At 42.7% G+C, this 226,863-nt stretch overlaps 5 protein-coding genes and 2 long non-coding RNA genes across 16 annotated transcripts; 4 read left to right on the top strand and 3 right to left on the bottom strand.

Moving 5' to 3' along the window:
* The first annotated feature begins 5,507 nt into the window (after positions 1 to 5,507).
* On the top strand, positions 5,508 to 40,863 carry CFLAR (CASP8 and FADD like apoptosis regulator). Of its 5 annotated transcripts, none has more exons than XM_069983326.1 (10): positions 5,508 to 5,577; positions 15,971 to 16,326; positions 21,185 to 21,290; positions 21,424 to 21,559; positions 23,349 to 23,434; positions 24,982 to 25,012; positions 25,617 to 25,648; positions 32,115 to 32,199; positions 33,145 to 33,661; positions 35,125 to 40,863. In XM_069983326.1, the coding sequence occupies exons 1-10, from the start codon at positions 5,551 to 5,553 to the stop codon at positions 35,246 to 35,248; spliced, it is 1,500 nt and encodes a 499-aa protein (XP_069839427.1). In that variant the 5' UTR covers positions 5,508 to 5,550; the 3' UTR covers positions 35,249 to 40,863. The 5 variants fall into 5 exon arrangements, with proteins under 5 accessions (XP_069839427.1, XP_069839426.1, XP_069839428.1 ...); XM_069983325.1 differs by lacking the exon at positions 5,508 to 5,577 and adding an exon at positions 8,061 to 8,201; XM_069983327.1 differs by lacking the exon at positions 5,508 to 5,577 and adding an exon at positions 8,472 to 8,525.
* LOC138800994 (uncharacterized) lies at positions 11,534 to 18,813 on the bottom strand. Of its 2 annotated transcripts, none has more exons than XR_011364548.1 (3): positions 18,618 to 18,813; positions 16,273 to 16,391; positions 11,534 to 11,820 (listed from the first exon to the last, which is right to left on the bottom strand). It is a non-coding gene; the product is annotated as an uncharacterized lncRNA (long non-coding RNA). The 2 variants fall into 2 exon arrangements; XR_011364547.1 differs by lacking the exon at positions 18,618 to 18,813 and adding an exon at positions 18,391 to 18,608.
* On the bottom strand, positions 32,082 to 121,458 carry LOC138800995 (uncharacterized). Its single transcript, XR_011364549.1, has 4 exons — positions 121,377 to 121,458; positions 118,163 to 118,290; positions 100,894 to 100,943; positions 32,082 to 33,700 (listed from the first exon to the last, which is right to left on the bottom strand). It is a non-coding gene; the product is annotated as an uncharacterized lncRNA (long non-coding RNA).
* LOC138800991 (caspase-8-like) lies at positions 69,486 to 103,339 on the top strand. Of its 3 annotated transcripts, none has more exons than XM_069983330.1 (11): positions 69,486 to 69,655; positions 72,754 to 73,088; positions 75,972 to 76,068; positions 85,157 to 85,292; positions 86,408 to 86,481; positions 89,718 to 89,739; positions 92,025 to 92,084; positions 94,506 to 94,567; positions 97,239 to 97,338; positions 98,821 to 99,301; positions 100,530 to 103,339. In XM_069983330.1, the coding sequence occupies exons 2-11, from the start codon at positions 72,793 to 72,795 to the stop codon at positions 100,708 to 100,710; spliced, it is 1,509 nt and encodes a 502-aa protein (XP_069839431.1). In that variant the 5' UTR covers positions 69,486 to 69,655; positions 72,754 to 72,792; the 3' UTR covers positions 100,711 to 103,339. The 3 variants fall into 3 exon arrangements, with proteins under 3 accessions (XP_069839431.1, XP_069839432.1, XP_069839433.1); XM_069983331.1 differs by having other exon boundaries at positions 69,486 to 69,659; XM_069983332.1 differs by lacking the exon at positions 69,486 to 69,655 and adding an exon at positions 69,723 to 69,772.
* On the top strand, positions 121,005 to 149,524 carry LOC138800992 (caspase-8-like). 2 transcript variants are annotated; one of them, XM_069983334.1, is made up of 10 exons: positions 121,005 to 121,093; positions 128,642 to 128,965; positions 132,745 to 132,850; positions 134,224 to 134,365; positions 135,128 to 135,178; positions 136,833 to 136,909; positions 141,860 to 141,968; positions 146,585 to 147,068; positions 148,526 to 148,602; positions 148,691 to 148,800. In XM_069983334.1, the coding sequence occupies exons 2-10, from the start codon at positions 128,661 to 128,663 to the stop codon at positions 148,702 to 148,704; spliced, it is 1,365 nt and encodes a 454-aa protein (XP_069839435.1). In that variant the 5' UTR covers positions 121,005 to 121,093; positions 128,642 to 128,660; the 3' UTR covers positions 148,705 to 148,800. The 2 variants fall into 2 exon arrangements, with proteins under 2 accessions (XP_069839435.1, XP_069839434.1); XM_069983333.1 differs by lacking the exon at positions 148,526 to 148,602 and having other exon boundaries at positions 148,691 to 149,524.
* A 20,340-nt stretch (positions 149,525 to 169,864) lies between these two features.
* LOC138800988 (caspase-8-like) lies at positions 169,865 to 199,770 on the top strand. 2 transcript variants are annotated; one of them, XM_069983322.1, is made up of 9 exons: positions 169,865 to 169,939; positions 180,898 to 180,994; positions 184,537 to 184,863; positions 186,721 to 186,826; positions 188,844 to 188,985; positions 191,737 to 191,849; positions 193,926 to 194,061; positions 195,592 to 195,763; positions 198,036 to 199,770. In XM_069983322.1, exons 3-9 carry the CDS (start codon positions 184,559 to 184,561, stop codon positions 198,166 to 198,168), a joined length of 1,107 nt encoding a protein of 368 aa, XP_069839423.1. In that variant the 5' UTR covers positions 169,865 to 169,939; positions 180,898 to 180,994; positions 184,537 to 184,558; the 3' UTR covers positions 198,169 to 199,770. The 2 variants fall into 2 exon arrangements, with proteins under 2 accessions (XP_069839423.1, XP_069839422.1); XM_069983321.1 differs by having other exon boundaries at positions 195,274 to 195,763.
* Positions 198,926 to 224,640, bottom strand: FLACC1 (flagellum associated containing coiled-coil domains 1). Its single transcript, XM_069983323.1, has 16 exons — positions 224,566 to 224,640; positions 222,691 to 222,813; positions 220,333 to 220,410; positions 219,887 to 219,944; positions 218,191 to 218,315; positions 216,628 to 216,687; positions 215,796 to 215,889; positions 213,095 to 213,156; positions 212,886 to 212,983; positions 211,206 to 211,258; positions 210,176 to 210,275; positions 208,850 to 208,953; positions 206,754 to 206,816; positions 206,334 to 206,423; positions 204,428 to 204,537; positions 198,926 to 199,469 (listed from the first exon to the last, which is right to left on the bottom strand). The coding sequence occupies exons 2-16, from the start codon at positions 222,789 to 222,791 to the stop codon at positions 199,403 to 199,405; spliced, it is 1,263 nt and encodes a 420-aa protein (XP_069839424.1). The 5' UTR covers positions 222,792 to 222,813; positions 224,566 to 224,640; the 3' UTR covers positions 198,926 to 199,402.
* Between the last annotated feature and the right edge of the window lie 2,223 nt (positions 224,641 to 226,863).

Below are 226,863 nucleotides of genomic sequence, written 5' to 3'. Positions count from 1 at the left end.
GTCGCTATAACCACCTTCTGCCCTGCAGTGTCGGGTTACCCGTCCTACGAGGGTGACACAAGCCCCAGTCTTGGTTACCTGAGTGTAGCTAAGTGTCTGAGCGTGTCCTGGTTTCACCTGGGCTGCGAGATAGAGTACGTAGGCCTTGTATACGGCTGCTTTGCTCTATCTGGGTCAATTCCTTTGTCTAGGATACCGCCCAGATCTTTTAAAGGGGTACTCCGGGCAAAATGTATTTTTAAATATGTTATTACATAAAGAAAGTTATACAAATCTCTAATATACACTAATTATGGGAAATGCACATATAGTGCTATTTCCCTCAATTCAGTAGTTTAGGCAGGCTGTACTATCTAATAAAAAATGTGACGTCACGTCTGAAGTGTAGCCTCCGAAAGGGGACGCATATAGATGTATAGAAAGGGAATAGACGTCTATCCTCCCTCCCTGTGCTGGTCCCCCCTTCCTCTGTCCCACCCTCCGCCCAGTCCCGGCAGGGTGAGTGTTCCTGCACTGCCCCTGATGTAAGCCTGCGGCCCGGTCTTGTGCACGAGCGCTCACCCCCCGCCCCGGCAGAGTGAGCGCTCATGCACCTGCTCCAAAGCTGCCCCCTTCATCAGAGCCCGGCCCCATGCAGAGCACTCACGTGAGCGCTCATGAATCTTCTTTACATACCGCTCTTGAAGTAAGCCGGCTGCTCCATCCTATGCACGAGCGCTCACCCGCCGCCTGGTCCCGGCGGGGTGAGTGCTCGTGCATCTTCTCCTAAGCAGCTGCACCTTCTGTGAAGCAGCTTGCTTCATCGTGCACGGGACCGGGCAGCGGTGGTTCAGATGAAGCAAGCTGATTAGCAGAAGGTTTTAGAAGGGGATAGATGGACGTGAGCGTCAGATAAGGAGCGCTCACCCCACTTTAGGAAGTGTAATAGGACCGGGCAGGGGGGTGGGACAGAGGGAGGGGAACGTCTATTCCCTTTCTATACTTCTACATGCGCTCCCTTCCGGAAGCTACACTTGAGACGTGACGTCACTTTTTTTTTTGAGGAAGTAAAGCCTGCCTTATCTGCTGAATTGAGGGAAATAGCTCTATATGTGCATTCCCCATAATTAGTGTATATTAGAGATTTGTATAACTTTCTTTATGTAATAACATATTTAAAAATACATTTTGCCCGGAGTACCCCTTTAAGAGAGTTTCTCGGCATGGGCTAGGGTGTTTTCTGACTTGTTCTCTTTAGCTGTTTAGCACTGCATCTTGTCTATAGTGATTGAAGCTTGGAAGTGAAAAGACTCTTTATTCTCCATACGTGTGTCCACTACCACAGCTGGTCTGTCCTGGGCAGGGAACCTGGCAGAGCCAGGCCCTGGCTATGTTCAGCAGGGATGCCTGGTCTGTGTGTGTCCTACTTCTCAGAGAATCAGAGGGAAACTAACTAAAATGGCGCTACACTTCCTCTCCCCATGTGACGACTTCCTACAGGGTGTGTGTAAAAGTCCCTGTGATTGGTGGATAAGAAAGTGGGTGAAGAGTAGAGGATAGAGATAGGTAGAAGAAAAAAGCATCTCTCATTGTTGCACAGAATCGCATAATAAGACAGTAACCCTATAGTGACTACAGCTGTGCAACATATACAAGACTTAACATAGTGACATCTAGTGGCAAAACTCATACATAACTTCATTACCACTTTGCTCTAGAATACAAGGCTTTTGCGACAGGTGTTCAGACTAGAAATGCCCGTGGTGGGACACCACATATCCATATATTCTGAGACTCCCTAGGGCTGCATCTAACTCATCCACCAGTATTCAAATGCCAAGTGATTGCATTCGCACATTTTCCAGTCATACTCATCTCTAGTCGCTGCCTCTAAACAGGGAGAAACTGCTTCCAGCAGCATATTTGATAGAAAAATTAAGTCTGTATTTGCAAAGTATAATTGGTTTTGCAAAAACTAAGGGCTATTTTTGCAAATGCTATATATATATATTTTTTTTTTTTTTCAAAATAAATGAAGTCATGTTGTACTAAGGATAAAAGCCCAGACTCAAAGGGAACATTATAGAGTCTACATCTGGGAAACTCTCAAGTTACGGAATGTACAAGACCAATGTGTCCTCTGCATCATATGATTTTTCCCACGCACTTTCACTTCTCATTAATAGAAACGTAGTTTTCTTTCTTGTAATTAGAAATCATGTGAACTTGTAATGAGCTCATGATTCTCTGGGGTGTCTAGGAAATAACATCTCCAAAATACCGAGTAAAATCAGTAGTCGGTTACCATAAAAGTTGGATAAGCTATTACCAGCTAAGCCATTGTGTAAAAACATCATATTTGTCACAGATGTTGCAGCTTATATAGTTCAGTGTGGCTGTGAATCTGAGGGCAACAATGATAATACAGGTTGTAGCGTATGTGCATTAATTATTCTTGTAAATTGTCAATATATATAAACTGTATTTTTTTTTTCTAATCTTTCTGTTTGGTTTTACATTTTTTTATATTGAAAGTGAAATAAGTGTAAACATGCAAAAAATACAGGTGATGCTGCTCAGAAATATACAAATATTACATTATTACCTCAGTAACCACTGCCACAGGGGTACTGGGAAGAGCCGGGTACCATCATACTCAGCAGGGGCAGACCTAGACTGCAGAGGGCCCCTGTGCAAAAAATGTGCTTGGGCCCCCAATAACCTAATTGTACTGCTACTATCTGCTTTAAAGGCGCATACACACAGATGAATGATATGTTCACCCGGGTATCTGGGACTGTGGGCAGGGAGCAGGTATATAGGTAAGGGAGATGTATTTATTGGGCAGGCAGGGAGCAGGTATATAGGTGAGGGGGAGGTATATGGCAGGGAACAGGTATATAAGTTAGGGGGAGGTATATGGCAGGCAGGGAGCAGGTATATAGGTTAGGGGGAGGTATATGGCAGGCAGGGAGCACTTATATAGGTAAGGGGGAGGTATATAGGTGAGGGGGATGTATTTGGCAGGCAGGGAGCAGAAATATAGGTGAGGGGGATGTATTGGGCAGGCAGGGAGCAGGTATATAGGTGAGGAGATGTATTGGGCAGGCAGGGAGCAGGTATATAGGTTAGGGGGAGGTATATGGCAGACAGGGAGAGCAGGTATATAGGTAAGGGGGAGGTATATGGCAGGCAGGGAGCAGGTATATAGGTGAGGGGGAGGTATATGGCAGGCAGGGAGCAGGTATATAGGTAAGGGGGATGTATTGGGCAGGCAGGGAGCAGGTATATAGGTGAGGGGAAGGTATATGGCAGGCAGGGAGCAGGTATGTAGGTTGGGGGAAGTTTATGGCAGGTAGGGAGCAGGTATATAGGTTAGGGAGAGGTATATGACAGGGAGCAAGTACATAGGTAGGGGGAGGTATATGGAAGGCAGGGAGCAGGTATACAGGTTAGGGGGAGGTATATGGCAGGCAGGGAGCTGCACTGTATCTGCAGACATCCCCGTCCTCCCTTACCCTCCTGTCCCGACATCTGCTTAAAAACCCAGGAAGCAGGAGGTCTGTCAGAGCGGAGGGGAGAGAACAGAGGGAGGAGGGGGGATTTCTTAAGGAGGAACATCATTTAAAGGGGTTATCCAGTGCTCCAAAAACATGGCCACTTTCTTTCAGTGTGGCAACACCACTCTTGTCTCCAGTTCAGGTGCAGTTTGCAATTAAGCTCTATTCACTTCAATAGAACTGAGCAGCAAAACCCCACCCAAGCTGGAGACAAGAGTGGGGCTGTCTCTGGAGGAAAGTGGCCATATTTTGTAGCACTGGATAACTCCTTTAAGGTGGATGAGGCACTGGGAATTATCAGGCCTGGTTCCATGGTGAGCCCCCCTCCTCTCCCCTTCAGCTCAGCCATAGGAGCCTGAGGGGCCCCCAGCTGCCCAGGGCCCCTGTGCAGTGTAACCGGCTGCACAAGCGATAGGTCCGCCACTGATACTCAGAGCATCCCAAAATAGCGCTCCTGGTCTGGAGTCATAGCAGGCTACAAATATTAGTTTAGGAAGGGCACAACATTGCCCTTGCCACCTAGTTGTTACTTGGCTGATACATTTTTGTTTTTTTACCTGTCTGGTTATGGGAAAAAAGGGGCGAGGGAAAGCTCATGTGTTTTTATTAACACAGTCTAACACTGACCCCTCCTCACTTTTGCTTCTATGGCCTGGCATCTTCCTCTGCACTGCAGCCTCTCCTGATTGCTAGATGTAATAATCACTAGTGGCTGCAGTGGAGTCTTTTCTTTATGCCCCTGTTCTCTGTTTATAGTCTGTTCCGTCAGATAAATTTCTCCATGTAAATGCAAATATGCAAAAAAAGAGTCCGTGGAGTCTCGGTTGCGAGTCTCAAAACACGGGATAGAAAGATATCTCTAGCCTGTTGCCACGGGGTGCCTCCATGATGGGGTGAGCACCACACCACCCTGATAGATAGCCCCTTAAGTCCCACTCGGTTGCGAGTATTGGAACATAAATATGGAAACAACAGGGTGGCCCCTTTTTGTCAACGTCTAACTCAAGGTGCGAGTATTGCGATCATGACAAGGGCTTGCCAAGGCAGGCCTCCATCCACAGACAGCCGTTTTAGGGTATTTGCCCCTCGTCAGTGTGGAGCAGGATTCTGGCTGGTTGGGGCAATGACAAATCAACCAACAAAATACAGTAATCACTGAACTCAAGGAGATCAGTGAAAAAATTCCAATTAAGTACTCAATCAAGAGTCTCCACTGATGCCCCCAAAAATTTAAATATGCAAAAAAAGAGTCTGTGGAGCCTTGGTTGCGAGTCTCAAAACACGGGATAGCCAGATATCCCTAGCCTGTTGCCAGGGGGTGCCTCCATGATGGGGAGAGCACCACACCACCCTGATAGATAGCCCCTTAAGTCCCACTCGGTTGGGAGACTTTTTTTTTGCATATTTAAATTTTTGGGGGCATCAGTGGAGACTCTTGATTGAGTACTTTATTGGATTTTTTTCACTGATATCCTTGAGTTCATTGATTACTGTATTTTGTTGGTCCATGTAAATGCACCCTTAGGACCAGCCAGGAGAGGGGACAGGTAAGTGCTAAGTCCCGGCTGAGGAGCAGAACACCAATTTTTTGACCCCTCTACAGTGATCTCTATAGATGTGTCCTTTATATAGGCACCCCTCTTTAGGCAGTTCCCCTGGTAGTTAGGGGGAGAATGTCCTGGAAACATAAAGTAGACAGTCTATAAATGTGCCAGATTTATAAAAGTGACTCAGGATGTTCCCGGGTGCTGGGAAAAGCTGGATCCAGTAATGGGGAACTTACACCACTTCACTTTGTAACTACTTGCTCATCCCTAGCCAGGGACACTTTTGGAATGTCCTATATACTTGTCTAGTAACACCCTATGGACTGTTGTTGATGAGGCAGGTTAATCCTGTTTATACAAGCTAAAATATGTTGTCACATGAGCAGAGGCATTTCCTCATGTGAGAAGGAAGCTATTTATCTAGAACTCCTACAGTATCACTTACTCTTAAGAAATCCAGCAGCATGACTTCCCTTGTGTGCTCGGCAGTGGTATGTACTCAGCATTGGCCAGAAATTGTGTCCTGTAACCTTGTATCCGTGTGACAATGACTGTCAGTGTAACCTCACAGTACAGGTACAGCCCCTGCTACTGGATGACCTCTTCATTACCAGGGTGGTAGTAGTGGACCCTGCTTACTGACTTCTGCTATCAACTGACTCAATGGCTTCTGTCATTTGTTTTTGGATCTTTTTTACATGGTTGCTTCTCTCATGTTATTGATATAAGGTTTTATTCCGCTCAAAAATGAAGGTGAAATTAATGTATCCTATTGATTTTGGGGCAGATTTTTTTTTTTTATGGCGGAAACCCCCCCCATGGCTTGCACTTTTTTTCCGGCTCACAAAAATGGAAGTCGAATATCCATTAAGTTCTGTAAGTCTATGGTGGCTGACGGAAAGGGAAGGGTCTCCATTTGCATCTATTCAGGATTTTTGTCATTTGTCGTTTTTTAAAGATCCAGTCATTTGCCTGAATGGATCAATTCAAAATGGGTCACAATCCTCTAGGTTCACACTTCCTCTTCAAGTCCATCCAAGAACGCAGACTGGATGCCCAATTGACTTCAATGATGTTGGGTTTCCTTCAACTCAACTGCAAAATAAACGGGGAGCATCAGATTGGGCTGATTGGTTCCCTTTAAATAGGTAGAATGGAAAGATCTGGCTGTCATCCAGTGACTGTAGCTGCACTATGACAGAGGAAATTCCAGCGAGATATTGTATGTAGAATGTATTACTCATTCCTGTTACACAGCTGACTAACCTAGAAGAAATGATCCAGGAGTAGAAAAACATGGCCGCTTGCTTCCAAAAACAGCGCCACTCTTGTCCTTAGAACGTGTGGGGTATTACACCTCAGCTCCATTTTCTTTAGACGCAATACAGAATAAGAGTGGCGCTGTTTCTGATAGAAAACAGATATCTCTGCATAATAAATAATAAAGGTGGGTTCACATGTACCGTATGGCAGCGGCTTTGACGCTTTGAGTTCCACAGCTGAATCCGCTGACTCCCGGTACTGTCAGTTTCTATGGGTTTACACACTCGCAGTGGATTTTTCATTTCGCTGCAAGTATGTAAAGTCCCGCCCCCTTAACCCAACAGTGCCTGTTTTATACTTTACCTGTCCGCACTCTGGCCAGCTTCTCCAGCTTCCCGACGACCCGCTCAGCCAATCAGTACGCTGTCCCGCCGTAGCCACTGATTGACTGGGCAAGACGTCAGGGACAGGGACGTGAGCGCAGATGAGTAAAGTATTAAACAGGCCGCAGTAGGTTAAGGGGGCGGGACTTTACATAATCGTAGCGGAATGAAAATGCACTGCAACTATGTATACCCATAGAAAATTACACTACAGAGCCCCGGTGCTTCAAAGAAATTCCCTGCTGCCAGCATGATATTGAGACATCATGCCAGGTGGGGAATGAATTCATTATGTTCTTTCCCCGTCCGTAAGGTCCGCAAATTTGTGGACGTCTGAAGTAGCCACTAGACAAAGATGGGAGAAGAGCTGGGTTGAGCGCTTCACTCTCCAGATCTCTAATCTACCCCTTGCTGCAGCAGACAGTCTCCATTGACTTATAAAGGAGCTTGTTACCAGTAGCCTGCTAGTTAGGGAGTGAAGCACTTACTGCTGCACTTCTCCTAGCTCTATCCAGTCATCAGTGAGGGTTTAAAGGGGTAGTGCACCAAAAATGTTTTTCTTTCAAATCAACTGCTGCCATGAAGTGCCAGAGATTTGTAATTTACTTCTATTAAAAAATCTTAAACCTTCCAGTACTTATCAGCTGCTGTGTGTCCAGCAGGAAGTGGTATTTTCTTTCCTATCTGACACAGTGCTCTCTGTTGCCTCCTCTGTCCATGTCAGGAACTGTCCAGAAAAGGAGCAAATCCCCATAGAAAACCTCTCCTGCTCTCCAGACTGGAAATAATACCACTTCCTGCTGCAGCAGCTGATAAGTACTGGAAGGCTTGAGATTTTTTAATAGAAGTAAATTACAAATCTCTGGCACTTCATGGCAGCAGTTGATTTGAAAGAAATTTTTTTTGGGTGCACTACCCCTTTAAGCACTTGGCCCCCTGATCAAAACTTTTCACATGCCTCTTAGCAAAAGGTCCAGCACTCCGTCATTCTCTATGGGTGTTGGACTCATCTCTCAGCGCGCGCGCCGGGCTGCAGCGGCTGAGATCTCCGTGACCCGACCGGATCCAGAAGCGGGACCCGGCGGGATTAGGTGAGTATAGGGGGCTGTAACGGGGTCGGGAGCCTGTCACCTCGGCACGGGGGTGACAGATTCCCTTTTAGTGACAGTGCCATTTTGAGCTCCATGTCATCCAGTACTATGGAGGGGCTGTCAGCCTGGTGGGTGAGATCTGTGTGGGCCCTGTGCTCTTTCATCCACTCTGAGAACATGACACAGCACTAGACAACAGCTCACACTACTCACTATATCAGCGGCCAGACAGATAGGGCCTGCGCTGCGCCTTATTGTCCCTAGATGTCGCTGCGCTACTATCGGGAGGAGGTCCTCCGGTCACCGCTCCCTCTGCTACAGGAAGAGACGGCGGCTGGAGAGCTGGAGAGAACGGATGACGGTACCCGCAGTACTATGGTGAGCCCCGACCCCTGCGCCGCTAGTCTGACACCTGTGTGTAGGGGGAGCGCCCGGGAGGGGTGGGCGTCCGAGACTGCACGGCCCGTCCTGTATTGTGCCGCTTATTTGTAGTCATTACTGAGGTAAAATATAGTCGCACATGGAAATAATAAAATATAGTCCACGCGGAAAGTCTGCTGTCGCCCGCGAGTGTTTACAGACAGGAAACGTCTTCCTTGCGTGTCCCCCGCCTGCAGGAGCGCCATTTCTTCGCGGCTTATACTTTGTCGCACTGGGGGAAGTTCGAGTAACTGCGCGGCCAGTAATACAAAGCGGATGCAAGTAATTACAGAAAAGAAACTAAAGTACAAGTCTGTGTGTGGGAGGGAAAGGGTTACATACAGAACAGGATATGTCTGAGAACTGCCTGTCCTGCCCTCCCCTGCATTTAAAGGGACAGGAAGTGATGACTTCTTTTATTGTGAGGGTAAGGGGATTTTTTTTAATTAGATTTTTCACGGTAAAAAAAAAAAACAGAAAGTACTGTGACACATTGGCAGATCCCTGAGGGCCACATAGACTGCAGGACAGCCTGCATGATACAAGCTCCTTACTGGTATACTGCAGCTGTATGTTGTTCCACATTAAGGGTATATTCACACGGGCCTGTCCTTGCTGCACGGGTCCGGCATCCTGCTCTCCCGTCCGGCCAATCAGTGGCTGCGGCTGGGCAACACACTAATTGGCCGGACGGGAGAGCAGGACGCCGGACCCGTGCAGCAAGGACAGGTAATGTATGCTGCTTACAGCGGGGGAGCCGGGCGGGAGCAGAAGGGGTTAAGGGCGGCAGAATTACATACTCGCTGCGGTCGTTTAGACCGCAGCAAGTATGTAGTGTATGGGAACTGATAGGACCTTCCGGGCTCGCAGCGAGAATCTCGCTGCGAGCCTGCCCGTGTGAATATACCCTAGTACTTAGTTCTGGATGACAGCTATCCTGTTCTTAAAGGGGTAGTTCACCAATTTATTTTTCCCTTTCAAATCAACTTATAGCATCTTGTTTAAAAACCCATAGCGCTTTCATTTTTTCAAGTCAGTACAATTACAACAATACCTAATTTTTTTTATTCTACTATAAAAAAAGGCAACATTTAAAAAAAAAAAAGTGTTTTAAATTCTCTTCTGACTTTGATTCTGCTGTGAGAACATAGCCCCTGGTCACTTAACCCATCGATATCCCGCCACAGCCACTGACCTGTCTAAGCGGGACGTCAGGGAGCCGGAGAAGAAGGCAGGAGCGCAGACAGGTTATGGATTAGCCCGGCAGTGGTTAACATAAGAATGGATTGCAGCAGAGTGTAATGCGGAACTCGCAGCATGAAATTCGTTGCGATACTGTACTTGTGAAGGCTTCCTTATAATGCCTTTATTTTTGGTCTATGGGGCTATTTGAGGGCTCATCTTTTGCACCATGATTCCTAGTTTTTGTTGGTATTATATTTCCATGTATACGACTTTTTGATCACTTTTTATAATTTTTTTCTTGGATTTGATGTGACCAAAAAGCAGCAATTTTGCAGTTTGGAGGGTTTTACCACTTACTGTGTCACATCAGGAATGCGATAATTTAATAGTTGGAGCGATTCTGCATGAGGCGATACCAAAATATGTTTATTTTTTGTTTCCATTTTTATATTTGAAGATCAGGAAAGGGGATGGTTTAAACTTTTATTATGGGATAAATTTATTTATATTTTAACCTCTTAAGAACCGCTGATACTTCTTTTGGCGGCAGCCAATCAGTCGTTCCCTGTGCTATATCCAGTGGGTGTCGGCAGTATGTGACAGATGACACCTGTCTGCAATTACCGTGAGCGAACTTCAGTCTGATCCCTGGAATTTAACCCTATGATCAGTATTGACTGCAGCATGCACAATGTAACCTGACAGTTGCTGGACCTGTCAGGGGACCAATTGTCACCCCTGCGGCAAAGAATGAGGGTTCTGATCGGTTGGGATCGAGCAACTGCGGGGGATCAGGACAGGGAAGTATATATCACTGACATGTCCCCGGCAGGATAGCAAAATATCATCTATTTATATCAGAGTAACTAAAAATTCAAATTATTCAAATAAAAAAGTAAAAAAATAAATCAGTTTTATCTGTTTTTAGTAGTAGTAAAATAAAACAAAACCAATATAAATTTAGTATCACAGTAATCATACTGACCCGCAGAATAAAGTAAACAAAATAAAATAAAGGAAAAAATAAATCCCCAGAAATCCTCCAAAAATGGCAGAATAATTTTTTTCTATTTTAACCAGTATTTTTTTTTTTTACAATACATTATATGATAAAATTAAAGGTTATTATATAATTAAACTGCCCCCCCCACACAAAACCATATATCCAAAAACTCATAACTCTGTTGATAAGTAAATAAAAAGTTATTGCGAGAAGGAAAGGACAATAATAATGGAAAAGAAAATGGTCCAGACTGGACGGGTACTCCGGGGGCTGACCAAAAACATACATTGCTTCACGATTCACTGTGTATAGCCAATCGGGCACAGTGATTGTGTCGGGCAGCCTTCCCCCCCATACTGCGTATACAGTACATGGGGGTAACAGGACCCTGCTCTGTATAGTGCTGCTGCAGTGCTAGAACAGAGAAGGATGCAGTTCCTGACACAGACATTGGTGACAGCGCTTAGCTGAGGACTTCTCCCCAATTGCTTTACCAATCACCCATCTGTTGTTTGAAGGCCCCCAAATGATAAACCAGGGACTGCAGTGTCCTACAAGCTCCAGGTGTGATGCATCACATGATGATCTGTGAGGCTCATTCTCGGTCCCCATACGTTTTATACTGATGTCGGCCATCAGTATAAAATGTATGGGAGTCTTCTTATTCTCCACGGGTGGTGATGACTTCCATTTGTAAAGCAACCAATGCAACCTATTAGGTACTAAATGGGGCTAGTTATGCACATATGGGGTTGTCTTCTGCAGTACCTCCAGGGCCTGGTATAAGAGACCCATTTATTGTCTCAAAGCATGGGCCTGTTTCGAGTCTTTTGGGCCAGTCCAGTCCTAAAGAAGGGCTGCAGGCCATGTTGTATTACCGTACAAACGTTTATCATTGGTTTTATAATGCAGGTTGGATTGGTGGTCATAGTTTGTCATGTCCCATTTTTTCTACCCATTATTATTATTATCTTCATCATCATCATCATCGATTTTATATATTTTGTACATACTTGTTCCTACAAAAAGTGAGAACAGGAAAGGAGGACATTCCATTTTTATGTTTTCTTTTCAATAAAGTTTTATTTTGTAACAGGGACAGTCAAAGGATCCGTAGTTACAGAGGAGAGTATCTTGTTGTGGTTGCAGTAGTCACAGCCCTAGCTGCTCCTAGTCTGCTGTATCAGGTCTAGTTGTGGCAAAATCAGTGTTGCAGCTCGCTTACTATACACATTGCTCAATGAGGGTGCGTTCAAATTGAGGAATCCTTACAGAGAAGTTCCCGCAGAGGTCCCCGAGCGCATCTCAGCCCGTGCCATAGACTGGCGGATTCCGCCGTCAGCCCGAAGAATTGACTTCTCGGTTATTTCATACTCCTGATATATTCCTCTGGCACAAATAAAAAAAGAACAGAGCCTTATAACAGGGGAAATAAAAGTGGTAAAAATACACATAAGTTATTATCACTTACATTCTGAAGCAACTTTCCGAGCTCTCCTTTACTAAGCTAACCCAGAGAGGCAGAGCTGTCAGGAATAGGGAGAGAGCAGAAGCTTGAACCAGTGGTAGGAGGTGAGTCTCCCCTATAAATTCTGCCATATGGTTTGGCGGTCACCAATGTACGTTCATATTAAAAGCAATCGCTGTAACTGATACTATCGCCTACGATGGCACATTTCTCTCTGCGCGCTGCAGGAAAATCCCCTAAAAATCCAAAATAAGAAGTACCGTAGTTTCTATTGACCATCATACTTATTACTACCTGTTTTGCGTGCTATATAACCTTCACTCTTATTCACATATTTCATTTTAAATCCGGGCTTTCCAAATACCGATAACGGGATTAATGATATTCTATCTATAATCCTTTCCACTTTTCTTGCGGAGGTAGAAGAGAAGCCTTCTACAGCTATTCACCAATCTGGATTTAAACAAAGCTTTTCCTATTGGACTTACTGCTAGCATATCTTCTGTAAAGCATTGTGCATGACACTCTGGGACACGGATACATCTTTCCCATTTGTGGCGGTTTTAGAGCTTTGAAGAAATGTCTTCTTGATTTACTCCCCCTGACGGTTTTGGTCTGTGGTGGGTAAGTAATATAACAAGTGTTTTATATATCCAAATGAATCAGAAGTTGCTGCTGATAATGGCTACTGTACTGTCAGAATTATTCAACCCCTTAATGACAATAGTATTTAGTTTTTAGTCAAGCCCCTATTTCTGATATGACGTGATGCCTTGCCAGACACCAACTTCTTAGCCCATTCCTCATGGACAATGGCTAATATTCTAGGGTTTGTATCCTACAAATCCCTTCTGCATATTACACTGAAGATAATTATTGTATTGCCCCCTAAAAGGTATACAAATCACCAATATACACTTATTACAGGAAATGCACATAAAGTGTTTTTTTCCCGTGCACTTACTACTGCATCACGGCTTACATTCCTGGATAAAATGGTGATGTCACAACCCGACTCCCAGAGCTGTGCGGGCTGTGGCTGCTGGAGAGGAAGATGGCAGGGGGACACTGAAGGACACAGGGCACTGGAGGGACACTGAGCTTCCCTCTGCTATCATGCTCTCCAGCAGCCACAGTCCGCACAGCTCTGGGAGTCGGGTCGTGACATCACCATTTTATCCAGATAGTGAAGCCTTGATGCAGTAGTAAGTGCAGGGAAAAAAGCACTTAATGTGCATTGCCCATAATAAGTGAATATTGGTGATTTGTATAACTTTTGGGGGGAAATACAATACTTTAATAAAGATTTTCGCCGGACTTCTCCTTTAAGTCAGTCGACTGCGAAGGCCACTCAAAAAACTTCCAGGTCTTCTTCTCAAACTAACTCTTACCCTGTTGGAGGGTCCATTCATGCCTGAGTTTCAGTCTCTCCAAGGAAGGCAAGAATTTTTTTCTGAGGATTTCCCAATACTTAAATGAATCCATCTTTCCCTCCACATGCTGAAGGTTTCCAGTGCTAGAGGAAGCACAGCAGCCCCAGAGTATCACTGAGCTACCTCCATGCTTTACTATAGGCATGGTGTTCCTCAAGGGGAAACTTATCCCCTTTGGTGCCATAACAACAGATAAAAAGATATAGCTGTAAGAAGAAGCAGCAGCCTGATCCACTCTCTGGCTGCCTGCTCTGTCTGTCTAGGTAGTTTCATAGACTTCCATTGATGGACTCAATGGTAATGGAGAGTGACTGGCACAGTTGCTGTTTCCCCCCAGCTATATCTATTAATCACAGCAGGTTTTAGCAGTGAGACCCACTGTGATCAATAATGTTTGACATGTCTGATGACACCTGAAAGGTTATTCTTCTTGACAGATACTCTAAGGGAAAGCTAACGTAAAATGTAAGAGCTGCTTTGCATTTCAGTGTATGCTTCAAGAATATTAAAACTCCTGTGGCTTTTTGATATGGTTTTGATAATATTGGAGCCAAATTTTATTGTGCCTTTTGGGCAGTATTGGTGTTTGTCTCAGAGTATGAAGACCCCCAGCATTTGGTTTGTACATTACTGTGCAAGTAGAAACCTCAGTGCTTGCTGCCATGAGATCTTGCTGCAGGTTTTCTTGCAGTGACTTGAAGATTCCAGACGAAACATAGTGACCAGCTATCAACGAGATATTCTTAAGTGGTTGGGTGAAGATTTTCTATTAGGCCTGACGCCTATCTCCACCAACAGCATCTTTCAGTGGTCAGGCAGGGGAGCCCCATACAGTCCCATGGATTGTTACAATGATTCAACCGTGTTATTTCTCCCCCCCCCCCCCCCCCCAACTCTGTCCTAGCTCACGCTCTCCCCCCCCCCCCCCTCGGTCAGCCCCCAGCTCAGGCTCTCCTCCTTAGCTTTCTTCCCAGCTCTGCCCTTGGCTCCCCATCCCCCCACCGGCTCACTTACCAACCGGGGAGAGAACCCGGAGTGGGCATCGGGGACATACCGCAGAGCGTGCAGCAGGGACGTACGGCGGATTCTGCGAATAAGGCATGCGGCAGGGGCATATGATGGAGTGTGCAGTGGGTGCGTGCCTTACTATGGGGGGGGTGCCTTATTTTGGGTGGGGGGCAGTTTTTTTTCCGGGGGGGCGTCTTACTTTAGCCTAGCTGGTAGCTGGGGGGGGGGGGGTCATATTTTTGGAGTGTGTCCTATTTTCTGGGAAAACACAGTATATTTGTACTATATAAGCTTAAAGTGTCACTGTTGTTTAAATTTGTTTTGCAGAAATCAATAGTCCAGACGATTTTAAGAAACTTTGCATTTTTATCACAGAAAAGCAGTTTGAAGCTCTCCCCCCTGTCTTCATGGTTCTCTTATGGAGAGGGGAGGAGTGGAGGGAGATGAGGCACCAAGACAGGACAACAAAGAGTTAATTTACAGCTACATCACCGGGCTATATCCTCTGAACTCAGCACTGACCACTCTGACCTCTGAATACCACTTTCACTCAGGTCCCGCTGTGTAACCCCCTCCCCTCTCCATAGAACAGACAGGGCCTGACTGATGTAAAAGAGTCGAGATTTCCAGGTAATGAGCAGTGAATGAGGGAGAGAAGGGAGGGGGGACCTGGGGAAAAGCTTTTTGAATGTAGGTAATGCCATATTTGCCTAATAAACCCAAATACAAAGTTTCTTAAAATCGCCTGGACTATTGATATGTGCAAAAAATAAAAAAAAACGACAGTGACACTTGATGCAGCAAGGTTTTTATGAGGGGCTTTTCCTGCACGTGTTATATATCACTGGTGAATTGTTCTTATTAGTGACGTGAGGTATACATGAGTGGAAATTTTTGGAGTTTCATTTTCACTCCTCATGACACCCTTTACTGCTACATTAGTCTAACAGCTAGAGTCATGAACAATTTATTTATCACATTTAGTAGCCCTTTAAGGAAATAGTACGGGACAAAGTTACGTTTGTTGTTGAGATTTTATACTAAAACGAAGAGATGTGTTACACATGCAGACCCTGAGGTAAGTAGGAGACTACTGCTGCGAGTGTAAATGCTGTGCAGGAGAATGCAGTACAGGATATGGCTGATGGCAGATTGTATTACACGTCTCACTGGTATTACTGATTCTGCTTAGTGACTAGATGGTTATATCTTATATACTGCCTTTTTGTATAAGCATAAAAATACTATATTACTATCTTAAACTACAGCTATAGAAGACATTTAAAGGGTATTTTCATCAGACATAATAGTAAGGTGTCCCCTGCTTGGGAAACCCATTGTTAGTCACAAAGATTCACTAAAACAATGATGTTTACTGAAGTGAACCAGTGACCTTAGTGGGTGCTGTGTACTTTCCCAATGCATCTGTGCCCACTGCTTCCTCCAGTGAAAACTGATTGCAGGGGGCACTAGCAGCCAGACCCATGGCAATCAGCACATGATCAAGGGTGTTACCTACAAGAAGGGGGGGGGGGGGTTATCCTAGGTAACATATGTAATCAATATAGGATGTATATAGTATTCTCATATATTCTTTAGTTGTGTTAATTTTCTTTGTCTTTAATCGTAGGTGACCAGAGATGACGTCTTTCATAATCAGAAAAAATATCTACTGATCTGTGCCCCAAAGGCAGAAGGGAATATTGTAATGAGTATTCAGTGTCTACCTAATAGGAATCTTTTACGGATTATAGAAGAACTAGAATGTGAAGAGGAAGCGGTGATAAAGTTTGCTTGTCTGGATATCTCAACTAAAAGCAATGTGCGGGAACTGTTATGTGAATTGAATGAAGGAAATTTACATTCAGTAATATTGGAGTTGTTATTCTTGCTGCAAAGGTTTGACCTTATAAAAGAACATTATAAGATTACCAAAGCAGAAGTGGAAAGGCTGTTGAAACCATCCAGGATCATTTCAGATTACAGGTAAATCATTGCATCAAATGTTTCTTGACTTTTAAGTCTCTTTATGTTACTGTTTATTTTCACTCCTGCAACAAAATGAACCAAAAATATACAATATGACCCATATACACTTGAAAAGTACAATTTATTTTTTATTAGCAGTGTCCCCTCTCAACATTATCTTAACAGAAGGGGAACCTGTGGCCCTCCAGCTGTTTTAAAACTGCAATTCCCATTGTTTGGATCTCCAAGCATGCTGGGAATTGTAGTAGCTGGAGGACCTTAGGTTCCCCTTCCTTTGTATAAATGCTAGAATGAAACTTTGCTTTTGTTGGAGTTTGTTATCCATTTACAATAGTTATTACAATAGTTGTACATAGCTTATCAAATAAGTATTCTGCTAAAAGATAGCTTTTTCATATGTTGCTGCCCAGGGTCAGACTAACAATTCATTCCATGCTTGTTACTATCAATTCAGTCTCCTTCCCCTAGTTTTGATCCTGCTTCTTTTTGCTAAAGACACAAAAAAACGGAGGATTTATCACAATGAGTTCATTTACAACTTGACCTTCGGTTAACCCTCTCAGCATTACAAAGAAGCTACAATATTGCAGATAAAGCCTGATGGGGACTTGTTTACATCAGCTGTCTCAGAAGGGAGGAGGGGGAGACATGGTGTAGCTCTCACACAGGTTTTTTGTGTCTTCAGCAGAAAGCAACAGCTCAGAACTGGGGGAAGGAGACTGAATTATAATGCTTATTATAATGCAGGACATGTTGTGCTTTTTACTGGCACTTTCATTCTACTATACAGTGTATTATAGTTATGCCACTTTTACCACTTTTTGTTGCTTTGCATCAGCATACTTTTATGGTCCTAGGTATTTTTCATCTATGGAGCTGTGTGAGGGCTCATTTTTTGCATGTGGAGTTGCAGTTTTTATTAACCCCTTAACCCATTTTGAAGTCCAAGAACATATAGATCATTGTGCAAAAAATGACACCTCAATAGCCCTATAAAAGTGTTATAAGCATCAGAATGGAGCAATTTTAAACACATTTAATTTTTTTAAAAGCCGTCAAATAAAAAAAAAGTTATATAAGTTGCATGTGGTTGTATTCGTGATGACTTGAAGAACATAGAAAACATGCCAGTTTCACCACAAAGTGAACAGCATAAACACCACTCAAATTTCACCACGCAAATATTTTTGTTCCCGTTTTTGCAACATATTTTTTTTTTAGAAAACTTAAGTCCGCCTTTGCAAAGTACAGTTGGTGTTGCAAAAAATAAGGACTATCAAAGGAAGGAGTGAATACCATTTTGGGGGTTTTATTTTATGTTCTTAGGCACTGGGTAATTTTTCCCTGCCAATAAACATGTATATATTCTTGCAGAGAGGCAATAAAAAAGCAGTTTTTCTATTAACCCCCCCCCCCCACTCCGTTAGGTGCTGGCGTGTATACTCATCAAAAGTGATCAGTGTCCGGTGCCACGGCTACGTTCCGGTCCTGCGTCACCGTTAAAATGCCACGCTCACGTCATTCGCTGCTGTGACCCTCATCTGTCTCCTGTGATTGAACGCCGGAAGTTGCGCTTTTCAATGCATTCTCTATTGGAGAGCGTGACTTCCGACGTTCAATCACAGGAGACACCGATCACCTGTGTTGAGTATACGCGGGAGGGGGCCAATAAAACATTTTTGTGAACTGCTTCTTTAATACTGATGGTCTGAAGAACAGATGATAAAATAAATGAATATACTCATGAAATATGGATGCAATATGAGTCAAATTTGGATGCATCTGTACGTAAGTTAGTACTTGTAATCAATTTCCCCCATGCCGGCTGCCCAGTTTTAGAATTCGCCGGACTTCTCCTTTTATAAGCCCCAGCAAATTATGGGCTGTACTTCATCCAACCACCTCTATGCTCTAACATTTCCAGGATGTCTAAACATAAATACATGTTAAAAACTTATAAAGGAAGATATATATTTGTATGGGCAAGATGGTGAGAAATCGCTCAGCTGGGTTGTGTGATCTTTCTCAGTTACACACAGATCATATGTAAAAAGATAATACCGTATAGCAGGTCAGGCGTCCACCTTCTTGCTTGGACTGCTGAAGTGCTGGGCTTATATTATCTTTCTACTTACACTATTAACCGATGGAATAGTTCTAGTGATATCCAGGTACCATGTATCTACATAAATTTGAAAAAAGACAGAATTTGTCTGTTATGTTGCTGCTATGCTGATTATTATGTTGTTATTTTAACTAAAAGAAGTGCATTAAAAGTTGAAGTGTACCTGTCATTAGAAAAAACTTTTGATGTGTCATGCGTTTTGATCAGTCGGGATCTGAGTGTTCAGACTGTGACTGATCAGGAGAGTGAGTCGGAAGAAGTCTGGCAGACAGATGGCAGACAGAATTCTCCTGGTTCGTGCTTCTGATCGGTTGCAATAAAACCAGTGAAAACTTTTGCCAGGTCTCTGAAGCATGTCAAAAGTTTTTTCTAAAAATGGGTACTCTTTTCAAGTTTTATACCAATCCATTGCCTTGGGTCTTTGTCCTGTTTAGACTGGCAATGCTCCAGGGAGCACAGGAATAGTCGTTCAGAGGATGCTTTGATCTTTTAGATAAGTGAACTAACAGCCATGTTTATAAAGTAATCTATATCCTCATACCAATGACCTATTACTTTAACTGCTAATTGTTATGTTATCTGGAACTCCTTACATACTTACAGCAATATTGAGCCGTGCCCTGTAAAGGCGAACCACAAAAACCAACAATAAAAAAACAGTCAACAGAAAAATATGCTATAAGACTAATTAGAGGGGAAATATCAGCAGGTTCGACTATTATAACCTGCTGGTATCTTCCTATTGTGCATGGGGCATCCTCAATGCCGTTCCCATGCAGTTTGTAGTATAATCCTGTGTCTGGTAAGACCATTTGGAGCACTTGGGAGCAAGGCTATCACCCCTGGAGCACTGGTCCACCCCTGCTAGTCTGCCCCTTTTAATGATTATCAGTGGAGCAGGTGGGCCATTGGCGGACCAGAACAGTGCTCCAAAGGGACGTACAGGATATAGGATTATGATACAAACTGCCCCGGAGCGGCACTGAGGATGAAGGTGCCTTCATCCTCAGCTCCCGGGGCACTATAGGGAGATATCAGCAGGTTAGATTTATCTAACCTGCTGATAGTTCCCCTTTAAAGGAAACAATAATAAATGCCTAGGGCACATTTCTACCTCTAAGATGGTGGAATAGCCCAAACGGTAGCAGTACACAAAGTTTAGTCCATAATTGTGTGGACGTGCCGAGCCTTGGTGTTTCTAAGAAACCATAGTTTTAACACCAGACAGGAAATGGTTAATTAGTCAGCTTCTCCCTCATTGCTCAGTTTGTTTGATAGATTTCTGCCCATATCTAGATAGGAAAAGACCTGTGAGTCAAGCTGAAAACCCTGGACCTGGTAATTCTTGCATGGAGGATTAAGAATCCTTTTAGACAGCCCAATATTCAACCATCTATGCCTTCAAACAAGTGGTGCTCACTTACAGTACCTATATTGTGTGGCGGGCCACACAATCGATCACTGCATTTCTTTGTGTTGCCATTAACATGCATTGTTAACATGCAATGATTTTTACAGCCTCACAAAATATCACATCAGCCGAAGTGTGGGCTTTTGCTCAGGTTGATTATCAGCTAAAGAATGAGCTGATCGTCCCATGTAAAAGTGCCAGAGATCAGCAGACAAGCGAGCAAACATCTGCTCACTGACTGATTTAATCTTTTGCGCGGATGTAAAAATCATTGTTATCAGCCGCAGGAGATGTGCAGCATCAGAGCAATGTAGGTTAATGGCTGTGTAATATATCATACATTGTAAAGGCACTGTAAACAAGCTCTGATCTTGCTGGTCGGCACCTATGTTATCCTAACATTTCCCCATATTAGGCCATATTGGAGATTAATAAATCACCAGTGACTTTATTCACTGGCATTGCAACATCTGAATGCTGTCATATGGCCACCTATAACCTTCGGAAACCCTTCTGACATAGTCTATAGATGGTAGAGAATGATAGTTAACAGAGACAGAAAAGAGCAAATAATAAAGCATTGGCCACAGTTTTAGTTTATTATGTACACTGACTGCAGCCTCGGCCAGAGATTGGCCATGTTGTATTTCCATCCATTACTAGTGGATGGGACCAGGAAGTGGTGAGCTTCAGAATGGCAGAAGTGGGGACTGGGCACAGCCTGACCCCTTTATAAAGCATGCTGTTCTGCAAAGAATTAGTGCACCACATAAAAGCACACAAACATTAGAAAAAAATACAAACTAAGCACAAAACATGAAAAAAATTGTAATCGCTTGGCTCAGAAAAACTAGAAAAAATGTAAGTTGCAAAACTTGCAAAAACCAAATTAGCTTCAATGCGCTTGATTTAAAAGTTCCATTATTTTTTCATGTTAATGTTTTTGTGGCACACCTTTGTTTTCTAAGTACTGAATGTGCCATAGGCTAAGCATTGTTATTAACACAGTGTACTCTCTAATAGCTACTCCAGCGTAGTAATAATAATAATAATAAGCTAACATGACAGAATGCAGGAAAGACTGGCTCTACAGACATCACCGTGAGGTCATTGTACTCCACCTGTCTGATTGTGTCAGAATTCCGGATTACATTATTTAGCAAAATCAATATAAAAGAACCCTTGACAGTATGACTAACAGAGGATTATCTGTATAGCTTGTCTAGCATCTGTATGAGGTGCCTCAGGTTATATGTACATATATAAAACAGAGCTGCAATTTAATGTATATAATATAATATAGTGCCTGTTTTTTTCAGGTATTTTATAATAGAACTCAGTGAGCAGATTGAAGAACATGAGTTGGAATCCCTTATCTTCTTGTTAAAAAAAGACCTAAGAAACGGAGGAAAACTAAAAATCAAGGTATGTATTTTCACTTCTTTTGTAAAGAGCATATACAGAAGAGCCTATGGATTTATAGCTGAATCCATTGGGTTTGCTCTGTAGGTATTTCAAGTCACCATGTAAGTAATGTATACCCCCTTTATACCCACAGACATTCTTGTCACTCATCATAGAGCTTGAGAGGAACCAATTAATAACACCAAGTAACCTTAAGGTATTAGAAAATCTCTTCCAAACTATTCACAGAGTCGACTTGAAAAATAAAGTTCTTAAATTCCAACAAAAGGGTAAGAGACAGCTGTATTCCCCTGACTGTATAATCACCCTTATTACCCACTTGGTATTCACTCTCATTATTAAAATTTAAGAAGTAATCCCCTCAGGTAAAATACACACTGATTAATCCCCCTTCCTGGAGACTAACAATTTGTTCCATACTTGTTATTTCCTATTCAGTCTCCATCCCCCAGTTCTGAGTTGCTGCTTTCTCTTGAAGACACAGAAAACTGTGTTTGAGCTGTTCTCTCTGTCTCCCCCTTCTCCCCTCTATGTTCCGAGAAAGCTCATGTAAACAGTGTCCCTGGCTGTTTTGCACTCTGTAATGCTGGGAGGGTTAATTTGAGGTCAAGTTTCTGATGAGGTCACTGTGATTAACCCTCCCTGAGTGCAGAAACAGCCGGCCAGGGAGGCTCAGAACTGAGACTGAAAAGGTAATAACAAGTATAGAACAAATAGGGTGAGCCTCGAAAGGACTGAGACTTGCCGAGCACCGGAGCGTGGTGCGAAGATCATCTGGCGTCCGTCCTATACACTGTGGTGACTTTTTTGTATTCTATTTATGTGAAAGACTTTATTTGTATCATTTCAAGTACAAGATAAATCATTATTTTTGCAACTTCAAGTTGAGTTAAAGTCCCATTGCTTTATTTTTTATAAGTATAGAACAAATAGTCTGCAGGCAGTGGGGAAGATTCAGCATGTATTTTACTTAAGGGGAATACCCCTTTAAGTTTGAATCTTAAAGGGAACCTGTCACCCGACCCCCGCTACAACCCCCTATACTCACCTGATCCGCCGGGTCCCGCTTCTGGATCCGGTCGGGTCACGGAGATCTCAGCCGCTGTAGCCCGGCGCGCGCGCGCTGAGAGATGAGTCCAACGCTCATACAGAATGACAGGAGAGTCCAGCGCTCCGTCATTCTCTATGAGCGTTGGTCTCATCTCTCAGCGCGCGCCGGGCTGCAGCGGCTGAGATCAACGTGACCCGACCGGATCCAGAAGCGGGATCAGGTGAGTATAGAAGGCTGTAGCGGGGGTCGGGAGCCTGTCACCCCGGCACGGGGGGTGACAGGTTCCCTTTAACTGTATTGTCCGACTTTCTATATACCTACATATATCAGGAACTGGAGGGCATATCAAGGAACTGTAAAAGTTGTGTAATCAGGGTACTTGTTTGTGCGGAGAGCGGCGGCAGTGGAGGAGCACGCGCTCTCCCATAGACGGGCTATGACACACTGAGGCAGGCGGAACTCTGCCTATTTTACTCAGTGTGAACATACCCTAAGTGGCTATAGATCCTCTTTAAAGGGGAACTATTAGCAGGTTAGACAAATCTAACCTGCTGGTAACCCCCTATAGCGCTGAGGAGGAAGGGATGTGTCTTACCTTCCTCCTCGGTGCCAGTATTGAGCTGTTAGTTGGAGTAATTTTTGCTCTGGTGCACTGCTAAGAGCACTACCGCAACATCTGGCCTGTCCCTTCTAATAATAGTCAATGAAGGTGGTGGGTCATTGCTCCTAACAGTGCACTGGAGAGAAGATTACTCTCACTAACATTGCGGGACCTGTGCCGAGGAAGAGGGTAACGCACATACCTTCCTTCTCAGATTTGTCTAACCAGCTGATGGTTTCCCTTTAAGGTATATTACAGTTTTTGGATGTAGCCATTAGGAGAAGGAAATGCTTGTAGTCATTCTAAACTATATTCTCTACCCTTGAATTGCTTATGTGATGAACTATATTTTAAGCCTTTATTCTGCCCTGTTAGATTTATTTATGAGCTCAATGCTATCTTATAGATAATGCAACTTATGGTGGTTCTTACATCAATGTCCTTCCGGCACCAGCCTGCATTTATAGAAGTAGTTCTGCATCTTCCTCCGTGGTAAGTCATTCAAGAAAATCCAAACAAGACTGCCCAGTTGGGAAAAGCCACAATATTCTATGATTTTTTTTAAACTTCGGTTTCCACTTTATATACTTCAGTGTTTTTTTTTTCTTAACTCTTTTTTGTTTGTGAATGTTCCTTTTTTCTGTCAGTCAATGTTGTTGCCAAAAGCAAAATAGTTTTTCATTCTGATCTTGGTGTCTTTCCACCTGTATTTTTTTTTTATGAAGATCTAACATCTCAATCACTATTTACATGTCAAAAGAATGATGATGTTAATGGAAAGGGCAAAAAAAAAAGTTATAAAGGAGAGCGGAAAAAATGTTTTTTTTTTCCATAAATGCAGTTAAAGGGGTTGTCCGGCGATAAAAAATTATTCACAGAATAACACACATTACAAAGTTATACAACTTTGTAATGTATGTTATGTCTGTGAATGGCCCCCTTCCCCGTGTTTCCCCCCACCCACGCTAGACCCGGAAGTGTGGTGCATTATACTCACCACATCTCGTGTCGTCCACGGTCTCCGATCCTCAGCAGTGACGTCTTCTTCGGGAGGCCGGCGGATCTTCCCGAGTGCCGGCCACCCTCTGCAGCGTCATCCGAAGCATAACTGTGCTCAGCCAATCGCGGCTGAGCAGCTGATGACGTGGACGCGTCATCAGCCCCGATTGGCTGAGCACAGTTATGCTCAGCCAATCGCGGCTGAGCTTCGGATGACGCTGCAGAGGGCGGCTGGCACTCGGGAAGATCCGCCGGCCTCCCGAAGAAGACGTCACTGCTGAGGATCGGAGACCGTGGTCGGCACGTGACAGGTAATGTATAGCGCACCACACTTCCGGATACACGGGTGGGGGTGGTGGGACACGGGGAAGGGGGCCATTCACAGACATAACATACATTACAAAGTTGTATAACTTTGTAATGTGTGTTATTCTGTGAATAATTTTTTATCGCTGGACAACCCCTTTAACAGTAAAATGCAACCAGTGATTAAAATGATTGTCTATAATTGAATACAATTTTTTAACCCATATAAAACCTTGCACCAGGTATTTAAAACAATATTCTGGCACTGGAGGGTGATCATCATTGGAACATGTTTTTCCCCTCCATGTTTCTGTGAAATCCCCCTATATCTGTTAAGTAGTCAGAGTTTGTTTTCTGGTACAGAGCTTTAAATCCTCTGCCTAGACTTAGAGTGCAGTTATAAAAATATTATGCAGGTTGCATGCAGGAAACACTAGAGGGAGCACAAAAGATTATTGCAGACTGTTATTTAATGAAGCTCCCCCTAGTGGCAGCTGTAGGAAACCAGAATGTTATGTTTTCATTCTAAGTTTATGCAGGGAATTTGAACTGGTTAGAAGATATATTATAAAATACATCAGCAGAGAATCGACCTAGAAGGAAATGAAGATAAAATAGGGACTGACCTTAAAGTCCTGTTCTTAGAGGCAGCAGATGCTCTCAATGTTCTCTTTCATTTGCCAACAAAGTCTTATACATGTTTTATTGTATCATTCTTTTTACCTTTACATTAGATTCCACAGTCACCAGTCAGCAGTAAGAAAGGTAAGATTCTTCTGTGTATTTATGTTCCCTCATACATTATCAATAATTAATCAGACTTCTTGGATACTGACCAACAGAGATCTTAAAGTAGAAAAAGATATCAGATCTCATTACCATAATAAAACCAAAAACTATTGACCCTCTTTGTGTCAGTATATAGCATTTGGGCAGTGACTGCGTTATACTGGTATAAAAACTAAACATTTTCACTTAAAAACAACAAAAGACACATTAAATGCAATAAAAACGTGAAGTTATCATGAATGTTTAACATTTGTATATTATCTCTCAGTAAGTGGTTCACCATTAACGCAAATGTATCAGCAGATATGTTGGTAGAAGTTTTTTATACTCGCTGATCAATGCTACTGCTTTCAGAACAGGGCAGTAGATCTTTGTATGGACGGCACTGCTGGAATCGGTGAAACTTTTCCTGTGTTTTTAGCAAAATTTTAAAGCATTGGCTGCATTCAGAGAACTTAAAAAATAGAATATCTCCCACAATAAATGTTACTACCTGTATGGAGGCCCTAGATAAAACACAGAAAGCAACTCCAGTATTAAGATTGCTCATTGTCTTTCCTATTGTCTATACCTAATTTAGATCCACTGCCTGTTCAAGAAAGCCTATTACAGGTGAGTGTTTGTTCAAAATTTCCTCCTTCCGATTTTGATACCACATAGACATTGGCTATGAATTGTTGTGTAATAAGAATAGGGGAACTCTTTTCCTGCAGCTCCTTCAGCAGTGTCTTGTAAAGAGGAGTATGGTGACAGGTTGTCAGAAATGTTCTTTGCTCTTTTGCAAAGAGCAATGGTCTCAAATATGTGGCTCTCCTGATGTTTACAAACTACAGCTACCAGCATACCCCAAAAGCCAACATTTGTCTAGGCATGCTTAGAGTTGTAGTTCTGTAACAAGTGGTGAGCCACTGGTTTAAAACCAAGAGATCAGAGCCAGCCGTTTACTCAAAGGTTACATAAAGTAAGAGATGTTAATAAACAGTTTGGGGGGCATACATGCCCTGTGTTCATCCTGAAATTTTATTTATAGAAACTTGTGTGTCTAGGACTCTGCCTGGGTCGGATTATTAGCTACAAATCTGAATTTATATAAAATTGTTACATAACATTATGCTGTGTAAAGTGCATTTTCACAATGTGCCAGATATCTGTTTTAGAAAATATTAGTGGGGGTATTATTTCATCATTTGCTTTTCCAATTTGAAGAATTTTTTAACATTACTTTTAAAGAGGATTTCGAATCTTATAAAATGAGGGCATCATTTTAGGATATGCCAGTACTTTATGAACAGTGGTTGTCTGATCTCTAGGATTCTTCCAATCCTAAGAACTAAGGAGCTGCGACACTGGTTTAGAACTGCATCTCCTCCTAAATTTCCTATGCCTGAGATGTTCTCAACCATTTGGCAAGGCAGGGAACTATGGCAGGCCCTATCTGAATGATTCTAATTTACGGTTCACTGGACATCCAGTGGCCAAGATACTACTATGCGGGGTAAGAGGCAGTGCTGCACCATATGAGGCAAGCAAAATATTCTTTAGCAAAGTGGAGTACATATGTAGGAGTACTAAGAGTTTTTATTATCCTTTTAAAGTTGTTGGTAACAAAACTTGTAGACACATGATATTGAAAATCAGGAGGATCAACTTCTGCAAATATTTATTGTAAAATGTAGTTTTTACTGACATTGGCAAGCTATATGGATTGTGTGTGTGTGTGTGCGCAATGTATAATTATAGGAAATGTCTGTGGCTGTTATCTTGATTTGTAAAATTGGGACCGTGCCATTTCCTTTATGCTGCCTGAAGGATGAATCATATCACAGTCCTCCCTGGCTTCTGCCCACTCCACCAGCCTTGAATCATTGATTTCTCCCTATACCCACACTAAGAGAGGTCAGTGACACTCAAGCTTTCCTTTAAATTTATTAAAAACAGCTATTATGAAGCAGAGCCTGTAATAATCTAAAGTGTCACCCTTAGGTAGTCACTGTGTTGTTCCATGCTGTATACTTTGTATTGTACCTTGATTATTGTGTGCAGGGTGCAGAGGCTTCAAGGTCAAATGGAAAACAAAATGTGCTGTGTGGGTGGATGTTAAGATAATAATTGCAAAACTGTGCCGTGTGCAAAAAGGGGAATTCCAAGTCCAAGTTTCATTTCTCTGACTGAGGAGTATGAGCAATGTGAATAGAGAATCATGAGTTGTGTCTGCTTATTGTATTAGACATTCCTCTGCTGGGGATTTTGGCCGCCGTGTGTGGCTGGTTCGGTTTCTGTGATATACATATGTAATGTATTTTAATTCTTTCATTAGACAGTGATGTCATAGGTTATGACTGATCTAACAGGAACTTCCTGCCTTTATGTTCTTACTTGTTAAAATGGAATATTTAGTGTATTTTACTGTAGTTTCCTAGTAGATGAAGAATGACCAGCCCTTGTGAAATAATGACAAATTGTAACTATACACTTAAAGGGAACCAATCACTTAAAAAACGCATGTAAAGCTATGGGAATGTGCTGTAGCAGCACCCAGTAGACTTTCCAAACATGCTTTTATACCCCCCGTCCCTGCAATGTACAAGCCAAAAACGTACTTTATAAACTCGTACTTTATAAATTGCTGGAGATCCGGCAATGAGTTCGAGGCTATTTTGCACCTGCGCAGTACGGCGCAGACCGGACCCGCTGTACTGCGCATGAGCGGCACAGCAAGAACGTAGGCGTGCTGACGTTAGAGACAGCGCGCCTCCGATGACGCCGCCACAATTATGCAGGCTAATCACGCCCAGAGGGGCGTGATTAGCACTGCAGAACGCCCAGGGACCGTGACTACTTGCCCGCAGCTCCCCGCCCAGAGGACTACTTGGGGGTAATTTACATACAGGGCGCCGAGTTTATAAAGTACGTTTTTGGCTTGTACATTGCAGGGACGGGGGGTATAAAAGCATGTTTGGGAAGTGTGCTGGGTGCTGCTACAGCACATTCCCATAGCTTTACATGCGTTTTTTAAGTGATTGGTTCCCTTTAACAATAGCAAAAGTGTGCAAATCTATTACTGCACATAGCCAGTGTAAAAGAGGAACTCTCATAGACAATTCTATATGCATCCTCTTAAAATGTCACCATTGCCATATACTGTAATGGGTTTATAACACATCCTTATCTATGTTCTTTGATGCTGCAATATCTAATAAAAGAAGTTATAAAAAGTCACAGGGAGTGGTGCATTCTTCTAAAGAGTCACCTTGGCTGTTGCCTAAACATGGACTTTTATTGCAAGCCAAGTCCAGTGCCATCTGGCTTAGTTGCAGTGAAGTGTATTGGTCTCAGCTTTATCTGTTCATCTTGTGTGTGCCAGACTTGTAATAATATATCCCAGACTGTGGAACATAAATCAAGCTGAATGGACGGTTTTCCAGCCCGGCCAGTGTTACTCTTCAGGAATAACTGGCATGCGTTGTGCTCTAGTTTATAACTTAAAGGGGTATTCCCCCCCAAGAGCTAAAAAATAAAATGCTCCCAAACCTAGCTGGTCTTACTCACCAAGTCCCCCTGGGAATTTTGAGCCATCTCCTGTCTTTCTAGCTGCTTCCATGAGTTTTTCTTAAAAAGCCGAACTATATCCAACATGGCGCCAGCCATGAAACTACATCTCCCATCATGCAATGCTTATGCCTGATTGGTACATGATGTAGCAGAGCTGATATCCACAAGATATAGCAGAGTTGAGGTAGTAACATAGCAGAGTAGTATAGCAGAGTTGAATGAGTTGCATAGCAGAGTTGAATGAGTTGCATAGCAGAGTTGAATGAGTTGCATAGCAGAGTTGAATGAGTTGCAAAGCAAGTTGAATGAATGACCTAGAGTTGAGTGATGTGAGTGAGCATGAGAGCCGCGGGGGGTCTTGCCGCTTGTCAGTCATGGGGGGGGTTGGCTAGATGCGAGGGGGGGGGGGGCAATGTCCAGGCGAGATGCGGGGCACAGGGGGCTGCCGGACAAGAAGCGTGGTGGTGGTGGGGATTTATGCCGGCCAAGATGCGGGGGCCGGGGGGTATGCTGGCCAAGCTTGGGGGGGGGGGTGTTTGCGGATCGCCCACCGGGTGAGCTGAGGGGGTGGGATACAGGGTGCGGGGCGGGGGGAGCACATAGTGGCAGTGGGGGGAATTGGGTTACACAGTGCGGGGGGGGGGGGGGGGGGGGGCTGCTGTCAGAGAGGGAGACAGTGAACAGCAGCAGCTGTCACTGTGTCAGTGTCCTCCCTCACTTCAGTGGACTGGGTTAGAAGCAGTAACACAGCCTATTAAAGAGAGGGAGGACATGTGATCCCAACTCCGAGGGTGGGGGCCAGGAGCAGGGAGCGTGTCGGGTTGGACTGAGAGTTGATGATTCTATGCATGTGGTGGGGGTGAGTGCGCCTAGATAACACCAGAACTGTGCTGAATCCATAATAACTTTATATTGGAAAGATGGAAATCTACGGGTGGGCAATGTATTAATGCAAAAATAATCTTTGGGGGGAATACCCCTTTAATTTTACAGTGCAGTGGACAGTTTATAAAGCAGTTGTGGTGGCATTAGTGTACAGACCTAGAAATGTAGGCCAGTATGCTTGTCCTTAACCTCGTAGGGACACATGCCGTACCCGTACGTCATTTGTCCCCAAGAGGTGTTCAGAGGGGGGCCGCGACCCCGCTCTGAACTGCCGCGATCCCGACTGCTATCTGCAGCACGGGACCGCGGCTATTAGCGGGAGGGGTCCGATCGCCGCTCCCACTAATTAAAACCGTTGGATGCAGCTGTCAAACATGACAGCTGCATCTAACAGAGTTAAATGCAGCCCATCCCTGGTGTCTAGTGGCGGATCCCCCCCCCCACGCGATGTGATTCCTTCATCTTACTGGGCCGGGCCTCAGCAACGTAATGACGCTGATTGTGGCTCAGTATTCTATTGTATTGGCCTGCAGCAGGCCAAAGCAATAGAGCACCGATCTCATGGATCGGTGCTGTGTTATACAGCTACACTGATGAGAGATCAGTGTAGCTGTATTAGAAGTTCCCCAGGGGGACTTCAAATTAAAGTGAAAGTGAAAGAAAAAAAAGAGTTACCATTAATAAAAAGCCCCCCCCCCCAATAAAAGTTTGACTCACCCACCTTTTCCCATTATATTAATATACATAAATAAACAAACATGTTTGGTATCGTCGCGTGCGTAATCGCGCAAACTATTACTACTAGTAATCGCAAAGACCCGCCAAAGTGCAAAAATTGTGCATTTTTGGTCACATCAAATCGAGAAACATTGTAATGAAAAGCGATCAAAAAGTTGCCTATACGCAATCAGGGTACCGATAGAAAAAACACATCATGGAGCAAAAAATGACACCTCAATCAGCCCCATAGACCAAAGGATAAAAGCGTTATAAGCCTGGGAATAGAGCGATTTTAGGGAACGTTTTTTTTGCTGTACATGAGGAACATGTATAACATGTCAGTTTTTCCATAGGACAAACAGCGTAAAAACGAAAAAACCTCAAACAAAAAGAATTGCGTTTATTTTTCAATTTCACTGCGCACATAATTTTTTTCTGGTTTTGCAGCATATTTTATGCAAAAATTAAGTCTGCCATTGCAAAGTACAATAAGTGACGCAAAAAATAAGGGCTCATGTGGGTTTCTAGGTAAAAAAAAAATGCAACTGCTATGGCCTTTTAAACACAAGGAGGAAAAAGCGAAAACGCAAAAACGAAAATTGGCTCCGTCCTTAAGAGGTTAAAGAGTTACTGTCGTTTAATTTTTTTTTGCAGAAATCAATAGTACAGGCGATTTTAAGAAACTTTGTAATTGGGTTTATTAGCCGAAAAATGCATTTTTATCATAAAAAAGTAGTTTGAAGCTCTCCCCCCTGTCTTCATGGTTCTCTATCAAGAGGGGAGGGGTGGAGAGAGATGAGGCACCAAAACAGGACAACAAAGAGTTAATTTACAGCTACATCACCGGGCTATCTCCTCTAAAGTCAGCACTGACCTCTCTAACCTCTGAATACCAGCTTTCACACAGCTCCTACTGTGTAATCCTTTGTTCTCTGCCCTCTGCTGGTGACTAATCTCCCTCCTCCCCCCTCTCCTCTCTATAGATTAGACAGGGCTCAACTGATGTAAACTAGTCGAGATTTCCTGATAATGAGCAGTGGATGAGAGAAAGGAGGGAGGGGGGGACCTGGGGAAAGGCTTTTGAATGTAGATAATGGCATATTTGCCTAATAAACCCAAATTACAAAGTTTCTTAAAACCACCTGTACTATTGACTTCTGCAAAAAAATAATATATATATTTATTAAACGACAGTGATACTTTAGGTTAAAATTTACTAAAACTGTAACCTGCATCTTATTCAAGCCTAGATAGTTATACCTAAAGGGTCTAGCAAAAGGAAGATCAATTTCATGGCTGATGTTATGGCTAAGCAGTTATATTTAGTTATATATTGGTATTTAGTTTCAGTATACAAAAAATAATACGTTGCTGGTAAAATAAAAAAAGTCATACTCACCTACCTGGGTTCCAACGACTCTCATTTTAATGCCGTCCGGTCTGCTGTTCATTACTGCTTGTTGCTACTTTTAAGAATCTTCTCATAAGGACCTAGACTTTCAGCCAGTCAGTGACTGAGATGTAACACCCCTGCAGCCTGTAATTCACTGCAGGTCCTGCTAAGAAAACTCATCTCTGAAGTAGCAAAATGTGGTAATGGGCGGTGGGGCCAGAAGGTTTAGGAACAGGACTTGTCTGGGACCCCACAGGTGAGTTTAACGTTTTAATTTTTTTTCCTATTCACCAGAGAACTTATAAAGATTGTAAATACTAAAATACCCCTTTACATTACGGCAACCATCTATGCAAAAGTGACTAAGGGAGTGCAGTCACATTGTCTCTTCTGAATTGTTTTTTTATCGATGGTATCAGCTGGAGACAGAGACTATGTTGATGTCCATATAATGAAATAAAGGTAAATAATACTCTTCTATGCAGAACACTGTAGCTTTAATAATAACATGGACACTTTTTCTTACAGTTTAGAGTTGACGATGAAAGATATCTAGTAAGAAGGGAGACCATGGGCTTCTGTGTTATCATTGACTGTGTTGGGAATGATGCTGGTAAGTTTCTCTTTTATTGTCTCATGTGTGTTCAGTTGTTAGGGAATTTTCTGGAAAATCTGCAGAATACCCCAAAATATATGTGAATACTATTCTGTGAATTGCCACTTACATGTATTGTCCTGTACTTTCCTTGATATTTTCAGTGTGAATTCAGAAAAACTTGCTGTGTATCTATCTATATGACACTTGGAAAAATGACTAGTCAGAGGGGTTTTAAATGTGAACATATTTCAAATGTACAAGCATTTCTAAAAATGTACTGTTTTGAGTAAGATATATACATACAAATCCCATATGTGCTTGTGGTGTTTTGCCTTGTTACCCTTGATTACAGCCATATTTAGACATCCACTGAGATGGTCGAGCATGCTCTGTTCAGATGTATGTTGCTTGTTAGTCCCTACTGTGTATGCAAAAGCAATGGGAAGTGGGGTCACAGTTCAGAGAGAAATCTAGGAAGTGGCCACACAGACTTCAGTGGTGACAGGCAATGATTGGCTGAATGGGCATTTTTTTGTGTGTCATAATATAATATTATATGTATTTTATATATCTATATCGTTTTGGGTGCACTGATTCCAACAGTGTTTTTTCTGTTTGTGTATGTCTTTAATATATATATATTTTTTTTTTACTGTATAGCAGAATGGGGTGTCCAAAGGAATTGTAGCACAGAAGTACACTGTTGGAATCAGTATATCCAAGAATATAAAGTGATTTAAAAATAAACTACAATTTTTTGGACTGACCACAGATCTACTTTAAGCTAGCCCGACCACTTAAATTTTTTTTTGTAGTACACATCAAGCTCTTAACCTAGGTTGGCACAAGTAAGCGGCAGATTCCCTTTAAGGCAAGAGTCGCAGATGTCTTTAAATGGATTTTGTTTTATATACCCTGTCAATTACTATACTGATCTCTTTGGTTTCTCTACTTTTACAGAGATGCTTCAGACCCTTTTTAGATCTCTACATTTTGTCGTTCATTGTCATTGGTATAAAAATGTTGACCAAGTAGAAGACATTCTGCAGGATGTAGCAAATATGGAACAGCATAGAAACCATGACATTTTTGCCTGCGTTATTATCAGCCGGGGGAACTCGGACTCTCTTTTCTGCTTAGATGGAAACGTTCCTGCTCTCTCTTTAGACAGAATTAAGAATTTTTTTACTGGGCAGAGATGTCCAAGCCTCAGAGGAAAACCCAAACTTTTCTTTATTCAAAATTATTTTGTCTCTGATATTGAGGAAGCACAAGAAGAAGGTGGTGTAGAAGTGGATGGTCCCAGTGAAGATGCCGCTAGTTGCCAGCGGATTCAAAACCATTCCAGAATACCCAATGAAGCCGACATCTTCTGGAGTCATTGTAGAGTGAATGAGTTGGAACTACAGAAGTCTTCAGGCTCAACTTCTTTATACCTGAGGTCACTTAGAGATTTATTGAATAAAAAAGAAACCAGGTAATGCCTAAAGCACAACAAATGCGCTACATGTTTTATCTGCAACAAAGAAAATGAAAGCAAACATTAAGCTTTTTTTTCGTATGCTTCTATATATGAGTTTATGGATTCTTATTCTGTAATGCAGCTAAAGTAGTTACAGTACTATTTGTCTTTAGTGTGTACTCCATACTGCAAATCAGGCAAAGAAAATATAAGCTATATTTGTAGAAAGGTGTGTGCTGCTTAGAAATCTGGTTAAGTGTCCAGATGTCCCAAGACAAGACTGTACGGTCTTTTTCCTACTTTTTTAGCATGCTGATTTTCTTCCTAGTATCAAGTTGACTAAAATGAGGCAACTTGTTGTTTGTAAAGACCAAAGGAAGTGTCTAGCAGAATGTTGTAGTCATTACATTATTAGCAATATACTATTCATGTATGTATACAGAGCACCCCAAAATCATACATCTAGTTAGTGGGTAGGGCTGCAATGAACTCTCTTATTTAGACAATGAAGTGAAGTGAAAAAACTCGGATTGTAGATATGTGAAGGTGAATGGACATTTATTTGGCACAGAAACAACATGTTTTTGACTTTGTCTCCATTGTGTTCTTGTACCTGGGGAAGGACTCCAAATGGCATGTATCGTGGGCAGCAGTAACCAGTTGACCTCTTAGCAACATTACGGGTCTCCTTATATCTACTCTGTTAGGTGTTGTGCTCTGTGTACATCTTAGGATTCCCTAGGTCCTCATTCTCACCTCCATCTGCCAGTTTCCTTCCATTTTTTTGAATAATTACATAGACAATAGTGGACAATACAGTACAATATGGGCACAAAAATTGTCATTTTCTGCATGGCCTGATTATAGATGAATGCACTGAACCTGAACGCTCTGCTGACATAGGTGGATGCAGGTGGATGCAGCCGTAAGACTGCATAGAAAACATTAATACAGCTATAGATTGTATTTATGTTTTCCAGCACTGCCTAGGGCTGCATCCAACTTCTTCAACCACCGGTAATCAAATGCAGAGTGTTCGGGTTCATGCGAACTTGATCGTTCACTTCTACTCAGACTCAGCAGTGTGGAGAGAGACTTCTGCTGCATGCACTTACCCTACAGCTGGGGGAGGCTCTGTAAAGAGGAGGTGGGGTCTATTAGTGATCTCTTGGGACTAGAATAGTGCTTTACATAAAAAATTATACAGAATAGAAGGAAAGAATTAAGTGTTTTTTTCCCTTCACATAACATAAACTGGAATTTGTGATGCATAAATGATTTTTTTTGCATTATTTTTCATAGTTTCATATCCCTTTATTTGAAGGAGGTTTGTTCATAGGAAACATGACTGGAGATTCTTTTCATGAAACAAGCTATATTTAATACAAAAACATTACCATTTGGCATATAGTGATACCTATTGTGGTTGTTTCCTGGCCACCGATACTAACTCAAAACCTTGTTGTGTTTTCTTCCAGGGAGCGTCGAGATTTACTAGACATTCACACAGAGCTCAACCGTATCATCTATGCAAAGAAAGCCGGATACTCTTTGCAGCTGAGGCATACACTCACAAAAAAACTCTTTCTCTATCCAGCCTAAAAAAGCACATATTTACTTATTATGTTAACAAAAGCTATGAAAGTTGTACTCCTACTTTATTTATGTATTTATTTATTTATAAATAAAATCCCAAGAAACTAGCTATAAAATAATATGGAAATACATCTTTTACCAGTTTAGTATCATGATGGAATACAATATAAGTAAAAAATTGTCACATACTGCAGATTCCCATAGTTCACTGTGCATCAGATTAATAATACTAGCTGCACAGTGACATAGTGGTACTTTGGGGGAATTGTAAACCATTACCATGCAAGATCTTAGAGGGGGTCATGTAAGATCTGAAACCTGTTTTAACAAGGATCTACATGTTCTATCACCTATTAATCTGTCACACTCTTTACAGCACGTCATGTACTTCTTGACTGACTCTAAAGACTTCTTGGATGCCACCCTTTGACCCAAGTTGAGAGGAAATCACATGAGCATCTCAGAGTTGGGAGGTATTCTTTCCAGAAACCATGATAAAATTCTAAGGGTACATAGTCATATTATAGAGTATAAATGTTTGGTACCGTGTCCCAGACCACATTATACTGGATATTGCACAGTTGCTTTGTATTCCTGCGGTAGGGTGCGTTCACACTGCGGAATCCGGGTGGATCACCAGTCGTGAATTCTGCCGTTTGCCCGTGCGCATCTTTGCCTGTCCCATAGGCTCCAATTGTGTCAATTCTTTGTTCAGATGGCGGAATCAGTCTGAGCCTAGAATGAAGTCTATGGAACGGCCAGATGTTTAAGTGGGAGCACGCACAGAATCCGCGGCGAGTTATCCGCATGATATCCGTAGTGTGCAAGGATCCATATGATGAATAGAGAAACAAAATAAGTCTACACAAAATGCACTTACTTTATTTAAGGCTAGATTCCAACAGCGTATGTAGGAGCAGGTATTAACTAAAATACATTTGTAAATACCTACAAACCACATTTCATTCATCCCGGGGGAAATGTGCACCATTAGTAACTTGGTGCATTTATTTAGTGAGTTTTCAGTGCATAAAAAAGTCCATTATTCTCCACTGAAACTTTCCTTGAATTTAATGGGATTATTAAAATATACACCTGAAATACTGACAGCTGTCAGTTTGGTCATCAGACTCCCAGCTGAGACTTGTGTAAGGCTAGGTTGGCATTTGTGTTGAAGCTTCAGAGCAGCTTGCAGTATTTTTGTCCTCAGATCCTGCTAAATAAACAGAATCTGTGATATAGGCCCCCAAATGGTGTTCCAATACAAATGCGAACCAGGCCTAATAGAGAAGAAAAATGTGTAGGGACCCAAAAGGTAGAAGAGTGATAGCGGGAGGGACGGAGCCGACTGACAGAACTCTTATCACTATGCTCGCTTCTCATTTGTATGTAGACAGAATATTTGGCTTCCTAGGATGGCAGTGACACTTTGTTTTCATGCAGAATTTTTTAAAATGTTTTTCATGTACTACATTTATATGTTCATTGTACTTGCAATTTATAGGAGGTTTATAGAAGCTAACACAAATACTACAGTCGAGGCAGCTCTGATATTTATTTTGCATGAATTCACATGATTTTTTTGTACTTTATATATCTTTATATAAGTTTTTATATTTATATTATGTGTAATTGTATTACTTAATAAGTGTAAATTACTTATAAATTGTAATCACATTGAGGATAGGCTGTGTTCACACATGGTGTCTATTTTGCATTAATGATGTGTTTTTGCCGCAGTTGTGATGCTATTTTGCAGTGAATTGCGCAATCGCAATTTTTGTAGCAATTTTGATAGAATCATGGAAAAATTATTGTTATTTTACCACAATTGCGCAGTTTGCAGCAAAATAGTTACAAAATTGCTACAAAAACACATCATTAACTTAAAATAAACGTTACGTGTGAATACAGCCTAAGAATATGTTGTATGCTTAAGTCCACTCAGCTAAATAGGTGCACATTTACATAGCCTTGTCAGTAGCAGAGAGCTTTAGCTGTTTCGGTGCTCACTGCATCGTAATGAATAAGTGTCTTCATCATTTTGAAATACTGTGTAACTATAGGAGTATGTTTATGGTCAGTTCACTCAACAGAATATTATCCAAATTGCACGCAGAGTCCACGACTCCGCTTGAAGTTCCGCCTGTCCTATTGAATCAATAGGATGTCTCACTACAAAACTCCACAATCTGCCCGAAGAATTGACATGTCAGTTCCATTCAAATTCCGTAGTGTAGATTGACCCTCAAATGGACAAAAACCATGCCAAAAGATATGCAGTTTTTATCTACTATTGATTTCAGTGGGAAATGTTCAAAATGGCACGAAAACAAATGTCACTTTTTATAGCAGTTTCATTTGGAAACTCACATTGGAATCAATCAAAAGCTTGAAAAAGCAACTAAAAGGCAACTAGAGAGCAGATCAAAATTACCTGAAAAAAAATTGCAGTGGTTGTTGTCCATGTGAACATACCCTAGAGACCAGCTTTGCAGAATGGAAACACTTGGGGGATTTTACTATTCCTCAATTGTCACATTTTCGTCTTCTCGAGCACCAATGTTTTGTGCATGTCAGGTACACCACAATAATAACGTCTGCAATGGTCACTTTTGACACAGAAGAAGCATTTAACATAAGATAAGATTGTATATTAAGGCTAATGCAGGTGAATAGGGCAAAGAGTGCTGTACTATCATCAGAAGGACCATAAAGGGTAAATGGAATGTGAAAAGGTGATCTGTTTAACTCTACTAGCAATATTATTAATATTTTCAGGGGTTATAGGTCCATTAATAATTGTATGTGTTATGGATATATCTGAAGAGGGTGAAGAGGGTTATAACTAGAGATGAGCGAACCAGCCGAGGTTCGGGTTCGTATGAACCTGAACTCTCGGCTTCTGATTCCAGCTGTCTGCTCGCTCTGTGGAGAGGGTGGATACAGCCTGAGGACTGCCTGGAAAACTGGGATACAGCCTATGGCAAACCTCGGCCGGTTTGCTCATCTCTAGTTATAACATCCCATAGGTAAAGGGTTAATATGTCATAATAAGTATTTGCATGTAAGAGAAGTGCATAGTAATTATGCTGGCTGGTTAATACCTAAACATGAACATGAAGGTTTATTTTAATTTCAAACAGATTTGGTAATGATTGCAAGAAATGTTGTTTAGGGAAGAACGAAACCTGTAAGTTAAAGCGTAACTGTCATTTCAGGGTCATTTTTCTGAAAACAATAAATATCAACAGTACAAGCGATTTTAAGAAACTCTGTAATAGGTTTTATTTAGCAAAAGAGTTTCCTTCTGTACAGAAAAAGTTGTTTTCCTAGCTCACCCCTCACTTCAGAAGAAGCAGGATTTCTGTGTCCATTATGCTCTATGCAGAGGGGAGGGGAGTGAGCATGGAGGAGAGAGATATCAGTCCTGCACAGCACAACACCCTGCAATCTTCTCTTACCAAGATCCCAGATAAGCACTGACCTTTCTGACCTCAGATTCCGCCGGCGCTGTGACTCCTCTTCTCGGCCTTGTAATTTGAACGCCGGAAGTCACGCTCTTCCATAACGAATGCATGGAAGCGAGTGACTTCCGGCGTATAATCACTGGTCAGAGAAGAGGACTCGCAGCAGCCGGTGGAAGTGAGCGCGCCCGATTTGAATGGCACCGCGGGACGGGAACTGACAGACAATCTACAAACAGCTGACCTTCTCGTCTCTTCTTCCTGTTCACTCATCTCCCTCGGCCCTCCCCTCCATAGGATATAATGGACACAGCAGAACCCGTCATCACTTTGCTTCTCTGTAATGAAGACGGATTTGCCTGATAATGCACAGATAAGAAGTGAGGGGGAGGCTCAGAGATTGCTTTTTGAGTACAGAAAGAGGCTTTTTTTTCTAATAAAACCTATTATAGGGTTTCTTAAAATCGCTTATACTACTGATTTCTGCAAAAAAAAAAAATTTGTTACACTTTAAGAAGACGGAGAAGGCATTGGAAGGAAATAATATTAGCTAAACAAAGTTGTAATACAAATATCTAAATAAAGTAGGTTGTCCAATTTTTATCATAAGCTACTCCTTATATATGGATATAGATGTGCAGTTAGGAAGGAAAATAACTTTGATGTAATGACTAACATGGGTTATAATGATGGGCAGTGGGAAACAGTAATATGATAGAGTAGAAATAATTGATGATTTGTGGTTGCAAAAATTAAATGTGCAAGGCGTCAGTGATACTTATATAATGTGAGAGATTCTAAGGCTGTATTTACACACCATTAAAATGACGTCCAATTTTTGGATGCCTATCAATTAACGCCAAAAGATGGCCTTCTTTTGATAATTATGGCCGCAAATAATGAACGCCCGTCATTTCAACATTGTGCAAACATAGTCTAATTAGGGCCATTTTTTAAATTATATGTACTAATGCACAATCTGCTAGTGCTATACAAATAAATAAATAAATATTAATATTATCATGTATCCATAGACTTCAATTTACTTCACAGTTAGAGATAAATATTGGTCACTTTTGGGCAATGTTTACACATCGGAAAAATGACGTTTGATTTTTTTTGAACGGCTGTCAATTTCATGGCAAATAATGTCCATTGTTTTATAAAAATTATTTTGAAAATAATGTTCCTTATTTGCCATTAAAATGACAGTCCTCCAAAAAAAAGTCCACCAAGCGGGCGGAAAAAGACATAGTGGGAACATAGCCTTGATCTGTAAAATGGTTGATTTTACTGCTGTTTTAGGCTTTAAACACAGTAAAGAAAAGCTAAATATGACCATATTTTTATGAAAATAAAGAGATGAAAAAAACTACCATATTTTGCAAAAGAAGGTGGTAAATAATGAGCATGTTCATTATTTAGATGGATATAATCAATTACGACTATTATACTGTACTGCATGGGCACTGTAGACCAATTTGCAATAGACTTTAATGGAGCACTTTATTATGTTGACAATACAGACGTATTTTGACCTAAAAAATTGTTACCATGTTTTATTTTATTTTACTGTGTGTGAACATAGCCTTACAGTCTAATACATTTTATTATGTGAACTTGGCCTTAATCAGATAATAATGACCTGCAGAGCCCCCTAAATGTAATAGGGCATGTCAGGGTTTTACATTTTTGATAGGTGGACAGCACAGCTTAGGCTTGGTTCACAATGTGCTTTGTGTTTCCAATACATCACATTTCATTTTACAGTGTAAAAAAGTATAGTCGAATGTGCAATTGTATACAGCAAAAAAATGCATTTATTTTTATAATGCAAGTCGATGTTAAAGGACATTACAGCAGAAGCTGTTCATAACATATACATTTTTTTTATCCCTTTCAAGAGCATAAAACTTATGCCTATATGTTAAACATAAAATAAAATGCTGTGTGAACCCAGCCTAATATTCCAACCTATCTGATTTAGGCAAGTATGCATATTTGCTAGCTCCCCCCCCCCCCCAATAAATCAATAATAGCTTTCACGCTTACTTGTAATAAATGTATCAAAATTTCTATTAATATTATGTATCTTGGAATATTAATAATAATGTACTATTTTTTAAATAAATTTTGGTATTGTTTAGTGTTTTACTTCTTTCACTTTTTTTTTGCATTTCTACCACTGCCTTTTTAATACCATGTTATCAGGTTTTCACTTTATTCTCCATTCATTTCCATTGTTTAGGCCATGTTCACACAATGTTTCTTCATGCAAAATAACAGCTGTTATTTTTAAGCTGCTGTTATTTTACAATGATGATCATTATTTAAGGTCATCATTATCAAACAACGTCTGTTATCTTGCCTAAAACGGGCGTTATGTGAACATAGCCTTATGGTGTGTACTTTATGCGTTTTCAGACATATAGCTGAAGTGTAGTTTTAGGAATATGCAGTCCTTAAAGCGAATGTACTACTTTGCCAACTGAAATGTTTTTTGTTTTTTTTTAAATATAACCTGGTCAGGGCCCACACATACATCCTGCTGTCCAACGTTTTTTAAAAGCCAGCAGCCTACAGGAGGGAAATTGATTTCAAGTAACAACCTACTTGTCGCTGTGCTCGCAGTGAGCGGCAGGAGCGACCGTGGGACCCCCGCCCAGCCTCCGGGATCTCTGGGTTGTCCACAACAGGACCCAGCTGATAGACTGGTTTGAGAAATGGATGGCACCACCAGGATCTTTGTGCTGGCGAGAACCAGGTTATATAAGGCGAAGTGTTATAATCACTTTAAGAGCTAGTAGAGCATTAATTTTAGCATATGGCTTACTAAAGGTGACAATCACTGAAACATTCATGTCTGATAGGCCCCCAATATGTGACCAGTGGGGTTAGGAATAGCAGAAACTAATGCAGCGCCCTTCTTAATTATGCAGCTGTGTTTGGTATTGCCACTTAGTCACAGTGTGACAACAAATACTTCACTGGGGCTCAGCTGTGGTACCAGGCATTGACAGTGCAATGTTGGGTACTGCAGTGCACTGTATAGCACACTGTATAAAAAAAACACTTAAAACATCTCAATCTATTTAGTATTCAAGCACCACGTGCAGAAATACATACCTTACATGCCTTTACATGTTATCAGTAAGGTTATTAATGGTTGTCTGAGGAAAGCTCTGCCACACGAAATGCACTTGGCCACACAAATCAGTGACAACCCAAATGTTCTCTATGGCAACACGTCCAGAGATGCTGCAGGCCATGGTCGCACATTAAGGCTACACAGGCTGCTCAAAGTAGGATGAGCAACATGCAGCCTGCTATTGTCCTTTTCAAAACCAAATCACTGTAATATGAAGCTATTGATGTACCTGGAATGAAGATTAGAGGGTTTCAGCTACTCTACATTATGCCACCCTACACAAGAATCATGGAAGTAGGACCAAGGTGATGTCCCCTTGTGAAGGTCTCTTCATGGTGTTGCGGCATGGTCTCTGGCTATCATTGCGTCTGAAACATAAGTGGGATTCATCTATAAGGAGAATAGACATCCGTTCCAGCGTCCATTGCTGTCTTGCACTGCACTATGATAAACTTTAAGAGTAGAGATGAGCGAACTGGGTTCGGGTTCGAGTCCATCCGAACCCGAACGATCGGCATTTGATTAGCGGGGGCTGCTGAACTTGGATAAAGCTCTAAGTTTGTCTGGAAAACATGGATACAGCCAATGACGATATCCATGTTTTCCACATATCCTTTTGGCTTTATCCAACTTCAGCAGCCACTGCTAATCAAATGCCGAAAGTTTGGGTTCAAATGGACTCGAGCATGCTACAGGTTCGCTCATCTCTATTTAAGAGTGGTGGCTTGAGGTCAATGAAACACCTGTAGCTGGATGTTTGGCTTGTAGCCCAATGTTGTCCATGCCCTTTCAGATGGTTTGTGTAGACACATAGCTTGGTATGTAGTGTCCAATTTTGCTTGCAGTATAGCATAGATTACCATGCCACATTTTTCTAATCTGACGATCTGCGCAGAGATTTGTCTTGCTGTCATTGGTCTTCCAACCACTGGGGCATGCAACATTTAACTTTGCTGACACCTTGGCCTAGGCACATGTATCGGAGTAATAAACCAAGGGGGACATTTACCATTAGCCCAATAATTTGTGCGCTTCTGCATTTTTCACGTGCTGGGCAAAAATCTTTGATCCATGTCCAAAATTTATCATTAGGCACATGGGCCATGATAAATCTTTTCTTAGGCCTACCAACTTGGCCAAAAAAGTACGCCAGGGTCTGAATGGAGTACTGCTGCACAATTTTTTGCAAAAAGCAAAAAAAAAAATTGCACATGATAAATCTGGCAAAAAAACTTAAACCACACCCCCACCACTCCCCTCCAAGAGAAAAAATGGCGCAGCCAGCATAAACTGCTGAAAAAAAGCACAAACGCCTCAATAATTGTTGCTTAAAATTTTAAACAAACACAATGATAAATGTGCCCCAAGTGTCTCAGTTTAAGGATTCTAGTTGTGGTAAGTGCCGTGTCAACCAAGAGGAGCCGTTGCACAATCGTACTGTGATGACTTGATCCGATTTTCAAAGTTTTACATAGCTGGATAATTTTACCATTGAATTCCCTCTTGCATGCCATAAATTGGAACTATGGGGGAGATTTATCAAACTGGTGTAAAATAGAATTGTCTTAGTTGCCCCTAGCAACCAATCAGATTCCACCTTTTATTCCTCACAGATTCTTTAAAAAATGAAAGGTGGAATCTGATTGGTTGCTAGGGGCAACTAAGACAATTCAACTTTACACCAGTTTGATAAATCTCCCCCTATCTGTTTAAAAATTTGATAATTTGCAGACCTTAGGGACACCTACTACTTTTTGTTGCAATTTCAGTGTTAAAGGGGTATTCCAGCGAAAAATGTTTTCTTTAAAATCATCTGGTGCCAGAAAGGGCAGGAGAGCAGAAGATGTTTTCTATGGGGATTTGCTGCTGCTTTGGACAGTTCCTGTCATGGACAGAGGTGGCAGCAGAAAGACCTGTGTCAGAATGGAAAGAATGCACCACTCCCTGCCTACAGAACATCCAGCAGCTCATAAGTACTGGAAGACTGGAGATTTTTAAACAGAAGTAAATTACAGATCTCTGGCACTTTCTACCACCAGTTGATTTGATGTATATCCTTCCTCTTGTTGACAACATGTCTAGGCTACTGACCACCTCTCTAAAATCAGTGGTCTGGCTGGTGTGTATATATATATATACTAGAGATGAGCGAACCTCGAGCATGCTCGAGTCCATCCGAACCCGATTGTTCGTGATTTGATTAGCGGGGGCTGCTGAAGTTGGATAAAGCTCTAAGGTTCTCTGGAAAACATGGATACAGCCAATGAGTATATCCATGTTTTCCACATAGCCTTAGGGCTTTATCCAACTTCAGCAGCCACCGCTAATCAAATGCCGAAAGTTCGGGTTCGGATGGACTCGAGGTTCGCTCATCTCTAATATATACCTATAGTATACATATTAAACACGATATATACCATGTCACTATACATCTACTCTATACCTGCATATACATCAGCCAGACCTCTCCTTTTAGAGCAGAGTGGTGGTTGGCTAGACAACGAGTTGTCAGCAATGGGAAGATTAAGCAGCCATAGCAGAGAATTAGGCAGGTTTGCTAAATGAATGTATTTGCAAAAATGTTTAACTTGACGAGTCCTACAAGTATGCATATATTAGTGTAATCGGTTACTTTTGATAATAGTTGCAGAAAGCTATAACCACACAGAATTATAGAAAAATAAGGGATTTATTACACAGAATTATACTTAGCTTCAGTTACAGATGGTATAAAAGCATAGCTGTTCCATCCACAATGAAATGGGCAGCCCCATTGTATATTATACACTAATATACCCCATCTACCTCGATGACCACCAGGGTTCTGGGCACCTTCCTTCCATGGTCCCAGCTGAGGCTGACTAGAAGCTACATACCCCAGACCTTTATAGTAAGTTTGGGTGGGGGGGTGATGTGCTTCTACATATGTCCATGTAGACCACTGATGACCATGAAAGGAAGTTTCCCAGACCTTGTGCATATTTGTAAGCACAATGGGTACACGGTTTCACAATTACAGCTACAAGGTCTGACAACAACATTATCAAACAACTGTATCCTCCAATGTTTACACTAATGGGGAGGTATATGGCTGGACAGTTGACATAGGTGTGACAGTTACAGTATACATACACACAACGACAATGACTTTTACACACATAGCCATACAATGACAGTTATATATATATATATATATATATATATATATATATATATATAATAAAGCGATAAGGCGGGACTCCAGGAATAGTGAGTAATAAAGTGAATTTATTCACCCATAATGTGCGGTACAGCGTTTCAGTTTCTCGATGAAACCTTTTTCAAGCAACACATACGTATGTGTTGCTTGAATAAGGTTTCATCGAGAAACTGAAACGTTGTACCGCACATTATGGGTGAAAAAATTCACTTTATTATTCACTATTCCTGGAGTGCCGCCTTATCGCTTTATTTTGGATCTTTGTGGAGCCTGGGTCTGACTCCGGAAGGCTGTGCACCCACTAGAGCTTATTGCCGCACGGTGCCGTCTACACATACCTTATTTTTATATATATATATATATATATATATATATATATATATATATATATATATATTATATACAGAAACACACACAAACACAAGACATTAAAATAATACATTCCTTCTCATTACATCAATAAGACACTTTAATTTTCTGAAATAAACCCATCCGGTTACAATTAGTAAAGCTATTTCGCCTGGGACAGAGGCCTTCTTTTTTTCATCCTCTGACAGTCTATAGATCCAGGTGAAACTGTAACTGCACTATGCCTCCTATGGTGGAATTCCATGGCAGAACCCTCCACCACAAATTCCCGCCTGCCTCAGTGTCAGGTGGCATCTCTATGTAAATTCTTTGAGCGGAGGCGCTTCAGCCCTCCCATAGAGATGACGTCTGATACTGAGGCAGGCGGGATTCCGCAGCAGAGAGTTTTCCCAGCGGAATTCTGCCTTATTTACTCAGTGTGAACATAACCTAAGGAGGATTATGGTCGACTGCTATTTTCCCATTCTTGCTCTTCGAAGCCTAATGTCAAGCATTGCCAGTTCAGGCCAATAGGCATTACACAATAGGGGGATTTACCATTTCCTGCACCAGCATATAGTGGCATAAGGGCCAGTTCACAATTCCGTCTCGGAATCCCGCCGCGCTCAGTGTCCTGCTTTGAGTAATCGTTCGCTTCCTCTCCTCTCCGCTCAAAGAATGAACATGTTCATTCTTTGAGTGGAGAGGAAGTGGACAAGCGCGCGCTCTCCCATTCGCTCAAAGCAGGGCACTGAGCATGGCGGGATTCCACGGCGGAGGAATTGCGTCGTGTTTCCACAGTGTGAACTGGCCCTAATAGTGTAATATTTCTGTACAAAAAATGTTGTGCAAACTCCCATTATGCTCAAAAATATTTGCACTGGCACTGAGAATGATAAATCCCCAAACAGTATCATTTTTCATAGTTCGTCCTTGAATGGGAATTCCCATCTTAGTGTGTAAAACAGAAACTGAAAAGGTGGTGTAAACTTCAAACAGCAACCAATCACAGCTCAGATTTTATTTTACCAGAGCAGAAAATGAGCTGTAATTGGTTGCTGTAGAAAGTTTTACACACTTTGGTAATCTAGGCCATTGAATTTCTTGAGGACTGTCTGATCTAACAATCTAATGGGTTCACACTACGTATATTTCAGTCAGTATTGTGGTCCGCATATTGCAACCAAAACCAGGAGTGGATTAAAAACACAGAAAGGATCTGTTCACACAATGTTGAAATTGAGTGGATGGCCGCCATATAACAGTAAATAACTGCCATTATTTCAATATAACAGCCGTTGTTCTAAAATAACAGCAAATATTTGCCATTATATGGCGGCCATCCACTCAATTTCAACATTGTGTGAACAGAGCCTTTCTGTGTTTTTAATCCACTCCTGGTTTTGGTTGCAATACTGACTGAAATATACATATACTGACTGAAATACACGTAGTGTGAACGCAGCCTAAGGCTTGCTATTGCTCTGATGTTTTCTTGTATCTATATACATTCTTGTTATGTTATTTTTGAAACACCAATAAATAAACAATTGATTAAAAAAAAGCCGCAATTTCCCGTGACCCCACTCTGAACCGCTGAGATCCCCCAAGGGACTTCTAATCAATGTGTATGTTAAAAAAAAGTGTTTTTGTTAATAAAAAATTTCCTTCCTTAATAAAAGTTTGAATCATCACCCTTTTCCCATTTAATAAATAAAAACATATTTTTCTGCGTGCTTAATCGCCCGAACTATTAAATCATCACATTGCTGATCTCACTTATTAGTGATAAATGATCAAAAAGTCGCATCAACGCAAACATGGTCATAGAGCAATTTTAAGGAACATTTCGTTTTTTAAAAAGATTTACATTATATAAAAACTGTCAAATAAAATGAAAGTTATGCAAGTTTCATATTATTGTAATCGTACAGACTTAAAGAACATATATAAAACACAAAAACCCCCTAAATAAAAACAAAAAATTGCGTTTTATTTCCAATTTCCCCACACATATAATTTTTTTCTGGTTTTGCAGCATATTTTATGCAAAAACTAAGTCACTGCAAAGTACAATTAGTGGTGCAAGAAATAAGGGCTCATGTGGGTCTGTAGGTGAAAAAATACAAGTGCTATGGCCTTTTAAACCACGAGGAGGAAAAAACGAAAGTGCAAAAATGAAAATTGACTCAGACCTTAAGGGGTTAATATACCTGGTTCACAGAGTAATCATAAATATTCCATTGAAATTTTATTTTTTGGGTTTCTATGATATACTCCTCCAACTTTTCCATTCTCTCATTCTTTTTTGTTTTGTTGTGCATACACTCTAGGCTAACCTTAATTTTGTACAATTATATATTTTAGAGAATGAGGTCTATGTATCTTTGTTGGACGCATTTATTGGGCCTTTTTTTCTACTGTTATATAACCTTGTCTTTATGTTGAAAAAAATGTAATAAACAATAAAAAAAATTATAAAAAAAAGAAAGTATTTTAGTTCGGTAATATTGTTATTTGTTTATAAGTTATATGTTTGCACCTTACTGCCAAAAGCACTATTTTGTGTATTGCACTAAAGATTTGTTCAGTAAACTGTTTAACCTGTTTAAGAATTTGGACTGTGATTACTCTGCACCTACGCGTGTTCTACCTTTACAAAGCCTAAAAACAACAAAAGAGATTGCACAAATCGAATAGAGAAATATAACAAAAATCTTTATTAGAAATTATAAATTGATAAAATTACACAGAGTATAGTATGGGATAAAACACAGAGGTCAAAACCAGGCGGGGAGGAAGATATCAGCGTGGTACGTGTCCGTGAAAACCCAATTGGATTTAGTGGGTGAGGTAATTATTGTTACAACAGCACCATCTAGTGGTACCTAATGGTATGGAAGCTCTAAGCCGAATACACAAACCCAGGGAGGTGACTGGAAAAATCATTGGCTACAAAAATCACATTAAAGAAGAGGGGGGCTGTATGCAACCCCTCCACAGGCTAATCCCAATGAAAATATTGGTAAAAAACCAAGCAGTAAAATCAATACATTACATCCATAATACAAGTAACTCAGTGAACACAGAAAAATACCATACTGAGATCCTACCACCCGCCTGGCACAAAAGCCCGACGTACGTTTTGCTCACTTCGTCAGGAGCTAATGGACTTAATTCATTTACCACAGATATATATACACACACACATAAGGAACACAGATGCATTGTTGGTATACACCCAAAATTAGTTCAGAGTAACTTGAATTACTTACACTGGCTGTGCTTAGGCTTGTGAATCTGGCGTGCCAAGATGGCGACTGTTCCCAGCAGGGAGGAGATTATTCTCCCAATTGCTGATGGGATTAAAAGAGGAGGAGAGGGGGATATGACGTATCTAGGGGCTGTCTCCGCTATATTATCGCATTGTTACATACGTAGGAGCGTCGCGACGTCACAGCATCGTGACGCAACCACCATGTGCGGCCTGTAATGGCGTATCTAAGATGGCCTTCTGTGCGTCTCAACTGCGCGCCGACATCACACGTACTGACGTATGGTGAGAGCCGCCTACATGCACGTCACTCAAGACACGCCTGGTTAGTCACAGCCCTATCACATACTATCATTCCAATGCCCCTACGGTCTAGCTTAAAGATGCAATTCATCAATATTCATGCATAATACCCAGAGATTCAATGTCTAGTATAATCAGTGTCTATGATTCCACATAATAATCGGTGAAGTAAATTATTCCCTAATGACATTAATACCATACAATAATAAAGTGCAGACGTGCAATTTTGATTACATGATTCCAAAGTTATAAATACATAAATAACCCTAATAATAATATACACTAAACCATAGTGATAATAAGAAGAACATTTATACAAAACAAATAATATATATAATCAATGAGCGGTGAAAAAATACATTGCTGCATAATCAGCAGTTTATATAAATATAAGTGACATACTAGATAAATCAATAAAGCTTGCAGTGTAAAAAAAAGTGAGTGAGTGAGTAGTGCGCACGTGTGTGAGGTGAACGAGGGTAAAAAAAACTAAAAAGTGCAAAGAAAACTGTGAAGTGTAATTCATATAAATTGCATAATATCAATATACATATTAAATCACTGTCATGTTAAAAATAGTGGCCATATCATTATAGTTATTCATAGTGGAAATCGATCATCAGCCCTCAAAGGGTCCACATCATAGGGAATATACAATGGCATCCCAGAAATTTGGGTAAAGTCCATAGCCATTTGGTGAATAAATCTCATATACTTCATCCCCGTCTACTCCAAAGAACCTAAAGGTACAGGTTACAATAACAATCATACATTTAAATTATACCGATAATAGTATTATTAATGATACACTCATGTAAGAAAGATTTTTGTTATATTTTTCTATTCGATTTGTGCAATCTCTTTTGTTGTTTCTTGATTTATATGTTGCACTGTAAGACGTATGTGGCAGGACTTTTTTGGAGTTGTCTTTACAAAGCCTAGTGTCAGTGTCCCCGGGGGTGGGCATACCACTTTTGGCCACCGTGACTAACAGGTATCCTCCCACACCTAGAAACCCCCAGGGTCACAACGATACCATTATTGTTGCAGAATTTGCACAGAAAGGCTAGACCAGGGCCGGCTCCAGGTTTTGGAGGGCCCTTGGGCGACAGAGCCTCAGCGGGCCCCTTTGTATAGTAAATCATGTGGCATCACTGTTAGAGGGTCTCTATCTCTGCATTCTGTGTAGGTATACAACTGTGTATTATATACTTATTATCCTCCTGTATGTGTGTGTGTGTATATATCTCTCCATTCTGTGTAGGTATACAGCTGTGTATTATATACTTATTATCCCCCTGTATGAGTGTGTATATATATCTCCATTCTGTGTAGGTATACAGCCGTGTATTATATACAGACTCATACAGGAGGAGGATAATAAGTATATAATACACTGCTGTATACCTACACAGAATGGAGAGATACACACACACACACACACACACACACACACACATACATACAGGAGGATAATAAGTATATAATACACTGCTGTATACCTACACAGAATTGAGAGATATATACACACTTATACAGGAGGAGGATAATATGTATATAATACACTGCTGTATACAAGGGCGGATTAACTTTACCATAGGCCCCGGGCTGTTCACCAAGCCTGGGCCCCCCCACCCCACTGTAACTATGGAAGCACTAGCCTGGCGTTCATAGTACAGGACAGATAATGTCATTATGTCCTGATTTGTGCAAAATTGCCATAAAAAAAACAGTGATTTTTTGCAAATCATGGCAGAAGTGTAGCCAGGAGACAGTACACCATTGAAAGTATAAGTCTTTTTGGGTGGTCATGGGCCCCCCAGGAGCTCAGGGCCCCGGCTGCCGCCCAAAACGCCCCTATTATAATCCACTACTGGCTGTATACCTACACAGAATTGAGAGATATATACACTCATACAGGAGGATAATAAGTATATAATACACTGCTGTATACCTACACAGAATGGAGATATATATACACACACACACACACACACTCATACAGGAGGGGGATAATAAGTATATAATACACTGCTGTATACCTACACAGAATGGAGAGATATATACACTCATACAGGAGGATAATAAGTATATAATACACTGCTGTATACCTACACAGAATGGAGATATATATATATATATATATATATATACACACACACACACTCATACAGGAGGGGGATAATAAGTATATAATACACTGCTGTATACCTACACAGAATGGAGATATATACACACACACACACACACACACACACACACGCACTCATACAGGAGGAGGATAATAAGTATATAATACACTGCTGTATACCTACACAGAATGGAGAGATATATACACACTCATACAGGAGGGGGATAATAAGTATATGTCTCTCCATTCTGTGTAGGTATACAGCAGTGTATTATATACTTATTATCCCCCCCCCCCTGTATGAGTGTGTATATATATATATATATATATATATATATATATATATATATATATATATATCTCCATTCTGTGTAGGTGATCAGCAGTGTATTATATACTTATTATAATACACTGCTGATTACCTACACTAAATGGAGAGGTAGATATGTGGGTACAGAAGTTGGATGCTGCCCTACGGAGTCCCGGAAAACATTTTAACAGAAAAAAATAGCAATACAACAGTGGATTTATTGCCTATTGTGACTCCCACATGGAAAGTAAAGGGGAAAATCTGCAATAAATCCACTGCAGCAGATATGTCACAGGTGACCCTACCTTCCTACTCCCAGCACACATAGACAGATACTCATACACAACACCTGCATAGACTTACACACACAACACTAGCATACAGACTTACACACACACACAACACCTGCATACAGACTTGCACACATATGCATGCATACTCAGTCACACATACACTCACCTCTGTATCTGTCAGTCCTGTTGCGATGCCCTGGCCCCTGGGGGCCACTTCCGCAGTGCTGTTGTTATGAGCGGGCAATAACCGGGGCAGCTGCAGGGTGTATACTTGTCACGGTATAGGCCTGAGGGCGGCACAGCTGTAGGGCTGGTCTGTGGAATCTGCGGGTGATGATGGGCATGCGATTCCTCGCTGCACCTAGTCAGGGCACCAGTTAGTGGACACCAATGCCAGGGTTCAGTAACAGCGGTTTTATTATAGATGAGGTAACTAGTAGCAACAGTTCTGTCCGGTTGCAACCGGGTATATAGCAGGCTTTGACAAATAAAGCAGGAGTGGTGCTGCATAGGCTGTGAGAATACGTGCCGGATGATGGGAGTAGGAGTATGAGAGAAAGTAGCATTGCTGGGTGGATTAGCTTGAGAATAATACTTGCTGTGAATATTTGAAACGAGGATGAGAAACAATGGAATGACACCCAGATGAGAGAAGGAACTCCGGACACTTGAGCAGGCAGATACAGCCGAAGACTTGAATACAGCAGAGCACCTGATCCACACTTCTAGTGGTGAAGTGGGACCTGCGATATGTCCAACTCCTGTGAGGTAGGAGAGAGACGACACACACCCTCCTTGCTTGGAAGCAGGGGGAAAAACTCACTTGTTAGGAGGAAGTGGGAGGTCACATGGTTGCCCCTGGCCAGAGCTAGTCGGCCATTGGAGGAACCATGGTTACAGGGCACTGGCACAGTCACGTGATCAGCAGCCTTGCATACCACTGTACAATGTAATAATACACAGGAATATATGAGAATACACATGAGAATACACATAACCAGAGAATACCAGGGGAATACTAGCAGCAGTTGCAGTGCAAACAATTACCAGAACAGGCATTGACATAGCAATAGAAATGAGCATAATAGGAGTAGTAGTCTGCATGTTCTGGGACACTGCACTGTTACATCTTCTCCCTCTGCCTGGGCCGCTGTGGAGGGGTCAGGAGACCCAGGAATACAGGAGGGGGCAGGGAAGCACAGCACAGGCAGCACTGTGGGGAGGCTTCTGGGCCCTGACCTGCTGTTTGGCCTCTACAGGCTGCCGTGCAGTGAGCCCCGCCCCCCTCTCCTCTGGTCCGACGCTGAGAGACTGAGGCCTGGAGGAGCCACAAAATGACTTAAGTGGCTCACCAGCGCCCCCCTCATCCCTGCGCCCGGCTCATCCCCCCTCCCCCCACAGCCTCAGGTAATGATGTGTGTCAGTGTGTGAGCGCATTGAGAGGGGAGGGAGAGGGGAAGAAATGCCTGAGTATGCCTGGTGCTGACGCCGGCCCTGGGCTAGACTCACAAAAAAAAAAGACAAATGACAAAAAAAGCACCCTGCACTGTTTTTATATACATTGTTTACCGATCACCATAAATTACATTCTCGATATATTGTTATGACAACAGGAATACCAAATATGTGTGTTATTAACTGTATTCTGATTTTTAATAAAATGTATTAAAAAATGTGTCATTGTTTTTACACTTTTAGGCCACGGTCATTTTACAGAACAGCCGTTGTCTGTGAAAATCACCCCAGCCGATATTGCAGTACTGGCCGGATGAACATCACTTCTTCCTAATTGGAATATGTTCCAATTAACCATAGGAGACAATGTAAAGTATGGCCACAGCTGTACTTGTCTGCATTGTCTGCACAGTCAATTTCATATGGCCCCAGTTTCTGTGTTATGAATAGAGCTGTGTGTATGGCGCATGACCCGCAGCTCTATTCATTCCTATGGAGCCAACAGAAAGAGCCGAGCCGAGTATGCTGGAAGAGAGCTGTACTCGGCTCTTTCTATCGCTCCATAGGAATGAATAGAGAAGGCGGGTCACGTGTCGCATCCATGGCTCTATTCATAATACAGAAGCCAGGGGCGATACGGAGATTGGCAAGGGGTTCAGAGGTTAACACACACACCCCTTGACCTCCTATATTTTCCCTATTCTGTGGATAGGGGAAAGGTTTATTTTCTTGGAATACCCCTTTAATATTTAATCCTCGACTACAGTTTTCTAGTAAGGGTAGGTTCTCACTGCGTTTTTGCTGTTCGTTTAACGTATTCATTTTTAAATGGTTACTTTTAACATATAAACATTGTCAAACGCGTTTTTATGTACGCTAAAATAAAGGAAAAAAAGGCTTTTTTTTTCTTTTTTTTAAATAGAAGTCAATGAAAAAATGGATCCAAACACATTGCACACAATTGCATTTGTTTTTGCATCCAATTTTTCCCCCCATAAAACATATATGTTAAAGGGGTTATCTAGCGAAAATCTTTTTCTTTCAAATCAACCTGGTGTCAAAAATGTATATAGATTTGTAATTTACTTCTATTAAAAAATCTGAAGTCTTCCCATATTTATTAGCTACTATATGTCTTGCAGGAAACGTTTTGTTTTCAGTCTGACACAGTGCTCTCTTCTGACATCTCTGGCCAAGACAGGAACTGTCCAGAGTAGGAGAGGTTTTCTATGGGAAATTTTTTTTTTAACTTATCATGCTGTAAAACGAAGCTATACTTACCAGAAATTAAGGTCCAGTCTCCTGAAGGCAGTTTTTGGTCTTGTGCTGGTTGAAAAAAAGAGACCAAACGCAGAAAGTCTAGGTCATCTGCACGCTCACAGAAAAGGCAGTCATGTAATTGATGGACACATTCTGCCTTTAGGAGACTGGACTTGGATTTCAAGTAAGTATAGCTTTGTTTTACAGCATGATTATGAAAATAATACATGTATATTACAAACCTAAGTTATTTCATGTCACCTGTTCATTTACATTATGAAAGCTATAAATACAGTGACACTTAAAATACGTTGGGTCAGAACCAGGAGGTAGCATACAGACAAAAGCACAATCAAATAAGCAGGTACAGGAACAAAATCAGTTCACATACAGTAAAATGGAAGAGCAGCAGAAAAGCTAGAGAAGACAATAAGGGGTGCCAGCTAACAGGAGACCCTGGTTTAAATCTCTATTAGAAACAGTGAGTGCCAGAGCTTCATGTTATTGTCTCTTATGTTGATAGGCTGCTTGGTCAAAATGTCACAGGGATTAGTCAAGGAAATGGGCCTCCATTTTGTGGTTGGCTGGCAGAGTCTGGTGTCAGTAGGACAGAAAATACGCCTCCATCTTAGGGTTGGCTGCCAGGGTCCGGTGTCACCAGAACAGGTAACCTATTGCCGCAGCTGAAGAAAAACCAATGCATGTCATATATTGACCTTTCTTTTCCACTGCTAAAACACAACAGTTTAGTTTGGTTGTGAAAAGTGCAATCACAGCAATGCTACTGGCACTATCCTTACTCTTTAACTAATGATACAGTCCTCTAGAGTCTGAGGAAGCGCGTGTGTGCGAAACAGCTGCTACCTGTGTCCTTGCCTATGCTCCTTCCTGATGGATTGCATTTCACACGTTTCTTAGTAAATCGTCACTTCAAGGTATTTGGTGAGTGCCCTCTATTTTCTGTTTCACATATAATGCTATTTCATTGTCAAGCTTTCTGTGCCTTGATGATTGCATGTACAGTAGTCTACTATCAAAGCTGTATGAAATTTGACCATGACCACCTTCGTCAGTGAGTCCACTCATCCTTTTCCTGGGGTCACCTTTTACTTATTTTTCCATGGAGTCGATACTTATAACGAATCTTTATGAAAAAAAACTAAATAACGTGAAAAATTTAGAAAAAATGCATTTTTCCAACTTTGAAACTTTTCTGCTTATACAGAAAATGGTTATGCCACATAGATTATATATAATTAATAGCATTAGCAACATGTCTACTTTATGTTGGTAGCTTTTATTAAACTATATTTCATTTTTTTAGACAATAGAAAGCTTAAAACATTAGCAGCAATTTTCCAAATTTTCCGTAAAATTTCAAAATCAGTTATTTTTAGGGACCTGTTCAGGTTTAAAAGTGTATTTGAGGGGACTGCATGTTAGAAAGCCCCACAAAGCACCCCATTTCAGAAACTGCACCCCCCAAACTCTGTAAAAGCACATCCAAAAAGTTTTTTAACCCTTTAGGAGAGTCACAGAAATAAAAGTTAAGTGTGCAAGAAATTTGAAAATTTAAATTTTCTGTGCAGAGATTTTATTGTAATCCAATATTTTTCATAATTATAAACCTACTACCAGAGAAATGCACCCCAATATTGATTGCCCTGTTTCTGCAGTTTATAGAAATACCCCATATGTGGCCCTATTGCATTGTTTGATGCAACAACAAGCCTCAGATATAAAGGAGCGCCTAGTGAATTTCAACACCTCCGTTATACAGTATTTGGTCATTTTTGACTGGACCACTTCAGGTTGGCAGAGGCTTTGGGGTTCCAAAACATAAAAAACACCCCTAAAGGGACACAATTTAGAAAACTACACCCCTCAAGCAATGTAACAAGGGGTGCGGTGAGCATCTGGACCCCACAGGTGCTTCACAGATTTTCAGAACAATGTGGCGTGAAAAAAGAAAAATTTATTTTTTACACTAAAACGTTCTAGCCTTCAATTTTTCATTTCATAAAAGGAAAAAAACCACAAAGTGTGTAGCGCAGTTTCTCCCGAGTACAGAAATACCCCACATGTGGACATAAAGTGCCAAGCGGGCACAGGACGAGCCTCCAAAGGGAAGGAGCGCCATTTGGATTTTGGAAGCTGGATTTCACTGGAATGGATTTCAAGGGCCATGTCGCATTTACAGAGCCCTCGTGCTGCCAAGACACTTGAAACCCCCCACAAGTGACCCCATTCTGGAAACTACACCCCTCAAGGAATCTAACAAGGGGTGCAGTGAGCATATGGACCCCATTGGTGAGAGGCACAAATGTGGAACAATGTTACGTGAAAGGGAAATTTTTCATTTTTTCACTTTCACGGCACAAATGTGCCCGTCATCAAGGGGTCCATATCCTCACTGCACCCCTTGTTAGATTCCTTGAGGGGTGTAGTTTCCAAAATGGGGTCACTTGTGGGGGGTTTCCATTGTTTTGGCAGCACGAGGGCTCTGTAAATGCGACATGGCGTTCATCATCCTTTCTGGCCGAATCCAGTCTCCAAAATCCAAATGGCGCTCCTTCCCTTTGGAGGCTTGCCCTGCGCCCACATGGCGCTTTATGTCCACATGTGGGGTATTTACGGACTCGGGGGAAATTGCTCTACACATTTTGTGTGTTTTTTTTCTCTTTTAACCCCTTGTGAAAATGAAAAATTTAAGGCTAAACCAACATTATAGTGTAAAAAATGTAATATTTCATTTTCACGCCACATTGTTCCACATTTGTGCCCGTCACCGGTGGGGTCCATATGCTCACTACACCCCTTGTTACATTCCTTGAGGGGTGTAGTTTCCATAATGGGGTCACTTGTGGGGGGTTTCAACTGTCTTGGCAACACAGGGGCCTTTTAAATGCAACATGGCCCTCGAAATCCATTCCATTCCAAATCCAGCCTCCAAAACCCAAATGGTGCTCCTTCCCTTTGGAGGCTTACCCTGCACCCGCATGGCGCTTTATGTCCACATGTGGGGTATTTTTGTACTCAGGGGAAATTGCTCTACACATTTTGTGTTTTTTTTTTTATCTTTTAACCCCTTGTGAAAATGAAAAAATGAAGACAAGATCAATGATTTAGTGTAAAAATTAAGCATTTTTTACTCTAAATGTTGGTCTAGCCTTGATTTTTCCCCATTTCCACAAGAGGGTAAAAAAGAAAATGAACACAAAACATGTAGAGTAATTTCCCCTGAGTACGAAAATACCCCACATGTGGACATTATGTGCCAGGCATCCCTTCCTTCATACACTCTAACTTAGGCTATGTTCACACTACGTATATTTGAGGCTGTATAGCAACCAAAACAAGGAGTGGATTGAAAACACAGAAAGGCTCTGTTCACATAATGTTGTAATTGAGTGGATGGCCGCCATTTAATGGCAAATATTTGCTGTTATTTTAAAACAATGGCTGTTGTATTGAAATAATGGAAGTTATTTACCGTTATATAGCGGCCATCCACTCAATTTCAACATTGTGTGGACAGAGCCTTTCTGTGTTTTCAATCCACTCCTGGTTTTTGGTTGCTATGAGGACCTGACATGAGGACCAAATACAGCCTCAAATATACATAGTGTGAACCCAGCCTTAGGGTACGTGCACACTGCGGAATCGCGACAGATAACCCTTCACGCATTCCGCAGCTGGCACACACCGGCGGACTGATGCGGGCGCCCGTCTCCGTCCGTGTCACACTCCATTCTATGCACGGGCGGATTCCGCTCTCCGTCCAATGTGTTCATTCTTTGGACGGACGATGGAATCCGCCCATGCATAGGATAGAGTCTATGACACGGGCGGAGACGCACGCCTACATCAGTCCGCTGGCAGGTGCCAGCTGCGGAATGCACAAAGGGTTATCCTTCGCCATTCCGCAGTGTGCACCTACCCTAAATCTGTAAGTGTACCCTGAGGTACACTTACAGAGTTTGGAGAATTTCACGCCATACCGTCATCTCTTATTGGGGCGGTACTGGCGGAAAAGACGTGTCTGGGGGGCAGCGTACGCTACGCTACCCCCAGACACGTCACTGGATGATGAGGAGGATGAGGATGAATGGAGGAAAGAAGGATCCCCCATTCATCCTCACTGGCTGTTTCAGTGTCGGAGGCAATAATATCGTATGCGTCCGACGCCGAAAACACCCTGGGGGCCATCTTTATACGGGGATTGGTATATGGGGTATGTAAATGTGTAGTGGTGTAGTGTAAAACTTTATTTCGTGTAGTGTGGTGTAATGTAGTGTTTTTTTACAGTTTTTTTGACAGTGCGGCACTTATCAGCAGACAGTGGCGGTGGGATATAGGGGGGAAAAAACGCCAAACAGGAGGAGTTGCTGATCAGCGGCGCACTTACGTGCGATGCTGATCAGCACTCAGCGACGTTAGGGCGAATAAAAAGAAAAAAAAAAAATTGGAAAAAAAAATAAAATCTTTTTACCCCAAAGCAAATGATCAGTGTATAATATACACTGATCAGCCGCTAGGGGGCAGTAGAATGGAGCTGGCGGAGATGGCCGAAGATGGGGGCGACGGAAAAGCACGAAGAGCCGAAGATTCCTGACGAAGACCGAACGAACCCGGAAGTGACGGCGACGAGGAGAAGAGGACGCGCGGGACCGCGAATCTTCGTTCCGGAGGCCAGGATCAGGTGAGTATGGTACACCTGCACCACACACACCTGTTCTGCACCCCTCAGCTACCTAGCTGAGGGGTGCAGAACCCGCCCGGACACTTTTTAACCGTTAGATCACCGTGATGGGCCGGCCGGTACTGGCCGGCCTATCACGGTGATCGTGGGGGTGGCACCGGCGCCATCTTTGTTGGGGACATTAATGGCGATTGGTGCTGTCCCGGACAGCACCAATCGCCATTGCTTTCCGGGTCACCGATGACCGATGATTCTCTTACCGGCCAGAAGCAAGGGCAGGAAGGACTGTGGACTGTGATGAACAGCTGAAGGAAAGCATTTCATTCTGGAACCAGTACTACATTCTGGGAACTGCTCAACTAGGAAGTACAGAAACACAATACAGAACAAAACCCCCCAAAGCAAATTGATTTGGGTAGTTTCAAAACTGGGATAAATATGTAAGTAATGCGTTATGCTTCTACAGATTTTCATTTTTTTAAAACTCTACCTGGAGTACCCCTTTAACCCCTTAACGACATAGGGTGTATATTTACGCCCTATTGCCGGTAAGGGTGTTCAGAGCCGGGCCGCGCGGCGACCCCGCCCTGAACCGTGGTGGTCCTGGGTGCCGCTTGTAGCCCGGGACCGCAGGTATTACAGTAATCAGACATGACAGCTGCATCCGATTACCGGATGCAGCACTTCCCTGGTGTCTAATGGCGGAGATCGCTCCCCCGGGACGTTGTCCCAGAGGAGCGATCTCCGTGACTGATGCCGGCCGGGGACTGCTCCAAGATGGTGCCGCCCCCGGCTCGGCACTCGTTTGTTATCGGCTGCAGCAGCCGAAAGCAAACGAGTGCCGATTTCATTGATCTTTGCTGTATATCTATACAGCAAAGATCTCAATGAGAGATCAAAGTGTATATACTAGAAGTCCCCCAGGGGGGCTTCTAGTATATGTGTAAAAAAAATAAAAAAAGTGTTGTTGTCAATATAAAGCCCCCTCCCCTAATAAAAGTCTGAATCACTCCCCTTTTCCCAGGTTATAAATAAAAGTAAACAAATAAATAAATAAACATGTTTGCTATCGCCGCGTGCGTAATCGCCAGAACTATTAATTAATCACATTCCTGATCTTGCACGGTAAACGGCGTCAGCGCCAAAAAATCCCAAAGTGCAAAATTGCGCATTTTTGGTCGCATCAAATCCAGAAAAATTGTAATAAAAAGCGATCAAAAAGTCGTATATGCGCAATCAAGGTACCGATAGAAAGAACACATCATGGCGCAAAAAATGACACCTCACTCAGCCCCATAGACCAAAGGATAAAAGTGCTATAAGCCTGGGAATGCAGCGGTTTTAAGTGACATATATTTGTTGACAATGGTTTGAATTTTTTACAGGCCATCAGATACAATAAAAGTTATACATGTTACATATCGTTGTAATCGTAACGGCTTGAGGAACATGGATAACAAGTCAGTTTTACCCCAGGGCGAATGGCGTAAAAACACATATCCCCCAAATAAACAAAATGCGTTTTTTTTTTTCAATTTCACCACACATTTATTTTTTTTCTGGTTTTGCTGTGTACTTTATGCAAAAATTCAGCCTGTCATTGCAAAGTACAATTAGTGGCGCAAAAAATAAGGGCTCATGTGGGTTTCTAGGTGGAAAAATGTGAAATCGAAATTGGCTCTGTCTTTAAGGGGTTAAGGGTTCTTGGGTCGGCTTACCTTAGACTGGCCTTGCCTATTCTGGTGGTTGTGACTAAAGCATTAAGTCACACAGTTCCTCTTTTCCCAACTTATAAACCCCATTGCATTCACGTATCTCCATCAACATCAGGAACTGGCCATAAGCATGATCACTCATCTTCCATGTGAATGAACTAAGACAGAGCTGATTTTTTTTATTGGACTCTTTTGAGTTAAAATCTTTGGCTTAAAAGGGGCCACCTGGTATTTCTCTGTTTATGTCCCAATACTCGCAACAGAGTGGGGCTTAAGGGGCTATGTATTAGGGTGGTTTGGTGTTCTCCCCACTGGGAGGCAGCCCTTGGCAGCAGGCTTCCTTCTCTTGAGGGATATCTTGCTATTCCCTTGTTTTGAGACTCGTAACCGAGGCTCCACAGACGCTTTCTCTGCATATTGAAATTTTATAGGGTGCAATCAGTAGAGACTCCATGAGTACTCCATTGAATTTTTTTTTACTGATCTCCCTGAGCTCAGTGATTATTGTTTTGTTGGTCTTTCTTCTGGGACCTCAGATATTTGGATCAGTGATGTCTTAGAGAAACCATCAGTGATGCGTCAGTTTAGCATCTGATTTTGTGGATCCACAAAAAATACATAGGTGGGTAAACAAAGTGCCACAGGGTTAAGCTTGCCTAGGGCTTGCTATGAAATGCTTCAGTTAAAAAAAAGACTGCACACACATGGTGCATCCCCATGACACCATTAAAAAATGGACCCATTGACTTCTATAGTAGTTTCAGTTCCAAAAAAAAAGGATTGTATAATTGCAGGTTCTACTTTTTTTGTGGAACAGATAGTTAAAAACTACAGTTGAGCGAATAGTGAAATATTTGAAAATTTGGAATTCGATTCGAATAGCCCCTAATATTCAATTGAATATCGAATCCCATTATAGTCTATGGGAGAAAAATACTCAGGACTTTGAAATCAATATTCGACCACTAGGAGGTCACCAAGTCCACAATGACACCTCAGGAAATGATGCCAACACCTCTGGAATGCATATGGGACACCAGCGGAAGCATGCCTGGGTGCATCTAACTTTTGGGGGTCCCTTCCTACCCAAGGGCTCTATTAGACTAGACGATTATCGTTTGCTAACTATTGTTCGCAAATCGTTCGCTGTAATTTCACATTCGTTGGCTCATGTTCCACATTTGTTCACTACTCATTCAGTGTAATTGCACATTGTTCATTGTTTTGCTGGGATCAGATGGAGTAAACGATCATAGTAACATTCGCAATAACGATCGGAACTAATGACTATAGTTCTGTGTAATATGGTGAACGATAACCAATCTTGTTTGCAATAGTTTATCGGTAAACGTTAAAAATCGCTTTGTCTAATAGGTACCTGAACACACTGGAGCTTTATCAAAGGGTGTAAAATTTAGACTGGTGCAAACTGTCCCCAGCAACCAATCACAGCTCCTCTTTTAGCTTTGGTAACATGATAGAGGAGCTGTGATTAGTTGCTGGGCCCAGTTTGCACCAGTCTAAATTGTACACCCTTTGATGAATCTCTCCCTACTTTTAGCCCTAAGAAGGGGTTTTAAGGGTCCCTTCTTACCTAACTTCACCTAAAAGCAAATTTTCCCTGGTATACAGCCTGCCCCTCTCTAGCTCCAACCAGCAAGTGACACGAATCTGAAATCACCTATTTCGAATACTCAGGAGGTGACATGGTTTAGCCAGCCAATCACAGTTAGAGTTTTTTTTTTAAAGTCCTGCCTATTCCTAGTGCCTGTCCTTCCTTCCTGCATGTTTATTGTCTGGAATCAAATTTTTACAGTGTTTTTGTTCAAATATTCGAGCGAAAACAAATAGCTTGAGTAGTGTAGTATTCAATCGAATAGCTATTCAATTGAATACTATTCGGTCATCACTATTAAAAACAGATGTGTGGATGACCACACTGAAATCAATGGGTTCTTTTTCTGTCCATAAATCAGGATCCTTGAGAAAGCAACCTAACGCGAAACGTGCGTCAGGGTTATAGATGCCAGATACCACTATGGGTAAGCGCTTTTCTCATGATTTTGGTAGACAGTGTTCAGGTCATGCAAATTTGTGCGTAGTAACCTGGGAGGCCATGTGGATACACTGCATGCAGTAGCGGATTATAACAGGTCCGTTTCAGGCGGTAGCTCGGGGCCCTGAGCTCCTGGGGGGCCCATGGCCACCCAAAAAGACTTATACTTTCAGTGGAGTGTTGTTTCCTGGCTACACTTCTGCCATGGCTTACAAGAAAAAATTGCTGCTTTTTTTACCGCAGTTTTGCACAAATCAGGACATCATGACATTATCTATCCTGTACTCCTATCACCACGCTAGTGTTACCATAGTTACAGTGGAGTGGGGGGCCCAGGCTTGGTGAACAGCCCGGGGCCTATGGTAAAGTTAATCCGCCCCTGACTGCATGTGCATATGTATATGATTTAGATGCTTACAAATACCTGTCTATGTGATTATGTGACTTTAACACTGTGGATTCTGGCTGCCATTAACCCCTTAATGACCGCGGGCAGAGTTGACAGCTGCATCCGATTACCGTTTGCAGCGTCATCCCTATTGTCTAGTGGGGAGATCACTCCTCCGGGACGTTGTCCCGGAGGAGCGATCTCCGTTACTGAAGACGGCCGGGGACCGCTCCAAGATGGCGCCGTCCCCGGCAGCAGCCGGAAGTAAACGAGTGCCTATCTCATGGATCTCTGCAGCATATCTATGCTGCAGAGATCTCTATGAGAGATCAAAGCACTTATACTAGAAGTCCCCTAGGGGGGCTTCTAGTATAAGTGTAAAGTAAAAAAAAAAAGTGTTGTTAATAATAAAAAGCCCCCTCCCCTAATAAAAGTCTGAATCACCCCCCTTTTCTCAGGTTATTAATAAAAGTAAATAAATAAACAAACATGTTTGGTATGGCCGCGTGCGTAATCGCCCGAACTATTAAAAGCGTTATAAGCCTGGGAATGGAGCGATTTTAAGGAACGTATATTTGTAAACAATGGTTTTAATTTTTTACAGGCCATCAGATAAAAGAAAAGTTATACATGTTATATATCGTTTTAATCATAATGACTTGTGGAACATATATAACAAGTCAGTTTTACCCCAGGGCAAACAGCGTAAAAACACATATCCATTAAAAACACAAAATGTTTTTTTTTTTTTTCAATTTCACCACACATTGAATTTTTTCCTGCTTTTGCAGTGTACTTTATGCAAAAATTCAGCCTGTCATTGCAAAGTACAATTAGTGGCGCAAAAAATAAGGGCTCATGTGGGTTTCTAGGTGAAAAAATGCAACTGCTATGGCCTTTTATGCACAAGGAGGAAAAAACTAAAAAGCAAAAATCTAAATTGCCCCGGTCCTTAAGGGGTTAATTACTGAATCCTTTCTGCACTATAATTTTGACTATGATTTTTTTAATCATGTCATTAAAAACTTTAATTTTAAGAGTATAGCTTTGTGTTGTGTAATTGTTCTATAGAAAGGCTATGTGATATTTTGGACTAAGTTATGTTATGTTTAATCAACTCTGCCAGGCAGAGACCAAGATAAAGATTTTTTGTGTCCTTTGGAACTATTGTGAATAAATCCTGATTTAGGGTGCCTTCACACGTACCGAATCGCTGCGTTCTTAACGCTGCGTTTTTTACATGCGCGTTTTGATTTTCACATGAAAATCATGTGAAAATCAAAACGCGCATGTAAAAAACGCAGCAAAAACGCAGCAATACGGTACGTGTGAAGCTACCCTTAGACAGAAAAATGTTTATGTTTGGATGAGGCCTTACCCCGCACTTTCATATCTTTCTATTACTCATGTGTTTCTCATTCATCCAATTTTTTTAAAAAATGATGCAGAAGAGCAAGCAGCTGATTTTTATTTTTGACAATTTTTGCACAAAGCACAGGCAAATAAGGAATTGATAAATTCACATTTATGAACATTAGGTGACCCTTTTCTACAAAGCCTGTGAGATAGTTCTTTGTTGAATATTTTTTCTCCTTTATATTTTTATATATGTATATATATATGCTTTATAGGAAGAAACAGTATAGGGTGTAATAGTGACAGCAGTTGAATCAGTTCATTGTTTATGGGCCCCAATCTTGGTTCTAACACTGATCAAATTATGGGGACTATATTCTATAAAGTTTAGCATTTGAAAAATTTATAAAATGTCTATGTATTATATTAAAATGTTGTCTTGTTCCTTCATATGATGAAATATACAGGTGGTAATAGCAATGATAGCTGCTAATATGAGGCTATCCCTGCTAAGTGTGACATCATTAGAGATGAGCGAACTGGGTTCGGGGTTCGAGTCGGGCTGCTGAACTTGGATAAAGCTCTAAGGTTGTCTGGAAAACATGGATACAGCCAATGACTATATCTATGATTTCCACATAGCCTTAGGGCTTTCCCCCCACCCCCCCTCCCCTCCAGGAAGTTAAATAAAGTATACATACCAAAACACTGTCGACCAGTCCTCTTCTCCCGAGTGCCATCTTGGGTCAATGTCCTTACAGCAGGGGGTGGTCCTGGTCTCCTTCCTTTTCGCTGTCTTCTACAGCAGTGAATGGGAGATGAAACGGCTGCTGGTGCACATGCGCACCAGCAGCCTTTTCATTGGCTGGAGCGCATCACATGGCTTCCAGCTTGCTCAGCCCTGATTGGCTGAGCTTGGGGTGTCAAACTCAAATACATAGTGGGACAAAATTAAAAAAATTAAACAAAGTCGCGGGCCAACCTTGAGTGCATGCGGCGATCCTGACACTGTCATTGGTGTGTATCTCCCAGCACTGTGCCCTATGATTAAAGATATGATAAATTGCTATGACATGGTTAAACCCCAACCTCAATGGTAGTTACCCATTATTTCCCTGAAGCAGTAGCTAATCCCATAACTGTGCCCTATGCAGTAGCCAATCCCTCTAATAGTGTTCCACATACTAACCATCCCTCCCAATATTGCCCCACATAGTAGCTAGCCCTACCATTGGTGCCCCACATAGTAACCATATAGTAGCCAGCCCTCCCAGTAGTGCCCCATATAGTAGCCAGCCCTCCCCAATAGTCTCTTATAAAGAGGCCAGCTCTCCCTAATAGTCTTATATAGTAGCCAGCCCTCCCCCATAGTCTCTTATATAAAGGCCAGCTCTCCCTAATAGTTTTACATAGTAGCCAGCCCTCCCCCATAGTCTCTTATGTAGTAGCCAGCCCTCCCCGAGACAGGAATTGTCCAGAGCAGGAGAGGTTTTCTGTGGGGATTCATAGAAGACTGACACAGTTCCTGCCTCGGCCAGAGATGTCAGCAGAGAGCACTGTGTCAGACTGATAATAAAACAACATTTTCTGCAGGACATTTATTAGCTAATAAGTATGGGAAGACGAGATTTTTTAATAGAAATAAATTACAAATCTATATAACTTTATGATATCAGTTGATTTGAAAGAAAAAGATTTTCGCTGGACAACCCCTTTAACCCCATGATATCCTCAGTATTGTAGTTAACCCCCTGATGTTACTGCTCCAATATGGTAGTGGTAGTCAACACACAGATACTTGGCCATATGCAGACAACATGAAATTTATTGCAGCAACACATTACGGCTTATACAACCAAAAAAGGCTATCACTATGTCAAGCACTGTGCTTGATAAAGGCTTGTTTGGATGTTGTCTGCATATGGCCGAGTATGTGCATGTTGGCTATTGCTACCATAAAATATTCCACAGGAGAAAATGTATGCTGCCCTGCTGTACAGGACCAGGGAGTCTGTGCTTCTGTATTTACATTACATAGTACGGCACAAAATGTACGTACAGGAGGAGGGATTTACCTGTGGACTCACTGCTCCTGTACAGTAGTAAGTGGTAATGTGTACATTGTACGCATCACAACTAACTTTACTTTCTTAGGTACTGCGGGCCGCATCAGAATATTACAGGGGCCGTATGCTATAAATAATGTCGCCCCATAAGAACACAATATTAAAAAAAATTATGCATGCAAAAAATAATAATATACACACATTTACACTCTGCTCCTGTAGTGATATGTCCGTTGGACCCCCCTCCTCTCTATAGTGATAAGCCTGGTGCCCGGTGGACCCTCTTCTCACAACCTGTAGTCATATGACCTGTGAACTCCCCTCCTCTCTGTAGTGATGTGACCTGTGAACTCCCCTCCTCTCTGTAGTGATGTGACCTGTGAACTCCCCTCCTCTCTGTAGTGATGTCACCTGTGAACTCCCCCCTCTCTGTAGTGATGTGACCTGTGAACTCCCCCCTCTGTAGTGATATGCCTGGTGGATCCCCCTCCTCTCTGTAGTGATATGCCTGGTGGATCCCCCTCCTCTCTGTAGTGATATGCCTGGTGGATCCCCCTCCTCTCTGTAGTGATATGCCTGGTGGATCCCCCTCCTCTCTGTAGTGATATGCCTGGTGGCAGGCCCGTATCTGCCATGAGGCGAGGTGAAGTGTTCGCCTCAGGCGGCAGATAACACAGCCCTTGAGGGGGGCGGCATCAGCGTCCTGTGTCCTTATCATTACAACTAGTTACGGCTCAGTGCCCGGCCGTGTTTCCTGTCAGTTGCCTCATGAGAAGCGCTGCAGAGACACTGGAAGCCTCGTATTCACAGGTATTCACATCACATAAGACATAGATATAGTGTCTCCTGCTGTTAACCCTTTCAATAATGCAGAGTTATTATACTCTGCATCACTTACACACTGTAGAAAAAAAAAAGTTAACAGCAGCGGGGACGCTAAATTATGTCTTCTCTGCAGCTGACCTCCGAGCTGACCTCAGCATAGTGCAAGAGCAGGAGAAGAGGCATAAAAGTAATGTTCTGCTCTGCTGTTAACTCTTTCTGTATTGCAGAATGTAAGTGATGCACAGTAATACTCTACATTCTGCAGTACTGAAAGAGTTAACAGGGCAGCCCGTTTTATGGCTCTTCTCCGGCTCCTGAGGTCAGAGGTTATCTATAGTGCTGTCCCATACACACTGCGATGCTGCACTGTGCCTGTCCTGGATCTTCTCTCCCTGACTATTGCTCTGAGGTCCCTGCAGTTTAGACTGCTGTCAGGTCACAGGATAGGATACTCAGCTGAGGCATTAATCATGTTGAATGGGGGGACTGGGAGTGCTGGAGTTCTTGTATGGGGAATGTGAGGGGCACTATGGGCATGGTGATATTACAGGGAATGTGAGGGGCACTATGGGCATGGTGATATTACAGGGAATGTGAGGGGCACTATGGGCATGGTAATATTACAGGGAATGTGAGGGGCACTATGGGCATGGTGATATTACAGGGAATGTGAGGGGCACTATGGGCATGGTAATATTACAGGGAATGTGAGGGGCACTATGGGCATGGTAATATTACAGGGAATGTGAGGGGCACTATGCACAGGGAATGTGAGGAGGGCAGGGGGCATGATAATCTTGTAGGGGGAATGTGGGGGAACAGGGATATAATGCTAAAATGCAATTTTTCAGCTCATTCAAGTACAGCTGCTAGTTCTGCTTCATCTGTGTCTTGGTGTATTTTTTCTGCTTATTTAACATAAAAATAGAAAATCGAGATTTAAATCGAGAATTGCCTCAAAATAATAAAAAAAAAAATTGAGATTTGTCAGTTCAAAAAAGCTAGAATCGGCCCTGCCTGGTGGATCCCTCTCCTCTCTGTAGTGATATGCCTGGTGGATCCCCCTCCTCTCTGTAGTGATATGCCTGGTGGATCCCCCTCCTCTCTGTAGTGATATGCCTGGTGGATCCCCCTCCTCTCTGTAGTGATATGCCTGGTGGATCCCCCTCCTCTCTGTAGTGATATGCCTGGTGGATCCCCCTCCTCTCTGTAGTGATATGCCTGGTGGATCCCCCTCCTCTCTGTAGTGATATGCCTGGTGGATCCCTCTCCTCTCTGTAGTGATATGCCTGGTGGATCCCCCTCCTCTCTGTAGTGATATGCCTGGTGGATCCCCCTCCTCTCTGTAGTGATATGCCTGGTGGATCCCCCTCCTCTCTGTAGTGATATGCCTGGTGGACCCCCTCCTCTCTGTAGTGATATGCCTGGTGGATCCCCCTCCTCTCTGTAGTGATATGCCTGGTGGATCCCTCTCCTCTCTGTAGTGATATGCCTGGTGGATCCCCCTCCTCTCTGTAGTGATATGCCTGGTGGATCCCTCTCCTCTCTGTAGTGATATGCCTGGTGGATCCCCCTCCTCTCTGTAGTGATATGCCTGGTGGATCCCCCTCCTCTCTGTAGTGATATGCCTGGTGGATCCCTCTCCTCTCTGTAGTGATATGCCTGGTGGATCCCCCTCCTCTCTGTAGTGATATGCCTGGTGGATCCCTCTCCTCTCTGTAGTGATATGCCTGGTGGATCCCTCTCCTCTCTGTAGTGATATGCCTGGTGGATCCCCCTCCTCTCTGTAGTGATATGCCTGGTGGATCCCCCTCCTCTCTGTAGTGATATGCCTGGTGCCCGGTGCCCCCGTCCTGTAGTGACATGAGGAGACCCTCCTCTCGGCCGCCCTCAGCTGCAGCTCCTTCTGGTTTCGGTTTGGTTGTAGGAAGTGACAGAGGAGGCCAGCGCACACGCCACAGCGCACACGGGACAGCGCACACGGGACGGCTCCGCCTCTCACTCCGCGGACTTTCCACACTTTACCGTGAAGCCGGAATAGCTTAATGGGCGGCGGAGAGGAGTAGGGTTCCTGGCTGCGCTGGACCGGGACTTTCTGAGCAGTTTTATTCACTTTGGTAGGTAAGTGAGTGAGCGGCCGCCGCGTGCCCGCCAACACGGAAGAGCCTGAGTGTATAGTGACAGCCAGTGCTCCCGGTGACAGCCACTGCTCCCGGTGACAGCCACTGCTCCCGGTGACTTTCTATAACCGGCGGTTATCAATATACCGACCCAAACAAGAGTGACACCCCAACAGTGACTATACCAGTGCCCTTATGTCAGGGACACCTGCTGTGACCCAGTGCCCCAATAAATAGTGCCAGTGCCCCATCAGTAGTGGCAGCCATTGTCCTCAGAGTTAGTGTCAGCCAGTGTCCCAAAATATAGTGGTAACCTTAGTGTACCAATAAATAGTGCCATGTATTGGCCTCCAGGCATAATACCAGCTAAAGTGCCCCCATTATAGTGCCAACCAGTGTCCCCATCAGTAGTGGCAGCCATTGTCCTCAGAATTAGTGTCAGCCAGTGTACCATTATATAGTGGCAGCCATTGTCCTCCAGAAATAGTGCCAGCTGGAGTGTCCATCAATAGTGCCATTTGTAGTGTCCCCAAGAATAGTGCCAACCAGAATATACCAATAAGTAGTGAAATCCACTGTGTCCCTATAAATAGTGCCAGACAATGTCTGGGGTTGTTCTACCACTAAAGACTCTTTCACACGAAGCTAACGATTATTGCTAACAAACGTTCCTAGGAGCACTCATTTACCCGATAATCACCCCGTGTGAAAGGACCAGTGATTATCCATTGGCTGATTTAAAGTGTAACTACTATTTTTAAAAACTTCTGACATGTCATAGTGACATCGGTCAGGGACCGGCTGCTGAGAACCCTGCTGATCGCTAACATGATGGGGCTAATAGCAGTCTTTGGAATTCCACTCCCTGTAGCAGAGATGAAGGGGCAGAGCACGCACCTGCCCCTTTATTTTAGCGATCGGCAGGGTTCTCAGCAGCTGGACCCCGACTGATACGCTCTTCTGACATGTCGCTATGACATGTCAGAAGTTTTTAAAAAATGGTAGTTACACTTTAATCTTTTGTGTGGCTGGTAAGATCCTCTGCATTGGCCGCACATCTCAATCTCACAGGACGTGTGGCTAATAAGAAAACATTTAAATGGCTGTATGAACGACACAGTGATGGTTCATGTGGGCCAAGTGCACATAGATGGCCTAATATCAGGTCATGTAAAAGAACCTTTATACTTATTCCCTATCCATAGGTAGGAGATGAGTGTACGTCTGGGGGTGGGGGTCAGACCACCGTCCAAATTATTTGAAGAGTGGGGGGTCCTGAATCTACTGAAGGAATAGAGTCATGGATGTGCAGTGCCGCTCCTTTCACTGTCTATGGGAAGGCCTAAATGTACAGTGCTTGACAATGTAGTATTGCATAATATTGCAAAGCAAATGTGTCAGAATTCTGTTGTAATTTGCATTAGAAAGCTACCTTCACTTTACTCATGCTACATTGTTTATGTCTGCGTATCGCAGCAGTAAATACGCGGCGTATATGCCGTGTGTGTTTGTACCCTTAGGGTACAAACACACACACTGGATCCGCACTGGATTTTACAGTGAAATCCACTGCGGATCCCTTGCTGGTCATTTTCAATGAGAATACATACTCGCACACAAAAACATATCCTATATCCCTATAATACACCATCTGAAAACCGAGGTGCATAACACATAATCGGGAATATATAGATCTCACATGATCAGAAGAATATGCGGACCATCATGCGTTCCAATGGTCACATTCACATGGTCATGTGATCGAAAGTACATACACATCTCCACATCTTACGCCTGCGTAATGGGCTTGTTTGTGAGTATATATTTACAAGACGCATACAATAGTCAATTTATGTTCTACCGATATTAGATAGTTATCAGAGATAAATACGTAGCATATTCATAAGTGCAGGTAATATTTAGCCATATGCGCATGCGCAATAATGTTGTATATGCCAGTATAAAAGCCTGATACATATATAGAGATCTTAATATTTATACAGTATTATAATCTACCTCTGCACCATAAATATTATACAATCACCTGTAAATAAATGCATAATGTGTTTTCAGCACAAGTAATACATAAGGCACTTTGTTGCATGCGCCATAGTATTAGCACTACTAGCACTTTATATGTAAAAGTGTTTGCTCACTGACCATGACTATTTGTTTTAACTAGGGTGTATGTAATTGTCTGCTGTATTATTGTACTTATTGTTTTGAGGTAGATTGTTATTACATCTAGCGCTAACCTTTTTGTGTTTGCATAATGTAATCAGGTATACTTTTATATTGGATCATGTGGAGTAAAACAATTGTTTAATATCCTGGTGAAGTGGAGGATTACCATATCCTTTCACTTAGGTTACCATACACCTATGTGGTGTTTGTTCTGGTGTTTTTTGTTATTAAAATAAAAATAGATCTTTTACATTTCATTGAGTGGTGTGCGCTTTAAAAAGTATGTACCATCAGGTAGATCCTCTTTAATATGACCCACGGATAGAATGGCGCCGTCACGGGGAAGCCGGTGCCGCGGTTCGTTTTTTGAGCCGCGGCTCGGTTTCTGTGTACGGCACAGTTCTATCCACGGGTACCGGGCCAGGGCTGAAGCACTGGAGGCGGGCCGGCCAGTGGGGGGAACCTTGCACCTCTATGACGCAGCTCCATCAGTCTTTTTTCAACCAAAAACAGGAGTGGAACCGACAGAGAAAATTACAATGGAAAGATTTGCACAGCTTCTGTGTTTTCAACCCACTCCTGGTTTTGGTTGAATAAACACTGACCAAAAGACTGATGGAAATACTATGTGTGAACTCACCCACATGTTTACATCAGTTTGGTTCTAATCATTAATCTATATTATAAAATAAAGGCTGGTAAGCATAATGTCTGTATACAGCCTTAGTGTCCTGTTAGACCTAGAAATAAATGCTGATTTTGCAAATTGCACTCCTTTACAAAGCCTCTTATATGTACGTATACATGATGATGGATGGGTAATGAGAGACTCCATAACATAACCAATCAAAGCAGAGTATAAAATAAAATGTCTTTGGTTTATATATATGTTTTTTTTTATTCGGTTTTAGGACGGGTAGGCACATTAAGTGCCCTCTACATTTGGGCCAATGGATTTTACCAGAACACTGTTTGAGATTGATTCTCAACTTACCCAAGAGGATTTGGATTCTTTGAAATTCCTTTGCACAGATTTGATTACAAACAAGAAATTGATGATGGTCAAATCAAGTCTGGATCTTTTTAAAGAGCTCCAGAAGCAGAGTCTACTCGAAGAAAACAAGTATGACCTTCTTGCTGAACTGCTTTATATCATAGGCCAGCACAGTTTGCTAAAAAGCCTGGGTACCAACAAATGGAATGTGCAAGAGGCCTTAAAAAGGAAGAGGACTGTGTCTTTATATAGGTAATGTACTCTTATTTTGAATATATTGTCTAGAGGGATACATAGTATTTCATGATGGTAAGAGTTTTATGAGTATGGTCATGCTCACGCATACAGATAGATACACGCATCTTGATGGATGCAGTCAATGTGCTCTTTATGAAGTGATGTCACAATACCAGAATTTTGAGTTCGATACCAATACCAACTTTTTTTTTCAATGCTCGATACCAATTCGATACTTAATAAATTATATTGAAAAAAAAAAAACACAATAGAGATCCCCCCCGACTGTCAGGTCTGTATGAACCATATTACTTTATAAATAAAGTTTCCATTATTTAAAATAAATGTTCTTAAAAAAATAGCCCTATTCTGATTCTTAACATGGCTATGGGGCAATCTGTAGTTTTATTTAGTACCACGTTTTTATGTGTTACTGAATTTGGTGGTTTCTCCGCTTGCACTATTTACCGTGCATCATCAGAAAGGTGTGAATCTTATAATATGCACAATAACATTTCAGCTATCAGGGGGATGATGGGAGCTGTAGTCATGTAATACACTTCGGCTATCAGGGGGGGTGATGGGAACTGTAGTCATGTAATACACTTCAGCTATCAGGGGGGATGATGGGAACTATAGTCATGTAATACACTTCAGCTATCAGGGGGATGATGGGAACTGTAGTCATGTAATGCACTTCAGCTATCAGGGGGGATGATGGGGGTTGTAGTTGCACTATTCCAGCTGGATTCGGGCGGCAGAGTAATGTGCAGGCTACCGCCCCCCTTCCCTTCTCAGTCGCAGCCAGGCCGACCTTTTGTTCACCCCCCACATTGCTGATGCAGGCCCCGGGAGTGTCCTGACGATCCTGACGGTCCTGCCTGCCGCCCTGCCCTCACAGCCACTCACCTCCTGTCAGATCTCCTCCTCGCCTCCCCCACCTCCAGTCTTCTCCTGCGTTCTCCTCTCCCGGACCGTGCAGCTCTTAGCCGCTCTCCTCCCTCTCCTGCCGCCGACCCTGTGCTGCCCCTCTGCCCTTGTCAGACACTCACCGGCCCAGCTGTGTCTCATGCTCGGTGCCTGTGGAGTGGGGGAAGGTCCTCATCTTAGCCCATAGGACCCGCAGCTGCCAACCCCGCAGTGACACACACGTGTCCTGGGGCTGGCGATGTCAGAGGCAGGAGGGGCGACGTAAAATTTGCCGGCGGCAGCTGCATGGTAGGTGGAAGATCTTTGCCCGAGTGAGCGCACACGGTCCCGGGTCTGTGTCCGCAGGCGTGGCACAGAGAGAACATGACAGGCTCTCAGGTAGCCGCCTGTCATGTTCTCGGCACTATATGTTAAACTACGCTATTTTGTAGTTTAACATAAAGTATCGATACCAGGAAATCCTGGTATTGAAGGTTTTTTTTGCCCCGAAAATCGATAGTAGTATCGATTTTTAGGTACATCGTGCATCCCTAATAGAGACTAACATTTTTTGTACAGAATTTATTTCAGGGCTAGTTTTAGGGCTAGTTCACACGGAGTAAAGTGGTTGGAATCCCACCAGCCTCCGTGTCATAGAGGCTGTCTATAGGAGGGCTTGCGCGCCTCTTCTCTCTGCGCCTCTCCACTCTGAAGAATTGACATTTCAATTCTTCTGAGCGGAGAGAGGAGGCGCATGAGCCCTCCCATAGATAGCCTGTATGACACGGAGGCTGGTGGAATTCTCGCTGTGGAATTCCACCGATTATACTCCATGTGAACTGGCCCATAGTCACCATTTGCAAGTGCATTTATTTCCTAGGTACTAGGACTGAGCCATCTTTAATTGATGTCTAATGTGCACTGAAGCTGCCCTGCAGTCCAGTGCTGAAGGCTTTTACATACAAGTATGTAATGTGAATTTGGTGGGCTTCTGTGTCCATACCCTCTTTTACTCTTTCCAAAGGGGTGGGTGCAGCTTAAATTAGCCAAAAAGTCACATATTTTTTACGTCTGCAACTTTTTATGCAAGAAAGTAGATGCCATAAATAGATGATAGAATCCCCCCCTATATTAACAGCTTATTTTATTTTAAAGGGTTATCCAAGATTAGAATAACATAGCTGCTTTTTTCTGGAAAAGCGCCACTCTTGTCCTCAGTTAGTATGTGATATTGTAGCTCTGTTTTATTGAATTGAATGGTGCCCACCACAGAGCCTAAGGACAGACATGTTTTTCTAATTCTGGATAATCCTTTTAAAGGTGATATTCGGAGAGGAGGAAAGGATCTACTTTTTCTGCTTTCCGGAGCTCTACTTCTTCCCTCTGCCCGTCTGTGCAAGTTAATTCTGCAAATGAGAGGGGGGCGGGAGCATGTTGCGGGCACTGTGGGAACTGCATGCGGACAAAAGAACCTGCACGCAATGTTCAATAGCTGCCAGATGTGGCCACAACATCTGTAATATTGAGCAGCTATTGGTCACTGCCCAATAGCTGTCAATCACCACACACATGACTACTCCAGTTCAGTTTGATGAACTCCTCCTGATCTATAACATAATGGGGGAGATTTATCAAAGGGTGTAAAATTTAGACTGGTGCAAACTGGCCACAGCAACCAATCACAGCTGCTCTTTCCTTTCACCAGAGCTGGAAGCTGAGCTGATTGGTTGCTGTGGGCAGTTTGCGCCAGTCTACATTTTACACCCTTTGATAAATCTCCCCCAATGACTTCAGATAGGACATTTCCAATATAACAGGATCCCTTCTGCTTAACATTACACATATCATTCAAATTTGGACAGGCCTTGAATAAATCTTAATTATTCCATTTAATTCCCATGGCAGTGATCCTGTCATATCATTATCTTGCTATTTATTTACTGTATAGTAAATTTGGTTAACAATGTGTCCTTGGTTTTACCAATACAGGCAAATGCTTTTTCAGCTTTATGAAGACATTACATCTGATGACCTAAGGAGTATAATATTCCTTCTAGAAATTCCAAAGAAGCATGAAGAAAACAAGGTGGGGTGGTGATCTTATAAGAGCTTATTTAGCCCTGTGTTATAGAGCATTCTGCTGTGTCCTTTCATTTAATCTAAACAGTTAAATTCTTGACCCAATCTTGTCTGCCAATTTGTTAAAGGAGAAGTCCGGCAAATTTTTTTATTAAAGTATTGTATTGTCCCCCAAAAGTTATACAAATCACCAATATACACTTATTACAGAAAATGCTTATAAAGTGCTTTTTCTCTGCACTTACTACTGCATCAAGGCTTCACTTCCTGGATAAAATGGTGATGTCACGACCCAACTTCCAGAGCTGTGTGGGCTGTGGCTGCTAGAGAGGATGATGGCAGAGGAATGCCCAGTGTCTCTCCAGTGCCCTGTGTCCCTCAGTATCCCCCTGCCATCATCCTCTCCAGCAGCCACAGCCCGCACATCTCTGGGAGTAAGGTCGTGACATCACCATTTTATCCTGGAAGTAAAGCCTTGATGCAGTAGTAAGTGCAGTGAAAAAAGCACTTTATGTGTATTTCCCGTAATAAGTGTATAATGGTAATTTGTATAACTTTTGGGGGGAAATACAATACTTTAATAAATATTTTCGCCGGACTTCTCTTTTAAATTATATTCTTTTTTTAGTCATATTTATAGTCATATCTAGTTCTTAGGGTAACAGTTTAAGCCCTGGGGCGACTGTGAGGAGCAAACGAGCTCCTCGTTCCCCACTCACTGCCGCCACTATTACACGCGCCAGCAGCAAGCAGGTAAGTGCAGGAGGGGCCGCGGGGGGCTGCCTAGGTGGTCGCTAGATTTCCTGGGCAGCCCATAGAGGATAGCGGCGGTCTGTTGCCGACGATCAGCCGACATTGTTTATGCCTTCTATTAAACGGGGCGATTATCGTCCGATATTGGCCTAATACGGCCGATAATCGTTTCGTGTAGTAGGGCCTTTAGGCTATCACAGACTACAAAAGTGTCATAAATAGCAAATCTGCTTACATAAGTTTCATTCTGAGAGTGGAAAATGAAACAATGGATGTCTATTTTGTAAAAAAAAAAAATCCAATGAAATGCTCAAATGATGCGTTTCAGGAGTCTAGCTCCCTTCCTCAGTTAAAGTTGCACTGTATCTGAGGAAAGGAGCCTGACTTCCAAAACGCGTCATTTGTGCATTTTATTGATTTTTACAAAATAAACACCCATTGTTTCATCTTTCATGTGGATTGTCTGAAAATTTGTCCAATTGGAGTATTAATTTTTCTCTCTTGACCATGCTACTCAGTGATTGACAGATCTCTCTGCTTATACTTAGACACAGATAACTGTCAGTAATTATTAAGACCACCCACTTAACTACTTAAGCCCCTATTACACAGGGCAATTCAGAGAAGCAAACGAGCGCAGACCTGTCAGGTCAGCGATCACTTGCTCCTCGTTCTCCGCTCGCTACCTGTGCTATTACACGCGCCTGCAGCAATTGGGTAAGAGCAGAGAAGGGGGGGGGGGGGGCGCAGGGAGCTGCAGAGGGCTGCCAGGTGATTGTAGATTGTCTGGGCAGCCCATAGAAGATAGTGGTGGTCTGCTGCCGCTGCTCCTATTGCATGGAGCGACTGCAGCATATTGCTGCTATCCTGATCGTTGACGTTTCAACATGTTGAAAGACAACGATCAGCCGACATTGTGCATGTCGGTTGATTGTTGTCTCCTATAATTCTGGAGCTTCTATACACCTGTATATAAATTTGCTCAGCTCAACAGTAGATGTGAATGCTCATCAACAGTAGGTGTGAAATAAAGCAAGTTAGCAATATACATCCATTATTTTGTTTTGGTTATCATGCTGTAAAACAAAGCTGAACTTACCAGAAATCCTGGTCCAGTCTCCTGAAGGCAGATTTTCTGTGAGTGCTTAGATGGCCTGGGATACACAGGACTTCCTGTTTTCTGATTCTTTGAGAAAAAAAAGAGTCAGAAAACAGGAAGTGCCGTGTTCTTCATGATAATTAATAAAAAAAAATGAATGTAAATTGCAAACTTGCTTTATATCACATCTACTGTTGTTTTAAATTTTGAAAGTTATAACAACATGTACACTTTAAGCTACTTACAGCCAGCATTTGAAATTGTTGTCCAAAAATAGGTAACATGGATAAATGACTGTATAAATCTGTCCGGTCCTGCAGGGGTCCCGATCAGTTTACTTGACGGACAGTGGTAGACTGTTCCACAAATTCACTGTTCTCATGGTAAAGAAGGCTTGTCGCCTCCAAAGACTAATCTTTTTTCTCCAGGCAAGGCAGTGTCTTCTTGTCTTTTGAGGGGGTTTTACTTGCAACATCTTTTCCCCATATTTCCTGTAGGGGCCATTTATATAGTTAAAGAAGATTAATCATATCTCCCCTTAAACATCTCTTGTGAAGACTGAACAAATGTAATTCTTTTAATTTCTCCTCATAACTAAGATGCTCCATTCCCCTTATTAGTTTAGTTGTCCGTCTTTGTACCCTCTCCAGCTCTAGAACGTCCTTTTTATGAATCGGGCTTCAAAACTAGACAGCATACTCCAGATGAGGCTGCACCAAAGCTTTATAAAGCGGTAATATTATATCCCTGTCCCGAGAGTCCATGCCTGTTATAATGCATGACAATATCCTGCTGGCCTTAGAAGCAGCTGACTGACATTTTGTGCTGTTCTGTAGTCTATTATCTACAAGTACACCCAGATTAGGGCTGGGCGGTATACCGTGAAAATACCGATACCGTCTCTGGCGTCGGTTAACCGACCTCAACTTTGCCGGGACGGTATCTGCGGTATTTCACTGATTTTGTATGTGTAGGGACAGCGTGTAAGAGCCAGACAGGACGTGCAGCAGATCGGATGAGGGGAGTCTTATCTCAGGCCCAAGACAGGAGGGGATCACTAAGCTCCGAGACTACAGTCCGGGTTTTCGGATTATCTCCCTTCCGCCCCAAAATGCAGACAATGAGCCTGTTGAGCCTCGCAGGCGAGTGCAGCCTCGGAGTGTCCTGCAGTCCCTGCCTGGATTTCTCTGCCCGGGAAGCACAGGGCAGACGTCTGCAGGCTGAGGACCGGACTGCTGCTGCTGCTGCACCGTGACTTTTCTACCCCCTCCCCCTCCTGTCTCTGCTGGGACCCATCCTGTCAAAGGGCAATTGCCGCGCAGAGCAGTGACCTGGAGCCAGAGCAGTTCCGAGGCTCCAGTCACTGTGCACTGCCACAACTATCCCCCCCCCCCCCCGCATGTAACAGCCAGCAGCCTTAAGGAGGTAACCTACTACTGTCCTGCCGTCCACACAGCCCTCCCCTCCCTTGTAACTCACAGCCGGCACCAGTCTCCAAGAGGTCCCCAGCCAGATAACGATCACGATGTGAAAGTGTCTGTGTAGCGGCAGATTACTGCACGAGGAGCCGCTTTCTTGTTTAGCTTCACTGCAGTGCTCTGCATCTTATCACTGACACCTGAGGCTAAAGGATAAAGCGCAAAGCAAGAGTCCGTGGAGTCTCGGTTGCGAGTCTCAAAACACGGGATAGCCAGATATCTCTAGCCTGTTCCACGGGGTGCCTCCATGATGGGGAGAGCACCACACCACCCTGATAAATAGCCCCTTAAGTCCCACTCGGTTGCGAGTATTGGAACACAAACAGGGAAATACCAGGGTGGCCCATTTTTGTCAATGTCTAACTCAAGGTACGAGTATTGCAATCATGACAAGGGCTTGTCAAGGCAGGCCTCCATCCACAGACAGCCGTTTCGGGGTATTTGCCCCTCGTCAGTGTGGAGTAGGATTCTGGCTAGCTGGGGCAATAACAAATCAACCAACAAAACACAGTAATCACTGAACTCAAGGGGCTATCAGGGTGGTGTGGTGCTCTCTCATGATCGCAATACTTGTACCTTGAGTTAGACATTGACAAAAAGGGGCCACCCTGGTATTTCCCTGTTTGTGTTCCAATACTCGCAACCGAGTGGGACTTAAGGGGCTATTTATCAGAGTGGTGTGGTGCTCTCCCCATCATGGAGGCACCCCGTGGCAACAGGCTAGAGATATCTGGCTATCCCGTGTTTTGAGACTCGCAACCGAGACTTCACGGACTCTTGCTTTGCATTTTTAAATTTTTGGGGGCATCAGTGGAGACTCTTGATTTGATGACTACTTCATTGGAGTTTTTTTCACTGTTCTCCTTGAGTTCAGTGATTACTGTGTTTTGTTGGTCGATTTGTTATTGCTCCAACTAGCCACAATCCTACTCCACACTGACGAGGGGCAAATACCCCGAAACGGCTGTCTGTGGATGGAGGCCTGACTTGACAAGCCCTTGTCATGATCGCAATACTTGTACCTTGAGTTAGACATTGACAAAAAGGGGCCACCCTGGTATTTCCCTGTTTGTGTTCCAATACTCGCAACCGAGTGGGACTTAAGGGGCTATTTATCAGAGTGGTGTGGTGCTCTCCCCATCATGGAGGCACCCCGTGGCAACAGGCTACAGATATCTGGCTATCCCGTGTTTTGAGACTTGCAACCGAGACTCCACGGACTCTTGCTTTGCATATTTAAATTTTTGGGGGTATCAGTGGAGACTCTTGATTGAGTACTTTATTGGAGTTTTTTTCACTGTTCTCCTTGAGTTCAGTGATTACTGTGTTTTGTTGGTCGTAAAGGAGAAAGCGGCTTCCTGGCATAGCAGAGCTGTCTCAGTTCCTGCACACCACATGTAGCTCTGGCTGTGCCTGGCATAGCAGAGCTGTCACACAGGAGGGGACAGGTCTCTATTTATACGCTATATGCACACACTCCTGTGTGTACATAGTGTATATATAGGGACCCGTCCCCCTTCCTCCTGTGTGTACATAGTGTATATACAGGGACCCGTCCCCCTTCCTCCTGTGTGTACATAGTGTATATATAGGGACCCGTCCCCCTTCCTCCTGTGTGTACATAGTGTATATAAAGGGACCCGTCCCCCTTCCTCCTGTGTGTACATAGTGTATATATAGGGACCCGTCCCCCTTCCTCCTGTGTGTACATAGTGTATATATAGGGACCCGTCCCTCTTCCTCCTGTCTTTACATAGTGTATATATAGGGACCCGTCCCCCTTCCTCCTGTCTGTACATAGTGTATATATAGGGACATGTCCCCCTTCCTCCTGTCTGTACATAGTGTATATATAGGGACCCGTCCACCTTCCTCCTGTCTGTACATAGTGTATATATAGGGACCCGTCCCCCTTCCTCCTGTCTGTACATAGTGTATATATAGGGACATGTCCCCCTTTCTCCTGTCTGTAAATAGTGTATATATAGGGACCCGTCCCCCTTCCTCCTGTGTGTACATAGTGTGTGTGTATATATATATATATATATATATATATGTATAGGGACCCGTCCCCCTTCCTCCTGTCTGTACATAGTGTATATATATATAGGGACCCGTCCCCCTTCCTCCTGTCTGTACACAGTGTGTGTGTGTATATATATATATATATATATATATATATATATAGGGACCCGTCCCCCTTCCTCCTGTCTGTCCATAGTGTATATATAGAGACCTATCCCCTCCTGTGTGTACGTAGCTGTATAACTCTACTTTTTTGAAACAAGATATCCCCAGTTTGGCACGGGCAAGTGGGTGTGGCTTGCAAAAAGGGGGGGGGTGCTTACAAAGGGGTGTATCATATTTTTTGTTCAATTATCGTTACCGCAGCTACATGTGCGATAAACCGCGATATTGATTTTGGCCAATATCGCCCAGCCCTAACCCAGATCCTTCTCCATCAGCGACTCTCCCAGAGTAACTCCCCCTAGGACATAAGATGCATGTGGGTTATTAGTACCCAGGTGCATAACTTAACATTTATCCGCATTGAACCTCATTTGCCAAGTGGACGCCCAAAGTGTGTCTAAGTCATCCTGTAACATCTGCACATCCTCCATAGACTGTACTGTACTACAAAGCTTGGTGTCATCTGCAAATATAGAAACATTGCTGTTAATTCCATCCTCGATATCATTAAAGGGGCACTCCAGCGGGGGGGCACTTTTTTGCTGGGACCGGGGAGGAGGTGGCCGAGGGAAAAGACGTCCACTCACCTCCCCGCATCGCGGCGCTCTGGTGCCCGGATCCCGGCCGCTTCCGAGTGTCTGACCCGGGCCCAAGACGTGACGTCTCAGGTCCGCTCAGCAACTCAGTGAAGGAGGCGGGATATCGTCTCGGGCCCGCGCCAGACACCCGGAAGCGGCCGGGAACCGGGCACCGGAGCGCCGCAATGTGGGACCCGCCGCTGGAATCGGGGAGGTGAGTGGAAGTCTTTTCCCTCGGCCACCTCCTCCCTGGTCCCAGCAAAAAAGTGCCCCCCCCCCCTGCTTGAGTACCCCTTTAACCCCTAGACGACCCAGGACGTACTGTTACGTCATGGAAGTCTGTCACCAGACGACCATGGACGTAACTGTACGTCCTGGGTGTTTCTCCCGGTATGAAGCACGCTCCGGAGCGCGCTTCATAGCAGGTGGGGGCCGGCTGCAATCAGCAGCCGGCACCTCACCGTTCATGACACGCTGCAGCGATCGCGCTGCAGCGTGTCATTAACTCCTTAAACGCCGCGATCGCGTTTAAAGGACAACTCCAGCAAAAAATTTTATTAAAGTATTGTATTGCCCCCCAAAAGTTATACAAATCTCCAATATACACTTATTACGGGAAATGCTTCTAAAGTCCTTTTTTTACTTGCACTTACTACTGCATCAAGGCTTCACTTCCTGGATAAAATGGTGATGTCACGACCCGACTCACAGAGCTGTGCGGGCTGTTGCTGCTGGAGAGGATGATGGCAGAGGGACACTAAGGGACACAGGACACTGGAGGGACACTGTGCATCCCTCTGCCATCATCCTCTCCAGCAGCAACAGCCCACACAGCTCTGTGAGTCGGGTCGTGACATCACCATTTTATCCAGGAAGTGAAGCCTTGATGCAGTAGTAAGTGCAGGGAAAAAAGCACTTTAGAAGCATTTCCTGTAACAAGTGTATATTGGTGATTTGTATAACTTTTGGGGGGCAGTACAATACTTTAATAAAAATTTGGGGCGGACTTCTCCTTTAAGTGTAAGTGACAGGGGGAGTCCCCTGTCACTTATCGATCGGGACCCCCGCAGTCTCTCACCTGCCTCTGTGCGGTCCGATTGGCGATCTGCTTCACTGAGCCTGCACAGGCAGGCTCAATGAGCAGATCGCTGATAACACTTATTAATGCTATGCCTATGGCATAGCAATGTTCAGTGTAGAAATCACACTAGTGTATGTAAAAATCCCCCAAAGGGACTTCAAATGTGTAAAAAAAAAAAAAAAAGTTAAAAACACTATTACACTACCCCAAAGCCCCTCCCCCAATAAAAGCTTAAATCACCCCCCCCATCCCATTATATAAATAAAACATATAAAAATAAAAAAATAAATAAACATATAATATACCCTAGCGTGCGTAATTGTCCAATCTATTAAAATATAACAAGCGTCATTGCGAATGGTGAACGGCGTACACGAAAAGAGGGAAAACAATTGCGCGGATTATCGATTTAATGTTACATTATATATATAAAAAAAAAAATAATAAAAAGTGATCAAAAAGTCCGATCTTCACAAATATGGTATTAATAAAAACCAGAGATCATGGCGGAAAAAATTACACCACATACAGCCCCATAGGTGAAAAAATAAAACAGTTATAGGCGTCACAATAGGCCCATTTTATTAATAATTAATTGCCAAAAAAAAGGATTTTATTAAAAAAAAATATATATAACATTAGAGAATCTGTGTAACCTGCATATGGTTGTGTTCAGACTGACCTATAGAATAATGGTATCATGCCGCTTTTACCATATAGTGCATTCCGTAGACACAGGAACCCCCCAAACGTTACCATATTGCATTCTTTTTTACGATTTCACCTATTTATATCTTCATAAATAATATATTTAGGATTCCATCATACATGTTATGGTAAAATGAATGACACCATTACAAAGTATAACTATTCCTGTAAAAAACAAGCACTTACACAGCCTGTAGATAGAAAACTGAAAGTGCTAGAGCTCTTAGAAGGGGGGGAGGGAAAAACGAAAACACTAAGATCAAAATTTGCGCGGTCCACTGGGTCATTTTGGTCCTGGTCCTCAAAGGGTTAATAAACAAGTTAAACAGAAGAGGGCCCAGTACTGACCCTTGGGGTACACCACTTATTACCGGGGACCATTCAGAGTAGGAATCATTGACCACCACTCTCTGGGTACGTGTATTAAGCCAGTTTTCAATCTAGTTACAGACTAAACTTTCAAAACCCATAGACCTTAATTTACCCATCAGACGCCCATGAAGAACTGTGTCAATCGCTTTTGCAAAATCCAGATACACTATATCCGCAGCTGCCCCCCCCCCCCCCCATCCAGGCTTCCACTCTCCTCTTCATAGAAACATATTAGGTTGGTTTGACAGCTTCTGTCCTTAGTAAAACCATTCTGGTTATCACTTATAATACTATTACCCACTACATATTCCTGGATGTAGTCCCTTATAAGCCCCTCAAATACTTCCCCCACAATGGACATTAAGCTTACAGGTCTGTAGTTACCTGGGGAAATCCTAGAGCCCTTTTTGAATATTGGCACTACATTGGCCTTACGTCAGTCCTTCGGCACAATACCAGTCACCAAAGAATTACTGAACATTTTCTACAAGGGTAAAGAAATTTCAGAACTGAGATTCCAAAGAACTGGGGTATAATCCATAAGGTCCTGGAGCTTTGCTTACATTTAGTTTATTTAATTTATTTTGGACCATTTCTACAGTAAGCCAGTTCAGTACATTACATGTGTTATCAGCACTAGCACCACCTACCTCAGCACTGGCCCTGCCTACCACAGTACCGACCACACCCACCTCCCTCCATCCTCTTCTTTTGTATATACAGAGCTAAAGAACCCATTCAGTATCTCAGCTTTCTCTATATTCTCTATGTATTCTAATATTGGGTAATTTTTTCTTTGCTTTTTATTCCATAATTTTTTCTTTATCTCTTTGCAGAAATTCCTTGATATTTTGTGTTATCTAGAAAAAAATGACCAATTGTCTGAGGATAAATTGGATGTGCTGGAGAAAGTAGTAAGCCTTGTTTCACAGGATCTTCGGAAGATTATAGATGACTACAAGAAGAAAAAAGGTGGGCACAAGTATCCCCTTGAATTCTATTTAAAGGGACCATATAACCTAGATTTTCACTGATTAAATCAGATGCTAAAATGTTCTTTTTTTCTAATCTGTTTTTCCTTTCTGATTTTGTATTATTTATTAAAAATACAATTTTTTTACATGAAGTACATAAACTACATAAATCAGTGGGGGTTGTATAATTTATTAAAAATACTATTCTTTAAATGAACTACATAAACTACAAAAATCAGCTGGGGCTGAGGGGAACAAAGTGTATATTTACCTGTCCCGCTATGCCGCTGGTTTCCAGGTTGCTAGGTGTCTGCTGACATCCTGTTTTTTAGTGACTTAGGGGCATATGTATCGTTCTTTTTGTGCTATTATTTTGGCAAAAAAAGGTGTTTTTCCACACTACATTTTTACAGTTTACGCCAACTGCGCCTTTTTTCAAAGTTTTTACTCGGAGGGGTCGTGTTTGTGCATTTTTTTTTTATTTTGTGTAAAAAATATTGTGCAGCAGTACTCTAATTAGACCTTGGCTTAGTTTGTTAGCCATTTTTAACCAAAAAAAAAGTGCAAAAATTGTGCAATATACATTTTTTTCCATGGACTGGAGTGCTTTGCGCAGAATGTGAAAAGTGCACTAGCAGGAAAAACATTGCGCTAATGATACATACCCCCCTTATATTTATTTTTGGAAACCTTTTATTAAAGGACAGCTTATTTAACACACATTACAAAGTTATATAACTTTGTAATGTGTTTAAATAACCGGTCTGGCCCCCTTCCCCCACGCAAGCGCACTGGCAGCCTTTTCTCTCCCATGGACCCGGAAGTGATGGAGATCGCAGGACGGCGGGCGATTCAAGTGGCGATCGCCATCGGAGGGATGGTGAGTATGGTGTGTGTGTCTGTGGGTTTTTTTTTTTCAGGTCCCCTGGGAGTTGTCCTTTAATACCCTACCTTTTGTATAGTGCTGTATAAGCGCTGCGGAATCTGTTGGCGCTATACAAATAAATATTATTATTATTATTATTATTATTATTATTATTAGTGCCAGTCCAGCTATGAACAGAAATGTAAGTTTATTAAAATTCATATGTATAATATTTTTTTTTGTCAAAGAAATTCAAGATGCAGTAGTCCGTTTCTCGTCCCAGGAAGATAAGTTTATTGATGAGACACAGCTTTCCATAGAGGTACATTATATTTGTTTTCTCTGTATTATATTAGATTGTTAGAGGTTTGGTTCTATGTACTGTACTATAATTATTGATATTATTATTGGAATCCATTTCAGGCAGCATTTCAGTGATGAGGACAGCAGCTTTGCTTAACCATGATTCACCCAAGCACAGGCAGAAAAAAGAGGCCATTACAGTTTTGCCCAAGGACAGCACAGGCAACTGTGTGAACGCAGGTGTAGCTGCTTATTAATAGCGCTTTTCTCTGCAACTTACAACTTCTGCAGTGGCCAGAATTAGAAATAACTCTGATCCTGGCTATTTAATCATAGATGTAGCAGTCAGTGCTGATTTTGGTTGTTTATGTACTCCCTCTCTAAACCCATTGGCACCCCTGTGGGCCAGTCACAGATGCCTTTGTGGAATCCATCAAAAAAAAAGACTCCTATGTTAAAACAATTTATATGACGTAGTACGCGTTCACAGAATCTCTCTCTATGGAATAGTGCAGAGGTCTAACAATTTCACGTCAGCCTTACTGCTATCTATGTTCCAGCTGCCGATGTCCTCTGCATTTTTAACCCCCCAGTGCATGCACCTTTACACATATCCCCAAGTGCATGTGCACAGATCACTATTCATCTATAAATAGGTTCATGGATAACTACAGATGTGCATCTGTAGTGCTGTCTGTAGCTGCAGGGCCAGAATTGCAGACTGCACTTTGGACGTGTAAATGATACCTTAGGCTGCCGCCACAAACAGCAGTTGTTTGGAAAACTGCCACTGCAGTTTTTGAGTCAAGTCAGAAGCTTAGAAGAAGAGCTCTGCTTACAGTGAAGCAACAATGTACTTCTCTGTGCCTCTGCTCCCTCCTCCATGTTCCTGTACCTCTTCCCTCCTTCTCCCTCCGTCTGGCTTCTGTTCACTGTTAGGGAAGCAATCATCTATGTTATTAGGACTGTTAGGGCTTAGAGGTACAGCACTGCACACACTGATGTGGAAGCTGTACTTTGTTGTTCCCCAGCTCTTTTCCCCTCTACTGTAAATAAAAGTAAAAAATAAATGAAAATACACATCCAATCTCTCCCATTATAAATTTATGTATTTAGAAAAGAAAATCATACTGTACATATTTGGTACTGATGTATCCATAACAGGCTGGGCTATATGACATAATTTATCCTGCAAATAAAAATTTACTACAGCCTCCGTAATAACAAAATAAAGTGAAATAATGTGACAGGTAGTACATTGTAAAATTGTCAACTCATCCCGCAAAAATCAAGCCCTAACACCCTTTTGGTAAAAATTACAGCTCTCAGAAATTACTTCTCCTTCATGTCCGAGAGCTGTGTAAAATAATGCTCTTCTAGGACCATGAGTGAACTTGCCGGACAAGAGTGTTTAACAAATTATTCCAACATATTGTAAATTTGAATTACAACTAGTTTATTCGACATAAATATTCTTCTCACAAGCAGAACATTTCTAATTTTGGAGTTTAGTTAAAAATAAACTGTTAATGTATCGACTAATATTTTAAAACTAACATAAAGTACAATCTGCCATGAAAAAACGATCTCAGAATCATTTGGATGATTATCCGAAAATTATACCCACATGTGTCAGATTTCTTACAATCAGCCTGGTCATGAAAGGGTTAAGGAGACTGTCAGTAGGTTTATGCAGCCCTATCTAAGGGTAACTAGTGACAGAGAAGCTGAACAGAATGATGTATTATTTACATTGTTTTGTGCAACTGATTCAGAGATATCCTCCTGAATACTGGGGATATTGAATACTGAAATTACTGAGGACACCACACACTGCTAACCATTATGTGTGTGCTCAGTAGTCCTTTTTATTCCTGAGCACCAGCAAACTCCACCCACCAGCTGCTGATTGTCAGTTGTGTATTTATACTGTATATATATATATATATATATATATATATATATATATATTGTGTATAGGCAGACAACTGTCAAACAGCAGCTGGAGGGTGGAGGGATTGGCGCAGCATGAAGCACATTCTCCTGCATATAAGGAGAACGGCTGAACAGAATAATATAAATGATACACCGATCTGTTCAACATTACTGTCACTAGTTTATGCTGCCCTCATGTAAGGCACCATAAATCTAGTGACAGATTTCTTTTAGGCAAAACCTTGACAGAAACCATCCAAACGGAAGCCAAAATGGCTTTTTGCTAATATGTTTTTTGTACAATCCAAACAGCAAATGGACACCAACACATGTGGTATGAAAGTTGCCTTTAGGTGCTTAAAAGTGCTGTTGTTTTTTTCATTGTCATTTGTGTTTTATTTTAGTATTTTATTACAGTATTTGAATTATTGACCTACCATGCAGGTAGCAAAATCTTTATGGCAGTGGTCAGATTTTGTGTTAGTAAGCAAGGTTTTTAATAAACCTCTCTACTCAGTTCAGCCTGGAGCTGGGGGTATTGCCATCTCATGAAGTGATGTAATATCCCTAAGATATGTGAGGGAAGTGATAGAGAGGTTAGGAGACTCCCTGTTTTATAACCTCCATTGGCAGTAAGACACATTTTTTATTCTGTCTACTTCTGTGTGATCTCTTTCAGCTAATATTCTAGATGCTTTGAGGGTACAAACCCACTTGACGTATTTGCTGCGTGAATCAGTCTTAAAAATAAGCAGGCAAAACGCAGGTTGGCTTTATACAATTGTTCTGCGTTAAAATACGCAATTGCGTATTTTTGAAGCGTGAAGCTACATGCGGTTTTCGCACAGGTTGTTAACAACTGATGCTTTGCTAACAAAAAGCTTCACGCTTCAAAAATACGCAATTGCGTATTTTGACGCAGAACAATTGTATAAAGCCAACCTGCGTTTCGCCTGCTTATTTTTAAGACTGATTCACGCAGCAAATACGTCAAGTGGGTTTGTACCCTGAGGCTATGTTCACACTACGTATATTTGAGGCTGTATGTTAAAATGTGCTGTTATTTTAAAACAACGGCTGTTATATTGAAATAATGATAGTTATTTACCGTTATATGGCAGCCATCCACTCAATTACAACAATATGTGAACAGATCCTTTCTGTGTTTTTAATCCACTCCTGGTTTTGGTTGCTATGAGGACCTGACATGAGGACCAAATACAGCCTCAAATATACATAGTGTGAACCCAGCCTGAAGCTGTAAATCAGGCAATTTATGTACTTTGCCTAAACAACTGCTATGTTTTTCTTTTGTCACAGGTAAAAGAAGTTTCTGCGGAAGGTGAGTCATGCTAACGTTTTTTCTTAAAAGGAATGTGTCAGCTCTGTATCATGCCCAGAACTGCAGACATATTGTCCGACAGGAATATTGTTAATATTGTGCGTCTATTCGTGTCAGGAACTGAAGGGCTGTCTAATTCTCATCAACTAATATATTTAAAGGGGTTATCCAGCATTAGAAAAACATAGCCACTTTGTTCCAAAGACAACACAAATCTTATCTCCAGTACAGGTGTGAATTGCAATTAAGCTCCATTCACTTCAATGGAACTAAATTGCAAAAACCCCATCCAAACTGGAGACAAGAGTGGTGCTGCCTCTGGAAGAAAGAGGCCATGTTTTTCTAACGCTGGAAAACTCCTTTAAAGCGACTCTGTACCCACAATCTGACCCCCCCAAACCGCTTGTACCTTCAGATAGCTGCTTTTAATCCAAGATCTGTCCTGGGGTCCGTTCGGCAGGGGATGCAGTTATTGTCATAAAACCAACTTTTAATCCGTCAGCGCTTTGTCTAACGGTTGGGGCTTACATTTGTATATGCATTAGGCTGGCACCACCTCTATGTCCTTCCTCCCACCCTCCTCATTATTAGGAATGATCCAGGAACATTTACTGCTGTTTGAGCGTTGCACAGGTGTAGTAACGATCCAGCCCATGTGCCAGGCTGCCACAGGTGGGGAATAGGAAGCAATCTGCCTGGAGTATTCCTAATTATGAGGAGGGTGGGGAGGAAGGACAGAGAGGTTGTGCCAGCCTAATGCATATACAAATGTAAGCCCCGGCCGTTAGACACAGCGCTGCCGGATTAAAAGTTGTTTTTATCACTATAACTGCATCCCCTGCCGAACGGACCCCAGGACAGATCTTGGATTAAAAGCAGCTATCTGAAGGTACAAGTGGTTTGGGGGGGTCAGATTGTGGGTATGGAGTCGCTTTAACCTTTTAGGGCTCGTCAAGCTAAATATTTTTGCAGATACATTTATTTAGCTAACTTGCCTTCTTCTCCTGATATGCCGCTCTTTTACTCCTGTTGTTGATAGCACATTGTCTAGATTACCAACCACTGCGCAGTTCTAAAAACACTGGTCTGGCTGGTGTATATATAGCTATAATATACACCTATAGAGATTTATATACACTGCATAACAGTGCTTCTCAAACAGTGCGGCAGGCCTCACCAGTGAGGCACCCCCTAGTTGCTGGTGAGGCACAGGTAGGCAGTGTTCACAAAAGTAACTATAAGCTGCACAGTCCTTTTCCTGGCTGCAAAAATTTCTGGTTTAGTAACATTATTGACTCATTTTGTTCCTATTTTGATGTTATACAGAGTTTAAAGGGGAACTATCTGCAGGTTAGACTAATCTAATCTGGTGATAGCTCCCTAGTGGGCAAAAGGTGCTGAGGATGAAGGTGTGTTTCATCCAGCCCACCACGGGCTGACCCCCTCCATTGATAATCATTAGATTGGTGGGTGGATCGCTGTGAAGAGGGTGGGACGTTTGCCACGCCCCCAGTGCTCCTAACGGCATACCAGGCAGAACTAACGGCCTGGGAACAGTGCTGAGTTTAAGGGCAGCTTCACACACAATGGATTGCAGCGGAAATCTCACTACGATCCAAGGTCCTGTCAGTTCCTAAGTGAATATATACCTGCAGCTGATCTTTCAGACTGCTGTGAGCATGTAAATCACCCCCACTCACACGCTACCTGCACTTACAGTACCCGTCCTTGCTCTTGCTTACTGCACGGGCCTCAGGCTTCCGGCCCTCCCGCGCAGCTAATCAGTGACTGTGGCGGGGCCGTGCACTGATTGGCTGAGTGAGACGTACGGGAGCCAGGGGCTCAGATGCAGCCGAAGTGCGGACCAGGTAAAGTATGCTCCGGATGGCAGCTTGTTAACGAAGCCGGATATTACATAGTGGCCACGGAACAAAATGCAAGTATCGCAGCAGATTTTGCAGTAGAACTCGCAGCATGAAATCTGCTGCGATTTGCTACGTGTGAAGCTACCCTAAAGGGTATTTTTGCCACACAGATCCAAATGGACACCAGCTAATAGCAAGCATACCCATTCGTTCCTGATATATTATTTTGATATTGATAAATTTAACTTGCATATGTTTGCTTTTTACAAGTCTGTGGGTATTGTGTATTGTTGATCTGGGTCAGTTTCTTTATACAGATGATTACATCTGATACAGTTTACAACAGTTGTGTGAACTGAATGTAAATTAAGTTGGTTACATTTGTATAATGTTTATGTACTTTTTTTTTTTTTTTTATAGACAGAGAAGACAGTATAGGAGAACTTGTTCAACATGTATCAGAGACAGTCCAAGAAAAAGGTAATTACTCACTACACATTTCCTCAGAAAATTCTGCACTTAGCTGTATCTTTATCATATTAGACTATATAGCTAATTCACATTACCTCAATTCACATTATCACTGCGTGGATTTTTCTGGACATGCTGTTTTTTTGCTGTGTATGACTTTCAAATAACAATAAATGTACAATAAATGAAAGCAGTAAGAAAGCTTACAAATATTTAGGACCCAAGTTACACCATGTTTACCATGTATATGTCAGGTTACTGGCAAAAAAGGTGTAGCATTTTTGCTGCAGGCTCACTGACTCTAGAGGGACAACCAAAAGTATTCTCACAGTGACTATGTACAGTCCACTTACTAAGTGGTTACATTTATTCTGTGGACGAGTGAGGTTGACTCCTGCAGAATAAAGTAAATGTTCGGGAAATAGAATATGGGGGGGGGGGGGGGATGTTACTAATTGCCCCTTTTGTGATGAGGCTTCTATGGCATTGCAGAGCACCGTAAACAGTATTCACATAACATCAAATAGTCGTATGTGGGTTCGTAAAAGGTCACATATGTGTAAATGTGTGCTCTGAGTTATACATTTGTGACAGGTTACGTAGCACTTAAAATCTCTTTAAGAGCAGTAGAAAACCATGTCAGGCAAGCGTGAGGAATGTAGCAAGCTTATTGGTGCAGATCGTACACATACTTTAGTACTTTACTTTTGTAAAAGGTCCTCTAGTGTGCTGATGGGCTCCTGCTCTTTATTCGGTGACTGTCAAGTGCTGTAAACAAGGGGAATCAAAAGTCATTAAGAACTTAAAGTGTCGCTGTCGTTATAACTTTCAAAATATAAATCAACAGTAGTGAAATAAAGCAAGTTTACAATATACATTCATTATTTTTTTGCTGTTATCATGCTATAAAACAAAGCTGAACTTACCAGAAATCCAGGTCCAATCTCCTGAAGGCAGATTTTCTGACTTGTGTTGGTTGAAAAAAAGAGACTAAACCCATGAATTCCGGCCAGTACAGAGAGTCACAGCTTAATGTGTCAGACAATCACATGACTGCCTTCTCTCTGTGAGCGCTCAGATGGCCTGGAAAACATACGATTTCCTCTTTTCTGCCGTGTTTTCCATGATAACTAAAAAAAATGAATGTAAATTGCAAACTTGCCTTATATCACATCTACTGTTGATTTAGATTTTGAAAGTTATAATGACAGGTACACTTTAACTAAATATGTTTGTTTTTGCAAAATAGTAAAAGAGGGATTTTTTTTTTTTTTGGGGGGGGGGGTTAGTTCTTCTGGGGAACTACTATAAGGAATCATTCGATTGCCTATATAGATTAGTGTAATGTAACAGTAAATGACTGCTGGCATCAGGGTTACCTTTAATGTTGGTCAGTAGCTACAGGTCTCGGCACCAGCAGCCGGCATTAGCAGGGTATGGCTCAGACTTAACCCTCACCCATGCCATTATTGAATTAATGGTCAGACAGAAGACAAGGCTATGAAAGATTCAAAAATGAATTTGTTCTATTGTATGGAGAAATCCTTATTAGAGATGAGCGAACCTCGAGCATGCTCGAGTCCATCCGAACCCGAACTTTCGGCATTTGATAAGCGGTGGCTGCTGAAGTTGGATAAAGCCCTAAGGCTATGTGGAAAACATGGATATAGTCATTGGTTGTATCCATGTTTTCCAGACAGCCTTAGAGCTTTATCCAAGTTCATCAGCCCCCGCTAATCAAATACCGAACGTTCGAGTTGCCATAACCCGAACCCGGTTCGCTCATCTCTAATCCTTATCTCACAAAAGATTTCTATTTAGTTTTGGTATAACATATACATAACACGTAGGTGAGAAATATATAATCAATAAAATGATGACCTTCCAGAGTATTAAAGTGTTAAATCAATGGTGAAATGGAGTGTATTATATGAAATTAAAACTTCACAAATGTACATAAGACGTCCCACATGGCTATGAATAAAAACACTTTAAAGGGTTTCCTAAAACCTGGGAAAAAACAGTACTATAAGATAATAACTAGAGATGAGCGAACCTGGAGCATGCTCGAATCCATCCGAACCCGAACTTTCGGCATTTGATTAGCGGTGGCTGCTGAAGTTGGATAAAGCCCTAAGGCTATGTGGAAATCATGGATATAGTCATTGGCTGTATCCATGTTTTCCAGACAACCTTAGAGCTTTATCCAAGTTCAGCAGCCCCAGCTAATCAAATACCGAACGGGTTCGGATGGACTTAAACCCGAACCCGCTTCGCTCATCTCTAATAATAACCAGAATAAACAGAGTAAAATTACATATCATTGTATGTAATAGTGAAATGATAGAAAATCTGTTTTTTCATTTACTGACATCTGACTGTGTTTCCAGAATTCTGTTTGGTTTTAGCTTTACTATGTATATTTTGCAGATCTGATGACTGAAAACCCTGAAAGACGCCTGTCTGATCTCAGTCTCAATGAAAAGTCAGAGGTTAGTTTCAGACACAATATTCTGGAGCTAATAATAGTAATGCAAGTTATGAAGAAAACTAGATGCAGACAACCTCCTAAAAATAAAATGTTAAACATACAGTATAACTTATAACCATGTCCACATACACATATGTTTATTCCCCTTCTTTGTGTCCAAGCGGACAGCTAATCTGACCATAGATGGGCTTCTATAGAGGAACATGTGACGTACATCACTCTACTCCATAAAATTACACTGCACTCAAATAAGGAGGGGAGGCACTGTGGAGGACACAAAGTAATGTGTATTCTTACACGCTCTCCCACAAAAAGCCATGTATGCATGTATGGACAGAGTGTACTTCTGTGACACCGGAATGGGGGGATCAGCAGGTAACAAAGAGCAGACCTGCAGTGAAGCCACTCTCTGTAAGTGCCTTAGCATAAACATTACGGAAGTTTTACAAAATGTGTGTTAAGCTGGCAAACCCCTTAATATTACTATTTCCAGCTCATATGGTATAAGTCATTCTATTCCCAGGCACTGGCCGGGGGTGAAGCACTAGAGGCGGGCCGGCTGGCCCCCAGTGGGAGAATACCTCCGCCCCTCTATGATGCAGCACCATCGATTCTAATGCAGTCATTTTCTATGGATGTCGGACTCATCTCTAATGATCTGCATAATGCACTCAGCTTAGGGCCGCCCCTGGAGCAGGACTTGCAGGGAGGGTTAAGTATGCCGGGCTCCACGGGGGGTCAGCGGGGCGCCGCCACCTTAGCTGGGCTGACAGGTCCTCTTAAAAGTGAATGTACTGATGATACGTTCGCTTTAAAAACAGCTTGACATTAGTGAGACAAAAGGAGCAGCATGCTATGAGTAAGATTGCTTAACCAAAACGTGTTAGATGCCTGCTACTACATGATGTAAAGCTGTTTTTACGGTCTGGACCAATATAGAATTTTTGGGATTTGGAGATATTTCTTGTGCTTGACCTTCTTCTATATGTATGGTCATTTTTACCTCCATGCACTTGTTTTATTTTGCAATTAGCTGGTTGGGGCTCTGTGTGCAGAGCCTACACCTGTATGATAGAGTATACCAAGGTTTTTTTTCCAGTTTTTTTTTGGCATTTTTATGGCATTTTCTCATTTAAATGTGTAGATTATAGCGACTTTTATTTCCGGTGTTTAATCCTGTGTTTTTTCTCCTCATTACAATTTATGGTACTCTTTCATTATGTAAATCCAGAATTTCTATTGAAGAACGCCAAAGTAAACAAATGTACATATAGTCTAGCTCCCCCCCCCCCTTCTTATAGAAGTCCATGGGCAAAAAACTTTACTATTTAATAAAAAAATGCAAAAAGCATGCTGCTATTTTGCAAAATTGCCAAGGAGTAAAAAATGTCAACGTGCCCTGCCAAGCACAAAAACACCATGTGGGTATGGCTATCTGGCTGCAGACCGCCTCTGGTAGCCACAACCAAACCAGGGGAGCTAGGGGGTCCTTGATCTCGAGATCTCGAGTGCTGGTTCCAAAATTTGAGTCCTCATCGATTCCATATGCCTTGAATGTCCGTTTTGAATTTAACCTTTAATGTTCCCAAAGAAGTTTGGGTCTATAGATATTTCTGCAAAAATCCTGGGCAGGTACCCAGAAAGGTGAGATATAGTTATCATTCTGTGTGAGACAAAATGTTTCTGATAGAAACCAATCACAGCTGATTTTGAGAAACCAAACATTGAGCTGGGCCATAACGTCTGTGAAATAATTTTTCACATTTCAAAGAAAATCATGCCTGAATTTCTTTGACCACGGCCAAAGAAGAGTAAATCATTAGGTATTTTATGTTTGTAAAGTTGAGATACATATTATAACCAGAACAAGTCACTTAGGGAAGGCTGGACAAACTGGATTTACACATTGTGGACCTATTGCAACCTTAAAGGGGTACTCCAGCAAAATCAACTGGTGCCAAAAGTGCCAGAGATTTGTAATTTACTTATATTAAAAAAATCTCAAGTATTTCAGTACTGCTGCTTTATGTCCTACAGGAAGTGGTGTATTATTCCAATTTGGAGAGCAGGAGACGTTTTCTATGGGGATCTCGACAGTTCCTGTCACAGACCGAGGTGGCAGCAGAGAGCACTGTGTCAGACTGGAAAGAATACACCACTTCCTGTGGGACATACAGCAGCTGATAAGTACTGGAAGACTGGAAATTTTTTAATAGAAGTACAATTACAAATCTCTGGCACTTTCTGACACCAGTTGATTTGAAAGAAAAAAAAATCACTGGAGTACCCCTTAAAGGTTAAAGAGTATTTAATTAAAAATACCTTTTCACATATCAGGTATGTTAAAAGTTATTGATTGCAGCAGGTCTGACTGCTGAGACCCAATGATCCACTCCCTGTCCACTCGTTAATTATGAAACACTTTAGTCCCACTATAGTCTATGAGGCAAAACTGTCAGAATTAGTGAGGGAGTGGATTGCACCTCCGCCACACTCTCTCTCTGGCTGTATCTTTGCATTGTTGCGGCTCTCAGCAGTGAAACTTGCTGCGATCAAAACCATTTGAACATGACTGATGACGTGAAAACACAAGTATCTCTTTCAGTATATTGTGATCTTTATCTTGCTGCGAGCCCAAAATTAAGGAATCTTTTATGCTTGCTATCCTTTAGATATATCCAATGACTCGGAAACACAGGGGCCACTGCTTGGTTATTAATAATTCTCAGTTTATGAGGCAAGACCCTAGACGAGGGTCTGAAAAAGATACTGGTAAGGGGATGTTTTTTTAAATTGATTTAGTGTATACAAAATACAGACATAAGCATATTTACAAGCAGCTTTGCACAGGTAGCAGTTGTCATTCATTCTTAAATTTTCCCTAGGCTGGGTTAACATTACTACATTTAAGTTTATTATGTGACACCTTTTATTAAAGTTATACTTTATAAAAAATATGTATCATAATGTATTTATTAAGCTAAAGGCTGTACTTTCATACACCAGAAGGTAAGAAAAATATTTTGATGATTAAATTTTAAGATTAAAACTTTTCTATGGTCTAAGGTAGAGGGTTGATCCCAGGGTAGTGGGATAATTCCTGTTGGTCCAGGGCAGGGGTGTCAAACTCAAATACACGGTGGGCCAAATGAAAATATTGGACAATGATGCGGGCCAACCTTGATGTCTATTGAAGCGTGCGTGCAGCATTCCTGGAACTGTCAATGCGGTGTGCTTCTCATGTGGCTGTTCACTATGATAAATTATATCATAAATTGCTATGACATGACAAGTATAGGATTGGATGGTACAGGACAAGTATAGCATAGGAAAGTTTACGGAGAGAAGGATCCATGTCACTGCTGCACGTACCATCCATGACACACATACTGCCATGTGGATGGCTGGGTTGCGACCTAGCATGCAGGCTCATCCAGCATTGTGGGCGGTACCTACGCCAGGGACATAGACACCAGTGGTGGAACAACTGTACCATGGGCCCTGGGTTATTCACATGTTCCAACCCCCCTTGGCACAATACAAAGCTGACAGAGTCCCTCTAAGTCATTTTCCTAGATCACCCAAAAGATATCAGTAAATGTTACTGTTACACACTACCCCCCCTTCCCCCTTGATTTCTTTCTCAGAATGTTCACCCAATGCATTCTATTTAATGGAATTGTTGGTAGAGTAATGGTGCGTTTACACAGACAGATTTATCTGACAGATCTTTGAAGCCCAAACCCGGAACAGACTATAAACAGGGAACGGGTCATAAAGGAAAGACTGGGATCTATCCTCTTTTCAAATCCATTCCTGGCTTTGGCTTCCATAATCTGTCAGATAAATCTGTCTGTGTAAACGCACCCGTATGGTGCGTTTACACAGGCAGATTTATCTGGCAGATTTTGGAAGCCAAACCCCGGAATGGATTTGAAAAAGGGAGAAATCCCAGTCTTTCCTTTATGACCCGTTCCCTGTTTATAGCCTGTTCCTGGTTTTGGCTTCAAAGATCTGTCAGATAAATCTGTCTGTGTAAACGCACCATAACTCCACCACTAATGTACAGGATCTGGGTGGAAGGACTGATCATGAAAGGATCATACGCGACAACCAGCACTGTAAAAATTAGCTGAAAGTTCTGAGAAGGACACCATCAACAGAAAAATCTCATTAGTATGGTTGATTTTTTTTTAATGCGCTTTAGATATTTTGTAATAATTATTTACCTTGTAAACTTTTGCAATCTCATAGAGTTTCTCGATAGTGTGTTTACATGGCTGGGCCTGGATGTAGAGATTCGCAGTGATATGTCAGCACAAGAAATTCGAGACTGCGTGAAAGAGTTCCAGAACAGGGATCATACAGAGAGAGACTGCTTTGTTTGCTGTATTTTGACTCATGGAAAATCAGGAGCAGTCTATGGGACTGACAATGAAGTTATAGATTTAAATGAAGTAGTATCATACTTCTCTCCAAAACATTGCCTAACTTTGATTGGAAAGCCCAAGCTGTTCTTTATACAAGCATGTCAAGGAAGAGGTTATCAATCTGCACATGAAATTGAACCAGACGCAGTTTCTCCTGTGGAAGAGAAGAGACCTACAATCCCTAATGCTGCAGATACCTTGATTGGAATGTCAACAGTAGATGGCTACTATTCTTTTCGTGATACACGGAAAGGGTCATGGTATATTCAAGCTCTATGCGACAATTTAACAAAGATGGTCCCAAGGTAAGCAAATTCTTGAAAACAAGTGTTTGTGTAATATTACTGTGCATACCTTATTTTTCATATGGTAGTACCATGAGTAGAGTCTGGGGGGACATTTATTATAAGGCTAAAATGCCTTTTTATGGTGCAGATGGGGCCAATGCGTGTAAATACAGTATATATGCAAACACTGGTTTTGCAAATATTTAATTCACATAGGTTCCCTTTACGCCGCTTGCGCCAGAGGGGTAGGGTGGGGGCAGATTGGGTGGTGCTGCTGCACGCAGTGGGGTCCCTGTCTCTGTTTGCGCCACATAAAAAATTTTTCTGCTGAAAAAATGTAATTGAAACCTACGCCAGCTTTTGGAGGTTTCACCTTGTGTGCACAGAGGGGCTCTTGTGCGCACAGGATTTATGTAGAGGCATTGTGGCTTTACATAAATCCTCAGAGCCTCTGCGCTACAGGGACATTTTTAAGCCCGACACAAAAAAATGCCGGATTTATAAATGTCCCCCTGGGTGTTCAAACCACCACCAATTGCTAGAACCAGTGGGGAGAAGGGTTCAATAAGGGCATTCTCTCCCTGCTTTATCCTTGTAGAAGAAGGATTTCTTTAGACTTCTCTTGTAGGGAGACAAGGAGAGAAGCACTCAACCAAGTACTTCTCCCCAATAGTACTGTTATTTAGTGGAGTTCTGAACACCCCGACCACAATTTTTTTGTCATGTCTCTTGGACATGTCATTAGTTTTTTAAATGACTGTGCCTGAAACGTAGTTATTAGAGTTTGCATCTCTTTTTCATGTAAATGTGACGTGCACATCCTTTACCCCCCAAAATGCATTAGTACATTACGTGTCCATTAAGTTCTATAGCACAATGTATGCACAAAGTGTGTCCATTGTGTGTGTTATGCTTATAATGCTGCATTATCTTTTTTTTTTTTTTTTTCTCTCTTTTTTACAAAGTATGTCAAAATGTCCCCCACTCTTCTGAATACTTTGTAAAAACGAATGCAAAATGTATACAGTATGTTTCTTTTAACATTGCTGTCTATGGGCGACTATTAATGCAATGGATATGTAAAAAACAAGTAGATGTATGGTAAAAAAGTACATACACTTCCAATTTTCTTTTACTGGATACTTTAAACTATAGTGCAAAAGTAAGATGTGAACATGGTCTCAAAGAGATTCTATTGGCATTGTTTTTGTGACTAGTGAATAATGTGTGATATTTTTCTTTACAGAGGAGAGGATATTTTGTCCATTCTTACCAAAGTCAACAAAGATGTCAGTGAGATGGAGTACTCGAAAATTGGCCAGATGACTTTAAAACAAATGCCGCAGCCAATGTATACTTTACGAAGAAAGGTTGTGTTTCCTCAACCTCTTGCTCCATTTAAGCAAACCTTTAAGGAAGCAAACTGACTTTTCAGCCATAATACTCTGGAGGTTTTCGAGGGGAACAATACCAGGTGTCCTATGCAGAAAGAACTCTTTTTTTAATACATACTCTGGGATTGATGTGGCAAAAGTAGTCCTGCGCTGGGTTACCAAGGATATATTACCTTGGCATTTGGCCTAAACATAATAGTGAACTTTGTGACTTACCCTCCATGTTGTTGTGGTATGTGCCAGGGATTTAACCATGATCTTCAGGGCTGCCAAGACACAAATAGCACAGTTAAATGTGTATATAAAGGCATCTGATTGTTTGAAATTGCCCAAAACCCCAATATAGTTTATTTATAAACTACTGAAAACAAGTGAAAAGACAATGAACTTTAACTATACCTTCATCAGAGGTCTATACTATGAGTATTTTGAGCAGTTTATTTTTCCTTTTCCTGTTTATATGATCTTGAATGATTACCCTATTCAGCTATAAACCTCCTTCTATTAATTTTAGTATTCAAAGGAAGTAATGCACTGCAGGGGGAATTTAATAAAGTGGCACATCTTCACTTTTGTGCCATTTTAACGCATAAATTGCACCTATTGTAAATGTGGTTCAGGCTGGAGTGGATTTGTGCAGTTTTTTTTACCAATTTGCGCCATTTTTTTAAAAAAGTTGCATTTCCTTAATCAGATGTAGCATTGAACGTATATATGTACTAATAGGACTATTCTGAGAACAGATGTGGGGGTGTAAACGTCAGAAAAGTCACAAATATTTGCACAATGAAGCAATTGCACAAAAATTTGCCACTTTTCTACATCAAAGCCATAGGTAGCACAATGATAAATTCCCTCCAGTATTCATAAATTTAAGTTTGTAAAAAGTTATTCTGTATCTGTGTTTCATCCCTTTTTGTTAGAGGGGTCTTTTGCTAATTAACAAATAATAGAAACCCATATTTATAAAGGCACAGAGCTATTGGCGACAATTTGGCAGGTGGACATGTCACACAGAAGACGTGGTCTGCCCTCTTGCTGCATTTACTACAATTTATACCCGGAAGCAAGAGCAGCCTCAGATTTGCCAAGTCTATAAAAAATGTGTGCCTATTAATAAATCTGGTGAGAGGGGTGGCACTACTTAAGACTGGTGTATGGATACACTAATTATGGTAAATTTTCCCTAGAGTGTGTTTGACCCTCCCAGCATTTAGCTGTTATCTATGGGGAACCTGCAGTAAATGTTCCTTTTCCTAGCATTGGCTCCACTCGAGAAATTAAGTATTGCACATTACACTTTTAAATCATTGGGTATCTGTGTATTGCAGGGCAAATCCTCCAGAGCAAGATGTCATCTTTTGTTTTTTGTTTTTTTTAGTAGCCCCTGTAAGGGACTCTTTCCTTGTAAAAAGCTTCTATAGAGCCTGCAGTGCAGTTGTGGGCAGAGGCAAATCTTGGCTCCACTATTCATAAAGCATGCTCTTTTAGGAGAAAACAAAATGAGGGTTAGAAATGTAACGTCAGAAAAACTCTCAAATATTTGACACTTTTTTAAAATTATTTATATTTTATGAATTTTTCAAAGAGGAAAAAAAAAACCAGGTATAAACATAGAAAATTGGCTTGGGTGTAAGGGGTGACTCATAGAAACAACTCACAGGCATACGTATGTAGGCTTATATAATAATGAAACAAATCAAATAGAGCAACAAGAATTGAGGTTTCAAATAGACAGGCACCCAGCCAGAGGAGTGTAGTGTAGAGAAGGGCCTGTGCAGCCAGAGTCCCGAGGGAACATAGTTTAGTTACAAGGGCCATAGGGCCTAAACATTATGAAAGCAACCAAACAGCAAAACTTGCTGTGAGTTAACCATGTATGAAAATGTATAGACCAGATCCAAAGTTAAAGATCATAACAAAACGGGGAGCACAGGGCAGAACACAAAAAGGGAGAGAGGGAGCTTAACCAGTATATTCTATTGTAGGGGTTCAGTAATATTCACCACATCTAAACAGCCAAATCTGACTTAGTCATTTCCAAAAACAAATAGTTTAAACCTGTTTGTTAGATTAACCCTTTAGAATGATGCCACAGTGATTGACACAATGATTTACATGGTACACTACTACAGATAGCATGTGGGGGAGAAGGGGTTACTAATGCACAGGCTTTACAGGCTATGTGAGCAGATATGAGAGATAAGAGGGAAGCCTTAATTTATATTTTAGGCACTATGTGGCTCATCTTTAGCAGGCAAACTGGCTCAACCTGCACAAGTACACAGCCCAGACATACTCTCTCTCTCTCTCTGGTTCCCTGCATCATATAGCACATGCTAAGACCCACCCTCATTTTATTTGTTTTGTCCAGATCTAGCTGTTACTAAACAACAGGCAGTGAACAGCAGGTTGCAGGGAAGTTAGTGGCCAACATGTTTTGAGGGGCAGGAAATAATTTTTGATAAAGGAAGTGATTTACAAATATTTCAGGAATAGGCTATTACATTTATTTTATGTCTCTGCAGTTTTTTTGATGCAGCTTTTTGGCAAAATCCGAAAGATTGGCAAAAGATTGATGAGGATCCTTCCTTTAGTTAAAGGGGTACTCCGGCCCGGGGGTATTTTTCAGCTATGGCTGGGGATGTGGTGGTTATGGACGGTGGAGGTCACTTACCGACCTCATTCCAGCTCCAGGTCCCGGATCGCGCCGCCCGGTACACCCATCCCGCGGCCACTTCCCGGTGTGAGCTGCCGCATGAGACGTGACGTCTCAAGGCAGCTCAGCCATTCAGGGGCCGAGGCGGAAATTTGCTAGGGCCGCTGAATGGCTGAGCTGCACATCAGGAAGTGGCCGCGGGACAGGTGTACCGAGCGGCGCGATCCGGGACCTGGCGCTGGAACAGGGTAGGTAAGTGACCTCCGCCGTCCCACCCCCTCACCGGCCATAGCTGAAAGAATACCCCCGGGCCGGAGTACCCCTTTATCTTAACTTTAGTATCTACTCCTTTGTTTTCTCACAAAACACTTTAAGAGATCAACCTTTTGATTTCTATATGTATACTGCCTGTAATTTCGGACAGAATAGAATTTATTGACTATGGGGCAGAAAGTCCTGTTTGCATTAAAATATAGACCCTTAAAACAGTCCAGTCTTCTACATAGAAAGTAATTCACATCTTCTTTCTGACTGTTGTATGTAAGAACTTGCTTTATCCATATTAGTTATCTTTTCATTCTTTCTTTAAGTCTTTTTTTTTTATCTTAATTTTTCTCATTTTTCAGATATTTTGGGGGCTTCAGAACCAATTACGTGTTTTCCATAGAGTTTTGGTCTCAACATACAATATTCTTAACAGACAGTGGTTGTCCTGGAACCAATTAATATCGTATGTTGAGGGACCACTGTAATACTGTGTCTAGATGTTAACTTAAAGGAGAAGTCCGGCGAAAAATTATTTTTTTGTATGTTATTACTGATGGAAAGTTATACAATTTTCTAATGTACATTAATTATGGGAAATGCTCCTATACTGCTATTTCCCTTAATTTAGTGTACCACGAAGTGTTAGAATTCTCTCAGAAGCAGTGACGTCACGACGAAAGGTGTAATTCCTATGGAGTGTCCAGCAGCGGGCGCACTATATATAGAAGTCAATGAGTACCATTGACTTCTATATATAGTGCGCCCCTGCTGGACACTCCATTGGAATTACAATGGATGTGTATGTAATGTAATATACAGTGTTTTTGATTGAATACATTTATGAAATACTTTGGGGAGCAAGTGTCCTTGCTCCCCAAAAGTATTCCATAAATGTAAGCAATCAGTACATCACAGTAAGCCCGCCGCTGCCGCCACTGCCGCCGCTGTAGACTACTCTCAACTACTACTCTCCCCACCTGCTCATAGCATGTGCAGGTAATGGGAGAGTAGTAGCCGGGTTATATGGCTGAGATCGCCGCCGCGATGCCGCGCAGGGGGAGCCGCTCATCACTGCAGCTATCATCCCCCTCCGCTCCCCCCTCCTGCCGCTTCCTTACTCTATGTGATAGCTGACTTCCTGCCGGGCCGCCGCTCTCCGTTCACACGTGCCGGCGGCCGGGCAGGAAGTCAGCTATCACATAGAGTAAGGAAGCAGCAGGAGGGGGGAGCAGAGGGGCATGATAGCTGCAGTGATGAGCGGCTCCCCCTGCGCGGCATCGCGGTGGCGATCTCAGTCATATAACCCGGCTACTACTCTCCCATCACCTGCACATGCTATGAGCAGGTGGGGAGAGTAGTAGTTGAGAGTAGTCTACAGCGGCGGCAGCGGCGGGCGTTCGGTAGCGGCGGGCGGTGGGCTTACTGTGATGTACTGATTGCTTACATTTATGGAATACTTTGGGGAGCAAGGACACTCGCTCCCCAAAGTATTTCATAAATGTATTCAATCAAAAACACTGTATATTACATTACATACACATCCATTGTAATTCCAATGGAGTGTCCAGCAGGGGCGCACTATATATAGAAGCAGTATATGAGCATTTCCCATAATTAATGTACATTAGAAAATTGTATAACTTTCCATCAGTAATAACATATAAAAAAATAATTTTCGCCGGACTTCTCCTTTAAAGGCTACAGTGAAATATTTAGGAGTCTACATACAAAAGCGTTTTGCTTTATGGCATTTTTGGGGGCATGGTTTGGGTACAATGTCCTCCATAGAACAGAAAATAATAAATGTTTAACAAAGTGCCACCACCTAAAAAATGACTCTTTACCACTACTAAGGATCACGTTTACTTGCATTGTTGTAACTATTTAATCCAGCTCATTGCTTTAAGCCATACTTTTAGCTGTACGTAACGTATTTTAAACTATTGGAAAGAACCAAACTTTTTTTTTTTTTTTTTATTTGAGCATGAGCAGGAGGGTAGCCAAGAATACAGTATACTTAAAACTCTTTTATGATGTCTATAAAATATGTGATTATATTTAGTGGGAAGTGACATCTTTTAAAATGTTTTCCTGTAAGGACAGATGCAACCAGACAGTCAGCTGTTCATCCCCGGTACAGTAGCTGAAGTCCTAGGTTTGGGAGGTGATGCTGCAAGCTGCAATTCCCAGTGCTCAGGCCCAAAAACTAATGCTTGTATGTGGGTTTTTTGTAACTTACAAGACAGGCCTAGGAGGAAATTATACATTTATTTACATCTGTTTTTTGGCATCGAACTATGCCAGAATTGTTGAAAATCATTGCATGTCCCAAAATTGCTCAAAAATGTTTGCACCATGCTCACTAAGGCCTCATTCACACGTTCAGTAATTTTTCTGGACCGCAAAATCTTCTGCTATTTTTACTCCATGATCCGTATAAATTCATCTGTATTTGCATCAGTAATTGCATCAGTTTCCGTATCCGAATCCGTATCCATTTTCGTAAAATGTGAATAGTACAAGTTTGCAAAGATTTGTTCCATGTTTCTTGCGGACATCACAGATGGGACATCCGTGATGCCCATAAAAAACATGGATCCCATAGACTTCTATTGGTAATTTGTACCACAAGCCCAATCCGCACTAGGACATGGATTTGTTTTTTTTACGGAATGGATTACAGATCGGAATTAAAACTGACTGTGTGAATAGCCCAATATACATCAATGTTCTCTAAGTTGAACCGTGATTACGGATCAGCTAGTATGGAATACATACTGGGCTGATGTGATGCAAAATCAGTGTTTTCTGTGCAATAGTAATGACAGCAGTAGATAGGAAAGAAACCTAAGGCGGCGAGTACACAAACGGACCAATCAGGGAGATGCATGATGGGAAATGTAGTTTTTTGGCCAGTGCCATCTTGGATATAGATCGTCCTTTAGAAAAATGTGTAACTCAGGAATGGCCGCAGCTAGAAAGACAGGAGACTGCTCAAAATACTCTGGGGGGCTTGGTGAGTAAGACCAGCCAGCAATTAATTTTTTTTAGCTCTTAGGCCTAATTCACACGTCAGTATTTTTCTGTTTTCCCGGACCAGGAAAAAGGGAATCCATTACAACCCATTATTTTCAATGGTGCTATTTATACATCCGTTTCTTTTGCGGATCCGCAATCCGTGACAAAAAAAAACGGACGTGTAATACGGTGCGTAACTACGGAACGGACACCCCAATAGAAGTCTATGGAGAGCACAAAATCTGCGGAGAGTACATTGCAATTCGCAAAACCATCCGTATCACAGATTCGTTTTTTTTGTGACATCACCAAGCTCCTCCTGCCAGAAATAGCCTGCCTGATAGAAATGACTGTAGAATCATTTTTGCCATCCCCTCTTTTTTCTTCACTACACCTTTTTTTGCGGATAAAAAACGGATAAAAATACGAAACACAATACGGATGCAAAACGGATGATTTTTTGCGGATTGCGGATGAGAAATAGAGGATCCAGATTCTCATCCAGGAAAACATACTGACGTGTCAATAAGGCCTTAGGTGGATAACTTATTTATGTATTATCCTCGATTTTTCTTGCGGGGATCCCGCAAGACTGTTTGTGTGTCTCTCTCTCGCTTTTTTTTTACGTTGTTTGAAATCATGGCACATGGCTTGAATATTATGTTTGTAATCTTTGTATACTTTAAATTCTTAAATAAAGTATATTTAAACTGATATGGTGCTCTCAAAAATCAATACATTTGAAGACTACACGCTTGAGTGTCACATGTATAAAAGATCTAACTGCTTACCACGGGTACATACTAATACTTTCTTTCTCCCTAACTAGTCATTTATGTCTATTGACCCTATATAGAAACTTACACAATTCATAGATTCCTAAAGGTCCTTTGATACCAACAGATTTGTCATCTGTGAGCACCAATCAGCCCTTGTTTGCACTGCCTACACAGTTTCCAGATCACACAGCAGTACATACTCACCTAATGTGCTGCTCCTTTCATCCGGCATCCTGTTTTCCAGCACTGTGTCTTCAGGCCCCTCCTCCTGCAGCTGTCAATCATTCTGGAGGAGGCGGTGGTAAGAAAGTACAGCAACGGGAGAGCCAGAGAACGAGATGCCGGATAACAGCAGCAATGCAATAGGTAAGTATGTACTGATTTGTGGTCTGAAAACCATTTCTTGCAAGCATTTCTTGCAACCTCAAAGCACAAGTATGTCGCTAAGCGAAATCCTCCAGTTATAGTACTTTTATACACAACGATTTCTAAAAGATTTTTAAAGCCAAAGCCAGGAACAGACTTTAAACAGAGAACAGATCATTAAATAAAGACTGATATTTCTCTCTTTTTTTCAAATCCATTCCTGGCTTTGGCTTCAAAAATCTGTCAGATATATGTGTGTGTAAAGGACCTCGGTGACCTGACACCCATGAGGAGTGTGTGTGTGTGTGTGTGTGTGTGGTGGGAGGGGGGAGTGCATGTTTTCTAGGGATAAGATAGTTTGACCACTATGGTGTCAGTTTGGCTGTTCTATCTTTGCCGCTGCTTCTGCTGTATTGTTCTTATTTGCCATTCAGCCTTAAGAATGGTATCCTTAGCTGCTCACATCAGACCTACAAATTTGAGAAAGTTAAGTGGATGGTTAGGTGTATGACATAATAGTTCAACTGCATACTATTATTCTTAGGACCCAAAAGAAGTGGATATGAGTTGGCCACTGATTAAAGTGAACAAACGTAGTTGAAAGCCTTTAAAGGAAATATGTCATTTAAATATTTTTTTTTTTTACTAATTCACGACTGATGCTAAAACATTCATTTATTTCTCATCTGTTTTTATTTTATGTAAATGTTATTATTTTTGTACATTAATGTGAAGGCCACCTTATTGCCTGAGCTTTTGCTCCGTTCTGTTAATAGTGTTTGGAGATATACCTCACAGTAGCGACAAGGCCATAGGAAACAATAGTCTGGAGCTGACCTATTAAATTATATGGGATAGCTTTCAAAGGCCGGGTTCACTCATTGTAAGACACCGGCCGTTCTGTGACTCGGCCATGCCACAGAATAGCCAGGGTCAGTGAAGTTTATCCTGGCCGGTACTGCAGTGCCCGCATCCCAATTGACCAGAACGGCACTCTCCATTAAGTGCACTGTCACTGTCAATGAATAGTGGCCACACAAAACTGACCGTTAGTGTATACTATGTTTATACACTCCGGACGGGATCCCATTCATTTTCAACTGAATTGCAAATTGCAACGACGGCCGTGATTAATTAAAAAAATACCTTGTTTGAACATAGCCTAACTATGCAGTTTGATCTAAGCAGTGCTCATTGTGCAGGGAAGGGGGCGCTGTGACAATTCTCTATTGTGGATGGTGTAATTGTAATTTGCAAAAAACACACCTTCTGGCGCCAAAATGACAGCCGTCCAAAAAAGGCAGCGAAACTGCCACTAAAAAGACATTGTGTCAACATAGCCATACTCTGTTATATATATACCAGTGTGGTTCTTGTAATCCTGCCTGTGATCATAACGATCAGAGAAAACAGGAAGACTATTAATAGGTTTTCTGGGCTGAATGAAAAGGCTCATGTGTCTAGAGTGTCTGTGCCCTAGCAAACATATGTTTAACATAACAGGGGTATTCCCATCAGATCGAATGACGAGGATAGAAAAAACATCCTGTGAGCCTCAAGGATTTAACTACACATGTGATTGCCCTGGCAGTTTTTTCTTGTTTTCCATCACTCATGTTGGCATTTAAGGGTAAAGCCAAAAGAGTTGTCATCCACATGCATACGAAATCCGGCAGCCAATGGCCGTGTAAGAAAATTCACACAGCCACTGGCTGCCACATTTGCCACACAGTCACTGGCTGCTAGATTTAGACCATAGAAAAGGCTTTTAGACCATTAGTAAACATAATTTCAGTTAAGGTGTCTAGAGTGTCTGTGCCCTAGGCCTGCGACGCCTCATTGTTCTTCCTCACTGCCCTCCTCATCATTAGGAATGCCCCTGAGTAGAATCTCTTTTAATTATTACTTGTCTGAACACTGCACACGTGTCTTAATGATGACAAGTGATGATTAGGAGAAATCCTGCCCAGGGGCATTCCTAATTATGAGGAGGGCAAGGGAGGAAGAAAGGAGAGGCGTCGCAGGCCTAGGGCACAGACACTCTAGGCCACGCCAGTATGAAACAGGACTGCAAGTTTAAAAGGTTTTTTTAGAACAATATCTGCATCACCTGCCGAACGGACCCCAGGACAGATCTTGGATTAAAGCAGCCATCCGACTGTACAAGCGGTTGGGGGGGGGGGGGCAGATTGTAGGTACAGACCTCTTCAGCCAATCAGTGCTGAAGAGGAGCACTGATTGGCTGAAGAGGAGCCGTTTGAAATTCCCGGCTCCCCTCTTCAGCCAATCAGTGCACTGAAGAGCGGAGCCGGGGATGGCTGAAGACCTGCTGCGCGGAGCAGGTAACGTATGACCGTGGGCCGGCGGGGGCGATCGGGGTGGCGACGGAGGGCGGGTGGCGATCAGAGCGGCGGGGGTAGAGATCGGAGTGACCTGGGTCGCTTTAAGAGCAACGTGGGTCCCTTCGCTCTTAAAGGGACCCAGGTCACTCTTAACGGAACCCAGGTCACTCTTAAAGGGACCCAGGTCGCTCTTAAAGGTACCCAGGTCGCTCTTAAAGGGACCCAGGTCGCTCTTAAAGGGACCCAGGTCGCTCTTAAAGGGACCCAGGTCGCTCTTAAAGGGACCCAGGTCGCTCTTAAAGGGACCCAGGTCGCTCTTAAAGGGACCCAGGTCGCTTTTAAAGGGACCCAGGTCGCTCTTAAAAGGTACCCAGGTCGCCCTTAAAGGGACCCAGGTCGCTCTTAATGAGACCCATTTCACTCTTAATGAGACCCATTTCACTCTTAAAGGGCCCCCGTTGCACTTAAAGGGACCCAAGTGGCTCTTAAAGGGAACCAGGTGGCTCTTAAAGGGACCCATTTTGCTCTTAAAGGTACATATTTCGCTCTTAAAGGTACATATTTCGCTCTTAAAGGGCCCAAGGTCGCTCTTAGAGGGACCCAGGTCACTCTTAAAGGGACATATTTCACTCTTAAAGGGCCCAAGGTCGCTCTTAGAGGGACCCAGGTCACTCTTAAAGGGCCCCAGGTCGCTCTTAAAGGGACTTATTTCGCTCTTAAAGGGACTTATTTCCCTCTTAAAGGGACTTATTTTGCTCTTAAAAGGACCCTGGACGCTCTTAAAGGGGCCCATTTCGCTCTTAAAGGGACCCATTTTGCTCTTAAAGGGACATATTTCGATCTTAAAGGGACATAGGTCGCTCTTACAGGGACCAATTTCACTCTTAAAAGGACCAATTTCACGCTTAAAGGGACCCATTTCGCTCTTAAAGGGACCCATTTCGCTCTTAAAGGGACCCAGGTCGCTCTTAAAGGGACCAATTTCACTCTTGAAAGGACCAATTTCACGTTTAAAGGGACCCATTTCACTCTTAAAGGGACCCAGGTCGCTCTTAAAAGGACCCATTTTGCTCTTAAAGGGACATATTTCGCTCTTAAAGGGACATATTTTACTCTTAAAGGGACCCAGGTCGCTCTTAAAGGGACCAATTTCGGTCTTAAAAGGGACCCAAGTCGCTCTTAAAGGGACCCAGGTCGCTCTTAAAGGGATATATTTCGCTCTTGAAGGGACATATTTCGTTCTTAAAGGGACCCAGGCCGCTCTTAAAGGGACCCAGGTCGCTCATAAAGGGACCCATTTTGCTCTTAAAGGGACATATTTTGCTCTTAAAGGGACATATTTCGCTCTTAAAAGGGACCCAGGTCACTCTTGAAGGGACATATTTCACTCTTAAAGGGACCCAGGTCGCTCTTAAATGGACCAATTTCACTCTTAAAGGGACCAATTTCGCTCTTAAAGGGACATATTTCGCTCTTAAAGGGACCCAGGTCGCTCTTAAAGGGACCCAGGTCGCTCTTAAAAGGGACTAATTTCACTCTTAAAGGGACCAATTTCACGCTTAAAGGGACCCATTTTGCTCTTAAAGGGACCCAGGTCACTCTTAAAGGGACGCATTTTGCTCTTAAAGGGATATATTTCGCTCTTAAAGGGACATATTTTGCTCTTAAAGGGACCCAGGTCGCTCTAAAAGGGACCCATTTCGCTCTAAAAGGGACCCATTTCGCTCTTAAAGGGACCCATTTCGCTCTTAAAGGGACCCAGGTTGCTCTTAAAGGGACCCATTTTGCTCTTAAAGGGACATATTTCGCTCTTAAAGGGACCAAGGTCGCTCTTAAAGGGACATATTTCGCTCTAAGGGACATATTTCGCTCTTAAAGGGACCCAGGTCACTCTTAACCCTTTAAGGACAGAGCCAATTTCGATTTTTGCGGTTTAGTTTTTTCCTCCTTGTGCTTAAAAGGCCATAGCACTTGCATTTTTTCACCTAGAGACCCACATGAGCCCTTATTTTTTGCGTCACTAATTGTACTTTGCAATGACAGGCTGAATTTTTGCATAAAGTACACTGCGAAACCAGAAAAAAATTCAAAGTGTGGTGAAATTGAAAAAAAAAAAGCATTTTGTTTATTTGGGGGAAATGTGTTTTTACGCCATTCGCCCTGGGGTAAAACTGACTTGTTATATATGTTCCTCAAGTCGTTACGATTAAAACGATATGTAACATGTATAATTTATATTGTATCTGATGGCCTGTAAAAAAATTTAAACCATTGTCAACAAATATACGTCACTTAAAATCGCTCCATTCCCAGGGTTATAGCGCTTTTATCCTTTGGTCTATGGGGCTGTGTGAGGTGTCATTTTTTGCGCCATGATGTGATCTTTCTATCGGTACCTTGATTGCGCATATACGACTTTTTGATCGCTTTTTATTACAAATTTTCTGGATTTGATGAGAAAATGCGCAATTTTGCACTTTGGGATTTTTTTGCGCTGACGCCGTTTACCGTGCGAGATCAGGAATGTGATTAATTAATAGTTTACGCACGCGGCGATAGCAAACATGTTTGTTTGTTTATTTATTTATTTACTTTTATTTATAACCTGGGAAAAGGGGGGTGATTCAGACTTTTATTAGGGGAGGGGGCTTTTTACTATTAACAACACTTTTTTTTTTACTTTAACACTTATACTAGAAGCCCCCCTGGGGGACTTCTAGTATAAGTGCTTTGATCTCTCATAGAGATCTCTGCAGCATAGATATGCTGCAGAGATCCATGAGATAGGCACTCGTTTACTTCCGGCTGCTGCAGCCGGAAGTAAACGAGTAAACGAGTGCCGAGCCGGGGACGGCGCCATCTTGGAGCGGTCCCCGGCCGGCTTCAGAAACGGAGATCGCTCCTCCGGGATAACATCCCGGAGGAGCGATCTCCTCCACTAGACACCAGGGAACGGCTGAATCCGGTAATCGGATGCAGCTGTCATGTTTGACAGCTGCATCTGATAACTGTATTAGCGGGCACGGCGATCGGACCGTGCCCGCTAATATCTACGTTCCCGGGCTACACGCGGCACCCGGGACCGCCGCGGTTCAGAGCGGGGTCGCCGCTCGGCCCCGCTCTGAACTCCCTTACCGGCATCAGGGCGTAAATTTACGCCCGATGTCGTTAAGGGGTTAAAGGGACCAATTTCACTCTTAAAGGGACCAATTTTGCTCTTAAAGGGACCAATTTTGCTCTTAAAGGGACATATTTCGCTCTTAAAGGGACCCAGGTCGCTCTTAAAGGGACATATTTTGCTCCTGAAGGGACTTATTTTGCTCTTAAAAGGACCCAGGTCGCTCTTAAAAGGGACCCAGGTCGCTCTTAAAGGGACCCGGGCCGCTCTTAAAGGGACCCAGATCGCCCTAGCAACAAAGGGACCAATTTCACTCTTAAAGGGACCCAGGTCGCTCTTAAAGGGACCCATTTTGCTCTTAAAGGGACATATTTTGCTCTTAAAGAGACATATTTTGCTCTTAAAGGGACATATTTCGCTCTTGAAGGGACATATTTCACTCTTAAAGGGACCCAGGTCGCTCTTAAATGGACCAATTTCACTCTTAAGGGACCAATTTCGCTCTTAAAGGGACATATTTCGCTCTTAAAGGGACATATTTCGCTCTTAAAGGGACCCAGGTCGCTCTTAAAAGGGACTAATTTCACTCTTAAAGGGACCAATTTCACGCTTAAAGGGACCCATTTTGCTCTTAAAGGGACCCAGGTCGCTCTTAAATGGACCAATTTCACTCTTAAGGGACCAATTTCGCTCTTAAAGGGATATATTTCGCTCTTAAAGGGACATATTTTGCTCTTAAAGGGACCCAGGTCGCTCTAAAAGGGACCCATTTCGCTCTAAAAGGGACCCATTTCGCTCTTAAAGGGACCCAGGTCACTCTTAAAGGGACCCATTTCGCTCTTAAAGGGACCCAGGTTGCTCTTAAAGGGACCCAGGTTGCTCTTAAAAGGACCCATTTTGCTCTTAAAGGGACATATTTCGCTCTTAAAGGGACCAAGGTCGCTCTTAAAGGGACATATTTCGCTCTAAGGGACATATTTCGCTCTTAAAGGGACCCAGGTCGCTCTTAAAGGGACCAATTTCACTCTTAAAGGGACCAATTTCACTCTTAAAGGGACCAATTTTGCTCTTAAAGGGACCAATTTTGCTCTTAAAGGGACCCAGGTCGCTCTTAAAGGGACATATTTTGCTCCTGAAGGGACTTATTTTGCTCTTAAAAGGACCCAGGTCGCTCTTAAAGGGACCCGGGCCGCTCTTAAAGGGACCCAGATCGCCCTAGCAACATGGGTCCCTTTTAAGAGCAACATGCGTCCCGTCCGTTTAGGAGCAACTTTGGTCCCGTTTCTTTAAGAGCGACTTGGATCCCTTTAAGAGCTACATAGGACTTTTTAAGAGCGACTTGGGTCCCGTCCCTTTAAGAGCGACTTGGGTCCCGCCACTTTAAGAGCGACTTGGGTACCTTTAAGAATGACTTGGGTCCCTTTAAGAGCGACATGGCTCCCGTCCCTTTAAGAGAGACTTGGGTTCCTTTTAAGACCAACTTGCGTTCCTTTAAGGGCGACCTGGGTCCCTTTAAGAGCGATCTGAGTACTTATAATGGTAAAGATCATTGCTCGGTTACCTTGACAATCTTACTCATGTCAGTGAGACAAAATCGTTAAGGACCTTCCATATATTACATCTTCTATTGGCCAATAGTGGACATGTGACTGTGGATGGTGTGATACATTGCATGACGAGACCTTAGAGTTCCTATTGGCTGCTATATTTCAGCTATTTGCATATGTGCTGTGATTGGCTGTCAGCAGTTAGAGTGTGGCCATTATTTGCAATGGGCCATTATTTTCTATGGGAAATTCGGGGTCTTTAAACATAAATTTCTTAAAAACGACAAATCCGATCGAAACGAAAAATAGATAGCACACCACACACCGCCGAGGGCTTCGAAACGCAGTTTGAATGGAGTGTGTGCACAAAGCGGTTCGGGCTGTATTACGCGCAGAAAAATGGCTGGAAGAAGAAGAAGAAGAAACGGAAGAAGAATACGGATTACAATATAGTGCTTTTCAAGCACTATAAATATCCATGCCAAGCATGATGGACAATTGTCATGGATACAAAGTGGGTGGGAACTTGTGACCCTCATATAAATTCTTGTAAGTCTGTCTTGTCTGTGTCTTGTGTTCCACATATCGCAAGGAATGTTGACCAGTTGCCCACAGTCACCTACGGCTGTCCAAGGCAAGTAGGCAGGGACAGTGTCCCGGGACTACTCCATGGTTTACTGTCCGTGTCCAACTCATCTTTTCCCTGAGCAATTGGCACTTGTAGTGTTGTGTCTCGTTTAAAGGACAACTCCTGTAAAAAAACTTTTTTTCCATTTATTGAAACGCATTACAAAGTTATATAACTTTGTAATGTGCTTCAATCACCTATCTGCCCCCCCCCCCCCCCTTCCCTATTTCCCCCCTCCCGGAAGTGAAGGAAACTCACACATACCTAATTACTGTCGACACCAGGCTGCTCTCTCAGCTCCTTCTTGCGACGATGCCTCATCAGGAGGAGGGCTGGTCTAGGTCCTGTTACACCAGCCTCCCTCCTCCTGCCTTGTCAGGTGACTCTGCTTGCTCAGCTCCGATTGGTTGAGCAACTGCAAGCCATCTGACCTTGTGCAGCACTAGAGAAGGCTGCTTGCTGTAAGTGAATGATTTCTTCTGCTTCTCTTCACTGACTTCTTCCAGCACATAAGCTACACAGACCCCCCTCCCCTCTCCTCTCTTTTTCAGCCATAAAGTCAGTCAGGGAGTCACTTTAACTGTTTAATCTTTGTCCTCCGTTTTCCAGCAAGCTGTCAGCTACACGGCACCCCCAGCCCCCTCTAAAACCCAGCGACGGAGTCTGTGAGTGAAGGAGCCTTATCTGCTTCTCTTTCCTCCATGACTCTCTCCCTGCATCTTATCAGCTGCAGGAGACCCCCCCACACACACCCCGCCCCGCCCCCCCTCACACACACACTTTTTAATACAGGATTCCATAATAGTATATAATATGAAATGACGCCTCCTGCCACCCCAGCTGTTTCCCAAATGGACCACAGACTTGTAATATGTGACCTTTTGACCTAAATGATTTAATAGCTGGACAAAACCATAAGGGTGTGTTAAGTTAGTTTTTTTATTGCCATTATTGAAGCCAAAGGTAGGAGCAGATTATGACTATGCTCACATTGTCAAATTAAAGGAAAAAAAACAGATGTAATTTTGAGGTCAAAATATGGCTATATGAAAATAAGCTGGCATTGCACACACCATAAAGAATACCACCCATAATTGATTAGAACCTTCCAAATAATGATCATGCTTAGTACTTACAATCTGCAAAATATGGCTTTTTTATTTAATCTGTTTAAACATTGTTTTATTTTCACTCAAAGTTATAATCGTATTTAGCTTTTTTTTGTGTGAACCTAGTGTTAGGAATGTGACTTTGTGCTCCTCAGTCCGTGCTGAGTTTCTGTCTGTGTTTTTTCTCTGTCTCATTTGTGTCTGAAATTTCCAGCCACACCCGCCTTGCCTGTCAGACTTCTGGCAGTGCAGGGGTTACTGCACTGCTAGATTTGCTCAGCTGAGCTTGGTGCTTGGATCAGGGCTGGTCCAATAATGCTAAGTTTACACGGAGCGATAATTGGCCAGATCGTACGATTAACGATTTTGAAGTAACGATTATTTTTTTATAACGATCAGCGTTTGGACCGCAGCCCGGCCCGCCCGCAGCCCGCCCGCCCACTCGCAGCCTGGCCCCCTGCTCATCCGTAGCCCGGCCCCACGGTCAACCGCAGCCCCCTGCACCGCTCCGATCGCCACCCCCGCCGCTCCGATTGCCACCCCCGCGCACGGCCGGACTATCAAGCGACAACTGTTTACACGGAACGATCAGTGAATTTTTTGCGATCAACGAACGACGATTTATGAACATGTTAAAAGATCAAAATGAACGATTTATCGATCGTTCGCCGCGTTTACACGTACGATTATCGTTCTAATTCGATCGTTATCGCGAAAATTCATTAATCGCGTAAACGTAGCATAGGCTGCTGGACCAAGTCTCTGATTCTGGATAAATAGCATCAGACTCCTCATTTCCCTGCTGACTATTAGAGTTTACTCGCCTGCACAGCTCCCTATCTCTTCTCTCTGCTCTCTGTGTTTCTGACCTCTATATCGCCTACCTCAACTTTGCTTATTGCCGCCAGCCCTGACCTTTTGCATCGTACCTCGACTATCCACCTGCCTATTGTTTTTGTACTTGGCCGTCCGACTGTTGTTGACCTGGTTTGTCTGACTTCTCTTATTGTGTTTGTTTGTCTGTCAGTGTTTTATGTTCCACATTCTACAATAACAGAATTTAAACACGCCTGGGATAGACATATATCTATCCTAAGATAATAAGGAAGAAAATACTAAAAGGGCGGACTAGATGGACCCAGTGGTCTTTTTCTGCCGACAATCTTCTATGTTTCTATGTTTCTATGTTTCTATATCAAGAGTAGGGAACTCCTTTGTGGTTGTCCGTGGCCGTTTAGGGCCGTTCAGGCCCGCTTAACCTTCTTAATGGCTGCGTAGGAGATGGAGGAACGGCCCGAGGAATTATCCAAGGACGCATCCAATGTTAAATTAAAATCCCCACATAAGACTACAGTCCCCTTGACCAAGGGAAGGGATAGGTCAATCAGATCAGTCAGAAAAGAAACTTGATCCTGATTAGGGGCATACACATTTAGGATGGTGAAAACATGTCCACTAATGGAAATTGAGAGGAGGAGGTAGCGGCCATTGGGGTCAACCGTACAATCCAGAACCTGACGGGAGGTTTTTATGTATGGCAATGGCTACTACTTTAGTCCTAGTGGCAGGGTTATTGGCAAAGTGCCACTGGGTAAAATGCCTGGGGCATGACCCACTTTAAAATGTGTTTCCTGCAAACAAAGAATCTGTACCTTCTGGCGGTGGAAATGGTGGAGTACCCTTGAGCGCTTCCTGGGAGTGTTCAACCCCTTCGCATTAAAGGAGGCTATGCGAAGGTCTGCCATGTTACGTAGAGGGTGAGTACGAGCAGGAGAAACCACTTAGACAAAAGACAAAAGGAAAAACAACAGTTAGCAAAGAACAAACAAAACTCTAGAACAAGACAAAGACAGATAGAGGAACAAGCAGTAAGGGGAAAAAAAACTGCAGCGTATACCAACAAATACAAGTACAGAGTGAAACCCGCCCGGGGTAAACCTACCTATTGGGGGGAAGAGACAGACAAGTATGTGAGAGCTGTCAGCTCCTCACAGACCATAACAAATAAAAAGAGGCATAAACATGACTAGGCATAACAATGGTAACTAATGGAAAATGGCAATTCCAGACCTTAGTGGTCAAACATAAGCAAAAGCAATAATCTCACAAAGTGCACAAAACCTAAGAAAGAGCATCAAATTGTGGGGTATCGCAGCTCCTCAGGGACTTTTGACAAGGCAAAGAAAAATGTAAGGTCCCAAAACAAATAAGAGGAGAGGAGGGGACACAATCATGGGGCCAGGGTCCAGATGGCAGGGAGAGGTGCCTGCGAGGGCTCCCACGTCGGAGTGTTCTCGGGGGGAGACTCTGGGAAGTCGAAACAGACGACCTCGGTGACAGGGGCCTCTTAGCATTTCTGGCATAAGAAAGAAGGGTAGGCCACTTTGGGAGAGATACGTCAGGGAGATGCAGTTCTTTCAAGAAATTTGGGACGTCTTCAGGGGCTCGCAGAGTGAGAGTGCGTCCATTGTGATGAACAATCGGGGCAAAAAGAAACCCCCAATGGAAAGGTATATTACGGTCCTTTAGAACGTCCAGGATATGGCGAAGAGCTGCTCGCTGGGCCAGAGTGTGCCGAGACAGATCCGGTAAAATGAGCGAACGAGACCCTCTGTAGATGACATTCTGGCGCTGACAGGCCCGCATTAGAATCTCCTCTTGAGTGGAATAAAAATTAATCAGAATCAGATGACACCTCTGGGCCTCTGATCATCACAGCTTAGTGGGCGTAACGCCCTATGTGCTCTATCAATCTCAATGTGGGTATTAGGAGGTTGCTCAAGGAGGTCATTGAAGAGGTTAGACAAGATGGCAAACAAATCAGAGGAGGCCACTGTTTCCGGGAGGCCCCGGATCCGAAGACTGTTATGGCGGTTGCGGTTTTCAATGTCATCCATGTGCTGTTGTAGGATGAACAGAAGGTCAGAATGAGACTGCACCGTAGATTGTAAGGTACAGTAGATAGGGATAAAGAGGTGGTTTCCTGGGCAGTTTCCAAGTTATGAACTTTAGTAGAAACAATGGCAAGGTCTGTACGAAATTGTGCAAATTCTTGCTTACATTCGTCCACCAGTTGTTTAGCTAAGGTGGAGATGTCACTTCGGGTAGGCAGAGATTGAGTAAGAAGCCCTAGGTCAGCGAGAGAGACAGGCCTGTTCTCGTCTAGCACATTGGTATAGCTGGAGGATAGAGGCAATGTGAGTCCCTGAGCAGATACAATGGTTGGTGTGGGTTGTTGCCTAAGGATTGGAGGGGTACGATCCAGGGAGGATGGAATGTCAGACCTACCCCCATGTGTCAGCAAGCGTTCCTGAGGTGGTCGGGTACAGGCAGGTGCATGGACCAAGGCTTCTGTGTGGCCCATTGTGGCTTGTGCATGTGGGGGGAACAATCCCATGAGGAGCCAGAGGACCAAGCAGGGGATGAGGCCCCAGGTACGCCAGCCTGGGCTTGGGGCATGAGAGAGGGACAAGTCTCTTCCAGAGGTGGGGGTAAGAACCAGGCAGGGTCCAGGGGGTCCTGAGTCCACACCGCTGCTCGGGGGTTCAACTAGTGTGCGATTGCCTGGTGGTCTGTGGTATACCGCGGGCATGGGTGGCTTATGGCCTGGGAGAGGGCCCGTTGTGGTTGGGGCGAGTACTGGGGAGGGATGGAAGGCAGGGTGCAGATGGAAGTTGCAGGGGATCGGCAGTGGCTTGATCCTACCTCATCCAAGTCCTGCTGCAGCGCTGGAAACTCCTGAGTAGCTGCAGCCTCTCCATCTGCTAGGGCAAGATGGCCGCCGGAACACCTAACAGGGCGAGGCGCAGGCAGCTGGAGCCAGGTCCCCGATCTGTTGGCGAGGAGGGGTGAGTGGGGCGCGCCCTCGCACACCGGGAGGGGTGTCTAGCACCACAGTAGGTGTATCTTCGGTGTGGATCACTCCTGAGACAAGTGCTTCATGGCGGCGGCCATCTTGGGCCTCCCCCTGTGCTGCTGGTAACTGAGTCGCAGGAGCCTCTGGGCGTACAAAATACTGATCAATATCGCCCCTGAGGCAATTCAAAGCGGGTGGAGGATCGCCCCCTGAGCTTTTTCCCCATGGCTAGGAAATCAGATGCCTATAGATTCGCTGCTGGGTCTGAAGGAGCTCAGCACAGTGCATCCTCACACGTTCATGGCTAGACACGCCCCCCTTCAATGCAACTTTTAGTAGAACTCCCATTGATTTTAATAGGAGTTTCAAAGAGTAACCACATTTTTGTGTATAAAAACCATGATGAGGTCATTTTAAACCAATGTGCTTTTCATTATCAAAACCCATACATTTTTTTTTCTTGCTAGCAATATTCCATTACTGTATCTGATAGAAAAACCTATTTAATAAAACATTTGCTGAATTATCACCACTTTGATCATCAAGGGGCATACACTGCAAAGTTCCTATCAAAATATTATATAGGCGACAACAAGGAAGAGGGAGAAGGGAAGTCATGTGACGTTTATGTGGGTGGAGGTTCGTCTTAGTACAGCTGAAACACTTTCACACTTGCACTACAGAGAGCAGCGAGTGAAGAAAAGATCATTAAACTTCCAGGTCAAAAGTAAGTAAAAGTTATAAAACTAAGTAAAGTCTGAATACATTTGTCTGTAAAGCTGTATCTAGTACATTGAGATTATATGAGGAATGTGTTTAACTGTAAAGTGATTTATTTTGAATATAGAAAGTGAAACTTCCGTCTGACAGTACATAGTACCAGGAAGAACGTGAGCTACACCTACATACTACTGATTAATAAGGAATTATTATTAAAGGGGTTATCCTGTGTTAAAATACTTTTTATATACCTACAGTTTTATAGAAAATAATAAAGAGCCTATACTTACCTCTCAGCGCTCTCCCCTGGTGTCCTTCTGTATTGTCTCCTGGATCCACCTGCTGAACGATTGGGCAGTCACCTCTTGTCTCGGCAATGAGAGCCTGCTCAGCCAATTAGGGCTGTGGCACTGTCCCATCAGTGGTTGGCTGAGTGGGCGGTCACTCCCAAGATGAGTGTGTTTCAGAAATGACTGCAGGATCGTTCAACAGGTGGGACCCGGAGTCACTGCAGGAGGATAACAGAGAAGTGCGGACAGGTAAACATAGGCTCTTCATTATTTTCTATATAGCTGCAGGTATATAACAAATGTTTTCTAATTCTGGACAACCCCTTTAAAGCTAATACATGCATATAAAGTGTCTTGGAGTTAGGCTGAGCATCAAACTAAACAAAATGAGGCACAATTGTCAAAACGCACCAATAGCATATGCCATGGAGTATGCAAAAATCTGCAGCTTTTCCATAGCTTAAGGGCTAATTCACACGTCCGTTGTTCTGTCCGCAATTGCGGACAGAACATGAAACCAATGTTATCCTATGGCCCCGTTCACACGTCCGTATGTGTATACGGGGCCGCGATCCGTGCCGCAAAAAAAAGGACATGTAATGCGGACCGGTTTTTTGTGGCACGGATCTCTGGGGTAATGATGTGTGAATGTAGTGCTCCGTGAAGCACGAAGCACTACGGATACACATATGGTAGTGTGGTCCGCAGCCACGGACTGCACTACGGGTGTGTGAATGTGGCTTTAGCCTTGCTTATCTGATGGGGGGGCACAGCAAGGCAGGGTGGAATCGTGGCCTCCTTCTGCACCTGGTTTATCATGGTATCATGGTTTTACACGTAGAGCAAGTCCCCTTGGATTTACTAAGAAGCGTGAACCTCTTAGTAAATCCGGCAGACTGCATGAGGCGGGGCTTTATTTAAGACTAGCCTATGAGTACACTGGTCTTGATAAATTTTCCCAAGTAGATATAGGTAGGCTTATCTGGATTATACAAATTGGTGGTAGTCTTGTGTAAATAAGGTGTCAGGAACAGGGCGGCAGAGACAAGACAGTGAGCCCTGACGCTGAACCCACCAACTGTCCCTACCTACTTGCCTTAAATGGCCCTAGGCACTAGTATAGGTGCACACAGAACAAGACAGACAAACAAACACAATAAAGAATAGTAAACAGTCCAGGTCACAACAATCGGGCAGCAAAAGTACAAAATCAGAATCCAATAGGCGTAGTCAAAGTCCAGGCAATATGGTCAGGGGCAGGCGGCAAGCAAGGGAGGTCAAAGACACAAAGCAAATATCAGGTGAAGCGAAGAACAGAAGACACAAGCAGACAGAGACAAAGTCAATAACCAGCAATGAGTGCACAGGATGACCTGTCAGTCACAGCAGAACCCAAAACACAGATTAACCATGACATGGCCAGACAGAACTCAGCAGGTGAAGTCGGGTGTGTCCACCAAACAAAGTGAGCAGATAAATCAGTGTTCAGACACTGCAAAACAAAACACAGAAACAGAATACAAAAAAATCAGCGCCTTCTCGGCCGCAGAGCACGGGCCGAGGGGCACATCACGCTCCGCAGAGATACAGTCCTGACAGTACCCCCCTTTTATGAGAGGCCTCAGAACCCTCACAGGACTCAACTTCACTTAGAAATTTCTATCTGACTCCCATTCTTCAGAAGAAGAGTCCATGGCATGGAGAACAGGCTGACTGACAGGACGAGCAGAAGAACATACATTTATTTCAGATACAGGAAAATCAGGTACAGCAGAACTAGAAATATCGATTTCGCCGGAGGGTATTGATTTCGCCTGTGCGCCCAAGTGACTTTCTTTGGAGTCACCTGAACGTTGATGATCCGGGAGCTGTTTTTTTTGCCGCTTGGGGCGCTTGTGGCAGAAACTGATGAAATGGCCACTGTTACCACAGTAATAGCATGGACCGTTGTGTCTCCGGTGTTCTTGCCTGGTCCTGGCGTCCAATTGTCCCAGCTGCATGGGTCCATCTTCAGAAACATCAGGGGTAACAAGAGGGTTTTTGACAGAGCAGGGGACAGAGGTTTTAGAAGGGTCACGGTCTACTTTCTCCCTATGTCTGTCACGAAGTCTACGGTCGAAGCGAATGGCCAAATTCATGGCCTGCTCAAGGATAGGAGGATCTGGATGCCCTTCCCCTGTTTCAAAGTAGTCAACTGTCTCTCAGCTGCTGCTGCCCTGTCAGGGTCATAAAGTAATTCCAATGCTGAAAAAAACAGATCCACAGAAGATAATTCAGTGGCATCAGGAGGTAAAGAAAAGGCCCACTCCTGCGAAGGTCCTTATAAGAGTGACATACTAATGCCAACTCTCTGGCTCTAATTCCCAGAGGACCGGGGACGAAGTCTAAAAAACAACTTGCATCCCTCTCTGAAAATTCGAAAGGCCCTTCTATTGCCTTTGAATCTTTCAGGAAGCTGCACTGGAGGTTCTTGGGGAACAGCAGCAGATAGCATAGCATTCTGGCCCAGGAAAAACTTTACCTACTGCACACGTTGCGCAAGGTCCAGAACAAGCTGGTTGAGACATTGCATTTGCTCAACCAGAGCTATCATAGGGCCCATAGCCAGGTGGGGAGAGAAAAAAAAAAGTAAGGCTGGTTATTCTGTCAGGAACCGGGAGGCAGAGACAAGACAAGACAGTGAGCCCTGATGCTGAACCCACCAACTGTCCCTACCTACTTGCCTCAAACAGCCCTAGGCAGCCACAAAGGCGGTTCCTTCACTAGTATAGGTGCACAAAAAAAGGACAAACAAACACAATAAAGAATAGTAAACAGTCCGGGTCACAACAATCGGGCAGCAAAAGTACAAAATCAGAATCCAATAGGCGTAGTCATAGTACAGGCAATAGGGTCAGGGACAGGCAGCAAGCAAGGAAGGTCAAAGATACAAAGCAAAGAACAGAAGACACAAGCAGGCAGAGACAAAGTCAATAACCAGCAATGAGTGCACAGACTTGGGTTAATTATATAGGAGGCCAGGGTTCTAGTCCAGAACATAAAATTGGACTGTCCCCCTGATCTCCAAGCACAGACACCTGAGAACAAACCCATCCACTGGCAGGATGACCTGTCAGTCACAGCAGAACTAAAACACAGATTAAACATTACATGGCCAGACAGAAATCAGCAGGTGAAGTCGGGTGTGTCCACCAAACATAGTGAGCAGATAAACTAGTGTTCAGACACTGCAAAACAAAACACAGAAACAGAATACAAGAAAATCAGCGCCTTCTCGGCCGCAGAGCACGAGCCGACGGGCGCATCACCCTTTGCAAAGATACAGTCCTGACATAAGGCTTACTTATTTCAGGTTTTTTCTTTTCTGTTTCCTAAAGCGACTCTACCCACTGTGCTTCCCCCCCCCCCCAACTACTTATACCTTTTTGTAGCTTATGTGAAGTCCTTTCAACAGATATGTTTGCCCACGCTGGTTGCGCTTTCATGATGCAGAAAAACAAACTTTAGTTGAGGAGATGCGGTGTCTTAGAGGCGGGGCCACAAGCCTTCGTGCCCTAGGGAAGTGACGCCTGTGTGGTGTTTTGCGCCTCTCCCCCTGCCTCCCGTTCCGCCCTCTGTCCGCCCTCACAGGAATCATTGGCATTGCGCTTGCGCCATAATTTTGACCCCCAGCGCTGCTTCAGTGACGTTGGCAGATCAGCGCCTCCTCTGTGGTGTGTCTTCTGGGCGTCATCCACGCCCTGTAGTAGTGACGCGCTTGTCCCTGCACCGCCTCTCATGTCTGTCAGCGCCCGCCCCCTGCATACTATGTTTCCGCCCGCTCGTCCCTGCACCGCCTCCCTCTCATGTCTGTCAGCACCCGCCCAACGCCCCCCGCATACGATGTTACTAAGAGTCCTCTTCTTGGCTTCTGTGCCGTTGCGATCATATCCCGCCCAGGCTCAGTGACGTGACCAGCCTTCTCCGTCACTGTGCCTGCGCGGGATACGATCGCTAAAGGCACAGAGGCCGAGAAGAGGACTCATAGTAACATCGTATGCGGGGGGCGGGGGCTGACAGACATGAGAGGGAGGCTGTGCAATGACGAGCGGGCGGAAACATAGTATGCGGGGGGCGGGCGCTGACAGACATGAGAGGGAGGCGGTGCAAGGAGGAGCGGGCGGAAACATAGTATGCGGGGGAGGGCGCTGACAGACATGAGAGGCGGTGCAGGGACAAGCGCGTCACTACTACAGGGCGTGGATGATGCGCAGAAGACACACCCCAGAGGCGGCGCTGATCTGCCAACGTCACTGCAGCAGCTCTGGGGGGCAAAATTACGGCGCAAGCTCAATGCCATTGATTCCTGTGGGGGCGGACAGAGGGCGGAACGGGAGGCAGGTGAGAGGCGCACAACACCACACAGTCGGCGCTTCCCTAGGGCACGAAGGCTCGTGGCCCCGCCTCTAAGACACCGCATCTCCTCAACTAAAGTTTGTTTTTCTGCATTATGAAAGCAACCAGCGTGGCCAAACATATTTGCTTAAAGGACTTCATATAAGCAACAAAAAGGTATAAGTAGTTGGGGGGGGGGGCGGTAGCACAGTGGGTACAGAGTCGCTTTAAAGGAGTATCTATTAATAGTTAATCTTGTATGGCTCATCAGGGTAAATATTTTGCAAATATATTCACTCAAACTTGCTTCCTCCTCCTATAATGGCTGCTCTTTTATTCCTTTCATTGTTTACAGCTCATTGTCTAGATTACTGATCTGCTCTAAAAGCAGTGGTATACTAGTTACCGTATACTACACTAACATGTATACTATATATATATATATATATATATATATATATATATATATATACACACACACACACACACACACACACACACTATAGGGGGGGTTATTGTCTCAGCATCTGGCGTACTTCGGTAAAAAAGTCACATTTTTGCCTATGTACACCCTGTTCATCTAAGCCAGAAATCTGTGCCAGCTCTGAGACGATTTACATTTATGAGTCTGCCACACAGTGTTGGACTTTAGTTGGTTGGGAATTAGTTAAGACCAGCGTACAGATATGCCAGTTTTGATAAATCCTCCCCTCCTTATCTCTATACAACTACACTATATCTACAGTGGTTTGCAATAAATTAGAATATCAACAAAAAAAAATTTTTCAGTAATTTAATTCAAAAAGTGACCTCATATATTCTATAGAGTCCTTACATACAGAGTGAACTGTTTCAAGCGTTTATTTCTGTTAAAATTAATGATTATGGATTACAGCCAAGAAAAACCCAAAAGTCAATATTTCAGAAAAGTAGAATATTATATAAAACCTACTGAAAAAAAAATGTTTTTAGCACAGAAATGTCGGCCAAATGAAAAGTCTGTACAGTAAATGCCCTCAATACTTGGTCGGGGCACCTTTTGCATGAATGACGGCATCAATGCGGCAATGTGGCATGGAGGCGATCAGCTGATGGCACTGCAGAGGTGTTATTGAAGCCCAGGTTACTTGATAGCGGCCTTCAGCCCATCTGCATTGTTGGCTCTGGTGTCTTTCATCTTCCTCTTGACAATACCCCATAAATTCTCTATAGGGTTAAGGTCTGGCGAGTTTGCTGTCCAATCAAGCACAGTGATGCTATGGTTAGTAAACCTGGTCTTGGTACTTCTGGCAGTGTGGACTGGTGCCAAATCCTGCTGGAAGATGAAAATTCCATCTCCAAAAATCTTTTCAGCACAGGGAAGCATGAAGTGCTCTAAAATTTCCTGGTAGACGGCAGCGTTGACTTTGGTGTTGATGAAACCCAGTGAACCTACACCAGAAGATGACATGGCTCCCCAAACCATCACTGATTGAGGAAACTTCACACTAGACTTCAAGCAGCTTGGATTGTGTGCCTCTCCACTCTGGGACCTTGATTTCCTAATGAAATGCAAAATTTACTTTCATCTGAAATCAGTACCTTGGGCCACTGATCAACAGTCCGATTCTTCTTTTTCTTGGCCCAGATAAAGCCCGTATTCCACGGGTCGTTGGAGGAGCAAACGAGCGCTGTCAGCGCTCGTTTGCTCCTCGTTCGCCGCTCGCTGCCGCCGCTATTCAACGCGGCTGCAGCGAGCGGGTGAGTGCGGGAGGGGGCGGCGGGGAGCTGCGGGGGGGCTGCCCGGGGGATCGCTAGATCGTCCGGGCAGCCCATAGGATATAGCAGCATCTGCTGGCGATGCTCCTATTCAACGGAGCGACGGCAGCAGATCGCTGCTATATCAGTCGCTTGTTTTTCAACATGTTGAAAAACAAGCGACTGCAACGATCAGCCGACATGAACGATGTCGGCTGATCGTTGCACTCTATTCCACGGAACGATTATCGTCCGTAGCGGTCGATATTGTCCGAAAACGAACGATAATCGTTCCGTGGAATAGGGCCATTAGACGCTTCTGGCGTTGTTTATTGGTCAGGAGTGGCTAGACACATGGAATGCAGACGTCTGTATGTGGTGGCTTTTGAAGCACTGACTCCAGCAGCAGTCCACTCTTTGTGAATCTCTCCCAAATTTTTTAATGACATTTTAGTTACAATCCTGTTAAGACTGCGATTCTCCCGGTTGCTTGTGCACCTTTTTCTACCACACTTTTTCCTTCCACTCAACTTTCCATTAAAATGCTTTTATACAGCATTCTGAGAACAGCCAGCTTCTTTAGCAATGAACTTTTGTGGCGTACCCTCCTTGTGGAGTGTGTGAATGACTGCCTTCTGGACATCTGTCAAGTCAGCAGTCTTCCCCATGATTGTGCTGCATACTGAACCAGACTAAGGGACCTTTTATAACACTTAGGAAGCCTTTGCAGGTGTTTTGGGTTAATTATTCTAATATTCTGAAATACTGACCTGTATGTAATCCATAATCATCAACTTTAACAGAAATAAACGCTTGAAAAAGTTCACTCTGTATATAATGACTCTATAGAATATATGAGGTCACTTTTTGAATTGAAATACTGAAAAAAAAAAAAAAAATTTGTTGATATTTTAATTTATTGCAAACCGACAACTGTATTTAGAGCAGAATTGGATTACTGCAGTACTGGCCTGGATGATCTTCACTGACACTGGCCGTTCTGTGACATATTCGGGTCACAGAATGGCCGATGTCTTACAGCGTGTGAACCTGGCCTTAAACATGATGTTTTGCTGTCAGGTAACCATTTAAGCAAACATGCATTTTAGTCTATGTGAAATATTTGCTTTTGTGTATGATTTTCTTTTTTATAGTATTACATAAACACCTGAAATGGATAAAGACACACAGAGCCTTCTGCTGAAAGTCAGTGAAGAGCTCACTGAAAGAGATGCATCGGGCATGATCTTTTTATGTGGAAAGTATTTAAAAGAAGGAGAAAAAGAAAACATGAAGGATGGGATGGCGCTGTTTTCAAGTTTGAAAAAGAAGAGTTATATTTCAAAAGACAATTTGCTTTTTGTTAAAGAACTTCTGAGTAGAATTGGCAGAAGAGATATCTTAAAAAATGTTCTGAACATCACAGACACTGAAATAAAAGAGCTTGAACGATCCTTCCAGAAGATCTCAAAATACAGGTAAGACAAAGTTCTTATTGGAGAAATCTCAGATTACTTCCTAAAATATATGAACCAGCAAAATCTTAAGCAGTTATAATTAAGGAAACATTTTACTACGCATGATAAGAAAATTTTTAAATGAAAGTAATTAAAGATGAGCTATGACTGTATCAATGTTTTCCAGGTAGTCCTCTGGCTATAACCACCCTCTTCACTGAGCCACCAGCCCACAGGATTCTAATGGCGATCAGTTTTGCTTTGTACAAAGCAAAATTAATCTGTTTCGCTTATTGCCTAGTGGTTTACATCATACTATTAGTAGCAATGGTGCAAGGTACTGAAGCAATGTTTTATTCAAGTGAACATCAAAACCCTTGCTAGTAATAGTACAAGCAATTGTAAACATTGAAGCTGCTTTAACGCTCAGACAAGCTCTCTTGCCCCTTTGAATCGGAGGCCTGAGCGCCCAAACCTCAATTAATACTTTTAATACTTTTGACATGTCTCTAGGAAAGAGTTCCTCAACCAGTAGCTCAGAAAAGACATGTCTTTCAAAACCCGAATGCATCGAATAACGGACGTTTTTACAGCGGATGGCAAAATAATGAACATAATTATTATTTTCGGACGTCTTTTGCAAACACGTCGTGTTGTTCACATGCAGTTTTTCTTTTTCCACTGTTCTTTCTCCGAAAAAACGTTGCGTGAACATAGCCATACTGTGTTAGAGCTTGAGCAACTCGCACAGCTCCAGGCTCTGCCAGGGCATGCAGCTGGGCATGTGGAGACAATTGTGAGGGCGTGCCGACAGCGTCTCTTCATGTATCCGTGGCTGGGGTTTCACCGCCCCCGGCCGATCAGTGTTTGCAATGTGTTTTGATTGAATGACAGCTGACACAACAGTCACCTGTCAGCACCTGGGCCGGACCTGGAGCCTCAGCCCCAATCGCTTCTAGAGCTAGTACTCCAGATTCTATAAGTATCTTCCCCTCTGCCTCAGTCCTTGCCTGCGATAGCGCCTAGGTGACTAGTGTAACTTGACCTAGCATTATTTCCTGCATTGATTTTCTGGTTATCTGACTTCTGGCTCTTGACTATTTGACTACCCTCTTGGATTCTGTATTGTACTGCGCTGCTCATGTTATTGAACAGGACCTCTGACATTGCCTTATTGTGTGTGTTTGTCTTGTTTTGTTCTGTGATGCACCTAGTTGAGTACAGGGTTTTGCTGTTCAGTTGTCCGTTGCCGTTTAGGGCTTCTGCGGCAAGTAGACAGGGACAGCGGGGCGGGTGCCAGCTTCAGAGCTCACCTGTCCCTATCCTAACACACTGATAATTGGCAGCATTGCAGACATCACTAGCCTAATCCATTAATGATGTAACTACTTCTGTTTCTCTGAAAATAAGACATACCCCCAAAATAAGACCCAGCTTCATTTTGCAGGCTTTTTGTAGTAGGATTAAAATATAAGCCCTACTCCAAAAATAAGCCCTAGCTAAAGGCTGAGGATCAGCCAGTCACGGCCAGACTTGTTCTGCTCCGCCCCACCTGATCAACACAAGCTGTATGGAAGGCAGGAATGGTAAGAAGATGCACAGTATGAATATGGGGGAGATAGAGGGTACGTGGGCCAGCTACAGAGGGGGAGGGGAGGTGCAAAATATGGGGACTGTTTGAAGAGGGGGATGTAGACAGTAAGGGGTAACAGCTACAGAGGGAAAGGAAGGTATACAGTGTGGGGTGCCTTACTGCAGAGGGGGGTGTGTACAGTAAGGGGTAACAGCTACAGAGGGAAAGGAAGGTATACAGTGTGGGGTGCCTTACTGCAGGGGGGGGGTGTATACAGTATGAGGGAGCAACTACAGAGGGGGAGGGAGGTATAGAGTATGGGGGCCTTACTGCAGAAAGAGAATGTATACAGTATACTGGAAGAACAACAGATAAAGGAGGGAGATATACAGTATGGAAGTCTAACTAAAGGGGAATGTATAGTATAGGAGCTTAACAACAGTAGGACATACAGTATGGCAGCTAACTATCATATAAAGTGGGGATACAATGTAGGGGCTAGGTTTCTCCAAAAATAAGACACTCTACATTCTAGAGATCGGGTAAAGTCTGAACACAAACATAACTGAACAAAAAACACAACAAGTCTCTATGGCATAGAAAAAGAAAAAAATGTCCAGCACAACCCATACCACTATTCACACTATGCAGGTGCATGCTGCCATGGCTCAGATACAGACAAAAACAGTAGAGTGCAACAGTACTCTGCAATTGCTAAGAAATATTGTATACATAATATAGATATTTAGGAAAAAAAAAAGGCTAAGTGCTGTTGCACCCACATAGTGTGAATAGGGGTATTGGTGTGGTGGCCAATTTTATTTTTGTTATTCTGTGCTACATGTGCGGGGAGGGGCTACCTTCATTTGGCTGTGCACTTTACCCATCTGCTGGGGGTGTTTGAAGCAGAGACTAGAGGGATCCTTCATGTCCAGAGTGTAGGCTTAGTATTAGGTCAAGAGAGGCCAGTGTCAGTGTAGGACTAACTCTTTGAGGTTACCTTAAGGGTATGTGTACACTGAGGAATTTGGGTAGATCACGTGCAGCAGGTTCCACAGCTGGCCCCCGCTCACAGCTGTGTGCATCTCCGCTGGTCCCATAGACTTCACTCTAGGGCCAGGCAGATTCCGCCTTCAGCCCAAAGAATGAACCTGTTTATTCTTCAGACGGATGGCACGGGCAGAGATGCACGCCGCCGCCAGCGGGGGCAAGCTGTGGAATCTGCAGCAGGTGATCTACCCAAATTCCTCAGTGTACAACTACCCTTAAGGTAACCTCAAAGAGTTAGTCCTACACTGACACTGGCCTCTCTTGACCTAATACTAAGCCTACACTCTGTACACATACCCTTAGGCCCCTTCACATGTCTGAAAAAAACGGACTGGACCCATAGACTTTAATTAGTCACGGACACCCTTCCAGAAGGGTGTCCGTTCCAGAAAATAGATGTCCTATTTTTGTCCGGAATTCCGGGCCGGACGCCCCCATAGAAGTCTATAGGAGCACCGGAATCACGGGCAATTTCCTGATGTACATCAGGAAAGTGCCCGTGATTCCGGAGTGTCAGAGAGGCCGCCGATACCCCCGCAACCACTTGCACCCTCCTCAGCACACCTCTCCGCCCTGCACCCGGCTAGCCGCCCAATCACCCCGCCATATACCCCCCCCCCCCGACACCAGTTCCCCCGGGCCCTTCAGCGCCGCCACCTCCCATTATGTAATGTCAGCCGGGCATGATGGGAGTTGTAGTTCTGCAGGCCGTGACCATCCAGTTTGCAGAACTACATCTCCCATTTGTTTCTTCTGATCAGGAAATCCTGAAGGTTTTTCCTGATGGTAAAAACGGATTACTGTCAGGATGTGTGAAGGGGGCCTAACGTCGTGACATTGTACATACTATTTGAGAAAATGGTTTACTAAGAATCTAATTTTTTTTCTAAAATTTCTATAGCAGTTTTGCCATTCTAAATATCTATATTATGTATATGGTATGTGTTAGCAATTGCAGAGTGCTGTTACACCACAATCAGTACTGATCACTCTGTTCCCTTCATTATTTCCTAGGCCCTGGCTTTTCCCTGCATGTTCTGATTCTTGTGCAATGTACATACAGATGCAATACCAATATGAAGGTGTAACGTCTAGCTGTATGTTCACACATTTTTGCTTATGCTCTAATGTTAGGAACTTTATTGCTAAGTGGTTATTTTTTCCTTATCACTCTCAGGTCTGTGCTTTATGATATTGCTGTAAATCTATGCTCTGAAGAGACTGAGAAGTTTATATTTTTGTTGGATGGTGACATTAGGCACACTGAAAAATTAAACAAAGCGGTAAGATGACTTTGGATTCTAAAAGCTTTCTTACAGTACAATATACAGTAGTCCTGCCTTCAGTGTGCTTTTCCGTGCTTCAGCACTGACAGGAAATGAAAAATAGAAGGACTGCAAAATTTGTATTGTCCCCTGTTCTTCCCTCTCTCCTGTGACAACACATCATGCTCTGATGTCACAGGAGGTGGGGCTGGATCTTGTCTCCTCCCCCTCTGAGTGATTCACCATCTCTGACCAGCCCCCCCAGCCTGCACCTGAGCAAACAAAGAGTAAAAGAAACAGGTGTTGCATCCTCACTGATTGTTTAACAGCCTGCAGTGAAATGAGATGTTCTGCAACAGCTTTGGGAGGGGAACTGGAGCAGGAGTGCTGGGGGAGGGGAGTAGGCAGGGTTGGGAGGGCTGTGATGAAGAGCTGAGGGAAAGCAATGCATTCTGGGACATGTAACACCGATCAACTGCTCAGTAGAGATGAGCGAACCTGAACTCTCGGCTTCTGACTGCCGCTGCCTGCCCGCTCCATGGAGAGGGTGGATACAGCCGGAAGACCGCCTGGAAAACTGGGATACAGCCATAGCCAAAGGCTGTATCCCAGTTTTCCAGGTGGTCCTCAGGCTGTATCCATCCGCTCTACGGAGCGGGCAGACAGCGGGAATCAAAAGCCGAGAGTTCAGGTTCATACAAACCCGAACCTCGGCAGGTTCGCTCATCTCTACTGCTCAGCCAGGATGTACAAACAGAAAATACAGAACTATGATTCCCAAGACAAATGGACTTTAGTGGTTTCATAACTGGGAGAGACGGGTAAGCAATACTATACTTTTGCAGTATGCTTTTTTTTTTTTTTTTTTTAACCTGGTGTCAGAGTAGCTGTTTAACAGGTTAGGGCTCTACCTAATGAACAGTTGGGGTCTCACCATTCAGATACCAACAAATCTAAAATTTTTAGAGGTCTCTGTGACATGTTAAATTTTTTTTCAAGTGACAGGAATAATCTTTATGTGCGTGTCCAGGCTTAAAACTTTAAAACTTTAAACTTGCAGCCCTGTGTCAAATTGGCATGGCCTAGAGTGTGTATGCCCTAGGCCTGTGGCGCCTCTCTGCCCATCCTCCCCACCCTCCTCATCATTAGCAATGTCCCTCCCCACTTATCATCACTTGTCTGAACACTGCACAGGTGCCTTAACCCTTCCATTAAAAAAATTAAACGGGCTACTGCCCAGTTTCCTTAAAAAAAAAAAAATGAAACTAATTCTAGAAAATACATTTTTGTAACTGTTGCAAAGGGGCATACTAAATACATGTTGGAAGAACCTATTGACAAAAATTTGCATACTTACACATTTTTGTTCTTTCATTTCTCTTGTCATAAAGAAATGCATGATGTTGGTTCTTTGTGAAATGGAGAAACAAATGAAAATAAGTGAAGGTGATCTGCACATACTGAATTCTTATTTGGTGGACATCGGACGATCAGATCTTTCTGATAAAATAAAGTATTTTGAAAATGAACAAAGTATGTATAATGTATGTACATAAATGTAATGATGCATAACTGTAATGTATGTCACTGAAACTATAATTAAAGTGACTCTGTACCCACAATCTGCTCTCCCCAAATCGTTTGTACCTTCGGATAGCTGCTTTTAACCCAAGATCTGTCCTGGGGTCCATTCTACAGGTGATGCAGTTATTCACCTAAAAAAACAACTTTTAAACTTGCAGCCCTGTGTCAAATTGGTGTGGCCTAGAGTGTCTGTGCCCCAACCTTGCTCCGCCTCACTGTCCCTCCTCCCTGCCTTCTTCATCATTAGTAATGCCCCAGGCAGGGTTTTTCCTATTTATCACCTGCCTGAACACAGCACAGGTGCCTTAACGATCCAGCACATGTGCCGTGTTCTCACAGGTGATGAATAGGAAAAATCCTGCCAGGGTCATTCCTAATGATGAAGAGGGCAGGGAGGAGGGACAGTGAGGCGGAGCAAGGTTAGGGCTTAGACACTCTAGGCCATGCCAAGTTGACACAGGGCTGCAAGTTTAAAAGATGTTTTTTAGGACAATAACGAAGCTCAGGACAGATCTTGGATTAAAAGAAGCTTTCTAAAGGTACAAACGGTTTGGGAAGGGGGGTGGGGCAGATTGTGGGTACAGAGTCGCTTTAAAGCTAAACATATTGGTTGCTGTTATTACTTATGTCATTCTTATTAGCATGATATTATAAAAACCTCTGCAAATGACAATGTTACATAAGTGTTTTCTACTTTTTTCTATACTATAGATAATCAAAGGCAAGGTGCTGATGCTAGATTTGAGAAAATGTCTATTCAAGGTATGTATAATGTATATATAAATGATCCTAAACTGGTTGGGCCAACTCAAGCCATCTTGGCAATTTGTCAATTAAGCCAGTGTCAGTAAATTTCCCAATTTCTAGCAATCAGTTACGGAATAAGATATTACATGATGCCTTCTCAAATGCATTGTGGACTACATACCACCTAGTTTCAGTAATAATAAGGAGCGTTAAGGAAAGCTGTAAGGGAGTCATATTTAAGGAGGTTGCCCATGCAGGACTCTTTAAAGCTACGGTCACACAATGTTTTTTTTTTTTAAATCATGGCCGTTGTTGCAATTGCAACAATGTCCGTCATTAATTCAAAAGATACTTTGCATTGAAAATAAACACATAGTATACACTCCGGCCAGGATTGCAAGCGGCCTCACGCAAAACTGACATGTGCAGCCGCTATTCATTGAACAGAACTGTCAGTTCACACAATGAAAGTGCTGCACTTTCCATTGTGTGCTATGGGGAATTGGGATGCGGGTGCACATGGATGTGCCCGCATCCCAAATTAACATAATAGAGTTGATCTTCACTGGCACTGGCCGTTCTGTGATCCAGCTGGGTCACAGAATGGCCGTTGTCATACAGCATGTGAACCAGGCCTTCAGCTGTTTGCTCAGAAATAAAAAATATAACATGATTGGCTGAGCAGGCCTTCTACATGACATCCTCAAGCACGGAAGCCGCTGATGTGCTATTTGTGCTATTTTTTTCATTCCCCCCTCCCTGGGCATGCAGCCTAAGGCTATGTTCACACAATGTAAAAAAAAAAAAGGCATCTGCCTTTTCTATTTAAAAATTGCTATTATTGCGGCGATTTAACTGACTTCAATGCAATGCATTGAAGTCAATAGGAAGATGAACGTCCAATGCACACAATAGACATTGTTTGCGCAGATAGCAAAATAATGATCATGTCAATTATTTTCAGACATCTTTTGCAAACAGTGGTAGTTATTTTTTAGTTGTTCACACACTTTTTATTTTTCACCGTTATTTCACTGTTTTTACTATTAAATTCAATAGACTTTTCAATTAAAGACAACCCCAAAGGGCAATTAGTCCACCTAAACTAGAATAATGTACCAACAGCCATTATTGCACTGACGGGGAGCCAGACAGCTAAATGACGGCCGTCATTTTAGACTCAAAATGACAAACATAATTTTAAACGGAGCTGGAAAAAAATTGTGTGAATATAGCCTAAAAGTCCTGCATGGACAACCCCTTTAATTTGTCTTTGAAAAGCTAGTTAACAAAATTTTGTGTGCTCTTTCTAGCAGCTAATTGTCCTTCCTCATAGTGGGCAATATATCCCCCTTATAACTAGAGATGAGCGAACCCACCAGATTTCTGGTTCGTATGAACCAGAACTCTCGGGGTCTGATTCCCGCTGTCTGCAGGCCCCGTGCAGCGGGTGGATACAGCCGGAGGACCACCTGGAAAACTGGGATACAGCCTATGGGCTGTATCCCAGTTTTCCAGGCGGTCCTTAGGCTGAGAGTTCAGGTTCATACGAACCAGAAATCCGGCGGGTTCGCTCATCTCTACTTATAACGTCTATATTCACTAAAAGGGCATGCAGAATATATTTTATCACTTTTTAAGTTATCTAATGATTTTTTTTTTCATGTAGAGGAGCCTCCCAGTGATGTAAATGTAAGCAGCATCCAACCTGACGATATTCGAAATGATCTTTCATCTGAAAATATTGTAAGAACACTTTTTTTTTGTAAAGAAATATCTCCACCTGATCATTCCTGGGTATTATAGTTTCAGCAATAAAGGGTAATCTGTAATTTAAAAAAATTATATGATTTTCATATATATTTGCTACATTAATTCCTCATTTTTAAATCTCTTCTTGTTATTTAATGCACATTTACATCAAAATGTTAAAGGGAATCTGTCAGCACCCGGGCCCTACCTAAGGTGCTGACAAAGTGCTGTAGCTGGCAGTCCCCTAATGAGCATAGTACCTTTTGGTAATTTGTCCTTGCAGTGGATTATGGAAAATCCCAGGTCTCCTGCTGTAATGAAGAGTCAAAGAGGAGTTGTGGTTCAGTGTTTTTGCCGCACTCTGGCACACCTCACCACTTCTTTCTCCTCCCTCTCCTTCATGAATAGTCTCTGCTGCCCGGCCTCCTGATCCCTCATTCCGTCAGCCAGTGTCTTTATTTATTTCAGATAGAAACTGCCTACAAAGGACTGATTTGCAATCAGATATAGTTGTGTTGGAGCTGTGGTCTAGGGATAAATAATCTGTCTTGAGGCCATTGACCCTTTTTTGTGGGTTTGATTCCCTGATGGAAATGAAATTTAGTAAAAAAAATTTGTTTCCTTATCATTGTTTAAAAAAATCTGGAATTTAAAACTAATCTGGACCTGATTGGGAATTCTTTGCACATTTAAAAATGATACATGATGAGAAATAAATAAATCACTACACTTAATTTCCATCAGGGGAGTCTTACCCTGGGGGATAAAACCAAATGTTGGTCTCTATACAAGTGATTTACCCATAGACCACAGCTCCAACACAACTATAACTGATTGAAGATCAGTCCTCTGTAGGCAGTTTATGTCTGACATAAACAGAGACTGGCTCACAGCTGAGTGAGCAGGAGGTAGACAGCAGTTTAGAGGGAAGTAAGACATCTAGTGGTCAAGGCTTTAGGGCTTCTCTGGGATAAGGAATCATTTTTTGTGAATGAGGTGATTTACAAATAAGATTGTCTTTGGTGTAAGTGAAAGGAAGACAGTAGTAACTAGGGTTTCTTGTATTGTTATACAATATTATTATATTTTCTATAAATTCTAATGAATGAATTAAGAAAATTTTACAAGAGAGAATATACACTCACCGGCCACTTTATTAGGTACACCTGTCCAACTGCACGTTACCACTTAATTTCTAATCAGCCAATCACATGGCGGCAACTCAGTGCATTTAGGCATGTAGACATGGTCAAGACAATGTCCTGCAGTTCAAACCGAGCATCAGTATGGGGAAGAAAGGTGATTTGAGTGCCTCAGAACGTGGCATGGTTGTTGGTGCCAGAAGGGCTGGTCTGAGTATTTCAGAAACTGCTGATCTACTGGGATTTTCACGCACAACCATCTCTAGGGTTTACAGAGAATGGTCCGAAAAAGAAAAAACATCCAGTGAGCGGCAGTTCTGTGGGCGGAAATGCCTTGTTGATGCCAGAGGTCAGAGGAGAATGGGCAGACTGGTTCGAGCTGATAGAAAGGCAACAGTGACTCAAATAGCCAACCGTTACAACCAAGGTAGGCAGAAGAGCATCTCGGAACGCACAGTACCTCCAACTTTGAGGCAAATGGGCTACAGCAGCAGAAGACCACACCGGGTGCCACCTCTTTCAGCTAAGAACAGGAAACTGAGGCTACAATTTGCACAAGCTCATCGAAATTGGACAGTAGAAGATTGGAAAAACGTTGCCTGGTCTGATGAGTCTCGATTTCTGCTGCGACATTCGGATGGTAGGGTCAGAATTTGGCGTCAACAACATGAAAGCATGGATCCATCCTGCCTTGTATCAACCGTTCAGGCTGGTGGTGGCGGTGTCATGGTGTGGGGAATATTTTCTTGGCACTCTTGGTACCAATTGAGCATCGTTGCAACGCCACAGCCTACCTGAGTATTGTTGCTGACCATGTCCATCCCTTTATGACCACAATGTACCCAACATCTGATGGCTACTTTCAGCAGGATAATGCGCCATGTCATAAAGCTAGAATCATCTCAGACTGGTTTCTTGAACATGACAATGAGTTCACTGTACTCAAATGGCCTCCACAGTCACCAGATCTCAATCCAATAGTGCATCTTTGGGATGTGGTGGAACGGGAGATTGGCATCATGGATGTGCAGCCGACAAATCTGCGGCAACTGTGTGATGCCATCATGTCAATATGGACCAAAATCTCTGAGGAATGCTTCCAGCACCTTGTTGTATCTATGCCACGAAGAATTGAGGCAGTTCTGAAGGCAAAAGGGGGTCCAACCCGTTACTAGCATGGTGTACCTAATAAAGTGGCCGGTGAGTGTATATACAGTGGTACCTTGGTTTAAGAGTAACTTTTGGTTTAAAGGGAATATGTCACTTTTTCAAATTTTTACTATAATTTCTGTTCAATCACAGCAATGCTTCAAAAAATAGTTAAACTTGTATCTGTGTTTTGGTTGCTTTATATTTAATCATCAATGTGCTGCACTGGGGGCTGCCATTTGTAATAGCATCTGTGTAATGGTGCCTGCACAACACTTACACTCGTGCTTTATGGCAGCTCCCTGTGCATAGACCTCAGTAGACGGCTCCCGTCTGGTTCACTTTGCTGTGAGGTGAAGATGCCATGCGCACCTCACAGCAAAGTGGGAGGGAAACCAGGAGCCATAACTGTGAAGCCCCTCCAGAAGACCCCCTGCAGGAGTGCTCACCATGGGATAGCAACCTCCTATCTTCTCCAGACAGCAGAAGTCATTTCCCCCTCCCTTCAGCCTTCAGCCTGTGAGTGCGGTATGTAGCAGAGTGTAACATGAGCTCTGCAGGGAGTCCGGCCCTGTGGGGGAGGGGGGGCCTGGAGGAGAACCACTGAGGAGCAGCTCACACTGTTAACCCCATCCTTCCCAATTGTCACTGTAGCTAGCTATTACACTGCATCTGTTGTAACTTTTACCTCCTACTCTATGAGCGCCCTCCCCTCCTGACATCCTCTGTGCTGCTGTGTCCTCTCCTATAAGATCAGCACCCTCCTCTCCTGACATCCTCTGTGCTGCTGTGACCTCTCCTATAAGATCAGCACCCTCCTCTCCTGACATCCTCTGTGCTGCTGTGACCTCTCCTATAAGATCAGCACCCTCCTCTCCTGACATCCTCTGTACTGCTGTGACCTCTCCTATAAGATCAGCCCCTCCTCTCCTGACATCCTCTGTGCTACTGGGACCTTCCCTATAAGATCACCACCCTCCTCTCCTGACATCCTCTGTGCTGCTGGGACCTCCCCTATAAGATCACCACCCTCCTCTCCTGACATCCTCTGTGCTGCTGGGACCTCCCCTATAAGATCAGCATCCTCCTCTCCCTCTGTGCTGCTGGGATCCTGCTCCTTTTTCTATTCAACTCCCCCCCCCCAAAAAAAAACGAAAACAAAAAATACTGGAAGAGCTAGTTCACAAAATAGCAATGACAGGGTGGACACATGTTTTGGATGATTTGTCCAGCAGGTCATTGCTATTTTGGCTTTGAGTTTTATGAATCATTTGTATGGACGTATGTATATATGTATATGTATATAGGGGCCATTGTTGATTAGGTATAGTATACAAATAAACTTTGTTTTTGTGTATGTTAAAAGTGACCATTTAAAAACTGCTCTGTTAGACGGCCTGCAGAAATGCAGTGTGACCCCGGCCTAATCCACAGTAGCTCTAGTTTACTACTATGCAGACACTAAAGCGCCAATCACGCGGGGCGACAAGAGGGAGCGAGCAAGCGCCAACCTGTCAGGTCAGCGCTCACTTGCTCTTCGTTCCCCACTCTCTGCCACTATTACACACACCAGCAGCGAGCGGTTAAATCCACTCCTGGCTTTGGTGGCAAAAATCTGTCAGTTAATCTATTGGTGTAATAAGGCCCTAACAAAATAGCACCGCACAGTGGTAAAGAAAAAGCCTACTCCCCCTCTTTTTACTCACAAGAGGAAGGGAGGTGTGAGGTCACCAGCAGGAAGGGCGAGGCCAGATTTGCAGCAGTCAAATTACATGTTGCTTGCCTTCACCAGTTTACCATGTTAGCGCCCTCTGTTGGTCAAGGGTGAGAAATATGAAAAGTTTGTATTTAATTTTTTATATTTCCTGACAAGGCAATAAACAAAAAATATTTTACAAAAATACATAAAAAATATGAAGAATACATTTCACCTCTAGATAAAAAAAAAATAAAAATTAGGTGACACATTCCCTTTAAGAGCTCACAGTTTTTCAAAATTGTGACTTGGTTTAAGAGCATTGCTCTGGTTTAAGAGCTCCCTGTACTGGGTGGGAGCGCGAGTGGGGTAGGGGCATGGTCTGCACAGTGTGGTCTACAGCACTGTACTCTGACCCAGGAAGTCTCCCTCACCTTCCAAATCATAGCAGATCCACTTCAGGCTGGGGCTTGCATCAGGGGACAGGACTGTGGAGGTAATCTCTCTATAGCTGTAACCCCTCTCTCCCTGGACAGAGAGTGCTGCATGCATGTGCCTACATCTGTCCTGCTCATTCCTTCATGCCCTCTGCAGTCTCTGTCAGCCCTTGTGTTTCCCATCCTCTCCATTACTGTACAGTAACTTATAATATCACATATTCTGCTGTTTCTGAATGTTTGTTTCATCTCTTTTACATGTTATTCAGAATAATAAATCAGTATTTTTGGGGTGTGGAACCAATTGTCTGCATTTCTATGATTTCTTATGGGAAAATTTGCTTTGGTTTAAGAGTGGATTTGGATTACAAGCATGGTCCCGGAACGAATTATGCTCGTAATCCAAGGCACCACTGTATATATATATATATATATATATATATATATATATATATATATACACATATACATATATATATATATATATATATATTTTATTTTATTTTTCTCCATGTTGCAGGAAGTGGAAGAATACAAGCTGGACAAAATTCCTCATGGTCTGTGTATTATTGTGGATAATCACAATTTCAAGAATCACGAGCAGAGGAAAGGAACAGAGAAGGATGCTGGTAAAATATTTCTTTATATAATATGTATACAGGAAGAACATAAACACAAAAAGAGATGAGCGAATCTACAGTAGAGAACGAAATGAAGTCTCCCAGGACCGGATCCATCTTTTTCCAGTACGCGGGAAGGAGCGGCACAGAGTGGAGAAAAGCCTTGCAGCCTAAGCAGAATCCCAATAGGAATGAAGCGCTTTGCTTTTTTTCTACTGTAGATTCGCACATCTCTACACACAGTATATAAACAAAAGCTTTTGGTATACACCAAAATAGTATATTCATTCCTGCCTTTACAAGCATTTGTGAAAGAATTAATCCTTCAAAAAGTTCAAGATTTTAAATGATGTTTCTTGAGCTTTATTGGCTATAAAAGCTTTGTGTGCATAAAGGAAACATATAGGCCATTTGGCTTCTTCAAAGGATTTACCTTGTTTCTTTTCATATTCAGAACAATAGGATAGAGGAGTTTCCATTGTTTATTAATGATCACTTGGTCCAAAAATTATGTGGAAAGGTGGGGAAGATTGAAGAGACATTCTGTGACATCGCAATGCCTCTTTATCATATACATTGTAAACCCTGTGTAGACTGTTTCTGTAGTCATTGTTGGCTCTAGGCAGTATGTGCAAGAATAAAGGCCCTTTTATAAATGCCTAGGCGAAATGAAGCCACTGGAAAAGGTCATACTTATTGATAAATGGGCGATACCCAGCAGATAAAGGCAGGGTAAACAGGCACTTAAAATCCAACTATTCCTGAGTGGGGCAGCTGTATTCTACATGCACAAAGATAGGGATGGACAAAGACTGCAGAACATTACATGGCCTCTTGCTTTGGCCTACTAGGTATGCTCTTTATATCTATTGAACAGTTCAATAATTGATTTACGGTTTACGAGCAGTCCAAAAATTTAAGCTATGAAATTAATTAGCTTTACCAAGTAGTTCTGCCCCCTAAATGGTTCTATCACATCTGGGAACCATGGTTGTCAAGCAAAACGGCTCTGGCTAGATTGAGAGAAGAGTCACAGCTCCTGTGCAATGTGCAAATGCACATGTGTTATATCGTTGTAATGTTTTCTATGCACCACTGAATAGCCCTGTGCTGGTCACACCAGAGACTTTTTACAATACTGGACTTTGTGGTACCATAACGAAATTGATTGGAACTCACTATTTAGATATATTGTTACATTTTGCTCGGACTGATATACTATTACAGAAATGTTATTGCTTGGGGAGAGAATGATGGTTCAATGTTTTCTCCATAAATAAACACTTAAAAAAAATAACAAAAAATCTTCAACTTCAGCGCCCTGTGCGCTAGCGGGAGATAGCAGCGGGTTAGATACCTGTAACCTGCAGTTAGTTTCCCTTTAAGTTTTATGCAACTTTGTTAAGTGCCGCTGTTACTCCTTAGTTTGCTTTATAGCGCTACAAAACGGCTCAGTGTTGCCCTGACCTAAGGGTTTTGGGATTAATTAATGTTTCAATACTTTTTATTAGCATGTTTTCAGAAATTTTTTCGTATACAACAGACAAGTAGTAAGGATTTTAACAGGATACAATACTAGGACATAGGTTGTTATTTGTAATAGCTGTTACATGCTCAATATCAAATAATTATACAAAATAACATATGCTGGTAGATATATAAGAAAACATGCTGGTAAGAGTACAAGGTAAAGCAAAAACTCGAACTGAGATTCATAAAGCTGGTATGTAGTTCAGAGCTCAACAAACAAACAAACATACAAATGCACAAACAAACAGGCAACTGCTTTTATAGGGTTTAAGGTGGATCTGGCAGCTGTAAAAATAGAGAAGTAGCTGGTGGAGGCCATATCACTTAGCGCCTTAATCTTTTAGAAGCTGGTGACAGGAGCAGGTAAGAAGCTCATGCTATGTAGGCAAGCGAAGACTGGGATATTAGTCCACTGGTACATAAATTGTGATACTGCAAGTGGTGCCGCTGGGTGTACTGGTAATTGAGAAAGGAGACTGTAAATCTAACCATTAGCACCAACTTAAAATGTGTAGTAATAATGCAGTTGACAAGACACACAGAACATATATACACACGTACATGAGTTATGTACAACATAAGACATAGCTCCTCAATTATAAAGATACTAAACGTTGCTCTAGAACAGTGCTTCTCAAACTATTTCTACTGGAGCCTCACCCAACAGACCAAGGTAATGCCTGGTCCTCACCAGACTGACCAAGAGGGAGCTGGGCCTCACCATCTGTGGTGCAAGTCCATTTAAAAGCTGAAAATAATGCTAGGGCTACCTTTCACCCATCTCCCAAGCTCTATATACTAATAAAGCAAGTAAAAAGTAAATTATTAATGTTGCTAAAATGGAGATTTTTGGAGGACTGTGCAGATCATAGTTATTTTCGTGAAAACTGACTCCCCATCTGGGCCTCACCAACAACTAGGGGGCGCCTCACTGGTGAGGCCCGCCTCACAGTTTGAGAAGCACTGCTCTAGAACCATGCGGCGTATAAGCATATAACTAGCCGCTATGGAGGTGAGGGTAAAAAGTCCAACCCATGTAGGAGGGAGAATAAAATAGTATGCTGGAAAAACTTGAGGCCGCGCTGCGCTAGTCCTGCTCAGGGTTAATTATGGCTAACAAGCCCGGGATACCAGGATTGCAGGAGAGTGAGTCCTTCGTCAGCATTAGTAGCTGCAAATGTTAAGTTATCCTTGAAAATAAGCAGACAAGAAGGGTGTATCCAATTATATACAAGTTTTTTCTCGCAAATTACCAGGGTTACTGGCGCAAAGGATCGGCGCCACTGCATCGTAGCAGGTGAAAAGTCAGAGTACACGGAGACCATCCTGTATTGGGCTGGTGTGCCATTCGGCTTTCTAGTAGTGGCAAGAAGGGCAGTTTTAATATGCAGGAAGTGAATCGTCCCTGGGTGTATGAGACGGCTGGTTCTTAGACTTAGGAATTCTCCGGACCCAGCCCAGTACTAGTTCTCTATGTGTACAATCCACAAGGGTAGCTTTAAGGAAGCATTGAGTATAGTGGTACAGATCGGATTCAGCAACAGTTTTGGGTATACCCCTTAGCTTCACATTTTTGCGTCTCATGTGATCCCCCAATACAGAAATTCTGTGCCGTAGGCGCTGAGAATCCTCCTCTATTTCTTTGCAAGATGTTGTGAGTTGTAAGACACTGCTAGCCCTTCCACAATGCTGGTAATCTGTGAGACTTTGTCCTCCACTCCTCGCACTGAGGAGAGGGCTGATTGTATGATGCAGTTCAAATCATTGAGTAGAGAATCTCTAAACATGGCTAGCATCCTCACAAGGGAGGAGGTTGTGAGCGGCATGTCCTCTGTCCCCAATGAGTCAAGCAGTTTGTCTGTCCTCCCAAGTGTGCAATCTGGCAGTGCATAGCCCCGTGTTTAGTGTAGAGCAGGAGGAGGAGAAACAGAAGGTGCATATGATGGGAGCTTGCTAGGAAAAACAGGGGCAGTTGGAGAGAGGGTGGTACGAAGATCACTGGTTTCAGCCAGCAAAGTCACAGGTTGTATATTAGGTTGCTCGGTCACAACTGGTGGTGCTCCGGTTGCTGGGGCAGTGGATCGGCTATGCAAATAGGGTGGTTGTGCTCTTTGTGGAACGCTCTGCAATGGTTTATAAGAGGCATCAGCAGTGTGTGAAGAAGCAGGCAATAAAACATCACACATAGCTGATGAAGAGGCTGCGCTCGAACTCCTCCTCCCAGTGGCAGCCCCTCCGCACAGTCGCTTTCGCCCGGCTTTGTCACTGTACAACGAATCTGAGGCATAGTCCTGTTCACTCCGGTGGTCAGGAGAAGCAAGGTGTGGGGAGATTTTATAGTAGATTTTTTGTAGTAGGCTGCTCACCCCGTTGTGTCCCCTGCCGTGCTGTTCGAGAGTCGACGCCATCTTGGATACGGGGGAGCTGGGCAGAATCTGTAGATCCCGCATGGTGAGGCAGTCCCAGGGTAGTTTGGCAATGTTCTGAAAGAGTAGCAGCACTGAATGAGGTGTATTCCTGGTGTAAATCGCTGATTGTCGCTGGGTTGAACAGGAACGCCGCGGGCAGACGTACTCTCCCTCCGGCAGCAGGCCACACCCCCCCTTTGGGATTTATTAAGATGGCCGAGCAGATGATTGACTGCCTCAAAATCCTCCTCACCGAGAATCCTGTTCTAATGCTATGTAAGGGTCCCAATGGTGGGGCCTAAATTGACAACACATTTATCACCTATTAAGTGGGAACCTATTTAAAATAGTTGTGAAGTGTATCAGAACCATTTAGAATCAGAAGGCCATAATTTTGTTTGAGAAACCACTGGTTAATTTTCTTTTCATTATACTGCTGTTGACATCAATGTGAGTCTGTATCATTTTTCTTTAGTAGTCTTCCAAAGTAAAGAACATACTACTGAATATAACTATTAAAAGTGGGTTCTTACTGAACTCTCTCCATCTGCTCAGTTCACCCCTATGGGGTAACATACACAGGGGTTAGTTAAGAAGACATAATATGAGAATAAGCAAGTATACTGTACAACATTGAAAACAGTTTTTTCACTTTTTTTTGCCTTTTGTTTCCATCTTTCCTTACAGATGCGATAGAGAAAGTTTTTAAATCACGAAATTATGGAGTAATACGCCACAAAGATCTTACTGGAGAAGGAATTCTAAAGATTATGAAGTATTATGCAGATAAGTGTCACAATGACTATGACAGCTTTATATGTTTTGTCCTCAGTCATGGGGAGAAAGGGATTGTGTTTGGTACAGATTGGGAAGAAGTGCCAGTAAAGGACATAACTAACTGCTTTAATGGTCTGAAGTGCCCATCACTAGTCGGAAAACCCAAAGTGTTCTTCATTCAAGCATGCCAAGGAGATAAATTCGATCCAGGTGTCACTTATGCCAGTGACAACAACACAGCCATGTATGTAGGGGATGCCAAAACTCTTCCAGTCACTGCAGATTTCTTAACAGCTTTTGCCTGTGTTGAAGATTATGTATCTTTAAGGAGTACTGTAACTGGCTCTGTGTATATTCAGACTCTATGCACAGTCCTACAGAATCATCAATTTTTGTAAGTATAAATCTTGTCCTATATTGTTTCAACATTTTCAACAGAAACTAGGAACAAAAAGAAATCATTTTGATTAATTCGTATTCATTGCTCTAAATCATTGAGATGAAAAAGCAGATCCCTGGTTACATTGGTCTTGCAGTCACACTCACTTCCATCTGCCCCCTACTTTTTGTTACGCTGTATTTGGATTGGTAAGCTATGCCTTACTTGGGCCCATCCCTTATGCCACTGGGTGGTGACAAACTGTGCAGAACAGACAAGGGGTAACAAAACCCTGTCACCACAATGTGGAGCCCATTTTAATCTTTGCCATAGGGACCTCTCTTTTCTGCATATGCCACTGAGTGTGACTGCAGGATGAGACTACATAGGGATTGCTGCCTTTTTCTATGATAAATAGAATAATACTGGCTTCTTCTGCACCGCCTACTTATTCTTCCTGGGTGCTTGAGCAGTAACAGGGCCCGGAAGACTTATGCCACTGCTAGCTAGTAACATAGCAGGGCTTGTCAGCACAAGGCAAGGCAAAGTATTGCAACCTCAATCCCCCCCTTCCAGGATGACCCTAGTATTGCAGTTAACCCCCCACCACCAGGATGCTCGCCCCTAGTGTTACAATTAGACTCCCCTGTAAGCCTCCTTTCCTTCACTCCAGTGCTGTCTAGGCCCTCTTCTCATGCAGTCTGTGTCGGAGCAGTGGAGGTTTTCTCTTTAGGCGTTCGATGAATAGATTGCCTCATATATTGGGCCTATGAAAGCTCTAAAGCTTACCCATTGGTTTTAGCCATATACATTCATCAGCATGTGGGCTGGATATTAAATTAAATAAATTGAATATTTTGTGCATATTTTCCCACTTGTGCAAAATTCTGCCACAGGAATTAGATCAACAGGTATCCAGCACACACATCTCCAGCAGTCTTTTGTTAACGGGACATGAGCTACATACTCCATGCTTCGGCTTTTCTGGCTAGGCATTTGTAAAAGAAGATTATGCAAATAAGCTAGCCCATAAGGAAAAAAATTGGTGCATCGCCTAGAGAGCGCGGATACTTCCTGCAGAGCTTTCAGTTGCTTGGCTGCATTGCATCAGCAGTAGGTTAACTAACTTGCCATGGAGGAAGCCTCAGACGTCACTGTAATCCCATGACTAGACAGTGTGCACCCCATAACTAGGAAAGCCAGTCACAGGCACAGCATATGGCTATTGATATCCATCTCAGAAACTGAAGGGTAAGTGTACACTTGTATACAGAGTCTATCCACCATCAAGAGATCGGAGGGACAGGGTCAAGTGTATACAGAACTCCCAAACAAAATGATTACATGTCTCATGCAGAAAGCAGAAGAAATGAAAGCATCTTTTTTTTCTCCCTAGTATCTTTACATGTGGATTGCTAAACATATAATAAGTTACTTGTCTATTGCTAGTACTAACATGTCTTCTACCATAGAGAGGATTTCCCCATTTGGTGCTGCCGCAGGATGTCCGGGAAAATTCGTTTTTCCTATGTAAATGCAGGACATCAATGTTAGTTATTTTATAATAACTATAGATTTATTAATTAATTTGTAATATTTCTGTAAATTAATCTGTAAATGTTTTCTTTACTTTTAAGCCAAACAAATTTGACAGACATTCTTACAAAGGTGCAAGACAAGGTAGCAGAAGAAGATTTACCAATGAAGCAAAATGGTAAAGCGGTAACTGTGAAGCAGATGCCAAAACATGAATCTACATTACGTAAAAAACTGATTTTACCACTCCCATCCAATGGACAACAAGCAAGCTGAGGATCTCATGTAAAACATTCCTTAAAGGGATTGGTCACTTTATAATAAAATTATTCTGTGTACAGTATTAGAAACTGTATGCACTGTATATACTGACAGTAGTTCCCTGCATACATCACAGAGTTAAAACCAGACTCTCCTTTTCCAGGCTGTGCTGTCTTGCTCGGTGGTGAGTCTGTCCATCAGATGGCTGACTGGATGAGCATGTGACCATGTCCCGCCTTCCCAGTGTCCACCACTGAGCCTGTATATTCCTATGGAGGACACAGGGGGCGGGGCATGGTCACATGCTCTTCCATGTCAGCCATCTTATGGAAAGACTTACCACAGAATACGACAGCACAACTTGGAAGAGGAGAGTCTGGTGTAAGCTCTATGAGGTACACAGGGAGCTGCTGTCAGTAAGTGCAGTGAGTACACTTACTAATACTGTACAATAAACTATTTTAATATAAAGTGGTCAACCCCTTTAATAAATAGGGTAACAGTTCTTTAATCTGGCATCTGACAATATGAATATGGAATCATGGAAAACCAAAAGTGCAAACCCCATTTCAAGAGAAAGTCTTTATTAAGATGGTTGGCTGGGACCCTTGGGAATAATAAGTTTGTTTTCACTCAACTTTCATGATCTAAATTAACAGGGGATGTGAAATAAAGTTTGCAATTCACAAATAATTGTTTATTTTTTTATTTATCATGCTTTAACTCTGAAATATACGTCCTGGCGTCTCTAGGGGAGTTCATAGCGGGGCCGCGCGGTGACCCCGCTCTGAACCGCCATGATCCTGGGTGCTGAGTTCGGTCTGATCGCCGTGCCCGCTAATTAGGTATTTAGATGCAGCTGTCAAAGTTGAAGAGACATTCCGTGACATTGCAATGCCTCTTTATCATATGAATTGTTAAGTCTGTGTAGACTGTTGTCTGTAGTCATTGTTGGTTCTAGGCAGTGTGTGCAAGAATAAAGGCTAAGGCTGGGTTCACACTATGTATATTTAAGGGCTGTATTTTTGAGGCTGTATAGCAACCAAAACCAGGAGTGGATTGAAAACACAGAAAGGCTATGTTCACATAATGTTGTAATTGAGTGGATGGCCGTCATTTAATGGCAAATATTTGCTGTTATTTTAAAACAACGGCTGTTATATTGAAATAATGGCAGTTATTTACCGTTATATGGCGGCCATCCACTCAATTTCACCATTGTGTGAACATAACCTTTCTGTGTTTTCAATCCACTCCTGGTTTTGGTTGCTATGAGGACCTGACTTGAGGACCAAATACTGCCTGAAATGTACGTAGTGTGAACATAGCCTTATGGTGCGTTTACACTGAACGATTATCAATCGAATTTTCACAATAACGATCGTATTGTGTAAACACAGCAAACGATCAAGCAATGAGCGAAAAACCCTTCATTTTGATCTATCAACAGGTTCTCAAATCGTCGTGGTCGTTCGCTAAAAATTCCCAGATCGCTTAGTGTAAACAGTCCTTCAAAGATTCAGCCTATGTGTGAGTTGGGCTTAAGTGATCTTAAAAACAATTGCAATAACGATTTTCCTAACAAATTTTCTAATGATTTTTCTAACGATTTATTCGTCTTATGGTGCATTTACACAGGCAGATTTATCTGACAGATTTTGGAAGCCAAAACCAGGAATGGTTTAAAATCGTTAAACGATCGATTGGGCGAATTATCGCTTTGTGTAAACTGACCATTATGCAGGGGCGAAACTACTGCCATAGGAACCATAGCGCCAGCTATGAATTACTTGGATTCAAATGAGTTTGAAATATTTGGAAAATTTGAAGCAAATTCACTTTTATATGAAATTATTAACTTTTGTCTCATGCTACAGTAGCTTCTGAGAAATTAGTTCAGTTAAGTTACTCCTGATATGACTGCACTTCCTGTTGCTTCATGTACATAAATAAGCACCAGTTAGTTTTACTGAATACTAAACAAACTTATTAAACAAATTTAAAGGGAATCAGACATAAAAGTTATACTATCAGGACTGCTGACAACCCTAAGGGTCCTATTCCACGGGCCAATGGGGGCCCAATCATTAATGTAAACGAGCAGCGATCTGCTAGAACGGTGCTCGTTTACAGGGCCTATTCCACAACCAGATGATCGTTTAGCGAGGGCTGCAGGGACATCGTTACCAATGTCCTTGCAGCCCTTGTTTAAACAGCATACTTTACCTAACCATGCTGCAGGGCTTCTCCTGCGCTCCTTTTTCCTCCCGGTCCCGCACGCAGCAGCAGCTTGGGAGCGGCCTGTCTAAACTGACAGCCAATAAATGGCTGCAGCGATCCTGGGCAGTGATTTGCTGAGCAGTCTGTCAGCTCAGACAGGCCGCTCCGCAGCTGCTGCTGCTCGCGGGACCGGGAGAAGGAGCGCAGGAGAAGCCCTGCAGCATGGTTGGGTAAAGTATGCTGTTTTTGGAATCGTCCGTCGCCGGCCGCGCACTGCTATTCCACATAGCGATGCACGGTGGGTGCCCGATGGTTTTAGGTTTACGCCTAAATAAATAATCAGCTGATGACACGATCATTGGCTGATCATTGTCTCTATTCCACGGAGCGATAATCGGCCGAATCAGGCCGATTCGGCCGATTATCGCTCCGTGGAATAGGCCCCTAAAAGGGGAGGGAGTACAGGCTTTCATTACTGGGATCTTGGTGCATGAAAGGAGAAGATCCAGTCTCTTTAGGATCAGAACTGTCTATGGCTATTTGGGTAGTCACACAATATTAAAGGGGTTATCTAGCGCTACAAAAACATGGCCACTTTTCCCCCTCTCTTGTCTCCAGTTCAGGTGTGGTTTGCAATTAAAGTGACTCTGTACCCACAATCTGACCCCCCCAAACTACTTCTACCTTCAGATAGCTGCTTTTAATCCAAGATCTTTCCTGCGGTCCTTTCGGCAGGTAATGCAGTTATTGTCCTAAAAACAATTTTAAACTTGCAGCCCGTGCCAAACGGGAGTATCTGTGCCCTAACTTTGCACCACCCCTCCCATCCTCTTCATCATTAGGAATGCTCCAGGCAGATTGCCTCCTATTCCCCACATGTGTCAGCCTGGCACATGGGCTGGATAGTTAAGCACCTGTGCAATGTTCAGCATGTTGAAAATGTTCCAGTGGCATTCCTAATGATGAAGAGGGATGGAGGGGTGGTGCAAAGTTAGGGCACAGATACTCCCGTTTGGCACAGGCTTCAAGTTTAAAAGTAGTTTTTTAGGACAATTACTGCATCACCTGCTGAACGGACCACAGGACAGATCTTGGAAGGTACAAGTGGTTTAGTGTGTGTGGGGGGGGTCAGATTGTGGGTACAGTGTCGCTTTAAGCTCCATTTACTTCAATGGAACTGAGTTTGAAACTCCACCCAATCTGGAGACAGAGAGGGGGAAAGTGGCTATGTTTTTGTAGCGCTGGATAACCCCTTTAACCTCTTAAGGACCCATGACGTACCGGCACGTCATGGATCACTGTCACTTAAGGACCCATGACGTGCCGGTACGTCATCCCTTTAAACGGGCGCCGCGGCCAGCCGGGTCCCGATCGGGGGAGATAGCCTGCTATAATACATAGCAGGCCATCTCTCCCTGTCGGCATGGAGGGTTGTTAACCCCCCCCATGCCGACGATCGCCGCTATTGGCTGATAAGCCCATAGCGGCGATCGGAACCTTTCCGGGCCATCGGTGGCCCGATGACCCGGAAAAAAATGGCGGTCGGTGCTGTCCGAGGACGGCACCGACCGCCATTACTGTAAAAAGTAATGGTGGTCACGGTACCACCGTCCCGATCGCCGTGAACGGCCGGCCAGCCGGCCGGCCGTTCACGGCGATCAAAGTCCCCACAAGTAATAAATACCTGCTCCGGACCCCTCAGCTAGGTAGCTGAGGGGTCCGGAGCAGGTATTTGTACATTACTCACCTGTCCCGGGGTCCTGATCGGCGTCTTCCGGGTTCCCGGCGTCCACTTCCTCTTGTCGGGACTTCGGCTTCTTCCGTGAGTCCCGATCGTCTCTTTCCGGCTCCAGCGTCGTCTATTTTCGTATTTTTCCGGCTCCAGCGTCGTCTATTTTCGGATCTTGCGCTCTGCTGCCCCCTAGCGGCTGATAAGTGTAATACACGTATCAGCCACTACAGGGATGTTCAGAATGTAGTAAAAAAAAAATTTTTTTTCCCAATTTTTTTTTTTTCTATTTTCCGCACCCTATCGCCGCTGAGTGTTGTTTAGCATCGCACGAAAGTGCGCTGCTAATCAGCAACTCCTCCTTTTTGGCGTAGGGTGTTTTTTTTTTATATCCTACTGCCACGGTCTGCTGATAAGTGCCGAACATAAGTGCGGCATTCATCAGCAACACCATTTTTGGCGTAGGTTTTTTTTGTATACTTACTGTAAAAAACACGTAAAAAAACACTACATTACACCACACTACATTGAATAAAGTTTTACACTACACCACTACATACCCCATATACCAATCCCCATATAAAGATGGCCCCCAGGGTGTTTTCGGTGTCGGACGCATACATTATTATTGCCTCCGACACCGAAACAGCCAGTGAGGATGAATTGGGGGGATCCTTCTTTCCTCCATTTATCCTCATCCTCCTCATCATCCAGTGACGTGTCTGGGAGTAGCGTAGCGTACGCTGCCCCCCAGACACGTCTTTTCCGCCAGTACCGTCCCAATAAGAGATGACGGTATGGCGTGAAATTCTACAAACTCTGTGAGAGTACCTCAGGGTACACTTACAGATTTAGGGTACGTGCACACTGCGGAATGGCGAAGGATAACCCTTTGTGCATTCCGCAGCTGGCACCCGCCGGCGGACTGATGCAGGGGCGCGTCTCCGCCTGTGTCATAGACTCTATCCTATGCACAGGCGGATTCCATTATCCGTCATTCCATCAACACGTTGGACGCAGAGCGGAATCCGCCCGTGCATAGAATGGAGTCTACGACACGGACGGAGACGTGCGCCTGCATCAGTCCGCCGGCGGGTGCCAACTGCGGAATGCACAAAGGGTTATCCTTCGCGATTCCGCAGTGTGCACGTACCCTTAGAGTGTATGAAGGAAGGGACACTCGAATCCAGCCCCAGATGCCCCCCCCCCCATCCTCGGAACAAGTGGGAAGATCGTCCGGGAACTGATCATCCCACTGCTGGATAAAGGTCACCACCTGTACGGGGATAACCTTTATACCAGCACCCCCTCTTCCGGTCCCTCGCTGCCCGAGCTACTGTAGCTTGCGGCACGATCCGAACATATCAGAAGTAGTAATAGAGCCCTAATATTTAGCAGCCATGGAGCGGACCCAGCGCTTCTGGATATGAAGGACCCCGTATCGCACCAGGACAACATTTTCCAGGTGACGTCCCCCACACTGGAGAACAGGAGACCCCAGAAGAAGTGCAGAGTGTGGAGTAACAGGGGGATCAGGAAGGACACCATTTACCAGTGTGACACCTGTCCTGATCACCCCGGCCTCTGCATACTGGATCGCTCCAAGGCGCACCACACGTCATTGGGGTTCTACATTATCTAAATTCTGTCCCTTATTCCTATTTCAGGGGTCACGTTGGTCCAGGGATTGTTCTGATCGCCATTATGGAGTCGGGAAGGAATTTTTCCCCTGTGATGAGGCTACTGTCGTCTGCCTCACGAGGGGTTTTTTGCCTTCCTCTGGATCAACACAGGTTGAATTTGATGGACACCTGTCATTTCCAACCTTATAAAGTAATAATTGGCCTAATACCCCCAAATTAATTAGAATTGTCCCTTTTCCCCAGCTAAATAGGTATGGCTGCCATTCCCATTAGAGGATACCATGATGCAATTACAAAGCCTCTGTGCGGCCAGGACAGTAGAAACCCCCCACAAGTGACCCCATTCTGGAAACTACACCCCATAAGGAATCTAACAAGTGGGGCAGCGGGTATATGGCCCCCTGGTGACGGCCACATTTGGGACGTGAAAATGAAAAAAATGGTATTTTTTATTTTCACGGCACATGTCCTACACATGTGCCCATCACTAGTGGGGTCCATATGCTCACTGCACCCCTTGTTAGATTCCTTATGGGGTGTAGTTTCCAGAATTGGGTCACTTGTCGGGGGTTTCTACTGTTCTGGCAGCACAGGAGCTTTGTAATTGCGACATGGCCTCCATCCCCCATTCCAGCCTCTAAATGGCGCTCTGTCCCTTTGGTGGCTTGCCCTGTGCCCATATGGCAAATTATGTCCACATGTGGGGTATTTTCGTACTCAGGGGAAACTACCCTACACGTTTTGTGTTCATTTTCTTTTTTAACCCCTTGTGGAAATGGAAAAAAATCAAGGCTAGACCAACATTTAGTGTAATTTTTTAAAATTTTTACTCTAAATCATTGATCTTGTCTTGATTTTTTCATTTTCACAAGGGGTTAAAAGATTAAAAAAAACACAATGTGTAGAGCAATTTCCCCTGAGTACGGAAATACCCCACATGTGGACATAAAGCGCCATGCGGGTGCAGGGTAAGCCTCCAAAGGGAAGGTGCGCCATTTGGTTTTTGAAGGCTGGATTTGGATGGAATGGATTTCGAGGGGCCATGTTGCATTCAAAAGGCCCCTGTGTTGCCAAGACAGTTAAACCCCCCACAAGTGACCCTATTATGGAAACTACACCCCTCAAGGAATGTAACAAGGGGTGTAGTGAGCATATGGACCCCACTGGTGACGGGCACAAATGTGGAACAATGTGGCGTGAAAATGAAATATTAAATTTTTTACACTATAATGTTGGTCTAGCCTTGAATTTATCATTTTCACAAGGGGTTAAAAGAGAAAAAAACACACAAAATGTGTAGAGCAATTTCCCCCGAGTCCGTAAATACCCCACATGTGGACATAAAGCGCCATGTGGGTGCAGGGCAAGCCTCCGAAGGGAAGGAGCGCCATTTGGATTTTAGAGGTTGGATTTGGCTAGAATGGATGATGAACGCCATGTCGCATTTACAGAGCCCTTGTGCTGCCAAAACACTGTAAACCCCCCACAAGTGACCCCATTCTGGAAACTACACCCCTCAAGGAATCTAACAAGGGGTGCAGTGAGGATATGGACCCCTGGATGACGGGCACATTTGTGCCATGAAAGTGAAAAAATGAAAATTTTCACTTTCACGTCACATTTTTCCACATTTGTGCCCGTCACCAGTGGGGTCCATATGCTCACTGCACCCCTTGTTAGATTCCTTGAGGGGTGTAGTTTCCAGAATGGGGTCACTTGTGGGGGGTTTCCAGTGTCTTGGCAGCACGAGGGCTCTGTAAATGCGACATGGCCCTTGAAATCCATTCCAGTGAAATCCAGCTTCCAAAAGCCAATTGGCGCTCCTTCCCTTTGGAGGCTCGTCCTGCGCCCGCTTGGCACTTTATGTCCACATGTGGGGTATTTCCGTACTCGGGAGAAACTGCGCTACATGTTTTGTGTTTTTTTTTTCCTTTTATCCCTTTGTGAAAATGAAAAATTGAAGGCTAGAACAACATTTTAGTGTAAAAAATACTTTAGTCTTTTTTCAAGCCATATTGTTTGGAAAATCTGTGAAGCACCTGTGGGGTCCAGATGCTCACCGCACCCCTTGTTACATTCCTTGAGGGGTGTAGTTTTCTAAATGGTGTCCCTTTAGGGGTGTTTTTTAGGTTTTGGCACCCCAGAGCCTCTGCCAACCTGAAGTGGTACAGTCAAAAATGACCAAAAATAACGGAGCCATTGAAATTCACTAGGCGCTCCCTTATATCTGAGGCTTGTGGTTGCGTCAAATAGCGCAATAGGGCCACATATGGGGTATTTCTATAAACTGCAGAAATGGGGCAATAATTATTGGGGTGCATTTCTCTGGTAATAGGTTTATAATTATGAAAAATATTGGATTACAATAAAATCTCTGCACAGAAAATTAAAATTTTCAAATTTCTTACACACTTAGCTTTTATTTCTGTGACTCCCCTAAAGGGTTAAAAAACTTTCTGGATGTGCTTTTGCAGAGTTTAGGGGGTGCAGTTTCTGAAATGGGGTGCTTCGTGAGGCTTTCTAACACACAGTCCCCTCAAATACACTTTAAACCTGAACAGTTCCCTAAAAATATCTGATTTTGAAATTTTACTGAAAATTTGGAAATTTGCTGCTAATGTTTTAAGCTTCCTATTGTCTAAAAAAAATGAAATATAGTTTAATAAATGCCGCCAACATAAAGTAGACATGTTGCTAATGCTATTTAATATATAATTTATGTGGTATAACCATTTTCTGTATAAGCAGAAAAGTTTTAAAGTTGGAAAAATGCATTTTTTCACAATTTTTCACGCTATTTTGGGTTTTTTCATAAAGATTCGTTATAAGTATCGACTCCAATTTACAAGAAATGTGAAGTACAATATGTCACGAGAAAACAATCTCAGAATCAGCCGGATAGGTAAAAGCATCCCGAAGTTATTAATGAATAAAGTGACACTGGTCAAATTCATAAAATTTGCTCCGGTCCTTAAGGCCATTTCAGGCTCTGTCCTTAAGGGGTTAAAGGGAATCTGTCAGCAGTCTTGATGTAAACTGTTGACAGATTACCTTTAATATTATTATGTGATATCACCTATCAGCAATACTTCATACCGCTGCATTATGGTGTGGCTGGTAAAAAGTAAAGATGTTTCTGGAAACTAAAAGCCAACATTTGCTAAGGCTTATATTTACAGATTTATACAAAATCTATTTGGTTATGTGGCTCACTCAGGGTTTATATTTAAAAAGCAGTATTGGTTGCTGAGTGTCCTGGGATGGGCACCAATAGTATAGCTATTTATATTTTGCATATGTAAATACAATTATTCTATGTGCATAGATGTCATATTTGTCATAGTATGTGGTTTATATATAGGCCCAGATATGTTAGTCTGTGTGAAACAAAAACTGGTTTACCCATATGTGGGGAATAGCTCTGGTCGATCCTAGGTAGCAGTGCAGTAAGCAGGGACACAGACAGGGTAACGTCCAATTTAAGTGTTTTTATTTCACACTTAGCGTTAAAACACAAAGCAAACCTTAACAAAGGCTTAAACACAAATAAACCCTGCTCGGCTGAGCACTTACTAGTACATAACCGATCCCTGACTATATGTGGGACCAGCTATCCAGCCCACGGGTACAAATAACAAAGACTGGTGTGGCCCATGCAATACCTTCAGTATTCCAGCAGACAGTTCTCCAGGTATGGCCACACTCAGCACTGCAGTGAGCTTCTTTTTAAGGTCCTGATGACCCCCAGCTGTGGGCTATGGAAGCCCAGGACCGAAGCCCGGGTGGAGTGAGCGTCCCACTGCCAACCTCACTCACTCCAGAAAAAGCAGGTCCCAGTACGTATTTTTACAATCTGTCTATGTTAGCTATGGCCAACACAGACAACCAGGCTATCAATCCTGCTTTACCTGTGTCTGGGTTAACCCCTTGGTTACCAGAGACACACCCAGGGCTTACCAGACACAGTTTAACCTCTTCAGTGGCAGATATCTGTGCTCCCAAACCATGCCTCTCTTACACCATAGTAACCAATTCCACCTCAGCTTTCGTATCTTAACAAGCTCGGGTAAAATGAAACCTGAGCTGTGATTGGTTACTATGCAAATTACACCACTTTTTTTTTTATCAACTTTCTTTTTATTTAGTTTTAATACAAACATATAACTGGGACTTGCATAATAACAGTACATGCATAACAGGTAGTAGTCACTAGCACATAGAAGAGTATTGGTGCGTTTACACAGAAAGATTTATCTGACAGATTTTGGAAGCCAAAGCCATGGATGGATTTGAAAAGAGGATAGATCCCAGTCTTTCCTTTATGACCTGTTCTTTGTTTATAGTCTGTTCCTGGTTTTGGCTTCAAAGATCTGTCAGATAAATCTGTCTGTGTAAACGCACCATAAGACATAGGTCTTCCAGCATATCTCGCATTTAACATAGAGTGGCATAACATGACTACACAAAACAGAACATAACTTTTTATGGTCCATGTGGTGTCGGGTGAAACATAGGGGGGGGACGGGGCAGGCAGGGCAGGCAGCACTGTTTTCTTCACAGATGCCGCCCACAATAGCGGATAGGACCTTCAGAGAGATTGTTCTCTAAATGAAAAATTTACCCTAATAATTTAACTGAGAAAGGAGCTTACACACCACTTTTTTTTTTTTTTTTTTTTTAACATAGATTGATTCATCTGGGCCAAATGAGGTGAAGGGGTACTCCAGGAAAAAAAATTTTTAATCAACTGGTATCAGAACATTATACTGATTTGTATATGATTCTAGTTAAAAAAAAACCAAAACAACAACTTCAAGTGCAGTACTTATCAGCTGCTGTATGTCTTGCAAGAAGTGATGTATTCTTTCCAGTCCTTTCCAGTGCTCTTTGCTGCCACCTCTATGTCAGGAACTGTCTAGAGCAGTAGCCCTGTAGGAGAGAGCACTGTGTCAGACTGTCAGTGTTCACTGGAGTACTCTTAAAAGTATATAACTGTTATGTTAAATCTGCCTTTAATGGCTTTCTGCTTTCCTCCCTTCTTTTTTGTTCTGTCAGTGTCACTGAGAATAAATATTCATTGAAATACCTAAATTATTTTTTTAAAATAATATTAAATAAGTTTTCATTCTATTTCCATGTATTATATTTTTTTTTTAAATCAATGAATTTGTAGTCATATGTATTACCATATCCAGTTTTTCTAGATTGCTGAAATTTGGTCTTTTTGGAAAAAAGAACATATGTTGGGCAACATGTTTAAAACATAGTGTTTGAGTCATTGTATTGTATTCCTCATATAAACCAGTCTCACCAGTTTAATATAAACCATCTTTTATGACTGGTATTGACAACATGCAATACTAGATGTATACGTTAGGTCATTACGGGTTTCTTATTATTATAGTGCTTTAAAAAGCACTATATTGTAATCCCTTTTCTTTCTTCCAATTTCTCCTGATTTTCTGCAATTAATACAGCCTGAACCTAACAGGTCAGCGCTTGCTTGCTACTTAATATTGGGCTGTGCAATAGTCAATTACTGCAAGTTGGCAATGATAACAAAACCATCCAGTGAACCATATGTAGCTCCATAATGAATCTAGAATCCTTGCTACAATTCCTTCATATTGTGCTAGAAATGAAGCCAACAGAAAATTAGCTCATTCTGGTATACCAGATTGCAGGGGTAGAAATTATTGTATTCCATTCCAAGTGTGCAAATAAATTAATAGCTAAAACACATTTATAACAATGTGTTTTATAGCAGTCGACTCTCACTAGTTTTTATTGGTGGGCCCGTGGGAACAGTTTCACAAGGTGGTCCTAGGTAATCGGAAACTCAATGCCCTTAACATTTACATTAACCTCTTAAGGATATATGACGTACCGGTACGTCATATGTCCCCAGGAGGTGTTCAGAGCGGGGCCACGCGCTAGTGCACTGTATTACAGCCACTTTTGAGCCACGTGTCAGCAATGTGCTGTCACGCAATGTACCTGTCCATGCATCAGACCAAAAACCTTGTCATCCAGAAGCCAATGGTAAGTATACTACATTGTATACTCTTTACAGGTCAAGGTCATGATTTGACCATAGCTTGATAAGAGTTAATCCATCAGGAACAAAGGTTTCTCCATTGTTGATAGATAAAGCAAGGACCCAGCTGTCAGTCTGGCTCCCACAATCCCTTATTCTAGGCGAACCTCAATAAGGACTATTAATCACCGCCATAAAAAGGGTGTAAATCGGTGGTCATTAAGAGGTTAAATTACTTCAATATTACTTTAATTTTAATTTTCCATAACACACCCACCCTCCATGCATACCCTAAGTCTTGTTACCGTGTGTAAGGCTGGACTGTCTCTGCCAGCATGTCTGTTCTGCAGTAAATTAGGCCCTGCCAGTGAAATCCAACTCATTGTGCAACCCTAGTGAGCTTGGGTTGTTCACGGTGAATCTCACAGCATTGTGTAAAACATATATACAAGATGCTATTGCTCTATACATATACATATTCTGCCTCTGTTTAAATTCAGAAGAAAAAAGAAAGGACTCTTAGTGGTCCTCCGGATGCTGCACAACATCCATGCCACAAACCTTACCCCCATTTGCCCTGCTATAGGAAATCATAGCTATAGGTCATATATGGATTGTTTTAGTCTCTGCATGTACTGTATAGCTTTAGTGCAGGGGTGGGGAACCTTTTCCATGTCGAGGGCCGGTCGGGCATTAATAAAATCATTCGAGGGCCGCATACCGTGCGCGGCAGTTAGTAGCGGGGGTTTGCAGCACCCAGGACAAGGCAAAGTATTGTTCCCCTAGTCCCCCTGCTATTGTAGTTAACCCCCAGTGATGCCCCTTGTAGTCTAGTTAACCCCCAAGTCATGTCCCTGGTAGCCTAGTTAACCCCCATCAGGCATGTCCCTGGTAGCCTAGTTATTCCCCCCCCATCAGTCATGTCTCTGGTAGCCTAGTTGTCCCCCCCATCAGTCATGTCCCTGGTAGCCTAGTTGTCCCCCCCCCATCAGTCATGTCCCTGGTAGCCTAGTTATTCCCCCCCCATCAGTCATGTCCCTGGTAGCCTAGTTATCCCCCCCCCCATCAGTCATGTCTCTGGTAGCCTAGTTGTCTCCCCCATCAGTCATGTCCCTGGTGGCCTAGTTATCCCCCCATCAGTCATGTCCCTTGGTAGCCTAGTTGTCCCCCCCATCAGTCATGTCCCTGGTAGCCTAGTTGCCCCCCCCCCATCAGTCATGTCTCTGGTAGCCTAGTTGTCCCCCCCATCAGTCATGTCCCTGGTAGCCTAGTTGTCCCCCCCATCAGTCATGTCCCTGGTGGCCTAGTTGTCCCCCCCCCCCATCAGGCATGTCCCTGGTAGCCTAGTTATTCCCCCCCCCCCATCAGGCATGTCCCTGGTAGCCTAGTTAACCCCCATCAGGCATGTCCCTGGTAGCCTAGTTGTCCCCCCCCCCCATCAGTTATGTCCCTGGTAGCCTAGTTATTCCCCCCCCCCCCCATCAGTCATGTCTCTGGTAGCCTAGTTATTCCCCCCCCCCCCATCAGTCATGTCTCTGGTAGCCTAGTTATTCCCCCCCCCATCAGGCATGTCCCTGGTAGCCTAGTTTTCCCCCCCATCAGTCATGTCCCTGGTAGCCTAGTTGTCCCCCCCCCATCAGTCATGTCCCTGGTAGCCTAGTTGTCCCCCCCATCAGTCATGTCCCTGGTAGCCTAGTTGTCCCCCCCCATCAGTCATGTCCCTGGTAGCCTAGTTGCCCCCCCCCATCAGTCATGTCCCTAGTAGCCTAGTTGTCCCCCCATCAGTCATGTCCCTGGTAGCCTAGTTGTCCCCCCATCAGTCATGTCCCTGGTAGCCTAGTTGTCCCCCCATCAGTCATGTCCCTGGTAGCCTAGTTGTCCCCCCCCATCAGTCATGTCCCTGGGATCCTAGTTAACCCCCAAATAAAAAAATAAACATCCCACTCACCTTACCTCCGCTCCCACGCAGTCCAGGTCCTCTTCTCTCCCAGGTCCTCTGTGCCGGTCTTCTCCTGCAGGCGGCGCGCGATGAAATGACGTCATCGCGCGCGGCCCGCAGGAGACTAAAGACACGCGCCGCTCTGCTGGGGAAGGAGCCGGCACAGACAGCATCCTCCGGTGTCCGCCAGCTGTCACAGACACCGGAGGATGCGGTGTATGCCGGCTTCTTCCCCAGCAGAGCGGCGAGCATCACAGGGGAGCTGCGGGCCGCGGGCCGCATCGGGAGGTCTCAGGGGCCGGATGCGGGCCGGAGGTTCCCCACCCCTGCTTTAGTGCAACCCCTACCCACCTTCATGTGGATGTAGCCATTATCTTGTACATAATTTTTGTATTTCAGGTGTTATTGATAAGGCTATGTTCACAAAACATCAAAAAAAGAGAAAAGGCGTCCGCTTTTTCTCTTTAAAAAGACGTCCGTTATTGCCGCGATTTAACTGACTGCAATACAATGCATTAAAGTCAATGGAATGACGGACATCCAATGCACACAGTGTATAAAATTACAGACGTTATCTGCGTGGATGTCAAAATAATGATCATGACAATTATTTTCGGACATCTTTTGCAAACAGCAGACGTTATTTTTTAGTTGTTCACACAGTTTTTCTTTTTTCAATGTCCTTTCTCCGTTTTTCTATTAAATTTAATGGACTTTTCAATTAAAGACACACCCAAAGGCCAAATAGTAACCCCAAACTAGAATAATGTACCAGCAGCTGTTACTGCACTGACGGACAGCCAATCTTCAAAATAACAGACGTCATTTTGGACTCATTTTGGACATCACTTAAAAAATTATAAACGGACAAGAAAAAACGTTGCGGGAACATAGCCTAAGGGTGGCTTAGAAGAAAAACACTTCCTTCATACCAGAGAGCAGCTTTTTAAACATTCAATGTTTGAGTATTTTTCTTTGACATTTCCATGAATAGGTGACGTGTATACAGTAAGTACATGTCAGGTCTTGTTTCTCATTAGGCTATCTCGGAAACAGTCCCTAGGTAGCTTACGGGAAATGGATTTTATGATGGTATTTGTCACAGCTATAAAACATTGTTTCTCTCCCACGTAAAACAATAGATTTATACAGATAGGGCTCGTTCATGTTGAAGCTGTAAATTGGTTTCAAATGGGAATAAAAAATACCACTATACTGTTACTGGATAAATTCTGCTACACACAGACCAATATTCCCCCCCCATAGTGGAGGATACCAGCTCTACACATGCACTTTGCAGACTATAGTGCAGTTATAACCAGAGATTGCAGAGGGCATCTTCTCTGATTAGAGTACCTTTTTTTTATATCTGTTCCAGAGAGCCATGACTCATCTCTGCAAATTTGCCAAACACTTTAAGGCTGGGTTCACACTATGTATATTTCAGTCAGTATTGTGGTCCTCATATTGCAACCAAAACCAGGAGTGGATTAAAAACACAGAAAGGATCTGTTCACACAATGTTGAAATTGAGTGGATGGCCGCCATATAACAGTAAATAACTGCCATTATTTCAATACAACCGCCGTTGTTTTAAAACAACAGCAAATATTTGCCATTAAATGTCGGCCATCTACTCAATTTCAACATTTTGTGAACAGATCCTTTCTGTGTTTTCAATCCACTCCAGGTTTTGGTTGCAATATGAGGACCACAATACTGACTGAAATATACGTAGTGTGAACCCAGCCTAAAGGGCATTTATCACTTAGATTTATTCCTTATTAGAGACATTGTTATGGGGGCTGCAATTTTGCCTAACCTGTTTTTAACAGCATTTAGTGACATGCTTTACAGTAAATGCCATTAGTATAAATGACAATAGACAGGACCTGTCCCCTTGAGATGAATGTGAAACGTTACTGACCATACTTATGGTCATTCTACATGGAGCTGCTATCGTCTTATACGGATGCTATTTACTGGTGTCCTTTTGCATGGCTCGATATGGGGCTGTGTACGAACGAGAGAGATGTGCAGCTGATAATAATAAATTTCACCACTGCACAAAAGATCAAATCAGCCAATGGCCTGGGGTTTATTCGCTTATTGGCTAATATCTGGCACTTTTACACGGGCCAATTATCGGCTGAAATAGCAATTATCGCCCCCTATAAAATGGCCTTAAAGGAGAAGTCCGGCAATTTTTTTTATTAAAGTATCGTATTGCCCCCCAAAGTTATAAAAATCACCAATATACACTTATTACGGGAAATGCTTATAAGTTGCTTTTTTTCCCCTGCACTTACTACTGCATCAAGGCTTCACTTCCTGGATAAAATGGTGATGTCACGACCCGATTCCCAGAGCTGTGCGGGGTGTGGCTGCTGGAGAGGATGATGGCAGGGGGACACTGAGGGACACAGGGCACTGGAGGGACACTGAGCATCCCCCTGCCATCATCCTCTCCAGCAGCCACAGCCCGCACAGCTCTGGGAGTCAGGGCGTGACATCACCATTTTATCCAGGAAGTGAAGCCTTGATGCAGTAGTAAGTGCAGGGAAAAAAGCACTTTATGTGCATTTTCCGTGATAAGTGTATATTGGTGATTTGTATAACTTTTGGGGGGCAGCACAATACTTTAATAAAAATTTTCACCGGACTTCTCCTTAAAAATGTAATCGTCTTTTAAATTTTTATTGCAGAAGTCAATAGTTCAAGTGATTTCAAGAAAGTCTGTAATAGGTTTTATTAGGCGAAAAGCCTCTTTCTGTACTCAAAAAGTTTCCCAGCCTCCCCCCTCACTTCTTATCTGTGTATTATTAGGCAAAGCCATCTTCATTACTGAGAAGCAAAGTAAAGATGGGTTTGCTGAGTTCAATATATTCTATGGAGGGGGGAGGGGTCGAGGGGGATGAGTAAGCAGAGAACCAGCTCCTGCAGTTTGCAGACTGGGCGCATAAACGCTGGATTCACAGGTCAGAAAGGTCAGTGCTTATATGAAAGCTTAGTGAGAGAATATTGCAGGATGTAGACTTTTGCAGGGCTATTTGTCTCCTCTCTGTTCTCACTCACCCCCCCCCCCCTTCTTCTGAAGTTAGGGGAGAGGTAGGAAAACAGCTTTTTGACTACAGAAGGAAACTCTTTTGCTGAATAAAACCTATTACAGAGTTTCTTAAAACTGCTTGAACTATTGATATTTATTGATTTCTGAAAATTACATTTAAATGAAAGTTTGGCTTAAATTCTGTAAATATCACTATATGGCAGCTACCAGCTTATCACCACAGACAGAACAATAAGTTGGTTTTAGCAATTAGCCTTTTTTACAATTTCCCATCTATGATGTAGCAGAGCTGATAGCCACAAGATATAGCAGAGTTGAGGTGTGGTCGTTACATTGCAGATTTGAGTTGAGTTGAAGTAGTGACATAGCAGAGTTGAGGTAGTGACATAGCAGAGTTGAGGTAGTGACATAGCAGAGTTGAGCTGATAGTCACAAGATATAGCAGAGTTGAGGTGAGGTAGTGACATAGCAGAGTTGAGGTAGTGACATAGCAGAGTTGAGGTAGTGACATAGCAGAGTTGAGCTGATAGTCACAAGATATAGCAGAGTTGAGGTGAGGTAGTGACATAGCAGAGTTGAGGTAGTGACATAGCAGAGTTGAGGTAGTGATATAGCAGAGTTGAGGCAGTAACATAGTTGAGTTAGTGAGTTGAGGCAGGGGGCTATTTAGAGGTGGGTCAGCAGAAGGGGGCCACAGGGGAGCCAGGGGGATGGAGTCGCAAGTGAGTCACGCGGGGCAGGTGGGTGCCATCAGTACATCCCGGGGAGGTGGTGTGCAGCGGGTGAGTCGTGCGGGGGGGTTGTGTACCGTGGGGGGGGGGTGCCGCGGGTGAGCCGCAGGGGGGGCATGGGGGGCCGCGGGTGAGGTAGCACAGTCAGGGGGCTCAGGGGCAGTGGGGCACACAGATGACCTGGGGGAAGGGAGGCACTGATCAGCAGCACCCATCAGTGCCCTCCCTCACTTTAGTGGGCTGGGTTAGAAGCGTTAACCCAGCAAGTTGAAGAGACAGAGGAAACGTGATCCCGAAACGGAGGGTGGTGGCCAGGAGCAGGGAGTGGTGACGGGTTAGACTGAGATTTGATGATTCTATGCATTTGGTGGGGGTCAATGCACCTAGATAACAGCAAAACTGTGAAGAATCCATAATAAATTGGAAAGATGGAAAGCTTTGGGTGGGCAATGTAGTAATGCAAAAAATAATAATAATTATTATTTTTTTTTTTTTTGGGGGGGGGGGGGGAATACCCCTTTAAGTGCCCTAGAAAATAGACACCTTAAGCCTAAAACAGCAGGTAGGCAGGGTACAAAATCTGGGGAGTGTGGACCAGACGCCACTCAAATTATAGTGAGGACAAGAAAGTATTGCGCATGATCCCACTGTGTATTGCTATATCTAATAAACTGTGCATTGTACGCATCACCACTCACTTTACATTCTTAGGGGACAAACTTTTGCACCCCTAAGAATTTTGCGCCCGAGGCAACCACCACAATCTAACTCAAACTGAACAAAAACGGCAGGCCGACAACAGGCAGGAGGGGCAGTGGTACAATCATCAGGTAAAGCGCTGCATGAACCTGCTGATAGTTCCTCTTAACCTCTTGTTGCAAAATGATGAGCCGGCTCGTCATGCAATCCAAGTAATTCCTGCATCAAGACGAGCCAGCTCATTGTTGTTTCCCTCCCACCCTGCTATCCCTGCACATTATCTCTTCTCGCTACCACTGCCCCAAAAGTATCTCCACACTCCGCACTTCACAGTGCTCTAAACCTCCAAACTACGCAAAAAACAGCGCTCAGGATAAAGGTAAGAAACTTCCCTTCATCCTTAGCACCACATGCACAAATTCATCTAACCTGCTGATTATCTTTAAGATTTGGGAAAAAATCTTCTTTGCCCCCGTTACTTAAAGAAGAGGGACTTGTGTGTTCTGTGGTGATCGTTGTAAAGCCAGGGGAGGCATTGGAGTACTTAGAGGTTTGTATTTTGTATTCTTTAAACCACATTTTAAACTGGAAAAAATAGAAATATGGATCAAATCCCACAATAGCAGAAAGAATGGCGATTATTCTGTATTAAATTTATCCTCAGCACCCCTTGCGCAAAAGGCACAAGAAATGCCAACTAGGACCAGGCTTTCAGAAAAAAACATTCCTCTTGTTATAAAACCGAACAGGCTATAGAAATGAGAATCAAAAACTGCAATATATATTTAAAAAACAACACGTTTTGACTCATGGAGCCTTCACCAGGTATATCTATTTCACAAAGATCTATAGCTTCAATAACCACATTGCTCAAAAGAACTTCGCCCACTTCCAGGTTAAAGATCGCAAATTTGTTTTTAACTGTGACATTTAACCCGTAAGTGAGCGTTGTTCTGCAACATTAAGGAAAAAAATATAAAATAAAAAGTTGCTTGCTTCTTCTTTTCTTCTCCATTTGGCTCAATCCATCTTGAAGACTTCCCCCTATATAGTAGATAAAACCTTCTGTGCCTCCATATATAGTATAGGTCCCTTTTGTGCACCTGCATAGTATAGACCCCCTTTGTGCCTCTATATAGTAGTTAGGCCCCCTCTGTGTATGCATATAGTAGTTAGACCCTGTTCTACACAGTAGATGCCTCTGTGAACCCTGTATAGTAGTCAGGCCCCCTGTTCTCCAAAAGAGTAATTAGGTCCACATTTGTGCCCCCATATAGTAGTGAGGCCCCCTATATGCCCAATAGTCCATATATTCTAGAAGCGCCATCTGTGCCCCCGTATAATATAAGGCCTCTCTGTTTATCCATATGTTAGTTAGGCCCCCTCTGTGCATTCATTTAGTAGGTGCACCCCCAGTAGGTAGTATCACTACTATAGCTAATACCCCCCAGTAAATAGAAGCCCCAATGCAGACATCTTCCTGTAGTTAGTGCCTGCAGCATCCCCAATGTTGTTACCCACCCTCCAAGTTGTTACCCTCCCCCACTTTCCTACACCCATGTAAGCATCCTCCATAATAAAATGAGAAAAAACACACAATAAAAACAGACATTTATAGTCACCTGGCTTTTGTGCGTCTCCACTTCTCTGCTGTGGAAGCTGGAATCACAATATCTGGTAGGGCGGGAGACCAATGGCTCCTAGTTCTGTCAGTCAGGGTGCTGCATAATTATGAGCCTCACAGTTAAAAGGCCAGAGCAGGTCTCATAACACCAGTCACCAGCACTCTTCAGTGACTGAATGAAGAGCACGGTGGCTGATTACACTGTTCAAGAAGACGAGGCGCTCTCATAACTTACCAGGAGTGATGCGACCTGTGCAATTGCACAGATTGTACATCCTAAAGGTCGGCCCTGCTTTAACATATACTACTGCTCACGGTCCAAAAAAGGCATTGTGTGGTCATGGCCTAGGACTGTAAAACCACCACCGCACATAACACAAACATTTAGACTGTACACATATGATTTGCTTTAATAATTTTTTTTCACATTTAGATCATTTTGCCTAGGATTATAATGTGAAATCTTTGTGCAATCATGTAAGCAAACACTGGCAGGGGACCGCAGGTTGATTGAATTGAATTGTCTGAAGGTTTACCAGGTGAGTACCATATATTTGTTTTATAAGATGATATCATACGGGTACACCGTGGTATACATTGGCATACCTCCTGCTGGCATACTGACACGACCTTGAATGCAGGCTGCCTTTCTAATCTGAACATAAAGTATACAGAATACAGAAACACATAAACAGAGAAAGGTCAGCTCATCATGTCCCAAACAGGTGGATTAACGAGCCGTCCACCCAGATATAATAAGTCTTCTATTACTATACTCCAATACACTTGTGTTTTGCACAGACAATATGCAGACACAGAAAATACATGTTATACAATAGTAAAAAGACATTTTAAAGCTCCGGCTTCCAAAGCATGGCACAATGCCGTGTGTTTCCTAGGACTACTCTGTAGGTACTATCATAACTAATAATCACGTTAATTATAATTATGCTCTCTGTGTTTTTAACCTTTAGTACTTTTGAACATTCACATAAAATAGCCTTATTTACAGGCATCATGTAGAATGATGTACACTACAATTGCAAATTTACATCATCATGTATATTTCCATTCAGGGGACCGGGAAAGCTGAGTGAGGTTTCCAGTAGTGTTCTGTATGTCTTACCATCTAGCTTTCTTAGTTCTAACTATTATACTAAGGGAAGGATAACTTTATATGATCGCAAATTAATGCAGAAATGTTCTTAAAGGTGATGTAAAATCAATTTCTTTATTGACGAAACAAGTAGAGGCATTAAGCCCTCCTGTTTCCTGTAGGCGTCACGTGTTAGGTTTGTCATTCTCCTGCAGTAGAAGCTGTCAGTATTACTGGCGGGAGCACATATCTATGCTGGGTGTGCTGAGTGTGACAGTGTACAGCTGGAATACCCTACAGTCCTGTGAGTATATATATAACATAGGGTATCTGTAGCCTACACTGTGCCCCTCTTATCTAGGAACACCTGGTTATTCTGACTGCTGACTACACAATACGAACTCGCATATAACCGCATTAGTGAAACTTTTCTTTAACACTAAAACATACTAAGGATTTGTTTGCATACGAGTGTGATTTTTATCTAAATACTATGTATACTGCTACCATACTATACTATACTATGTGTACTGCTAGTGCTACCATACTATACTATGTACTCTGCTACCATAATATACTATGTACTCTGCTACCATAATATACTATGTACTCTGCTACCATAATATACTATGTACTCTGCTACCATAATATACTATGTACACTGCTACCATACTATACTATGTACTCTGCTACCATAATATACTATGTACACTGCTACCATAATATATTATGTATACTGCTACCATAATATACTATGTACACTGCTACCATAATATACTATGTACACTGCTACCATAATATACTATGTACTCTGCTACCATACTATACTATGTATACTGCTACCATAATATACTATGTATACTGCTACCATACTATACTATGTACTCTGCTACCATAATATACTATGTACACTGCTACCATACTATACTATGTATACTGCTACCATACTATACTATGTACTCTGCTACCATAATATACTATGTACACTGCTACCATAATATACTATGTATACTGCTACCATAATATACTATGTACTCTGCTACCATAATATACTATGTATACTGTCTGCTACCATAATATACTATGTACTCTGCTACCATAATATACTATGTATACTGCTACCATAATATACTATGTACTCTGCTACCATAATATACTATGTATACTGCTACCATACTATACTATGTACTTTGCTACCATAATATACTATGTACACTGCTACCATACTATACTATGTACTCTGCTACCATAATATACTATGTACACTGCTACCATAATATACTATGTACACTGCTACCATAATATACTATGTACACTGCTACCATACTATACTATGTATACTGCTACCATACTATACTATGTACTCTGCTACCATAATATACTATGTACACTGCTACCATAATATACTATGTACTCTGCTACCATAATATACTATGTATACTGTCTGCTACCATAATATACTATGTACTCTGCTACCATAATATACTATGTATACTGCTACCATAATATACTATGTACTCTGCTACCATAATATACTATGTATACTGCTACCATACTATACTATGTACTTTGCTACCATAATATACTATGTACACTGCTACCATAATATACTATGTACACTGCTACCATACTATACTATGTACTCTGCTACCATAATATACTATGTATACTGCTACCATAATATACTATGTACACTGCTACCATACTATACTATGTACTCTGCTACCATAATATACTATTTACACTGCTACCATAATATACTATGTACACTGCTACCATACTATACTATGTACTCTGCTACCATAATATACTATGTACACTGCTACCATAATATATTATGTACACTGCTACCATAATATACTATGTATACTGCTACCATACTATACTATGTACACTGCTACCAATATACTATGTACACTGCTACCATACTATACTATGTACTCTGCTACCATAATATACTATGTATACTGCTACCATAATATACTATGTACACTGCTACCATACTATACTATGTACTCTGCTACCATAATATACTATGTACACTGCTACCATACTATACTATGTACTCTGCTACCATAATATACTATGTACTCTGCTACCATAATATACTATGTACACTGCTACCATAATATACTTTCCTCTTCGGCTACGGCAGCACATATGGGTCTTCAGTACCCACTGACCCCACTCCAGGACCGCCCACCTAGATCTTAGATTAGCATAAAAAAAGGTTAGAACACCTTCCATAGGTTGGAGACAGCATGATTACCCTTAAATATCCACACCTAAGAAACAGCAATTGTGTTTTTTTCAGTCCTCTGGTCCTTCTGGTGCTACGCACCTCCAGGCTGCCCACCTCTCCACCTCCACTTAAGTAAGTATGTTTTTATTCTTTTAGGTACAAGGATTCCTAGGTTATGCGGGGCATAACTACATCGTTAATTACAGATTCTTCTTATTAGTTATGAATTCCAGCCGCTGATGTTATGCTAAATACCGGTGCGGGGTCCCGGTTATGCATTATGGTACTGTTTTCCGGTGCGATGTCCCGGTTATGCATTATGAATTCCAGCCGCTGATGTTATGCTAAATACCGGTGCGGGGTCCCGGTTATGCATTATGGTACTGTTACCGGTGCGATGTCCCGGTTATGCATTATGAGTCCAGCCGCTGATGTTATGCTGAGTACCGGTGCGGGGTCCCGGGTATGCATATTTGTGCTATTGCCGGTGCTTGGTCCCGGTTATGCATTGTGGATGCCAGCCGCTGATGGTATAGTATTCCAGCCACTGCTACTATATACCGGTGCAGGGTCCCGGGTATGCTTTATACTAAGTACCAATGCTGGGTCCCGATTATACATCAATTCCAACTGCTTCTATATGCCTCCTAGCTTCTAGAGACTCTTCCTAGTGAGCCTGTCAAGTGCAGTGATAGAGTAGGTAGTTGCTATTAAATTACAGTTTACCTTCAGTGGTCCGTGTTGTTTCGGTGCGGCGTTCGCACTGTGGTAACGTACTTCCGGCCGGCGCCGTTGCGATGACGCACTTCCGGCCGGCGCCGCTGCGGTGACGCGCTTCCGGCCGGCGGCGCTGCGGTGACGCGCTTCCGGCCGGCGGCGCTGCGGTGACGCGCTTCCGGCCGGCGGCGCCGCGGTGACGCGCTTCGGCCGGCGCCGCTACGGTGACGCGTTCCCGGCCGGCGGCGCTTCGGGATGCAGGTGGGCCATGTTCAGGCCGGTGTCCTGTACCGGAGCGCACATCAGGCGCATTCCGGGACGCGCTTCCGGTCCGGAGGGGCGGGAGTCACTTCCGGTCTGAAACCCTGGTGTCACTGTCGCCTACTATGACACCCAGCAGGTGGAGTCTCCTCTTATTTGGAAGAAGGGTATTAAAGGTTGCTGGTAAGTAACTGACACTGGTCTCTGATGTACTAGGCAGCCGGGTGCTTCCGCCACTAAGGTAATCATATGGTTCAGTTGCCCCTTCTACTATGTTTTTTACAGCATAGTTTAGTTAGTGTTGTTTTTGTATGTTTATATGCAGATGTCAAGCCATTCTAGTAGGAAAAGAGGCTCTAAGTCCAGGCACCGTATCTGTTCAATATGCAAACAACCTCTGCCAGATGATTCACCTAGCAATATCTGTGACCCATGTACTGCTCAGTATGCAGAATCTGCTCATTCCAGGCACTCCTCCAGACACTCATCCAGACATGCAGATCACTATCCTGCCAGCCACAAGTGTGTACTATGCCTCCGTACATTACCTGATGATTATCCTGATAATATCTGTAAGGGCTGTGCTCCTCCTAAGGAGTCTTCTGATCTGGTGTCTGAGGCCAGAAAATTTTTCAACTGGTTCAAGTCTCACATGGAGGAAGCAGGTCCCTCTTCCTCGAAAAGACCCCGTAGACAATCCAGACATGATACCGCTGAGTCGGCTGACAGCTATGAGTCTGATGTCAGTTCAGGGTCTGATAAGATTACAGAGGATTACTATCTGTTCAGGAAAGAAAATACAGATAAGTTGATTGACCATGTCAAAGGGTGTATGGAAACCAAGCAGTCTGAGGGTCAGGACCAAGATAAAAATAATCTGTTTTACTTCCCTAAAAGACGTTCTTCTGTGTTGCCGGGACACCAGCTGCTAAACACCATTATGGAGAAACAATGGCAAAAGCCAGATAAGCGCCTGGACCTTGGTTCTAGATTCAAGGCGGTGTATAAACTTGATCCAGCCATGTCTGAAGCCTGGGAAGGGCCTAGTAGTGTTGATGACGCCATTGCTAACCTGTCTAAAAGGTCTTATTTTCCCAGTGATGAGTCCTCTATGTTAAAGGATGCGATGGACAGAAAGGCAGACACGTTTCTAAAGAGATCCCATGTCAACCTGGCCTCCCTAAGCAAAGCCTCACTAGCCTCTGTCCCTGTGGCAAGAGCCGTGAGAGTATGGCTGAGTCACCTAGCTACGGATATCAGTGACGGTGTTCACCGGGAGGATCTTGCTGAGCAGGTAGCCACATTAAAAATGGCGGCCGAATATTTATGCGACTTCTCCTTAGATGCGGTCAAGATTGCTGCCAAGAATATGGCTCTGGCCAATGCAGCCAGGAGGGCGATCTGGATCAAGCCCTGGACGGGAGATGTGGCCTCCAAGTCAAACTTCTGTGCGTTGCCCTTTGAGCCCGGGAAACTGTTTGGTTCTAAACTCGACAAGGTGATGCAGCGGAATAAGAAGGATAATTCTCTGTCCCTGCCTACATCCTTCAGATATAGGAGGTATCGTAATTTCCGCTATCAAAGAGGCCGAGGTTCCTTTCGGAGGCGCCAGGGGCAGGACAGATCAGAACGGAGGTTTCGTGGCAGGTTCCAGGATAAATCCCGGAGAAAGCAGCCCGATAATCCCAAGCAGGAGTTCTGACGCCAGGCCTCCTGTGGCTGTTGGGGCAAGGCTTCTGGATTACTTTCCAGCCTGGCAGTCTGTTACCAACGATCCCTGGGTTCTCAACATCATAAAACAGGGATATGCCCTAGAATTTCAACACCTGCCCAGGGAGAGGTTCATCTGCAACTTTCGAGAAGCCCGAATCTCCATCCTTCTTCAGGAATTTGTGCTAAAAGACGCCATCGAGCGTGTTCCTGCAGGAGAAGAATTCCGGGGGGTCTACTCTCGGGTATTCCCAGTCCTGAAGGCGGACGGCACTTGGCGTCTCATCATAGATCTAAGGTATCTGAACAAGCACCTGGTCAAGACAAAGTTCAGAATGGACACCATCAGGTCAGTCTACAGTCTGGCTCAGGAAGGGGAATTCATGGCATCGCTCGACCTGAAAGATGCGTACCTCCATATCCCTATCCAGGTGAAGTCCAGAAGATTTCTCAGGCTTGCATTGGCAGTCGGCGGCCGTATTCTCCATTATCAATTCAAAGCCCTGCCATTCGGGTTATCCCCATCACCGAGGATCTTCACAAAAGTGACTGTTGTCTTAGTAGCAGCTCTGAGACTCCAGGGCATCAAGCTGGTACAATACCTGGACGACTGGCTTCTAATAGCCGCATCAGCTCAGTCTCTCCGGACGCATCTCCAGACAGCCATCACTCTTCTACAGAAAGTGGGGTTTATAATAAACTTCCAGAAGTCACAGCTTGTGCCAGCAAACAGAATTCGTTTTCTGGGTCTGATGGTGAATTTGCTGGAAATGAAGATTTTTCTTCCTCAGGAGAAGACTCAACAAATCAAGGGAGCCATTCTCCACCTGGTTCGGTCTCCCTGGGTTACCGTGAGAACGGCAATGAGCGTCCTGGGCCTTCTGACAGCTTCTATAGAGGCGGTCCCCTGGGCCAAGAGCCATATGAGGAGTCTACAAAGAGGGATCCTGCAGTTCTGGGACAGGGATCTATCTCCCTTGAATCGCAGGATCCGGATATCAGCTGCTGTTCGCCAGGACCTTCTATGGTGGACTGTGGACAAGAACTTATTGACCGGCAGGAGCTTTGTCTGGCAAAAGCAGCTTGTCCTGACCACGGATGCCTCCCAGACCGGCTGGGGTGCCCATCTTCTGGGACACTGGACACAAGGGGTTTGGCCGAAGACAGTTACCAGGATGTCGTCAAACTACAGGGAAATGTTAGCCATCTACCTGGCGCTGGTGCATTTCCAGCCTATGTTAATGAACAAGTCCGTCCTCATTCAGACAGACAATGTAACCGCGAAATACTATATAAACAAACAAGGCGGTACACGCAGTTCATCTCTGCAGTCTCTTTGTGCAAAGATCATGCAGTGGGCAGAACCAGTGGTGACGACACTGTCGGCGGTGCACGTCAAAGGCACTTTGAACTATCAGGCGGACTTTCTGAGTCGACAGACATTGCTCCCCGGGGAATGGGAGTTGAATATGAAATATTTCAACATGCTGACGGACAGGTGGGGCCTCCCCCAATGGGACTTAATGGCGACGAAAGCCAACCGCAAACTGAAGAGGTTTTGCTCGCTCAGGAGGTGGGACTCTCCGGACATTTTAGATGCCTTCACAATGTCCTGGAAGAAGAAGTTCATATACATATTCCCTCCTGTTCCAGTTATTCCCAGGGTTCTAACAAAGCTGCTAGTGGAGAACCCACGCACCATTATAGTGACCCCATTCTGGCCACGCAGACCGTGGTTTGCGGCCCTGTATCAGCTGTCTCAGGGCACATACTGGACATTTCCCCTCTATCCGGATCTGCTCCTCCAGAGGGGCTTCCATCACCCGCAGCTCAGCAAATTACACATCACAGCTTGGTTCCTGAGGGGCTCCGACTGAAGAATTTAGGCTTATCAGACAAAGTTGTGACCACTCTCCTTTCTTCAAGAAAGAAATCCACTAATGCTGTCTACACAAAGCTATGGAGGAAATTTTCCTTCTGGCTTAAAGATACTGGTCATGAGATCTCTGTACCATCTATCCTACTGTTCCTGCAGGAAGGTTTCGAAAAGGGTTTGAAGGCCAACACCCTTAGAGTGCACATGACAGCTATAAATGCACATACGGACGGAGAATATGCCAACAATCCTCTCATCACCAGGTTCTTTAAAGGTCTAAAAAACCTCAGACCTTCAGTCCGTTCACCTGTCGCCACGTGGGACTTATGTCTGGTCCTCAATAAAATAACCCGACATCCCTTTGAGCCATTAGAATCCATAGACTTGAAGTGGTTGTCCTTCAAAGTTTTGTTTCTCCTAGCGGTAACCTCCGCTAAACGCCTGGGAGAGCTTCAGGCCTTATCTTGCCGTTATCCGTATCTGAAATTCATGCCGGATGGTGTCCGGCTCAGGACTATACCATCATTCATTCCTAAGGTGGCTTCATCTGCCAATATAAACAGAGAAGTGTTTTTGCCTGACTTCTGTGCCAATCCAGCCTCTGAGGAAGAACAACGTCTGCAGCTTCTGGATGTCAAGAGATCTCTGAAGTGTTATCTATCTCGGGTCCAGGAGTTCCGCAGAGATGAGAACCTCTTCGTGTTGTTCTCTGGCCCTAGGAAAGGGTTAAAAGCCTCCAAAGATTCGCTGGCGCGGTGGATTAAATGTACCATCTTGGAAGCCTATGCCTCTGAGGGATTGGATCCTCCCCATCCTCTAAAAGCACATTCCACCCGAGCGACGTCCACCTCCTGGGCGGAAAGGCAACAAGTACAGCTGATTGACATCTGTAATGCTGCATCCTGGACAACGTCATCTACGTTCATAAGGCATTATCGGCTTGACACTCAGGCGGGGGACCCAGCCTTCAGTACGGGAGTTCTGTCAGCAGCTCGTATGACTACCTAAAACCCCCCCTTTTGTGTCTATTGCATATCCCATATGTGCTGCCGTAGCCGAAGAGGAAAGTGAAAATTTGTTTACTCACCTGTAATTTTACTTTCCTCGAGGCATTAGGCAGCACACTAACCCTCCCAATAAATTTTATTTGCATTTATGTTGTCTATTTTATTACACAATTGCTGTTTCTCAGGTGTGGATATTTAAGGGTAATCATGCTGTCTCCAACCTATGGAAGGTGTTCTAACCTTTTTTTATGCTAATCTAAGATCTAGGTGGGCGGTCCTGGAGTGCGGTCAGTGGGTACTGAAGACCCATATGTGCTGCCTAATGCCTCGAGGAAAGTAAAATTACAGGTGAGTAAACAAATTTTCACTATGTACTCTGCTACCATAATATACTATGTATACTGCTACCATAATATACTATGTACTCTGCTACCATAATATACTATGTACACTGCTACCATACTATACTATGTACTCTGTTACCGTAATATACTATGTACACTGCTACCATACTATACTATGTATACTGCTACCATAATATACTATGTACTCTGCTACCATACTATACTATGTACTCTGCTACCATACTATACTATGTACTCTGCTACCATACTATACTATGTACTCTGCTACCATACTATACTATGTACTCTGCTACCATACTATACTATGTACTCTGCTACCATAATATACTATGTATACTGTCTGCTACCATACTATACTATGAACACTGAGTAAAATTACAACCAGACTGTTTGTCATAGACGATTATCAGCAGAAAAAGACCACCTGATCCATCTAGTCTGCCTTTAAAAGTATTATCTTTCCTGTTTTCTTAGGATAGATATACAGTATGTTTATCCCAGGCATGTTTACATTCAGTTACTGTGGATTTACCTACCACATCTGCTGAAAGTTTGTTCTAAGCATCTACTACTCTTTCAGTAAAGTCATGGTTTCTCATGTTGCTGTAGAGATTTTTCTGGGATATTGATTCCTTTAGTTTTCTATTCATCACACGTGACTTGTTGCTGAAATCTTTGCCCCAGTTTTATACATAAGGTCCTTTTACACACACAGATATCTGACCAATTTAGCTGTAAGATTTTTGTAATCCAAAGCCAGGAATGGATTTGAAAAGATGATAGATCCCAGTATTTCCTTTATGACCTGTTCCCTGTTCATAGTCTGTTCCTGGCTTTGGTTTTAAAAATCTGTCAGATATCTGTGTGTATGTAAAAGGACCCATATATAGCCGCATACAATAGGACTATTCCACATTCTGGCAGCTCAGTTGGCTTTGTAGGGAATCTACTTGGAAATACATTTTTGAATTTTTCAAATCGGTGTTGCAAAAAATCAGCACGGTATAGACTATGGCATAGGTTCTCACTAATGTAAGGCTGTTTTAGAGCAGACTGTGAAACTGCATGAAATCGTGCCATATTTTTATGGAAGAAACAGATTAAGGCTATGGTCACATATAGTATTTCATCAGTCTTTTGGTCAGTAGTTTTTCAACCAAAACCAGGAGTGGGTCAAAAACAAAACAAAAAAACAAATCTTTTGCCTTGTCACTTCCACTTCTGATATTGGTTAAAAAAAAAATATGATAGTAAAAGGCTATGTTCTCACACAGTGTTTTGTTCAGTATTTGTAGCCAAAATTGTATATATAGCACCTGTGTATGGAGTGTATTCACTGGCTTGAGAAAGACGTCATTGAGACGTCGAAACGTCGCTGTCTGTTCACCGTGTGTTTTTGTATGGAATAAACACCATCTAAGACTTTTTTCACGAAGTCTGAAGTGATGCAGTCGCTTTCATTTATCTACATAGCCACCTGAGAATTGAGGTGGGACCGCTGGCACACAGCAAGCCCTGACTCCCTGAGTGCTGCGTGTCTTTTGATTTTGTAGCCAAAATTAGAAATGGAATCGACAAAGAAAATTTACAATGGAAAGATTTGCACAGTTTCTGTATTTCTAACCCACTCCTGGTTTTGATTGAAAAAAGACTGACAGAAATATGTGTGTGAACATAGCCCATTAAGTATAAAATGCAGATCTAATAATATTCTACTTTAAAATATATGGGAAAATATTTTTTCTACAATGTGTGCACAGCCAGCTGTTTTTCAAAAGGCACATTATTAGATTCAAAAATATAGCAGCATTGTATACCTATTTTACTTTATTTACTGGGTGTGAACATGGCCTGAAACTTTAAACTTTTTATTTTGTGTGCTCAAAATGGGGAAAAATTAAACACAATAGACACATGATATTTTTTGATATGGTGGTTTTCAATGCATTTGCAGTTTTTTTTATTACAGCAGGGCCCACATTCAGCAATTTTCCATAGAAACATTGTTTATCCTCCATGTCTTTACTCAATAGACATCTTTTGGTTCATTACTGTTTACAAGGGGGATATTAAATAAAGTACATAGTAAGGCTCCTAAAGCTGTGCTATGTCTTATTTTCAGGGGATGTCTTAATTTTCCTTGAAGAATTCACACAAAAAAAAAAAAAATGAACAAAACAAAAATGAACATTTATTATATACTGTACAGAAGTCATCACAAACCAGCATAACCCTGGTGGCAGCAGGGTTACATTCAGGGGATGCCTTATTTAAAGCTATCCTGTAAATCCTCCACTATGCCTTATTTTTGAACGATATCTTATTTTCAGGAAACAAGAAATATAAATATATATATATATATATATATATATATATATATATATATATATATATATATATATATATATACACACACACACACATGGGATGGTCCAAAAGTAGGTGGACAGTATGTGTAATGGGGTTATAAAGGGGGAGATTTATCACACATGGTGTAACGTGAAACTGACTCAGTTGCCCCAGCAACCAATCAGATTCCACCTTTCATTTTCCTAAGAGTCTCTCCCTCCACCACATCCTGCTCACAGCATAAATACCTGTCAGATTCTGTTTTAGGGTAGCTTTACACGTACCAGATTTACACATGAAGTCCACTGCGAATCCGGTACGTGTGAAACTACCCGAAAGCCAAAAATAGGTAGGTCATTAAAGAGTTAAAACCAGTTCTGGATTTTGCAGTTTTAATGGTGGACTACTAGTTGGCCCTTCTACCCTACAATTCACACTGGATATGAATACCCTAAAACTTTATTCGCATCTCCATGAACAATGCGTATTTCAGGTCAATAATGAGCTTGGCTTTTTTTGTCTGTACTCTGGTATATGCCAGTGACGTGGTGCAGATAAAGCATGTGAAAGAGGCCTGACAAGCCACATGGGCACCATTCTCCAGCAATGCTCCATGTAAGACACAAAAGCATTAGAAGCTGGCCATATACATTAGATACATTTCAGTAAGACATGCCTACAGTCTGTATTCAATGTGTCTCTGCTGCATAACTGTTCTGTATTATCTGCTGTCAGGTGAAACAAGGATCTGATACGTTGGGTTATAATATGACATTATTTACTGAGCTTCAGGACATGTCTGGCAGTCATTTATCCTTCTCTCCTTATTGAAGTAAGTATGCAACGATCTACTGCTCTAAGTATGTATGTATATTAGGAAGCCATGCGTGACTGCTGTTGGATGGATGACATGTGTTGTCTATGGTCAATACTGAATGTGTTGTGGTTATTCGGTGACCATGGATATAAGATATTAGCTCTTTTCACCAACTCATCTTCACCTTATAAATACCCTTACTCAGCTCAGTCAGACATGCTTGTGACTTCCTGCTCTGCCTGTCTGATTCCTATGTTATGTGGAAAGAAATGAGTCACACAGGCTGAAGTCCAACTTGTTTAACCTCTTGAAGTCTCATCTCCTCTCATTTGAAGCTCCCTTCAAATTGGTGCAATATTACAGAGGTATTCTTTCCTCGAATGGCAGAAGTACCACACACAGCATACGTAGGACTTATGGCTTTTAGGCTATGTTCACACAACGGCCATTATTTGGCACTCAAAACAACGTCCATTGTTGTAAATCAAAAATTGCATTGAAGTCTATGTACAATTGGCCGTTGTTTGCATTCACTGCAATGGAAAAGATTGTAGATAGAAAACAATGCCGTTGTTTTAAACTAAGAGAACAGTCGTTATCTTAGGAAAAAGTACTTTGTGTGAACATAGCCTTAGGATGGGTTCACACTGAGGAATTTTCGCGGATAAATTCTGCGGAATTCCGACGGCTGTACGTGCGCATGGCCGCGTGCCTTTCCGCCGGCTCCATAGAGACCATTCTATGGGCCGGCTAATTCCGCATTTCGCCGAAAGAATTGACACGAATAGAGCCCCAAGGAAATTGCTTGTACAGTTTTTGGTAACCTGAGACACTTTTGAATACATTCCGCTCTAATACAGAACATGAGATTTATCACTATAACACAACTCAAAAAGTCAAGTCTTAACTTACAACTGCAAGACTGACACGGGCAAAGCTTCACTATTTCATTATACTCTTTATGTTGGATGTCTGTGCGCTGCTGCCCCATTTATCCTCCAAAGGAGCTGCCAAAGGTAGCAAGCATTGTACATACTTGTCTATTACCAGCAGCAACAAAGAGAATGTTGGTACCTGTAAATCCTGTTGCTTCAAAATTCTTTTGTTTCTGAAATAAAATATAAAGTAATAAATATTATTCTATTCTAATATTAAAATAAAATGCATAGATGATTGTAGATATCCTTTTTGGTTGGACCATATAATAAGACTACACAGAGCAAAACATTCCATATATGTTAGTATGACTCATGTAAATGTGACGTATCTGACTAGTTTATATCAATAAGGCTGTTTAGGGAAGAAACTCTGAAATACTAAAGGTCACATATAAGAAATAATGCAGTATGTCAGCTTTGTATTGACAGTATGTTTTTCTTTGCTTTACACAAAAGGTAGCTTCACTCACACCGTATCGCAGTGAATTTTCTGCTGCGGATACGCAGCTGATTTGATGTAAATAACTGAACACAGCATCAAATCTGCACCATCAAATCTGCTGCAGATCTACTGCGCATCGGTCGTGTGTGTTAGCACCCTAAAGGTGGCTTTATGTGTTTCTATGGTATGAATAATTCGGTGATTGTGAATGAAGCATATACCATATCTTTATAGGTGCAGAACGTACTGTGATGAACCCTAAAACATTAAACTTTATTGATAGTGACAAAAGAAAACATAAACATAACATAACACCCCTGGACCCACTGACTCACCTCTGCAAAGGATACTAGGAGTTGTAGTTGTAGTGAGTTGCAGGCTACTAAAGACAGACTCCAAGCAATTAAACAGTTAAATTTTTACTGAGTCGGGTATATAGACTTTGAGGACAATAGACTTTTAGTTAAGTAACCTTGAGAAGTGGAGCTGGAGCAACATGGGGGTCTGTGGGAGTAAAGGTGGGATTCTTATCCAGACTACTATGGTTCAGCTGGGGGTCTTAAGAGAAAGTTCCAGTATCCATTGGAATGAACATCCACTTAAGCTACCGTATGGGCACTGAGTGACACACAATCAGGGATTACAGGCCCACCTAGAGGGTAGAGCTAGCCGTCGGAAATACACTTTAGGAATCCTAGAAGGTTTGCAGTAGAGACTCTGCCTTTGCACAGTGCTTAACTACTGACTTGTAGAGTACCTCAGTTACTTGTGCGTTGCACTCAGAGGTAGAAGAAAAAGATGACAGCTTGGATAGAATTTTGTCCCAAGGTTCCACAGCTCCTCTCTCGCGATGCCATTCGGCTATAGAAGAAATATAATAGTCCCACACGTGGGCCCTGGCCGTCTGGCCAGGCCCAGGAGTAATGCACTCATCAGGCTCCGTAGGGTCATTCCTTATACACTGACTAGAACCAGAACCAACTGACTCAGTCCCAACCCAACTATATAACTTAGGCCTTCAGGGGAAATCTAACCTTCTGTGATAGGGCAGTAGCTCTGAGGTAGCTGGTTCAGGGATTAGCTAAGCAGAAATCAGGAGACAATGGCAGGAAATACACATAGTCAATAGGGCAATCAGTTAACCCTTACATACTTTTGACTTTCAGCCATGCAAAGAATGCAGTGACATCTGGTGGCGGGAGAAGCATTACACAGACTTCAGTCTCAGAGTCTCTGACACACAGTGCTGACCTATACCTGACACCCACTCTGGGACACTGCATAAGTTTATTTTATTATCATATTTTATCCACTGCATGTTTCGTGCTTCACTAGTTCTCTGGAATGCTATATACTGGACAAGTCATTTCCCAACATCCAGGCCTGCCCCACATCCATACTATATTTCCTAATCTGTCTCCATTCTTTTCACATCAATCAACGGTATCAACAGACCTTATGCACTTATATGCAAATTACATCTGTACATAGATAATAGACAGATGACTGGCTTATCTATAACCCTATCCGATAAAAGGTGTCTCGTATTGTAAAGTATCACAGTCATGAATATTTTTTGTAATGTATGTTATGTATGTGAATGGCCCCCTTCCCCGTGCCCCCCCCCCCCCCCACCACACACACACGCTAAACCCGGAAGTGTGGTGCATTATACTCACCTGATTCGTGTCGACCCCCGGCCGCCATCTTGTGACAATGATGTAATCTTCGGGATTATAGCAACTGTCAGAAAGAGCTACTGGTGTTTCTAAATAAGAGGACCAGATAGTTTTCAGGTCCTGTTTCAGATCACACAGGGTCCTAAAAAATAAAATGAAGCCGCCCTCACCTGGTGACCAAACTCATCCTGGCGCAGATGCAGAGCAGCACAGGACATGTAGTATCACACTGTACTGTAGAGAAGCCCTACTAGACAACCAGTGCATGTACTTCAGTAATACTGAGGTTTTACCAGAAAAATGTCCACTTTTATAGGTCAAAAATCTAGTTATTTACATGTGCCGCTGATTCAGACTGTCTGTGGCAATGTATGTTGAGTCTGGTCTCAAGTTACAAGGGTCCAGAAAGAACCATTGTATGTTAAAAAATTTGTAAGTATTGTATTATAATGTAGCAGTGATTTTCATTTTTACCCCAACCCTATGCTTTATTTATAGACAGAAAATCAGCGTGATCAGCATGGACAACTTTATTTCCCTGTTGTATAATATCAACAATGGACTGGACTCCAGTAACTTTAGCGAGCTGAAGTTTCTATGCAAAGACCTTGTCCCATATAAATATCTGAATGGAATACAGGACACTAGTCTCTTCATTATTTTACAGCAAATGGGCTATATCAATAAGGACAATACAAGCCTTATTAAAGAACTGCTATTCTATTTAAAACGATTTGACCTACTTCTAAAGCATTTTCATTTACCAAAGAGAACAATTGTTGAGAACATGAAGAACCCAGCCCTGGCACAAATTTCCCCTTACAGGTACAGTAAGATATGAATGATTATTTTAGGTAGTAATACTCTAGTACTTAAAGAGAATGTGTAACCTAAATTTTCTTTTACAGATTAGAGTCAGATACTAAAACTTGTTCTTTTATTCTAATCTGTTTCTATTTTCAGACTTAAATGTTTTTATTTCACCTTTTGTACATTGTTACGAGGGCGGCCATATTGCCTAGGCTGCTGTTAACAGCATTTAGTGACATGCTTTACAGCAGGACTCATGGACATAGAAGACTATAGATGGGCTCTGTCCCCTTGAGATGAATGTAAATCATCATTGAACATGCTCTGTGACCTTTCAAGAGGTCATTCCATAGGGAGCTGCTATTGTCTTATATTGATGCTATCTACTGTTGTCACATGTTGCTGCAATGCTGTACAGATCACTTTACAGCAGTCTCCTCTTATCACTACAGACACAATAGGAAGTCTCAGCTTTGTTTTAGCCCTAGTAGTGAGAATGAAAACTGCAAGATCTTAGGATTATTTTATAACATAGAAAGAAAAATGGAAAATTAGAAAAAATGTCATAAAACATTATTTAAACAATAAGTCATTTTGTGATGGCACATTCCCTTTAAAAGAGGGCAGGCATCTGCTACATTCACCAATGACAAAAATTTTTCAAAGGTAACCCTGCAGATTGAACAAAATGATTTTAGTGTTCTCACTACTGTTATTGTGGTAAACAGCTATTTCTCATTCTCTCCATTTCAGGGGGTGGGACCGGGGCTGGTCTGTTTGTCAGTAGTACACACACAGGAGTTCCTCTCCTATTTCTCTAGCAAATCACAGGTCAACAAATCCTATACTCAGGATTTCTATAAAAGGGGTTGCTGATGCACTCGTTTTGCAAGGTGGTATGTGACAAGAAAGGAAATAAACAGCAGCAGCAAAGAAAGCACATTGTTCCACCAAGCCCGGCTGCTGCTACCCTTAACTTGTATAGACAGTGCGGATTGTCTGGAAGTTTATAGTTTGCAGACACACAGTGCAGATTTTCTCTAACGGTATGGGAAAATATTGTGAGGGTTATGGGCAAGATATCAGTAACAAAGTAGTGAGAAAGGTTCAACACAAATTACATACAAACGAAGGAGGGAAAGAAATACAAACCAGAGATAAATTATAATATAGGAAGGCATGACCAGACAGTCATCCCTTCTTATGTCAAGCAACGAGATCGGCAAGACATTAGACATGCTTGTCTGGAAAGCACAACAATCACTGTATCAGTATTAGTATGCACTGTTATCAGAGAGCTGTGCGGCCAATAAAGATATTTTGTGCTGCACAACAGCTAACATTTGCTTGCTTCTCAGCTGATTTGTGGCATTTTTACTTTACTAACTAATTTTTATCCGTTAATTGAGTGTTCCTAGGAATGCTTGTTGCCAATATTCAGCCTGTGTAAAAGGACCTTCCATTGAATAATCTCCTCTAAAGGGACGCTTCGTAGGGACAAAAAAAATATACCTTGGTAGGGGTAAGGTTAGTAAGAGTCACACAGTTCATAAGCAGGGTCACATCATTACATAATTATCATTTATACAAGGATTAAATCATTACTCGTAAATCACCAAACAGTCCAAAAAAGAAGTTCATGGATGGATGCTTTTACCCCTTTTTCTTTTTGAATTGACTAGTGAGAGAAAGCGCTGTCCGATATAGTATATACAGTACATCAAAATGCTCCTTAGCAACTTGGTGCTGTCCTCTACTCTTTTGTTAATATTGCTCCTATATAAAAAATTAAGAATTGACCAAATGTAACAATATCCTTTGATTCATAATTAATTTAACATACTTCCCTTCCCACTTTCTTTATTGTTTTAGACGCTTACTCTATGAGCTCGGAAACCTTATACCAGACAATAAACTTGCAGAAATTGTGTTGAATTGTACAAAAGTTCTGCCAAACGTTACACTGGAAAATGTTGCGGTAAGAAAAAACATTCATTGCCAAATGACTGATGTTGAAACATTTACTTTATATAATTGTTTATGTCACTTATCAGGGCCAACTGCTTCATATTAACTAGAGATGAGTGAACCTCAAGCATACTCGAGTCCATCAGAGCCTGACTGTTCGGCATTTGATTAGCGGTGGCTGCTGAAGTTGGATAAAGCCCTAAGGCTATGTGGAAATCATGGATATAGTCATTGGCTGTATCCATGTTTTCCAGACAACCTTAGAGCTTTATCCAACTTCAGCAGCTACCGCTAATCAAATCAATCACAAACGGGTTTGGATGGACTCGAGCATGCTAGAGGTTCGCTCATCTCTATTATTAACTAATAAAATCTTACTAATTAATGTATTAACATTTGTCCACAATTTCTTTTGCTTTCTTCTAATCTAGTCTAATATTGTGGGCTCATTCCCTAATATATCTTTGTAGCACTTTAAGCTTTTTTTCTGATGCAAAGCCCCAAATCCTCTCCACAGACATACATTTAAAGACATATTCCCATCTCATAAAGCTGTGAAGGATATGACATTTCTGTATTATCATGGGGGTTCATTCCCTAAAAACGTGTTCTGATCCAGTACTGTGGTCTCTTTATTGCTTCTCCCTGCACAATGCTTTTGGCCAAACAATTGAACATGCCACTTTTTTGTCAGATAACTATCGAATCCTAGAGGAAAAAAAGTTTGTATGCCTCTGAATGAAATCAGAGTTGGGTTGCTATTATGGCAGTCCTATTTTATCTCAATACATAAAATATGGTCATGTGCATAGGCCTTACACAACGTCAAAATAGGCAGGGACGGGTATTCCAATAGGGAGAAGTAACCTTATGCCTATGGACACTTGCACAGTTATTCTTCTTAATTATCTCTATAATTGTAAGTGCTGAAAGAAGAATAGATAGGGTTATTTAAAGTACATGTGGTGCGCATCTGATTTCTACACCAGAATCTCCAGGTATTTCACACAAAATATAGTTGTCCTTTACTAGACCATGGATTGGATGTTCACCTGCTTAGGCTATGTTCACACCTTTCCAGCACGACTGATGTACCAGTCAATAAGGTATGTTGATATACTATGGCATACTAGCAGCAGGCACACTGCATAGGCTGGTTAGTGACTGCCTTCAGTTTATTCTTCAAATGTATACTGTTATTTTGCATGATTATAGGCCTCCATACACATTAAAGGAGAAGGCTGGCAAAAATTTATTATTAGATTATTGTATTGCCCCCCCCAAAAGTTATAGAAATCACCAATATACAAGTATTACGGGAAATGCATAAAAAGTGCTTTTTTTTTCCTGCACTTCCTACTGCATCAAGGCTTCACTTCCTGGATAAAATGGTGATGTCACTTCCTGGATAAAATGGTGATGTCACGACCTGACTCCCAGAGCTGTGTGGGCTGTGGCTGCTGGAGAGGATGATGGTAGATGGTAGGGGGACACTGAGGGACACTCATTGTCCTCTCCCTCTTTTATGTGTGGATTGTGCTACCTGGGCAGAGCTTCACGAGCAAAGCACCACTTAGCCCCGCTCACATAGTCACAGTAGGCCCCGCCCCCGTGACGTATTCACCGCATAGGCCTATGCGGCGATGACGTCACAGGGGGCCCTTCGGTGATGATGTGGGTGGGGCTGAGTGGCGCTTTGGCCGTGAAGCCCCACCCAGGTAGCACAATTCACAGATGATAAATGTCACTTTTTACTGGAAAAAGACCCATGACGTATCATATAAAATAAGGTATGAAAACTGCAAAATTTACACTTTACACCTGAGTAGAGAAGTCAGAATGCAAAAAGGGGGTGACAGTGTCACTAACTATATTCGGTCTATTTTACCTAGTGGGTCTGCTGCCCCATGCCTTTTTGATAAATTATCGGTGTATATCTCAGGAGAACTAAGGAAGCAAGATGTGAACATTGCATGCCACATTTTATTTTATATAACAGCACATACAAAGTTCTCTTTTTTTTCCAGAGTTTATGGGATCTTTTCATTGAATTGGAAAAACGTTATATAATCAGTGAGGATAATCTGAACTTTTTGAAAAAGATGGCTCAATATTCTGAAGATGAAAGTTTTATGGAACACATTTTAACATATGAAAAGAAAAAAGCAGGTACACAATACCTAAAGCGATTCTGTACCCACAATCTGACCCCCCCCCCCCCCCCCCCAAAACCACTTGTATCTTTGGATAGCTGCTCTTAATCCAAGACAATCTGCCTGGAGCATTCCCAATGATGAGGAGGGTGGGGAGTAGGGACAGAGAGGTTGTGCCAGCCTAATGCATACACAATCTAAGCCCTGACCATTGAGCACGGAGCTGCCAGTTTAAAAGTTGTTTTTTAGGACAATAACTGCATCACCTGCCGAACGGACCGCAGGACAGATCTTGGATTAAAAGCAGCTATCTGAAGTTTCAAGTGGTTGGGGGGGGGCAGATTGTGGTTGTCCTCAAGGTTGTATCCACCCTCTCCACGGAGCGGGCAGACAGCGGGAATCAGAAACCGAGAGTTCAGGTTCATATGAACCCGAACCTCGGCCGGTTCGCTCATCTCTACTACAAAGCATCCTTGTGATATTGTGCATATAACGATATGTCACATATTTCAATGAAATACAAGTGTATTATGGTATTTCATACGCCATACTTACAATAGCTGTGTTATTTGCACGCCTCTTAATAAATTTGGCTTATTTTGAACTTTTCTGAAGCAGCCACACAAAAAACTGCCATGTCAGTTTTGTGCGGCCGCTAGTCATTGAATAGTGGCTGCACAAGACTGACAGAGCAGACAATGTAAAATGCGACTCCAGACACACTTTACATTGCTGGCTATGGTTAATGCGCCCGCATTACATTTAAAAAGACACTGCAGTACCGGCCGGGATGAATTTCACAGACAGAGGCCGTTCTGTGACACGGCCGAGTCACAGAATGGCCGCTGTCATACTATGTGTGAACTTGGCCTAAAAGTGTATAGAAGAAATATAATCATGGTACAAGACATGTCAGCCATCTTTTTGCCACAAATTTTACATTGCATTGTGGTGCATTTGCAACAGTAAATCTGCTCCAGATTTAAATATGCTCAGCACTGTCTCCATCTTGAGCACCGGCCTGGCGCCCTCCAGTGTGACAATATCCCCTCCCCTCTGTGAGATGCCTCCACTAGAATCAACAGAGTTGCATCAAAGAGGAGAGGGGATATTGTCACACTGGGGCGGGGGACTGGGCCCACCTCCAGTGCTCCGAATCAGGCCGTTGCTTAAGATGAAAACTGCGGCAAGCATAGGAACTGGGTGATTTTCTGAATAAAGGACCATGCCACCGGTAACACCGCGTCAGCCCCAAATGGTTAATGTAAGGAAAAAAAATTGAGGTACCTGATGGTGCATTCGCTTTACCAATAGTTTAGGACTCTGATTATTAAATGAACCAATACTTGTAGAAATTCCCCTAAAAAACTATTTTTATTAGATATGCATTAACATTTTACCATAACATATACAGATATCGAATACTAATAGCTAGGTGGTATGGAGATTAGGCTATACTGTTTTTGATCCTGCAAATACCACATTACACACAACATAAGGGACATATCAGTACCTATCTTGTAACACCGTATTGTCAGGGGTATTCAGTCAGACCCAATAAGCATATGTCATGGATAGGTTTCCAGATGTAAACAGATATCATTTAGGACAATTGCAGACAGTGCATGCATATATTATTAGATTAGGCCCTTCACTATCCACTGCACATGTACCCAACCGGATATTGGATAATCCCCCTGATAATGGTGCCCCCACTTCACATTGTCTCTCCCTACCAATACCCTATTGCACCCTAGCCACACAAAAACACCATATTCAAAAAATATTAGATAAAATTTTAGATTTAATAAATGCAACAACTTATCCGTCCTGCATAGTCATCTCTACACGTTTCCCCATATTACAGAAGGTTCCGTAGGTGACTTGCCTATAGATATCCATATTAGTGAGACAGGAGCTTCCTGATGCCAACACTCCCATCACAAAGATAACAGCAGTTCGATACTAGCGTGATGGATACACAGCAGTTAGAAAATTTTAATGCATATCTAATAAATATAGATTTTTAGGGAATTTCTGCAAGTAGTGGTTAGCTCCACTGTATTATATTTAGTGTTTTTAAAGGGGAACTCCAGGTAGAGGTTAAAAAAAAAATGAAACTCCTGCAGAAGCATAACCCATTACTTACCTGTCTAACCCAGTTTTGAAACTACAAAAAATCCATTTGTTTGGGGGGGGGGGGGGGTTTGCTCTGATTTGTGTTTCTTTTCTTCCTGGTTTAGCATTTCCCAGAATGCAATGTTTTCCCTCATGTGATCATCACAGCCCCCACCCATTGCAATCAGTAAAATTAGTGCAACACCTGCTTCTCGACGGACAGAGATGGTGAATCACTTAGGGGATTGGTGGATCCAGCCAAGCCTCCTGTGATATCACTCCCTGCCCCCTGTATGCATCATCAGCAAACACACACAATGTGAGACAGAGACATGGAAGACATGGAAGCAGCAGACAATGTAAATTGGCACAGGGGCCATTTTTTTTCACTTCCTGGATTTCTATCAGCTACCAGTGTGGTAGAACCGTACAGATACAGTAATACATTGTATAGACACATCTATATAACTTTTAATGTACTTTTAATAGAAAACAAGTTTTTCCTATCCAGAGTTCCCCTTTAAGGCTTGTTAGGACACAATATTCTAAAGATAAAAAACACATCATGTCGCCAGCAGCTATCGATAAAGGACTCACTTTACATCCAGAAATAATATTAAATTCAGCTGTACATATTCTGCCATTCTAGCTGCTGCTCCAGGATCAATGAACATTGACAACGACATTAACAAAAACCAAACTTGCAGAACAGATGAGGTAGATGCAGAACCTATAGCTACTGTGAACACCAGTATATCTCAGGTAATAGTACAAACACCTATGGAGTTTAATGCATAGATGTAGTCACCTAGTGAACTAACAGAAGAAGTAAATTACCAGATGACTTTAAAGTGTCACTTTCGTTATAATTTACAAAATCTAAAAAATCGAAATAAGCAGTAGATGTGATATAAAGCAAGTTTCCAATTCACATAATTTTATTTTATTATTTTGTTTTGTGTAGCTGAAGTGAAGTCCTTTCTCTTTACAAACACTGTTGGTGCTTTCCTGAGGCCGAAAATTTAACTTTTATTGGGGTCTCGTCATGTCAAAGAGGCGTGGCCTAGAGCGCTCATGCCATAGGCCAACGCTGCCTATGTAGGGTTGGTTTTCAAGTCCCCGTCTCCCGTTCTGCCCGTCTGACCGCATAGTGTAAGCGGTCATGGCCCATGCGCTGCTGTTCTCCCCCACAGCGCATCTGCAGTGACGTTGGCGGTCCCGTGCCACCTCTGTGGTGTGTAATCCCACGCAGCTCCCACCTAATGGTAGTGATGCGTCCAGCCCTGCACCACCTCTCCTGTGCCTGTTGTCACCCCCCACCCCCGCATACCATAGCGATGCCCTCTAGCTGGATCCGCTTCGCCTCTTCTTCGCACATGCACGATTGTGTGCCATTCCGGCGCAGGCGCAATGACGCACTAGGCTTGAAAGAATAGGCTGGTCGCATCACTGTGTCTGTGGCGGATATCATGTGCAAAGAAACGGATCCAGACAGAGAGCGTCACTAATGTATGCAGGGGGGGTGACAGGCACAGGTGAGACGGTGCACCCTGTGCAGTCAGACAGGGGGCAGACCTGGAGGCAGGGGGACGTGGAGAGCACCCAGGCAGCGCATAGGCAGCACTGGCATAGGGCACGAGCGCTCTAGGCCTCTTTGACATGGCTAGTTTTCGGCCTCAGGAAAGCATCACCGGCATTTGTAAAGAGACAATTAGCTGCACAGTGGGTGCAGAGTCGCTTTAAGGGTACCTTTACACAGGGCGACTTACAGCGGAGATCTCACAGTGAGTTTTGGAGCAAGATCCGCTACGAGGTAAGGTCCTGGCAGGTCCCTGTCAATGCATACTCGCAGCGGTCTTTCAGTATGTATGTATTGACAGGGACCTGCCAGGACCTTACCTCATAGCAATACCTTTAAATAAAGCTATACTTACCAGAAATCCATGTCCAGTCAATTAGAGGAATTCGTATTCTGCATACATATCCTAGGAAGACATTGTAGTATCATGAGCATCAATGACAACAGCCCAAATGCAGAAGTTTCCGTCCTTCATTCAGAGCTTATTTATTTTTAAGGGTGCCTTCACACCTACCGGATCCGCAGCGGGTCTCACTTCTGCTGATTCCTAGCGAGAACCGCTGCGGATCCGATACCATTCACCCCTGATAGCACATACTCTCAGCGGGATTGACATCCCGCTGTGAATATGTGCTTTACCCCCTCGCTGTCCGCAGCCCTGCTGCCGCATCCCCCATCCCCGGCTGGCCGGGGATGGGAGGATGGGGGGATACGGGCTGCTGGATGCGGCCGGGGATGGGAGGATAGGGGGGATGTGGCCGGGGATGGGGGGATGCGGATGGGGATGGTGGATGCGGGCTGCTGGATGCGGCCGGGATAGGCTGATGCGGCCGGGGATAGGGGATGCGGCGGGGCTGCGGACAGCGGGGGTTAAAGCACATATTCACAGCGGGATGTCAATCCCGCTGCGAGTATGTGCTATCATAGGGGTGAATTGATACTGGATCCGCAGCTGATCTTGCTGCGAATCCGCAGAAGTGAGATCTGCTGTGGATCCGGTAGGTGTGAAGGCACCCTAACACTGTGTATAGCACTATTTGTGACGTGGAGCTGATCATTTCAGTAGAATAAATCTGTATGAATACAGATTAGAGGCAGAATAGGGTGTATTACAGGTATTGGTACATTGTATGAAACATCTCGGACATATTGTTATTGTGGAGAAGAATGTCTTAGAAAAATAAATAGATGCATGGAACTGACATGTGCAAAGTAATTGTCCCACTTTGTTTACATGCATGATTTTTTTTTTACTATAGTTTTCAAGTTCCACTTACAAAATGAACAACAATCCCAGAGGAATTTGCCTTATAATAAGTAATTTTGACTTTAGTAAAGCAAGAAATGCTGGACAACAGGACCTTACAGATAGAAGGGGGACTGAAAAGGATGAAGGTAAAATCAACATAAAGGTTAGATGAGAATGTGGTAAAATGCTTACTTCCTTGTAATGTTTGTGGTGTTTCATAGGACCAAAAGGGCAATGTTTCATTTTTCCTTCTAAGGTTAGGCTTATTACATCCATAGTCATATCCTAAGGCTTCTTAAAGGGGTTATCCAGCGCTACAAAAACATGGCCACTTTTCCCCCTACTGTTGTCTCCAGTTCAGGTGTGGTTTGCAATTAAGCTCCATTTACTTCAATGGAACTGAGTTTCAAAACCACACCCAAAGTGGAGACAAGAGAGAGGGAAAAGTGGCCATGTTTTTGTAGCGCTGGATAACCCCTTTAAAGAAGCACATACATTGACTCGAAGGGAAATCTATCTCCAAAAGGTGGCACAAGAGAGTTCCCTTAAATATTCTTCTGTGGCGTTTACTAGTCACCACTTCTTCTTCTGTACATTACAATTGTGCAAACATACACAATTACAGAAGTTAATTTCTGCTTTTAGTCAAGACCAGGCATGTCTAACTCTGGCCCGCTGTATCAATTATTTTTGGCCCGCCGATAGGATGTCACAGTGGATTATAATATGGGCAGTCCAGACGGCTGCCGAATCACCCATGGTAGTTTTAGGCCTATGACCTAGAAGTGAGTGAGTTGCATCCCAGCGCAGGCAGCGTGGTGACATCATCATAAATGCCCTGCAGCCAGAGGAACCACAGCCTGGGAGCCAGGAAGGGTAAGTATAGCCCATTCTAGGGGAAATATTGAATTAATTATTTGTGTTATACTGTTAGAGGAATTAACTGTTTGTGGGGCACTATTGAAGGAATTAACTACTATTGGGGTCTGACTACTATAAAGGGGTGCTATTGAGGGGCTCAATACTACTGTTGGCACTGTTTGGGGGCAGACTTTTATATAGAACACTATTTGGGGGACTGACTACTACAATGTGGGTAGTATTGCGGGGCTGACTGCTACTGTATATGGGACGTCCATCATTCCATTGACTTTAATGCATTGCCTTGAAGTCAACTACATTGTGGCAATAACAGATGTCTTTTTAAATAGAAAAAGCGGACGCCTTTTCTCGTTTTTTGACGTTGTGTGAACATAGCCTAAAACAGCAATAATCTATTGGTTTATGACCTGTGACATGTACTGTGAACAACCGAATTTAATCAGTTCACTTAATATACACATTCTGCTTCTTTGTAGAATCACTCTTCAAAGTGTTCTCGGAGCTGGGCTTTAAAGTACGTAAAGAGAAGGACCTTGAGGGAAATGAGATTGTCCAAACCACTAAGTCATACAGAGAACAAAACCATGAGCAAAACGACTGCTTTGTATGTTGTGTTCTGTCACATGGGAACAGAGGACTAATCTATGGTACAGATGGCCAAAGTGTGCCCATCAAGGATCTTACGTCATGTTTCTGCAGCTCTCAATGTTCTACACTGACTGGAAAACCCAAACTGTTCTTTATCCAGGCATGTCAGGGTAAAGATAAGCAGAAACTAGTCTCTCTACCAACAGATGCACACAGGGCTTCAGACGGCAGCAAATTTTCAGATGACCTTATTCCAGATGAGCCTGATTTTCTGCTGGGAATGGCCACCACTTTGCAGTACGTTTCCTACAGAGATCCAGTACATGGCACATGGTACATTCAGTCCTTGTGTAAACAGCTACATGCAAGCTATCAAAGGTAAGATTTTACTCAGTTTTCAAAATTATTTTGCATTTTGATCACATTAGACTGAAATCTAAGCCTGGAGTACATAAGATGCTGACAAAGATGTGTAGCAGCAAATAAGGGATTCACTTTTGACCCCCTAGCTGCCACAGCAATTATATTTTTTTTCATATCTATTTGTTTTCTTCAATCTTTCTAAGACCTATGACAATATTTTTTCATTTAACAAAAAATTACTTCACATTGCGGTTTACAGCATCACTGGTGTATAGCAGTGTATGTTTAGTTTGTCTTTATCCTGTGTAATATGAGACCTTCTCAAGGCTACTGGCTTCCATGTCAAGTAATCAGAACTACAGTAATTGCATCATAGGGAAAGGGCAATGAAGACTGGATAGCACTGACATTAATCATTTGACCACCTAGATGCTGTGGCATCTAGGAGCTTACTTCATCAGCATTGGAATAATTTTTTATGCCACTTACTGGCCACAGTGGTGTCCAATGACTGTTGGGGGGGGGGGAGGCTGTGAGGACCAGACATAGGTATTTTTTTTATTCAGTTTTTCAGTGGCTGCAGCAATATCTGAATTTGTGTAAATTACCTGTGCAATTCCTATGATTATGCATTATTCCACCATTTTTTTTAGAATTGCTCTTTAATAACCCATAAAGGCATCAGAATAGTAGTACCAGTAAAACTGTATTTTAAACAATCAAACCCTATCCCAACAAGGGATTTAACCTGATTAAAATAATTCTTGCAACATAACAGGCAACACTACATTAAGCATTTTGAAAAGGTAGCCAAGTTCCTGTATTAATTAACGAGAATATGTCCATAAAAATAAAAAATGCAACACAAAGCTCTTTCAAAAACAAAGGCCTCAATGTTTATTAAAGGGAAACAAACAGCAGGTTAGAAGAATCTAACCTGCTGTTACATTCTCATAGAGCTGAGAAGAGTGTTTCCTTACCTTCATCCTCATTGCCATTTTCATGTAATTCTGCAACCATGTTAAAAAGGTTGCACTATTGTGGTACTACATCGATCCATCTGTCTGCTTGCAGGAGTGATATCACTGCAGAGCACTGCCTCAATATTCATGAAGAAAGGTGGGCGGATCAGGGCACCAAGAACATTATAACTAACAAAATAATAAAACGCAGGATTGCGGAAAAACAGTGCTGAGGATAATAAATAATAATAAAAGGATGATAAAGTAGTAATAAAATTATGTTGGACTGGGCCATTTTGCTCACTCAAAGATATATGGTCTAAGGCAGTGCTTCTAAATTCCAGTCTTCATGGCCCACCAACCAGCCATGTTTTGAGGATTTCCTTAGCATTTCACAGGTGATATAATTATAGTCAGTACATCAGGTATTATCAGAGGAGATCTTTGTATGGGATATCCTCAAAACATGACCTGTTGGTGGATCATGAGGACTGGAATTGAGAAGCACTTTTCTAAGGGGCCCAAGTGAGGAAGAATGTGACCTATTTCCAAGCCCAGGCCAACAGGTTTTTCAGCTCAGAAAAAGGTTTTCCAGACACATTACACAGTCTTATTGCACTATTCTTTGTGGTGCCAAAACAGTGTGATATATAAAATTAGTCTGGGCTACTTCCTACCAGCTTTGTAGAACAGCAGCACAATACACCGGAAAAAGATCCAGTTTTGATCCTGACACTCTTCACTGTGACCAGTCACTTCACACTGCGGTTTCTTTATATAACTGAAGTGACTCCCCACGTAAACCCCAATGTAAAGTCACCGTTTGCAATTCAAAGAGGTGAGACCGGAACTAAGTGATTATCGGAAACAAGTGAACTGTCTGGTATGAGGGGGAGAGAAGCTGTTTAGCCTTACCATGCTTTATGCCCCTTCTTAAATATCAGGTACCACTAGTGTAGCTTAAAATACCTGAGATATTACCTTTAACATCTGGTGAATAGTACTAAAGAGAAAGTCCCAAGAAAATAAAAAAAACGGCAGGAGGGTGCGAGAAAATAATAAATAAGTAAACTCTGTGTTCCACCACAGTCACTGATTGGCTGAGCAGCCAATCACTCAGCCGGGTAATGTGATGATGCAGCCAGGAGAGCTGCAGGTCACAGCAGCTGTGAACGGGACTGGAGCGGTGCTACGGGGCATGAGGATGGGTAAGTTTACACTGTTTGGCCATGTTCAGACCTTATTTCTCATTGACTGTTTCAACTCAGAAAATGCTAATAGAGTTACTGTAACTATGAAAATAATACTAGTTTTTTATTTTCTAGTCAAGAAGACATTATTTCAACTTTAACAAAAGTGAACCTTGAACTGAGTAAAAAACAAGCCAATCATCACGAAACACAGATGCCACAGCCATGGACAACTCTAACCAGAAAGTTGGTCTTCACAAAGCTTTAGAATAGAGTACACACAACTGCAAGAGGGATGATCATACCACTACTCCACCTTCATTGGTTATACCAGTTCCTAAGACGACTTTGGGACATTATATGCTGCTTTCCACCAGATATCATGAATTGTAGATATAACTGACTACCACAGGGTGCCATCATTTTGTTCATCTCCGGTGACCACTTGAACAAACACTTTGTACAAAAGCAAGTTCTGACTAAAAAGTCAAGTCAGATACCTAATGTGTATAGGGTCACTTCTATTGAACCAAACCAGTATGGTTATAACTGGTACAGCATTACATGTGAAATCAGGAGTGTACAAAACCTCAAGCTCTCGTGTTCTCTATTTTCTCTTAATCCAGGTCTTGCTGCTAAGAACATTATATAGGTATATTACCTGGGTCCAAAAAACTTTTTTGTGTGTTTCTGAATTGCAGGTGGCACCATTACACTTGAGGAAGCTGTATTCTTAGGGAGCAAAAGGTGACAATTATCCTTGCTCGCGTCTACAGCACTACTGACAAAGAGGAATTCGCCAGGTGTAACGTTTATTTTAATGCGAACATGCACTACAGTAGACATCAGGGAAGTTTCAACAGCTCCAGCATTATGTAGCTGTGCCAGGATCAGGGCTTGAGCAACCCTGCAGTTTCCAACGCAGCCAATGGTGGCAGCAAAGAAGCTGTGTCATTCCTCACTGTTGCCACACAGTGGTAAAAAATAAAGTAAAATAAAAAATTATATATATATATATATATATATTTCAAAATAACCGTTTAAAACAGTATGCAGAGAGAACACTATACTATTACAACTCTTCAAAACTTGTAGATTTGGGTTTGTCTACGTCTCCCCACATATTCTTCTCCTACATATAATATCATTTTGGTAACCACCATCAAGTTTGTCATTTAGACTAGGAAATGTTTCATTAATTTCTTATTTTTGATTTCCATCTATTTTTTTATTAACTGCAGTTTTACAGGAGATAGGTACAGTACCAGGCCATTGTATGCCACACACATCCTGGAGGCAACAAAGTGAATGTGAATTATATGTACTGTATTTGTGAAATGTAAAACCATCCAAAGATGTGAAGAATCTTCTCAGTTTATGGCTGTGCATCAAATAAAACTTGTAAGCAAACTAAGGCTGAAAGAAATCTCAACCTCTTAGGAATGAGGGACCTTAAAGCAGTTTGTGGGAGTGCTGGGATGTGATACATATGCTTCCATTCTTTAGCTTCTGGCAAAGTCTTTGTTTCTTTGAGTAAAAAGTTGTTCACTTTTGGCAATAAGTTTTCGCCTAAAAAAAATTAAAGAGCAGGAGTGAGAAAAAACAATACTGTAATATAATTTTTTTTTTTGTGTTTGTGTGTGACTGTAATATAATGTCAGGAGAAATTCCCAGTTATCTTTGCCGCCCACCACCTGTCCTCCCCATACACAGGAACCTTTGGCACGGCCGAACAATCCTGTGTTCTCTATAGGGAGGGGAGAGCGCTGTGACAGCAACTTATCTGTCCCACAACAAAGGGGTGGGGCATTGATTTTCCAGAACATCCGTCCCCATCTATCGGTGGTTGTTTGGAAGAGCCTCATACTCCTTAAAGCGCAACTATAATTTCAGTAGCCAAAAAAATGAAATTCCTCAAATAAAAAGCCCACGTGTTACCCTTTAGAAAGAGCCCTAAACATGATAGTATGTACGCTCGCTGAGATATCACCAGTTGTTTGGTTCAGAGGAATAAATGAATTTTTCTTCTGGCTGAGACAAAGTGGGCGTGGCCTATCCCTCATCTCCCTGGCTGGGTCCCTCCATTCACTGAGCAGCACCTTAGCAGATGTATCAAACATAGCAGGATCAGATAGAACCCCAGCATACAGTATCATAATGTATGATTAGATACAGAGCCCCAGCAGATGGTATCACACACAGTGGGATTAGATACAGTCATCTGCTCTCATTACACTGTAGGATAATGTCAGCCATGGAGGTGGAGGACCTACTGCAGACATCTGATAGTGAATGTTATATGTACTATGGAAGGACTACAGCTGTGTTGTGCTGGGACTTGTAGTCCTCCCCTCAGTGACTCACTCACTCTCCCTCATGCAGCACATTGGAGTGATGGTGGCACTGGATACACTTGTCTCTCCATCCAGCTCTTCCGCTGCGCTGCTTCTCACACACAACACCCTCAGCTCTGCTTAGTCAGCTCTGTGAGGGGAGGGGGAGAGCGTGCTGCTAGGAGGTGGGGGAGGAGGTTTTGTTTATGTTTCTCTCTGTGTCAGGGCTGTTATCTGATCCTCCTGTCAGAGTCTGTACACTCAGGACGGATCTGCAGGGAGGGGGCGTGTCCAGCAGCAATGCAGAAATAAGTCAGAGCCAGAGAGAGCTATAAGGGCATAATCAGCCTTATGTATTTAAAAAACTGTTAATTTTAGGTTATTAATGTATATTGCAAAAAGTCTTATCATGACCTAAGCTAACTAAAACTGAATGGTCAAAATATTTTATAGTTGCGCTTTAAAGTCTAAAGCCCCTATTCCACAGAACAATTATCGGCCATATTCGGACGATATTGGCCGTTACGGCCGATAATTGTCCAGTAGAATAGAAGGCAATGATCAGCCGACATTGTTCATGTCGTATGATCATTGCGTCGTTTGTCTTTTAAACATCATGGAAGACAAACTACTCATACAGCAATAATCTGCTGCCGTCCCTCTATGGAATAGGAGCAGCAGCAGCGGACCACTGCTGTATGCTATGGGCTATAGCGCTCGCTTGCTCCTCCAGCCTTAAGGGCCGTATCTCCCTGCTAGCGTATCTGCTAGATTGGTGCTCACTTATCAAGCTTATACTCTGCTCAATAATCATGCATGAGGGCTCCATGGACATCCATAACAATGTCCGTACAGACCTTACTTTTTACAGAAAAATAAAGTTGTATACTTACCTATTGTCCCCAGTTGTCCTGCAGCTATTTGCCCGTGTTCCCTGCTCACCGCTGACAATTCTGGTCCCATCTCTTCAGTGACAGGCTGCTCAGCCAATGAAGCCAGAAGTGTCAGCGGTGAGCAGGGAATACGGGCAAAGGCGGCAGGACAATAGGGTAGTATAGCTAAGTGTAAATGTTATTATTTCTACGTGGCAAATAGAGAAAAAGAAAGTTGGCACAGTCAGGGGCGTAGCTAGGATTTATGGGGCCTCATAGCAAAAAAACCACATGGGGCCCCCCTCCAGTATCCCCCCCCCCCATATGAGCAGTTATGACCTTAAGTAGTATTCAGGCCACTCTATGACCCCATATAGTATATAATAGTCCTTCTGTGCATCCATGTAGTAGTTAGGGCCCTGACGCTTCCTGAAGCCTCCCTGTAGTTAATCCCCTCTCTGGAAGCAACCCCCCAACACACACCTGTACAGCTGTGGCCCCTTTGTAAAAAAAAAAAAACATACATACTCACCTGGGTTCTGCCCAGTCCCTCACCACTCCTCTTTCTTTAAACACTGTCAGTGGACCTGAGATTTGGGGGGGGGGGGCAGCTTCTGTTTAACCCCTTATATGCTGCAGTGTGTAAGTGATATAAACTTCACTTACATGCTGCAACACAAAGATGAGTAAGAGCAGGACACAAGGAGAGGTCTGTGCACTTACTGATGACCCCTGACCTCTACACAAGCCCTGGAGCTCCGCACATCAGACAACTGGAGAAGGGAGGTCAGGGGTTATCAGAGTCCAAGCTGTGAAGCAGACCTTAACCCTTTTTTGTGCTGCAGCCTGTAAGTGACGATTGTTTCACTTACATACTGCAGTACATAAGGGGTTAAATCAGTCTGACAGGCTCTGGCAGCGTGGCTCCAGCAGAGTCCAGGAAGAGAACCCTGTGGCTCTTACCTTCCATGTGCGGTGTGCGCCCCGGAGGCTCAGGGTGCATCACAGTGCAGGAGTCAGGCAGCACTGAGACACGGTCGGCCTGTGTGTGGGGGGGATCGTCAGCTGACAGCAGAGGTGCCGGAGAGGAAGATGGCGCTGTGCTGAAGGAGCAGCTACAGGTCAGAGCCTGTGCCGGAGAGTCACTGTCACACTCCGGAGTCAGCAGGACTATTAGCAAGCATCCATCATGGATGCAATCATGCACTGCACACGTTTTACCGTGGGGGCCCGGGCCCCCTTGGCCCCCGGGCCCCATAGCAACGGCGTACCCTGCCCCCATGGTAGCTACGCCACTGGGCACAGTCGATAACTCACTCAGTCGGGGTAGTTCCAGGGCTCAAACTTCAGGAATCTCTAGTATGCAGCATGCTTATAGGCAGTGGCGGTCTTTGGCACCAAGCACCCCAAGCGATCGCTTGGGGCCACCAACATCCAAGGGGGCCCCCACGCCCCGCTCTTGTGCTCAAGACGGCTGGACAGGGCCGCTGCCCCGCTCGCTGCTGCCATCTGAACTGTAACTATGAGTACTCGTAATGAGCGCTCATAGTTACATGCAGCAGCACTGACAGGGCGGGAGCCATTGGCTCCCTTCCTGTCAGTCACTCTTGTGGCTGCAGAAAGTGTTTTCCCTGCAGTCACAAGTGGCCGCTTTGTCCTTGTGGTGTCGGCGCTCCAGTGACATCACTGGAGCATCGGCGCCAGGACAAGGGGAGTGCGGCCTCTTGTGATCGCAGGGAAAACCCTTCCTGCGGCAACAAGAGTGAAGAGAAGAGGAGACTCCCGGACCCAGGTGAGTATAAGTGTTTGTTTTATTGTGTTATATACTATATGGGAGGGGGAGCACACAAGGGTCTGTTTAACTGGGGAAGCGCACATCGGGGGTCTATTTATATGGGGGGAGCACACAGGGGGGCTATATAACAGGTGGCGCACACAGGGGGGGCTATATATAACTGGGGGAGCACACAGGGGGCTATAGACTACTTGGGCTGCAAAAAGGGGTCTATATACTACTGGGGGCAGCACACAGGGGGTCTATATACTACTTGGGGCAGCACACAAGGGGTCTATATAATACTGGTGGGGCACACATAGGGTCTATATACTACTGGGGGAACCACAAAGAGGGTTTATATACAACTGGAGGAGCACACAGGGGTCTATATCCAAGTGGGGGAGCACACAGGAGGTCTATATCCAAGTGGGGGAGCACACAGGGGGGGCTAAATACCCCTGAGGGAGCACATAGGGGGGCTATATATTAGTGGGGGAGCACACAGGGGTTATATACAACTGGGGGCAGCACACAGTAGGTATATACAACTGGGGGCAGCACACAGGGGGTCTATATACAACTGGGGCAGCACACAGGAGGTCTATATACTTCTGGGGGAGCACACGGGGGGGGGCTATATATAACTGGGGGAACACCCAGGGGGCTATATACTACTGGGGGAAGCACACAAGGGGTATATACTACTGGGGGGCAGGACACAAGGTGTATATACTATTGGGGGCAGCACACGAGGAGTATATATTACTGGCGGTAGTGCACAAGGGGTATATACTACTGGGGGCAGCACACAGCGGTCTATTGTTGTGGAGCGCGTGTTGAGGGGGGGGCAGACATAATTTCGCTTGGGGCCCCAGAAATGCCAAGACCGCCCCTGCTTATAGGTTGCACCGACATGAAACCGAAACAGCCATCAAACAACTGAGAAGAAATAAGTCCAGCACTTACCGAATCTTTGCAGCCATGTTTCAGGCATAGGTGTAGGGGGAGGAGATGGAATCAGGTGCAAGTACATATTCTGAAAGATGGTCGTTTCGGGATACCTCCCTTCTTCTGGTCAGAAACGCATCGGATGAAGGAAAGTATTCCGACACGTTCGTCGTTTACGAAATGTGCCTGCACCTGATTTCATCTCCTCCCCCCTACATCTATGCCTGAAACACAACATTGCCACAAGGATATGGTGAGTCCTAGACTTATTTCTTCCCCGTTGTTATTTTCTTTTACGGTCATTGGCCACGCACAACTACGCGTAGTGAGGTGCGACTGATGTATGTAAAGATGTATGTATGTATGTATGTAATGATGTACAGTATGTATGTAAAGTATGTATAAAAGACAATGATGATTTGCACTTCGGTAGAACTGTTGATCAGTCATGTTCAGTCAGCAGTTGTGTATGTGAGATCACATAACCACCAGTCACCTTTTAGCATAGTATAGAAACCGACTAAATAATGTATTGTGGTGGGGAAGGAGACCAATTTCCAGAATTGTAATATGCAGACATTAAAGAAACTAAATTACCTTAAGTCGGCATTCTCATTCATCATAGACTGAATCCTGTGCTTGTATTTTGCTTCCACTTTGCTGACACTTTGGTCAAAGTTTTTCTCTATTTTGTCAATTTGACTTGTCTTAAAAACAGAATTTAAGGCATAAATGAGAGATAGTACTATTTCTTCTAAACAAGAGATATCTATTTTAGGGTTTATGAAAGCATCTGTACAACCTAAATAAACTAGGAGGTAGGGATGCTTTTCCATACCCATTATTCTTAGCCTCAATTCTAGCTAATGCCAGAGGGTTCAGTCTCTCTTTTACCATCCAAAGAAAAAGTAATGTGGTGGTAAAAACTTTTGAATACACTTCAAAGTATTTTAGGAGTGATACCTTTATAGCCTGAAAAAGGGATCCCAAAAGTTAAATTTTTTGTTGGCCAATAAAGGTATCATTCCTAAAATACTTTGATCAAAAGCATTTAACACCACATGACTTTTTCTGGCTAACATGGTACCATACTATTTTTTTAAGTAAAAAAAAAAGGACAAGAAAATTATTAAATTATAAAATTATTCCATTTGAATTTCTTTACTAATGCTACACACAGCCATGACAGGTTTGCAACATCAATGTGTCCCACTGTAAAAATATGGATGCAAGGAATCAGATCTTTAGCAATGATCATTAAACATTGGCTGTAGTGAAGCGGCCCAGCACACAGCACAAACCTTCACCCATTGCAGGGAAGTTTAGTAAGCCCCTAGGAAAGGAGTCTAGTCCCCGGTAGGAGGAGTTTAGTTCAATCTAGTCTAGTCTTGGTCAAGAGGGAGTCAGTCACAGAAAACTCCAAGCAACCACTAGAATGCAGGGCAATACCCCCTCAGGAGGAAATGGACATCCTCTAAGGAACACCTTGCCCACGCCAGGGATACTAGCTACACAGTAAAGGGCAGTGACCTGGATCCAGTTAGGTACTGACCCCAGTGGAACAAAGATGCAATTAGCCTATGTATTTTACTGCGTAACATACGGCTATCCTGGAAAGTTTCGGGAATCCTGCTCAACTCAGCGCAGGGACCTGGGACCTCCTATTACCCTCACAAGATGGGTACCTTGACACTGTAGGGCATTAGGCGGTTCAATAAACGTGAGTATGAGTATCTTCTCTTCTTCTCCTCAAATATACCCAGCTATGCTATCCCAGGGAGAGTACAGCACTACATTGGGCAGGGCCCTCAAGACGCTCCACTACTATACTCTCTTAGGACTTCTTCGCTCTCCTGTCTGTACCTATTGTTGTTGAAGTGGAAACCCATTTTTGTGTATTACACTGAAGTTTCAAGTAAACGGACGATATTCTGGTTAAGCCATTGGACTCTGTCTATTCATTTGTACCAACACGTACAACGTTCATTTGTACCATCTAATCCTGCAGAACCGGAGCCGTCTGACTGGTTATGGTTAACAACGCCACTCCAGGCTACCGTGACAAGTGCCCAAGTGACCCTCACCCACCTAGCTGCCACAACCTCACCACAACTACCCTATTATCCAACCAACCCAGTGCTCGAGCACCACATTAGCATCACAATGTACGTGACATCTGGGGTGGCGGCAAACATGTTTAAAATGACCATGAATAAAAAAATGTAACATTGATTGGTCATTTTATTCCAAATTTATTAAAGGGAAACAAACAGCAGGTTAGAAGAATAACCTACTGTTATGTTTCCATAGGGCCATAGGTAGTTTTCTTACATTCACTCTCAATGTTGTTTTAGTACAGCCCTGGGGGTGGTGATATTGTGTATTGATATTTTATGATCAGAATTATTTACAAAAAAAAACCCAATATTTTTATTTTGTATTACTCATTGAATTTCACCATACATATAGCTAAAAAAACATACTGTCATTCGCTGTCACTTACCAGCATGCTAATCTCCATATGAGCATGTTGTAGCTCTGTATTAAGTGAAAGGATAGCTTCATTTTTCTCAGCAATCTCAGCCTGCAAATGCTATAAAAAGTAGTCCAATGATTAATAAACAGCTTTTGATATTGGTCAGTATTCAAAACAAAGGCACGTGTTGCAGTAGGATATAGTATATTCTCAACTGCACCGTTAAGGAGAGGTTGGAAGCATCTATCCTGCTGATTTGTCCCTACTGCACATGGGGTGCTGAGGATGAAGATAAGTTTCTTACCTTCATCCTCTGCGCCATTTCTGTGCTGTTTTGTACTATATAGGCATGTAAGCATGAGTGGTAAGCAATTTTTTTTAGTATATTTCCTACAGCTAGTTTAGTTTATTAAACCATTTGAGGACCTATTTAAGAAGCTTATTTACCTTTTTCAACACATTCAGCGTCTTAGTTTCCTGTGTGGCTTCTTTGTACTTCTTCCAGGTATCCTAAAAGAAAGATAGACTTATATTTAGAGCAATGGATACATCTTTTACTCCAAAAGTGTTACCTTAACTTTTATATTATATTCCCCTTAAATTATTCAAGTTAATGTATATAGTCTTAGATATATATCGTTTCTGGTTATATCATAAATAAGTGATTATACTAAGTCAGAATTGTGTATAGAGATAAATAATTTTTATATTCATAAGATGAAACAAATAAAAAATAAAATTCACCAGTGAAAAATACAAGCAAAATTAAAAAATACAAGCAAAATTAAAAAACACACCTGTATCAAGATTCATAAGGCTCTATAGGCATATATCAGTATATATCTTCATAGTATGATAATCACAGGAGTATATATATTAAAATTCTTAGTGTAAAACACATATAAAAAACATAGCAAAGCTTGAAGGATGTTTCAAAAAAAAAAAAAAAAGTACTTTTTTTTTTTACTTTTTTTTTTTTTTTTTTTTTCCAACCAAGTAGTGCACTCGCTGTACACCCCTCTTCCTAACAGTACTGTTAGGTTGAGTTCTTACACTAGAATATTTTATATTATATTATTCGTTTATCTAATAATGTAATGGCTAAAAAAATCTGCAAAGAACATATCTTACTTACCAACATGTAAATCTACAAAATCAGGACAATTAAAGGGCATGTATCACCAAGATTTTAGTTTACTAACTAGAATCAGATATTAAAACCTGTTCTATTCTAATCTGTTTCTATTTTTTTTTTAACTTTTACATCCTTATGGGGGCTGCCATGTTGCCTGAGCAGTTCTTAACAGCATTTAGTGACATGCTTTACAGCAGGCCTCATGGACATAGATGACAATAGACAGTCTCTGTCCCCTTGAGTTGAATGTGAAACATTCCTGAGCCTACTCTGTGACCTTTGAATAGTTTATTCCACAGGGAGCTGCTATTGTTTCCACTATCTACTGGTGTCACCTGTCGCTAAAATGCTGTGCAGATAACTTTACAGCAGTTATCACCACAGACAGAACAGAAAGTCTCAGCTTAGTTTAAGCCCCAGTGGTGAGAATGAAAACTGCAAGATTTCAGGATTATTTTATAATACAGACAGTAACATTGAAAATTAGCAAAAAAACCTCTCTCTCTCTCTATTTAAACAATAAGTCATTTTCTGATGACACATTCCCTTTAAAGGACAACTTCGGCCAAAACTATTTTTTAATAGCCGCCGCTCTACGATCACACATACCGGCTACCGGTGCTTCCTGGTGTTCCCGGCCGACACGTGTGATCGGAGAGCGGCGGCCGGGCGGGCAGTCAGCCATCACATAGTGTAAAGTTTGGCCAGATCCAGGAAGAAGAAGAAGCAGGAGGGGGGAGCAGAGGAGGGTGATAGCTGCACAGTGATGAGTGGCTCCCCCTGCGCGGCATCAGCGGCGGGGATCTCATTGCAATATAACCAAGCTACTCCTCTCCCATCACCTGCTCATGCTATGAGCAGGTGATGAGAATAGTAGTTGAGTGTAGTCTAGAGCGACGGCGGGCTTACTGTGATGTACTGATTGATTAAATTTATGGAATACTTTGGGGAGCAAGGACACTTGCTCCCCAAAGTATTCCATAAATGTATTCAACCAAAAACACTGTATATTACATTTACATACACATCCATTGTAATTCCAATGGAGTGTCCAGCAGGGGCGCACTATATATAGAAATCAATGGTACTCATTGACTTCTATATATAGTGCCCCCTGCTGGACACTCCATTGTAATTACACCCCCGATTCGTGACGTCACTTTTTTTTTTAAAGAATCTGAACTCTCCCTGATCTACTAAATTAAGGGAAATAGCCCTATATGTGCATTTCCCATAATTAATGTACATTAGAAAGTTGTCTAACTTTCCGTAAGTAATAACATATTAAAAAATTGTTTTGGCCAGACTTCACCTTTAAGCCCTGCCCTAGCAACACCCTGTTTTTCATTCTTGGATGTTTAGTTGATGTTTTCTATTGTTCTAAATTCTTAATATCAGTTAAACTTACTTCAATTTGTGCCTCGTGACTTTCCTGGATCTTTGTCTGTTCTTCCAAAGCTCTCTTGTGGATTTCTTTTTTCTCCAACTCAAATGTATCCATTAGTGACAGCCCTTCAGAGTAAAGTCTGGTTAGTATTTGTTTTCTTTATCGTATATTGTAGTAGAATGACATCCACACATTGGGGCAGCATTTATGGATTTTAATATAGCATAAAAGAAAAAAAGGTCCGGACTTCAGAATCACACAATGGATGACTCATTAATTACTATTTTGTTTCTTTTTATTCATATAGTAATTACTACATGTTATTCCACCACCAACTAGATAATGCAGAATAAAAAAAACTCCATTGTAATTAAATTGCAGATTACATCAAAAAAGAGGTGTAAATACTGGTGATATTACTGTCAAATGAAAGTAGCCAAACAGTAAATGCTATATGTTTTTTCCCGAGGTAATCAAAGCTTATAGTAGATGTCTCAGGACAGACATTGATGACATTGTTAGGATATGCCATCAATGTGTGATAATCAGGAATATATTGACTGTTAACCTCAACAATCCCTAGAATGAAGGGGGCAGCATGCTTCACGACCTGGCTCCTCCTCATAGCTCTCACTAGAGGCAGCATGGTCTGCTACCGGACTATATAGGGACAATTGTGCTAGCATGGAAGAAGCCAAATAGAGTCATCGGAAGTCAAAGCAAGGGTCCTATTAGATAGAGCGATAATCTGCCTAATCAGACTGATTTGGCCGATTATTGCTCTGTGTAATAGAAACATGGATCAGCGGATGAAACAACCAAAAATCATCAGACATCAGGCGATTATTGCTATTACACTGACGGCTGGTGACTGTGTAAAATTAAAAAATAAACTCCTACATACCTGTCCACGCTCCCTAACATCCAGCTAGCCTGGTCTGCTCCTGGCACTGTGTGAAGTCAAAGGCCGATCAGACAATCACTGGGACAGCACCGCAGCAAGGAGCGTGAACAGGTATGTAGGAGTTGTTTTTTTTTGTTTTTACAAGGGCTGCACAGACATCACTAACGATGTCCTCGCAGCCTTTGCTGCCCAATTATTGTAGTAAGGAAGCACCGATCTAGGAGACAGCTGCTTGCTTACAGAAAGTCTTCAGACCATGTAATAGGGCCCTTACACAGTGCTGGTTCATTCTAGCCACTATGGGGATCAATGGTAGTCCCAACTACCCACAGTATTCACATCCAAGTCACTATAACAAACTGAATCTCTGCCCTAGGTGTCGATATGGATACAATATAAACTCTGGATGGTGCTACATAAAATATAAACTTCTATAACCTTACTTTGCTTTTCCAGGTCTGTCAGTTTCTGCTCTTCAAATGACTCCTTCAGCCTGGTCTCTTTCTGCAGCCACGCTTCATTCATCTCTTCTGACAGGCTCTCCTGCAACAAATCATACTTTGATAGAGAGAAACTGTGGCTGTAGAACACATAATCCATCTCTAGGCCTCCTATCTGATATAAACACATTTTGACCACCATTCAAGAGTAATGCATTGTCTGCTATTCAATTGAAATGAATTTAAAGTGAACTTTTTATAGGTGTTTACTAGAGATGAGCACAACTCAAAGCATGCTTAAGTCCTATCATTCGGCATATGAATACCAGTGGCTGTAAAAGTTAGATGCAACCTATGGCTTTATGTAGGGGTTTTCTGTTTGGACAGATCTGTGATTGAATTTACTATTAGAAGTCTGCATTTTGACCCATCTTCACATTCATGGCATATCAAGAGGATATGCTATACTGTAAATTTCTGATAAATTCAGGTCCCACCACTGAAACAAATGCCAATTTCAAGAGCGAGAGCCCCTGTGATCCCCATTAGCCTCAAAGGTCATCAGGAAGCCAAAAAAAACAAACAAACACTATGGGGGGGGGGGGGGATTACTCAAAATGGTGTAAAGTAGAATTGGCTCAGTTGCCCCTAGAAACCAATCAGATTCCACCTTTCATTTTAAAGAAAAGTATAATCTGATTTGTTGCTAGGGGCAACTGGGCCAATTCTAACTTAGACCAGTTTGATAAATGACCCCCTATGTTTTCATACTTTACGTAACAAGCTCTGCTGCTTTAAAAAAAAAAAAAAAACAGCACAATTGCTACACAGAGCAAAGTTTTCAGTTGCAGAAATTTCTGCAACACTACAGCTGCATGTGAACATACCATTCACAAGTCACTATGTATCCAGGTAGAAAACTGCCTCTTGGCTAACTCGAACAACCAATAACATTGTGCTGTAACAGATGCTGATCTAAGAATGAGAACACACTATTTCTATGAGAGTTTGGATTTGCCTGCTTGCATACTACCTGGTAGGTCTTGAAGGAGCTTTTGACCAGGCTGAGTTCCTTATGTAGCTCATCTATACAGAGAGACACAAAGTCATCCAGCATGTACTGATTTTTACAGCTATTAGTGATTGTACTTGTATACTTACATACAAATATGTTTTGAATGTTCCATTTTGCCTTTAGTCTTGTTAAGTGCTGCATCAAAGTGTAAAGCAACCCCAATACATACTGTGCCCTGGAACTCAAGCTTTATTAGTGCTAAAAGCTTATGTCTTTGCATTGCAAATCATCTTAATATTCAGAAGACATAGAGTAAGGATTTAATGTTTAAATAACATCTGATAAAGCATCAACAGAGATCTGGGATTCACCCAAATGAAGCTCTACTTAGCATCTGGATGTCCCCCATGTTTCATAAACTTCTGAAACTCTGTGCATGAGCATTGGTTTACTTTACCTATAAAAACTCCTTGCTTGTTTGTCATGTTGCATGTAACAATGTCTGCTACCCTCACTACACCCAAGGGGAGATTTAGAATATAAATATTTCTTAATTTAACAAAAAAGAATGTTTAATTTCTAAAATGTTTTATTAGTTCATGTGTAAGAATGATGAGGTGGGTGGAAAATATTCAGGGGTTTAAAGAAATTAATTGAATATTTAAAGGAGTGTGGCAAAATTTTTTATTTAAGTATTATATTGCCCCCCAAAAGTTATACAAATTACCAATATATACTCATTTGGGGAAATGCACATAAAGTGCTTTTTTCCCTGCACTTACTACTGCATCAAGGCTTCACTTCCTGGATAAAATAGTGATGTCACCACCCGACTCCCAGAGCTGTGCGGGCTGTGGCTGCTGGAGAGGATAATGGCAGGGGGATGCTCAGTGTCCTGTGTCCCTCAGTGTCCCCCTGCCATCATCCTCTCCAGTAGTCACAGCCCCCACAGCTCTGGGAGTTGGGTTGTGACATCACCATTTATCCAGGAAGTGAAGCCTTGAGTGCAGGGAAAAAAAGCACTGATTTTTATAACTTTTGGGGGGGCAATACAATACTAATAATAAAAAGTTTTTCCAGACTTCTCCTTTAAAGTTTGTAAAACATCAATTTTCTTATTTCATATATCGAGACAGGAAGTGCTCATCCACATGGATGTAGCATTGTCGGAACGGCGGCCAGATGGGCATAGGAGTATGAATATTTTTATACCAATCTGAAACCTTAAAAAAAACTTATAACCCCCAGACAAACCTGTATTGTAAAGGACAGTCAATCGTCAGCACCTTTAAAAGGCTCCTTTTTTGGTACTGACACTGCAGTTTTTGAGCCAAAATTAAGAGTGGATTCAAAAGAAAAGGGAAATATAAAGAAAGGGCTTACACTTCTGCTTTTAGCCGGTCCACTTCTGGCTTTGCCTTAAAAACTGCATAGGTAGTATTCTATACTACCAGGACATGGCATTTTTCTCATGACATGGATAGCCAGTTGGATGTGGAGCTATCCATGCCATGTGGTGGTGATACAGGGGAACTGGAAATGAGCTACTAGTTTCCTCTATAAGTTACAGCCTATTTTTAGGAGACACTTTTAACAAAAAGTGGTAATCCAAGGTGGATAACCTCTTTAACAAAGCAAATGATGCTTGTGCTTCCGTTTTATGGATGTGTTATATTTTAGAAGATTCTGCCAGATTACCATATTTGTTTTCAGCTTCTTCCCTCTCCTGTGCTAGTTTTGCATTGTCCTCCAGTTGAAGGCTGAGTAGCTCAGCAGCGTGTTTCTCCTGAAGAATCCTACACATGCAAGAAGATATATTGTACTATATCTGTAATAAACCTGTACACCCACATGATAAACTCTGAGGTCAAAGAACAACATTCATTTTCTTGTATATAAAGGCCTACCTGATCTGCTCCTCTTTTTCGGCTTGCAGTTCCATAACTTTTGTTTCCAATTCCTTGGCTAACTAAGAAAAAACACCAAAGAAAATGACTAGATTCCCGCACTTTGAGAATAAAAGACATGTAATTCCTAAACTAATAATCATTTATTACAAACATGGTCAATATGTATTAGAAATCCGTTCTCTATTTGGGTTGTTACATAAGTCATTGCAAGAAATAATTTCGGCACTCACCTTTAAAGCAAGTTTAACACTAGGCACATTGCTTTGTGTTTTTTTTTTTACCTTTTTTTGAACCATCACCAGGTTCCTGGGCACAGTCAGCACCAGTCTATTAACAAGCACCAGCTGGGCATGAGGCACTGGAGTGGGCCTGCTGGTCCCCAGTATGACAATATCCCCTCCCCTCTTAATTCTAATGGAGCCGTGTTACAGAGGGTAGGGGGTACTGTCACACTGGGGCCGGCAGGCCTGTTTCCAGTGCTTCATGCACAGTTGGTGCTCGGTAATAGATCAGCACTGTGCGTGGGAACCGAGCGGCGGTTCAAAACTATCATCACACCTGTCCATTGGTTATACCTGGTACTGTAGTTTAGTTCCATTTAAAGGGGTTATTCAGGAATAGAAAACAATACAGCTTTTTGCAAAAACAGCACCACCCCTGTCCTTAGGTAGTGTGGTATTACAGTTCAGCTTCAAATGGAACCACACCCAAACTGAGGACAAGAGTGGTCCTGTTTCTAACAGGTCAGTAGTGCAAGGTTTTTGCTAAATTCTCTTTATATAAAATAAATTATGTGTCTTCAATGGAACATGTTAGGTGGAAAGTGGCTTTTCTTTGCCTAATGGCAATCTCTAGTAAAGCTGATGGTGAACTATCCTTCCACCAAAACAGGATCAGATTTTTAGGAGAAGTAGTAAATCCCTTCTATTCTATGTGCACCACTGCCAAAAGATTTTTGGTGGAAAAACACTGACATTTGAAAAATAATATGGCTCTTCACACATACAGCAAGTGGTATTGTTATCCACAACTATTTTACAGACAGTGTTTTATAGGTTAATTGGATCTGTCAAAAGTAGTACAATGATCCTAAGGTTATAAAGCATGTATAAACTATAGCCACATGAGCTTTATATGTCTATAAACTTCTAGGTCATGTTACAAAACACATTTTAACAAACAAGGAGGAGCACATTCCAAGCTATGGCATAACATACAGATAAAAGGTATATATCTTTATTGCCTCAATAAAAGGACAATCAAATCCATATCACTACATTGTATAACTGCATGTCACAGGTAGCACTGAGAAAAACATGTCGCTTTTCTCTTTTCGGCCCAGGAATGCTTACATAACACTTTATACCAAACAGTAGTCTATCATCAGCCTAGCTTCTGTGTCTCATATGTCTGGGTGGTACAACTAGGATTTCAACTGTACTGAGCGCTTTAATCGACAGCTGACAGTGTTATCTTTGGCTGGTCTCCCTGAGATCAGTGATCAGTTTGCCGTTTTGGTCTACTAGGCATTGCTCCCACCTAGCCAGAATCCTGCTCCACACTGATGAGGGGCAACACCCTGAAACAGTTGTCTGTGGGTGGATACCTGACTTTGGTATTTCTCTTCGCATATCATCAGACTTGTTAATGAGCTGGACACTAACTGAAGGGGCCATTTAACATGGTGGTTTTGGAGGTCTCCGTACAGGAATCATCTCTTTGCAAGTTTCTTCCCTGGAGGGATATCTGGCTAGTCCTGGGTTTTGAGACTAGTAACTGACCTCTTTGCATATTGATGCTTGACAAAGGTGATGGTAGATGGCTGAAATGTTACATCTGTGAAATAAATAACTTGCTGGAATTAGAATCTGTGGTTATACCCTTCCTTTGAGGGTAATTTTAAACTCATTGTGCCCCAACCATCTAGGCTTTTTATGGCCAAATGATCCTGAGAGTAGAAGAAAGCACCTGGTCTTCACAGCTGTCTGGGACAGTTGGCAACCCTGGAGACGGGACATTATTGCATCAGACTTGTTTATCCTGCACATCTCGCAGACGATTGTTTTGGTTATCATTTGGGAAATTTGAAAGTCAGCAATTTGTCATGTTCCTCAAGCCATTCCTGAACAGGTTTTGCAGTGTTACCCTACTGTAAGAGGCAACTGCCAGTAGGCAATACCACTGACATGATGGGGGGGTGGGGGGTGGGTAGGTGGCCAAAATGCAAGGTTTCCTTGCATCACACTGTATCTGCTGGCTTATTGGCTTTCCATTCTTTCCCATAATGCATCCTTGTGCCTTTTTTGTACCCAATAAGTGACACACATGCAACCAGCTGTCCACATGGTGTCCTTCCTCAGACCAGGACAGATTCTTCCATAGCTTTATGGTCAATTTTGATTGTAAGCACTCTTACTGGTAGATAGGGGTAAACATGAGCACTCTGGTCTATGGTTATGCAGCCCCATGCGCAGAAAGCTGTGAGACACTTCATGTTCTGACATCTTTTTATCATAGCCATCAGTTTCCCCATAAGAAACAGGCCAGTATGGCTAGCCTTTGCTCCCCACACACATCAATCAGCATCCTTATACTTGTACATTTTTCCTGCTTTGAAAATCTTCATCTTTAAGAACTCACTACTTACACTGGTTTATTGTTATGTCTCTGACAAACACAAGATAGAAAGTTTACTTACTCTTTCCTGAGTTCTCTTATGTTCCGCTATCTCTTGCTTTAACAATGCTGTTAGTTTAGCAATTTGTTCCTGTAAATCTTCTATAATATTTTCTCTGTTAGGGAAAGAAAGTGAAAATATGAACAGGGGAAAATAAATTGGGTTTTCTCCTCTCCTAATGTATGACATATCCAAATGATATACCTTACACCTAGTAGATGCAGGCCAGACCTCCTTGAGCCGAATCTTAAGAACAAGGGCTCCCAAGCTGTCAAAAACAGCTGAATGGGAAGTTTTACACGGTATATGTAACTCCTATAGGATTTAACAGGAGCTGCTTAAAAAGTGTGGATAGATGGATACAGCAGTGAGAGTGAGACTCACATCTATCAAACACTTACTGGATCAGCTCATCTTAACATATGGGCAACCATAAAGCACATCATGGTTAGACAGGGCTCCTTGTTAGGACTCTAGCACCAAGGCATAAGCCTTTTTCCTAATGTGTAAATGAGACGGAAAAGCCCAGGGAAGTGTTCCTCAGCGCAGCAAAAGCCCAGATAAGTCCAGGCCATGTCCTCCCGTTCACTGTCTCTGTACCCATGTGCAGCCATCTATCTCATTTAATTAACAGCCATCTGGGTTTTTGCCATGCTGGGGGACACCCCCAGGGATTTTGAGCTTTAATTACATATTAACAAAAAAGCTTGGAGCTGAAAAGGTCTGTGAAGATAAAAAAATGTCTAGCTATGTGTTCATTTACAGACTAATTTAAATACTACAAAATAGCCAGATTTCTCAGAAAATATAAATTATAAAAATTAAAGGCACTTTATGAAGCAGAAGTTCCTACCTTTCCTTTAGTGATTTCTCTCTCTTATTTAGCTTCTGCATACTTGTTTTTTCGATGCATCTGTAAAAGTCACCAATAGCTTTTGAACCATACAGAACCTCAAAATATCGTAGATAATACAGTATTATTGGTAACAGGGAGAAGGCGGCCAGCAGGTCCCAAAGCTATGACAAGGATTCCTAAATAATATATCTTGTTATTTGACAAGATGCAAATGTACTAGGAAAGAGTAGAGAGTGGAACACTGACAGACATTTTACTTTCTTTAACATAATATTGTCACCCCCTTAATCTATGTGCGGTTCACCGCACCAATCCACAAGCTTAGACACTGCACATTTAATTTAACCCTGTAAAAAACTGCTCTAAAATTGCTTCATTTCATCAGGTGACAGTGTCACCTAGGCGGGGCTTCACAGCAGTTGGGCTGTCTCTCCAGCAGGGAGATGGGGCCCAACTGCCATGATGCCCTGCCCAGGTGTCAGTCCACCAATGAAATAAAGGGAGTGTAAGAGGGGGTATATGACTGTATAATTTTATATTCAATACTTTATCTGGATTGCTTAGCTTATTCATCAATTATTGTACTGAGAACCATTGGCATAAAAAATAAAAAATAACAAATGGCTGTAAAATAAGTATATATATTTTTATGTAATAATTAGAGATGAGCAAACCGGGTTCGGGTTCGAGTCCATCTGAGTTCATTTGATTAGTGGGGGCTGCTGAACTTGGATAATGCTCTAAGGTTGTCTGGAAAACATGGATACAGCCAATGACTATATCCATATTTTCCACATAGCCTTAGGGCTTTATCCAACTTCAGCAGCCACCGCTAATCAAATGCCAAAAGTTCGGGTTCGGATGGACTCGAGCATGCTCAAGGTTCGCTCATCTCTAGTAATAATGTGTTCTTGTGTTCTTTTAAAGTCTACGGGAAACCAGCAGTCATTATACTAAACACAAAATGGACATTGGAGTTACAACCATTATTTTTCTATTGTGTGCACTGACTGCTAATTTTCCATAGACTCTAATAGAACACAGTGCTTTTTTACCTCCTTTATGCCACCATCTCCTTTTTTGTTTAAAGGGAACCTGTCACCCCCCGTGCCGGGGTGACAGGCTCCCGACCCCCCGTTAGAGACCCCTATACTTACCTAATCCCGCCGGGTCCCGCTTCTGAAGATGGTCGGGTCCCGGAGATCTCAGCCGCCGCAGCCCGGCGCGCGCGCTGAGAGATGAGTCCAACGCTCATAGAGAATGACGGAGCGCTGGACTCTCCTGTCATTCTCTATGGGTGTTGGACTCATCTCTCAGCGCGCGCACCGGGCTGCGGCGGCTGAGATCTCCGGGACCCGACCATCTTCAGAAGCGGGACCCGGCGGGATTAGGTAAGTATAGGGGTCTCTAACGGGGGGTCGGGAGCCTGTCACCCCGGCACGGGGGGTGACAGGTTCCCTTTAATTTTACAGTGTGTAAACCCAGCCTAAAGGTCTTATAGGTCTTGTCCTGAATCTTCAAGCTAAGCCACTGTTGGAAAAATCTATTATTTCACAATACCTTTGCTGGGAAGGCAGCTCTGCATCATGCAGCGTCTCTACATTGCCAAACCCTTGGTCTTCAAGTCTGACTTCAATACAGTCCTTGGAGCGCTTTATACTATAACCAGGTGATATGACCTGGTACTAAAATAGAGGAGACCTGTGAAAGTTCTAGCAAAATCCACTACAATGTATAATCACTGAGTAACACAAGACTTTGATGTACTGAATAAGGACAATGTAATAAACAATAAGTAAGTCACTCATAGAAGATTTGTATGAGGCTGTAAGTACATTACCAAACAGCTTATATTATTGTAATGTCTGGTTGAATCATTAGGTAGACAATGTGTTACCACAGCAATGTAATCACAGTTCTATAGTCTTAGCTGCTCTCTGTACAAATACATATAGTTATTAGCTGTAATACTGCACTGTTTAAACATTGCTTCACTTGTTCTTATACATCATAGAGCAACTGCAGAACATTGACTACTACTTCTTATTATAATAATATACTAATTATACTATTCCAGTCCTCTCAGCCCACAAACAGGTCATGTTTTGAGGATATCCCCTACAAAGAAGACCTGATCCACTAAGTATAAAGACAACACCTGTGAAATATAAAGGAAATCCTCAAAACATGACCTTTTGGTGGGCTGCGAGGACTGGAATTGAGAAGCACTGCGCTATTCTAATGCTACGTTTACACAGAACGATTATCGGGCGAATTTTCGCCAATAACGATTGAATTCGAACGATAATCGTACGTGTAAACGCGGCGAACGATCGATAAATCGTTCATTTTGATCTTTTAACATGTTCTTAAATCGTCGTTCGCAAAAAATTCGCTGATCGTTCCGTGTAAACAATCGTTCACTGATTTAACCCATGTGTGAGATAGGCTTAAGCGATCGCAAAACTAATTTTTTTGTACGATATATTGTTACATCTAAACGCTGATCGTTATAAAAAAAATTGTTACTTCGAAATCGTTAATCGTACGTTTAATCGTACGTTAAACGTAGCATGAGGGTCCATTTACACAGAAAGATTATCTGACAGATTATCTGCCAAAGATTTGAAGCCAAAGACAGAAACAGACTATAAACAGAGATCAGGTCATAAAGGAAAGCCTGAGATTTCTCCTCTTTTCAAATCCATTCCTGGCTTTGGCTTCAAATCTTTGGCAGATAATCTGTCAGATAATCTGTTTAAATGGACCCTAAGGATAGTTGATAAATATTCAGATTAAAGGGGTACTCAATTTAATTCAGTACTTATTAGCTGCTGTATGTCCTGCAGGAAGTGGCGTTTTCTTTCCAGTCTGACATGATGCTCTCTGCTGCTACCTCTGTCCGTGACTGGAACTGTCCAAAGCAGGAAAGGTTTCCTATAGGAATTTGCTGTTCCTCTGGGCAGTTCCCGTCACAGACAGAGGTGGCACCAGACAGCACTATGTCAGACTAAAAAATACACCACTTCCTGCAGGACATACAGCAGTTGATAAGTACTGGAAGACATGAGATTTTTAAATAGAAGTAAATTACAAATGTGTATAAGTTTTGGAAACCAGTTAAAAATATATATTTTTAATAAATTGCGTAAGAACCATAGAAAAAATATCAAGGCTAGATCTGCTCTATAAGAAGCTGAGAGCCCTAGAGACAGAGATTTAATATCATACTGTATTGCCAAGTCATTAAACTAACTTCAGGGGATCCACGGCTTTTCGTTCTTGGGCCAGAAATTCTTGAACTTGTCCACTTTCTATGTAAAGAAACAATGAGAGGAAACAACAACATGAAAAACATATAGGAGATAAAGCAGCAGAGGAAGTTACCGAATTATAAGAATGTTACAGTCTACATATACTGGTATGATAGAAGTCTCAATGCTGTTAAATCCTTGTACAAGAATCCATTGTAAAAGTACCATCAGGATTCCAATGAGGTTACCACCATTTTGGCGACAAGAATAATGCTGCATACTGTACTATACTTAGCAACCAAAGTAGAGAAAATCCCAAGCTATAGTGTGAATATATTGTTATTTACCCCAAAAAATCAATTATGGCCAAACAAGAACAAAGAAAAGAAACAAGCAAGAAAAAACCCTGATACGAATATATAGTAATTAAGTAAACTAACGGACATACTTGGCATGAGTAGCTGATTTGGCGGATGACAGATCTCTGCCAGGGTCTATTAAAGTGGTAAATGTTGGAGGTGAGGTCCTTTGAAGAGGCAAAAAAAAAAAAAAGAAAAAAAGGACAGCACAAAGTCAATTTTACTGACATCACATTCACTAAAGTAATTTCTGTATATTGTTAAAGGGGTAGTCCAGATTTTTTTTTTTATTCAACTGGTACCAAAAAGTTATACAGAATTGTAAATTACTTCTTCTATTTAAAAAAACAAACTCTAGCCTTATTAGTCATGTAGTTATTTCCAGTCCGACATTGTGCTCTCTGCTGGCAAATGCCCATAGCAAACGTCCTCTGCTCCAGACAGTTCCTGGCATGGACAGAGGTGGCAGCAGAGAGCACTGTTTTGTTTTTTTAACTTTTCTTTCTTTTTTTTTTTATTTTTTTTAGTGAGGGGATTGGCAGTTTGGAATAATAGCCTCCAATTAGGGATGGTCCGAACCCTCCGAGGTTCGGGTTCGTATGAACCCGAACGCTCAGCATCAGATTCCCGCTGTCTGCCCGCTCCGTGCAGCGGGTGGATACAGCGGGAGGAACGCCTGGAAAACTGGGATACAGCCTATGGTTATGGCTGTATCCTCGTTTTCCAGGCGGTCCTCCCGCTGTATCCACCCGCTGCACGGAGCGGGCAGACAGCGGGAATCATTACCGAGAGTTCAGGTTTGTACGAACCCGAACCGAAGCAGGTTCTGACCATCCCTACCTCCAATGTTACATCAGGAGGTTTTTAGATGAAAGAATATAGGCAAACTTCTGACTTTCGCTCTATTTTGACAGTCCGTGGCAGTGCGCATGTCCGGAAAACTTCTCACTCTGTTGTTTGGGGCGGCCCATGTGACCGGCGGCATTGCCATGGCGCATATCGATCACGTGGCCCCCACGCGTCGGGTCATGTGACCGACGCCGTGACGTCGCTTCCGGTTTGGCCGCGCCGTGCACACGGAGGAGGGATGGAGGACGGAACATGCGCCAAATAGGCCACAGGTGATTATTAAATACCAGGAAGGAGCGAATGGTGGGATGAAACTATTTATACCCTAATCGGATGGGACGTCATCACCCCCGGACGAAGGCAACGAAACGTGCGTCGGGGTGGTGGTATCCCGGAGGAGTTACATAACAAACGGACCTCTAAGGTAGTTTACTTGCTGGATCCCCAGAATTTGTGGGGTAGTAACAATAACAAATAGGTGGACTATAGGATTAATGTTACGATATATGCTAACTTAATAAATTATATGCACTAGCACTTTGGCATTGTAATATAACATTTTTTAGCATTATTTATTGTGTATTGCACTTTATCCATCTGTAAGACGACTTATGTTGTGGGTCAGGGATTGCAGCAAATAGTATGAGTAAAACAAATTAAGAACCACCTCCGGGATAGCCACCGTTCTTTTTAATGTTAGGTTTTCTCTCTTTTTATGAATTGTTTTAAATATATGTACTCAATAAAGATTAAATTTTTTTGCTACGTAAGTTCAGCATTTACTCTTCTTTTGGTGAAAATACTTCTGACTGGCAATACTGACTAGAAATGAGCAAAACTCTTGGCATTTGATTACTGGTGGCTGAAGAAGCTGGCTGCAGCCCCAAGGATGCCTGGGAAAACATGGATACATGTTCACTTATCTCTAATACGGACCCAAGATTTAAAATGAGAAGTCCACCACTGTTAGGTAAAACATCCCCATGTAAGACCTGTATACTTTACTAACCCACGTTCATGTGTTAAAGAGACTCTGTACCCACAATCTGACCCCCCCAAACCACTTGTACCTTCTTATAGCTGCTTTTATTCCAAGATCTGTCCTGGGGTCCGTTCGGCAGGTGATGCAGTTATTGTGGCAAAAAAAAATTTTTAAACTTGAAGCCCCGTATCAAACGGGAGTATCTGTGCCCTAACTTTGCACAACCTCTCTGTCCCTCCTCCCCACCCTCTTCATCATTAGGAATGCCACTGAAACATTTTCTCCATGCTGAACATCACACAGGCCCTTAACGATCCAGCCCATGTGCCGGGCTGACACAGGTGGGGAATAGGAGACAATCTGCCTGGAGCATTCCTAATGATGAGGAGGGTGGGGAGGAGGGACAGAGAGGTTGTGCAAAGTTAGGGCACAGATACTCCCGTTTGGCTCGGGGCTTCAAGTTTCAAAGTATTTTTTTAGGACAATAACTGCATTACCTGCCGAACGGACCGCAGGACAGATCCTGGATTAAAAGCAGCTATCCGAAGGTACAAGTGGTTTGGGGGGTCAGATTGGGAGTACAGAGTCGCTATAAATCCATATTTGAAGTTATTACCGCGGTCGGTGTCTGTTCGCACTGTGCACTGCCTTTGGTGAGCCCCCATTTCTGGACCCTGAGCTCACATAATTGAAAGAAACTCCAGTATAGGTGGCCATGGTGAGATGCTTTCAGCTCCACCTAAATAAGAAAAAAGGATTTACAGTAAAAGTGAATATACAGCCTGTGAACATCATATGTGATTTTGTATTATTGTAGACTAATTAAAGCGTGATTTTAGGAGCATATTTTGTAGCATAGTAGTGTTTTTTTTCGTTACCTATTACACATTTCTAACATAGTACAAAGGCTACGTTCCCACATGCTGGTGAAAACATGTTACTGGCACGCTGCACCCCCACCCATTCTCAGAAACACATACACATTCCCCCTACATTTTATGTTAAGGAAAAAACATTTGCTTTGGAATCTTTAACCCTCCAGCTGTTGCAAAATTACAATTCCCATCATGCTGAAGATTCCCATCCTCTGAGACAAAACAAGCAAAAAACAGTCCAACGGCAAACACCCCCCCCACCACCACCACAAAAAAAACCCTTACTCCATTAAAATGGTGGATGCAGGCTGTGTAGCTGGTAATCCCAACTGTCCACACGAAATGTATGTATGTTACATACATCTCTCTAAGACATGTCAAAAGTTTTTTTGCAATTGACAGGGACGCTTTAAACTGGGGCTGGTGATCTTGACTCCACAGCAGCTCGCTCCTAGTCCGTTTGCACTACATAGTATGCGGTGTGTCTTACTGTGCCACTATTGGTCTCGGAGAGGCAAGCCGCTGTCACATCGTGCCCTGCGTGTACCAGTCACCTTGAGCAGGATAGCTTGCACCTCCAGGGGTCACTGTAGTCACTATGCCACTGCATGTTATAGATCCTGACCACAATCACGGTAAGTGTGGTAAACCTTACCACAACCCTTGCTCACATTTTGGCAAAAAGTAGGAAATTGTTTTATTGTGTTTAAAAGAACTGAGCTGAATCTGCTGTAATGCAAGAGGCTGCACTTTGTTTAACATATTAAAACAAGTATATGTATTTTGGCATACAATAGTGAACCCTAAGGCTCACCATATTGCAGTCAGCTAGTCCCAAGGGAGGTTGTTTTATGTTTGTTTTATCTTCCTCTAGCAGCATGAATGCAATGTCTATTAGATGAATATATTGTATGTAATAAAACATTCCACCATTTCGATATATGGATGATGATAAGGATGCCATAAGTATGAACGACCCACAGAAGTACATTGCATTTGGGATCAATATTGTCTCAGATGCACTCCTGAGCAGATCAACCTTTGGGTTAGTTAACAATAAGACCCCGCGTATACAGCTTCTTCCCTACGAAATTTAGATAAAAACCTGCAATGTGTTTATAAACTGCTTGGAAGGAAAAAAAAAAAAAAAAAAAAAAGAGAGGGAATGCTAAAAAGAAGTCAGCCAGTTTGGGACAATTCTTTTAATTTCAATGGACCCTTAAGAATCTACAGATCATTTCTACCATGGCAGAGAAGTATCACATTGGCTATTCACAATACACAGATGAGACTCTATGGATAATAGCTTTACTCTAACTAAAATGTTTGCATCTGACCAAAGACCCTCATGTATTACATTTATATGCCATAAGTGGACAAAGCAGTTTACAGGAGATCACCACTGCCCATAACAGTATAGAGGAATAGCATAATTTTAACCCATAGGCAGCTGAGATACTTTGTGAACCTGTAAACTGTGCCCTGCAAATATGTATAATACACAGTTCTTCATAGAGATGTATTATAAACTTAGATATGTACTATTATAGGTTCTTAAAGTTACACAAACAAATGAAGAACAGATTTTTTTCTTTGTAAAAGTCAAAAACACCAACCTCAGAAGTCGCCTTGGGTGCATTGTACTCTCACAGTGATTTTGCTGCCTGGTTGTTAGGATTTCAAAAAACCACTTCAGCAGTTTAGGTTTACATGATCTCCATAGGAACAATAAGGCCTCACCTGACTGGTCACATTGTCACATATGGCTAAGTATTCCACGCAGAATGATTTAACCTCTTGTATGCTAGGTGTGGCAGATCAAATAGAGCAGTCTGCTGATCAGTTCTTTACCATGTTATACTTTACATTGTTATGGAAGCATCAGCACATTGTTCACAGTTCTGTTGAAGAGCTAAACTTTTCTCTTAATAGATTTTTATTTACATGGTAAACTTCATGAGAAGTTTTTGATTTAAAGGGACTCTGTCAGCACCTGGAGCCGACTTGGGGTGCTGACAGTGTGGATTGAGTGAGACAGTTTATTAGTTAGAAGAGTTCCTTTGCTCTCAGGGGAGAGGATGCTGCACAAATGTCATATCTTCCACTGTAATCAAGTGTCAAAGAGGCATTGTGGTGAGGCGCTGGTGCTGCACTGTGGCACGCCTCACCTCTCCTTCCTCTGGCTCTTTCTCCATGAATATTCTGCGGTAGGCGGCCTCCTGCATGCTCACACCAGTCTTCATGTTTGTGCATGCCCCACTGCTGTCATGGGACGTGCACGCCAACCTAACAGTTTACCACTGATATCACAGGCCACATGCTTCTTCTCTTCATTGTTTGCAAAGGTACCATTGACCAGAGGGATGGAGGACATGCATCCAGTGTCCCGTCTGTGGGCATTGGCTTCAGCCCCTCAGCGCACATGGGCCGCACCCCCAGCCAATGGTGCCTGTGGGAACAACAAAGAGAAGAGGAGTGCCACCTGTAAAGTCAGTAGCAAACTGTCAGGACGGCGTGCATGGCCCTTGACAGCATCAACAGAGGCTGGTGCGCCCGTGTGCAGGAGGCCATCTGCCACATAATATTCAAAGGAGAAAGAGGAGGAAGGAGTGCCAGAGTGTGGCGAGCATCTCACCTCACCACAACTCCTCTTTGACACTTGAGTACAGTAGAAGATATGAAATTGTGCAGCATACCCTGCCCTGAGAGCTAACGCAAAGGAACCCTTCTAACTAGTAAACTGTCACTTAATGCACTCTGTCAGCATCTTGGGTCGGCTCCAGGTTCTGATAGATTCCCTATAACATATGGGGCCTTGTGAATGTATTCTGCCCTTGGTAAAAAACAAAACAAAACACTAAATATACCAATTTATTCAGACTGGCATACCTATGGGTCGGTCTTCATTAAATCCCCACCCCTCTGTCCTGTGCCGAAATTTGAGAGGCGCACAAGATACTGATGTAAACAACTTATAAAAAGAGCATAAAAGGATAATTTTATACCGCATCATCACATTTTTTCATAACCCCTCCCACATACCAGAAAAAAATATATTTTATCAGTACATTTTCTGAACCCCAAAGTGCATCTTTCACTGCATTTGGAGAACCAGTTTATTAATTTTCCATAGGGTTATGGTCTAGTATTCTAAACTGTGCCCTCCCAGAACAAATTAATATTAGAACATGAGAAACCACTGTATCTGCAAAGACCTTTAGTCATCCTCTTCTACTGCTTTATTAATATAATTAAATCAGTAGTCTTTTGGAACGCTCAGCAGCAAACATGGTGACTATGACACCATTTACCATGTGAAAAAGAATCTAAACACAGTAAAAAAAATAAATGAGGTATTATTGGTATCACCACATAACGTCAAAACCATTAGATGGGGGGGATGATGCGTGCACTGCCTCGTGCATTAAGACATAGTACATACCTATTCCCCCTCCCACTGTGAAGTCCCACTGCAGTCCCAGTTTCAATCTACGATGGCAGTCAGGACTGGAAAATTCTGAAAAAGTTCAGAGCTGAGAAATCGTGTATGCTTCAATGCCTGTGGACCCAGTGCAGTTTTATATTTATGCGGAAAACTCCTTTAAAATATCATAATACTTATCCCACACAGTGAATACCATACAAAAAGGGGTTAAGTACAAGAACTAATGCCAATTGTCATTTCTTATAACCTCCACAAACAATTGGAAAAAAATGGTCAAAAAGTTGGAGTGGCAGTGTGGAGGTCACTGGAGAGAGACACAGATATGGGTATTATTTTAAGCAGCGCTTCACTCTGCCTACCTAGCTAAGAAACAACAGAAAAACAAATGGAGCCTGCAGAAGGCAAAACTAGTGAAAAAATGCCATAAACCGGTTATAAAAAAGACCACATGACTACTCCTTATGACCAT

The sequence above is a fragment of the Dendropsophus ebraccatus genome, chromosome 9, assembly GCF_027789765.1.
Source record: "Dendropsophus ebraccatus isolate aDenEbr1 chromosome 9, aDenEbr1.pat, whole genome shotgun sequence".
NCBI lineage: Eukaryota > Metazoa > Chordata > Amphibia > Anura > Hylidae > Dendropsophus > Dendropsophus ebraccatus.
The sequence above is the reverse complement of the archived record's forward strand: the minus strand, read 5'-3'. Positions and strand labels throughout refer to the sequence as shown.

Excerpts from the sequence above, each read along its gene's own strand:
- CFLAR (XM_069983325.1), top strand. The coding sequence starts at position 8,088 with ATGTCGCTGCGCTACTATCGGGAGGAGGTCCTCCGGTCACCGCTCCCT. Across the intron at positions 8,202-15,970 it reads ACGGTACCCGCAGTACTATG|GTGACCAGAGATGACGTCTT; the intron begins GTGAGCCCCGAC and ends CTTTAATCGTAG. Across the intron at positions 23,435-24,981 it reads GTTCTGCATCTTCCTCCGTG|ATTCCACAGTCACCAGTCAG; the intron begins GTAAGTCATTCA and ends CCTTTACATTAG.
- LOC138800988 (XM_069983321.1), top strand. The coding sequence starts at position 184,559 with ATGGACAACTTTATTTCCCTGTTGTATAATATCAACAATGGACTGGAC. Across the intron at positions 184,864-186,720 it reads GCACAAATTTCCCCTTACAG|ACGCTTACTCTATGAGCTCG; the intron begins GTACAGTAAGAT and ends TTATTGTTTTAG. Across the intron at positions 188,986-191,736 it reads ATATGAAAAGAAAAAAGCAG|CTGCTGCTCCAGGATCAATG; the intron begins GTACACAATACC and ends CTGCCATTCTAG.
- LOC138800991 (XM_069983330.1), top strand. The coding sequence starts at position 72,793 with ATGGATTTTACCAGAACACTGTTTGAGATTGATTCTCAACTTACCCAA. Across the intron at positions 76,069-85,156 it reads AGAAGCATGAAGAAAACAAG|AAATTCCTTGATATTTTGTG; the intron begins GTGGGGTGGTGA and ends ATCTCTTTGCAG. Across the intron at positions 97,339-98,820 it reads AGGGTCTGAAAAAGATACTG|AGTTTCTCGATAGTGTGTTT; the intron begins GTAAGGGGATGT and ends GCAATCTCATAG.
- FLACC1 (XM_069983323.1), bottom strand. The coding sequence starts at position 222,791 with ATGGCCACCTATACTGGAGTTTCTTTCAATTATGTGAGCTCAGGGTCC. Across the intron at positions 219,945-220,332 it reads AAATCAGCTACTCATGCCAA|AAAGTGGACAAGTTCAAGAA; the intron begins GTATGTCCGTTA and ends TTCTTTACATAG. Across the intron at positions 206,424-206,753 it reads CGCTGAATGTGTTGAAAAAG|CATTTGCAGGCTGAGATTGC; the intron begins GTAAATAAGCTT and ends TACTTTTTATAG.
- LOC138800992 (XM_069983333.1), top strand. The coding sequence starts at position 128,661 with ATGGATAAAGACACACAGAGCCTTCTGCTGAAAGTCAGTGAAGAGCTC. Across the intron at positions 135,179-136,832 it reads TGAGAAAATGTCTATTCAAG|AGGAGCCTCCCAGTGATGTA; the intron begins GTATGTATAATG and ends TTTTTCATGTAG. Across the intron at positions 136,910-141,859 it reads ATCTTTCATCTGAAAATATT|GAAGTGGAAGAATACAAGCT; the intron begins GTAAGAACACTT and ends TCCATGTTGCAG.